General features: G+C 37.8%; 2 protein-coding genes across 2 annotated transcripts; one reads left to right on the top strand and one right to left on the bottom strand.

Annotated features, from left to right (window-relative positions):
* Positions 1–64,275: 64,275 nt before the first annotated feature.
* Positions 64,276–66,585, top strand: LOC143553548 (uncharacterized). The gene has a single exon (XM_077043528.1). The coding sequence runs from the start codon at positions 64,276–64,278 to the stop codon at positions 66,583–66,585; it is 2,310 nt and encodes a 769-aa protein (XP_076899643.1).
* Positions 66,586–186,436: 119,851 nt separating this feature from the next.
* On the bottom strand, positions 186,437–191,942 carry LOC143553541 (uncharacterized). The gene is made up of 7 exons (XM_077043523.1): positions 191,121–191,942; positions 190,361–190,554; positions 190,235–190,287; positions 188,934–190,104; positions 188,388–188,500; positions 187,958–188,132; positions 186,437–187,304 (listed from the first exon to the last, which is right to left on the bottom strand). The coding sequence occupies exons 2-7, from the start codon at positions 190,509–190,511 to the stop codon at positions 186,730–186,732; spliced, it is 2,238 nt and encodes a 745-aa protein (XP_076899638.1). The 5' UTR covers positions 190,512–190,554; positions 191,121–191,942; the 3' UTR covers positions 186,437–186,729.
* Positions 191,943–288,358: the final 96,416 nt, after the last annotated feature.

Below are 288,358 nucleotides of genomic sequence, written 5' to 3'. Positions count from 1 at the left end.
TCTATGTGTGAATACGTTGTTTCGGGTAAGGTTTAACCTTTCCGAGTACAAAACAGTTGATTATGTGTGAATATGTAAGTTCGAGTAAGGTTTGATGATTTATAACCTTCTCGAGCACAAACTGTTTGAATATGTATTTTCGGGTAAGGTATAACCTTTCCGAGTACAAAACAGTTGTCTATGTGTGAATACGTTGTTTCGGGTAAGGTTTGAAAAATCTCAACCTTTCCGAGTAAGCTTAGTCATTTCTGACTAACTTTATGATTTTCGAGCATACTTTGAAGTGTTTACACTTTTCGGGTAGAGTACACTGTTGCACTCATTTTCCCGAGTAAGCTTGAAGTCTTGAGATGATTATGTGTTGAAATAGCTGTCTTTTAACAAGAAATTCTTGTTTCGAGCAAGCTATGCATGTTATATGCTAGTTTCGAGTAAGTATGCATGTTATATGCTGATTGTGTTTCCAAGCAAACTTTGTGAACTTGAGTAAGTACACCGAGTAAGCTTTGTGTGAATATGTTGTTAGGAAAGGCTTGTTAATCTTTCCGGGCACGCTTAGATGTTACTGTTTAAGTTTGTCATGTTTCGGGTATGGTTTGAAATGTTTAGTTTCCTCGAATAAGGACATACCTGATGATTGAATGTGTTTATCCTAGCGAGCTCAGGGCTAACTTAGGATTTTCGAGCAAGCTCTATGAAATTTTAGACTATAGCACACTTAAATGTTTATGTGTTTAATTTCATTTCGAGCATGCTCTGTGACATTTGTGGTTATGATTTCTTTGAAATGACAAGTGTTTTCGGGCAAACTTTGTTTTCCGAGCACACTTTATATTTCGGGTACACTTGTGTTCCTTCAATATACTTGGTAATTTCAAACTTTAACTTTCCGAGTACACTGTCTGCTAGAATTTCTTTTCGAGCACACTTTGTACTATATGAAAGTTATTCGGGTATACTTTACATAAGATTATTGTCCGAACACACTTTACATTTGAAAGAGTGCTCGAACATACTATGTATACAAGCATACTTGAATGAATGCGTTGATTGAATATGTAAGATGGTATGATGAAATTATTTAGATTCATACTTGAATGAATGCGTTGATTGAATATGTAAGATGGTATGATGAAATTGTTTAGATTCATACTTGAATGAATGCGTTGATTGAATATGTTAGTTAATATGATAAAATTGATTATGATTCTTATTAGGGTTCATGCTAGATAAGTTTTAATTTGAAATTGAGAAATCTTTGTGAGGATCTTAATTGATTCTTAGTGAGAATGTTTATTTGATAACTATATTTGATTATTTGCCTTGTGATTAATCTCTCAAGAAATCAAGTATTTCGGGTAAGCTTTTTTCATTATGTCTTAACTTTAAATTAATTTACTTGATCGAGCATGGTTTGAAAATAAAAGAATTCGGGCAAACTTTGTATATTCCAAATTGAAAATTATTCCAAGTAAAGTTTGACCGAGTAAGGTTTGTAAGTGGAAGTTGACCGAGTAGACTTTGGATATATTAAGCCTTCGAGTAAGGTCTTATGATCTTAAATGAAATTAAATGTTTTTGATATACCAAGTGGATAATGTTACTAGGTGACAGCTAATAATTCACAAGAGGACAAAAAGCATTTAAAACCCACTTTCAAAATAAGTATAAAAGAGGGACTTAGGCAAATTTTTCAATATTATTTCCCTATCTCTCTCTCCTTCCACTGCAAATCCTTCCTCACTAAGAAACATAACCGACTTATCGAATTCAACATTAATCCAAACCCTAATTTTTGTCAGCCTTCTAATTCCGACTCGGTATGCATTAAATATTATGTTTTCCGATCACGATTAGATTGTAATGTGACTTGATTATGTATTCGAGTACTAACACTCTGTTTATGTGTTTAGGTTATAAATTTGTCGAAGAGCAGGTTCTTGAAGATTTCTCCCTATCTTCTTCATTTTTATACACTGAAATTGTCTAAAGTATTAAACTTTATGTCTAATTTCACTTTGAATGTGTTTGTTTATGTATTACAGATATGGCAGACAACGAACCGAAGTATGTTTTTGTGCCAAAGCACAATATGTGCGCGTTACTACATGTGACACCAGAGAATGAACCGATGGCTCGAATGATATTATGGATGGCGCGGTCAAACATCAACTTTGCACTCACTGAAAGCCCAATTATTTACAGAAATCACTCCTTGGATTTCTGGAGATCAGCAGAGCTCGTTGACGATGTGAATGGAAAACGAATAGAAGCAACCGTGGCCAGACAGGAGATTCAGATCACTGAAAGGATGATAAGAAGGTGTTTAAGACTGAATGACTATGATCACAATCACATAAACTTCAATACAAAGCACTTATTGAAGATTTTTAAAGAAACGATGGGGTATCAAGGAAATGTCCATGAAGGACAGTTTCAGAAAGGTTTATTTCCAATGCTGTACAGATTTCTGATTCACCACATTATTCATGGATTTGCTCCGAGGAAGGGATCATGGACTCTGATGAGTCATGATCTAGCAAATGCCACTGTTGGTACAATCTTTGATCTGCCATTTAATTTTTCCAAGATGATATTTGAGGGGTTAGTGGGGAATCTAAAGAAACCAGAAAGAAAAAGATTTTTACAGTACCCAAGATTCCTGCAGATCATATTCAACAGCACATACAAGATTTACCAACAATTGGAGTCACACATAAACTGCAAGATCCTGATGCTTACAAGAGAATAAAAAATCCAGGTGTCTCTAATAACTTTAATGCAAATGTTCCTTTTGAAATTTTACCTTGGTTAATAAACCATGATCTGGCTATAATGCCTGTGCCTGAGCTGAGCTCAGAAGAGGAAGAAGGGGGTGATGATGACAGTGATGAAGGAGATTCTGATGATGATGTTGATGGCAATGAAGGTGGAGATGGTCTGGAGATGGAGATTATGGCACCTGAACAGGGGGAGCAAAGAGGAGAACTTGAACAACCTATCCCTACACTATCACACTCACCACCACCAACCCCACCACATCAATCACCACCTCAAACCCTTACCCTAGACCAACCTGAAACTTCCACACCTCAATTATCACCACCACAGACATCACCTACACATAGCCCAAACCAATCAGATCCAGTCATTTCTAGCTCAACTCAAACACCCACCACAAACCAACCTGATTTTGAACCATTTACTACATCAAACCCTACAAGTCCACAGGTGGATATGTTCCAAAGAAATGCTGAGTTGATGTTGGAAAATGATGAGTTGAAAAGACAAGTTGAGGAGGTTAGGGGTGAGAATGTTGTATTGAGTAGGAAGAATGAAGAACTAACAGATGAAAATGAAATATTATTGAGAAAGTTAGCTGAGGCTGAAATGATGATTCGAACCCTGGTGCAGGAGGTTGAGAAGACCTCAGCTGCCCCAAAACAGGGGGAGAATATAGATGATAATGATGTGGTTATGGCTGATGCTGTAAGTGTTGAAAATGTTGATGGTTTGAAGATGATCATGAATGAGTATGATGATAGTGATGAATCTGTAATGGATGTGAGAGAAGAAGTAACCAATGATGATGAAGAGGTTGTACTTACAGAAGAATTGACTGAGATTGTGGATGAGGAGATGAGTGTGGAGAATGTAAATGTGAATGCTGCTACTGAGGAACTAGAACACATTGAGCCAAATGATGATCAAGAAGCTAGTTCCAAGAGGGTAGAGCATGACTCTGAATTGGAAAACTTATTTAGAGAGATTGATGAGTTTGGAAGTGATGAGCAAGAGGATGAAGAAGAGGTGCTGAAAAGGAAGGAAAAGGGAAAAGGTTTAGTAACTGATGATGAACCTATTGTGTATGTTAAGAAGGATGTATCCTTTGTAGATACTGCTGCTGTTGCTGCTCTTGCTGAGAAAGAAAGACTTATTAAAGAGTCAATGGAAAGGGAAGCAATTGCCCATTCCTTGACAGAAGAAGAGTTAGCACAGCAGGACCTATTGATCAAAGAGGCCAATGTAGCAAAAGAGATATTTCAAGATGTGGCAGATCAAGAGGTGATTGAAATTTTGGTAAATATGAACAAAAATCAAGAGTTTGATGACTCGTTGGGAAGGGTGGTCAGCAAGTTTCAGGAGCAACAATCTGAGACTGCTGAACCGTCAACCAATCTAAACACTGATATGATTATACCTGAGGAAATTGGTGAGTCAATTGCATCTATGGCTGCCAAGAAATGGGCTGAACAGGTAAAAGAGGACTTGAGAAAGAACCCTACTAGTAACTAGCCAGAAAGAAGTTTTGAAAAGACTTATCAAAGAAGGAAGAGATCTGCTGAGTAGGCAGAAGCTGAAAGAGCTGATAGGAGGGGTATATGGGATGAAAAGAATAAATGTTATGTGGAGACCCCAGAGGATGATGAACCAATCAGGGCAATCCCCTTACAAACACTGAAACCAGGAGAAAAATTACCAGGGGTCCCTGATGTTAATGTTTCTGATGAAAATGAAAATAATGATGAACCAGATCATCCTGCCTCTGATGAACCCAAAATAGATGCCATGATTGATTTATCAGATAATGAGGAGGATGACTCTGAGGAGTCTGATGGAAAGGGTGATGACAACCCTGATCAAGGATGAGAGAAAGTTGGTACAAGCTCCACTGCTGAGACCCCTCAAGCTGAAAAGACTTATATTCAAAGGGGAAACATTGAAATCAATGCAGAGGAAGTCTTAAAGAAGGTTGAGAAGAGAAAGAAAAATGCTGAGCATTATAAAAATTATTTGAAAGTTAGAGGCTATCCTGAAGCTGCCTTGGAAAAATACACTGTTGACCAAATTCAAGATCTTTACAACAGTGAGAAAGAGATAGTTTCAGAAAAGTTTGTAAAACAGGATGATAAGGTTGAGTTGGAAGAGTTAAAGAAGAAATATGATGGTATGTGTGGATACCTGCTTGAGAAAGGCATGAAGCCTGAGGTTGTAAGAAATCTGAGTAGAGAGGCAGTATTTGACCAGTATTCCAAAAGGAAAAAGAAAGAATTAAAAAGGGTCTATACTGAGAGCTCAATCTTAAAAGAAACATCTGATGAGCCACCTGCTAAAGAACAAGAAGACTCAGGACTGTAAGGGAAAAGGAGATGGAACAAGAAAAGACAACTGATCAACCTCCAATCCCTCAGCCAGAACAGCCTGAGGTTAAACCTGATGATGAAGAGATTGTGCCATGGGAAAATGAAGAGATGATTGGGATATTGAGGAACATAATGATAAATGAAAGGGGGATGACTGAGGCTGATTTTGATGCACTGGAAAAGATTGACTTGAGAAATCTGTTTTACTACCAGAAGGAGGAATGGATGAAAGTATTAAGGGAGGGTGAAAACCCAAGATATTTTTCAGATGGCAGGTTTGTGCCAGCTAGGTTTGCAAACACTGTGGAAATGGCCAAAATGCTGAATGACCTTCACAAAGCTGGGGAGAATATCAAAGACATGGAGAATTGGCCAGTTGAAATGGTAGAAGGTGCATACAGGAAAGTATTCAATTTGGGTTCTGAAAAGCCAAGGAAATCCATCCCAATCAGACCTCCATTTCATCAAAGATTTCCAAGAGGAAGAGGCCAAGGAGGAAGAGGAGAATCAAGCAGCTCAATACAACACAGAACAAGACCACAATCTGATGTGGATCTACCCAGAGAGCTGTATTATGATTCAGTCACTGATTCACTTAAAGTGATTATGGAGAGCAGGTCATTAAAAGAGATTGTAGTCAGAAGTGACTTCCGTGAGTATAATGAAGATCAATTAAGTAGAATGGCCACACTTCACTTGTATGACTACAGAAACTGTTAGGACATGAAATGTCATGTGTATGTCCCCAGTTCTATCAGGATGGTTCGATATGAAGATAACGATCGTGAAACTAAGTTAACGGACTGAAAATGTCAAAAGAAACTGATTCGATCGAATCAGTGACTGATTCGATCGAACCAGGTCTCGTTCGATCGAATGAGAGACTCATTCGATCGAACCAGTTTTCGATATATAAACGAAACTTAGGAAATTTCACAAGAGCACACATTCTACACACAGTCACGAACCACCACTCTGCTGAAATACTCTCTGCCCGTTCTTCACGTGTCGGTCCTTTCCTCCGTCCCTAGGTGTCAAACCGTCTTAGGAATCGTTACCGCGCGTTGTTGATCACCACCGAATCGCCGTGTTAGAGGATTCCGCACTCTAACACGTTGCCCCGTGAATCGTTGGGAAACCGTGTCCCGCACCGGTCCGACAAAGTGGTATCAGAGCCTTTGGTTCTTGATTCACGTTAGATTTGTGGTGAAATTCGTGTTTTTCTCGTGAAAATCGTAATTTTTGCCGGAAAATTCCGAATTTTTGGTGTTTTTGATCTTGGTGTTCGTCGTGTTCTTGTCAAAAACTGTTAAAATTGTCATATTTTGGTGTTTTGATCTTAGAATTGTGTGTTAAAAGTTCGAGTTTCGTCAAGAACGTTCTTCGCGTTCTTCGTGTTCTTCGTGTTTTTGGTGTGTTTGATCCGTTTTTTGGTTGGTGTTCATCTGTTTTTGTGTTAAAAGTCTCATTTTGATCTTACTTTGCTCCTTGATCTTCTAAGATTCGTGTTTGTGGTTCAAAATTCGAAAATCCGTCAAAATCTCCTAATTTTGGAATTTCCAGATTTTCCGATCGAACCAGTCTATTTTTGGAACTCATTCGATCGAATAGCCCTCCTATTCGATCGAACCAGTTTGAACTTGGACCGAATCAGTTTTTCCCGCCTAGAAATACTCCAAGTTCATTCGATCGAACCAGATTCGTTCATTCGATCGAACCAGTCTCCAGTTGATCGAATAAGTCACACATTCGATCCGTCCATTCGATCACTGTCTTATTCGACTGTCAGAACCCGTTCGATCAAACCATACACTCAATCGATCGAATCTGTTAACCCATTCGATCGAACCAGATTCACATTCGATCGAATAACTTTCGGAAGATCAGATCTGTATTTCAGAGAGACATTCGATCGAACCAGAACACATTCGATCGAATAGGTCACTCATCCGATCGAATCAAACTCATTCGATCAACAGTTAAACGTCAAAGCTAAGAAACAAAGATGGCTACAAGTTCGAGTACCAACAAGAGGATCCAATCGATTCTCGAAAGCGATTCTGAATCGGGAAGCTACAACAAGCCACCAAAGCTGATGACATTAAACGACTTTACTACCTGGAAGACACGATTCCAGATTCATCTTACAGGTGTAAATCCTGGACTTTGGGAAGCTGTCCAGACAAGTTGGGTGCATCCAACGAATGATGATGGTGAGTCGTTGAGCTACTTTAGGCTATCTGAAGAACAAAAGATAGCCTTCGATGCTGAGAAGAAAGCCTTCTCCTTACTATCACAAGCACTCTCCACTGATCTTTTTCATCAGTTTAACCAGTTTACTACAGCGTCAACTCTTTGGAACGCACTGGTTGACCGATGTGAAGGATCTGATTCCCTTAGAGAAATTCACGCACGGGAGCTCAAGCGTGAATTTGATCTGTTTAGTCCAGAGTCGGGAGAAGATATTGAGTCGTTACTGTCGAGATTTTACCATCTAATGTCAGAACTCAAGTCCTATAACGTCAAAACTACAGGGACTGAGAAAGTTAGATGTCTTGCACAAGGACTTCCACCTAGCTGGAGCACCTTCCTGACAGTAATGAGAAGAAGTCATCAGCTGGAGACGATTCTCCTGTCTGATTTTATTAAAGAAATCAGACACGAAGAGGCTGAACTAAGAGCCTCTTCCAGAAAACCGAGATCAACTTCTGACAAATCACTTTACATGTCAAAACCTCCTTTGTCAGATTCAACTGATCATGCTCCGATGAAGACTGCTTTTGTCTCCTCAACGTCAAATCAATCAAAGGGGACTGAAACGAGATCTTCCGTCCCACTATCAACTTCTGGAAACTCAAGTACTAACTCCGGACCCAAGTCAACGGAGAAAGCAACGTTGAATACTGAAGGCTTGGGAACAGTAACAGTGGAGGTTGCCAAAGAACACATGGCAACTCTAGGCACGATAATTGAGTCCTACAGTTTAATGGTGGCGGGTAAGCTAGGAAATAGTCATCTGGACAGCGATGACTATGAACAGCTTGACGAAGATGATATGGAACGCATAGACATTATGTGGGCTCTTGGCAGTGCGTTCCGAAGGGCCAGAAAGTGGACGAAGAAAACAGGTCAGGCCCTCTCAATAAACAACAAATCCAAGTTCGGCTTTGATAAAAGCAAAGTAAAATGCTACAACTGTGGCGAACTTGGTCACTTTGCCAAGGAGTGCTCGAAGCCAAGAAGGGAAGGTCACCAATATCCCTTCCGAACCACTTCATCATCATCCACTCCTGCTGCAGCAGCTGCAACTGTCAACCTTGAGAGACAACTGGTCCCTCAAAATCAAACCGCAGCAAACAACGTCGACATCAACAACGAAACTGCTCTTGCAGTTCAAGGGGATGAAGGCGAGACATGGAACTTGAGCATCAACATGGCTGATGTCACAGTAGTAGATGAAAACTCTGAAACAGAGTCTGTTGTTTCCTCGACCAATGAAGAATATACTGTCGATGAACCAGCTGCTGAAGTCCATGAAGGAGAACCTGAGGTTGAAGTGGTATCTTTGGAGATTAAGGAGGATCACGAAAAAGAGTCAAATGTTCCTCAAACATCTCCATGTTCGACAATTCCCGCAGAGGCTGCTAAAGTTGAAGAAGTCAACGAAGTAGAGTCTAAAGCAACTTCTGCATCGTTTCTGGAAAAAGCTGGGAATCTTTGCTTTGCATTCATGGCAGAGACATCAAATGCCAAGGTAAGTTCTAACCCATCAACTCCCAAACCAGAAAATGTTAAATGTTTAAAATGTGAATTGTATGAACAAGAAATTCAATCTCTAAAAGAGAGAATTGAAGATCTCGAGGCTTACAAACAAGCAGCCTCAAGATCTTTAATGGAACTGACTGACGCGCTTGCACAGAATAAGGCTTGGAAGCAGAAAGAGTCTGTTTTTAAAGAAAAGATTGATAGCCTTAAGCGTCAGAACAAGGAACTTGAAATATGTGTTCTGAATCAACAAGACTCTATCAATTTTCACATAAATAAGAATAATGTTTTGAAAAAAGAATTGGAAAACTTGAAAGCTGATTTTGAATCATTGAATTTCAAATTAAAAAGTTACTCAAATTCATCTTATTTATTAGAACACATCATTCCCGAGTTCCGAGGCAAAAAGGAAAGAGGCGTGGGATATAACAATGTCCCACCCCCGATCCTGAATCAATTTTCAAGCACACCAGGAGCTGTGCCGGATGATGAATCAAATGATTATATACCCGAGGACACAAACCAAATTTCTAAGTCTAAGGGTAAAGAAGTCATTGACCCGGCTCCTGAGTCCAAACAAAATGTTGATGCCACAGACTTAGGTTCCACAACTAAATCGGGCCCACCACCATCTAAGTCAAAGGCAACAACAACAAGAAGTTCTCAGAAGAAAAAGTTTAATCCTAAATCTGAGAAAGTCTATGTGGAACATAGTACCCAGTTTGTAAAGGAGGGTAACGTTAATGAAAAACATAATTTCCCAAAACACCCTCCTAGACAAACTCCACCCCAAAATGTCAAATCCAGGGGGTACTATGATAACAGACAAAACCAGAGTTATTTCTCTCCACCAAGTCAAAGGGGGAGAAACTACTGTTTTTCGTGTGGAGAGGTAGGGCATATAGCAAGATTTTGCTATAAGTACACGGATCCTAAGCAGTACATATCGACTCCGGATCCGAGGTATGTCAAGTCACCTCCTAGGAGGCGACCGACCATTGACATTCAAGGTCAAGAACGGTTTCACACACCGAGGTCGGTTTCTCCTCGGAAACCTCAGCCAACCTCACCACACCAATCCCCAAACCCCTCAGATCCAAGTATTTCCACTTCGACAAGTGAAACTCAGTCTTCAACCAGCTATCTCAAACATGCTGAGAAGAAGACTGACTTTTGGAAACCTAAGAAAACTAACACTGTTGATAACAACGTCAAATCTGAAAACAGTGTTAATGAGGGTAAATGGATTGAATTGTTCATTCGTGATGAAGATGGAAAACCCAAGACCTTAAGGGCTTGGGTTTCCAATGATATTTAAACCTTTTGTTTTTGTGTGCAGGTTGCTCTATATGATCCAAGATTCAACATGTGGATCATAGACTCAGGAGCTTCCAGGCACATGACTGGAAACATGAATCTCCTTTCAAGTGTCAGACAAATAAAAGGAGGTGCAGTTTCCTTTGCAGGAAATCAAGGAGGTTATATCACGGCCCAAGGAATGGTGTCTAATGGGCGAATTTCGTTTGAGAAAGTAAATTTCATCAAAGAGTTGGAGAACAACCTGTTGTCGATAAGTCAAATCTGCGACAAAGGTTTCAAAGTTATGTTTGACGACCGAGATTGCCACATCTTGCCTAAGGATTTCAACTTTCCTGAAGACAAGGTTTTAATGTCAGCTGCACGCCAGAGTGATCTTTACATTCTGGATATGGCTAAGGCAGGGTCAACGTCTCCAACGGCGACATGTTTCGTGTCCAAGGCATCCGAACGTGATACTGTCTTATGGCATAGACGGATGGGACACATAAATGTCAGGAACATGAACAAGCTTGTGCACCGCAGACTAGTTGAGGGAGTTAATCTGAGAAGTTTTCGTCTCCCTGATTCATGTGTGAAGTGCAAAGCCGGAAAGCAGATAAAAAGGTCCCACAAGTCTAAGAGTTTCCACTCAATTGATATTCCGTTGGAACTCCTTCATATGGATCTTTTTGGCCCAATAAGCGTCAAAAGTATCTCTGGGCACTCATACTGTCTAGTGGTTACTGATGAATATTCTAGATTCTCTTGGGTGTTTTTCTTGAAAGTAAAATCAGAAACGTTTGGGTGTATACAACTGCTGGTTACAACTATTGAGTCTCAATACAATCTGAAGGTTCGAAGAATGCGGTCAGATAACGGTACAGAATTTAAAAATGCGAATGTTGAAAATTTCTGCAAAGAAAAAGGGATCGTTCAGGAGTTCAGTGCCCCATATGTTCCACAAATGAACGGGGTTGCTGAAAGGAAAAATCGTACGTTAATCGAGACAGCAAGAACAATGTTAGCCGACTCAGTGTTACCTGTTACGTTTTGGAGTGAGGCAATTGCCAACGCCTGTTTCACATTAAATCGGGTAGGCATCGTCAAGCGCCACGGCAAGACAAGTTTCGAGCTTCTTCAACGACGAAGGCCTAACTTAGAGCACCTGGAACCATTCGGGGCTCTTTGCACGTTACTTAAAAGGCAAGTCGATAATAAGTTCGAGGAGAAGATCATCAACGGCTATTTTCTGGGTTACAGCATACCTCTCAAAAGGGTCTTCAACAGAACAACAAAATTAGTTGAAGAATGGTACCATGTCGATGTTCAACGCTACACAGAACCAGCCAAGGGGACAGGAGAAGACTGGTTGTTTGATTATGACAAACTGTTCAAGTCATTCAATCTGTATGAGATTGCTATTCAAATGATGTATGAGGCGCAAAATGCACCTCCTGATGAATCTTTGCAATCTTCAACTCATCCTGGTCCGTCATCATCTTCCTCCACAGAGTCTAGCGATCAAGTTCAAGAATCTTCCGAATCTGAATCTGAAGATGAATCTCCAGCAGATGATGTACAATCGGCACCAACTCAGGTTACGTCACAACCTTCATCGTCAAATCAAGAAGTGCCGAATGCAGATCAGCCTCTAACGTCTACTTCAGAGGCACCACAATCCGCTCCAGTTCCTGAGCCGAACTTAACTAACTTGGAACAAAATGTTGTCGTTTCTGACAATCCGGTTGTTAGGACTGAACGTGATCATCCACAAGACAACATTATAGGGGACTTTCAACAGGGTGTCAAAACTCGGCGACAGCTGAATTTTGGTCTCTACACAGAAATGATGGAGTCAGGATCAGTTGCTCTTAATGCCCATGAATGCTTCTTAGCACAAGAAGAACCACACAGCACCACCGATGCGCTGAAAGATTCCAACTGGGTCTCAGCCATGCAAGAGGAATTATTGCAGTTTAAAAGACTTGGTGTGTGGAAGCTGGTGGATCTCCCCAAAGGACAGAAGAAAATTGGCACTAAGTGGGTACTAAAATGTAAACGTGACGATCGTGGAGTGATTGTTCGCAACAAAGCCGCCTGGTGGTCCAAGGGTTTAGGCAAATCGAAGGCCTAGACTACAATGAGGTATATGCTCCGGTTGCTCGTTTGGAGGCAATCCGGATGTTCTTGGCGTATGCATCTTTCAAGAAATTCAAAGTATATCAAATGGACGTCAAGAGTGCCTTTTTGTACGGTCACATCGAAGAGACCGTATATGTGGCACAACCTCCAGGTTTTGAAGACCCATATCACAAGGACAAAGCCTATCTGCTCAACAAGGCTTTGTACGGTCTTCACCAAGCCCCGAGAGCTTGGTATAAAGAACTATCCAAACACCTTCTGAACAACGGGTTTAGAAGGGGAACCATTGACTGCACACTATTCTCAAAAGAAAAAGAAGGAGATCTAATTATGGTACAAGTGTACGTGGACGACATCATCTTCGGGTCCACGAATAAAACACTTTGTAAGGAGTTCGAACAAGTGATGAAAGAAAAATTTGAAATGAGCTCCATGGGTGAGATGAAGTTCTTCTTAGGACTTCAAGTTGATCAAAAAGATTCCGGTATCTTCATTCACCAGACAAAATACGTCAATGACATCTTGAAACGGTTTGAGATGTTGAGTTCTTCTTCACAGGGAACTCCTTTAGAGGTTAATCACGGGATTAATCCTGACGAGAAGGGTGAATTGATCAATCCAACTCACTATAGAGGGATCATCGGATCTCTAATGTACCTGACTGCTTCTCGGCCAGACATAATGTTTGCTACGTGTCTCTGTGCACGTTACCAGTCAAAGCCGAAGGTCTCCCATCTGATTGCAGTCAAAAGAATTTTGCGTTATCTGAAGGGTACTCCAGATTGGGGTCTTTGGTATCCTCATGATGATAACTTTGATCTACATGCGTACAGTGATTCGGACTATGGTGGTTGTAAACTCGATTACAAATCAACAACAGCAGGATGTCAGTTCTTTGGAAGTCGTTTAGTAACGTGGCAATGCAAAAAGCAGACGTCAGTCTCCACTTCAACAGCTGAGGCGGAATATATTGCGGCTGCCAGTTGCTGTTCTCAAGTTATTTGGATTCAGCAACAAATGCGTGACTACGGTATTGAATGTTCTACTACTCCCATATATATTGATAATTCTGCTGCAATTTCAATTACCAAAAATCCGGTCCATTTTAGCAAAACGAAGCACATCGAAATTCGATATCACTTCCTTCGTGATTGCTACGAAAAGAAGTTAATCGATGTGATAAAAATCCCCACTCAGGAACAACGCGCTGATCTCTTCACTAAAGCATTTGATAAACCACGGTTTTTATATTTACTAGAGATCAACGGCGTTAAACGTATATCAGATGATGTTCCTGAAGATATCATTTAAATTGTTTTCATTTTTTTCTTTTCTTAAAAATTTGAAAAAGTCCAAAAAGATTTTGTTTTTTATAAATTCTAGGGGGAGAAAGGTTTCAAGAAAAACCAAAAACAATATAAAATACAAAAACCCAAAAACATTAAAAAAAATTTCAAAATTTTGAGAAGTTGATCTTGTTACAAGAAAGGTGATAGTACACAGACGCTATCATACTGAGACATCAAAAAGATTTGTTATGTCTGTACAGCTTATTTTCATTTTTCAAATATTAAATTTTTATACATCACTATCGCTTAAAATTATGTCGATTACCTCAGTTTGATGGACACATTTTCGGATGTGTGTTGGTCCTTACTTCTACTAGTAGATTATGAGGATAGCCATTAACCAGATGACTGAAAGTGATCGGGGCGGGTTTTGATGGGTCTTTATTCTTTCGCTGAAAAATAGTCGGTTATACTTAGTTAGAAGGACACATACTCGTATGTGGTCGGTCCAGTTGATCCATTGGATCTTCAGGACAGCCGTTTACCTGAAGACTTTGACTTGATCGGGGCGAAATAATTTAAACGTTATATGTTTTAAAAGACATTCATATATATTCAGAAAATGAGAAATTGATCCAACCTTGGAAAATGATAGATACACTGATTCTGTGTGCTTAACTAGTGAAGTTATTAGGCTTAAAAGGCTTTAGAACGGTCATTGTGTGTCATGGTAGCTTTTTATGGTGCGTAAAAGTAGATGTGATACAAACTAAATCTACTCGATTTTACGTGGAAACTCCTTAAGAGTTTTGTATGTCTTCATATATATCTTTCCGAATGATAGGCAGAAAAGCGATTACCCAGTCATACACGAGCCCATAAGTGTTCTGATTCCCGTAAAGATAGTGTGTGAAGAAACTGCAGTGATCCAGATTCGGGACTTGCAATTGTTTACTACTCTGAAGTCTATGTTAAAAAAAAAAAAAAAAAAAAAAAAAAAAAAAAAAAAAAAAAAAAATTACATTATGAGTGATTGAAACATTCTAGAGTTAACAATGTCAAGACTTCTCAATCATGGAGTAAGAAAGAAAGAAAACGGGAAGCAGATGAAGACACTTACAACTTTAATCAGACACTATGGGTCAAGGTCAATTCTAGGTGACTTGGGGAAAGCCAAATACGCCTTGAGAATAGATAGGAGGCATCATAATCTCTGAGTTGATACCCACTTAAATTTTGAGACATAATTGAACCTAACTCGTATCACAGAAACGATGAAAACCATTTTAAGTTATTTACATGCTCACAACCTGTTTCTTTATGTCATAATACAGCTAAACACGGATCTGTGTGACAGTCACGTAATTAGTATGATTCCTGTTCGGATCTTTCTCACAAAAAGAATATTCATTATGTCTTGTTTAACTTCGTTTATTCGTAAAAAAAAAAAAAAAAAAAAAAAAAAAAAAAAAAAAAAAAAAAAATCTCAGTAGACAGTCATATACGTCTGTATGATTTCTTATTATAGATCCTTCTCAACCAAAAATAATGTGTTTTAAAATTTTGTACAGTTGTTTATTTCAGTTTGAATATTATAAAAAAAAAAAAAAAAAAAAAAAAAAAAAAAAAAAAAAAAATTTAATTCTGAATTAATCTTTTTATTTTTATTTATTTTATTCTGCTTTAATGTTGATGAGAAATCATCGTGACAGGTAGTCTGATCCCTGTCCCTCCCTGTAAATATTTTGATAAAAAACCAAAAAAAATTTTTATTTCTATTTATTTTTTTCTTTCTCATTTTATCTATTTCTGTTTGTTTGAGAATCGATGAGAAATCATCGTGACAGGTAGTCTGATCCCTGTCTGTTCCTACTAAATGTTTATCCAGTGTGTAGGAATGAAAGAAAACTTCATGCAGGTTGCTAAATGTTCATCTGTGCAACAGGCTGTGCATGAAAGAAAGAATGAAGTGACAAGAAAACCCAAGGATGTTTGAGCCTGATATTTTTCAATTGTTACTAATGTCTTATGATCTATCTGTTCTGTAGGAACGAAAATCTCAGGATTGGAAAATATCTAAGAAAACTAACCAAATGTCAAAAGTTTATGTTTTCGTGCAGGTTCAAAGGCATCACGATCGATGGACGGGAAATAAGATATTTAAAAATTTTTTTTTTTCAAATGTTTCCCCATTCGATCGAATAGGTTGCTATTCGATCGAATAACTCGATCGAAGGAACTGATTCGATCGAATCAGTGGTTGAGGATTGCAAACAGTTGCGAAGAGACTCATTCGACCGAATAAGAATCTCATTCGATCGAATGGTCCAAACGAACAAGTCCGTTCGATCGAATAAGTCCAAAAACAGTATAAATACTCAAACTTATTCGATCGGTCAGTTAATTTCGAAATATATTACGGATTTTTGCTCTCAAATCTATTTTCCTCAAACCCTTGTTTTGATCCGATCACATTATTCGGTTTTTCACGTAGATCATTAAAATGTAAGTTTTTGTTATTTTTAACCGTGTTTTCCGGGTTCGGTGTTCTTCGTTTCTGGGTTTCTGTTTGAATGAGTCGAACCAGTCCATTCGATCGAACGAGTTTCTTATTCGATCGAATGTGACTTATTCGACCACTAGTTCGATCGAATCAGAAGTCAATGGGAAATTCTATCTCATTCGATTGTCTGTAATCGAACCAGATCTCATTCGATCGAATGAATAGCTCATCCGATCGAATGTGTTACTCGTTCGATCGAACCAGTCCAGAAAATTTGAAAAATTTAAACGCATTCAGTCGTTTCAATATCTGTTCGTTCTAACACGTTTAAGTTTACAGATTCAATGGCTGAAGTTGCAGTAGTGGTTGCTCAGTACAAAACGTCCATCAAGCACAACATCGTGGCTTTTCTAGACGAAAAGTCGAGCCACGGGAAAGACTTTGCAACGGTGATAAAGTTTCTGAAGAGGTCGAGGATCTCTGGACCCATCTCTAGGATTATTGAGCCTATCATGTCTATCCAACAAGAATTTTGGAGAAATGCCACGCACGACAAATCAGTCGTGCCGTCGGTTATTCGCTCCACCGTTAGAGGGCATGCAATTGTTATATTTGCCCAGGTCATTCGAGAAGTCTGTGGATTTGAAGATGATGAATCAGACCCGACCTCCCTACATCCTGCTGCAACAAGAGGATGTTTCGCACGTATGAAGTATGACGGCGACCTCAATGCCGGTCTGCTTCATAAGGCCAACTTGTGCCCCGAGTTCAAATATTTGGCACACGTTGTGATGCACTGCTTGGGCCCTCAACGAACCAGCTTTGACAAGCTGAGGGAAAGCATGCAGTTCACTGTAGCTGCTTTGGTGATGAACCGACCATACAACTTCTCTCAGATGACTTTCGGTCATATGGTCGAGAACATCACGTTGAAGCAAGGGAAAAGTGAGAAGTTTCTACAGTTCCCACGGTTCGTGCAAATGATTGTCGATACTCAAGCACCAGGGTTACTGAAAGAAAACGAAGGTGATGTGGTGAAACTGGACCACATGAAAAATGAGACTCTCAACCGTCTCAAATCTTACAAGGAACGTCCAACCAGGCCACCAATCAAAAGATGCTTCGGGCATTTGGTGAATCCGTCTTACAGGGCCCCTCCTAAAAGGAAATGGAGAAATGATACCAGTGACTCAGACGTCGAAAACTTACCTTTGCAGGAATCAAGCGACGACTCTGACACTGAGGAGGTGGCGGTCCCTGAAGATACAAGGACCGAAGCTGAAAAGGAGGCTGATTCGTTTCTAAATGAAGAAGAGTTGGAAACTGGTGAGGAAGTCAGAGCCGTGGAAAATCCGGCCGACATAGATGTAGGAGAAGAAAGGCCTGCAAAGAGGCAAAAGAAGAAGGTTACTCGGAAGTATCGAAGCTTATTTCCCGATCAACCGCGTCCCTCAATGTTACCATCCGTCGGGACTTCTGCTGCTCCTCCTGCTCAACCAGCACAGCCACCAACACCGCAGTCAGCTCAACAACCTATTCCTCAAGCTCAACCTGAAATGGCCATACCTCAAAAGGTTGCATCAGAACTTGCTGATTTGCACAAGGCGATGATGAAGATGTTACTGTTCAAGGCAGAGCAAGAAGAACAGAATCGGCTCAGAGATGAGCAGATTGCTAAACTTCAAGCTGAGAACGAAATGCTCAGGCTTGAAAATAGTCAGTTAAATGCTACTGTCGCTGAACAGGGATCTTCGATCAATGAACAAGGTTCTTTGATCACCGAGCTGAGAGAGTCAAATCTACGCCTTGAAGCAAGAGTGACTGAGCTGAAGGGTGATGTTCTTCGTCTGGAAGGTCCAACCAATGTCGATGTGGACACAGACGAACTGGACTCTTCTGATGATGGAGGTGAAGGTAGTTAAGAGTATTTTGAGTGAATGTAGTAAGGACTTAAATGTTAAATCTTTTCAATTAATGATTTGTTTGTAAACCTAGTTTCATATGTAATGATATTGTATTTAATGTTTATGATATTACATATGTTTACTTAAATTTGTTGTTACTTTGTGTTTGTGTAATCAAACAGGTGATGCTGATCCGTTTAATGTCCAACCGCTGCAATCAAAAACAGCAGCGGAATATTTCACGTTTTTACTGGACAATCCAGATGAGCAGCAATTCTTCGCAAGTGGAGACTTGGAAGAAGGTGAAATTTCTCACAATTTCACAGAAGAAGAACTGGAACATATGTTTGAGCTATACAATGAAGAAACAGGCAAGTATCTGGCTTTGCCTTCAACAGAACAAACATCTTCTTCGGCTGCTACACCTGACTCAACATCATCCACGGCCGCTGATCCCTCTCAATTCGATGAAGTCGAAATGGAAGACTTGACGCAGGAAGAATATCCAGAGTACTACACGTCTCAAACTGAAGATCTTCCTAACTCGGCAAGCTTCTTTCAAAATGTAACAGAGGAGGAAATACAGAAGAAGGCTGACGAAAGGTCAAACACAATGAAACAGCCTTCTGATGCAGATCAAGCCGATTTCGTTGAGAAAACTGAAGAGTGCAAGAAAGCTTTCAACGCTATTCTTGAGAAGATAAGGTCCAGACGACAAGCAAAGCCGACCATTCCTCACACAATGTCCTATAAGATGAAGGGTCGTAGAACTTCAGGTGAAATAATTGCTTGGGCGTGTCTGAAGGATCTTAATTGCATTGCTGTCAAGAGAGAAAAAGGGGTTGAGTACTTTCAACGTATCACTGACTTGAAGACTCTTCCTACTTTTGATCTAAACCGTCTTAACTATCTTGATATGCTTTATGCAAGTTCATCTCCATTTGCAACGTATTATCAGAGTGTATTGCGAATGGAATACAGCTCAAAATGGAAGATGATCACTCCACAAAGGCCAAAGAGATATACAAGTAAAAGGGAGATCGATCCGATCACCAACAGGCCAAAGATTGTTTTGAAGTACATGCCACCACTCACGATGAAGAAGATTCCTCTAAGAAAGATGAAGCAGGACTTCTACAAAGCGTTCAGGCATTGGTACTATGACGGAAGACTGCATGAAGCAGTCATCGTGCTCAACGACAATGGAAATTGGAGCACAATTCGTATCTTTGATCCTATGTGGCTCACAAACTTGTCACGGGAGGACGTCTACACGCTGTACAAGACAGAGATTCTCTACGCCCCCCGAAGACATGGAGCAAGCTTTAACGTATAGAAATGTCATTAGGATCTGCTTTGCCTATGACATACATGCAGGATCAAATTGGAAAGAGCAACAGAAGAAGTATGCACAAGAGACTGAAGCTTAATTGTCATGTTTATTTTGTTTCTTGTTGTAATGAAAGGTTTAATCTTCTGGTTGTAATTGTTTTTGAGTTGAATGTAATTTGTTTTGGAACATTGTGATAGATTGTGCTTAAATGTTTATCTAAAGTTTCAATTGACAGCTTCTCAGGATATGCGGAACCTATGGTAAGTCTGACTGACTGGACCGTTTGATCCTGAGAGAACTTCATGATGAAAGGAGTTCGTGGATGCAACATGCGCACCATTAGCTTTGAGAAAAGAGAGAGTGAGATAACTCCAAGGGGGAGTTACGATCGAGCAAGAGAACTCGATTGATTGTAAGTAAATAGAACTGGCTCCAAGGGGGAGTTTGTTAGGACATGAAATGTCATGTGTATGTCCCCAGTTCTATCAGGATGGTTCGATATGAAGATAACGATCGTGAAACTAAGTTAACGGACTGAAAATGTCAAAAGAAACTGATTCGATCGAATCAGTGACTGATTCGATCGAACCAGGTCTCGTTCGATCGAATGAGAGACTCATTCGATCGAACCAGTTTTCGATATATAAACGAAACTTAGGAAATTTCACAAGAGCACACATTCTACACACAGTCACGAACCACCACTCTGCTGAAATACTCTCTGCCCGTTCTTCACGTGTCGGTCCTTTCCTCCGTCCCTAGGTGTCAAACCGTCTTAGGAATCGTTACCGCGCGTTGTTGATCACCACCGAATCGCCGTGTTAGAGGATTCCGCACTCTAACACGTTGCCCCGTGAATCGTTGGGAAACCGTGTCCCGCACCGGTCCGACAGAAACAGGGACAGATCAGCAGGAAGACAGATGAATGATTTATCAAAATACTTGCAGGAACAGGCTGCTGATGGATTCAGATTTTTGAAAGAAAAGAAAAGTTGGAGAATGATTCAACTCCACAGGTCAAAAAGGTCAGAGAAACTGAAGAAAATGGACAGGGCTGAACTGAACTACCAGATAAGTGTCCGAGACCAGAATCCACTGTCCAACATGGATACGTGTATAAGAGTGGGAAGAAGAATGAGAAGGCCAAACTATACAGTGCAGAAGAACGGCGTCATCACTGAAGTTGAATACAAAGAAGACACTAGTTACTATGTGCTGAGGAACTCTGATGGAAAGGCCTTGGCAACAATCAAAAAGGATGCAGATCTGACATGCTTACACAATGATGATCTTACAGATATAAGAGACTTGGTGATACCAGAAGGACACACTCACTACCAAGTGCTCAATATCTTCAGAGAAAGAGCAGCATCTGTAATCTAGCTGAGAAGACAAGCAGCCTACAATGAATGGAAAAGACAAAAGAGATAGAATAGGCTTTGCTTTGTAATGTCTTCGGACAAACTTTTGCTTATGTAATTTGATTATGAAATTTGACTTTTAATTTGATGTGTATTTTGCTAAGTGTATGTAACCACAGAGTGTTTTGGGTCAGCTGAGGTGTTCCAATCTAGGGGGAGATTGTTGGGTCAAGAATTTGACCCAAATGAGGAGATTTGACCCAAAACGAAGAATATGGAAGATTGGAATCTTCTCAACCTCCTCAGAAACTGCTAAGTATTGAATCCGAGCACACCTTGGACCTTCGAGTAAGCTTTTACTTAGCCGAGTACGAGATTTTGCCTCCCGGGCAAGGTTTACTTTAAATAGACTTCTTAAGTGGATATCCGAGCAAGGTATGCTTTTTATTGATTTTCCGAGTAAGGATCATTGATTTGGCATATCCGAGCAAGGTTCTCTTTATCAAGCAGGATTGTTCTTCAAGACCAAGTATTTTACTCTTCCGAGTAAGGTATGGTCAACCAAGTCCAAGAAGCCAAGTAATTGGAAGACCGGGCAAGGTATTCTTTAATAATTATGGTCCGAGTATACTTGATGAGTTAATGGAATATCTCTAAGTTATATCGAGTAAGGTTCTGCTCAAGTAAGGTATGTATTCTCGAGTACGCCTTATCAATAAGTTATTCAATGACAATGAGCCGAACAGGACCATAGAAGAACAAGGTTGCTCGTAAGGATTTGTAGGGCAAAGTTTGATAAGTCCAAGAAGATTGAAGTCTACTCGGTGAATATTTTACCTGGTAAAATATTCTTTAAGTAAAGTCTACCCGGAAACTGATTCCGAGTACACTTCTATGTTTACCAAGTCTGAAGGAAGGCTGAGTACACTGCGTACTCGAAGACTGAAGTTTAATGAAAAGCCTACCCGGAAGACTTGTTTTACACTTAGTTTTATTTTTGAATATGTAATTTGAATATGTACTATCGGATAGGGTTTCTAGAAGGAATGACAGCTGTCTTAGGTTGGCAGGCCTATAAATAGAATAATTAGGGCACGCCGCAGACAGAGAGATAGAGAGAGAGAGAGACAGAGAGACAGAATACACACGACACATTAATTGAGAATATTTTGTGTGTGTAACGGCTGTCCGAGGATTCCTTATAAACCCTAAATCGATTACTCCTTTTGTATGACTAACATTATATAAATGGAAATCTTTTGAGTGAATCCTGTGTGTGTCTTCTATCTTTGAATATTCATTGCAACCGTATGTTTGTTATTGATTCCACCTTTAACAAACGGTCATCTTTCTAAATATAGTAACCCGTCATTAACTCTCTTGTCAACACGATTAATTTTGTGTGAGTTATGACATGATTGATTAAAGATCCGAGCCGAATCGACCATAAAAGTGGGACCTGAGACAAAATGTTAATCTAACGCTTGGGAACACAAAAAGGAAGACAAAAAAATGAACGTAATTTGTTAAATGCAAGAAAAAATCATTAATATATTGGATGTGTTTAATAATGAAATCACATATCATCATCATCATCGTTTATATGAAATCATAATCATGGAAGCAATTTAATTCATGAGGTTTGACTTCTAATATCTATTTTTTTGTGATTTATTAAATTGCCTTTTGATTTCTAATTTTATTGTTATTTTGGGAACGCCTGATCTGTCTAGTGTTGGTTGTGAGGCGCGGCATGGGAAGGAAAGTGGATATTCATGAAGAAATGAAATGGTGTTTTAAAGGTTTATAATCAGTTGTAATGGATCTTTGATTAGGCTTAAATAAGCAAACCTCCGAGAGATAAAAGAGTGACGTTTTTCCACAAAAATTTACTTTTTGGAAATTATTGTGTTTTTGTTAATTATTAGTGTTGTGGATTTTGGTTATTTGTACATGTGTTTTTGTGAGGAATTATGAGTGTTTTTTTATTCATAATTGTTGGTTCCTTTGTAATTGTTTTCGAATCAAGAACATGGTAATTATTTTTTGTGAATGGTGTTTATGCATAGGTTTGTGAACATTAGTGTGTTTTGATTATTGGTGTGTTTCTAATTTTCCGACGATGCAATCCAGCGACACAAGCCGGTAAGACGGTAATCAAAACACTCATGTTAGTGTGTTTTTAACAAGAGTGTCTTACCAGCGACGCAAGCCGGTAAGAAGACGACGACGGTGAGAACGTATGATGAGGAATTATGAGTGTGTTTTTTATTCATAATTGTTGGTTCCTCTGTAATTGTTTTTGAATCAAGAACATGGTAAAAATATTTTTTGTGAATGGTGGTTATCATGTACAGGTTTGTGAACATTAGTGTGTTTTGATTATTGTTTTAACTAATCAAGAGATATTATATTGGTAACTATTTTAGGAAGATAAGAGATTGATTGCATAAAAATAGGAGATTCCAAATCTATTATGACTAAATTACCCTTTAACACACCAATCTAACCCTTTAAAATATAACACTCTTCAATTTGTTCCATCTTTCAATCTTGACCATTGACTACCACGATCTAACCATCCAGATTACTTCCTACACTTTTTAGGCACACTCAGTTTTTTAGGATAACCCCTCCCTATAATCACATTGATATATATATATATATATTAATTTTCTTTTCTTTTCTTTCCTTTGTTATATTTCCTTTTATTATCAAGGTATCAAGTATTTCCTCGACTTTGGGTTTTAAGCACTTTTTTCAATATTTTATTATTATTATTATTATTTTATTCGGGCATTATGCCTACCTTGGTTGGCTTATAATAACTCTAGACGATCAAGCAGCACTTCGACGTCTTTTACCCTTTTTAATACTTTCTTGATCAACACTTAACCTTGGCACGCAAAACAGTGCACTCCAATCTTTCCCACACTTCGGCATGTTTTACGAGACGGGTTGTCGGGACGTCGGGATGGTACCACCTTCGTTGTTGGAACGTCATTGGAATGTGGCACGAATATCGAGGAATGTTGGTATTTGGGTGCGGAAATCGAGGAATTAAAGCACGTACTTCGAGGTAAACGAAAGTATACTTATAGAGAGTCTAGAGAGGTGTTTTAGAGAGAAGTGAGAGTGAAATTTGAGTGTGAAAATGAACACACCCGAAGTTGCTATTTATAGACAAAACCAGCAAGGGCATCACGATACGCGATGGCTTCTGGCTAGACCGTCACGTATCGCGACACATCATGCCACCGGGTGACACGTGGACACATGTGTTACTCCTGTCAGACCACGTCATCGCGGTACGCGATGACGTTGGTTCTTTAGTGATCGCGTATCGCCGTTGACCATTTTTACTTGATGTTTGACCAAGCCCTTAGCGATACGCGATGGGCTTGTCCTTTGTCCCGTCGTGTATCGTTATGGGACAGAGAGACAGAATTTTTGTTTTAAACCCTAAGGTTTAGAATTTGACATGTTTGGTCCTTTGACTTTGGAAACTTGGTATTTTAAGCTTGAAATTTTCACGATGTTACATAACTGATACTGACCGAATTTACGCAGGCTCTCATAACACTCGGGTTTACCAACTTTCGAATTTTACCAACAGAATAAACGTCGTTTAAATATGTTTTTTCCGGGTTTTACCATCAACGCTTGGGTTTTATCAATGCCCAAGTTTCAACGTGATGTGCTAAAAGTAGTCAAACAATTTATTAACTAAAATATGCTAATCTAGACACTAAGTAATACTCTAGACTCTTAAACTACTAACCGACAAGTGTTCCGGTCGACTCTTGTACAGTTAAATAAGTCCGGATATCGAACCCACGAGACTCTTTAAATTACGTGACTAGCTTAAACTCGACTAACTAACACGACTATTTAAATATTTATTATTAAAGGGGGGGTGGTTAAACTAATTAATATTAAACTAAGTTAACCATAATTAATATTTAATTAATAAACTAACTAAAACCCTAAATTAATTAAAATATTAATAAACAAGTAAATTACTTTGGATTAATTCAGATGATGAAATAACTACCTAGGCTAGAATCTCCTAAGTTATGACTATCAGTTAACTAGGAAAATTAAGTTATGAAACTGGGATCATAAGATAATTCATTTAAAAAAAACCCGAACAAGACCCCTAACCCCTCTCAATAAGATACCTATGAGTTTTTAACAAATTTTAAGAAACACCAGTTTTATATATTAAACTCCCTTACGGTTATTTAATTATTTAAGTTTAAGTATCTTTATAGTGAAATCTTACCTAACAGCGCGGAAATCAAAGATAGCTAAGCAAACTCAACTGACTTAACAGACTAAGTTGACAATTCAAACCTAGACGGACTCCATACAAATAACTAAATCTAACAATCCTAATCACCAAAGATCTATCAATAACCTATCACCTTACAGCTTTCTAGGTTAGCAACTCACTTTTATTTATTTTATTAGTTATATTGTTTCTATGATCTTATTTGAATTCAATCACAAACTAGTCAAGAACACATAGTAAATGACCTAACAAAACCCTATCCTATGAAACAATCAACAAGGGTGATGTGAAACAATAAACCTAAGCAAATAAAACCAAGTAATCATATGTATCAATTTAATCAAACTCAAAAATTTACTTAAATCATAAAATCCATAACGAAAATAATCCCAATCAAAATTCAACCAAAATGAAGGTTCATCATGACCTAGGTAGTTTAATAAGTTTATCCTAGCATCATGTAATCAAACACAAACAAAGTAATAAAATAAGAAAATATTGTGAAAGTAATGAAGAACAGAGAATCAAAGGTAATAAAACCCGTAATATTCACTCTTGAATGTCTAAATCTTCACCGGATGCTTTCTTGCCTTCAAAACCACCAAGAATCTCGAATAATAGCTCAAGTAATCTCCAAATTCGTCTAGTGGCTGTAGGGTATTGTTTAAGTTAAGATTAGGGGTGCTAATATACTGAAACAGGGCTCAATATTGATCAAAAACGGAAAACTTGCTGGAATTTGGGGGACTGGGCGCCGTGCGGTCAAGTCTGCCCCTTTGATCGCGCGGTGCGGCGTACTATAATAGGGGCCCGGTCTGACCGGCCTGGACTAACCGGTTCTCCTTCCGGTTCTTTTCCTGACGCGTTTCGGCTTCTCGTTTTGGCTATTTGACTCGTTTTTCGCCCTTTTCGACCACGATCAACCTCCATAACCTACAAAACACAATAATATTAGTAGTATACAAATCTTAACCAAAAAAACAAACAAAATTAATTAAATACTAAATAAAATATACACGGGAAATATATATATTTATCATTATATCACAACGCTCGGAGTTTACTAACGTCCGAATTTTTCCACCAGCGTTCGGGGTTTACAAATGCCAAAGTTTTACCGACATAATATATGTTGTTTTAGATATTTTAATTTTTATTTCATTTTAATTTATCAATTTAATTTTATTAGCTTAATTCTGATATCGCAACAAATGCAATCGATTCAAACCAAATTCGCATCGAATCGCCGTCGGAAAAAAAGGAACTTCAATGCGCAACGCGCGGGGAAATCACTAGTTATATTAAATTTCGGATTTTTAGTTTATCAGTTTTATATCATGCATTAGATTTTATTGAACTAAAAGTTATTTCAATTAGATACAAGTTTGGTTTCTAATGTATATAAAATTATACATCCTTTAAGCATCAAATAATATCTAAAAACTGCAACTTCTATCAATTAAAATAGCACAAATAGCAACTTATCGTAATAAAATGTAATTTCAGGTAAACCCAAGCCTCAAACGAAGAAACAAGCAAAAAGAAGAAGAAAAACAGAAAAAAACACAAGAAAAACAAGAAGCACGCCCCATGCTTCTGGATACAAGAAAAGACAAAAAAATAACAAGAATTTAAGCACATGTTAATAAAAGCAAGGTGCCGTGCCTCATTGGCCGGGGCCGTGGTCACCTTCAGATAAAGACAAAAGGAATTGAAGCACATGTCAATAAAATCACGGGGGTGTGCCTATGAAAGCACACCCCCGTGGTGAGTCATCAAGTACGATCTGACAACATGCAACTGGGACACGTAGACACGGGGCCGTGCTTAGTGGAGCAGGGGCCGTGCTTTTTCCTCTAGACAGCCTATAAATAGTGGCTCTTGTGTCACTTGAGAGGTGTGCTTGAATATGAAATCTAAACGATTTTCACTTATAAAACACCCACATCACACTCATATTGAAGATCTTATGAGGAGTTTGAAGGCTTGGAGGTTATCATCATCATCCATCATCATCAACATCATCATAATCCATCATTAAGAAAGGAGATTCATACACATTTGGTTAGATTGTTCTAAGTTTAGTTATGTATTTGTTATCATCATCTCTTATGTTCATAACAATGCTCACTATGAGCTAAACTCCTATTACCATCTATAATTTATGAAGAAGCTTTGTTTTACTTGATGATTATATGAAACATGTGGTTTAGTATGGTATAGTACATGGTTATTTTGCAATTATCCATTGATGAAGAAATGTTTTATCACTTTAATCCAATACATCAAGGTTGATGATTTACAATCATTGATGGTAATACATGTTCTTGGAAACTAGAAATGGTAAAAAAAAATACTTTGATACTTTATTCAAGATAAAACATAGATCCTTATGTTGTACTTAGAAATGATGAGATATAAGCTATTATCTATTTCTCTAGTTTTGATAATTCTGAAATAACATTGTTAACACGATTGCTTATATCATGCTAGTTAAAGAAATCATATGTTAATGGAATGTGTAACTATAATCTAATTAAATCAACCAAGGGGAGGTTGTGTGAGTTAACTACAATCACTCGAAGTTGTTAGGATTGGTATTTGAGAAATCGAAGTCAACCCTAATCGTTACTATACCAAACTGCTTGTCTACTCAAATTGACATTCTCGTGGTAACATGACATTAGGAAAGGATGGACTTTAAAATGCGCATGTTACTTTCTTTTATGTCATAGGATATGTTCACTTAGAAATGAGGGACTACTCTATCATTTATTATTAGGGCAAGTTTATCACATGTTTAACTATTAATCATCAAGGAAAAATGAAGGGGATTCTTGATAATAGATGGTAAACCTTCATATAATTGAACTACTCATTTAGAATTTCTATTCTCGTCACCTATATACATTGTATATTTCTAGTTCATAAAAGTTTAAAAATCAACCTCAAAATGATTAATACTCTCCAATTAAACTAAAACAAAGATTCATTATTAAAAACATTTGTGTCCACGGATCGATACTTGGTTCTTACCAATACTATTGTACATGTACGATAGGTACACTTGCCTATTTTGTGTGTGTTTAGTTTTAGTAGAAACCACTTTTATAAATTTAAAACATAATCTTGTGTAAAACTAAATATCCAATCTTTCATACTTTAAGCACGCGCACGCACACATCAAGTTTTTGGCGCCGTTTTCGGGGACACGGTACGCTTCTAAGAACAATCCAAGTTTTAATTTAATCGTTGTCTATAATTTTACTAATCTTTAACTTTTATTTTATTTTTATTAACTATTAAACTATATATTTTTAAGGCTATCCTAACCTTTGCTTTACTTAATTAACTTAGACCTTAGTGTAGTTTTAAAATAGCTTAGCCTAACTCGTAGTTTAACTTCAACTAACTTTTACTCTAGCTTAACTTTGATTTAGTCCCATGTATGTCCTATACATTCGAGCCTGAGCTTGTTTCTCCAAATTCTAAACCGGAACGACTCTTTCGTCGACGAGCACGTAAACGGACTGCAAAAACCACCGAAACAATCAAAGACGAGTCAGTAGATGCCACCACATCAGGAGAAAATCAAACTGAAGAAATGATGGCGGCCCAAAATAATGAGCCGAACATGAGCCAATATGCCAAGCAACTCTCGAAGGGTACGACAATGGAGCGGCTCCACCGAAATCACCGAAAATTTTGAAATCAAATCAAGCACCATTCATATGGTGGAGAATTCAGTTCAATTTCATGGTCTTCTCGACGAAGACCCTCTTTCTCATATATCTTGATTCTTATGAATCTGCGGAACCTTTAAAATCCAAAGCTGTTCAAAAGATTAGATCAAACTCAAACTCTCTCCTTTCTCTCTAAGGGGTCAAGCCTTAGAATGGATAGAATCTCTTTCTTCTAGTTCCATCACCACTTGGGACCAGATGGTTGAACAGTTTCTCCTCAATACTTTCCGCCTGATAAAACTGTCAAATACCGAGCTAGCATTACCGGATTTCGGACCGATGATGATGAGTCGTTACACGCAGCATGGGAAAGATACAAAAGTCTTCTGAGAAGATGCCTACATAATGGACTGCGTGTATGGTTATAAGTACAAACTTTCTTTGACGCACAATCCAGTCAAAACATACAGGCCATCGACCAAATCGTTGGTGGAGACCTGGGATCCAAATCACCTAAAGAACCATTTGAAGTCCTGGAAAAAGCAGCAAAGAAGAGTTTCGCTTACAACCCACCAAGATCTACACCAACCCATAAAGGAATGCACCACGTCGATTCCAACACTATTGTCACCGCACAGCTTGAAGCCTTTTCTAAGAAATTCGAACAACTTCAAGCCGAACTATCAAAAACCAAGATTACATGTGACACCTGTGCAGGAAATCACAAGACAAGTGACTGCAAACAAGTCATTATGGCCATGGAAGAAGTCGATTTCATCGCCAGTCAGAACAACCCTTTCAGCCAATTACAATCCAGGTTGGAGGAACCACCCAAACTTTAGTTGGAAGGACGGAGGTAACACTCAACCCCTACCCGGATACAAAAAGAGACCGATGAATCAACCCATCCAGCCTAAACCCCAATTTCAAGATCAAAGTTCCAGTAGCCAACAAAATTCAGGCTATTCAAAGATCGAAGAAATGCTGATCCAAATTATGACCAAGACAAATGAAGTTGAAAAGAAGGCCGACTTAAGAGCTGTTGATATCAGCGGAGTATTGTTGAAACATGAAGCTGACCTAAAAAGTCAACAAGCATCACTACAGAATCTAGAAACTCAGATCGGACAAATTGCCCGACAATTATCCAAAAGACCAACTGGCACTCTCCCAAGCAACACAATCACCAACCCAAACGCAACAGCTAACACTGCTATACTCAGAAGTGGTACAACCACCGTTGCTTCACCCACTTCAGAACTAGTTATGGAAAAGGGAACCACTGGAAATACACAAGAAGTACTTATTCCAACAGGCACCGTACAACCTAAGGAACCAGTCAGAACATATATTCTACCTATTCCATACCCAAGAAGACTGAAGCAGGAGAGATTGGAAGCACAGTACGGAAATTTTTTAGAACTCTTCAAACAACTCCACATCAACATACCTTTTATCGAGGCCATCGCTCAATTGCCGAAATATGACAAGTTTCTTAAAGAAGTGCTGACAAATAAGAGGAAACTAGAGGAACTATCACATGTCACCCTAAGTGAAGAATGCCCAGCAATCCTCCAAAACAAGATGCCAACAAAAATGACTGATCCAGGGAGCTTTACTATCTCTTGTCTCATAGGAAATTTGTCCGTTAGCAATGCCCTGGCTGACCTAGGAGCTAGTATTAATTTAATGCCTTTTGTGGTTTTTGCAAAACTAGGGATATGAGAACCAAAACCCGCCCGCATGAGCATTCAGTTAGACGACCGATCAGTTAAATACCCTCGGGGCATTGTTGAAAACATGCTTGTCAAAATTGACAAATTTGTTTTCACTGTAGATTTCGTGGTTCTAGACATGGAGGAAGACAAAAGTGTACCTCTGATTTTAGAAAGACCCTTTTTAGCCACTACAAAAGCTATCATTGGTGTTTGCACCGACAAACTCACACTAAGGGTTAATGACGAGGCAATCACTTTTGACATAAGAAAATCTATGCAACATTCGCAACATCACGATGACACATTGTACTGTGTCGACATTATCGATTCTATCTTGAGTTGCTATGTGCGGAAATCTCCCATTAACACACCACTAGAAAAACAAATCTTAACTGATATAAACACCAAACACATTTTAGAGAACGAAAATCTCAACACTAATGACAACAATCAAGAAATATCAGAAGTAGTATATAAGATAACTGAATGCAATGAAAAGTCAAAAACATCAATTGAAGAACCACCAGCCTTAGAATTAAAAGAACTCCCAAAACATATAGAATATGCCTTTCTCGAAAAAGACTCTCAACTTCCAGTAATCATTTCATCTCACCTTTCTAAAGACGAGAAAGACGAACTTCTTAAGGTTCACAAAAATCATAAGAAGACCATCGCATGGAAGATCATGGATATCAAGGGCATTAGTCTTTCCTTTTGTACTCATAAAATCCTCATGGAAGAAGAATACAAATCCGTGGTCCAACATCAAAGAAGTCTCAATCCCAACATGCAATATGTGGTGAAGAAGGAAGTAATCAAACTCCTTGATGCAGGATTAATCTACCCAATCTCTGATTCACCTTGGGTTAGTCCAGTTCAAGTAGTACCCAAAAAGAGAGGAATGACAGTTGTAATGAACGAGACAAGCTAATACCAATGAGGACCATCACAGGTTGGCGAGTTTGCATTGATTACCGGAAGCTTAATGACGCCACAAGAAAAGACCATTTTCCACTTCCTTTTATCGATCAAATGCTTGAACGCCTATCTGGAAAAATGTTCTACTGTTTTCTTGATGGATTCTCCGGATACTTTCAAATTCCCATTGCTTCTGAAGATCAGGAGAAGACCACCTTTACAGGTCCGCATGGAACCTTCGGATACAAAAGAATGCCATTTGGACTATGTAATGCTCCAGCCACCTTCCAACATTGCATGGTGGCCATCTTTCATGAAATGATCGAACACTCTATAGAGGTTTTCATGGATGATTTCTCAGTCTTTGGGGATTCCTTCGATCATTGTTTGAAAAATCTAGACCAGATGTTGACTAGGTGTGAAGAAGTGAATTTAGTACTTAACTGGAAAAAATGCCACTTTATGGTCAAAGAGAGGGCATAGTTCTCAGTCATAAGATATCCCAAGCGGGATTAGAAGTTGATAGGGAAAAAATAGAAACCATCTCTAAACTTCCACCACCAACTTCAGTCAAAGCCATTAGAAGTTTTCTAGGTCGCGCGGGATTCTATTGTCGTTTCATAAAAGACTTCTCCAAAATCGCTAGACCTATGACCAAACTTATGGAAAAAGACGCACCATTCGTCTTCTCATGACCACATATTGAAAAACAAACTTGTAAACGCACCAATCATGACCACACCCGATTGGACACTTCCATTCGAGATCATGTGCTATTCAAGCGACTTTGCAGCTGGAGCCGTACTCGGACAACGCAAAGAAAAGCATTTTAAACCAATATACTACGCGGTAAAATTCTTAACGATGCACAGGAAAATTACACCACAACAGAAAAAGAGTTACTAGCAGTAGTTTTCTCCTTCGACAAATTTAGATTCTACCTTGTTCTTTCCAAAACCAAAGTCTACACCGATCATGCCGCCTTACAATACCTCTTCAATAAGCAAGATTCCAAACCAAGATTTATCCGATGGATTCTACTACTCCAAGAATTAGAAATAGAAGTCAAAGATAAAAAGGGAGCAGAGAATGTAGCCGCAGACCATCTCTCACGCTTAGAATGCCCAGCTTCAGAAGAAGTACACAAGGAAATTATCGATGATAATTTTCCACAGAAATTCTCATGCATATCCAAGCAGACATGCAGGAGAAGGATGAAAGTCCTTCGTTTGCCGACTTCGCAAACTATCTAGCTTGTAGAATCCTAAGTAAAGGGCTAACTCATCAACAACGGAAGAAATTCTTTTCTGACCTTAAGTTCTACTTCTGGGAAGATCCATACTTGTTTAGAATAGGAGCTGATCAGGTTGTTCGTAGGTGTGTTTCAGGGAAAGAAGCCTTAGACATTCTCAAACATTGCCATGAAGGACCAACTGGCGGACACCACAGTACCGCCACTACGGTTAGAAAAGTGTTTGATGCAGGATTCTTCTGACCCACCATATACAAAGACACACATACTTTGATCCAAGCATGCGATGCTTGTCAAAGAGCCGGGAACATCTCAGCCAAAAACGAGATGGCTCAAAAAGGAATTCAAATTTGTGAAGTCTTTGATGTATGGGGAATAGATTTCATGGGCCCATTTCCTAACTCCTTTGGAAACAAGTACATCCTTGTAGCAGTCGACTACGTGTCTAAATGGGTAGAAGCACAAGCTCTTCCCACTAACGATGCTCGGGTAGTTGTACGATTTCTAAAAAGGTTATTCTCACGATTCGGTACTCCAAAAGCCCTAATAAGCGACAGAGGTACTCACTTCTGCAATGCCTTAATGGACAAAGTCTGAGAATGATATGCAGTTCACCACCGACTGGCAACACATATCACCCTCAGACCAGTGGGCAAGTGGAGGTCTCGAATCGAGGGATAAAAAGGATTTTAGAAAGAACCATAGGAATGAATCACAAGAATTGGGCAGAAAAATTATATGACGCTTTATGGGCTCTTAGGACAGCCTACAAGACCCCCATAGGAACAACACCCTTCAAACTTGTTTATGTGAAAGCTTGTCCTCTACCAGTAGAACTTAAGCATAAAGCCTATTGGGCTCTTAGAGCAGTAAACTTTGATCTAATATCTGCTAGCAAAAACCGGAAGGATCAAATTCACGAACTCGAAGAGCTAAGATCATTAGCCTATGAAAACTCTTGGTCTTACAAAGAAAAGACTAAACGTTTACACGACTCCCATTTAAAAGGAAACAAGAAATTTCAAGTTTGCGATTGTGTACTGTTATATAACACACTTTTACGACTTTTCCCAGGAAAGCTGAAATCTCGTTGGACAGGCCCTTACATAGTTGAATCAGTTTTTGACTATGGGACAGTTGAGATTTCAAACTCTGATGGCCACAAGTTCAAAGTCAATGGGCATCGATTAAAACCATATATCGATGGGCCATTTGAAAATGTCTCGGGGGTAATAATCCTCCAACCAACTACATAAATATACCAGGAACAAGGTTTGGCCAAGACCTTCTTAAACTAGGCCTTGTAAATATTTTAACAAAAAAAAAATATTTAAAAACATGGGGGCGTGCTCCTAGAAGCACGGTCCCGTGCCACAAAGTGCGGGCCAGAATCTTCACTGCAAAAATCTCAGTCAGACTGGTTTGTAACAAAATTGTCAGACCAAAAAGACGGGGGCGTGCTTCAAAAAGCACGGGGCCGTGTCTGGTTTCTGGTTGGCTATAAAAGGCACCATTTGCCAATGCATTCCTTGCACAAACCCAAACCAAAAACGCTATCATGCCTACTGAGATGAGTGAAGCAATTCCCGTTCCTCGACAATCGAGAAAAGAAACCCGACACGTGTCCAAAACCGAGCTTCTTTTGAAACTTCAACAACTCGTCAAAGAACTCACCGAGATGAATCTCCTAGCAGAAATGCGCCTAGTCCAACTCACCAAATCAGTGGAAAACATGAAAATGGAACTTCGAGACATCAATGAACAACTCCAGTTTCAAGTTCTTGGTTTCATGTACTTTCCACCAGCAGGACCATTCGGCGGAGGAGAACCTTTCGGAGAAATCTAGGAACCTTAGTTTTCTATTTCCATGAGTAAACAAGTGCACTAGGCACATCGTGTTTGGAATTTCGGGCTTGACCCGAATATTTTCATGTTTCTAGGAAAACTGGGCTTATCCCATAATTGTTTTAGGACTTTTAATTTTAATGAAAAGTAATTTTTTGGATGATCAAACTCTTGAAATAACATGCTAAACATCATTCTAAAAATTCCAGATATCGCGTTTGGCTGAAAAATCAAAGAAACTTTCAGTGACAAAAAGCATGGGGTTGTGCTTCTTAAATCAAGGGGTCATGGATATCTTAGAATCTTCAGCATGATACACGCTGACTCCGTACAATTATCTGAATCAGAATCATTTATTATCTTAGCAGCATGGGGCCGTGCTTCAAGAAGCACGGGGCCGTGCTTGACTTACCAGTCTCTATATAATGCATGTAAAAACTCACTATTCCATTCACACCAAACACAAGTTTACTGAAATGGAAGGTAAGAAATTTGAATGGAGGCCAGTGAGGAAAGACAAGCAATGTGATTCTTCCTCAAACATTAAGGAAGAAATCATGAGGCTACAATGTATTGTGAGAGACCAAGTCGGAAGTAACATCCAAACTGAAGCTCGCCTAATCGAGCTGATCAACAAAGTCGAACAACTGCGGTTCAAGAACTTCTATGTTGTGGATAGCCACAACAAGGATGTTGTCTTTCCGAGCTCTTGAAAGTTAAACGAGACCACCACACATTCAAGACCTGTTCGGGAATGGTGGTCGTTGAAGTTTCGACTTTTTCTTGTTAAGAAGTTACTCTTTCTAGTGTTCTGTTTTGTGATTCGGGATTGTTGTTGTACTTTTCCTTCTACTATGTTTTTCTTTTGTTGTTTTAATGAAAATTAGGACTTTTTAATCTCTATATTAAAATTACTCCTTATTAAAAAATCAGTTAAAAACGAACCAGACCAACAAATAAACAACAAAACAAAAAGAAATTGACTGCTACATGCAGCACGGGGCCGTGCTCACATGGCCGTGCTTTTGTGTCCACAACAGTTACGAGTTTTTCCAATAAAATAACATTTTCCAAACAATTAACCCTAACACCATTTCGTTCTAACACCGAAAACCGCTGACCTCTCACCAATTTCATAAATCTCTGCATCAATTCTTTGAATTCCAACCGAAGGTATGTTAATTTAACAAAACTATTGTTCGATTTCATATTTCCAGGTCTAGATTAACACGAAAATCTCACCAATTGATTGAATCGGGTTTAAACCCGAAAATTAGATGGGTTATTGGGTTAGATCTAAGATAATGATTTGTTAGATAGGTTTTGTACTAATCTTTGTTGAAATAAATCGTTCGGGTTCGGATCTTGGGTAAAGTAATTAAACAAATCAAAGCCCAATTGATATATAACCGGGTAGAAACACAAGTTCGAGTCTTGACAAAGTTTGTAATTAGGATTAAAAACACGGACCGTGCTTTGATAAACACGAGTCTTGATCAGGCAAAGTCAACAGAAAGTCAAAATTTGAAGAAATTGACGAACAGCAGCAACACGGGGCCGTGCTTCTGAAAGCACGGCACCGTGGTTCTGCTTCTGCTCCAACACTTTGAGAATTTTGTTAAGATTCTGACTAACTTGGATAAAGGACCGAAGAGCTCAGGCAAGAAAGACCTACCTCAACAGACGACTACCAGAACCAAACTTCTATGCCTGCAGAGATACGTTGAGGCAAGTCAACCAATGGAATAGGTACAAGGCTATCATAAAAGGACCATGGAAACAAGTTTTTAATCAAAGAGGGGAAGCTATCACGGTATTGACAAAGGAATTTTTAGCATCCTTCTCTTTTAAGTCAAAGAATTTGGACATGTGGGATGAAGAAGCGGTTGAATTTAGATGTGGGGGTGAGTGGTATACAACATCCATCACACAACTGGGGATAGTTTTGGGGATTTATACGAGTCAGGAAACAGACAGTGAAATCTGGTACAAAGCCGCAACAACATTCGATGATGAAGATGGTGATGAAGATGCATCAGCTGGGAACACACGGTTACAGGCATGGGAACAACTGATCTATGGAGACGCAACCTACATTGCAAGCAGCTCAAAGAGAACGGCTCTACGTGACCCGCTTATGAGATACATTCACCGGTTGCTTAGCCACACTGTCACTGCTCGTGGCCAAAGTGAGGGGTCGTGAACCTGAGGGACTTATGGGCCCTATATTGCATGAAGAATGACATACCATGCAATATCACCTATTTGTTTTGCAAACTTTTCACAACAAATGCCAATGCCAAAAGCCGAAACACCCCGATCTTTGGTGGCCCGTGGATATATAATCTCTATGGAGCCTACAATGCGGACATAGAGGGAACCCGTAGACCAGACCCAGTTTCTCTTAACCTTGGTTTTTGTATCAGTATGCAGATGGACTAAGAGATCGGCCGAGACCCACCGATTTGGGGTTTTTATGATGCACTGAACCAGGTTTAGGATCCTGAAGACCCAGCCGAGATGATGATCCAGGACGTACCAGAGAGGGGAGTAGGATCACCAGCCAGACAGTACCGCCACCGCACCTATCATCAGCAGGGACGCCCATCTTCATTAGGGGCCGACCCCAGGTCGTCACGTGATAGCCGATATTCATTCGAGGGCCTATACGGCCTGATTGATCAGTTCTCAGCAAGCACTACCGCCTCATTTGATAGGATCACAGAATAGATGGCTGCCTCCGATGCACAGCGAGCAGCCGAGTATGCTGAGACGAGGCGAGAGATTGATCGTCTAGGTTATCGCATGGACAGGCAGTGGGGACCATTCGACCCGGACACGGGCAACTGATGATCAGCGGCTATGGTAGGTCAGGGTATGGGCATGCATGGGTTGGTAGTATTTCATGACATTATTATTATGTTTGTTTGAACAATTTACTTTCTGTCTTTTGTTTGTTTGTTTGATTGGATACTTTTTATGGCCGTGGGTGCCAAGACATTCTACTAGTACTTATTTAGCCCGTTTGGGCAGGGAATGGATGATTCCATACCCAATTTTCAGCAAAAATTATGCTTGGTTGTTTGTGGTTGTTCGTAGTTTTTCATAATACAGGTACCAAACAGGAAAACAGACGAAAAATAGGGGACGCTCTGTCAGAATTTTGTGAAAACCGTAGGGAAGTACCTCTCCATTTTAACCTACCATACTTAATTAAAATTGTAATATTTTTATGAATCTTTCCACATTGAGGACAATGTGAGATTCATGTGTGGGAAGGGGAATTACTTGACTTGCTTGCTCAATTAATTATAAAAGATTCTCTAATAAACAAAAAAAAATACTTTTTTTAGCAAATAAAGACCATTTTTGTAACAAAACCAAAAGAAAAATCCAATATTTTTTTTTGCAAATAACCAACTACAAATCTACTATAACAAAAAGTGAAAAAGTAAAAAGAAGTTTTGTAATATTAAGAAGAAATTTATGCAAAATATGACGTTTATACCCAATTCCTCCGTTACTGTGAGATAAACCTCATGCCATATAAATATTATTTTCGGAAGCTTTGAGTGAGTCATATGTTTCGTGTGAATTAGAACTTGTCGCATTATTTCAAGACCGAACGAAGCGTTGTATAAGGAATAAGGTAATATTATCACAATCCCATCAAACCATTTTCCAAATCACAAAACCCGAAAACCCTACCACACCACTTTATGCCTCTCACTGGTAAAATACAACACTGGTCTTTTACCGGCAGACCCTAAAGAACTGGAAATGAATTCTTTCAATTTTAATTTCCTTTGCTGCTACATTTAGCAAAACCTAGGTTGCCTCCAAAACTTAGGGCGAGAATTTTTCCCTTTAGCAATGAGGTGAGGAAAAAGTGGCGCCAAGACGAACAAAAGCCACCATTTTATGGAGTTTCCAAAAGCGCAATGAAAATAAGGGCAAAAAGATACTAACGATGTTTAGGTTGCGGAAACTGGTCTCACAAAGGAAGATGTAGAAAAAGTCAAACTCAGTCTCAACATGAATATACCGAGCTAATGAGGGTGGGGGCTATTAGGCTCAAAGCCGAACGATCCATTAGAATTGGAAGTTATGTTCAGAACAGGATTGAGGAAGAACTTATCCACATCCTCGACAAAACTGGGCTTGACGATCTGACCTTAAGGTTTGTTTTAAAAAAATTTATATATATATATATATGTGGAGAAGAAAAGCTAATCGTTGAAAACATCTTAAGACTCCCGACAAACAGCAGAAGCTGTATTTACCACCAACCTAAACCCTTGAACCATCAGAAAATACCAAATCCCTATTCACACAAAGCCAACCCATGCCTTATGATCTATGCAACCCTTGACAAAGGTGGATATTTGAAATTCTTACAAGCTTATTTTTCACAAGTCACGTTTTTACTAAGAGTGTTCACATACATACATCACATGTATGATCAGATATGAAACCGAGTGTGAGTGAACATTGTGAAAACATGACGTTTTGCATAAACAGAAGCTCATAAAAACAAATCATCTTTTTATATATCACTACATATATTCCTATGATTTAAGGTTGGTTGTTTTGTTCCCATTTTCTTGGCACTCTTTTGGGGATGTTTAAGATATGGTCCTAACATGCTATTTTTAGAGAATATTTATAAGTAGCTTGCTTGAGGACAAGCAAGGTTCAAGTGTGGGGATGTTTGATGTATATAAAATTATACATCTTTTAAGCATCAAATAATCTCTAAAAACTGCAACTTCTATCAAATAACATAGCACAAATAGCTATTTATCGTAAAAAAATGTAATTTCAGATAAACCCAAGCCTCAAACGAAGAAACAAGCGAAAAGACGATGAAAAACAGAAGAAAACACAAGAATAACAAGAAACACGCCCTCATGCCTCAAGAAACACGCCCCCATGCTTCTGGATACAAGAAATGATAAAAAAATAACAAGAATTTAAGCACATGTTAATAAAATCACCGGGTCGTGCCTCATTGGCCACGGGGCCGTGGTCACCTTCAGATAAAGAAAAAAAGGAATTGAAGCACATGTCAATAATAGCACGGGGGCGTGCCTCTGAAAGCACACCCCCGAGGTGAGTCATCATGTACGATCTAACAACATGCAACTAGGATACGTAGACACGGGGCCGTGCTTAGTGGATGTAACAACTCAACCTTTTCGAATTTTATATTTTTATTAAAACCCGACCCAATACGATGTTCGAGAAATTAACTATTATTATATTATTATTTAATTAATTATATAATATGTGATTATAACTTTCTATAATAGGCAATTCTAACCCAAAATCAAACTTCTGTCCTAATATATTTCAACTTTTATTTTCCAGGGACTGAAAAGTAAATTATATATATTACTATTATTTTGAATCATCAAACCCTTTATTCCATATTCAAACCCATACCGTGACCTGATTGGCTTACCCGTATAACCGTTTAACAAGCTTGAGCCATAAGTTTCGTTGTTAACATGGAAATTAGATCACTGATATTGTTCCCCTTTCCAAAACGGCCTTCACCGTCAATATTGATTTGGAAACAAGATCACGCGTATTGATATATTTGATTGCCTCAACCCGTTTATGATTAAGCATCTTAACACTCATTATAATCTAATTAAACCTACAGTTAGCGTCCTCAGATCAGCGATAATCTTAACCCTATAACTAATTTGATTTTATCGATCGTGTTGTACCCTGTTCGTCATCATTCGTGGCCGGCTACTGTTCTTGTCAACTGGACAACGTTTAATCATCGTATAAGGTAATAAATTACATCATCAGGTTCGATTTTGATTCAATTTCATTAACCCTAAACTTAAATTGATGAAAGATAACGGATTAATCGATTATGATCTTAGGGCTTGTTAGCAGTTTGCTGTTTTAACAGATAGTATATTTAACAATTTGTTTTCATACTTTTACCAACTGGTTGGGTAGCATAGTTGGCTGGTGCTTGTGTGTTGAGACTTGGGTGGCAGGGGGCGCGAGTTCGAATCCCCCTAGCCCGTTTTTTTGTTGGCTTTTATTCTTTTAATGTTTTAATGATTTTTAAATGGTTATAAATTATCTAAATTAATATTGAAAATAAATAAACTAAAACATTATTTTATCAAAACCGACACATTACCGATTATTTTTTCGAATCTTTGTTAAAGCCGGATGTTTATATATATATATGTATGTATGTATATATAAGTATAATAGATTATATAAATTGTTAAAGGTTTTATTATTTGAAAAGAGTGTTAATCTAAAATATATATTTAATATAATCTTGTTAATAAAACATGTTAAAATATATAAATTCAAGCATTTTATAAAAGATCTTATTTTATACAGATTTTATTTATTATTTATTCTTTATTATTTACAATATTTATCTTTATTAATAATAAAAATATGTATTAAAATTATTTTAGTTTAAAATAAATATGTTAAAACAATCTCTTTATATAATCGATTCAAAAGTCATAAATATTTATTTAGTTAGGTATTTTATTTATAAATGTAATTTTTCATAGTTAAAGATATATTACTTAATAAAACTAATAATGAATTAACGTAATATATGACCTTCGCAAGAACACACTCGACCATCAATTTCCGAACCTCTATCTAATTGCTTTGTATTCAATCCATATTTATTTTCCCGCAATTATTGTTACTTAGGACTTCTCGTCGGTATCATTTCCGAAGAGCTTCGTTTACCGCTTTCTTACATAATCAATATCTCTTGGTTAATCGCTAAGGTGAGTATTTCACTCCCCTCTTTTACTTATTTTAACCATTTTGGGGACATATGCGTTCGTATATATTTCTATATTATATAGTACTCAACCGCAACTGTTTATCCTTGTGTGTTTATTAGTTTGCCTAACTTGCTATTTACTTACTTGCTTTGTTTGAATGCTACTTGCTTATTTCGGCAACCGATGTCCATTTTATGGCACGGTTTAGTCCTTACTTGGTAACCAATGTCCATTTATATGGATTGGTTGAGCCCTTTATTTATGGTTGATTTCTTTATGGTTTGATTTCTTATACTTGTTTGATTGTTATGTGCTATGGCTTATCTGTATAGCTCACAGGAACAGTTTGCACTTTTACTTATTATTATATAGTGTCTCAAATCTGGTGTTATACTCACTCAACCTTGTGTTGACAAAACTATTCTATTTTCAACGCATATGCAGGTTATCGCGTGACGTGATTATCAAGATTGTTTGAAGCAACTTAGGATGCATGTTAGAGAAAAAGATACAAGAATTAGATTTGAATGTTTATTTTACTTGTTTGCTTATGATATGATGTACTTGATTATTTAATAAAATTTAATAGATATTGACATTTTTAATATTGCATATAGTAAACTTTGAGAAGCTATGAGCAATCAGTTACGCCCCGGCATTTCCGCCGTAGGTTGGGGTGTGACAGTGGAGCACGGGGCCGTGCCTTTTTCTCCATATAGCCTATAAATAGTGGCTCTTGTGTCACTTGAGAGGTGTGATTGAATAAGAAATCTAAACGGTTTTCACTTATAAAACACCCACATCACACTCATATTGAAGATCTTGTGAGGAGTTTGAAGGCTTGGTGTAAGGCCCCGTTACCGGTGCCTCACATTTGGACGTTGGATTTACTCATAAACATAGTTCTAAATATTAGAGTTAATTAAAACTTTGCGCGAAATATAAAACTTTTATTAACATATCAATAATAAACCATAACTTGTCTTAAAACACACTTGTCTTTCAAATTTGAAACATTAAATATAGAACATCAACAGTCTTCAGATGCCAGACTCTTATTCTTCTGCCATGTGTCCCCCGCTCAAACCAGCTGTCTCATCCTACTCACCTGCGTGCATACTAAAAGTCAGCTACACTGAGTGAGTTCTAGTTAATCACATATCATATAATACATACACTTACCTTCCTTTATGCATCAAAAGATACATAATAATTACTTTACTCATTTACTTTCATTATACAATTTCATACATACATTCATACTTTATTACTTTCATACTATATAATTACTGTCCATTCTATCTTAGATATTATTAGGGACTGATCCCTCTTTCCTTTGTCTATCTAAGATATTATTAGGGTCTGATCCCTTTTATTGTCTATCTCAGATATTATTAGGGTCTGATACCTCTTTCCTTTGTCTATCGAAGATATTTTAGGGTCTGATCCCTTTCTTGTCAATCTCAGATATTATTAGGGTCTGATCCCTTTTTACTTCTCAATCTCAGATATTATTAGGGTCTGATCCCTTTCTTCTCTATCTCAGATATTATTAGGGTCTGATCCCTCTTTCTTCATCTTCGTGCGTACTATCTTTACATACCCATAACATGCATATACTTTTTTTATATCATTCATACATACTCATATGTTATACGTATATCTAACATACACATTCAACTATCATATACATACCTCCCTTGCCAATACGTGCAATATCCGAAGATCGTTCACGTACCGACAAGCTTTCATTCACATACATAAATAACATATAAATCATACATGGCATACACTTACCATTTAAGGTAAGTGTATTAACTATCGCATCGAGTATGCACACAGCCCCGAAAACATAAAAAGGAAATGGGGCTAGAAACTCACCTGGATCATGTTTCTTTCTCCGTTAATTGTTAATCCTTTCTTAAGTTGAGCTCTGCTAACTGTATATAAGTTATACGTATCAATACTCGTCTGATCTAATCTAGTGGCCTAGTATTAGCTTACTTCTGCTTAGCATTATTACGGTTTTTCCTTTATTTTAACATTCATGTATTTTATCTCCTTAGGTCTTTACGATGCATGCTATCAAGTGTATACACGTATATGTATACATTTAAAAGTCGCCAGGTATCCGGGTCTCAACATAAGCGAATTTAGATATATAAGCGAACTTAGATATAAGCGAACTTAGATATAAGCGAACTTGTATATAAGCGAACTTAGATATAAGTGAACTTGTATATAAGCGAACTTAGATATAAGCGAACTTAGATATAAGCGAACTTGTATATATAAGCGAACTTAGATATAAGCGAACTTGTATATAAGTGAACTTAGATATAAGCGAATTTGTATATAAGCGAACTTAGATATATGCGAACTTGTATATATAAGCGAACTTGTTATCAGGCGAACTTATATGTGGCGAACTTAACCAGCAGGTGAACTTAACCAGCAGGCGAACTTAACCAGTAGGCGAACTTATTCAGCAAGCGAACTTAACATGCAGCAGCTACGGTTTTGGTTTTAACAACATTCAAACCTTGATATGATGTTAACCATTCCCGTAAACGTTCCCACATCCATTTCCGGATAAGTCTTAACCCGGGGAACCATAAAGTTTGGACCTTTAGGCTTAAAACGTTCAAAACTAAATCTAGGGTTTATTTAAACGAGCCGTTCATAATCATGAGTTCGTTAAGTCCATTTTATTCTTTAAGTTTGCAACTTTACAATTTGTCTAGACCCGAGCTATCATCCTACCAATTTTCATGTAAATCCGTTCATGAAAAGTAAACCTTTTTAACAAAAACGTACCTTTGAGGTTTTTGTTTGAAATCACTCGAGATGCTCAAAACCATATCAGACGAACTCCGATTTGAGTGATTCAAGCGGCCACGGAACCGTCTCGTCCCGATCTACAAAACCATCAGCTCACCTTCACTGGTAACCGCCGCTACAGTCGCCGAAATAGCTGAACAGTTGCCGGAATCTTCACTTTTGAGCTTCTATGGTTTTGCTGATAAAAATCGGACTTCCCGACCTCTGATCTAAGATCTAATCTGTGGAAATCTTCATTTATATACCATGAACACTCAGTTATAATTTGAGACCGATCCGACGGCTAGATCTCCGTGAATCTTTGTGTCTTTGTGGGTGGTTTTCTCAAAAACGGGAATTGGGTTAAGTGTGTGTTCTGATGGTGTAGGCTATGGTGTGGAGATGTATGAAAATGGAAAGGATTAAGGTTTTAAGGGGTATTTATACTCCCTTAAGCCCATGGACCTTAGGCCCATCTTTCCTTTTTGGTCCATAATTAATTACATCTAATTAGCCTACTTATCATTCAATCTTTATTATTTTAATATTTTTCTATTAACTCAAGTAAACTTTTCTATCTTAAATAATATTATAATATATAATTATTTATTCTTAGAAATTTCAGGATGTTACACTTGGAGGTTATCATCATCATCCATCATCATCAACATCATCATAATCCATCATTAAGAGAGGAGATTCATCCACATTTGGTTAGATTGTTCTAAGTTTAATTATGTGTTTGTTATAATCATCTCTTATGTTCATAACAATGCTCACTATGAGATAAACTCCTATTACCATCTATAATCTATGAAGAAGCTTTGTTTTACTTGATGATTACATGAACATGTGGTTTAGTATGGTATAGTACATGGTTATTTTGCAATTCTCCATTGATGAAGAAATGTTTTATCACTTTAATCCAATACATCAAGGTTGATGATTTACAATCATTGATGGTAATACATGTTCTTGGAAACTAGAAATGGTAAAAAAAAAAAATACTTTGATACTTTATTCAAGATAAAACATAGATCCTTATGTTGTACTTAGAAATGATGAGATATAAGCTATTATCTATTTCTCTAGTTTTGATAATTCTGAAATAACATTGTTAACACGACTGCTTAGGTTATCATGCTAGTTAAAAAAATCATATGTTAATGGAATGTGTAACTATAATCTAATTAAATCAACCAATGGGAGGTTGTGTGAGTTAACTAAAATCACTCGAAGTTGTTAGGATTGGTATTTGAGAAATCGAAGTCAATCATAATCGTTTTACTATACCAAACTGCTTGTCTACTCAAATTGACATTCTTGTGGTAACATGACATTAGGAAATGATAGACTTTAAAATGTGAATGTTACTTTCTTTTATGTCATAGGATATGTTCACTTAGAAATGAGGGACTATTCTATCATATATTATTAGGGCAAGTTTATCACATGTTTAACTATTAATTATCAAGGAAAAATGGAGTGGATTCTTGATAATAGATGGTAAACCTTCATATAATTGAACTACTCATTTAGATATAGAATTTCTATCTCGTCACCTATATATATTATATTTCTATTTTATAAAATTTTAAAAATCAACCTCAAAATGATTAAAACTCTCCGATTAAACTAAAACAAAGATTCATTATTAAAAACGTTTGTGTCCATGGATCGATACTTGGTTCTTACCAATAATATTCTACATATACGATAGGTACACTTGCCTATTTTGGGTGTTTTTAGTTTTAGTAGAAATCACTTTTATAAATTTAAAACATGATCTTGTGCAAAGCTAAATATCCAATCTTTCATACTTTAAGCATGCGCATACACACATATGTTTCAAACTAAAACCGAGCATTGAAATTTTATGAAATCTAGAATATAGTGAAACTAATACTCCCTCCGTCCCATTATAAGTGTCCTACTTTGATTTTTCAAGTCTTTCTTGTTTAACTTTGACCGACAATATTTTTGTTTGTGTTATATAATACTTGATGTAAAATATATGAATGGATTGTGTTTTAAATGTATTTTATATTGATATAATTTTCATCAAGTATTATATGACATGAACAAAATTATTTACGGTCAAAGTTAAACAAGAAAGACTTGAAAAATCAAAGGACACTTATAATGGGACAGAGGGAGTAATACATTTGAACTATTCAAATACAATGACCCTACTTAATAAGGAAAAACATAGTTGACCCGAAAATAAATCTTTTTTGATAGACATCCGAACATCAAAATATCTGCCCTGATTATAATTTTTGGATCTGCCACTTTTTCTTAAGTTACAATATAGTCTACAAACAAAATAAGTTTTGTTAAAACAAGTTAAAAAGCTTAAAAACCTTGTTTAACCCCCCTTCTTTTTCCCTTATATGTTTTCCACTCAAAAATTGAAAAGATCTAACAAATAAATTATATGTCAACTCAAGATGAACCCAAATTACATGAAGAACCATATCTTCAAAACAAACTTGTTCCATTCCATAGTCATTAAAATCATTCCATAAAAACTTTGTTCTAAAACGTCAAAGTCGTTCATCCTAGCAAGTGTGAACCATAGAATAAGCCACAAAAATTCAAAATTAATTCTGTTTCGTACTTGATTTCGAACCTAGTGACCAATTGTACATATTTTCTTCAAAGTACTATTTGATGACTCCGTGAAACCTGACGTAAATCATTTATGAGAGTAATTACTTATTTCTTACAATCAAAGTCATTTATCTAAATTACTACATAACAACTTTATGTTTTTTGATTAAATATATATTAATTTGCAACTTCTTCAAAGCTTCTAATGTGTACTCTTAGCCACTTTTGTTGTACATTGGTTTGATTGGACATAAGTTTCCACTTCCTCTATACCACCACTAAATCTCTTATACCACCACTGAATTACAGGCTCATTACAATTGTTTTTTTTTCTATTTCACCCACAGATCATCCGCCACTGGTGGAACCCAGTTGTTTACGGCGGTGGTGTATCGTGGTGATGGATTCCATTTTGGATACCATAGGCTTTGTTGTCACTGTTGTCGGGTTCCAATTAAATTTTATAACCCTAGGCGACGACGATGGCCAATAGTAGCAATTGTCGACCGCTGGTCGTTTCTATGTCGATGGCGTATGGTTTAATTAGGGGAATTGCTTGATTTTCATGTTTCAGCTGTTTGATTGATTTTATACGAGGTAATGCACTACTTTTTTTTTCTAATTAGATTTTAGTTTTATGTAGTTCTTGATTTGGGGTTAATTTGTAATTAGATGGGTGATGGTGGTGTTTTGAAGGCGTTGTTGGAAGGCGAGCGGAAGAGGTGGTTAACCTACTGTTGCCGGCTTTTGTTTGGAAACCCTAGGTGGCAGTCGGCCGGTGGCCTCTTGCGTTTGCTGCCTTTTTATGCGGGCATAAAATGCTGAGCTGCACTTTTTTGGCTGCTCTGTTGTGACTCTGAATGAATTTCATTTTCATTCAAGTGTGGCTTCTTGAATAATTGAAAGAATTGACTTTTTTATGCAATGATGTGTATCTGAGCCAGTACTATCTTGGATTGGCAACTGAGACGGCTTGGTTGTCGATTTGAAAGGAAGATCGCCTCATTACAAATCTAATTTAATGGTGTTCGTTTATGGTTATTGTCACACCTCGACCAAAGGCGACGGAACGGCAATGCCGAGGTGTAACGATTTCCCATAAGCGCATGACACTAATTTAAAGCAACAATATTTAAAAAACTCATTTCATTTCACAACATCGAAAATGTCACATAACAATATTCAAGAGATAGTCAAAAACAAGATATAACAAAATATAGCAAATCAAATATTGTTCATTTTTGCTAAATAACTTAAAGGTCTTGGCTTTCATTTCCTCCACAATCATCAAATCAACCTAGATGCAAACCTGTAACATTTCATAAAATAAAGTTTGTCAACACAAAGGTTGGTGAACAATTCATAAGTTTGAACAATAGTTATATAGTATGAAAAGCCACAAAACTAGTATACAAAACCATAAATAATAGCTATAAACTTGGATAAAATAGTTATCGCTAACAAGTTAGCGACACCCAACTATAAGGGGATGCCAAAAAGTTTAGGATTTTATACTTATCGTTAATTGCATTACGTTAACGACACCTTTCCATGAGGGGTTGCCAAATGGTCTAGGATTTATAGTTCCACCATCGTAAACACGTAGACAATTAAGCATAGAACACCAAATCGAGCAATTATTCAAGTAAAGTATACAACAACGTTTGTGGTTTAAGACCCAAGTATAAAACATTTAGTTTAGATAAGATGAAATGTCTCCCCCAAAATAAAAGATAGAAAACGGGGTATGAAGTTACTCACGTTCAAGTAGTAAATTGAAAGATTGATTATTTGGAGATTTGCCGGAAAGACGAGTTAACGTATGAAGCCTAAAATAAAAGAAGTTTTGGATTTAGAAAGGTTGCCTTGAAGATCTTTAAATAAAATAATTGTTGCAAAAATTAAACAATTTAAAGTTCAAGGTTTAAAATGTAACTATTTAAGAATTTATAATAATAACCCTTTAAAAATGTAAGTTTTCTCGAAACCAGGTTAAAGTATCTAACCTCAATATTTACTTAACCCAAGTTGAGTAATAAGGTGAGAAAAATGCTAAATGCAAGTTCCATTGGGACGAAGATACTAAAACGGGTTTTTAACGAGTGTTCGGGTTGTCGGTTCGGGTCTTGACAAATGGTCAAACCCAAAGTCAACTTTCCAAAATATTAATTATTATGAGATAACTCATTAAAACATAATAACACTTAACCAAGTATGTAGATATATTGTTTTAGAACTAACCACGTACGTTAAGCGAGTGTTCGGTTTTGTTGGTCCAACTATGTTATGAGACCAAGTTGGATCCAACATTTCCAAGTACTTAAGAAAATGATTAAAATCAGTTTGTAAACTATTTTTAAAGAAATATACAAATCTTGATAGCTAAAAACACACTTGTGTGTCTTAAGCGAGTAAAATCGGATCGGTTCAGTTTCCATCTCACAACAAGTTCATAGATAGATTCTACATACCCATATATCATAGATCTTGTATAAAATGTACAAATGAAAATATTTAAGTTCTACAACTAAAAAGGTCAACAAGAAGTCTTTTTAACTAAAGTTCGGTTTGATTTGGTTTCCATCTCACAATGAGTTCATAGATGGATTCCACATACCCAAGACTTGTAAATGTGACTAACAAACTAAAATGAGCAGAAGTTAGGCATAATTAATATGTATAAATAAGTTATGTGTGTGTATATATATATCAAGAACACGAAGTCCTCCATGAAGCCTTGCCTTATGACGTTTGAAACTTAACCTACAGGAGTCGGTGAAGTAACTAACAAAGAAAACAATGGGTGTGTATTATATATATGTTGTACCACCATAAACAAGTATTAATAAGACTACATAAGCTAAAAAGAATGAAAGATGAAACTTGGTTTGACATTTGGAAGTCAAACCTTCAAGAATAAATAATAAAACAACCTTGGATCTATGGAGGTTTGAGAGAGTTTTTGGAGATGTAGCAAGAGTAAAATGAAGAAGATGGGTGTGTATATATAGGGAAGGAGTGAAGGGTTGGGTATAAAGATTCTTTTATGGTTTGCATAAAAATGGGTATGTTTAAATGGTCAAACAATGCATAATATAAAAATCCAATATTTTATATATTTTAAACGACAAGATCCAATCTTTTATATATTTGAAATGTTCGGGTTACAAATGGGCCGGGTTTACATAACACAAATGACCCGAAATTGACGAATGTCACAGTTATGATGATGTTTCGCTCATAGGCATGGCAACTTAGTTGCAGCCATGGTGCGGGGCTAAACCTATTGTGATTCCGCCTCTCCGGATCAATTTATGGCTATGATGATGTTCGGTTTTCCCGTGGCTGTATGATGCAGCCGTGATACCGACCTGAGCCTCCGGTTGGTCATTTAATATTCTTTTGTTTTGTTTGTATCTTCTTCACGTTTACTTTTTAATTGCATCATGCTATACGTTAATGGTTGTGATAATAGTTATGTTGCAGGCATGGAGTGAACCTGAGCCTATCTTAGTTTAGATATTTGACATCTTATTTTTGTGTTTTAGTGCAAGGTAGAAGACTCACATGCATTCAAATTTAGAGGCCGATTAGTCATTGTCAGAAGTGTATTCACGATGGGCTTCTGTTAACTACGAGCCGTGCAGGTTATTTTTTTAACCATTCAGTTTATTATTTTGTAGTTAAGATAGATCCTGATTAAAAAACTTAATACAATTCACGTCGATTTGTAGAAAGGTAGATGTTGGGGTAGGTTGGTGTGTGTAGTCCAACATGAGGGATTATTAGGTGTGATTAAACATGCATCAGAATACATGCATTTTTTTTCTTATACCCTTATTTTGTTCCATTGCTTCCGTATAATTTTTTGAAAAACCTATTTCTATTACTCATGTTTACTTGCTTATGGGAGTATATGTTGGCCACTTGCCTTGGAAAGATGGTGGTTTTATATTAATTTAAAAAGAATAGAAATGATTTTATTATATTTATAATGAATTGAAATGATGTTATATTTAATTTATAATTTACAAAAAAGTTTCTTGAATTGAAGTAGGGAAATACGGCTATTGAAAACAAGCTATCTTGCATCAAGCTCAAAGTGCTTTAGATACATCTATCAACCTCTTTGATTTGGGCAAGTATGTAAGAGCTTTGGATCTCTTTTCGGGCGCATGCTCACATGTACCATCCTCGATATTCTAACTATTTAAATTGTATGTTTTTAACTATTAATATGGTGTATGCGTTGTTTAAATTGAAGGCTAAAATACTAAATGTGAGGCTACTGATAACCGCTGAGGATTATGCCGGGACGGTTCTAGAAACATTATTAATACTAAGAAGATGGGTATAACTAGATGCATTACTTCTTTGTGGGCGTGATTATTATTTGGTTGATCATAATGTTGCTACTAAGTTCATAGGACTAGCATGATAAGTCATCTGTTTAATCACCAAAAATTCCTATTTTCAATTAGGCCAATGAAATCCATTGTAAAGATTAGAAATCAATAAAGGAAAAATAAGTGGACCTGACCCATTGAATTATGACCATATCCGCTATTCTGATATTCAAATTCAATAGAGATGAAATTGGAACAAGTTGACCCTTTTTTTTTCTTTTCATTTTCATTTTAAAAATTGCGTATCCTTTCAAGTTTCAACTCTTTATAACTACAACTAACATTATAACTTATATGCAATATGTCTATGCCTAAACATTACCCTTTTCAAAACCCAGCGCAACACGCGGGTATTAAATTCTAGTTAATTACAAAAAGATAGACCAACCAACCCCGTGGTTTTTTTAGTTGATGATCTTCGAGTTTCACCATTCATTTTAAGAGCATTAATCTATATAATTTTTAGAAATGATACAAATGGAAGAATTTTTTTCATGTATATGAATCTAAAAAACTATAATGTTTGTCCTTTTAAGTTTTCTTTCTTTACTTATCTTGTTTCCCTCTATAATAATATATGCATGTGTTTTCTTAAATAAAATGATTTTGTATGCATGTGTATCTCTACTTTTGAAAGGATGAATCATGAACCTATGGAAAATTGTTTAAACACACAAGAAAATACTAAGTTTAGTGGAAAACGAAAATGCTTAAATTAAAAATACTCTGAAGCTCAACACTGAGTCTAAAGACTACCAAAAACAAAACTATGTAAACCTAATTTTGCAATAGTCCTTTAGCTCCCAACATTTCGGTGAGAGAAAACATGCATTTATAGCCAGGTAGACGATTTGTTTAAATTGCACAACTAGTCCTTTAGCTCCCAACAATTCTTGAATCAGTCCACAACTTTGTCAACATGACAACACCGACAAAACTCTTCCATTCTCTATCCATTCAAATCCAAATACCTTATTCCTCATAAAATAAGTCAACAAAACAAACATAAGTTACAAAACTAAATTAACAATGCATGTAAACTTGTTAAATACCTTTTATCTTTTTACATTTTCCCATTTTTAAAAATCTAATGGATACCATAACAACAAAAGAAATGCAACTACTAATATAATCAAACACTAAAATCATCTAAGAATCATTTAAGAGTAAAACACCAACTTTAACTCAAACATTATTTTATAAGACCCCGTTACCGGTAGCCCTACTTTGGTGTTGGATTTACTCATAAACACAGTTCTAAATATCAGAGTTAATTAAAACTTTACGCGGAATATAAAACTTCAACCATAAAACATTACATAACTTTCAAATCTTGTCTTATCAAACATTCATAGTCATTTAAAAACAAAACATAATCTTTAAAACATCATAACATTTTCTTAGGACGCCAGTGTCTTCAATTCGATGCCATGTGTCCCCCTCAAGCGAACTGCCTCAATCTACTCACCTGCGTGCATACTAAAAGTCAGCTACGCTGAGTGAGTTCTAGTTAATTCACACATTATACAATACATACACTTACATTCGATTATGCACCCGAAGATACATAATAGTTACTTTACTAATTTACTTTCATTACGTAAGTCATACATACGTTCGTACTTTATTACTTTCATACTATATAAATTACTGTCTTTTTCTATCTCAGATATTATTAGGGTCTGGTCCCTCTTTCCTTTGTCTATCTCAGATATTATTAGGGTCTGATCCCTTTCTTGTCTATCTCAGATATTATTAGGGCCTGGTCCCTTTTTACTTCTCTATCTCAGATATTATTAGGGTCTGGTCCCTTCTATCTCATATATTATTAGGGTCTGTCCCTCTTTCTTCATCTTCGTACATACCGTCTTTACATACCCATAACATACATACTTGCTTTAATCGTTCATACATACTCATATATTATACATATATCTATCATACACATTCATCTATCATAAACATATCTCCCTTGTTAGCATGTGCAATATCAGAAGATCGTTCACATACTGACAAGCTTTCATTCACAATTAAGATATACATACATAACATATAAACCATATAAGGCATACACTTACCAGTTAAGGTAAGTGTGTTAACTATCACATCGAGTATGCACACAGCCCCGGAAACATAACAAGGAAATGGGGCTAGAAACTCACCTGAATGCGGTTACGTTCACCGTTAATCGTAATCCCCTTCTTGAGCTGTGCACGGCTAACTTTTTGATGTTTCTAGGTTACGGCTAGGCTTGATTATGAACTCGGATCTTGTAGCTAGCTTGAATATCTAGGATAGTTCAAGAATCTTGACTCGCTTGACCTTGGATCCCACCTTCTCTCTTACGGCCGAAAAGCAAAGGTTGTGTGTGTGTTATGGAGGTGTAGGGAGAATAAGATGGATAAGATGGATGGAAATGGAAAGATTTACGGTTTAAGGGGTATTTATACTCCCTTAAGCCCATGGACCTAAGGCCCATCTTTCTTTTTTGGTCCATCATTAGTTCCATTTAACTAGCCTTCTTATCTTTACCTTTTACCATTTTATTTACTAATCCAAGTAAACTTTTCCATTAAGAATAATATAAATATTATTAGTTGAAATTCGGGATGTTACTAAGTTTTCCCTCCATAAAGAGGTTTCGTCCCCGAAACCTAACTATTACATAAATAGATTAGGGTAAAACTTGCGCATCTCATCCTCAGCTTCCCAAGTAGCATCCGATCCCTTACGATGTTTCCAAATTACTTTCACCAAGGGTATAACCTTATGACGAAGTTGCTTCTCCTTACGATCAACTATCTTTATCGGTTGCTCAATGTAGTTCAACCGCTCATCAACCTCGATCTCCATCAATGGCACGTGCAACGTGTCATCAGCTAGACATTCCTCAAGTGAGAAACATGGAAGGTTGAGTGAATTCCTTCTTGCTCCTCGGGCAAATCCAGCTTATAAGCTACTTCACCCACACGATCTAAAATCTTAAATGGTCCGATGTACCTTGGACTCAACTTCCCCCTCTTTATAAAGCGAATGATCCCTTTCCAGGGCGAGACCTTGAGCATCACAATGTCGCCAATGTTAAACTCAATCGGTCGTCGTCGCTTATCAGCATAAGACTTTTTTCTGTCTTGAGCCGCCTTCATCCTAGCTTTAATCTGATCGAACTTTGAAGACGTTTCTTGCACGACTTCCAAACTTCCCATCTCTTTCTGACCAATCTCTCCCCAACACACTGGGGTTCTACATCGTCTTCCATAAAGCATCTCAAATGGTGGCTTACCAATACTTTAATGGTAACTGTTGTTATAGGAGAACTCTGCTAGATGCAAGTGATCATCCTAACTTCCACCAAAGTCTAAAACACAAGCACGTAGCATGTCCTCAAGGGTTTGGATCGTCCTTTCAGATTGTCCATCGGTTTGAAGATGATACACCGTACTAATGTTCAATCTCGTCCCCATAGCTTCATGGAACTTCTTCCAAAACCTCGAAGTAAACCGAGTATCTCTATCAGACACGATCGATAGCGGTACTCCATGCTTAGATACAACCTCTTTGATGAACAAACTTGCTAACGTTTCTGACGAGATCGCCCTCGTATAGGCAGAAAATGAGCACTTTTGGTTAAACGGTCCACAATCACCCAGATGGTATCATGATGCTTAGCTGTGCGAGGTAGCTTAGTTATGAAATCCATGGTGATGTGTTCCCACTTCCATTCCGGTATCTCCAAAGGTTGCATCTTCCCATAAGGCTTCTGATGTTCAGCCTTAACTTGTAAACAAGTTAAGCACTTACTAACATAATTGTCACACCCTCAAAATCCACTAACGGAGTTTTACCGTCAGAGGGTGTGAACTAACAGGATCGGAATCATTAGTTATAATCAAACCATAAAAACAAAGTTTCAAAACCATGAAAACGTTTACGAGTAATTAAATGCGGAAGCGTAAAAACCATAAAATAAATGTTGCGTCACGCAGGACGACTTAAACCCAACGATAACAGTTTTAAAATAGTTTGCATAACAAAAACGTTTTCAAGCAATGCATGATCCTATACCAAGCGCCCGCCTCGGCTACCTGAGAATAACATACTAAAAGTGTCAACACAAGGTTGTTGAGTTCACAAGTTATATAAAAATAAAGCGTTTAGCGTTTGCGTTCAGCGTTTTGCGTTACAGCGTTTTGCGTTACAGCGTTTTGCGTTAAGCGTTTTGCGTTACCATATAGTGTTATGTCAATTATATATCTATAGGTAGCTAGCCTATAAAACAAGTATTACTAAGTGTTCGACACCGAAGCTGACTGTTTATCATTTGCCTTGCCACCAGGTCATCCAGACCATGGTATGTGTTTAGCCAAGATTACACCCGCTCGACCTCCAGTCGAGTTTAGCGTTGGGTGGGGTTTGTCAAACCCAGTAGTACTACTCAACAATGACTCGCTATTATCCAATATTAAACGGTTCGATGTGAATGAAGGACTTTAGTTAACGCGTTTGCCACTTAGTCTTTACAAGTGATATATAATCAATATTAACAAAATCCTAAATGCGTTTTCGGAGTATGTTATCTCCCCCAAGAGAAAAGCGTTTAAAAAGTTTAAAAAGGGAAAGTGAAACTCACTGTTTGCGAAGAAATTCCCAAATTAAATCACCAAGATGCGCGTCACAGAAAACTCTCTCTCTAGCGTTCTAAAACAACAAAGAGATTTTTCTAAGTGTCGGAATATTATCGAGTCTCTAGACCTGGCACATAATACCTATGCACATAACATGTTTCGTGTTTCGTTTGTGAATCGTGTGTGACTTTAACAAATGTATTTGTGATACGTTACATGTGTAAACAATTATTTACGTGTCATGTATTCATAAAGTACATCACTAGCAGTTACTCCCCGTAAGGGCAATTTGGTCAACACATAACAATTAACTAGCCATTATTCCCCATGAGGGCAATTTGGTCAAATCATGACAATCAATTAGCAATTATTCCCCGCAAGGGCAATTTGGTCAAAACATAACAATTATATAGCAAGTATCATGTTTCATGCATTTTCACAAAATTCGGCAGCTAGTTTCACCGAGACAGAAATCCTACTTGAAAGATTGTACTATTCCACCGATCATAGCATCTCAATTAATTTACCAAAAATCATCACAAAAGCATATATGTCTTAGGTTTCCAGAACATATTTTATTATATTTTTATTCCACATAGGTTTCTCACAATCATCAAATCATTACAGCAAACTCATAACAGTCAAATTCATGCGCAACAGAATTTTATTTGAAATTCCCGTTAAACGAAAAATCCAATAAATGCAAGACTACTTGGGTTAGGTTCCTAACTCAATAAGTCAACTTCCAGAAGTGGAACCAACCCAATTGGTCTCGTAGTTCATGAGATATAACATTTACAAAACAACCTGGCAGCAGGTCTAACAGCTCAGCTTTGCACAACGTTTTTGTAAAATCATAAAAGTTAACTTCTACACATCCAAAAATTGCAAATTTATATTCTTTAGAAACTAGACTCAACCTAGTTTACTGTAGTATCAATAATCTCAACCAATTTTCACATTTACACTTCGTTACAGTCAATTAAACATCAATAACACAATCTGTCCAGAAACTGTTTGCATCCAAACTCAACATATTAACTATCTATGGACCATCATGCATTCATATAACACTCTAGACTCCATAAACACTATCCATGCACATCAATTACACATTACATACATGATTAGGGTTTGTCTTTGAACTCAATTCAAAGACACAACAATTAACATGTAACAATATCCAATCTAGTTATCAAATCAACAACAATCATATTAATTACATACACACATAAAATCGGCTCTTTAGGGTTTTCAATTAACCCATTAAACATCAAAATCAAGTATAAAGGATGCATAGGATAATCGATTATACCTTCCTAGCACCTAATTCTTCAATCAAAAGCTTGAAATCCTAGTTGTATGTGTGTATATAGGTGACGGCAGCCAAGGAGCCAAGGGGAGAGGGGTTTCCGATCGGGATGTGTGTGGGGAATAATAATAATAGTTAGGGTTTATTATTATTATTATTATTTATAGAATACTATGTTACACTTTGGCCCCTCCACTTCTAAGTATTACTTATCTAGCTTAACTAACTTGTTTACATCTTGAGTTAGTGTTTATAACGATGTTATCACACAACACATAAGTCTAACACATAATTATCACATAATTACTGTTTTAACGTTTTTCGTTTATTCACCAATTGTTTGCGTCAACTCGTTTGCGTTTCGGTGTAATTCCCGAAAGACTACACATGTAGTAAGTGTTAAGCGTCATTTAAACCCTAGTTTAAATGTAAGGAGGTGTGCGTTATAGATTCAATGATCTTAAGTTTGAATTGACGGAGTTGAGTTAACGGAGTTAACCTGAAATTGACGATTGTCACAATAATCGACTACATCATTCTTCATTCCCGGCCACCAATAGTCTCTTTTCAAATCTTGGTACATCTTAGTAGCTCCTGGATGATCGAATATCTCGACTTATGAGCTTCATCTAAGATTCGACCTCTGAGATCTCCATGGCGTGGAATCCACATACGGTCAAACCTAGTCTTAACACCATGAGTGTTTTCCATCAGCTCGTCTTGTTGGCCATAGACTCTCTCTTTCTTCACTAACCCCTAATCTACTAACACCTCTGACTGTACTTTGATGATTTCTTCAAAAAGACTTAAGTTCATAATCAACTGGTATGACTTCACTGTTGCGAGGACTTCTTCATTCTTACGACTTAGTGCGTCAACGACCACATTAGCTTTACCAGGATAGTACTTAATGTCGCAGTCGTAATCCTTAATCAACTCCAACCACCTCCTACGTCTCATGTTCAATTCCTTCTGCTCGAAGAAGTACTTTAAACTCTTATGATCAGTGTAAATGGTACACTTAGTACCATACAGATAATGTCTCCATATCTTGAGGGCATGCACTACGGCTGCTAGTTCTAAATCATGCGTTGGATAAGTACTCTCATGGACTTTCAACTGTCTAGACGCGTAAGCTATCACCTTTCCTCGTTGCATCAATACGCAACCTAACCCACGATGCGAAGCATCAGTACAAACAACCAAATCCTCATCACCGTCGGGTAAGGAAAGGATTGGAGCTTGCGTGAGTCTCTTCTTTAACTCCTGAAAATCCTCTTCTTGAAACTTACCCCAACTGAATACTATCGACTTTCGGGTCATACCGGTCAATGGTGCGGCTATCTTGGAGAAACCTTCGATGAATCTCCTATAGTAGCCAGCTAACCCTAGGAAGCTTCGTATATCAGTCGGATTCTGTGGAGTCTTCCAATTCGTTATTGCCTCAATCTGAGCTGGGTCCACGGTAATCCCTTTAGGATTGATCACGTGACCTAGAAATTGCACCTCTCGCAACCAGAACGCGCATTTCGAACACTTAGCATACAACTTCTCTTCCTTCAGAACTTCCAATACTTCTCTCAGATGCTCAGCATGATCAGGCTCGCTCTTTGAATAAATCAATATATCGTCGATGAAGACAATAACTGACTTATCCAACATTGGCCGACACACCCTATTCATCATGTCCATAAATGCTGCAGGAGCATTTGTTAGACCGAATGACATCACGAGGAACTCGTAGTGTCCATGCCGCGTTCGGAACGCTGTCTTAGAGATGTCTGCCTCTTTCACTTTCAAATGATGATAGCCTGATCTAAGATCTATTCGTGAGAACCAACTTGAACCTTGAAGTTGGTCAAACAAATCATCAATCATTGGCAAAGGATACCTACTCTTTACCGTAAGCTTATTCAGCTCGCGATAGTCTATGCACATTCTCATACTTCCATCTTTCTTCTTCACGAATAACACTGGTGCGCTCCACGGGGAAACACTTGGTCTAATAAAACCTTTGTCGAGGAGTTCTTGCAATTGGGACATCAACTCTTTCATCTCGGACGGTGCTAGATGGTAAGGCGCTTTCGCGACGGGTTGGGCTCATGTTACTAAATCTATCTGAAATTCTATCTCTCGCTCCAGTGGCAACCCCGGAAGATCCTCTGGGAATAGTTCTGGGTAGTCGCGTACAATAGGAACATCTTTCATTTCTTTTGTCTCGGCCGTAGCATTGACAACATACGCCAGGTAGGCACCGCACCCTCGCCTTAACAAACCCTCGGCTTTTATTATCGAAATGACATTAAGCCCATAACTTTCCTTATCACCATAAACCGTCACCGCACTACCATCCAAGGACTTTAACCTTATTATCCTACTTTTACACACTATCTGAGCTTCATGCTCAGACAGCCAATCCATCCTCAAAACCACATCGAACCCTCTAAGGTCATAACATACAAAGTAACAGGGAAGTCATGTCCCTCTAATTCTATTTTAGCGTTCTTAACCATTTTTATTATTTTAACCAAGGCGTCACTAGCGGTTTCTACTATAAAGGTTTCAGACACTCGGCTACATTTCATTTTAGCTAATTTAGTAAATGACGTGGCAACAAAACTTTTGTTTGCACCCGAATCGAACAATACAGAAGCGGAAATACCGTTTACTAGAAACGTACCTGTGACGACATCGGGAATCTGCTTGGCTTGTTCTTGAGTCAGCATGTAGGCCCTGGTTCTTGGCCTAGCTTGATCGGCATCCTTCTTCCCACTACCTCCAGCTTCACCCTCGGTGCATTCTTTAGCAAAATGGCCCGTCTTACCGCACTTATAACATGCAGACTTGGTGGTACAATCTAGGGCATAATGTCCCACTTTTCCACACTTATAATAGGCATTCAACCTAGCCTGCACTCTCCTCCATGATTCTTACCACACTTATGACACACATCAGATCCCTTACCCCACTTGCACTCACCACCGTGCATTTTACCACACGTCTTGCACGGTCTCTTCTCCCACACTTTCTGCTTCTTCTCCTTGGAGTTCCACAACTGAGTACCGGGTCGTTTGACATTGAACCACTTCTTATCTTTCTTCTCTTCTTCCACCATAATATCATCCGCAACCAGGTCTGCATAAACCATCTCTGCAAGCTCGACAGCAGAGTCAAAGGTAGCAGGTTTACTTTTCCTGACTAGCGTGCGGACTTTCTGTGGCAATCCCCTCACGTAACACTTGATCCTCTTAGCCTTAGTGTTAACCATATCGGGTACCAACCTAGACATTCAGTTGAATTCGGTGGTATACTCTCGATGTGTCATCGTTCCGGCTTTCAGGTTCAGAAACTTCATCTCCGCCCTCTCAACCTCGGCGTCAGCACATAACCTTTTCATCACTAACTCCTTCAGATCCTCCCACTTCATGGCTTTAATCTCGTCCCGAGTCTTCCTCTGCTCCACACTTTCCCACCAATACATTGCCTCCTCTTCAAACGATTGGGTGGCATAACCGACAGCTTGATCGGGACGACACTCGCTAATGCGGATAATTTTATCCATGGCGGTTATCCATTGAAGGGTAGCGATTGCGTCTCCCAAACCAGTCAGCTTCGGCGGGTCACAACCCTTAAAGGACTTATAGTTGCAACCACCTTGGCCCCTCTTCCACTCATCAACTTTCACAGAACTTACCACACTCGAAGCCTCCCTCTCTCCGTCGTCATCTTTCCTACCACTTCCTCCTGCTCCTTCAGCTGTTCTTTCACAGCCTCCAGGAGACCCCTCTGGGTTCAAGTTCTTCACTGCAGTGGCTACAGCTTGTACAATAGCCGCTTGGATTAAGGGATCGAGTTGGACGCCTTCGTTGTTCCCAGGGTTTCTTCCAGCTGCGCTTCCTTTAGCTCCGGTGTTGGAAGCTGTTTCTGCCGAAGGTCGTTGGACACGAAGAGGCCTGCCACGACGCCCAGTGCGGCCTCCTGCCCCAATAACTACCCTAGATTCAGCTATCGTATTCTGGAAAGGAAAACACAAACGTCATCACTCAAGGAACTATTTAGTACAAGGATAGTAAGGCTAACAGGTAATAACAGTGACCAATTGTGATTAGCTGTTCACGTTACTTTCCGTGTCCTATACACTTCCCCTTATGAGTCTATTTGTGCTTGTTCTACCTTAAACAGTTAATCAATCAAACAATCAAATAATCCTATCCCTAACATTCATGTATCATTTCTTTATCAATTAAGCTATCATTATCATACATTACTTAACCATACACTTTACCTTTACTGAGCTTGCTTGAGTGACATATGGCTATCTTGAACTGGCCTCTTCTTTCTCTACTTACTTAAATCCCATTCTCTGTTCGAGTCTAAGCATGTAGGATGCTTAAATCTCTCGAACTTTGCTCTGATACCAACTTGTAAGACCCCGTTACCGGTAGCCCTACTTTGGTGTTGGATTTACTCATAAACACAGTTCTAAATATCAGAGTAAATTAAAACTTAACACGGAATATAAAACTTCAACCAAAAAACATTACATGACTTTCAAATCTTGTCTTATCAAACATTCATAGTCATTTAAAAACAAAACATAATCTTTAAAACATCATAACATTTCCTTAAGACGCCAGTGTCTTCAACTCGATGCCATGTGTCCCCCTCAAGCGAACTGCCTCAATCTACTCACCTGCGTGCATACTAAAAGTCAGCTACGCTGAGTGAGTTCTAGTTAATTCACACATTATACAATACATACACTTACATTCGATTATGCACCCGAAGATACATAATAGTTACTTTACTAATTTACTTTCATTACGTAAGTCATACATACATTCGTACTTTATTACTTTCATACTATATAAATTACTGACCTTTTCTATCTCAGATATTATTAGGGTCTGGTCCCTTTCTTGTCTATCTCAGATATTATTAGGGTCTGGTCCCTTTTTACTTCTCTATCTCATATATTATTAGGGTCTGGTCCATTCTATCTCAGATATTATTAGGGTCTCGTCCCTCTTTCTTCATCTTCGTACATACCGTCTTTACATACCCATAACATACATACTTGCTTAAATCATTCATACATACTCATATATTATACGTATATCTATCATACACATTCATCTATCATAAACATACCACCCTTGTTAGCATGTGCAATATCAGAAGATCGTTCACATACCGACAAGCTTTCATTCACAGTTAAGATATACATACATAACATATAAACCATATAAGGCATACACTTACCAGTTAAGGTAAGTGTGTTAACTATCACATCGAGTATGCACATGATGTGCGAAAAGTGGTATATAAAATTTTAGCAAATAATGACCAAGCACAACGAGTAATAAAAAACTAGAATATCCTAAACCAAACCACTAGCAACAGGCAAGTGAACCTATCGGGTCTAGAATAGCCATGGGAAGACCAGGAATATCGAACCCTAGAGACACTTACTAAATTAACGAAACAAGTTCTAAAAGCTAATCTAAAGTAATAATTAAGAAAGTATTATTTTTGGATTTTTATTTATTTTATTTTAAAAACTAACAATTAATTAATTAAACTAATTACTTAATTAAATTAAAGTAAACTAAAAAATTAAATTACCGAATAAGACTTTAGCAAATTCAAATGAGAGCAAGAGTTACCTAGGCAAGGAATCCGAATTGTGACGACTCGGACTTTTATCGGTTACGGGAAAATGCTATGGGAACCGGGAATCTAAAGGTATGAAGCTCTAGGAAACTTAATGGATCCTTAATCACTCTCAAGGTGTCACCTAAAAAGAAATCTTAGAGATCATGTAAAAACACCGGCTTATTAGTTCACCTGTCAGTTCACCAATTATGATTAATTACCCTATAAAACAACTAACCCGTCGGTTTCACTATCTCAATGCACCTAAGTACACGGGGTGGTTTTTGAACAGTATAAAGGACACGGGTAAACAGTGAAATTAAGGCAAAAATAGGCAAACCTCCTGTCAGGTAATTTAACCTAAAACCCTAACAACACAGACAAACTCGACAACTTATCACCCGTCAGATATTTAAGCTAGTAAGAATATAAACTTCTAATAATATGCCAAAACTCAGTTTCTATGGTGAATGAGCTCAATAAACCATAAACAAGTTGCAAACACACAGTAAACAACCCTAACATGCAACCTATAATCGAAAGACAATCAATCAAGCAACATGTGAAACATTCATTCAGACACAAATCAAAAGTAAATGCGCATGAGACACATCCAATAAAACTAATCAAAACTTTTAATTAATCTAAATCCCATAAACAAAATCCAAAAACTGACAAGTCCAAAACAATCAACAAAACATCATCACAAGCCTAGATAACTAAAAAGTATTTAGCCAATAATCATGTTCAAAACAAGAAAATAAATAAATATAAAAGAGTTCATCACCAAAATTTCTCCTTTTTTCTTGCTACTGTGCTCGTCCTCTCGTCAACTCCCTCCGTGAATAGCAATGAAAATAATATATATGGCTGCTGCTGTCAGGGACGGATTTATTCATGTGAGTACCGGGTCAAGCGAACCAGGTGTTTTTCGAACCGTAGTGGAGCATTTAATAGCGACTTTTTTAGCGAACCATGTGTTTCTGGGCTGAACCATATATATAATTCGTTTCAAATATATACATAAAACATATACTGGCTTAGTGGCAAGGCGTGCATTGTGTTTGAGTGCAGACCCGGGTTCGAGTCTCACACAAGACACAACCTTATTTTTTTTTGCCTTTTTCTTTTGTGCTCTATTACCCTTATAAACCTTTCTTAAAAACCCTAAACACCCCCAATTTCCCTCACTGTCTGTCTGTCCACCTCTACCGTAGAGAAAGAAACTCGCCGAGACGCCGACCACCTCACAGTCACACAGACAGACGCCGACCACCTCCAAATCTCCAATTCCATCTGTAGCTCCCACAAATTAAAAACCCTAAATCCACAATACACATCCTCCGGCCTCCGCGTTCGCCGACGGTGACGACTCCGACACTCACAGTCACACAGTCACACCAGAAACTCGCCGTCGCCGTCTCACCGATAGTCCGATACCCTCCGGCAGTCCGGCCTCCGCGTTCAGGTGCGTTCCCGAATCCCGCCCCTTTTGTAGTTCGTTAGAATGAGACTTTTGATGATTGAGTGTTCAAAAAAGATGTTAGTTTTTTAGGGCTTTGAATTTTATTTTTGCTTTTACAGAACTTAAATTTGATAGATTATGGACCGTTTTTTATCGAGAAGGCCACGAGACCCTTCACCATCTAGTAGTAATAATCTGGCAAGAGTCGAATTGGATGATCTTCCATGGGATCCTTCAGATCGAAAGCCGATTTCATCATATCATCCTAATCAAAAAGATGAAATTAGAAGAACATATTTGCTAAGAGGGCCATGTCAACCTATTGGGCATAATTTCCCGCAACGAGATTTTAGTGGTTGCTTAAGAAAATTTCGTCCCGAGTGGTTTAAGACACATGAAAATTGGTTGGAGTATAGTGTTAAAACGGATAAAGCATATTGCTTGTTTTGTTATTTGTTTCCAGAAACTGGTCAAAAAGATGCGTTTGTGACCGATGGATTTGGTAATTGGAGCCATTCTGATAGAATATCCTCACATGTTGGTGGTATTAGAAGCCTTCACAACAAAGCACGTAAAAAAGGTGAGGACTTACTTAAACAAGAACAATCCATACATGTTGTCTTTGACAAACAAACTAATAAACAAAAAAGGGACTATAGACTCCGTTTGAGTACCTCAGTTAGACTTGCAAAAGGTTTGTTGAATGGTGGATTACCTTTTCGTGGTGATGATGAATCTGAAAGTTCACTCTATAGAGGACATTTTATAGAGTTTTTGAAATTGTTGGGAGAAATAAATGAAGATATTGCTAAGGTTATATTAAGTAACGCTCCGGGGAGATGCCAAATGATCGCTCCATCCATCCAAAAAGAGATTTGCAATTGTTTTGCACAAGAAGTATTAAAAAAGATATTCAATGAACTTGGTGATGATGTTTTTGCAATATTGGTTGACGAATCGAGAGATATTTCTAAAAAGGAACAAATGGCCGTGGTTTTAAGATACGTTGATCAATTTGGAATTGTAAAAGAACGATTCATTGGCCTTGTCCATGTCAAGGAAACAACCGCGTCGTCTCTTAAATCTGCAATTGATGATTTATTTGCTCGTTACAACTTGAGTTTGCGGAAGGTTAGAGGCCAAGGATATGACGGTGCAAGCAACATGTCCGGTGAGTTTAATGGATTGAAAGCTTTGATTTTGAAAGAAAATTCTTCGGCATATTTTATTCATTGTTTTGCTCATCAACTACAACTTGTTGTTGTGGCTCTTGCGACAAAGCATCATGACATCTATAAGTTTTTTGATGAAGTGTCGGATTTAACGAATGTTGTTGGTGCTTCTTGCAAACGAGTAGATTTGATTAGAGAAAGTCAAAGAGAGAGATTACATTTGAATCCGGAAATTGAAACAGGGCGTGGAAAAAGTCAAGAATTGTCACTTGCGAGAGCTGGAGATACACGTTGGAGTTCTCATGAAAAAACTCTTTTGCGTTTGCTTGCTTTATGTCCTGCCGTTATTGATGTGCTCGAGTACATAGAAAATTGGGGAGAGATACGTGCTCAGAAAAGTCAAGCACATGGCCTTCATGTATACATAAAATCTTTTAATTTTGTATTTTATCTACATTTGATGAAGTACATCTTGGGAGTTACAAACACATTGTCTCAAGCTCTTCAGAGAAAGGATCAAGACATCATGAATGCAGTTGAGCTGGTTAGATCAACCAAAAAAGCTCTTGAAAACTATCGACTTGAAGGTTTTGACTCTCTTTTAAAAGATGTTACATCTTTTTGTGACAAATATGAGATTGAAGTTGTTAACATGGAAGATGAGTATGTTGACCCAAAAAACCGAAGAAGAAAAACAAACATCACTAATCGTCACCATTATGTGGTTAATAATTTCAATACGGTTCTCGATATGCAAATTCAAGAGCTTGGAAATCGTTTTAATGAGGTAACCACGGATTTGCTTACGTTTATGAGTTCTTTGAGCCCGTGTCGTGATTTTCGCCCCTTTCATAAGCTAAACTTGCTAAAGTTGGCCGAGATGTATCCGTATGATTTTAGTTTTGATGAAAGAGACAAACTCATGTTTGAACTTGGCCACTACATTGCTAATGTGAAAGAAGATTCGAGGTTTGACAATCTTAAAGGGGTAAGTGATCTTGCAAAAATGATGGTGGAAACAAGAAAACACATTGATTATCCGTTGGTTTATCGTTTAATAAAATTGTCACTAGTTCTACCGGTTGCAACGGCTAGTGTTGAAAGAAGTTTTTCTTCAATGAAGCATGTGAAGACGGAACTACGTAATAGGATGGGTGACGGGTACATGAATGATTCTTGCATTTGCTACATTGAAAGAGAGTTTTTACTACAAGTTTCGATCGAAGATGTAATGCAACGCTTTCAAAAGATGAAAACTCGTAAAGAACAACTATAAGGTTAGTTTTTTTTTTATTTCGAAAGATTATCGTTTTTAAGTCCCGTGTTTTTTTAGTTTCTAATGATGATGTTTTTTAGTTATTATATCGTTTTTTATTATATGATTAATCTTTCTTGACCCGAACCGTTAAACCAATCCGAATCGTCAACCCGACCCAATTTTTTTATACGCGTTCTTATATATTTAGAGCATCTTAAAATAGCGAACCAGATAAAAAAAAATTCTAAATCCGTCACTGGCTGCTGTTATCTTCTCGTCCACACCCCCACGTACAGGGTTTTTAATAAATAATAATTATCTCCCTTTGCGTTAAAGCTGCATGCCCCTTTTATACCTTTTCTCCACCGACAAAGACAATATATTGATAGAATAGAAAGTCACGTGGGCTAGGTGGGCTGCATTTTTATTATTATGATTATTCTTTTTTTTTCTTTGACTATTTATTCTTGAGAGTAGAAACTAAAATTCACAATCGCTCTTTGATCAATCTGTCGACGAACCAATTGCCAAACTCAAGATATCTTTTCAAGTCTTGTGGGCCATCATCAATTTTAGACTTCCTTCGTGATGATACCGTCCACAACAAATAAAATGATGAATAACATATTTCATTTAAATGCACATCACACGTTTTAATTGAAAGACACACTTTATAATAATTATATACTAACATGTTCAAATATTCACCCATTGGTTTTTAGTTAGTAAAATTACTCTATTTAAACCCGTTGTCTCTCGAAACCATTAAACTCACATATGAGCCAATTAATATAATATTCAATAAAAAACCTAGCTCAAAAGTATTTAAAAGTATAGGAAATATGTATAATAATATGTATATAATTTAGACCACATCAAATATCCCCACACTTAAACTTTTTTTCTTCCTCGAAAAATATATAATGCAATGCTATCATAATTCAAGATCGATATTTAAAACATATAGGTTATCTTTTAAGCATAGATAAACGCAAAAACCGCGAGTGCCGATATTGTTGTCCACCTAAACCCAGCCACCAGCCTATCAAGCCCCCAATTGCATTAAACGTTTTAAAGTTCAAAAGCTATGGCTACACCTACCCCATCTCAGACAAAGAGAGCTAAAAGAAATAAATTCGAAGCAGACTGATTCGACAAATCACCATAAGCCAAGGACTCGTTGATGGTACTAAGTAGACACACTCGGTGAAATTTGATGGATGAATGGTCCTTTGGAGGTCGTACGAGCTATTCCTAAAGATTATTGGACTTTGTCCTATAAATTCCTAATTTGATATTTACTGACTAAGAACCTCGAGCCCCAATAGTGTATCCTCAGAGTCACTATCCCCTTGGTAACACGTAAACTCTAAGTCCCGTCTAGTATGTTCACCTTTGGCCTCTTTTACTAACTTTGAGAATGCTTCTTTGGCATTTTACAATACATAACTTTCTCACGCCATTTGCTTTTTGGACCAATTCTTGGAATACACTTTCAAAACATGCTTTTTTTTTTCTTTTTCTTTTTTTTTTCTCTCTTTTTTTTTCTTTTTTTTATATCACCCGAAATATATAACTATTTCTAAGCTCGTATAAAGAGTGGACATGTGGTGGTGTGCTGGTTTGAGTGCATCTAAGTCTTCCCATCTCAAAGTTTTTAGATTATGGTAATCCTCCCTAAGCATCGAAATTCGGTTTCACCGTTTTTCAAATTATTAGATATATAAAATTTCTGCTAAAGTGGACTATCAAAGCTAGTTGGGCCTACCGACACATCCCAAGCTTAGTGCGTTATCTTTTATTTAATCTCATATATAATAATAGTTTTAAAAAACCAATCTCAAATTTTTCTATCATTTTCCATTATTTTGCATAAATTTTCGTTAAAATTTCTAGACAATTTTTTTTTGAATATATTTTTTTTAAACTTTTTTTTTAATTTATGATTTTTTTTATTATAAAAACGGCAGTTTCCCATCCCCACACTTAAATGTCACATTGTCCTCAATGAGACAGGAAAAAGACAAAAATTAAAACACATTCAAATATAAGTAAAGTGGAACAGACTCCCCTGATAAATATGACGATATTGCCTCGCGAGTCGTGTCCCATGCCCTCCAATTCGAACGAAAGTCTCACACTCCAGTGCTCTTTACCAAGCTATCACTTACGAACGAACGCGGCAATCAATAAACAAATGACCTCCCCACACTTGAATCAAACCATGTATCATCAACCTTCAACAAGCAATCCTTGAGACACCTGAAAGAAAAACAGAAACAAGCGGCCAACAAACGGAAGCAAGAAACCCCAAAAATAAAAGTAAAAATAAAAAATAAAAAAGCAAAAACATACTACCGGGTTGCCTCCCGGGAAGCGCTAAGTTTACAGAAAAGTCTTCAGCCAGACTCGCTCCTGAAATCTCAATCAGGAGGCTTTTCTTTTATCCAACCCCGATCTAACCCATTTAATTCCACCCATCCAACATATTCAAACAAATAGCACATAGTGAAACTAAAAAGTAATATAAAACACACAAACGGGTCGGACCACCAATACTTAAACTTACCCGGACCAAACCTAATACGTGGCATATAATAAGGAAAATAGTTATTCTTGCATTTTAGTGTAGTCCTATAACTCTTAATATACCATTTTTGAACCCTCAAAATGTGCTGATCCAAGCATTTTCGCTCCCTCTTTTGTGACTTTGTCAATTTCGGTGGCGATCCACTACATAGTTCCTCCACATACTTATTAACCTTCACAAGATGTGGTGACTCAACTACCACCATATTCTGATCATCCTCTTTTTCCATTAACTCTTCTTTTCTGTTTGGTGCACGCTTGATCTCCACTGCTGGCTTCCCCATGATTAGTGTTTCTAAGTATATAAGATCGCCAACATGGTCAAATTCTGTATCTTCTTCATAAACTGGTAAACTCACTAATTCATCACCAAACTCATCCTCCCAAGATGGTGCATGCTCATCCTCTTCGTCATCTTCCATCTGGTCAAGTGGCTCCACAATGACATCTTAACTCGGATTCGTGTAATCATGTAGCTCCAACTCCTTCTCTTCTATCACGCCCTCATAATCATCACCCCAGAATTCATCATCCGTTTCGTAGACGTCTGCTGCTCTTTGTAAGAAGGACTCTCAATTTGATATCTAACACTTAACTCCTCTAACCTAGCTTCTAGTTCTTCTAATTTACGGAGCCTATATATTTCGATCAACTTATCAAGCCTAGCTTCCAATGCCTCTAGTTTCCGAACTATTTCACGTTCCTCTTCTTGAGCTCTTTCCAACATCATCTCTTTCCAACATCTTCTATATAAAATATTCCTAAACTGACTCGATCTATTAAACATATTAACTAAACTCGATTAAATAAAACAGAAACAAAATTATCCTAAAGATGACTAGACACATTTAATCTATAACACAGAATCGCTTAAAACAAACTAAGACACACAAATACAAATAAGAGCAATTATTCAATTAATTTCAATCAAAACTAGTTACGTTATCGCCTAAGTGTCCCCGGCAACGGCGCTAAAAACTTGATGTGCGCAAAGTGGTATATAAAATTTTAGCAAATAATGACCAAGCACAACGAGTAATAAAAACCTAGAATATCCTAAACCAAACCACTAGCAATAGGCAAGTGAACCTATCGGGTGTAGAATAGCCATGGGAATACCGGGAATATCGAACCCTAGAGACACTTATTAAATTAACGAAACTAGTTCTAAAAGCTAATCTAAAGTAATAATTAAGAAAGTATTATTTTTGGATTTTTATTTATTTTATTTTAAAAACTAACAATTAATTAATTAAACTAATTACTTAATTAAATTAAAGTAAACTAAAAAATTAAATTACTGAATAAGACTTTAGCAAATTCAAATGAGAGCAAGAGTTACCAAGGCAAGGAATCCGAATTGTGACGACTCGGACTTTTATCGGTTACGGGAAAATGCTATGGGAACCGGGAATCTAAAGGTATGAAGCTCTAGGAAACTTAATGGATCCTTAATCACTCTCAAGGTGTCACCTAAAAAGAAATCTTAGAGATCATGTAAAAACACCGGCTTATTAGTTCACCTGTCAGTTCACCAATTATGATTAATTACCCTATAAAACAACTAACCCGTCGGTTTCACTATCTCAATGCACCTAAGTACACGGGGTGGTTTTTGAACAGTATAAAGGACACGGGTAAACAGTGAAATTAAGGCAAAAATAGGCAAACCTCCTGTCAGATAATTTAACCTAAAACCCTAACAACGCAGACAAACCCGACAACTTATCACCCGTCGGATATTTAAGCTAGTAAATGCGCATGAGACACATCCAATAAAACTAATCAAAACTTTTAATTAATCTAAATCCCATAAACAAAATCCGAAAACTGACAAGTCCAAAACAGTCAACAAAACATCATCACAAGCCTAGATAACAAAAAAGTATTTAGCCAATAATCATGTTCAAAACAAGAAAATAAATAAATATAAAAGAGTTCATCACCAAAATTTCTCCTTTTTGCTTGCTACTGTGCTCGTCCTCTCGTCAACTCCCTCCGTGAATAACAATGAAAATAATATATATGGCTGCTGCTGTTATCTTCTCGTCCACACCCCCACGTACAGGGTTTTTAATAAATAATAATTATCTCCCTTTGCGTCAAAGCTGCATGCCCCTTTTATACCTTTTCTCCACCGACAAAGATAATATATTGATAGAATAGAAAGTCACGTGGGCTAGGTGGGCTGCATTTTTATTATTATGATTATTCTTTTTTTTTTCTTTGACTATTTATTCTTGAGAGTAGAAACTAAAATTCACAATCGCTCTTTGATCAATCTGTCGACGAACCAATTGCCAAACTCAAGATATCTTTTCAAGTCTTGTGGGCCATCATCAATTTTAGACTTCCTTCGTGATGATACTGTCCATAACAAATAAAATGATGAATAACATATTTCATTTAAATGCACATCACACGTTTTAATTGAAAGACACACTTTATAATAATTATATACTAACATGTTCAAATATTCACCCATTGGTTTTTAGTTAATAAAATTACTCTATTTTAACCCGTTGTCTCTCGAAACCAATAAACTCACATATGAGCCAATTGTTATAATATTCAATAAAAAACCTAGCTCAAAAGTATTTAAAAGTATAGGAAATATGTAAAATAATATGTATATAATTTAGCCCACATCAGCACACAACCCCGAAAACATAACAAGGAAATGGGGCTAGAAACTCACCTGAATGCGGTTACGTTCACCGTTAATCGTAATCCCCTTCTTGAGCTGTGCACGACTAACTTTTTGATGTTTCTAGGTCACGGATAGGCTTGATTATGAACTCGGATCTTGTAGCTAGCTTGAATATCTAGGATAGTTCAAGAATCTTGACTCGCTTGACCTTGGATCCCACCTTCTCTCTTACGGCCGAAAAGGAAAGGTTGTGTGTGTGTTATGGAGGTGTAGGGAGAATAAGATGGATAAGATGAATGGAAATGGAAAGATTTAGGGTTTAAGGGGTATTTATACTCCCTTCAGCCCATGTACCTAAGGCCCATCTTTCCTTTTTGGTCCATGATTAGTTCCATTTAACTAGCCTTCTTATATTTACCTTTTACCATTTTATTTACTAATCCAAGTAAACTTTTCCATTAAGAATAATATAAATATTATTAGTTGAAATTCGGGATGTTGCATATTTGATGGGAAATCCCATTATATAGTTTCTAACTACAACCACCATGTGAAAATAAACAATAAAGAACAAAATGTTATATCAACAAACAACAAAACCAAAACACACTCAAACAAACAATAATGTACATGATATCATCTACTTACGAAACCATATACAATAACCTTCCATCCTAAACTTTTATTAATGTTAAGTTTCATTATCGACGCGATAAATGATTAAACTCAAAAGGTTATCATCAATCACATCTTCAAAGATTGATTCATCGATATCATACACTATTTCTCTTAAGTCAGAACTAAGATCCATCCATGTTCTTGAGATTCCAAGGTCTTTCATTACAAGTTGATCCAAAGAAAGAGGATAACTATCTTTTAAATGTAACTCAATTCTTTCCCACGCCTCGTTTATTAGACTTGCGTCTTTTGGAACAGGTTAACATTTCCTTTTGTTGAATGATAATTCAAGAAAGAAACAAGGTAACAATCGCTTAGCTCTTCAAGAACATGCCATCAGTGGCATCAAAGAAGAGGAACTGATCTTGAGGAGTTATCACCAAGATGATACACTTTTATCCTTGATCATCTATCTTTAAAATATAAAAATACAAAAATATTGTTCTTAATTTACGTTTTTAAATTTCTCTTTAAAAACTTACTTATCAAAACTAAAACTACTATGTTTATTTCCAGTTTAAATAAATACAACGATTTAGCAGAAAAAATCAAACAAGTGTGTCCGTGGATTGATACATGGTTCTAACCTATACTTTACTACATATACGGTAGGTACACTTGCCTATTTGTGTGTGGTGTAGTTAAGATACTAATATTTTTAAAAATTTAAAACTAGACATTGTGTGAAATAACCTTTGAAAACCTTAACAAGATTTTCATATTTATCTACATAACCACAAGTGTCCCCCCCCCAAGTGCCCAAAGCGCCCTAGAGGCGGTGTTCCCCGCGCTTTGGGGGTTGGAAGCGCCCCACTACACATGGTATAATCCCTACTCCAAAACGTCGACATCCATTTACTCCTTCTCTAAGATTGTGAAAACCACTCCCAACCCTAATTCATCTTCAATTAAATCTTGATTCTTACAGTTAGTGACGTCTTTGAGTGATTCCCACCATTCCTAATGTTAATTGGTAATTTTATGTATTAATTTCATGTTATGATGTGTTCTTGATAAACCCTAAGTTTCTAAAGTTCTGTAATTTTGATGATTATGATGTTAATAGATGAATTAGAACCCTAGAGATGTCATAACATGTTAGGGTTTGAGTTTTGATGACAACAGTTTGCTGATAAATTCATTCTTGTTTATTGTGGTGGTTGTAACTTGGTGATAATTAAGTGTTTTTGATCGATTCTTGATTCTAGCATATAGTATTCTGAGTCTAGTTACCACAAAGGTAAATTTTGTAATTTTTGGACCTTTTATGATTTTACAAAAGCATGTGTCAAAGCTGATGCGGTGAGTCGAATTATGGTCTACCTTCCCAACATCATAACTCTTTCATGACAAGTCCAAATGAGTTGGTTCCACTTCCATAACTTCACATTTTGAGTTAGGATTCGAACCCAATTGGCCTTGCTTGATTTGTATTATTATTGTGGCTTAACCAAATCAATATTTTTTGTTGCGTAATGTGCTGAACTGTCTGGACCTATCTGTAGTGATTGAATTATTGTCGTTTTTGCTTGCAAGAGAAAATTATAATAATTATGGATTTTGCATGAAAGATAAAATTATAATAAAAATATGTTAAGAAACCTAATCCATATATGCAATTGTTTGGACCTATCTGTACTGATTGAATTATTATGGTTTTTGCATGCAAGAGAAAATTTTAATAAAAATATATTAAGAAACCAAATCCATATATACTTCTGTGATTATACTTGTTAAATTTAATTATATTGTTTTCTTAGTGAATAAAACTCCATCTTACATGCTAAAATATGTCTCGAGAACTACTTTGAATTATATGAAAATTGCTTAATGGTTTGATCATGTTGTGATATAGGATGAATGTTAGAACAACTTAAAACTATTGACTTTAGTTGCAATCACCAACGAGTTGTTGGGTCAAGTTTGTGTGTGAGTCTATACGTGAGTCTTAGGATCATGAGTTGTTAAACACCCTCTCGTAACTTAAACAGTTTTACTAGACTACTAGGTAACAATTAGCAAGTCAAATGCATTCTTTTGATTTCGAGGAAAGTCTATTACACACGTCACCAGGTAAGTTAATGCTTTTCCTTCTTGTTTTCAGGAAGAAAACACAAACCACTTTCATATACTTGTTTCAGGGAAGAAAAAACAAATCGTTTTTCATATACTTGTTTCGGGGAGAAACACACAAAACATTTTCATGTATTTGTTTTCGGGGAGAAAACGCGGACATATTCATATTCTGGTCATCTGGAGGAAAACTCAGTGACTCGTTTAGATTTTTGTAATTTCTTATATATTACATGTGTAGATTCCCTGTATATCACATAAAGTCTTTACACTTTTTTAACCGTTAGAGAAGGGATTCTTGCGGGGTATTTTTGAGTAGTATAACTGGGTTTGGCAAATCCCACCTGAGCTAGTCACGCTAGCATGACGAGGATGTCTTAAAACGAGTGTTTTATTTACCTAAGTACATACACCAGTGTTGGTGATAGACCTGGTGGGAAGGCATACATATTATCAGCTTCGGTTCAACTGTATAGTAGCTTGTAAATGGGATAGCGGCCCTGATATATTTTGAAATGTGCTGAATCTATGAACTCACCAACCTCGTGTATAGTAGCCTGTTGATAACTTATAGTAGCCTGTTGATAACTTATGAACTCACCAACCTCGTGTTGACCATTAAGTATCTATGCTTGCCAAGGTCACTAGGTATGCTAAGGAGCACATACATGCATTTGTTTGGAGTTTCATTATAGCATGGATACATGTCTTACACTTGAATGAGTTGCACATGTTTGAACGCGAAATTACTTTGTTTTCAAAATGTTTACTTTTACGCTTCCCCAAACGAAATTTTTACTGTAAATGTATTTTTCTCATATTAATGAGCATAAATAAATGGTATATTTCATTTTTTAGTAATTGTTCAATATGACAAGTGGCTAGATCCTGGTATGTCACGCGCATCGCGTTAAAATCCCGTTAGTTAAAAATTGAGGGTGTGACAAGTATGGCTAAAAATATACAATAACAAGATTGCCTACTTGGATCAAGTCACTGCTTAAAAAGTTTTGGGTTGAAAATGGTCATTTTATAGTACGAGTCAGCTAGTCAAATGAGCTAACTATGATTGACTCATAAATGCGATGATTATGCTTAAAAATTATTATTACAGAAAAAAAAATCACATTTTTGATATTGTTATTTTCTTTTAGATATATTATTATTTCACATTTTTGAAAAAAAACTGTAACATCCTAGTTTTGTAAACGTCTTTATACTATATTTAATTGAGGAAAATACGGTCCCAATTTTTTTATATATAAAATATAACCACAACATATATATGTTCCAACAACTATTGTCTAATTCAACAACCATGTTATTTACTTTTAAATAATAGACAAAACTTGATAAAGAACTTTGCAAATGGTATTAAGATTTCAATTTGTAGATGTGTGTCCTTATGCCATCCGAGCGCTTAACCTTCACATTAGTTTCAAAATTAGAAATTCACTTGCAACATCCACAATCTTGGTGTTTTCATATGACTTTAGAATAATCAAACATCCCTCCATGAGTCCTTTACCTGTGAACATTCTCACAACACATCTTTTAATTAGCTTAATAAGTAAAAAATTGATTGTCTAATAGAATACTAAATAAACCAAGTCAACTTATACAAAACTACCACCGGCGTAGCAGAACCAACCGGCATAAGATACGCTGACTGTTGCACTGTAGCCTAGACTTCCAGTTTTCCAACTTTTCAACATGTCCTTTCGATCCTGAACCTTCAATACCTGATTCTAACTAATATAATCATGCTCCAGATAGTTGAAAGCATATAATCTAGTTTGCAATTTCCTCCTTGTTACTATCCAACTAACTCGAATCATTAGACATATTAAATGATACTCATATTATCAACAAACAGTTTACCATCTAAAACAATCATACAAATAAAGATTGTTACAAACCCTCGGATCAAGGTGTCATTTAAAATATTACTACTAATAAATAACTCAAATTATCACCTACTAATACAACACATGTTATCATAACTCAAATGGGTAAAATCACCAATTTACTATATTACCAACATGACCATTAACAAACGGATCAAGATTATTATCTACTTCATAAATACACAATTTGACAACAAAACAAGTCAACCTTATTAGCAAACTACTACCAACACTAACATCTACTTTCAAACAATATACTGACCAATCATCATCTAATCCATTGGATAACCCAACAATAGTCCATTGAATATCATGTAATTAAGATAAGTATAGTTTACAACTATATAAGGTGTAAGGTTCACTTACCTTCACATGCAGAAGATCTAGAACTTGAAATGCTCCACTGACCGGTTAACTTTCACGTTTCGACTTACCTAGCAACTTGCAAGTCAACATGCAACATTTAGAATAAATAATGTAGAGTCCAGTAAGCCCAACCATTAGTATCCTTTCATGTTTAAATTAAACATACATATTTATCCATCAACAAAGTTTAACATAAATGTTTATCCTTTATTAGACCCGTATGAACCATTAGCGTGAATACTTACATAAACTAACATTTGTGTATTTTCCATTCTTTGAGCATACAAGAGTGTGCACAATTAAGCATTAGAAACTACTACTTCAGTTACAAACTGTAGGTACACAAACACCATCTTCAATTAGTTTAATGAAACTTAAATTTATTTTTAATCGTTTCCGTACAAAAAAATAAGAGAAATTCTGGTTTATTAATTTTGTACAACTACTGTATTTTTGTGCTTTTCACCCATCTATTGCCCTTAAATTTGTTTAAAACATTTTATTTAAGAAACTAGACTCCACAAGCTTTCCAACCATATAAAGTATTTCGGTTGATTTTATATGAACTTTACAAAATAGTCCAAGATCTCGATAAAAGCTAAAAAATTGGTCTCAGCCCCCCTTTTGTAGTTTAACCAAATTTAATAGTCAAAACATGTTAGACACAATGGGGTTAAGGTATGATCCCATAGTACAAGTTAAAGCCATTAAGTTTCTTTCACACAGTATTTATTAACTTATTCATTTGTTCATATCATCACACACCTTGTAGGCGTCAGCGTATGCACACAATACATTATCGTCACATACGTTACCGACCTGTCGTCACATACAAACACCATCATTAATATCACTAATGATATTGTCTTGAGGATGATATGAGTTAATCCGAAAAGTAGGATTCTCAAAAACAACAACATTGTCTTGTAAATTAGTAACATTTTCTTCAGTTGCCAGATCAATCAATGTTTGAGAAGATTCTCCAACATGTAACTCAGAAACATCATGATTATCAATCAATGAAGCAGATGAAGAATCTTCAATATCGGCATCATCAGAAGAATTAGAAACATCATCGGATGTATCATGTTGATCATGTACCACATTATCATCATAAATAGAAGATCATGGTATAGAAAGAGTTGTTCTTCCAAATATGCACGGATAAAATCTTCAGTTGGTACCTCAACTAATGGATTTAATGACTTAAATAACTCCTCATAATCAAACATCCAATCAGGTCCCTTGCTAGCAGGTGGTGTAGAGTATCTTTGGCATTCAACATGATACCATTCTTCTACGCACCAGGAAGAAAAATTAAAGACATGTTTCTTAGGCGACGCATACCTAAGAAAATAGCTTTCAATCGCCTTTTCTTCGAATTTTCCCGCCTCTCACTTAAGCATAGTACACTAACACCTAAATGGTTCGAGGAATTGTAAGCTAGGCTTACAGTCATTGAGCAGTTCATAACTCGTCTTCTTGAAATTTTTAACCGTTAGAACACGATTAAGCGTATAGCAAGCGATGTTTATAGCTTCGTTCCAGAATTGATAGAGAAGCTTTGAATCCACCAACATTGTTCTTGCTACTTCAATCAGTGTTTGATTCTTTCTTTCAGCTACACCATTCTGTTGTGGCACACATAGGGAAGAGCATTTTGTCCCAACTACCCGTACTCATACCCGTACCGTACCTGTACACGTACCTGTACCGATTTTTCTTATTAGGTACGGGTATTGGTACTCATTCTTGTTGAATTTTGGTACAGGTACAATCGGGTACAAGTACATGTACGGTATGAGTACATTTGGTATTTTGTACATGTTTGGAGTATATAAAGGTTAAATTAAGATTCGTCATATTTAATATATAAAATAAATTCTCCAACCATGTTATTATTGAACAAGTACCAAACGTTTCTTCAAAATTAAATAATATAACATCCAAAACTCGAACCAACAAACAAATCACTTAAAGTCGGCGACCAAATTAGGGTTCTTCAATACTATCTTATCATTAAATCTTCGGCCAATTTGGTACTAATTTGGTACCCATCACGTACCGATACCTGGACTAATTCAGGTTGTTTGTTACTCGATCGGTACCGGTTTCAAGATCGTCGGAGATTTGGAAATAAAAAAGCAAAGCGGTACAAAAATAGGTAATATACCGAAATACCCGTACCGTACTGAAAACTTTGGTACGAGCATTTGTACGTGTTTTTATTGATTTTTGGTACGAGTACAATCGGGTACATGTACATGTACGGATACATGTACTATCCCACGCTCATCCCTAGGCACATACGAAGCATTGCATTCCTGATGAATTTCTTTTTGAATTCTAGAAAAAGGTTGAGTTACCCTACAAATGCTAACAAAAATGAGAAGTGTAAGAAGCCATAATTAATTGACACGTGTCAAGTAGGAACCAAAAGAAAAATGGTATAAAAGTAATAATACATTTTTTCTCTCTCCACATGCAAGTCACATGTTAATTCCATCATCATTTTTAAACGTCTATAACTTTTTTATATGATATTTTTTTAAAATAAAATTCACCATATTAACAAGCGTTTTTTATCTTTAATATGAGTATGATTTAAAAAAAACAAATTCACGTTATTGTGTCTTTTTTCATTATTATGTCTTTCTGTTTGTCATTGTATTTTTTCGCCATTGTGTCTTTCAACTGATCATTGTGTTTTTTTTAAGCACTAATAACACTGTTGTGTAATAATAATATGTAAATGTAAACAAAAATACCAACAAGTTATCTAATATATAAAACACAACAATGAATACATATAACACAATGGCTTGAAACATAAGACACAATGGTAAATACATATGACACGATGGCCTAAACCATAAAACACAATGGAATCTACATATTACACAATGACTTGAATGTAATACACAATGAATACAGTACTTTTTTTCTCAAATTAAGTGAATGTTGAGCACAATTGCTAAAACAAAATGATAACTAGAAAGACAAATGTTGAGCATAAACACATAATGACGAACAAAAAAAACACAATGACGTAATCTTTATTTTAATTTTATCTTTAATATGAGTATTAACTGAAAAAAACAATAACCAAAATCTATTACACAATGTATAGAAAAACCCAATTAAATAACACAATGGAGAAACAAATAACACAATATAAAAAACCCACGTTTTGCTTTAATTTTATATAACAGTATGATGTTAAAATTAAAGATAAAAAGCGTTTGTTACTATGGTAAAAAATTTTCTAAAAACATTTTGTATGAAAAAGTTATAGACGTTTTAAAATGATTGAGGAATTGACATGTGCCTTGCATTTGGAGAGAGAGTCAACAGAAGTGGCTTATTACATTCATGCTCTTTTCATCAATTTTTGTACTTAAACTAGTCTCCACCATCCAAATCTAAGATCAATGGATTAGATTCCTTCTCATCATTCTCATTTTTGTTGTACTTTGTATTTTAACTTTATCCTACAGAAAATGTCCAAAACATTGTTCTTTAACTCCGTACCATTATCACTTCGAATTCGTCTCACTTTATGTTTGTAAAGTGATTCGATCTTGGTGTTCAAATTCTGCATGAGAATCGGTGTCTGATCTTTGGAACTCATAAATAACACCCATGAATACCTTGAATAGTCGTCGGTAACAAATAAAAAATATCAATCTCCCGCAAAAATCAAACGCTTCACTGGGCCAAATAAATCCATATGAAGACGTTCCAAAGGGGTATCAATGGAATTAATTTGCTTCAACGGGTGCGACTTTTTCTTCTGTTTACTCTTCTTGCATGCAATATAGTGATCATTCAATTTGAAATGTTTTTGTGAAACACCGTCCGCCAAATCATTCGCCATTAAATGATTCATCTTTCGAACATGAATATGACCCATACGCCTATGTCACAAGATTGAGTATTTCTAGTTTGCTTTCGAGATAAAACACGTTTCATTAGAAGAAGAAGACAATACATTAGAACTCATGTTAAGTACATAAATATCATTCGATCAGGGAAATCTCATGACTACCATAACTTCAGGAATAACATAACCCGGTTTAAGGATTACACATACCTTATCAGTGAACAAAGTGGTAAACTTTTATCACAAATCTATGACACACTTAATAGATTGTGATCCACTTTATCACAATAATTTACCCTCTCAAATGTAATATTACTGTAGGTTCCCAGCCGGATCTACACGAGATATCTCGTTCTACGTAGGTGCGGAATCCCTACGTAAGACGTTACGAGCGTAGAAGACGATACGAGTTAACACAATCGAACACACGTTACAATCACTGATTACAGGACTCTCTGACTCGTAAACTCGAATAACAAAACTTCTTATTGATCAAGCCGTAACCTAATCAATATATATCACGACAACTTCGCCTGGCATGTTCAGGCGAAGTTGTCCCTAACTTCGCTTGTCTAACAAGTTCGCCTATATCAGTGAACTTGTTAGCTAACTTCGCTTACATCAAATACAAAACATTACAAACTCGATTACAGACACTAGACACTGAACTACTGACATCATGCACCAACAGACTCCCCCTTGGCAGTAGCTTCATCTCTTTATCTTCAAGCACGTGTCTTGTAATCTTCAACAATCTTGAATCTTCATCTTTAAGCATTCACTCCTTCTCGTAGACATACCGAAACAACTCTTTGATATTTCCTCGCTTCGTCTTTCCAAGCAGGAATATAAAATATTTTCTTCTCATTCAGCACCTGCAGATCAGCTCAAGACAGGTTCACTAGATGCATCGGATCATAGACTCTCAGCAGTTCTTGTTCATCTTCATCTTCCATCACTGCTTCAGCTGTCTCACAATCTACATACCACCACTTCAACTCTTTGAGCACATCCTTGGGCATTTGTTTCATCGGCACTTCTTTCAAACACCGGATCGGTTTATACTTCATAATCATCCAAGGCTTGCCATCTGCTCTCAACCCTCTATCTTTATCTTTGATAAGTTTACCCTTCTGTGGTTTCAGCAGCTCGAACTTCTTTTCCTTTATACTCTCCTTCCATACTATCTTCCCGATGACTCTAGCCATATTATCATCACTTCGATTTATCAATCCCAATATGTCTAAGTCTTTCACTTCACATTCTGGCAGTGTGTTCAACGATCTCAACATTCTTTTGAAGTACTGAATACCATCATATCTCTTAATCACGAAGAGCCTCAACTGCTCATCGTATATCCAGCAGATAATCCCTTTTCTCGCTTCAGCATAGCCTCTAATGTTGTAAGTCTTCTTAAACATAGTAGGGACCGCTGGTTTCTTCGTTTTGACGAACCACTGAGCATAGCCTTCTTTCCATCTAGGCTGCTCTTCCCATTCAGTCTCATCATTTCCCATCTCTTTACTCATATCTGCGTTATCGACTTCTGGAATCTCATGCTCTACATTCTCTTCTACTATCTCTCCCTCTTCTATCTCATCATCAATCACAATTTGTTCACCAATCTTCTCTATCTCATCACTCGGTAATACATCATCATCACACATAAAGTCATCATCCATCTCCTCAACCTCCACTACCACCACATCATCACCACCAGCTGCAGTTGTCGACTCCCCCTAAGTTATGGAAGTCCCAAGAGCTTGTACAGTTCTTGGCAACTCACCACCTGCACCTTTCGATGCATTGGGATCATCGTCTCGATCATTTCTCCTCTTGGTCCTCAACTCATCACCTTTACAGCTCGTCTCCCCCTGAGATGCCAAGAACTCCTTCAGAGCATCTATGATTTTTCCATGTTCTACCAGCAGGGACGACTGCATCTGATTCTCTGCAACAAGGCGTTGAATAGCCTGGGTCTGGATAAGATTAATCCTTGACTTTTCTGCCACGACCCGTTCAAGTGCTGCTATTCGTTCTGAGTCTGATAAGGTTGCATCGAAATCAAACCTCAGATGTGATATATCTTGAGTGTACTGAGGAGGGATTTCCGATGTAACCGGGACCTCAGAAGTAGACGTAACCGCAGGTGGTATTGTTAGGACCGATCGGGAGACGGTTTCCCAACGATTCTCGGGGGCAACGTGTTAGAGTGCGGAATCCTACTAACACGGCGACTCGGTGGTAATCAACGACACAAACGGTAGCAATTCCTAGGATGATATGACGACCAGGTGCGGAGGAAAGGACCGAAGGGGTTGACGGGCAGAGAGGATTTCCGGGGAACAGGTCGGCTGTGTATGTGTGTTATGTGTACTCCTTTCTGAAAATCCCTAAGTAACGTTTATATATCGAAGACTCATTCGATCGGATGAGTCTCTCATTCGATCGAGTGAAGCTTTGTTCGATCGAATGAGCCTGGTTCGATCGAATCAACCTTTTGTTCGATCGAACCAGTTTTCGTTTGACATTTACAATACGTTAACTAGGTTTCACTATCTTTAGTCTCACGCCGACCTACCCTGATAGAACTGGGGACATATATATGACATTTCATGTCCTAACAAACTCCCCCTTGGAGCCAGTTCTATTTATGTTTTAACCAATCGAGATTTCTTGCTCGACTGCAACTCCCCCTTGGAGTTATCTCTCCCTCTCTGTTCTCAAAGCTAGTGGTGCCCTCATTGCATCCACCAAACTCCTGTCTTCATGGAGTTATCTCACGATCCAATGGTGCAGTCCGTCAGACTTACCATAGGTTCCACATATCATGAGATGCTGTCAAATGGAATATAAGATTAACATTTAAGCACAGTTGTAGTAGATTATCAAACATGAAAGTAAAGCATAATCTAGCACAATATTCCAAAGTATATTAAAATCACTCCAAAAACAATTACAACCAGAAGATAAAACTTTGAATTACAAAGAAACCAAATAAACAAAACATATAACAATTAATCACTGGTTCCCTGTGTATATTTCTTCTGTTGTTCCTTCCAGTTAGATCCTGCATGTATGTCATAGGCAAAACAGATCCTAATGACATTTCTGTACTTTAGCGCTTGCTCCATGTCATCGGGGGCATAAAGAATTTCTGTCTTGTATAGAGTAAAAACATCCTCCCTTGACAAGTTGGTGAGCCACATAGGATCAAAAATGCGGATTGTGCTCCAATTACCATTGTCGTTGAGCACTATAACTGCTTCATGTAGTCTTCCGTCGTAGTACCAATGCCTGAACGATTTGTAGAAGTCCTGCTTCATCTTTCGTAGCGGAATCTTCTTCATTGTAAGTGGTGGCATGTACTTCAAAATGACTTTCGGCCTGTTGGTGATCGGATCGATCTCCTTTTTACTTGTATAACGCTTTGGCCTTTGCGGTGTAATCAATCTCCATTTTGAGTTGTATTCCTTTCGTAATACACTCTGATAGTACGATGCGAATGGAGATGAGCTTGCGTATAGCATGTCCAGGTAATTAAGACGATTAAGATCGTAAGTTGGAAGAGTCTTCAAGTCTGTGATTCGTTGATAGTACTCAACCCCCTTTTCCCTTTTGACAGCTACGCAGTTCAGGTCTTTCAGACACGCCCAAGCTAGGATTTCTCCAGAGGTTCTCCGACCCTTAGTATCATATGACTTTGTGTGAGGAATGGTCGGTTTCGCTTGGCGTTTAGACCTGATCTTTTCAAGAATAGCATTGAACGCTTTCTTGCATTCTTCTGTTTTGTCTTTAAATTCGGCTTGATCGGCTTCAGACGGCTGTTTCATAGCATTTGACCTTTCGTCAGCCTTCTTCTGCACTTCCTCCTCGTTTACGTTTTGAAAGAAGCTTGATGAGTTGGGAATATCGTCAGTTTGCGACGTGTAGTACTCAGGATATTCTTCCCTTGTCAAGTCTTCTATTTCGACATCTTCGAAGTGAGGAGGATCGACTTGTGTCGGATCAGCGGCCGTCGGTGATGGTGAGTCGGTTGAAGCAGCTGCAGCAGATGTGGATTCTGTTGAAGGCAAGGCCAGAACTTTGCCTGTTTCTTCGTTTGAAAACTCGAACATTTGCTCTAGCTCTTCTTCCGTGAAGTTGTGCGAAATCTCACCTTCTTCCAAGTCTCCACTTGAGAAGATTTGCTGTTCATCTGGGTTTTCCAAGAGATACGTGAAAAACTCCGCTGCTGTTTTTGACTGCAGCGGTTGGACATTTGATGTATCAGCATCACCTGCTTGATTAATAATCACAACACAGTAAAAAAATTTTTTTTTTTTTTTTTTTTTTTTTTTTTTTTTTTTAAATAAACATATGTAATATCATAAACGTTAAGTACAAAACAATTACATATGACAATGGAATATAAATAAGGATTACAAGATTTAAACATTAAAATCCTCACTACATTCACTCAAAAATCACTCAGTTACCTTCACCTTCATCATCATCTGAGTTCAGCTCGTCGGTGTCCACATCAACATTAGCTGGACCTTCCAGACGAAGAACGTCTCCTTTAAGCTCAGTCACCTTAGCTTCAAGGTTTCTGTTTGACTCCACAAGGCTTTTATTGGACTCTACCAGGCTTTGATTTGACTCTTTGAGCTCTGTGATAGCAGATCCCTGTTCAGCAACAGTAGCAGTGAGCTGAGTGTTCTCAATCTTCAACCTGTCGTTGTCAGCTTGAAGTTGAGCCATTTGTTCATCTCTGATTCTGTTATGCTCTTCCTGCTGTGTCCTGAACATGAACATCTGCATCATCGCCTTGTGCAGGTCGGCAATTTCAGAAGCGACCTTGGGAGGGAGGGAGATCTCCTGTTGAGGTTGAGGAGGAGGTGGCGGTGCGGACTGAGGTGTTGGAGGAGGAGCTTGTTGTGCTGGAGGAGCAGTAGAAGAGGTCCCAACTGATGGTAACATTGCGGGACGAGGTTGGCTGGGAAATAAATTCCTGTACTTTCGAGTAACCTTCCTCTTTTGTCTCTTCGCCGGCCTTTCTTCACCTGTCGGTTGATCAGCAGGCTGCTCCTCAAACACTACTTCTTCACCGGTTTCCAAATCTTCAACATTTAAGTAGGTATCAGCTTCCTTCTCTGCATCAGTCCTGGTGTCCTCAGGGACTACTTCGTCTTCAGTGTCTGATTCATCACTGGTTTTCTGATACGGAAGGTCCTCGACATCTGAGTCACTTGAGGTGTTCCTCCACTTCCTCTTTGGTGGAGCCTGATAAAACGGATTCGCCACATGCCCAAAACAACGTTTGTGTGGGGGCCTTGTTGGACGATCCTTGTATGACTTGAGACGGTTCAAAGTCTCATTCTTCATGTGGTCTAGCTTTACCACATCTCCGTCATTCTCTTTCAACAGCCCCGGTGCCTGGTCATCAACTATCATCTGCACAAACCTCGGGTACCGTAGAAACTTCTCACCCGCCCCTTGTTTTATGGTGAGGTTTTCCACCATGTGACTGAATGTCATTTGAGAGAAATTGAAGGGGCGGTTCATCACGAGTGCTGCCACGGTGAATTGCATGCTCTCCCTTATCTTATCAAAACTTGTACGTTGAGGACCCAGACAGTGCATCACCACGTGCGCCAGATATTTGAATTCTGGGCACAAATTTGCTTTGAGAAGCAGACCGGCATTGAGATCGCCGTCATACTTCATGCGTGCGAAACATCCTCTCGTTGCTGCAGGATGTAATGTGGTCGGGTCAGAGTCTGTATCTGCAAACCCGCAGACATCTCTAAGAATCTGGGCAGAAACAACAATTTGATGCCCTCGGACTGTGGAGCGTATCACCGACGGCTCGACGGACTTGTCGTGCGTGGCGTTTCTCCAAAACTCCTGTTGAACCGACATTATCGGCTCAACGATCCTTGAGATAGGAATGAAGATCCTTGACCTCTTTAAAAACTTAATCATCTGCGCAAAGTCCTTGCCGTGACTTGATTTTTCATCTAAAAATGCCACAATGTTGTGTTTGATCGACGTTTTGTACGGAGCAATAACCTGTGCAGCTTCAGCCATTGAATCTGTATACATAGACATGTTAAAACAGACAGATATCTAAAAGACTGAATTTGTTAAAAAAAAAAAAAATTTTTTTTTTTTTTTTTTTTTTTTTTTTTTTTTTTTTTTTTTTTTTTTTTTTAATTTTAAACTTCTGGACTGGTTCGATCGAATTATAAAGGATTCGATCGAATGAACTAATCATCCGATCGAGTGAGACATATATTCGATCGATTTAGACTGGTTCGATCGAATGGACTCATTCGATTCCTTCAACCAGAACCCAGATTTCAACGAGACCCGAATCGGTTTTTCGACCGATTAACCACAATCAACATGTGCGAAACATTGAAAGATGTTGTTTACATGTTTTCCAATGACCCTCATGACCCGAAAACTCAAAAAAAACTCAGTTTTATTGTCGGGACCGTTTCCGACACCAAAAACGGCCCGAAAACCTATCGAAACGCGGACGAAAATCAATAAAACTTACATTTTTGAAATCTACGCGAAAAAGTGAATAAACTGGTCGGATCAAAAAGAGGTTTTAGCACGATCGATTTTGAGAGGGAAATTTCAAATTCTTTTCGGATGAAAATGTCCGATCGAATGACTTCTGCTATTTATACAGATTTTTGACTCATCCGATCGAATAAACTTGTTCGCTTGACTCATCCGATCGAATGAGACACACTATTCGATCGGATGGATTTCTTCCCTCAAACTGATTTTTCACAATAACTTATCCGATCGATTTGGCACATTCGATTGACTGACTCGATCGAATGGCTACATGTTCGATCGAATGAGGAAAAGTTTTAGAAAAATTTGACTTTTAAACTTCTTATTCCCCGTCATCGATCACGGTGCTTTTGAACCTGCAAGAAAACTTAAACTTTTGACATTTGGTTAGTTAGCATAGAAATTTTCCGATTTTGTGAGCTCAGTTCCTGTAGAACATAAAGATCATAAAACGTTAGTAAACACACAGAAAATATCAGGTCCAACCAACTTCGGTTTTATTGCAACTTCTTCCTTCTCTCATTACACACTTGGTTGCGCAGATAAACGTTTAGCAACCTGCATGAGTTTTTCTTTCATTCCTACACACTGAATAAACATTTAGTAGGAACAGACAGGAATCAGACTACCTGTCACAATGATTTCTCATCGACTTTCAAACATTAAGAATAAAATAAAATAACCAAAAATAAAATCTTAATTATTTATTTACAGGGAAGGACAGGGATCAGACTACCTGTCACAATGATTTCTCATCGACATTAAAGCAGAATAAAATTAAAGAAAAATTAATTCAGAATAAAAATGTTTTTGAATTTTTGTCTTGTTTCTTTTTATAATATTCAAACTGAAATAAACATCTGTACAAAAAAAAAAAAATTTAAAACACATTATTTTTGGTTGAGAAGGATCTATAATAAGAAATCATACAGACGTATATGACTATCTACTGAGACTTTTTGAGATTTTTTTTTTTTTTTTTTTTTTTTTTTTTTTTTTTTTTTTTTTTTTTTTTTAATATACGAAGTTGAACAAGACATAATGAATATTCTTTTTGTGAGAAAGATCCGAACAGGAATCATACTAATTAAGTGACTGTCACATAGATCCGTGTTGAGCTGTATTATGACATAAAGAAACAGGTTATGAGCATGAAAATAACTTAAAATGGTTTTCATCGTTTCTGTGATACGAGTTAGGTTCAATTATGTCTCAAAATTTAAGTGAATAACAACTCAGAGATTATGATGCCTCCTATCTATTCTCAAAGCGTATTTGGCTTTCCCCAAGTCACCCCGAATTGACTTTGACCCATAGTGTCTGATTAAGGTTGTAAGTGTCTTCATCTGCTTCCCGTTTTCTTTCTTACTCCATAATTGAGAAGTCTTGACATTATTAACTCTAGAATGTTTCAATAACTCATAAAGAATCATTTTTTTTTTTTTTTTTTTTTTTTTTTTTTTTTTTTTTTTTTTTTTTTTGAATGTTACATAGACTTCAGAGTAGTAAAACAATTGCAAGTCCCGAATCTGGATCACTGCAGTTTCTTCATGCACTATCTTTACGGGAATCAGAACACTTATGGGCTCGTGTATGACTGGGTAATCGCTTTTCTGCCTATCATTCGGAAAGATATATATGAAGACAAACAAAACTCTTAAGGAGTTTCCACGTAAAATCGAGTAGATTTAGTTTGTATCACATCTACTTTTACGCACCATAAAAAGCTACCATGACACACAATGACTGTTCTAAAGCCTTTTAAGCCTAATAACTTCACTAGTTAAGCACACAGAATCAGTATATCTATCATTTTCCAAGGTTGGATCAATTTCTCATTTTCTGAATATAAATGAATGTCTTTAAAAAAACGTTTAAATTATTTCGCCCCGATCAAGTCAAAGTCTTCAGGTAAACGGCTATCCTGAAGATCCAATGGATCAACTGGACCGACCACATACGAGTATGTGTCCTTCTAACTAAGTATAACCGACTATTTTTCAGCGAAAGAATAAAAACCATCAAAACCCGCCCCGATCACTTTCAGTCATCTGGTTAATGGCTATCCTCATAATCTACTAGTAGAAATAAGGACCAAAACACATCCGAAAATGTGTCCATCAAACTGAGGTAACCGACATAATTTTAAGCGATAGTGATGTATAAAAATTTAATATAAGAAAAATGAAAATAAGCTGTACAGAAATAGCAAATCTTTTTGATGTCTCAGTATGATAGCGTCTGTGTACTATCACCTTTCTTGTAACAAGATCAACTTCTCAAAATTTTGAAAAATTTTTTAATGTTTTTGGGTTTTTGTATTTTATATTGTTTTTGGTTTTTCTTGAACCTTTTCTCCCCCTAGAATTTATAAAAAACAAAATCTTTTTGGACTTTTTCAAATTTTTAAGAAAAGAAAAAATGAAAACAATTTAAATGATATCTTCAGGAACATCATCTGATATACGTTTAACGCCGTTGATCTCTAGTAAATATAAAAACCGTGGTTTATCAAATGCTTTAGTGAAGAGATCAGCGCGTTGTTCCTGAGTGGGGATTTTTATCACATCGATTAACTTCTTTTCGTAGCAATCACGAAGGAAGTGATATCGAATTTCGATGTGCTTCGTTTTGCTAAAATGAACCGGATTTTTTGGTAATTGAAATTGCAGCAGAATTATCAATATATATGGGAGTAGTAGAGCATTCAATACCGTAGTCACGCATTTGTTGCTGAATCCAAATAACTTGAGAACAGCAACTGGCAGCCGCAATATATTCCGCCTCAGCTGTTGAAGTGGAGACTGACGTCTGCTTTTTGCATTGCCACGTTACTAAACGACTTCCAAAGAACTGACATCCTGCTGTTGTTGATTTGTAATCGAGTTTACAACCACCATAGTCCGAATCACTATACGCATGTAGATCAAAGTTATCATCATAAGGATACCAAAGACCCCAATCTGGAGTACCCTTCAGATAACGCAAAATTCTTTTGACTGCAATCAGATGGGAGACCTTCGGCTTTGACTGATAACGTGCACAGAGACACGTAGCAAACATTATGTCTGGCCGAGAAGCAGTCAGGTACATTAGAGATCCGATGATCCCTCTATAGTGAGTTGGATTGATCAATTCACCCTTCTCGTCAGGATTAATCCCGTGATTAACCTCTAAAGGAGTTCCCTGTGAAGAAGAACTCAACATCTCAAACCGTTTCAAGATGTCATTGACGTATTTTGTCTGGTGAATGAAGATACCGGAATCTTTTTGATCAACTTGAAGTCCTAAGAAGAACTTCATCTCACCCATGGAGCTCATTTCAAATTTTTCTTTCATCACTTGTTCGAACTCCTTACAAAGTGTTTTATTCGTGGACCCGAAGATGATGTCGTCCACGTACACTTGTACCATAATTAGATCTCCTTCTTTTTCTTTTGTGAATAGCGTGCAGTCAATGGTTCCCCTTCTAAACCCGTTGTTCAGAAGGTGTTTGGATAGTTCTTTATACCAAGCTCTCGGGGCTTGGTGAAGACCGTACAAAGCCTTGTTGAGCAGATAGGCTTTGTCCTTGTGATATGGGTCTTCAAAACCTGGAGGTTGTGCCACATATACGGTCTCTTCGATGTGACCGTACAAAAAGGCACTCTTGACGTCCATCTGATATACTTTGAATTTCTTGAAAGATGCATACGCCAAGAACATCCGGATTGCCTCCAAACGAGCAACCGGAGCATATACCTCATTGTAGTCTAGGCCTTCGATTTGCCTAAACCCTTGGACCACCAGGCGGGCTTTGTTGCGAACAATCACTCCACGATCATCACGTTTACATTTTAGTACCCACTTAGTGCCAATTTTCTTCTGACCTTTGGGGAGATCCACCAGCTTCCACACACCAAGTCTTTTAAACTGCAATAATTCCTCTTGCATGGCTGTGACCCAGTTGGGATCTTTCAGCGCATCGGTGGTGCTGTGTGGTTCTTCTTGTGCTAAGAAGCATTCATGGGCATTAAGAGCAACTAATCCTGACTCCATCATTTCTGTGTAGAGACCAAAATTCAGCTGTCGACGAGTTTTGACACCCTGTTGAATGTCCCCTATAATGTTGTCTTGTGGATGATCACGTTCAGTCCTAACAACCGGATTGTCAGGAACGACAACATTTTGTTCCAAGTTAGTTAAGTTCGGCTCAGGAACTGGAGCGGTTTGTTCCATGTTGTTTGTGTTCAGCTCAGGAACTGGAGCGAATTGTGGTGCTGCCTCTGAAGTAGACGTTAGAGGCGGATCTGTGATAGACACATCTTGATTTGACGAGGACGGTTGTGAAATAACATGTGTCGGTGCCGGTCGTACAAAGTCTGTTGGTGTTTCATCTTCAGATTCGGAATCAGATGACTCAAGAACTTGTTCTGTTGACTCTGTGGAAGAAGACGTTGACGGACCAGGATGAGATGAGCGTTGCTGTGATTCATCAGGAGGTGCATTTTGCGCCTCATACATCATTTGAATAGCAACATCATTCAGATTGAATGACTTGACCCATTTGTCAAAGTCAAACAACCAGTCTTCACCTGTCCCTTTGGCTGGTTCTGTGTAGCGTTGAACATCGACGTGGTACCATTCTTCAACCAATTTTGTTGATCGGTTGTAGACCCTTTTGAGAGGAACGCTATAACCCAGAAAGTAACCCTTAATAATCTTCTCCTCGAACTTGTTATCAACTTGCCTTTTGAGTAACGTGCAAAGAGCCCCAAATGGTTCCAGGTGCTCTAAGTTAGGCCTTCGACGTTGAAGAAGCTCGAAACTAGTCTTGCCGTGGCGCTTGACAATGCCAACCCGATTCAGTGTGAAACAGGCGTTGGCAATTGCCTCATTCCAAAACGTGACTGGCAACACTGAGTCAGCTAACATGGTTCTTGCTGTCTCGATTAACGTACGGTTTTTCCTTTCAGCAACCCCGTTCATTTGTGGAACATACGGAGCACTGAATTCTTGAACGATGCCTTTTTCTTTGCAGTAAGTATCAACGTTTGCGTTCTTAAACTCTGTACCGTTATCTGACCGAATTCTTCGAACCTTCAGCTTGTATTGCGACTCAAGAGTCGTGACTAGCAGACTAATACACCCAAAAGTTTCAGACTTCGCTTTTAGGAAAAACACCCATGAGAATCTTGAATATTCATCAGTGACCACTAGACAGTATGAGTGCCCAGCAATACTTTTGACGCTGATTGGGCCAAAAAGATCCATATGTAGAAGTTCCAACGGCATATCAATGGAGTGGAAACTCTTAGACTTGTGGGACCTTTTTCGTTGTTTTCCGGCTTTACACTGAACGCATGAATCAGGGAGATGAAAACTTCTTAGATTGACTCCCTCAACCATTCTATTGTGCACCAGCTTGTTCATGTTCCTGACGTTTATGTGTCCCATCCGTTTATGCCAAATGACAGTATCACGTTCGGATGCCTTGGACACAAAACATGTTGCAGTTGGAGATGATGACCCTGCCTTAGCCATATCCAGAATGTAGAGATCACTCTGGCGTGCGGCTGACATTAGAACTTTGTCTTCAGGAAAGTTGACGTCCTTAGACAAGATGTGGCAGTCTCGTTCATCAAACATTACTTTGAAACCTTTGTCGCAGATTTGACTTATGGACAACAGGTTGTTCTCCAACTCTTTGATGAAATTAACTTTCTCAAACGAAACTCGCCCATTAGACACAATTCCTTGGGCCGTGATAAAACCTCCTTGATTTCCTGCAAAGGAAACTGCACCTCCTTTTATTTGTCTGACATTTGAAAGAAGATTCATGTTTCCAGTCATGTGCCTGGAAGCTCCTGAGTCTATGATCCACATGTTGAATCTTGGATCATATCGAGCAACCTGCACACAAAGACAAAAGGTTTAAATATCATTGGAAACCCAAGCCCTTAAGGTCTTGGGTTTTCCATCTTCATCACGAATGAACAATTCAATCCATTTACCCTCATTAACACTGTTTTCAGATTTGACGTTGTTATCAACAGTGTTAGTTTTCTTTGGTTTCCAAAAGTCAGTCTTCTTCTCAACATGTTTGAGATAGCTGGTTGAAGACTGAGTTTCACTTGTCGAAGTGGAAACACTTGGATCTGAGGGGTTTGGGGATTGGTGTGGTGAGGTTGGCTGAGGTTTCCGAGGAGAAACCGACCTCGGTGTGTGAAACCGTTCTTGACCTTGAATGTCAATGGTCGGTCTCCTCCTAGGAGGTGACTTGACATACCTCGGATCCGGAGTCGATATGTACTGCTTAGGATCCGTGTACTTATAGCAAAATCTTGCTATATGCCCTACCTCTCCACACGAAAAACAGTAGTTTCTCCCCCTTTGACTTGGTGGAGAGAAATAACTCTGGTTTTGTCTGTTATCATAGTACCCCCTGGATTTGACATTTTGGGGTGGAGTTTGTCTAGGAGGGTGTTTTGGGAAATTATGTTTTTCATTAACGTTACCCTCCTTTACAAACTGGGTACTATGTTCCACATAGACTTTCTCAGATTTAGGAATAAACTTTTTCTTCTGAGAACTTCTTGTTGTTGTTGCCTTTGACTTAGATGGTGGTGGGCCCGATTTAGTTGTAGAACCTAAGTCTGTGGCATCAACATTTTGTTTGGACTCAGGAGCCGGGTCAATGACTTCTTTACCCTTAGACTTAGAAATTTGGTTTGTGTCCTCGGGTATATAATCATTTGATTCATCATCCGGCACAGCTCCTGGTGTGCTTGCAAATTGATTCAGGATCGGGGGTGGGACATTGTTGTATCCCACTCCTTTTTCCTTTTTGCCTCGGAACTCGGGAATAATGTGTTCTAATAAATAAGATGAATTTGAATAACTTTTTAATTTGAAATTTAATGATTCAAAATCAGCTTTCAAGTTTTCCAATTCTTTTTTCAAAACATTATTCTTATTTATGTGAAAATTGATAGAATCTTGTTGATTAAGAACACATATTTCAAGTTCCTTGTTCTGACGCTTAAGGCCATCAATCTTTTCTTTAAAAGCAGACTCTTTCTGCTTCCAAGCCTTATTCTGTGCAAGCGCGTCAGTCAGTTCCATTAAAGATCTTGAGGCTGCTTGTTTGTAAGCCTCGAGATCTTCAATTCTCTCTTTTAGAGATTGAATTTCTTGTTCATACAACTCACATTTTAAACATTTAACATTTACAGATTTAGGAGTTGAAGGGTTAGAACTTACCTTGGCATTACTTGAAGTGTCTGCCATGAACGCGGAGCATAGTTTCCCCGCTCTACCCAAAAACGATGGAGAAGTTACTTTAATTTCTGCTTCTTTGACTTCTTCATCTTTAGCAGTCTCCTTGTGAATTGTTGAACTTTGAGATGTTTGAGGAGTGTTTGACTCGTTCTCATGATCCTCTTTCATCTCCGTAACTACCACTTCAGCCTCTGCATCTACTACTTGAACTTCAGTAGCTGGTTCCTCGACTATATATGCTTCGTTTTTCGAGGAAACCACAGACCCAGAATCTGAGTCTCCATCTAGATCAGCCATATTTATGTTGAAGTTCCAAGTTTCACCCTCATCTCCTTGAACTGCAAGAGCAGTTTCATTGTTGATGTTGTTTGTTGCTGTTGGGTTTTGAGGGACCTGTTGTCTCTCAAGATTGACATTTGCAGCAGCAGCCGTAGGAGTGGATGTTGAAGAAGTGGTTCGGAAAGGGTATTGATGACCTTCCCGTCTGGGCTTCGAACACTCCTTGGCGAAGTGACCAAGTTCACCACAGTTGTAACATTTGACTTTGTTTTTGTCAAAGCCGAACTTGGATTTGTTGTTGATAGTGAGGGCCTGACCGGTTTTCTTTGTCCATTTCTTGGCCCTTCGGAACGCACTGCCAAGTGCCCACATAATATCTATGCGTTCCATGTCGTCTTCATCCAATTGTTCGTAGTCATCGCTGTCCAGATGACTATTTCCCAACTTTCCAGCTACCATCAAACTGTATGACTCTATAATCGTACCCAGAGTTGCCATGTGTTCTTTGGCAACCTCAACAGTTACAGCTCCCAAGCCCTCTGTATTTAACGTTGCTTTTTCCATGGGCTTGGTTCCGGAGTTTGTACTTGCATTACCGGGAGTTGACGGTGGTGGAACAGACGATCTTGTTTCAGTCCCCTTTGAATTCGACACTGAGGAGACGAAAGCAGTCTTGATCGGTGCATGATCATTTACATCTGACAACGGAGATTTTGACATGTATAACGATTTGTCAGGTGTTGATCTTGGCTTTCTTGAGGAGGCTCTCAGTTCAGCATCCTCTTGTCTGATCTCTTTAATGAAATCAGAGAGAAGAATTGTTTCGAGTTGATGACTTCTTCTCATCACCGTTAGAAAGGTGCTCCAACTGGGTGGGAGACCTTGTGCTAGACATCTCACTTTCTCAGTGCCAGTAGTTCTAACGTTGTAGGCCTTGAGCTCAGACATGAGATGATAAAATCTCGACAGCAGTGACTCGATATCTTCTCCTGATTCCGGAACAAACAAATCGAATTCACGCTTAAGTTCCCTAGCGTGAATATCTCTCAGTGAATCCGACCCTTCACATCTTTCAACCAAGGCGTTCCATAGTGTTGACGCTGTAGTGAATTGGTTGAACTGGTGAAACAAATCGCTGGAAAGGGCTTGTGATAGTAGTGAGAAAGCCTTCTTTTCAGCTTCAAATGCTGTCTTCTGTTCATCAGACAGCCTGAAATAGCTTAAAGCTTCACCATCGTCGTTGGTCGGATGAACCCAAGCTGTCTGAACAGCTTCCCATAATCCAGGATTCACACCGGTTATGTGAATCTGGAATCTAGTCTTCCAAGTGTTGAACTCGTTTAACGCCATTAGCTTAGGAGGCTTGTTATAGCTTCCCGATTCCGAGTCACTTTCGAGGATTGACTGGATCCTCTTGGTTGAGCTTGTACTTGAAGACATGTTTGCTTAACACCGAGAAGACTGAAAAACACTTAAAATTTGCTAAGTGTTGAAAAAAACAGTCTGCTGATCGAATGTGTTGTATTCGATCGGATGAGTGGTCTATTCGATCGGGTGTGAGCTGACTCGATCGAATGTCTGTTTGGGTTAAGGTTCTGGTGTTATGAGGCTGATTCGATCGAATGGGAACTTTTTCGATCGAATAGGGTGTTAGGTTCGGTCGGATAAGTATCTGGTTCGAACGAAACGGGTTGTGTATCTTGTTCGATCGATTGGGAACTAGTTCGATCGAATGGGGTCTTGGTTCGGTTCTGATGTTGACTTAGTCGATCGGATGGGTTATGACAATCGAATTTGACACTGATCGAATGGGTTGATCAAATGGGTGACTAAGTCGATCGGTTGGGTACTGGTTCGATCGAATGATTGGGACTTATTCGATCGAACGAAGGGAGCGTATGTTGAGGCGGGAAAAGCTGGTTCGGTCAACGTTTAAACTTGTTCGATCGAATAGGAGGGCTATTCGATCGAATGGGTTCCAAAAATAGACTGATTCGATCGGGAAATCTGTATTTTCCAAAATTAGAAGATTTTGACGAAAATTCGGATTTTGAAACAAAAACAAGAAATCTTGACGATCGAGGACCACTTTATGACTATTTTTAAACTTATAACATAAACACAACTTAATTCCAACCCAAAAACGGATCAAAACAACCAGAAACTCGAAGAACACGAAGAACGCGAAGAACGTTCTTGACGAAAACCCGAATTTTAACACGAAATCCTTTGATCAAAAACCAAAATATGACAATATTAACTGTTTTTGACACAAAACCGATGAACACAAGACCAAAAACCAAGATTTTACCGGAAATTTTACGTAAGAATAACGAATTTGACTCTAAAAACGCGATTTTTACCACGAATCTACCGAGAATCAAGAACCAAAGGCTCTGATACCACTTTGTTAGGACCGATCGGGAGACGGTTTCCCAACGATTCTCGGGGGCAACGTGTTAGAGTGCGGAATCCTACTAACACGGCGACTCGGTGGTAATCAACGACACAAACGGTAGCAATTCCTAGGATGATATGACGACCAGGTGCGGAGGAAAGGACCGAAGGGGTTGACGGGCAGAGAGGATTTCCGGGGAACAGGTCGGCTGTGTATGTGTGTTATGTGTACTCCTCTTTCTGAAAATCCCTAAGTAACGTTTATATATCGAAGACTCATTCGATCGGATGAGTCTCTCATTCGATCGAGTGAAGCTTTGTTCGATCGAATGAGCCTGGTTCGATCGAATCAACCTTTTGTTCGATCGAACCAGTTTTCGTTTGACATTTACAATACGTTAACTAGGTTTCACTATCTTTAGTCTCACGCCGACCTACCCTGATAGAACTGGGGACATATATATGACATTTCATGTCCTAACAGGTATCGTCACCGATAACCCTGCAGTGGCCACAACCGTCGACTCAATAAAATGTGCCACGACCTCCGTTGGAGTAAGAGTTGGAGGTGGCAACGAGACAATCTCCGGAGCCGATAGTTGAAATGAAGTGAGTGGGAGGCCAAATGAGGATGAGGTAGCCACCACGGGAATGTCCGTGGCGCTTGGCCTTGTAACCTGTAATGATGAGGGAACCATTGTCATACCGGACAGTGCGGGTGGGGTAAAACGTACCACCCTCGAGCTCTCACCGGCTCCCGATCCTGCACCTATCCGTTCCCTTCTTGATCTGCGAATCAACTGTTGAACTTCTTCTTCATAGTCTGACTCGCTATCATCATCAGTTCTCTTCCTTTTCCCATGAGTCCGTTCATGTGTTACCAAAATCCGTCTTGCTTCGGCCACTTCATCATCAGAATCTGAGCCAGCCACCGTTGCAGCTGCCCTAGTAACATTCACACCCGAAACTTGTGCAACAGAGACTTGCACAATCTCCTCTGGATCAACCCTCTCCATGTCAAAAAATCCTTGATCGCCAAACTCTGCGTCAAGGTCAACGTTCTCCTCCGGTGACACAACAGGAGCAGCAGGTATAGCTTGAGGTGCTCCTGCCTGTTGTGGTGCCGGGTCCCGAAACTCGTCCCCACAAGCAGGCACATACCCCGGGTTGATCAAGTACCCAAATAGTGGAGTATGCCGAGGACGGAGCTCAGGTTTGCTCCTCGCACTGGAGGATCTGCATTGGGCAAAGATCCTTTTGCTCACACTTTCAACGTATCGGATTGGTCGGCGCTGAGGTAGCGTTGGAGCAACATGATTCAAGATCATTTGAAGAAATCTTGGATACATGATAAATCTCTCACGCGCCACCGCTCTTCGTTGTCGATCGATCTCGTAGAAGACCATCGGACTAAAGCTGTAACGCTTATTATAAGTCAGAGCAGTCATTGCCGACTGCATGGTCGCGCCCATGCCATCAGTGCCCGCATTTCTCCCTGACATGCAAACAATCATGACATGCATGAGAAAGCGCCACTGGTCAAGTAAAAACCCCTTCCTTCTCTGCGTATCTCCCAAGGGACCTGAGTATCCCATCCTCAAAAACGCTCCATCACGGAAAGGAGCTACAAAGTCTGTCGGGTCATCCCTCGTCTCATCTCCAAAACGTAAAGCCGCCCGGATCTGTTCAGATGAGAACTGAACAATGTGATTGTTGACTGTTGCTCGCATCACCGGGGGCTCGACCCTACAATCATATTCCACGGTCTGCCAAAAATCCTCAATGTTTGGCAAGGATATTGGCAGTGTTGTCGTAATCGTGTGGAATATACGCGAGCGTAGTAGGAACGTGATGATTTCACGGAAATCATCAACTCCGCTCGCCTCCGAGTCTAATGTTATATACATGTTGTGACCCGGGAAGAACTGTCTCTGGTTATCACCACCGTCATCACCGCCTGCACCACCTATAGCAGCCATATCTGCACCAAACAGACTAAGTTAGACAAGTGACAAAGCAAATCACAAGTTCGCCTGTTACCATGAGCGAAGTTGTGATCTTTTCAGTATAGGCGAAGTTAAAGATGGGGCGAAGTTGGGAAACAACTTCGCTTCAACTTTAACTTCGTCTGTTAACTGTTAAGTAAAAAAGTCCAGGCGAAGTTAATGGTAACTTCGCCTAACCACAACATCGCCTCATAAACTGTTTCAAAAATAATTATCAGGCGAAGTTAAACCTCAGGCGAAGTTACGGACAACTTCGCCTAAACTGTAACTTCGCCGAATATGAAACGGCATCAGTTAGGTTTATCGAATGACGTGATTTGGTCAATTTTGAGCTTGCGGATCTCGTAAAACTTGATTTAATGACGATTTAGACGATTAGATTGATTATGAACACGTGAAAACACGTTTGAAAATCGGTTATTAAATGTTCGGAAAAACGAGGTCGTGAATCGGGTCAAAACGACCTTTGATTAACGTTACGGACAGCGAATAGGTGATACTATCAACACTACGCACCTATAACTCAGATTATAACTGGAAAAAGAACACAGATGAAGATCGATAAGTTCGCTGTGGGTTTAGAGATTAAGTTCGCTGGATAGGTTCACTGGGTTTCGAAAATAATGAACCAGTTTGACCTTTAATTTCCTTTATATAGGGTCAAAATTATACAGGCGAAGTTGTGGATAACTTTGCCTAATGCAGGCGAAGTTATGGACAACTTCGCCGGTATTAAAATTTTCAAAACAAACCCCTATAATTTGAACAATTTGCAATTATGTTTTAAAAACAACCTTTAATGTGTTAAATGATACGATCAAGACCAAGTAACCAGATATAAAATCATACAAATACATAAGTAGAAAAATTTTAAAATTTAAAGTACACGGGATCAAATTTCAGTCTCGATAGGGACTACCATGTTTTAGAAAAGATCCGAACAGGAATCATACTAACTACGTGACTGTCACACAGATCCGTGTTCAGCTTTATTATGACATAAAGAAACAGGTTGTAAGCAGGTAAATGACTTAGAATGGTTTTCATCGTTTCTGTGATACGGGTTAGGTTCAATTAAGCTCAAAACTTAAGTGGGCAACAACTCAGAGATTATGATGCCTCCTATCTATTCTCAAGAGCGTATTTGGCTTTCCCCAAGTCACCCCGAGTTGACCTCGACCTGTAGTGTCTGATTAAATAGTAAATGCTCTTCGATCGTCAGACTCTTCTTCCCGTTCTCTATCTTGCATCTTGATTGAGAAGTCTTATCATTATGAACTCTATAATGTCTCAATAACTCACACATTGTTTTTTTTTTTTTTATTTTCACAACGTCAGATAAACTACTGCAAGTCCTGAATCTGGATCACTGCAGTTTCTTGACACGCTATCTTCACGGGAATCAGAACACTCACGGGCTCGTGTATGACTGGGTAATCGCTTTTCTGCCTATCATTCGGAAAGATATATATGGAGACATGCACAAATTGTTAAGAAGTTTCCACGTAAAATCGAGTAGATTTAGTTAGTATCACTTCTACTTTTACGCACCATAAAAAGCTACCATGACATACAATGACTGTTCTAAAGTCTTTTAGGCCTAATAACTTCACTAGTTAAGCACACAGAATCAATATATCTATCACTTTCCAAGGTTGGATCAATTTTCTGTTAAACATAGTAAAGGAACTTCTTACGAAGTAGTAGACTTGAAAAATAATTTCATCTCCCTGAAAAATTTTTAACTTCAATCGTCTCGATCAAATTGAAGTTTTCAGGTAAACGGCTATCCCGAAGATCCAATGGATCAGCTGGACCGACCACATACAAGTATGTGTCCTTCTAACTAAGTATGATCGACTAATTTTCAGCGAAAGAATAAAAACACATCATAAACCGCCCCGGTCACTTTCAGTCATCTGGTTAATGGCTATCCTTATATTCAACAAGTAGAAATGAGGACCAAACATATCCGAAGATATGTCCTTCAAACTGAGGCAACCGACATAATTCTAAGCGATAATGACCTTTTTTTTTTTAATACTAATACAAAAAGCAGGGTTACTCGGGATTGATCATCCCATTCAGCTCAACAAGGTTTTGAAATCTAGTTTTGTCAAACGCTTTAGTAAACATGTCAGCGAAATTATCTAGCGTATCAACCTTTTCGAGCACAATCAGTTTCTTCTCAGCACAATCTCGTATAAAATGATGACGGATGTCAATATGTTTAGTTTTACTGTGTTTTACGGGATTGTTAGTTACTGAGATAGCAGCAGTATTATCAATGCAAATAGGAGTATAATTCAGACCGTAATCGCGCAACTGTTGTTGAATCCAAAGAACCTGGGAGCAGCAGTTAGATGCTGCCATGTATTCTGCTTCACATTAATCTGCCACCAAGAAACTGACATCCACCAGTAGTTGACTTCCGACTCTGATTGCACCCTCCATAATCAGAATCTGTGTAGGCGACCAACTCCAAGTCTCCTCCTCTCGTGTACCACAACCCCAGCTTAGGCTTGCCTTTGAGATACCGTAGAATCCTCTTCGCACCCTTCAAGTGAGATTCCTTTGGGTTTGCCTGAAAGCGAGCACAAATACAAACAGCAAACATTATATTAGGCCTAGAAGCAGTTAAGTACATTAAAGAACCTATTATTGCCCGATATTGAGTTGTGTCCACGTCTGCATCGTTGTCTGAATCAGCACCCAATTTGTGGTTGACGCAGACTGGAGTATCGTATGGAGTGCTGTCCTCCATCTTGAAGCGTTTGAGAACATCATGGACATACTTAGTCTGATGAATGAACATCCCATCTTTCTTCTGATCAACCTGCAGTCCTAAAAAGAAAGTTAGTTCACCCATAGCACTCATTTCAAATCTCTTCTTCATGACGGCCTCAAACTCCTGACACATTGCGACTTTTGATGCAGCAAAGATGATGTCGTCCACGTAGACTTGCACCAGTAGAAAGTCGCTCCCTTTTCTCTTAAAGAACAAAGTGCTATCAATCTTTCCCCGTTCAAAACCATTCTCAAGCAAGTAGTCGGATAACATTGAGTACCAGGCACGAGGTGCCTGATGTAGTCCATACAGTGCTTTACTTAGCTTGTATACGTGATCGGGAAAGTCTGGGTCAGGAAAACCCGGAGGTTGCTCAATGTACACAACCTCATCGACTTTACCGTTAAGGAAAGCACTCTTCACATCCAACTGAAAAACCTTCATCTCCTTATGTGCAGCAAATGCCAAAAACAAACGAATGGCCTCCAATCTTGCCACAGGAGCAAACACCTCATTGTAATCAATCCCCTCTTGCTGATTAAAACCTTTTACAACCAGCCTCGCCTTATTCCTGATAATAATCCCTTTCTCATCTCTCTTGCATTTGAAGACCCATTTTGTGCCAATCGCATGCATATTCTTTGGTTTTGCAACCAAGTTCCATACCTCCATCTTTTTAAACTGGGCTAATTCTTCTTGCATGGCTTCGACCCACGAGTTGTCCTTGAGAGCCATTTGATAGTTCTTTGGTTCAATCTGGCTGATGAAGCAGGTGTACAAGCATTCGTTGATTATGCCTGAATCTTTAATGCTTGTATAAACACAGGTGTGCTCATTCAAGCTTTGTCTTGTTTGTACACCGTCGGACAAATCACCTATCACATTCTCCAATGGGTGATTTTTGTGAACTCTCGTAGTCGGAACCGCACTGACATCTAGATCGTCTTCCAGGTTCGAAGGTAGCTCATCAGTGGGTGATTGTTGTTGAGAGTGAAACAGATTGATAAATTCCTCTTCAGTAGAGGCAGCAGGGGTATTGACAGCATTTGATGAGGAAGGCTGATATTTATTATACTTCGGTCTTTGCACATAATTGTCTTCCTCATCAAAAATCATCTTCGAAGCAATTCTTTCATCTACTTCTGCACAATCCAAATAAGGTATATTAAAAGATTTGAAAAGTCTATCATAGTCGAAAACCCCAGCGGGTCCCGTGCTTGGTTTTGGTGATTTGTAACTTGTGATATCAGTGTTACAGACCACCTCAACCTTGCTGGTCGATGTATTAAAGACTCGTCTGTTAGGAGTCCCAACAACGTATCCGATTAAGATTCCTTCGTCGGCTACGTCACCAAATTTAGAATTTGCCTTTAATATCGAACATGGGGACCCGAATGGTTCAAGACCACTCAAGTTGGGCTTTCTCCCATGCATAAGTTCATAACATGTTTTATTTAATCTTTTAACGGTTAACACTCGATTAAGGATATAACAGGCTGTTGCAACAGCTTCAGCCCAGAACACCACAGGAAGTTTCGAATCAGCCAGCATGGTTCTGGCTCCTTCAATTAACATTCTGTTCTTCCTTTCAGCCACTCCATTTTGTTGCGGAGTATACGGAGCGCTGAACTGATGTTCGATTCCTTTCTGTAAGCAGAAGAGCTCCATCTGATAGTTCTTTAACTCAGTCCCATTGTCACTCCTGATGAATTTAACTCTTTTTCCCATAATGTTCTCAACTTTGGTAATCAAATTTATTACCATCTGAACCGTTTCATCCTTGACTTCAGGAAATATACCCAAGAGTATCGAGAGAAATCATCAGTGATCACCAAGCAATACGATGTTCCCCCTAGACTTTTTACATTCACGGGACCAAAGAGATCCATGTGAAGTAGGTCTAGGGTACTGACTATTGAGTTAACCTTCTTGGTGCGATGAGATTTCTTGTGTTGCTTTCCCTTTTTGCACGATAAGCATTGATCTTCAAAGTTGAAATTCTTCAAGGGAACACCCAGCACAAGCCCATTCTTGACAAGGTAGTTCATTTTTCGAAGATGAATATGCCCCATTCTCCTATGCCATAATTCGGACTCCGATTCAGTTGCTTTCGACAGAAGACACGATTCTTCTGTGGTCATCTCAGTCGACCTCATGTCCATTATATACGTATTCTTTTCTCTTGGAGCCTTCATAACAATCCAATCCTCTGGTATCTTGAAACCAGGATATAGCACGATCGCTTCATTCATGGTGAAATGCATGGTGTAGTCTTTGTCACAAATCTGCGAAACACTCAGCAGATTGTGCTTCAGTTCTTCAACAAAATTTACTTTCTCTAACGTCATCTTTCCGTTAGTCACCGTCCCAATTCCTGTAATCCTACCACCGCTCTCTCTAGCGAAACTCACTCTTCCTCCCTGAACAGGTTTCCAATCGTGTAACAATTTCTTGTTACCCGTCATGTGCCGGGAACAGCCGCTATCCACAACCCATTGATTGTTTGCAGCCCTGTTCAACTGTTCCTGCACGATTAAAGCAAATGATTAAAATCTGGGGACCCAAGACCTATTGGTCTTGGGTCGATACATCCCGTACCTTGGCTGTCCAAAGTTAGTATCAGAATAGTTTCTGTAAGTCCTGAAAGGATACCTTCTTGGAGATTGACTATGAGGCCATCCAAACCTTCTAGAATTAAGTGAATTATTACTTATGGTTTGGTTGTTAGCAGTGAAAAACTGAGATCTTTTTCTTTGAAAACCTGAATTAGTCCAATTTCTGAACTTTGATGAGTTTTCAGTTTTACCACTATTATAGTTACTGTTAGATCTGTTTTCAGTTTTTGAAGGCCTCACACCTCTGAATCTCTGCTTCAGAGGGCAATCAGCAATTAGGTGTCCTAATTGATTACATCTGAAACAACTCCTGTGTTCAACTTTCTTTTCAGTAGTTGTTTTAGATGTTGAGGCTGTATTACTGCCCGTTTGTCTCACATATGGTGGGACATACGGGTTTAGTGGAGATTTCTTTTCAGTTGTTTTATGTTTCTCTCCACTTTTTGGTAACACTGCTTTTTCTTTTGTCTCACACGACTCAGATGACTTGTCCGAGTTTGATGAGACAGGACTTGGAGCAGAAATCTTAACATTTGAAACAGGCTTACTTGTTTCGCCTTTACTAACTTCTGGTTCTTTAATAGTAACCTTAACCGGAACTGTCTGACTATAATCAACATCAACATATTTCTGATTACTAGGATCATAAGTGTAATTATGATTGTAAGGTGGTGGAACTTCATGATAACCAATTCCTCCCCTTTTAACTGGGGAACCTTGATCACTAACGAGGTGATCAAGTATAGCGGTGGAATTTCTAAATTTCTCAAGTTAGTGTTAAGTTCCACCACTTTCACCTAGTGATCAGCTATCTGTTTATCCCTTTCAGCTATTAGTTTGGTTTTTTCTTCTAACACTTCATAGCTCAGATCAATTACTTTAATTTTTTCAGCTAGATTTGCTTTAAGACTTCTAATATCTTTTTCACTAGCTTTTTTTTTTACTTTATAACTATTTTCTCTAGCTTTAGTGAAATGATGTTCTTCTTTTAAGGTTTTAAATTGAGCATCCAAACTAACATACTGATCAGTTATAGTTGTCAATTGTTCAGACAGATTTTCACACTTAGTGCAAGGGAGTTTAGTACTTACCTCGGTGAGCTGATCTTTCACATCTGCCATACAAGCTTCATTTTGAGCCTCTGCCATGTAAGCTTCACTTTCGCCAGTCACTTCCTCAGTATCTGCAGTTTCAATGTTCGCCATATTGTACCTGTTCGAACACTTCTTCAACATGCAGATTCCAGTTATATTCCCCATTCTGTCTGGAAATCATGGCCCTATTATCATTACCACCCCCATTCTGGTGTGTCGACCTGTTCTGACTACGTTCAACTCTCTCATTCGTGCACTCCTTCGCAAAGTGGCCATTCTGTTGACAGTTGTAACAGCGCACCCTTGACTTGTCAAAACCCGGTCTCTCACCAACAAATTCCTTCCTGTCTTCTTCATAAACCTCTTAACCCTTCTCACAATCATCGCCATCTGCCACTGCAGATCCATCTCTTCCAGATCATCAGCATCGATCTGATCATAGTCTTCCTCCAATATTGCTGGATCAACAATCTTACCCTGAATGTAATTTTCATACGAAGCAATAAAGGATGCATAGAGAGCAAACTGCTGTTTAGCAGATTTAACACTCATGGGCATCCTTGAGTAGTTGTTGTTCGAAACACTTGGGGTAAAACTACTCTTGGTTGCTTGAGGGTTAGAAGCATTTGATCCTCCAGCTACAAAGCATACATCACCACTCATGTTGAGAGATACATGACCTTCAGGTGTTGAGTTAGCGCCCGACTCTCCCTTTGAGTAGTAAGCAGACGAATCAGACTTCGAACTTGAACTTGTATTAACCTTTGCACCATACATTCCTGGATCTTGAACCTGATCAGTAGGTGTCTCTTTTCGAACCATGTTTAGTTCAAAAATTCGTAGCTTGTTAACTGCTGTTTCCAGGTCATAGTCAGCAAAGTCTTTGTCTTCTCTCATCAACACAGTGTACATCTCCCATTTCGGTGGGAGAGCATCAAGAAGCTTTTCAACAATTTCATCTTCTTTGTAAGCAATTGAATAATTGTTGAGTTCGGTCATCAGATGATAATATCTAGTGATGATATCATCAAGTGATTCATTCTTCAAGTACTTGAAGACCGAGAATTGGGTTTTAAGTAGTTTAATCTTTGAAGCACGAATTCCCACATTACCCCCAAAACGGTTTTCAAGAGCTTCCCAAAGCTCTCTAGCAGTCTTATACTTTCTGTTGGTACATGTATGTCAGTAGTTCATAGTCTAACGTTTGTAATCGAGTCTGTAATGTAATTATGTTTTTGATTATGTTTATGTTTATGTAACGAGCGAAGTTGTCAACAAGTTCGCTCAGGCGAACTTGTTGAACAAGCGAAGTTGTGGACAACTTCGCCTGAGGCGAAGTTGTCGTGCTTATTTAAACTGTTCACCGTAACAGTTTAGAGTGAGACTTAGGGTTAGCCGTTTTGAGCGAGTTTCAGGGTGAGATCATTTCACGTGTTTTAGAGTCTGTAATAGTGACCTCGAGTCACGTGTTCGGTTATCAATATAACGTGTTCGTTCATTACTCGTGTGTTTGATTTATACGTATTCTACGCTCGTATCTAACTACGCAGGGATTCCGCACCTGCGCAGATAGCGACATCCCGTGTACGATCCGTCCAGGAACCTACAATTGGTATCAGAGCCATCGGCTCGATTGTGAGGTTCGGGATTTCACGCGGGTGTAGAAAACGTCTCGTTTGACCTATTCGCGGGACGTGTTTTTATTGGGATTGTGTTTTACTCGTGTTTGACAGTCATTTGCAAGCCATAACATCGATCGGAAACTGCTAGATTGACGAAATCAGATCTGAACAGTTTCCTTGTTCATCGGGCGAAGTTACCGTTCTTCAGGCGAAGTTGCCGTCACTGGAAGTAGGGTTTCGGCGAAGATATAAGGATTAAGCGAAGTTAACCACAACTTCGCCTACCTCCTAAGTTCGCCTAAGCGAAGTTATCCTCAACTTCGCTTACCTCCCAAGTTCGCTTATCTCCTAAGTTCGCTCATCCTAAGCGAAGTTATTCTTAACTTCGCCCAGTCAAGCGAATTTAAGGCCCAGCGAAGTTACACTTTCCAGCGAAGTTAACTTTCAAGCGAAGTTATTCTTAACTTCGCCTACTGTACTGTTTGGAAGATTTTTTTTAATTTTCGGGTTTTCGGGTTTTCGCAAAGATGTCGTCAATTAACATCTCCGATTTAGTCAAGATGGAAGTAGAAGCGGGGTCAGCCACTAAGGCCCCGAGGTTGATGAAAGGAACTGACTTCGTGGCATGGAAGGACAGATTCATCCAATACATTAAATATCAGGATGCAAAAATGTGGGTGTGCATCCAGGATGGATATATCCCTCCAACTATGCAATACGAAGGTCGTGATGTGGTTAAGAAGTATAGCAAAATGGAGGACGAAGAAAAGAAAATGTATGAGGCCGAGAGCAAGGCCCATGCTGCTATAACAATGGCACTTCCTCAAGAGGTTCTCCATACGTTCCGAAAGTACACTTCTGCGAGAGAGCTTTGGGATGCTCTTGAAAATAGATTCGAGGGGAACGTGGGTATCCGTGCATCAAAGATCAAACTTTTAAAGACCCAGTTCTCCGTTTTCAAATATTTGAAGAACGAATCACTGGATGATATTATCACCAGATACTATCATCTAATGACAGAGCTTAACAATTATTCGATTGCTTACCGAGAAGAAGAGATCGTTGAAAAGCTTCTCGATGCTCTCCCACCGAAGTGGGAAATGTACACCGTTCTTATGAGGGAAGACAGAGACTTTCCTAATTATGATTTGGAAACGGCAGTAAACAAGCTCAGAACTTATGAGCTTAATATGGTTCGAAAAGAAACACCAACAGATCAGATACAAGACCCTGGTATGTATGGTGCAAAAGTTAACTCAGGCTCAAGTTCGAGGCCTGAATCAGCTGCTTATTACTCAAAAGGGGAGTCAGGTTCTGACTCTTCTCATGAAGGAAACGTTTCTGTAAACTTGAACGGTGATGTCTGTTTCGTTGCTGGAGGATCAAGTACTTCAAAGCCTCAAGCATCCACAAGTGGTTTCTCTGTAAATGCCTCAAGCAATAATTATTCCAAGATGCCTATGAGTGTAAAATCTGCTGAAGAGCAGTTTGCAGTCTATGCATCATTTATTGCTTCCTACGAAAACTACATCTAGGGGAAGATTGTGGACCCTGCTGTTCTGGATGAGGATTATGACCAGATCGATGCTGATGATCTGGAGGAGATGGATTTGCAATGGCAAATGGCAATGATTGTGAGGCGAGTAAAACGGTTTATGAAGAAAACTGGGAGAAAGTTTGTTGGTGGTAGGCCTGGATTCGACAAATCTAAGGTAAGGTTCTATAATTGTCAGCAATACGGGCACTTTGCCAAAGAATGCAGAAATGAAAGAGTTGAACGTGGACAAGGTCGGCCTACACAACACTCTGGAGTTAATAGAGAGATTAATGCCATGTTGACCAGAGAGGCAGGTGAATACAACTGGAACCTGCATTCAAATGAATCTGGTGAGCAGGCGAACATGGCTGAGGCTGAGGTTGAAGAATGTGAGAAGGTTGATGGAAATGAGAAAGCTACTGAAGAAGAAACCGCTTTCATGGCTGATGACAAGGATAATCGCTCCGAGGTAAGTACTAAGAATATTTGTACTAGTTGTGAGAATTTGTCTGAGCAACTTACAACGATAACTGATCAGTACGTCCGTTTAGATGCTGATTTTAAAACAATTAAAGAAGATCACCATTTTACAAAAGCAAGAGAAAACAGTTATAAAATCAAAATAAAAGCATGTGAAAAAGACATTCAAAGCTTAAAAACAAAACTTGCTGAGAAAATCGAAATAATAGATCTTAGTTATGTAGTTTTAGAGGAAAAGACTAAATTGATTGCTGATCGGGAAAAACAGATTGCTGACCACCAGGTGAAAGTGGTGGAACTGAATCGCAAACTTGAGCAGTTCAGGAATTCCTCGGCAATTCTTGATCACCTCGTTAGTGATCAAGGTACCTCTGCGAAGAGGGGAGGAATTGGTTATCACGAGGTTCCACCACCTTTTAACCACAACTATACTTATAATCCGAGTGTTCAGAAATCTGTTGATTTCGAAGTTCCTCAGACAACTCCAATCAAGATTACAAGTGTAGAACCAAGTGTTAGCTGTGGCGAAACAAGTTCGCCTGTTTCTAGTATTTCTGTTTCGAGTCCAGTCTCATCGGATTCGGATAAGTTGTCCGAATCAGGTAAGACGAAAGAGAAGGTAGTAATACCCACTAGTGGAGATAAAAATAAAACCTCTAAAAAGAGTACTCCACTTAACCCGTACGTCCCACCTTATGTGAGACGAACGGCTGGTAACACTGCCTCTACATCCAAAACAACATTCGACAAGAAAATAGAGAGTAGGTGTTGCTTTAGATGTAACAAATTAGGACATCTAGTTGCAGATTGCCCTCTGAAGCCGAGATTCAGAGGCGTGAAGCCAAATAAACCTGAGCATAAGCATCATTTTGATACTGCAAAAAATGAAAACTTTTCAAAATGCTAAAATGTAACTACTTCAAGTTTTCATAAAAACAAACCTCAGCTTTTCAACCAAACCACAAGATATAACACTTTCAATTCACATAGGTTTGGAAGGCATTACACTCCATCTGCAAGGAGATTTCCTAACAGGACTTACAGGAATTATCCTGATGCTAACTTGAGAAAGCCAGGGTACGGGACGTATCGATCCAAGACCAATTGGTCTTGGGTCCCAAGATTCTAATTCTTTGTTTTATTGTGCAGGAACAGTTGAACAGGGCTGCCAACAATCTTTGGATTGTAGATAGCGGCTGTTCCCGGCACATGACGGGCAACAAACACTTGTTGCACGACTTAAAACCTGTTCAGGGAGCGAGAGTTAGTTTTGCTGGTGAAAGCGGAGGAAGGATTACTGGTAGAGGAACAGTGTCAAATGGAAGGATGACACTTGAGAATGTGAATTTTGTGGAGGAATTAAAGCACAATCTGTTGAGTGTGTCGCAGATTTGTGATAAAGATTACACTGTCCATTTCACGAAGAACGAAGCGATCGTATTAAAGCCTGGTTTTCAGATACCAGACGAATGGATAGTTATGAAAGCTCCACGTGAAACGAATACATATGTGATGGATATGAGGTCTACTGAAATGGCCACCTCAGAATCTTGTTTAATGACAAAAGCAAGCGAATCAGAATCAGAATTATGGCACAGGAGAATGGGACACATTCATCTTCGGAAGATGAACTTCATTGTCAAGAATGGGCTTGTGATGGGCGTTCCCTTAAAAAGTTTTAACTTTGAAGACAAATGCATAGCATGCAAGAAGGGAAAACAACACAAGAAATCCCATCTCACCAAGAAGATCAATTCAATTGCCGGTACTCTAGAACTACTTCATATGGATCTCTTCGGTCCCGTGAATGTAAAAAGTCTAGGAGGTACTTCTTACTGCTTGGTGATCACTGATGACTACTCGCGATATTCGTGGGTATATTTTCTGAAATCTAAAGATGAGACGGCTCAAATGGTGAAGAATCTAATTACTAAGGTTGAGAACGTCATGAGTAAATCAGTTAAATACATCAGAAGTGACAATGGGACAGAGTTCAAGAACTTTGAAATGGAAATCTTCTGTCTTCAGAAAGGAATTGAACATCAATACAGCGCTCCGTATACTCCGCAACAGAATGGAGTGGCTGAAAGGAAGAACCGAATGTTAATTGAAGGAGCCAGAACTATGCTGGCAGACTCGAAGCTTCCTGTGATGTTCTGGGCTGAAGCAGTTGCTACAGCCTGCTATGTTCTGAATAGGGTGTTAACCGTTAAGAGACTTGGAAAAACATGTTACGAGCTTATGCATGGAAGGAAGCCCAACTTGTGCGGTCTTGAACCATTCGGGTCTCCTTGTTCGATTCTGAAGACTAATTCGAAATTTGGTGAAGTAGCCGATGAGGGAATCCTAGTCGGTTATGTTGTTGGGACTCCCAACAGACGGGTCTTCAATACGTCAACTTGCAAGGTGGAGGTGGTTTGTAACACCGACATTACTAGTTACCAATCGCCAAAACCAAGCAATGGACCTGCTGAGGTTTTCGACTATGTTAAGCTTTTTAAGTCGTTTAACGTACCTGATTTGGAAATTTCTGAAGAAGACGAAAGAGCTGTGACGAAGATGATACTTGATGAGGAAGAGAATCTATTGCAACGACAGCTGATTGAGAAATTTCAACCTTCCACATCAAACACTATCGGTACCCTTCTGCCTCGACTGAAGATGAATTTATTAATCCTTTTCACTCTCAGCCAGAAACAACCATTGATGAGATCTCTTCAAATTTGGAAGATAATTTGCATGTCGGTTCTGTTCCGACCACGAGAATACACAGAGATCACCCTTTGGAGAATATTCTAGGTGATGTGTCCACCGGTGTACAAACCAGAAAAAGCTTGAATGAGCACACCTGTGTTTATACAAGCATTAAGGAAACGGGTATACTTAACGAATGTTTGTACTCCTGCTTTATAAGCCAGATTGAACCAAAGAATTATCAAATGGCTTTAAAGGACAGCTCGTGGGTCGAAGCCATGCAAGAAGAGTTGGCTCAGTTCGAAAAGATGGAAGTTTGGACTTTGGTTGAAAAACCAAAGAATGTGCATGCTATAGGCACAAAATGGGTGTTCAAGTGCAAGAGAGATGATAAGGGGATTATCATAAGAAATAAGGCGAGGCTGGTTGTTAAAGGTTTTAATCAGCAAGAGGGTATTGATTACAATGAGGTGTTCGCTCCTGTCGCCCGGTTGGAGGCGATTAGATTGTTTTTGGCATTTGCTTCTTTTAAAAAGATGAAGGTATTTCAGTTGGATGTGAAGAGCGCGTTCCTAAATGGGAAAGTTGATGAGGTTGTGTATGTTGAGCAACCTCCGGGTTTTCCTGACCCAGACTTTCCTGATCACGTATACAAGTTGAGCAAGGCGCTGTATGGATTACATCAGGCACCTCGTGCCTGGTATTCAACGTTATCAGACTACTTGCTGGAAAATGGTTTTGAAAGAGGTTTGATCGACAGTACGTTGTTTGTGAAGAGAGAAGGAAGCGACTTCCTACTAGTTCAAGTCTACGTGGATGACATCATATTTGCTGCATCAAGAGTATCCATGTGTCAGGATTTTGAGGCTGTCATGAAGAAAAGGTTCGAGATGAGTGCTATGGGTGAACTAACTTTCTTTCTAGGATTGCAGGTTGATCAGAAGAAGGACGGGATGTTCATTCATCAGACGAAGTACGTTCATGATGTGCTCAAGAGATTCAAGATGGAGGACAGTTCTCCATATGACACCCCAATCTGCGTCAATCACAAATTGGGCGCTGAATCAGATGGTGACGCAGATGTGGACCCAACTCTGTATCGGGCGATAATAGGTTCATTAATCTATTTAACTGCTTCTAGGCCTGATATAATGTTTGCTGTTTGTCTTTGTGCTCGTTTTCAGGCAAACCCAAAGGAATCTCACATGAAAGGTGTGAAGAGGATTTTGCGGTATCTCAAAGGCAAGCCGAAGCTAGGGTTGTGGTACCCAAAGGGAGGAGACGTTGAACTGGTGGCATATACAGATTCTGATTATGGAGGATGCAATCAGAGTCGGAAGTCGACAACAGGAGGCTGTCAGTTTCTTGGAGGAAGATTAGTTTCCTGGCAGTGCAAGAAACAGACATCGGTTGCAATTTCAACATGCGAAGCTGAATATATGGCAGCATCCAACTGCTGCTCTTAGGTTTTGTGGATTCAGCAACAATTACGCGACTATGGTCTGAATTTCTTACTCACTCCTATTTTAATTGATAACACTGCCGCCATCTCAGTAATTAACAATCTCGTGAAGCATAGTAAAACTAAGCATATTGACATTCGTCATCACTTCATACGGGATTGTGCTGAGAAGAAACTGATCAAGATCGAAAAAGTTGATACACTGGAAAATTTTGCTGATTTGTTTACAAAAGCATTTGATAAATCCAGATTTCAAAACCTAATTGAGCTGAACGGGATGATCAATCCCGAGTAACCATGTCTTTGTGTTTATTTAAAAAAAAAAAAAAAAAAAAAAAAAAATCATTATTGCTTAAAATTAGTCGGTTACCTCAGTTTGATGGACATATCCTCGGATATGTTTTGGTCCTCGTCTCTACTTAGAGAATGAGGATCGCCATTAACCAGAAGACTGAAAGTGACCGGGGCAGTTATGATGTGTGTTCTTTTAGTCGCTGAAAATTAGTCGGTCATTCTTAGTAAGAAGGACACATACTTGTATGTGGTCGGTCCAGTTGATCCATTGGATCTTCAGGATTGCCGTTTACCTGAATACTTTGACGTGATCGGGGCGATTGAAATCAAAATATTTTAAAGGGAAATGAAATTACTTTTCAAGTCTAATACTTCGTAAGAAGTTCTTTGCTATGTTTAACAGAAAATTGATCCAACCTTGGAAAATGATATATATAGTGATTGTGTGTGCTTAACTAGTGAAGTTTTTAAGCTTAAAAGGCATTAGAACAGTCATTGTATGTCAAGGTAAATTTTTTTTTATGGTGTGTAAAAGTCTATGTGATACAAATTAATTGTACTTGATTTTACGTGGAAACTACTTAAGAGTTTTCCATGTGTCCGTATATATCTTTCCGCGTGATTGGCAGAAAAGCGTTTTTTCCAGTCATACACGAGCCCATAAGTGTTCTGATTCCCGTGAAGAAGGCGTTCCAAGACACTGCAGTGATCCAGATTCGGGACTTGCAGATGCTTATTACTCTGGAGTCAATAAGTTTGTTAATAAAAAAAAGGGGGAAGAAAAAGAAAAAGAAAAAAAAAATATATTAAAATTCGTACTTATGAGATACTGTTACATTCAAGATTTCAAGATTTCAAGACTTCTCTATCATTGAGTAAAAGTGATGAACGGGAAACAGATCAAGAATACTTACAAGTTAATCAGACACTATGGGTCGAAGTCAACTCGGGGTGACTTGGGGAAAACTAAATACGCCTCGTGGATAGATAGGAGACATCGAATTCTCTGAGTTATTTTCCATTTAAAATTTTAAGTCTTAATCTAACTCGTATCACAGAAACTATGAAAACCGCTTTAAGTTTTTACATGCTTACAAGCTGTCACTATATGTCATAATACAGCTAAACACGGATCCAAGTGACAGTCACGTAGTTAGTATGATTCCTGTTAGGATCTTTTCATAAACGTAGTGGTCCCTGACTAGACTGAAATTTGATCCCTTATTTCGTTAAATTTTTATAAGTTTTTCTATTTTTGTAGTTATATTATTTTATAGCTGGTTACTGGGTCATGATCATATTTGTTTAAACTCTTTTTAGAAGATTCTAATGTTAATTGAAAATTGTTCAAACTTAAAGGGTTGATTCTGAAATTACAGGCGAAGTTGTTGAATCAGGCGAACTTGTGCCTAACTTCGCCTAGGCGAAGTTAAGCGTAACTTCGCTTGATCAACTCTGGCCCTATATAAGAAGTCAAACAGTGTAAAAAGTTCATTATTTACAACCTACGGCGAACTTATAATCAGAGCGTATTTTCCGGCGAACTTGATTTTCTTTCCGATTTCGATCTTTGATTCCAGTTTCTATTATTCATTGAGGGTATGTGTTGTCGATATCCTTCATAAACATACTCGTTCTTTATAGTTTTTACCCGGTTCGAGACCTCGGGTCATCGGACCTACAAAACCTAGTTTTTCGACCTTGTAATACGTGTTCATGGACGAGCTTTTCGTCTTAAAACCATTATTATGTGTTGTTCTTCAGTCCTGGATAGTCAAATCGTTGCGAAATCATCGGATCTTGGCCTCTGAATCTGAACAGTCGCCGTTTCAGATTCAGGCGAAGTTAGGGTTTAGGCGAAGTTATCCGCAACTTCGCCTGGGGCTTAATTTCGCTTGAGGCGAAGTTTTCCACAACTTCGCCTGAAGCTTAATTTCGCCTAACACTTATCTTCGCCTGAGGCGATGTTGTGATAAGGCGAAGTTATCTTCAACTTCGCCTAAACCAATTTGTTTAACAGTTATTTAGACGAAGTTACAGATGAAGCGAAGTTGTTCCCAACTTCGCCTCACCTTTAAGTTCGCCTTACAGTTTTAATCACAACTTCGCTCATGGTATAACGCGAACTTGTGAGTTGCTTAACAGTTATCTAACTTGGTTTGTTTAGTGCAGATATGGCTGCTGTTGGCGGTGCTGGTGGTGATGACGGTAATGATCAAAGACAGTTCTTTCCAGCGCATAACCAGTACATCATGTTAGATCCAGACGCAAGTGGCGTGGAGGACTACAGGGAGATAATCACATTTCTCCTGCGCTCAAGGATCTTCCATGCGATCACGAATACCCTGCCTATATCACTACCTAACATTGAAGACTTTTGGCAGTCGGTAGAGTATGATTGCCGGGTTGATCCACCGGTGATGCGAGCAACCGTAAATGGTCACGTTGTGCAGTTCTCTTCAGAAGATATACGGTTGGCTTTGCAGTTTGGAGAAGAAACTAGGGATGACCCAGCGGAGTTCGTCGCTCCTTTTCGTGATGGGGCATATCTCAGGATGGGTTATTCAGGTCCGTTGGGGGTCCGTTGGGGGACACGCAGAAGAGAAAAGGATTTTTGCTAGATCAGTGGCGCTTCCTAATGCACGTCTTGATCGTGTGCATGTCTGGGAGGAAGGCAGGAACTGATGGAATGGGCGCGACGATGCAGTCTGCCATGACTGCCCTGACTTACAACAGAAGATATTCATTTAGTCAGCTGATATTTTACGAGATTGATCGTCAGAGGAGGGCTGTGGCGCGCGAGCGATTTATTATGTATCCTCGGTTCTTACAAATGATTCTCAATCATGTGGCTCCGTTGCTACCTCAGAGACGCCCTATTAGATACGTTGAATGTGTGACGAAGCGTATCTTTGCTCAGTGTCGCACTTCTAGCGCACGAAGCAAGCCTGAGCTGCGTCCCAGGCATACTCCACTGTTCGGGTATCTTGTCAACCCGGAGTATGTTCCTGCTGGTGGGGACGAGTTCAGAGACCCAAGACCACATCAGGCGGCAGCACCCCAGGCTGTATCGGCTGCTCCTGTTGTATCTACTGTTGCCTCTGCTGCTGTGCCAGCTGCTGCATCTCCTGCTGTGCCTACTGCTGAAGAAGTAGATCTTGATGCTGCTTTTGGCGGCCATGGATTGTTTGATATGGATGTCTCAGGTTCTCAGGTCATGGAGGTTACTAGAGCAGTTACTTCGGTAGCTGACTCCGATCTTGACGAAACATTTGCTGAAGCGAGACGACTAATGGTGTCTCGGGAGAGAACGACTGGAAAGAGGCCGAGAACTGTTGACGATGATGATGAGGAAGTTGATGAAGAAGAAGCAGTTCAACTAGTGCTCAGGCGTTCAAGAAGAGAACGGACAGGTATGGGTTCGGGAGCTGGAGAATCTTCAAGGCTGGTACGTTTTGCTCCACCTGCCTTGTCTGGTATGTCTCTTATTCCTTCTACAGCACAGGTTACTGCCGTCGAGACGTCGGCTCCAGCAGTTGTGTCTCTACCACCCCAATCGCTTACTCCACCGGTGGTAGTTGCACGATTTGTTGAGTCCACAGTTACTACTACTGCAGGGTTACCAAGTGTACCACCTGCGGTCACTTCTGCTGCTGATGTCCCGCCGACTCCAACGCCTACTTCAGACTCCGAAAGGATTGCTTCGCTAGAGCGGATTGTAGCTGAACAGTCAAAGACCATACAAAGCCTAGTGGAATCCAATCGCCTGCAAGCATCCCTCCTGGTTGCGCACGGGAAAGTAATAGATGCCTTCAAAGAGTTCTTGGCATCTCAGGGGGAGAAGACTTGTAGGGGAGATGAGTTGAGGACAAAATGGAGAGAAGATCAAGACGATGATCCCAATGCACCGGAAGGTGCAGGTGGTGAGCTGCCAAGAACCTCTCAGGCTCTTGGGGCTTCCACAGCTGAGGGGGAGTCTACAAGTGCAGCTGGTGACGAGGTGGTAGCGGTTGATGATGATGTCGAAGACGTAATCGACGCATTAAAAGAGCTGGATGAGGATGATGATGATTTTATGCTGGAAGAAGATGTGCTGCCGGTTGATGAGATTGAGAAGATCGGTGAGCAAATTACTGTTGAGAATGTGATAGAGGAAGGGGAGATTGTAGATGACTCCGTGGAACACGAGATTCCGGAGGTTGAGATGCCAGAGATGGGTGATAAGACTGTTGAGGAAGATACTGAATGGGAGGAACAACCGAATTGGAAGGAAGGTTGTGCTCACTGGTTCATAAAGACGAAGAAGCCGGCGATCCCTAAAATGTTCAAAAAGAGTTACAATATTAAGGGATACGCAGAAGCAAAGAAAGGTATTATCTGCTGGATATATGATGAGCAGCTGCGGCTCTTCGTGATCAAAAGATACGATGGAATTCAGTACTTCAGGAGAACGTTGAGATCTTTAATCACACTGCCTGAATGTGAGGTAAAAGATTTAGCCAGATTGGGATTGATAAACCGAAGTGAAGACAACATGCCTAGAATCATCGGGAAGATCGTGTGGAAGGAGTGTATTAAGGAGAAGAAGTTTGAGCTGATGAGACCACAAAAGGGGAAACTTGTCGAAGACAAGGATAGAGGTCTGAGAGCTGATGGAAAGCCTTGGATGATAATGAAGTATAAACCGATCCGGTGCCTTAAAGAAGTACCGATGAAGCTCATGCCCAAGGACGTGCTCAAAGATCTAAAATGGTGGTTCGTGGACTGTGAGACAGCGGAGGCGGTAATGGAAGATGTGGATGAACAAGAAGTGCTTAGGGTTTACGACCCGATGCATCTTGTTAATCTATCGCAGGCTGATCTGAAGATGCTCAACGAAAAGAAGATCTTCTACATTCCTGCTTGGAAGGATCAAGCAAGGAAATATCAAAGGGTGGTGTCGGTATGTGTTAGAGAAGGAGCGCACGCGTAAAGCTACAAGATTACAAGACTCAAGCTTTGAAGATCAAGATATGAAGCTACTGCCAAGGGGGAGTCTGTTGGTAGATGTATGTCAGTAGTTCATAGTCTAACGTTTGTAATCGAGTCTGTAATGTAATTATGTTTTTGATTATGTTTATGTTTATGTAACGAGCGAAGTTGTCAACAAGTTCGCTCAGGCGAACTTGTTGAACAAGCGAAGTTGCCTGAGGCGAAGTTGTCGTGCTTATTTAAACTGTTCACCGTAACAGTTTAGAGTGAGACTTAGGGTTAGCCGTTTTGAGCGAGTTTCAGGGTGAGATCATTTCAGGTGTTTTAGAGTCTGTAATAGTGACCTCGAGTCACGTGTTCGGTTATCAATATAACGTGTTCGTTCATTGCTCGTGTGTTTGATTTATACGTATTCTATGCTCGTATCTAACTACGCAGGGATTCCGCACCTGCGCAGATAGCGACGTCCCGTGTACGATCCGTCCAGGAACCTACACTTTCTGAAGGTGTGTAGAATCTCTTGTGGAAGAGCCATTGTAATCGCAGCATGAGCTTTGCTTTCAGCCTCATACATTTTCTTCTCTTCTTCTTCCATCTCTTTATATTTCTTTATCTGATCATGACCCTCATACTCAGCAGTAGGTGGAATGTAACCATCTTGTATGCATACCCACATCTTAGCATCTTGGTACTTGACATATTGTTCAAAACGATCTTTCCACGCTACATAATCGGTTTTCTTAAGCATCTTCGGTGCCTTTGTAGCCGAACCCGCTTCCACTTCCATCTTAACTAGTTCCGTAATGTTGATTGAAGACATCTTTCACGAAACACACAGAAACCCGAAAAATAAAAATTTTATTTTTAACAGTACTGTAGGCGAAGTTGTGGATAACTTCGCTTAAGTCTAAACTTCGCTGATTCTGAACTTCGCTTTCTTTTTAAATTCGCCTGATTTGGCGAAGTTGTAGATAACTTCGCTTAAGGTAAGCGAACTTGTGAAGTAGGCGAAGTTGTGGGTAACTTCGCTGATATAGGCGAACTTGAGAAGGTAGGCGAAGTTGTGGATAACTTCGCTTAACCTTATATCTTCGCTGAAACCCTACGAACAGTGACGGCAACTTCGCCTGATGAACACGATGAATATGCAGGTTAGATTTCTGGATTTTACGAGGTCTGTGAAGGTGCTATGGGTTGTTTATGATTGTAGGAGGTGAGTATAACACAAAAACTCAGAAAACTCGTCCCGCGAATAGTCGAACGGAACGGTTTCTACACCCGCGTAATAATCCCGAACCACACAATCAAGCAAAAGCTCTGATACCAATTTTAGGTTCCCAGCCGGATCTACACGAGATATCTCGTTCTACGTAGGTGCGGAATCCCTACGTAAGACGTTACGAGCGTAGAAGACGATACGAGTTAACACAATCGAACACACGTTACAATAAACAAATACTCGTTATATTGCAACCTTAAACACATGATATCAATCACTGATTACAGGACTCTCTGACTCGTAAACTCGAATAACAAAACTTCTTATTGATCAAGCCGTAACCTAATCAATATATATCACGACAACTTCGCCTGGCATGTTCAGGCGAAGTTGTCCCTAACTTCGCTTGTCTAACAAGTTCGCCTATATCAGCGAACTTGTTAGCTAACTTCGCTTACATCAAATACAAAACATTACAAACTCGATTACAGACACTAGACACTGAACTACTGACATCATGCACCAACAATTACCATTTGAGACTTCACATTCCTTTGTAATCATCCTACCTTGATTACCAGCAAATGCTACATACACTCCTTGAATGTCTTTAACAGTCGTAAGAAGATCAAGGTTGCCTGTGATGTGTCGAGAACATCCACTATCCATTATCCATTTATCACCAGAAATAGTCTTGGATGAACTCTGTGTTGGGTTTTATACAAGATTATCAAAGTTCAAGTTAACCATATTTAACTAGAAAACGCAACGGAAGCTTAGATTTTATAACTTGTTATGAACATACCATTATGTTAAATCTAAAACCCAATGAACAAGGATCAAAATTACAAGAACAAGATGCTCACAAAATGTAAATTGTACCTTCTTCTACCTTTAGAAGAACAAGTAAGTTGTTGAAGATGATGGTGGATGAATGGCAAGCCTCCAAAGAAGAAGACCTCAAGAGTGTGATACCCCAAGCTATTTGTGACAACACCAAGTAGTTTGCTAGGATTTATGAACACTTTAACAAGCTCACAAAGCTCTCAAAATTCTGCTCAAGTGAGCCGTGAATATTGAGAGAGAGATGGATGATTTTCTTGATTCAAAATTTTTAATAATAATCCCAAGTCAAGACACAAATGCATGTAATCTTATTGGAGATGTATAAAGTTGTCATCACATGGAGACAAAGTTTTTTATTGGACCAAAACCCCCACCCACATGGGTGGCCGGTTATGCTTATTATTATTATATTTTTTTTTTTGTTTTGTGTTTTAACATTTAAAACATCTCCATCTCTTATTTTATAAAACTAATTTTATAAAACATACATGCTATATTAATTATTTAACCAATTAAATAATTAATTTATATAAATAAATTATCCAGATAATTTATTTAAATTATCAAGTGTGTTTGTTTAGAAAACCAATTCTCTAAACACTTAGTGTTCGGTATTCGTTTAAATGATCAAATCATTAAAAGAATACATTTGGTGTTGTCTAGCTTGTTATTGGGTATGACCCGACTTGGATCAAACACAGTTAGCCACATTAGAATAAGTATGTGTCTCGGGCATACTTAATTTCAACAATCTCCCACTTGCACGAGATACATAGAAAATTAATGCAAGTGGTGAATACTGCCTAACAACAGTTCACCACCCCTAATGTGTTTGACGAAGTGCCATTCAATAACATCATCCCTTCAAGTCCCTTACTTGATATGATTTAGGTGAATCTATCATTATATCCCTTTGTTGCTAGATGTCATGTTGGATCTAAGAGACATAGGCGATCATTCTCTTTACAATTCAACTTTATCAGGCCTTAGACATCTAAACTCTCAACACATAAGAGGAACAAATTCCATCTTGACTGTATACGCCTCTCACTATCACTTTTATACTCCACCTGAGCTCATCCTTATGTACCATCTTTTACGAATAGCGAAGGGGAGAGTCAAAGTGTAATACTTGGTGAAAATCAAGACCCAATATACATCTCAGGTCTAAGGATAATATGAAATTCTCCTTTACTCAAGATTACTAATGATCAAGTCAATCGACTCCATGTAGTAATATTGAGAGCGGGTCAGTCCAATATTTGTATCCCACAAATATCTATGAACTTTGGCAGCAAACCTATGCTCCATATTCATTTCTTATGAATATCCACCAAACCTAGTTCATAATAGTCTTGCTTCATATTTGTTCCCACAAATGTGATTGACTACGGACTTTTAGAATAAGATAACTTATTCATGGATTAAACATGCAAAATTAGAATTTAACTCAAGATTCCATAATCATATAAAAGAGTTAAATTACAAAAGTCTTTTAAACTTTAATACAAAATAGATCAAATCCAATTACTAGAATATCGAAGTCCTAAGCCACTCGCATGACGCTCATGTTTCGGTCTTTCTAGGAGCTTCGTGAATGGATCCGCAAGATTTTGATCAGTTCCAACTTTGCGAATACATATCTTTCCCTTTTCAACTTCATCCCTTATGTAGTTGAATCTCCGCTCTATGTGCCTTGTCTTTTGGTGCGAACGAGGTTCCTTGATTTGTGCAATCGCACCCTCGTTGTCACAAAAGATTTCTAGGGGGTCTTGAATGGAAGAGACTACCCCTAGATCAGTAATGAATTTCTTCAACCATGCAGCTTCCTGAGCTGCCAATGAAGCGGCGATGTATTCTGATTCTGTAGTGGACAATGCTACCACTTCCTGTTTTGAGCTCTTCCAAGAGACAGCTCCTCCATTAAGAGTGAACACATACCCAGACTGTGATCGAGAATCATCTCGATCAGTTTGGAAGCTCGCATCCGTGTAACCTTTTATAGCGAGTTCCTCCTCACCAGATCCATATATCAGAAACATATCCTTAGTTCTCCTAAGGTATTTCAATATGTTCTTAACAGCCATCCAATGACTGTTTCCTGGATTCTGTTGATATCTGCTTGTCATGCTCAAAGCGCATGACACATCCGGTCTAGTACATATCATCGCATACATGATGGATCCTATAGCAGAATCATATGGGATTTGTTTCATCATCTCTTGCTCACCCTTTGAGTTTGGACATTGAGCTGAACTCAATATGGTCCCTCTTTGAATAGGTACAAAACCTTTCTTGGAGTTTTCCATCTTGAACCTTTTCAAGATCTTATCAATGTATGTACTTTGGTTCAAACCTATCAAGCGCCTTGACCTATCCCTATAGATCTTTATTCCCAAAATATAGGCAGCTTCACCAAGATCCTTGATGGAAAATCTACTTCCAAGCCAAGCCTTAACGCTTTCCATGGTTGGAATGTCATTTCCAAATAGTAGAATGTCATCGACATACAATACTAAGAATGTAATTATACTCCCACTAGCCTTTTTATACACACAAGCCTCATCAGCGTTTTTGATGAACCCAAAACTTTTGATTTCTTCATCAAAACGATGATTCCAAGTTCTAGATGCTTGTTTCAATCCATAGATTGATTTCTTTAACTTGCATACTTTATTAGGATGTTTTGGATCGACAAAACCTTCAGGCTGAACCATATAGACATCTTCCTCAAGATATCCATTTAGGAAAGCGGTCTTGACATCCATTTGCCAAATTTCATAATCATAATGTGCAGCTATGGCAAATAATATCCTAATAGACTTTAGCATTGCCACAGGCGAAAAAGTTTCATCATAATCAACCCCTTGAGTTTGAGTGAAACCCTTAGCTACAAGTCTTGCTTTATAAGTATCCAAGTTTCCATGCATATCAGTTTTCCTTTTGAAAACCCACTTACTTCCAACAGCTTTGGAGTTGAGTGGTAGTTCAACCAATTCCCAAACTTGGTTGTCATACATGGATTGCATCTCAACGTTCATGGCTTCAAGCCATTTGTCACAATCATTCTTGGACATTGCATCACGGTATGTGGTTGGTTCATCCGAATCTACCACGTAGCAACCTTCTACAAAAAATCCATATCTTTCAGGTGGATTGCTAACTCTACCAGATCTGCGAACGTTTTGTGTGTTTTGATCAACCACTTGATCACTTTCAACAACCTCTTGTTGAGTGCTAGTATCAACCAATTGTGTATCATCTTGTGATTCTTGATCCTCATCAAATTTCACTGTTCTATTATTAGTTCCTTCCTCAAGGAACTTAGTTTCCAAGAACTTACCCTTTCGAGCAATAAAAACATTTTGCTCACTAGGATCGTAAAAGTAATATCCTAAATCATCTTTAGGATAACCTATAAAGATACACTTAGTGGATCGGACTTCTAATTTGTTTGGGGTGTATTGCTTTACATAAGCTTCACAACCCCAAACTCTTAAGAATGATAGCGATGGAGCCTTTCCATGCCATACTTCAAAAGGTGTCTTCTCCACTTTCTTGGTTGGAGCCATATTCAATATGCGAACAGCGGAAAGTAAAGCATAGCCCCAAAATGATAGAGGTAAAGTGCTTCTAGCCATCATCGATCGAACCATATCTAATAGGGTAGGATTTCTCCTTTCAGACACACCATTATGTTGTGGTGTTCCAGGTGGAGTAAGTTGTGAAATAATTCCACAACTCTTAAGATGATCTTGAAAAACATCACTTAGGTATTCACCTCCTCTATCACTACGAAGTACTTTGATTGTGGTCTTGAGTTGTCTTTCTACTTCAGTTTTGAAGTCTTTGAACATTTCAAAAGCTTCATCTTTGTGTTTCATTAAGTACACATAACCATATCGACTATAATCGTCAATAAAGGTAATGAAGTATCTTTCACCATTCCTAGTCATTGGTCTAAAAGGACCACATACATCCGAATGTATGATACCCAATAATTCTTTTGACCTTTCAAAAGTTTTATTAAAGGGTTGCTTTGTCATTTTGCCTTGTAAACAAGATTCACATACATCAAATGAATCATACTCATTTGTTTCTAGAATACCACTCTTGCGAAGAGTTTGCATGCGATTCTTGCTTATATGTCCAAGGCGACAATGCCAAAGATAGGAATCACCCAAGTCCTTCTTGAGTTTCTTGGTGTTGACATTGTACATTGAACTACTATGTGACATACCACTTTGATCTATTTCATATATACCATTCATGGGTATAGCTTTAAAATAAAACATGCCATTCATCAAAACATGAATATCACAATTTATAAATTTAAGATCAAAGCCACATTGTTTTAAAAGGGACACGGAAATAATGTTTCTCCTTAACTTAGGAGCATACAAAACATTCTTCAAAATTACTTCCAAACCACTTGGAAGCTTTAACAAGTAGTCTCCTTGGGCTTGGACTTCAACTCTTGCTCCATTGCCCATAAAGAGACTAATGTCCCCTTTGTTGAGTTGTTTACTTCTTTTGAACCCCTGCAACAAATTGCAAATGTGAGTTCCACATCCGGTATCAAGTACCCATGTATTTGAAGAAATAACATTTAGTTCAATATGTATAGTAAAGATAATACCTGAGGTATGCCCCGCATCCCTCTTATCTTTTAACGCATTGAGATAGGTCGGACAATTCCTTTTCCAATGACCTATCTCTCCACACTCAAAGCATGGATCTTGCGCCGCAACCTTTTGCTTTTTTTCCTTCGGTTTGATGGGCGTGATGGCTTTCCTCTTTCCCTTTCCTTGGACGTGGCCCTTGCCCTTAGCAACACTTGCTTTGGGGTTGGAGTTATGTCCCCTTTTCCCTTCATTGATTGTTAGAACGGGTAAAACCCTTTTACCCATTCCCGCTTCGGCCGTTCTTAGCATTGCGTGAAGCTCACCAATGCTTTTGTCCCACCCGTTCATGTTATAGTTCATGACAAAGGTTTCAAACCTTTTGGTCAAAGAGTTGAGGATCAAATCCGTAGCCAACTCATTTGAGACGGGACAATTCAACCTACGAAGCTTTTCAATGTAGCTTTTCATCTTTAGGACATAAGATGAGACGCTTTGGGTTTCCTCCATACGACATGCATGAAACGCTCGAACCGTTTCGAAACGTTCCGCTCTAGCTTGTTGAAGGAACATTTCCTTCAATTGAGTTATCATGTCGTATGCCCCATGATGCTCGAAATCCTTTTGGATTTCGGGAATCATAGTCCCCAACATGAGGCAAGAGGCTTGCACCGAATCTTTGGTGTACTTGACCCAATCGTTATACGCCTCCTCATCTTCCACGTTAGGCTCATCGGGAATGGGATCGTCTAAGACATATGATATCTCTTCTTGTTTGAGAACTATTCTTAAGTTGCGATACCAATCCATAAAGTTATTATGGTTTAGACGATCCTTTTCAAGGATGGTTCTTAAGGATAGGTTACGGGTGTTATGGGTAGAGGTGTTTGCATTGTTAGCGGCCATCTACAAAATTTAACAAAGTTTTATTTTAGTATTATAAACAATTTAATTATTAATACCCTTTTATTCCAAATTTTAAAATAATAATTAAATTCTAGAATCCAACGATAAATCAAATTTCGGTTAGGTGACCTTTATCCCGTTATTTGATTTAACAAGGTAGTCAATCTTGACAATTGCAACCTTTTGCAACTTCTAGAGGTATGGGACCATTCGAAATCCTTATTTCGTGTTGGCATGTTTATCCCATCAACACCATTAGATCCCCATGCTTAGGTGACCTTTATCACATGGTTTCCAATTCAAGTCGTCCTACTTGTATAAACATGTAAGATTAACATACAAGTGGTTAGGTGACCTTTATCCCACAAATATGTTAATATTACCCTAAGTATATTAGTTTGCTCAAAATGGTTAGGTGACCTTTATCCCATTTAAAGTTCCCTAATACGTTAAGTGTCATACAAAAGGATGGTGTAAGACTTGTTTCCTTGGTAATTATGAAAAAGGGATTTTAAGTTTTCCAATATTCTAGTTTGAAAAACATTATGCCATATCCTAACATGCATTTAGTAATATGGCGTTTTTGAAAACCAATTTTCAAGGTTCAAGTTATAATAAAACCAATTTTATTATATGTGAGTAATCGCTTAGTTTTAATAAACCCATTTAATTAAACTAATTGACGCGATATTACCAAATATATATTAGAACCCGTTTTATGCTTGTTGTCGTTCCTATGTGACGGTTTGGATATCCTAATATCTATCAACCACACATTACAATAAGTAAAACAAACAACCAAGCAAACACATGCAAAATATAGTCATAACCGAGAACCGCTAAGTTTGACCATACTTGTTAGCCGAAACAAGTATAGGTCATAAGTCACACCTAAGGGACAAAACATGACACAAGGATGGAATGTTGACTCCCACTTGATCTTGCATCCAAATGCTTCAAGTATCCTTTCCAAGTTGTTGTGTTCTTGTTGGGCTTGTAAATGGGCTCCAAACTTCCAAAAGTCTTCTTGGGCCCAAGAGTGAAATTTATGGGCCTAATGGGCTTGAATCCCATGATGGGCCGGTGAGGCCCAACAAGCCCAAAATTTCGGTCCAAGGCCCAAATCCACCAATTCTTGCATCTTCAATTTTTACAAAATGTATCCTAATACATATTTTTCTAAAAAAAAGAAAATGCAACTAATCTATTTATTACATACCAACTTATGAATAAATAAATTACACAAGCCTAAGATTATGAATTATTACAACCATATTGAATAATAAACATAATCAACATACACAAACAACAATCAACACATCCAAGGTCTAGGTTTCGGTTATGACACAATCAAACATACCAAATGTTCTAAGCATGCAACCTAAGCAACCAATGCCCAAAAACACCAAATAAAACCGCCCCCCCCCCCCCCCCCAAGAGGCTACGGCCCAAATTTTTTTTTATTTTTTTTTTATTTTCAACATCCAAATGTTAATAATGGTTTCCTAAGATCTTTTCATGCATGTCAAGATCTTACAAAACCATGAGGGGTAAAATCCACCAAAATTTCGGACCCCTTTTTCACCCATGAAAAACCCGAAATCTATGAACATGTAAGGAGCATAAGTCCTTGTAACCGGCTCTTGATGCCATTGTTGGGTTTTATACAAGATTATCAAAGTTCAAGTTAACCATATTTAACTAGAAAACGCAACGGAAGCTTAGATTTTATAACTTGTTATGAACATACCATTATGTTAAATCTAAAACCCAATGAACAAGGATCAAAATTACAAGAACAAGATGCTCACAAAATGTAAATTGTACCTTCTTCTACCTTTAGAAGAACAAGTAAGTTGTTGAAGATGATGGTGGATGAATGGCAAGCCTCCAAAGAAGAAGACCTCAAGAGTGTGATACCCCAAGCTATTTGTGACAACACCAAGTAGTTTGCTAGGATTTATGAACACTTTAACAAGCTCACAAAGCTCTCAAAATTCTGCTCAAGTGAGCCGTGAATATTGAGAGAGAGATGGATGATTTTCTTGATTCAAAATTTTTAATAATAATCCCAAGTCAAGACACAAATGCATGTAATCTTATTGGAGATGTATAAAGTTGTCATCACATGGAGACAAAGTTTTTTATTGGACCAAAACCCCCACCCACATGGGTGGCCGGTTATGCTTATTATTATTATATTTTTTTTTTTTGTTTTGTGTTTTAACATTTAAAACATCTCCATCTCTTATTTTATAAAACTAATTTTATAAAACATACATGCTATATTAATTATTTAACCAATTAAATAATTAATTTATATAAATAAATTATCCAGATAATTTATTTAAATTATCAAGTGTGTTTGTTTAGAAAACCAATTCTCTAAACACTTAGTGTTCGGTATTCGTTTAAATGATCAAATCATTAAAAGAATACATTTGGTGTTGTCTAGCTTGTTATTGGGTATGACCCGACTTGGATCAAACACAGTTAGCCACATTAGAATAAGTATGTGTCTCGGGCATACTTAATTTCAACACTCTGCACAATCAAAGTAAATGATTAGTTCAAAAAGGCTAACCGGGCCTCAGTCTTGGACACCTTTTTTGTTTCCTTTTCAGACTCAATAATTTTAGTTTTCAATTGCGATTGATACACTTGAGTATAAGTCATTGGTTTCTTTGACTTTCTTCAAAGATAGGTATCTTTAATCACATTAGAATCCATATTTTGACAAACTGGTTGAAAGAGTACAAATGATTTGTTTTTTACATTAAGCCATTTACATTAACATGAACCACCTTACGTGGATTCATATCATGAAACATGATATGAGTATCATCAAGCTTAACTTGTGGTGGTTGTCTTATTAAGATTTGTTTAACCAAAGGAACCTTAGGTAATTGTTCCTTGGTTAATGGCTATTCAGACTTATTTACCCTAGATCCACATTGACGTGCAACATAACCGCATTCATCACATGAGAAACAAGTTCTCATGTCCACAAAGGTGTGTGGTGAGTTAACACAAGTATGTGAACCATTGGTTTTAAAGATGCAACCGATACCTTAAAATCATCCAATTGAACAGAACGTTTATTCTTATAAAAATTAAGATTTGAACAATTTGAGAAACTTTGTAAAGTATTAGTCTTGTTGAACTGACAAACTTAACAGGTTCCATAATTTTCAAATGAGGATTTACTTTAGGTTTAGAAACTGTTTTGTTCAACAACTTGGATTTTTCAAAAGCTTTTTCAAGTCTCATTATGAAAGACACTCTCAATCAAATCAGGGTTGATTAAGTGCAAAGGAATGTCTTTTTCATCGAAAACCATATTAACACCATTTAATTTAAAAACTCATCCAATTTTAACTTTACTCTCAGTTGGATTAATGAATTTCATTAAATCCGCATCAGAAATGCATGGTTTTCCTGATTTCTTTTTGACCACTCTAGGCATGTTTGACCCATACACAGCTTCTTCAAATTCATCTGGTTCACAAAGAATGTGATTAGAACGAGGAATGTTATGTTCTTTGTGTACCAACTCGGGTTCAAACACATCTTCAATGACCGCATCGTCAACAAATTCAACAAAAACTTATTGCTTCGGATATGAGTTTCATGAGTTGATACTTGAGAAACTGGTTTTTTCTTATTTGATTTGTTTTGGTTCCTGTTTAATGATTATTGGTTCAACAATTACAGGAGGATCAACATTCAAAGAACTATTGATATCAACTTTGTCTTTTCTCCCATAAATGAATTGTTGGAATAATCATTATGAAATGGCGAGGAATCTCAATAAATCCTAAACCATTTTTAGATCCTTTTGATTTACCAGATACTTCAATTATATCATTTCATAAAAATGAAGAATTTCTAAACTTTTCAAGTTTATTTTTCAACTCAAGAACCTCATTTTCGAGTTCAGTAATCTTAGTTCTCGATTTCAAGATTTCCTGAAACTGTCGATAAATAATTAACAATTTTCCTTAAATTTCAGCTTTCAGATCATGATAACTATTTGACAACCCCTCAATTTTTACTTTAGATCTTTGTTCAAGATCAGAGGCTTGTCTATAGTTATCACGAACTATAGCTAAGTCTTTCATCAAAGTCTCATTGTGATGATGAATCAAGTTAAGCTTAGACTTATATTCATCACATTGAGAACATGATGTAATCACAGAAAGCCCATGGATCGTCGTCCAATTTCTCCGACCAATCTCTGTGACTATGAATGATAGTTTTATTCAGTGTTCATTTGATACACCGATTGGTGACTTCCACCTGAACACTTTTTTATGGGGTGATAAGGTGTAGCTAGTCAATGATGAACCCCGTATCTAGCCAATACTTTCTCCATTAGTGCATATAAGAAGTGTGTTCCTCGATCGCTTATAAGTGCTTTAGGAATACCAAAATGGGAGAATAATTTCTTCAAAAACTTGACTACCATCTTAGCATCATTGGTGGGTAAAGCTTGGGCTTTAACCCATATTGACACGTAATCTACTACAAATAGGATGTAATGATGACCGGATGATGTTGAAAATGGTCCCATAAAGTCGACGCCGCAAACGTCAAATACTTTGCAGACCTGGATTAGCCTTTGCAGCATTTCATCTCAGGATGAGATGTTGCTGGCACGTTGGCATACATTACACGAGAGAACCATTTAATTTGCTTCTCGATGTAGACCAATAAAGCCCACGCCGAATACTTTCTTTGCAGTTGCCGATTCTACATGTTGACCTCCTGCTGGTCCTTCATGAAATTGTTCAGGATTTTGCGTGTTCATCTCCATATACGCATCTTCAGATGATATTATCAGCTCCTATGTGAAATAAGTGGGGATCTTCTCAAAAGTAGTATTTGATATCGGAAAAGAAATTTTTTCCTTTGTTGATGTATCATTCATTTGAGAAAAATTCCACTAGCTTTGTAGTTTGCGATGTCTGTGAACCAAGGATGATTTCCTTCACGAGTCTGAATATGCATGAGAAATTTATGGGGAAAGTTGTCATTTATCTAGGTCCCCATTATTTCTTGTGAAGCTGGGCATTCCAAACGTGAAAGTTGGTCGATTGCCACATTTTCATCACCCTTTTTATTCTTGATTTAGATGTCGAATTTTTGTAGAAGTAAAATCCATCGGACCAGACGAGGTTTAGCATATTATGAACAAGTACTTAATCGCTGCATGATCAGTGTAGACGATGGTTTTCGAAAGGACTAGATATGAACGAAATTTGTCGAAAGCGAAGATTACGGGCAAAAGGTCCTTCTTTGTAGTTGTGTAATTTTCTTGAGCATCATTGAGAGTTTTGTTGGCGTAGTAGATCAGATGAAAATTCTTATCTTTCCTTTGCCATAACACTGCTCCAACTACAACGTTGCTTGCATCACACATAAGTTCGAATGGTAGCATCCAGTCTGGAGCCACCATAATTGGAGTATTTACAAGTTTGTCCTTTAGAATTTGGAATGCATTCAAACATTATTTGGAGCAGATGAATGGACCATCCTTTTCAAGAGGTTGTGTCATTGGTCGGGCTATTTTTGAAAAGTCTTTGATGAAACGGCAATAGAAACCCGCATGGCCAAGGAAACTCTAAATAGCTTTAACAGAAGTTGGCGGTAGAAGTTTAGAAATGGTTTCTACTTTGGCTCTATCCACCTATAGTCCCGCTTGAGAGATCTTGTGCCCAAGGCAATACCTTCTTTAATATAAAGTGACATTTCTCTTAGTTTAACACAAGGTCGGCTTCCTCAGATCTTGCTAACATTCTTTTAATATTTTCGAGACATAAATTGAAAGATTCCCCAAATACCAAAAAATCATCCATGAATACTTCCATTGAATCTTCAATCATGTCGTGAAAAGTAGCTGGTGCATTACACAGTTCAATGGGAATTCGTGGATCAGCGAATGTGCCATAGGGACATGTGAATGTTGTTTTCTCCTGGTCTTTAAGGGAGATTGGAAGTTGAAAATAACTAGAGAATCCGTCTAGCAAGCACTAGTACATCTTTCCTGATAGACGCTCGAGAATCTGATCAATAAACGGGAGAGGAAAGTGATCTTTTCTAGTGGCATCGTTGAGTTTGCGATAGTCGATGCAAACTCGCCATCCCGTGACGGTTCTCATGGGAATCAGCTCATTCTTGTCATCGGTGACCAATTTCATTCCTCCTTTCTTTGGAACCACTTGAACAAGACTTACCCAAGGAGAATCAGAAATTGGGTAAATCAATTCTGCATCAAGCAACTTGAGTACTTCCTTTTTCACCACGTCTTGCATGTTTGGATTTGGTTGTCTCTGGTGCTGCACTACGGGTTTGAAGTTTTCTTCTATTAGAATGTTGTAAGTAGAAAATGACGGGTTGTTGCCTTTGATATCCATGATTTTCCAAGCAATGGCTTTCTTGTGAGATCTGAGGACTTCGATTAGTTTCTCTTTCTTATTGCTCAAATGGTCGAAAGAAATGATGACAGGTAATTGAGATTTACCTTCAAGGAAAGCATACTCGAGGTGTTTGGGTAATTCCTTAAGCTCTAAAGTAGGTGGATTTTCAATATAAGGTTTGGCTTTCGGTTCTAGATATCTATCTACTTCTTCGAATGTTTTCACATAATTTATTTCTTCTTTTTCTCCTTCATAACTCGATTTTCTGAATTGATGACGTGTGCTTTTTCCATAATCAATTGAGTCACACACGCTTCTTTCTCCATTGTTTTCCTTCATTGACAGCTCACTATTGATTCACACATATCCAAGAAGTATTCCGAATCATCTGTGTACTACGGATATTTCATTGATTTTCCTATGTCGAAAGTTACCTCCTCAACCTCTACCATGAAAGTAAGTTTTTCGGTGCAAACATCTATGATTTCTCTAGCGGTAGCTAAGAATGGTCTTCCTGAGATATGAGGTACGGAGGTGTCTCATCCATGTCTAGAATATCGAATTCGACTAAAAAGACAAAATTATCGATTTTGACTAACATGTTCTCAACTATCCCTCTTTGGTATTTTACTGATCTATCGACTAGATTAATGCTCATACGAGTTGGAGCAGGTTCTCCAAGTCCCAACTTGGAAAAGACCGTATAGGGCATTAGGTTGATGCGAGCTCATAGGTCAGCTAAATCATTGCCGACAAACAAGTTTCCTATCAAACAGGGAATAGTGAAACTTCCTGGGTCAGTCATCTTCTTTGGAAGTTTGTTCTGGAGAATGGGGGAGCACTCTTCATTGAGTATCATATGTGATAAATCTTCCAGCTTCCACTTGTTGGATAGAACTCCTTTTAAAAACTTTGCATATTTTGGCATTTGGGAAATGGTTTCTATGAATGGAAGGTTAATATGCAATTGCTTAAAGAGTTCTAGGAATTAGCCATAATGTGTCTCCATATTTTCCTGCTTTAGGCGAGCTGGATATGGGATTGATAGAATATATGACTTCATAGATTCTTTAACAAGTTTAAGAGTGTTTAGAATTGGTTGACTATCGGCTATGTCAAGAACCTCAGTCTCACCTTCAGATTGGATAAGTTTGACTTGTGAATTATTTGTAGCAGTTCTGCCACTTCTTAGGGTTATGGCATTGGCTTGAGCGTTGAGATTGGTAATAGTGTTACTTGGGAGTCCTCCAGGTGGTCTCTCAGAAAGTAGTTCAGCTAACTGACCCACTTGGTTTTCGATGTTTTGCAAAGAAGCCTTCTGGTTCCTTAGCTCTACTTCGTTCTTCGTGAATCAGTCTTCAGTCAATTTGTCTGAAGCATCAGTACTTGCTATGAGTTGTGTCAACAGAGTCTCCACTGTAGATCCACTATTTGATTGTTGGCTGGTAATTGCTCCTTGATTCTAGTATGGAGGTTTAGATTGAGAGGGTTGGTTTTGATTGAAAGGTCTTTTATCAAAGCCAGGAGGAGTTCGATTGTTGACTCTATCCCTCTGGCTGAAAGATGGATGGCAGGGGCGAAGCTCTTTGGGGACCGGGGGTGACCCCGGCCACTGCCGTTTTCTCCGTTAGTAGGGTAAAATTCACGATTTTTTTCAAAAATTGTTATAGGTATTACATGCGGTCACCCCCGATGTATTTTTTCAAAATGCTACCGGTCACCAGTGATTGTTTCATTTAAATATAATACCCCATCATTTGTTTTTCTTCCTAATACCTCGTAGTATTTATAACAAAAGTTACAAAATAGTAGTCGAATAGTAAAATATTTGTTTTTATAAATATTTTAGGTCTTTGCAATTCTTCTTCTAGGTATTCACCCTTATGGATGAGATCGATACCGTATCGGTACCGGTACCGATACGAAAATATTTGATTCGGTACCAGTATCTAAGGTAAAATTTGAGATATACCGGTACCGAAACTCAAAACTTTGGTATCTATTCGGTACCGACACCATATTTTACTTATCCTTACACACCATTCATTTTGCATTATCATGAATATTTTAGGCATTTGTTGGTTAAAAAATTTGTTTGTTTTTTTATTATAAAAACAATTGTTTAAATAAATGAAGAAAAATTAGATATATATATATATATGTCATATTGTTTGATCTGACCCGACCCGAATCACCGACACGAACCAAATCATCGACCCGAAGGTTTTGAGTCCGTGACTTCGGTCACCCCCGTGACTAAGCCCAAGCTTTGCCACTGATGGATGGTATCTCCAACCATGGTTATAAGAGTTGCCATACATGTTATTTGTCGGCCTGCAAAATTGTCACACCCCAACCTACGACGGAAATTCCGGGACGTGAACTAATTATCACAGCTCTCAAGGTTACTATCATGCTTTATTAAAAGTGTCGATATCTATTAAATAAATTTTCAAATAACAATTATCCATACAAAATTCAAATACACAGGTACATATATCAATCAATAACAATATATCTCATTAAGTTTTTTCTTCTAGCATAGATCCTTAAGTGATCTTGTACTTCACATCAAACGAATACCAGCATATGCGTTGAAAATAATATAGTTTTGTCAATACAAGGTTGAGTGAGCAACACACCAGTTCAAAGTATAAATAAAAATATGTATTTGCAACAAGTCATATGAGAATAACAAAATAACCAAATGAGCAAGTATAACTGAGATGTCGAGAAGCACAAAGCTATAACGACTGGCGTATGATCATACAAGACTGAGATTATGTTGGACCTCTCCGAATGCGAAAGCATACAAAGCAAATAAGCACATAAACAAGTAAGGTATAAGTTGTTAACACATAAGACAAAGTTGCAATTTTAATTATAAGAATATAATGAGAAATATATTTAAGCATATGTCCCCAAAACGTGAAAAACAAGTAAAATAGGGGAATGTGGTACTCACCTTAACAGACGAGCAACGAGAAAAACAATATAATAAGAATGTGGATGATAGACCAAACTCTTCAATGAATACTGACGAGATGTCCTATTAATGAATAATTACAGAACGAGTATAAATAAGAAACTCAACAACAAAAATAGATAGAGGTTCGGGAATTTGATGATCTAGTGTGTTCTTTGAGGAAAATTAATATTACATTATATTATCAATTTTATTTATAGAAAATAGTATATTGTAATTATATAAAATTATGATTATAAGTAGAATAAATAATATATAAATTTTGAATAAGTATATAAAATAATAACCAAATTCTTTTACAAAAACTTAATAACTATGTAAAATAACAAGGTTTAATATATTTTGTTTATGCATTTTAAATAAACAAAAACTTTTATAAAAAAAACCTTTATAAAATATATATACACTTATACATGAATATACATACACATATATATTTATATAGTGTTTAATCATGGTTCAGAAAATAACTAGTTAATATGCCAGTTTTTAACAAGATATAAATGAATTACATGTTTTATAATATTTATATCATTAATTAGGGTTTAAATGGATTAATTAACAACAAAACAAAAATGTTTCCAAAAACAGGGCCGGCCGGGACTTGAACCCGCGCCATGGCCAGCCATCAAAATTACACGTTCACAAACCACACCCAGCCAACCGGACTGGGTGTCCTAGGTGCCTAATATCTTTACAGAAAGGTTTATAAGCGACCAGTACAAGACCAAAAAAATACCTATGAACCCTAATTTCATAATTGGTTAAATTCGTTCATGTTAATCTATATAGCCTTAGGGCTTTTGATCATGACGGCATCGCTATAGTGGCCGGCGATAAAGAGGTGAAGAACGAGGTGTAAACGAGTTTGTTAAACAAATTAAATAGAGGGGTTATGTCGGCCATGATATAAGGATGATATTCTCCTAATTAATTGAGATATTATGATCGATTTCGTGTAAAAGGGTTCAATGAATTGTCGGCTCGGTTAAATATAGAAAAACGAATCAAATTGATACGATTAACATATAAGAATTGTCGGTTAAGCCGCGTTTGACAAAGATAAACGAATCCCAGATTACAACTTTGTTAACAAAAGGATTTACTAGCCAAATTTGATGATTATTTAATTCGGGTACAAGAAAACCGGTTTAGCTAAGGATACGGATAAACGGACTATCCATACAAGTAGATGGGTTATATCATATTTACAGTTTGAACCTTAAAGTTTGTATTTGGATACAATTTGAGATAAAAATGTAAAAGAAACAACTAAATATTAATAAACTAATAACACGATGTTTTATAAAATGACATGAACACCGAAACGGATCGGGTTTATAAGTTTTGAAAAGACCGAGTTGTTACAGTCTCCCTTACTTTAAGGAATTTCGTCCCGAAATTAAGGAATACTATAACAACAACATTAAATAAATAAAAATACATAAGTTTTAAAATTTAATCATAATACATAACTGTAGATAGTTGAAGTAACGCTCCAAATGAAATCCGATAAGGGCACTTATATATAGGATGTACCAGTGGCGTATCCACCACGTCCTTATCATCTTTGCATTCGTACCGTTATCTCAACTACTTCTGGTTCTATTTTTTGACACACAATAATTCGGATTATGATTTCCATGCGAGGACTTTGGTAATTATGTATGCATCCATAATTACTTAGATCGTCGGATGATCCACATAACTCGTCCCATTGTGTGGGTTACAAAATGTTTAAGTAAAACATGATTTTTGAGGAAAAATAGAAATTTTTTTAAGGAGTTTTAGTATAAAACGATTCCAAAAGTTGCAATGGAATTTTAGTAAGACATCGCAAAAATATAAGTATTTGAAGAAGACATCACTTCTAAAGGTAAACTAAATAAGACAAAAGTAAACTTTAATGAACAATCTATTAAACCAAAAAGGAACTTTATTCATAAGATAGATTATAAAAGATAAATAATTCAAATGCGAGATAATCCAAGGCCATAAAGAGGCGTTTCAATAATTAAGAAAAGACAAATTAATCAAGATAGACAAGGGGAACGGAAAAAGTCTTCACGGTCTTTGAGTAGCTTAATTGACTTGGCTTGAAGCACCATGAGGAGTTGCATGAGTAGGAGCAGTTGAGGTAGATTGACTTGGAACAGCTTGAATAGGTTAAGCTTGCATAGCAGGGGCTTGAGAAAGGTAGGCTTGGTACACTTGAGCTTGCGGATGCGGAGCTTGATAGAGTTGGGTTAAGTAAGGCTGACTTGAATTGATAGGAGGAGCTTGCAAGACATGAGGTGGTTGAGTTTGAATTTGGTGAGCATGAGTCAAGTAGTAAGGTGTAGTCATAGCTTGGGCTTGATGGGCATGGATAAGTTGAGGGCACGTATTACGAAGATGTTTTGGGTCTCCACAATGATAGCAAGCACGGGTATTAGGAGTACTGGGTTGAGCATGTGAGGTGGCTTGAGCATTAGGCGGGATCTGACAAGTGTTAGCAAGGTGACCACAAAGGTTGCATTGGGTGCAAAGTCGGCAAGGAGTTTTGGGAGAGTGATGAAAGCTACACTTGGCACATAGGGGATGAGGACCAAGGTAAGTCTTCTTGTTTGGGGCATTTTGGTTTTGGTTAGGAGGAGGTTGGTTATTGGGTTGGTTAACGGCGTAGGCTTTACGCTTGTTGTGGTTGTGGTTGTTGTTGTTGCGGTGATTGTTGTAGGAAGGCTTCGTCTCAGCTTCAGCATCAGAAGAGGAGTTGGTCTTAGTCTTGTCGGGAGTAGGCTTGGAATCCTTGCGAGACAAGGTTCCATCCCTAACATGACTATCAGTGAGAGAGGCAGCTAGGTCCATCGCCTCACCGATGGTTAAGGGATCACGAGTCATGACAGCATCACGAAAAATGATTGGTAAACCGCGAATGTATTTCTGAATGCCGCGGTCGTCGGGGGTTACAAGGTGAGGTACAATTCGGCTAAGTTCACGGAAACGGTTCGAGTAGGTAGAGTTATCCCCACCAACCTGTTTGAGTTCCCAAAACTCAGTCTCAAGTCTTTGCAGTTCGTGTTCCGGGTAGAACTCCTTTTTCATTTCCTCCTTAAGTTCTTCCCAAGGCATGGATACGACCAAGTCAGACCTTGGTCATTCCTCAGGGAATTCCACCAGATGACAGCTCGACGCTCGAACTTGCTCGAGGCGAACTTAGTCCGTTTGGCGTCTGGACATTCACAGTGGATGAAAATATTTTCCATATCTTCAAACCATTGTAGCAATTTGGTGGTGTTTTCTTCTCCAAGAAAGGATAGGGGTTTAGTGCTCAGGAAGTTATGGAAATCAGAATTGTTCGGTGCGGCCGAAGTAGCAGATCCATTGGAGTTGAGGCTTTGGATTTGAGTGATGATTGTGGGCATTGCAGCAGCAAATTCCTTTGTGATTCTAGCAGCCAAGCGGCGATCGCGTGAACCGGATGAACGTTGGTGATGACGGTGATTTCTTAGAGACGACATTCTATAGGTATAAAAAAATGAGGATTTATAAGATGAAGGATAAATTGAGGAAATCATAAGAATAGTAAAATGTTTAATTATGTGGAAAGTATAATATTGTCTTAAGAAGTGAGGGGATCTGCACCACAAAGATTAAATGTAAAAGATTATAAGATGAGAGGGGTACATTGAGTAAATAGTTGTTAAATGATGTAGTCAATTAGTATAATGTGTGGTGACTACATGAGGAGTTAAGTCAACTTAAAATTTATTTGTTTAAGTTAAATTTGGATTAAACCAACGAAATATAAATTATGTGTTGGCCTCCCATGAGCTTTCAATGGCAATTTGAATGGCCCAACGAAACTAACGATTAAAAGCAACTGAGTTGGACATCCCATGAGCGTTACATGGCAATTTGATTGTCCCAACTAATTAACGAATTAAAATTGCAGTGAAGTTTGTCGGCCCAATGAGCGTTACATGGCTTTTTAACTGACCAAACTAAATAACGAACTATCAAAATAAAATTTGGGTAGTTGGAGTATCTCGTGAATCACCACATTTGATGACTCCAACAAAAACGTTAAATAAAGTGAAAAATGAATAGTCGGGATTCCCGACTAACCATTTAAAATAACGTAAAAACCATAATCGGAAGGTTACCGAATTTAAGCCACGAACCACTGTGAATTCAGTTTAAAAATATTATAAGGAATGCAACCACTAATGTGGTCATGGTTGACAGCTTGGGGTGTCGGTCATATGGCATTTATGGGTCTCGCTCGAGTCCATAGGGTTGAGTACTGTGGTCAGGTTATCACCCAGGAAAGGAATAGCGTCTTACCTTTGGTTCTTGGAACCGTTTTGCTAGTGCCCAACTCACAGTTTCTCTTCCCTTTTCATTTGTGATAGGGACATGCCACATAACCTAGCCCTAAGGTGAACGAGCAAAAACAACAGGTGGGAATTATTAAGGAATTTCCAGAAAATAAAAGCGATCTAATTTTTGAAAAGTTTTCTTTGAATGTTGAGGCATAGCCTCGGAGTTGTGTGTGTGTGTGCATAATAGTACAATAACATATAATAAATAATCAGTTATCTAAGAAAGCTGTAACAATTAATTCGAACACATAAGGCAAACAGATAAGTACGTATGGGGATCCTAAACATGTTACTATGGCACCACTAACGACTTATCTTAAACCTTCGGATCTGATACCAATCTATCACACCCCAACCTACGGCAGAAATGCCGGGGCGTGAACTGATTATCACAGCTCTCAAGGTTACTATCATGCATTATTAAAAGTGTCGATATCTATTAAATAAATTTCCAAATAACAATTATCCATACAAAATTCAAATACACAAGTACATATATCAATTAATAACAATATATCTCATTAAGTTTTTTCTTCTAGCATAGATCCTTAAGTGATCTTGTACTTCACATCAAACAAATACCTGCATATGCGTTGAAAATAATATAGTTTTGTCAACACAAGGTTGAGTGAGCAACACACCAGTTCAAAGTATAAATAAAAATATGTATTTGCAACAAGTCATATGAGAATAACAAAATAACCAAATGAGCAAGTATAACTGAGATGTCGAGAAGCACAAAGCTATAACGACTGGCGTATGATCATACTAGACTGAGATTATGTTGAACCTCTCCGAATGCGAAAGCATACAAAGCAAATAAGCACATAAACAAGTAAGGTATAAGTTGTTAACACATAAGACAAAGTTGCAATTTTAAGTATAAGTATTTAATGAGAAATATATTTACGCATATGTCCCCAAAACGTGGAAAACAAGTAAAATAGGGGAATGTGGTACTCACCTTAACAGACGAGCAACGAGAAAAACAATATAATAAGAATGTGGATGATAGACTAAACTCTTCAATGAATACTGACGAGATGTCCTATTAATGAATAATTACGGAACGAGTATAAATAAGAAACTCAACAACAAAAATAGATAGAGGTTCGGGAATTTGATGATCTAGTGTGTTCTTTGCGGAAAATTAATATTACATTTTATTATCAATTTTATTTATAGAAAATAGTATATTGTAATTATATAAAATTATGATTATAAGTAGAATAAATAATATAGAAATTTTGAATAAGTATATAAAATAATAACCAAATTCTTTTACAAAAACTTAATAACTATGTAAAATAACAAGGTTTAATATATTTTGTTTATGTATTTTAAATAAACAAAAACTTTTATAAAAAAAACCTTTATAAAATATATATACACTTATACATGAATATACATACACATATATATTTATATAGTGTTTAATCATGGTTCGGAAAATAACTAGTTAATATGCTAGTTTTTAACAAGATATAAATGAATTACCTGTTTTATAATATTTATATCATTAATTAGGGTTTAAATGGATTAATTAACAACAAAACAAAAATGTTTCCAAAACAGGGTCGTCCGGGACTCGAACCCCCGCCATGGCCGGCCATCAGAATTACACGTTCACACACCACACCCAGCCAACTGGACTGGGTGTCCTAGGTGCTTAATATCTGCACATAAAGGTTTTTAAGCGACCAGTACAAGACCAAAAAAATACCTATGAACCCTAATTTCATAATTGGTTAAATTCGTTCATGTTAATCAATACAGCCTTAGGGCTTTTGATCATGATGGCATCGTGAGTTAAACCCTGTAATCAATTACCTCTTATGAAGATCGGAGCTGGGTTAAATCGTCGCTACAGTGGCCGGCGATAAAGGGGTGAAGAACGAGGTGTAAACGAGTTTGTTAAACAAATTAAATATAGGGGTTATGTCGGCCATGATATAAGGATGATATTCTCCTAATTAATTGAGATATTATGATCGATTTCGTGTAAAAGGGTTCAATGAGTTGTCGGCTCGGTTAAATATAGAAAAAACAATAGAATTGATACGATTAACATATAAGAATTGTCAGTTAAGCCGCGTTTGACAAAGATAAACGAATCCCAGATCACAAATTTGTTTACCAAAGGATTTACTAGCCAAATTTGATGATTATTTAATCCGGGTACAAGAAAACCCGTTTAGTTAAGGATACGGATAAACGGACTATCCAGACAAGTAGATGGGTTATATCATATTTACAGTTTGAACCTTAAAGTTTGTAGTTGGATACAATTTGAGATAAAACTGTAAAAGAAACAACTAAATATTAATAAACTAATAACACGATGTTTTGTAAAATGACACGAACACCAAAATGGGTCGGGTTTATAAGTTTCGAAAAGACCCAGTTGTTACAGTCCTATAACACCCCGGCCTCTCGTACCACCAATATTCTGCGCTTTGCCCCCAACGGGTTGCCCATCCGGAAACTCACGGCTTTGTTTTTGGTTGCCCAAAACGCGTTAGTGATTGAAGAGGCAGGACATTACTTATGAACCAAAGATCTCTCTTGTCCATGGCCGATGTGGGATAGCCTAAGAGTGGGACGATGTTGTGTTGCCAAGGGTGTTACAAATAACCCCCCTTTGGACTCATCGTCCTCGATGAGGCATGTCCCATCATCCCGAACGGCACAAGAGTGGCTCTGATACCACCTGTAGCATCCGGCCCCTCGTACCACCAATATTGTCCGCTTTTCCCCCGACGGGTTGCCCATCCGGAAACTCACGGCTTTGTTTTTGGTTGCCCAAAACGCGTTGGTGATTGAAAGGGCAGGACATTACTCATGAACCAAAGATTTCTCTTGTCCACGGCCGATGTGGGATAGCCTAAGAGTGGGACGATGTTGTGTTTTCCAAGGGTGTTACAAAAATCACATTCTTCGAGGTCATACTTTGGTAGTATTTGACCTTGTTATCTCCCCCACACCTATAACACTTCACCTTCACTTTGACCAGTCCTGACTAAAGTTGTCCAAATTTCTTCGAGAGGGCCTCTAATTGTGCAGAGATAAAGGTATTGTTGTCGACATGATGTATGCCTTTATGTGATGGGGTTGATTGAGGTGAATTATAGGCAAACCTTTTCTTGGCAGCCTTTTCTAAAATCTCTAATGCCTCATTCGGTGATTTGGTTTCGAGATCTCCACCAGCGACCTGATCAATGGCTTGTTTGTTTTGACTAGTTTGAGCATCGAAGAAAGTTTGTACATGAAGCCATTTGTTTAATCCATGGTGTGGACATCGTTGAAGAAGTCTTTTGTATCTCTCCCATAGTTCATGTAGTTAGGGGTAAGCAGAAAACCAAATTAACCGAACCGAAACTGAATAATTGAAAAAATCAAACCGAAAAAAGCCAAACCGAAGCATTAACCGGTGGTTAATTTTTTAGTTATTTGAAAAAAATGATTTTTGGGTTTAGGTTCAGTTATCCATTTAAAAAAACCGAAACGATTAATCGAACCTATGTATTCTATGTGTTTTAAGATGTTATGACCGGAAACAAAACACCAAAAGAATATACCATTGACGGTGATGAAGATTATGAAGATGATGAAAATTGTGTCTAAATTTTGAAGATAAATAAGATAATGAATGAAGATTCATGCCAAACTTTTAGTGTTTTTTTATTTAGAACTTTGTTAAATTTTAAACTCTACTACTCAAACAAATTTGTATTTGTTTGATTCCATGTAACACTTGCCTACTTTTGTAATTTGAATTCAATATATATGAGGTACTCTATTTTTTAATTCTATTTTATTTTTTTGTAATGTTTACTTGCACTAAAAAAACCTAAAAATAATCAAAACTGAAATAACTGAACAACCGAAAACTGATCGTTTGGTATTCTAAAATAACCGATAGCTTCGGATTTGGTTTGGGGTTCACCCACCCAATAACCGAACCTAACCGTGCTCACCCCTACATGTAGTGGCTCGTCTTCATCCGTCTAGAATTCGGTGGTGCTGGCTGATACTTAGCAGTTTTGTCGGGTGGAAAATATTTTAGAAGGAATTGCACCACCAATTGGTCCCAGGTGGTGGGTACCGGATGACAAAGATTCAAGCCATTCCAAGTCTTGGCTTCAGAGTGAAAATGGAAAGAGTTTAAGTCTAATTTGATCTTCGGAGCATCCTTGAATTTGAAAGTTCCACAAATTCGAAGAAACGGGAACTATGAGACAATGGATCTTCGTCGAGAAGGCAATGAAATTCGATAGAGTTTTCGATCATATGAATGATACTAGATTTGATTTCAAAGTTTTGAAGTATTTCGGGTGGTGCAACGCTATTGCCATAGCCGTTGAGTGTCGGGTTGCCATATTGGCTCATGTTTAGCTCGTTGTTAAGTTCTGCCATCATAGGCTCTTCTTGGTTCTCCTCGGTCGATGTACCGTCCTCCGGTTCGTCCTTACCTCCTTTGGTTTCTTTACGCGTCTAAGTGCGTTTTCTTTGGTGAAAGTGGCGTTCAGGTTCGGAAAGTGGTGAAATGAGGCCGGGAGTAGATGTAAAGGACATACACTACTTGGAAAATAAAAAAGAAAATCTAATAGCAAAATTAAAACTAAACTAAAGTAAGTAACTTATCCCTAGAAAGATAAAAGATAATAAAACTTAACTAAAATTGAAAAACAAAGAAGATAGAAATATATTTTTGGCTTTTTTTATAAGTTTTTTAATATATACACTATAAACAAGGTTTAATAAATATTTGGATTGTTTGTAAAAATTCACTGTGTGTCCCTGACAATAACACCAAAAACATGATGTGCATGTAATAGTATAGAAAAAGGTGTTAACTTTTTCAAAGGTTTGTTCACACATCGTCTAGTTTTAAATTTATAAAATTGATTATTATCTTAACTGAACCACACACAAATAGGCAAGTGTACTCATCGTATATGTAGTAAAATATAGGTAAGAACCAAGTATCGATCCACGAACACACTTGTTTGATTTTTACTACTAAATTGTTGTTTTTGTTTTAACCGGAAGTGAATATCATATTGGTTTTGATTGGATAAGTAAGTTTTCTAAAGTGAAATTAAAGACATAATTAAAAGACAATATTTTTAGGTTTTTATATTTTTTTTAGAATGAGGATCAAAGATAAAAGTGTATCATCTTGGTTCAAACTCCTCGTAACCATGGTTTAACAATAAATTAGTAAACATGTGATATTAGCTTGTTATAGTGATTAAATGTGGGAATAACACCTTATTCCTATATCATGTTATTCCACGATAATTAAAGAAAGATATGCATTGTTGGAATCGATCTGCCCAAGACACATATTTGAGTTGATGTGGCTAGTACGTTATGATCCAAGTCGGGTCATACCCAATAACAAATAGACAAACACCATGATATTTATTATTAGATATGATCTAAGTAATAATTATCAACACTTATAATATTTGGAAAATGGGTTTTCTTAATATTTGCAATTGTGTGATAAATAAATTATGTGGATAATTTATTTTGAGAGATGTAATTTATTTGGATAAATACATATATGTATAAAAGGAAAATATAAAACAAAATAGTATTTTGGTTTTGGGGGGAAAGCCCAAAAGAGGCCGGCCCCTCCCTCCCTCCCTCCCTCTCTCCTATGTTTTCCCATAACATGCAAAGTTTTTGGTTGGGAGATTAGAATTCTTGGAGAATTCACAATGACACCTTCTCTCTCACACACATACTCTCTCTTCCTCTCCTTTTCAGCCGAACAAGAAGAAGAATAGAAGAGAGATCAAGAAAGTGTTAATTCCTAGCAACTCGGTGTTTGTTGGAAAGCTTGAACGTGTATACAAGCTTGAGGTCTTCTCCTTTGAAGATTCGTCATTCTCAATATCATCCATTTCTAATTTAAAACTAATTATTTCCGCTGCGTTTTTACATATAATGGGTTATATGGACTTTAATAATCTTGTGAAAACCCAACATGCATAACTTCATGATTGTTACTACATCGTTTTGGTCATCTCGGTCTTTGTAATAATTATGGTTTATTTATATTAATGTAAAGGGCATTTTGGTAATTACCAGTCCCAATCGTTATGTTTAAACAGCTCATTCGTTAAGGATGTTTAACGAATGATGCTATATGTTATTATTATTGTCTATTCATTAAGGATTTTAATGAATGAACCTAATCGTTATTGTTGGTATCCGTTCGTCATGGAATGTTGACGAATGAGGTATAGCAAATGAGTCATTCACTATACTCATTAACTTATGTAAAGAATGAAGACGAATGGATCCATTCGTTATGGGATGTGTAAGGAATGGACTTCATCTTCTATATTTAGGCTGTTAAGCCTCATAATTTATTAAGTGTTCTGATTGTCAACATGTGAGCCGTTACTCTGCCAAATTCACTACTCACCAACACTTAGTTCAATCTAACATATCAATCACCTACACATATCAGTAACTAGATCCGTACATCAATATCAATCATGAATTGATTAAGTAATAAGCTCAATCAAGCTCTCTCAAGTGGTATCAACAGGGGTGAAGCTTCATTGAGTTCCGGGGTGGCCCCGACCCCCCCTCCCCCTGTTTTTTTGCGTAGTAGTGTAAATTTACCCATTTTCGGCCGAAATTTTTATACGTAGTGTATGTTTAGCCTTTTTCGGCCGAAAATTTGAGCCCCCCCTCGTTTGTGAAATTTTGTATGCATTTTGAGCTCGCCCCCCCCCCCCCCCCCCCCGGTGCCTCAGTCCAAGCTTCGCCACTGGGCATCAAAGATGAGCGTTTGATTGTGTCTGTGAATTAAGGTATTACAATGATGAATTGATTGAGAATTCATCTGTTAATTGTTTAAGTTTTAAACTGAAACTGATTAATTCGAATTTGGTACAATTGACATGTTGAGATGTATAATTGATGCTGAATTGATCTATAATTGATTCGTTATCAGATTTGTGTGATTCGTGTTGAGTTAATTGTGTTATTGTGTGGTTATGGAGTGGATTTGAGTTGGATTTGATATTGATAGTAACAGGGGGTTTCTGTGTTAAAGTAATTTGAATTCGGACATGGTTCGGATTGGAATTGGAGGTTTGGATTAGTTCGGGATTGTTCGTGAGGATTTTAAGCTATAGGTTGTTGTTAGTGCACGGTTTTGCGTCTAGAGTTTTTGTATTTATCGTTAATGTTTTATTTATTAATTAATATAATATTTAATGTTTATTATTAACTAGTTTGTTAAGGTTAAGTCTAGTTCGCTAGGGATGTTAGCGAACTAAGACTAGTTCGTTAAAGTTAAGTCTAGTTCGCTAGGGATGTTAGCGAACTAAGACATTATAATGTATTCCCTCCTGATTCGTTAGGGGATGTTAACGAATCAAGGGGTGGTTCGCTATGTTAAATTATGTAATGAAGGGGAAGCTGGTTCGCTAGGGGATGTTAGCGAACCAGGTCGCCTTCTATATATAGTGAACTACTGTTCACTTTAATGTAAGTTTTTGAAGAAAATTTTTCAAAAGGAATTTTGAGTAATTGCTCTCTCTCATGCTTCACCTTAACATTATTCGTTTAATCTATTGATAATATATACACATACATAACATTAAATCAAGGTTAATTATGAGCTAGATCTTTAATAGTGGTAATCGGATATTCACAGATCTGAGATATGTTTATTGTTATCGACTGTTAATCCGGGATCCAACAAGTGGTATCAAATTTGTTGGTGCTCTTTACACTTGATTTGGTGTTTTAATTGTTATGTTTATTAAGTTTTCCGGTTTTGTTTGGTTTTGAATCAATTTTTATTTGAATTGATTGAATTATGGATAATTTGGATTGAGGTTGTGTTGGTTAAGGTATTGGATAGGTGTGGATTAAAGGAATTGAGGTGTGGATTGGATTTGTGTGTTTTGGATTTGGATTCGGTTGAAGTCCGAAACAGGTGTGTGTTGTTGGTCAAATTGATTTGGTTTAAGGTGTTAATTGGTTACGAGGTTATGAGTATTGGATTCGGATTTGATTTACGAGTAGATTGGTAGGTTAATTGTACATTTTGGTTGAGTAACGAGGTTGTATTACAAATCTGGTATTGTTGAGTTTCTGGGTTTGATCTTCAAAATTTCTGGAAAAATCGTTTGAAGTTTTGAAGATTTGAAGATGAATGTAATTCGTTATCTTCTTCCTGGTGATTCGCTATATGTTTCTTGGTGATTCGTTATCAACTGTGTTACTTCGCTACCTAGTTTGTTAATCAATTTGTGTGAGTTATTGGTTCGTGTTATCTAGTTCGTTAACTAGATTAACCGATTCGTGTAACACGTGTTCTTCTTGGGATTTGTGTCATAACAACCTTTGCCACATGGCATAAGGTGTCAGAGTTTGTTACAAACTGTTGTAACAACCTGATTCGCTATAGTGTGATTCGCTAATCAACTGTAGCTGATTCGTTATATTAATTCGCTAAGCATTTCTTAGTGATTCGTTACTGATTATCTTTGTGCTTCGTTAAACTAATCCTTTGTGCTTTGCTAAACTAATCCTTTGTGATTCGTTTGGTCAATTCGTTAGGTTGACTTGTGATTCGCTAAATATTCATCTCATCCGTTATCTGTTTCGCCATTTGGTTGATTCATTAACTTTTTTTGTGATTCGTTAAGTTGACTCGTTAGGTTGACTTTTGATTCGCTAAAACACTCATCTAATTCATTAAGGTACTTCGTTGCTGATCAGTCTTAATTTCGTTAAAAGTTGATTCGCTATAACTGTTCATAGTTCGCTATAACTGTTCATAGTTTGCTATAACTGTTCACTGATTCGTTAAGCTATTTCACTCTTTGATTCGTTATATTCTTAAATTTTAAAAAAATGGCTGGTATGTATGCATTAGCGTCTCAAAACATGTTGATGCAACAGATGTTGCAACTTGATACCGAGATAGGTTCACATTCTAAATGTCCAAGATTGATGAAGTTTAGTGACTTTGCCAAGTGGGAACCTCGGTTTCGTGCACATTTGGGATCTGTTCATCCTGACTGCTCATATTGTCTTGATGAAGTTTATGTTGCACCAATGATTGGTGATGATACTATTGGATATACTCCTAAAGCTGTTTCTCAATACTCACAAGAAAAGAAGAAAGCTTTAGAAATCGAGATAAAAGCATATTCTACTTTGACTATGGCTTTACCAGAAAATATCTTTCATCAAGTTGGTAGTATCAAGAGATGTGCATCTTTATTTCAACATCTGCGTATGAGAAGCATGGGAAACACAGCTGAGAGTAAGAAAGTGATGCTCAATTTCCAGTTTCGAAATTTTAATTTATTGAAAGGAGAAACAGTTGAAGAGATGACTACAAGATTTAGTCATTTAATTGCTGAAATGGACAAGATGAAAATGAAAATTTCTGAAAGAGATAAAATTGACACTATCAAGAGTGTGCTTCCAAGTTCCTACTCAACATTTCTAATGGTTTTGAAAGAGAATGATTATTTTCTGAATGAAGACTTGACGGCACTTGAATTTCTACAAAAGATCGAAGCTAGAGAATATGATCTTAAGTGTCAAAAATCCTCCAAAGAAAATCAAGATCCTGCTTTCTGTGGTGGAAGTATGCCTCTCAGTTCAACAATCTCTCCAATCACTGCTTTTCTTACTCATGCTGCAAATGAAAAAGAATCAGCTATGTTTAATGATCCAAAAGTTTGTTTCTATTCTGCTGGTAATTCGGGTGGTTCTGGAAGTTCAACCAATACCAATCCATTTGCTTCACCACCTAGTGTTAATATGAAGGAAGCTGAGCAAAACTTTGCTTTTCTGACGGCTTTTATGTCTTCATATGAAAACTTAGTGAGTAGTAAAATTGCCACAAGTGATTTAACAGATGAGGACTATGATCAGATAGATCCAGATGATCTAGAAATCATGGATTTGAAATGGAACATGGCTATGATCGTTTGTAAAGTTAAAAAATTCATGCAGATAACTGGAAAAGATCTTCAGCTTTAAACAAGAAGTTGGGTTTTGACAAATTAAAAGTAAAGTGTTATAATTGTCAAGAATTTGGGCATTTCGCGAAGGAATGTGACAAACCAAGGAAAGAATACACTGGACCTCGTGGTCAAAGTCAAAATGCTTCTACACCACGAGGAAGTGATGCTGAAAAGAAACCATCTTCTTTTACAACACAAGCAATGTTAGCAGATGGAACTGATTGGTCACAACGGTTACTATGCAATGATGTTCAAGAAAATTTGGCTATGTTTGGGTTACATAAAGATTGTCAAGATGCTACTGGTAGTGAGATGTCTTCCGATAATGATTCTGGATCTGATTCTGACGACTCTTGCGACAAGCCTTCTGAATCAATGTTTGCTTGCATGGCCAAGATCAATGAGGTTAGTAACTCTATTTCTGCTACTTCATTTGTTAAAGCATCATGTATTGACTGTGAATCTAACAAATCTAAGTTAGAAGCATTGAAAAATCAAATGATAATCTTATAAGAGAAATTGCTTCTCTTAAGGATACTTATCGACAATCTCTTGAATCTCAAAGGAGATCTCGAGAAAAGATTGAAGCATTGTCGACAAGTAACCACGATCTCAAAGCCGAGTTATCTGTGAAAATGACCATTAATGACCAAAAGTTTTCAGGAAATTTTGAAACATCGTTCTAAGATAACTGAGCTTGAGAATGAGGTTCTTGAATTGAAGAACAAATTGGGAAAATTTAGGAATTCATCTTTTCTGTTGAATGAAATTATTGAAGTATCTAGAAAACAAAAAGATTCTAAGAAAGGTATTGGTTTTGTTGAAATTCCACCACCTTTTCATAATGATTATAAAATTAATCCTTTTGCAAGAAAAGAAGAGGATTTGATTCAAAAAGAATCTGTGATTTCTGAAAAACCTAAATTGGTTAAACCTGAAATTGTCAAACCCCAAGTTGCGCCTCAAAAACCTCATGTGGAAAGTAAAAAGGTCTTTGTTGAAAATGTTGATAAAGTGATTATTGAAGATGTGTTTGAACCTGAGATAATACACAAGAATAAGAACATTCCTAGTTCTAATCATATTCTTTGCGAACCTCAAGAGTTTGAGGAAGCTGTGTATGGTTCATTCAAATCTCAAATGAACAAGGAAGAAACTATGAAAACCAAACCAGTGAGGACAAAGAAGTCAGTTAAACCAAAGATTTCTGACGAGGACTTAATGCGTTTCATTAATCCTCCGAGTTCTAAGTCTTCATCGGCTAGAGTTTTTAAGTTAAAGGGAATGGATACGATGTTCACTGAAAAACATATTCCAATAAGTATTATCAAACCTGAACTTATTGAGAGTGTTTTTGTCAATGAAACTTCAAAAATTCAAGAACTTGAACGTGTGTATGCTCAAACAAAAACATCAGTTCAATCTGATCCATTGACTAAGGCAAAACAATTTTTAAAACAAGCTAAGAAGATTAACTTTGTGAAGTCAACTGGGACAGATACACTAAAAGGCTTTTCGAACTGTTCTAATTTAGATTTTTATTTAAAGAAGAAATCTGAATTATCTGATGAGTTTACTAAAAGCATGACTAAAAATGTGAGTCATCATCAACCATCTGCATCATTTATTCCAATTACTTCTAAACATCATCATGTAGACATGCGAACTTGTTTTTTATGCGGTCAATAAGGTCATGTTGTGAGGAATTGTAGTCAGCAGAACTATCAGAATCTTCATCCTTTTATCAAGGACAAATCTAAACCAATTTTATTGGTCAAGGAGATCCTGAAACGACCTGTGTCGTATGCTGATGATACTCATATTTTGTTCTCTGATGTGAATCCTCGGAAGGTTCTTCATGTCAATGAGACACACAGTCAAGTGAAACCAAAATTCATTCCAACTGAACCTATATGTCAAAACAAGAATTCAAACATTGTTCAGGCAGCTTACTTAAGACGAAAGTCTAGGAAGCCGGTAACTTATTCACAAGTGGCTGAACAACGATTGAAATATGTTAAAGTTAATGATCAAAGAGAAAACCAAAAGGTGCCCAAGACTGAGGCCTGGGCTGCCTTTTTGAACTAATCACTTTTTTTTGTGTGTAGGGTTCATCCAAGACCATTTCTGGTGAAAACTGGATCATGGATAGCGGATGTTCTCGTCATATCACTGGGAATCTCGACCTATTAACCAACGTAAGAAATATTTAAGGGGGTTATGTAGCGTTTGCTGGGAATTCTGGGGGCATGATCACACAAGAGGGTGAAGTTTCAAATGGTCACATTACGTTTGAGAAAGTGAATTATTGTGACAAGGTTGATCATAATTTATTGAGTGTATCGCAGATTTGTGATAAAAAATACACTACGATATTTACTGACAAAGAATGTCTTATCTTGAAACCGGGTTATGTTATCCCCGAGGATATGGTTGTCATGCGATCACCACGATCAAATGATATTTATGTCTTAAATATGAGATCTAAGGTATCCACATCAATCGAAACATGTTTTGTCTCGAAAGCAACCGAGAAAAACTCGATTCTATGGCATCGTAGAATGGGTCACATACATGTCAGAAAGATGAATTATTTAATGGCAAATGACTTAGTTGAGGGTGTCTCGTTAAGGAATTTTAAGTTATCTGATCACTGCGTTGCATGAAAAAAGGGCAAGCAGAAGAAGAAGACACATCCCTCTAAGTTATTGAATTCCATTGATACTCCTCTTGAACGACTTCATATGGATTTGTTTGGTCCAGTGAATCGTGAGAGTATTTCTGGAGACTGGTATTGTCTTGTAGTGACAGATGATTATTCAAGATATTCATGGGTGTTATTTATGAGTTCAAAAGATCAAACACCGGTTTTGGTACGAAATCTTATTACTAAGATCGAATCACTGTATAAACAAAAGGTGAGGAGAATCCGTAGTGATAATGGTACTGAATTTAAAAACACTATATTGGATTTCTTTTGTATTCAAAAGGGAATTCACCGAGAATATAGTGCACCTTATGTACCTCAACAAAATGGTGTTGCTGAAAGGAAAAATAGAACTCTGATTGAAGCTGCACGCACAATGCTCACTGATTCAAAGCTTCCTGTCCAATTTTGGAATGAGACAGTGAATACAGCTTGTTATACGCTTAATCGAGTTCTAACAGTGAAACGACTCAAGAAGACAAGCTACGAGATCTTAAATAATAGAAAAAACTAATTTAAAGTACCTGGAACCATTTGGGTGTCCGTGTACAATGTTGAAGAAGGATTCGGGTAAATTTGAAGAAAAAGCTATCGAAGGGTTTCTTGGGATATGCATCTCCAAAGAAAAGGGTTTTTAATTTCACATCTGGTTGTGTTGAAGAATGGTACCATGTGGACTATCAAAAGTACACAACTCCTCCTCAAGGGAAAGATCCAGACTGGATGTTTGACTACGATAGTTTATTTAATTATTTTACTCCTTCGACTGAACACATCGATGAAGATCTGGTTCGAGCATACTTTGAAGATCATTTGACCATTCCAAGATCTTCAAGTTCTAATGAAGTTGAAGCTCAACCAGATGCTCAAACTGAAGAATCTCAAGTTGTTTCTCCAGTTGCTATTGATAATGTTTCTACTTCTTCTGATGATGATCAAGCTGAAATTCAAGTTATTGATCTTGACAGTGATAATGTTTCATCTCCCGAGTTGGGTGAACATTATACTAACTTATTTGATAATGTTGTTGTTCCTGAGAATCCTACTCTTCGGATTCATGGATATCATCCACAGGAAAATATCGTTGGAGAACTTGATGTGGGCGTTCGTACACGTCATCAAGTTGCTTCGTCAAGTGATAATAACATATTGTGTGCTTACACTAACTTACATTCTTCAAGAATTGTGAATATTGCTAAATTCAATTGCTTTCTATCTCAAGTTGAGCCAATGACAGCTCGTAAGGCACTTGAAGATCCTTCTTGGGTAGAAGCTATGCAAGAAGAATTACAGCAGTTTGCACGTTTGGGTGTTTGGGATTTAATAGACAAACCTGCTAGAGTCAAGAAAGCCATTCCGACTAAGTGGGTATTTAAGTGTAAGAAGGATGATCGAGGGGTGATTGTCAGAAACAAAGCACTTCTAGTGGTGCAAGGTTTTCATCAGCAAGAGGGTATTGATTACACAGAGGTATATGCTCCAGTTGCAAGATTAGAGTCGATTCGAATCTTCCTGGCTTATGCAGCTTATAAGAATATCAAGGTCTATCAAATGGATGTTAAAAGTGCTTTTCTCAATGGTGAATTACACGAGGAAGTGTTTGTCCAACAACCACCTGGTTTTGAAGATCCTGATTATCCAGACCGTGTTTACCAATTAAACAAGGCCCTGTATGGTCTACATCAAGCCCCGAGAGCTTGGTATGGCACGCTCGCCGACCATCTGACTGATAATGGCTTCAAACGAGGAACTGTTGACTGCACTTTATTTCATAAAACTGTTGGTGACGATCTTCTTCTAGTCCAGATTTATGTTGACGATATTATTTTTGGGTCTACAAACGACACATTGTGTAAGGAGTTCGAGAAGTCCATGCAAACAAAGTTCGAGATGAGCTCGATGGGAGAGATGAATTTCTTTTTAGGGTTGCAGGTTCACCAGTCTGCTCATGGAATTTTTATTCACCAGACTAAATATGTGAACGACGTCTTGAGCCGATTCAAGATTTCTGCCTGAAAAATCCCTTCAACTCCTCTTCCAGTAGGGCACAATTTATCACCGGATGAATTGGAGGATTCCGTTTATCCTACCCTCTATCGTGCCATGATTGGTTCTTTAATGTATTTAACGGCTTCTCGCCCTGATATTATGTTTGCTGTTTGTCTTTGTGCTAGGTATCAAGCAAGTCCACGAGTGACTCACCTAGCTGCAGTCAAGAGAATTCTTCAGTATTTGAGGGGAAATCCAGACATCGGGTTGTGGTACCCCAAGGATGATACTTTCGTTCTTACTGCCTACTCAGACTCAGATTATGGAGGATGCAAGATCAACTTCAAATCAACAACTGCAGGATGTCAATTTTTAGGAAACCGGCTTGTTTCCTGGCAGTGTAAGAAGCAGACAACGGTCTCCACTTCAACCGCCGAAGCTGAGTATGTTGCAGCCTCGAGTTGCTATTCCCAGGTTTTGTGGATACAACAACATCTTCGCGACTACGGTTTGAAGTTTCTTACTACTCCTATTTTGATTGATAATTCTGCTGCTAGTAGTATCACCAAGAATCCCGTACAACATTCTAAAACGAAACATATCGAAATTCGATATCATTTTATACGGGATTGCTATGAAAAGAAATTAATCGATCTTGAGAAAGTACATACTGATTTTCAGAAAGCAGATCTGTTTACTAAAGCTTTTGACAAAACGCGTTTTAAATTTTTGCTTGATTTAAACGGATTGAAGACCCTTGCTGATATCCTTAAACAAGGATGACTATCTTTATTTTCTGTCATATCTTTCTTTTAAAATTTATTTTGGTTTTAGGGGGTGAAAATCTAGAAAATACAAAAAGAATGTGTTTTCGTTTGCTTAGATAAAATCCAAAAACATTAAAAAATTCCAACACTTAAAAAATATTGTGATTTTTGTTCTTTAATGTTTTTCTCTTCAAATATTTAGAAAAACCAAAAACTTTTTAAAATTTTGAAAAACAAATGTGACTAATGTTTTGTCCAGAAAAATCTGAAAATCCAAAAAGATTGTGAAAGTGATTTTGTTTATAATTTTTTTTTTTGAAAAAGAAAAAAAAATATTGTGTTTTTAAAGTTTGTACAGAGAAAAACCAAAAAGATTTTTGCAGACGTTTTTAGATTATTTTCTCGCTGAAAATTACGTCGGTTATTTAAGTTTGTGAAGCATGCTTGCATGTCTTGGTCCTATGATTCACTTGTGAATTGATGGTTAGCCATTTATTTATAAACTTAAGTTAACTGGGGCGATTAAATTTATCTTTTCTTTATTTTATGCTCCTCAAAATTTTGAGTTTTTGAAGCAAAAAGAGAACATGATAGTACATTGATTACCTTGACCCCAAATTCAGCAAAAAGTAAGCTTAAAAGACTGTGTGCTTAATTGCATTGGTGCATTGGTAGGTCTTAAAACAACCCAGTAGAGTAAAGTATGTGATATAAACATAAAGAAACGCCAAATTGAAAGGGGTGTTAGTCTCTAGCAAAAGTCTCGGTGAGGATGGCAGAAATGTAATAACCAGTCATACTCAAGCCTTATATTTGTTGATCACCCAAAAATAAAATAAAGCAAATAACAAGCGTTAAGATTCTGGACACTGTGAGTCTTTATGCGGCTTAACCATCTGGGTATTCATAAGTATGAATATTTCACTCGCCTTCTAGAACAAACCCAAAGTCATTAAACTTGATCACCGATGTACTTCATACAATTTAAATTACTGACTTGATCAAAATCCGCTGTTAATTATACAATTGTTCCTCCCTTGCATGCGTCTTAATACCATTAAGAAACGGACCCCAGGGGATACTATGTATGTAAGCCGACAGATGAACTCGTGCATACTCACTCACAGTAAAGGAAACTTGATGCATTGCTCAAAATTTCAAAATAGGTATCAAAATTTTGATCAACAATATAATGGTTTAAGTCAAGTTGGGGTGATTTGGCAAAAATCAAATTAAGCTTGAACCAAGATTAGAGGCTGATAGTTTCTGATATTCTGTGCTTTAATTGAACTATTAATCATATCACAAAAATACTTGAATGTGTGTTATTAGATTTATGTGGATAACAATACCAATGACCAACTTATCGCCAGTCATAATATCTCTGAAATATAAAACTGTGATGGAAGGGCAATTTGGTCAATATGATTCTCTGCTCAAACTTAACAAAAATACAAAAATATGTACTGTTTTTGATAAAATCATAGAAAAACACAAAAAGATTGTCTATTTTTTAGCGGACCGGATTTTTTTTTTAAAAATACATTCTTTAAATTTTTGCAAAATATCAAAAATATTTTCGTCTTCTTTATACAAAATACTTAAATAATTTTAAGTTATGGTTGTCAGGATAAAAGGGTTTCTCGATAACCTAATTTATTTATTTATTTAATTCTTTAATTAATTCATTTAATTAATTCATTTAATTATTTAATTTAAAATTAAATAAAAGAGTTTATTTCGTTAAAATCCAATTCGTTATTTATGGATAACGAACTAGGTGATTCTTTAGCGAACTAGCTTCTGGTTCGCTAACCTAATTCGCTTCCGCACTCTGTAACGAATCATCCCTTCATTATGTATATTTAACGAATCGCATCACGAATCAAGACTTGATTCGCTACTTTAATTTAACGAATCAAGTAGCGATTCGCCAACATAAGGTAACGAATTGAGTTAGCGAATGGACCAATTCGTTAACTTTAATTTAAACGAATCGTCTGATTCGTCCAAGCTGTACCTTGGGTTGCGTGCTATGTTATATAAGACAAGAAAATGAACAGGCGTTCACTGTTCGCCTTCTTCCTTCATCTTTAAGAAACCCTGTTCAAATTTTCTCTGAAATCTCGACTTTCTTGTTTGGATATTTCAAAGATATATTTGGGTATCTAAGGTATAGCCGATCCTGGCGATATAATTTTCGTCAAAAATGACTAAGAGTTGATAGTTAAATTATAAACTTTTAAGAGTTTAAGGGTTTCCGAAGTTTTGAAACCTATTTGTGTGTATTTATGTTAATAACTGTATGTTTTTGATCTCATTGTGATCGGAATCATATTCCGATACCCTTGGTGGGCTTCAATCATGTTTTGATTGTTGTTTGCCGGGTTAATTATTGTTTCGTGTTATTGGTGTTTACTGTGGGTTCGTCTAACATATGTACTTAGAGATTTTGAGTCTTAATCTCATACATCTTCGATTATGTATGTAATTCCGAGTACAACGAGCTCATTATTGTGATGATTCGACGATAGTTATGGCCTAATCGTCCCCGGGTTCATATTGTTGACTATCTGTGTTCATCCTAATTTTGACCTTGACTTTGTGAAGTCAAAGAACAAGTCTTAATTATGACCATTCGTTAGTCTTAGCGAATTGGAACTGTTTCGTGTCCAATTCGTTAAGATTTTACACGAACTAGCTAAGCGAATAAGATGTTACACGAATCAGATTTGAATTCGCTTAAAATATAACGAACTAGCGTGTAGTTCGTTAAAATTAAATAGTAATTCGCTATGTTCAGTTCGTTAAAACATTTACTTGATAGCGAATCGCCTTATTCGTTATCTTATTATAACGAATCAGTGTGATTCCCAATGAATGACAATTTAAAAAAAAATAAAATTAATTAATCTAAATTAATTTCAATATTCATTTATTTTAATTATAGGATTTAAATCGTCTAATACGTAAATAGATTAATTACACATATCTTTTGATTATATATTCTGATATCTATTCTCATATTCGGTTTTATTTATACAGTAAAACATGGCTGATCAAGAACAACAAAATCAACCGCCACAGGAACAACCACCACAAGGAAAACCACAACAACAAGATCAACAAGCTGAAGTGATCTTATTGCCATTCGATAAGAAGCACAACATTTGTGCTTATGTTGATCAAGATGTGACTGATTTGAGAACGTTTGAAGCTATGTTGACTTTCTTACGACGTTCAAAGATACACTATGCAATCACTGCTAAACCTAAAGTGTATCTTAGTATAATCAGGCAGTTTTGGAACACGGCGGAATATGTTGAGGAAGATAATTGGGTTCGAGCTACAATTAATCAGATTCCAATTACGATTGATGTTGAGGTCATTCGTCGAGTACTTCAATTTGACGATAATGATGATAACCCGAGTGAATTTGTCAGGACATTGGTTAGGGGTTTATTCACATGCTTGAATTATGGAGGTGATATTCGTAAATCTATGTTGAACATGTCCACCATACAAGTATCTGCTGCATGTTTTACTTCATTGTATGAGTGGACGTCGCGGTGGTTTTGATGAGTGTAGACTAAGTTTGCAATCGGAATTTGTTGCTCTAATCCTGAACAAGCCCTTCAACTACTCAGAACTCATCTTTGATCATCTGAAAGAGCAAGTTCAGCAAACTCTACCGTCAAAGAAGTTCTTGATGTACCCTCGCTTTTTACAGCTAATTATTCAGGATTTGATTCCGAATTTAGTGATTGATCGATCGTTGGTGAACGATGTTCTTGATATGGAACATATGAAAGCTGAAACGGTGCATCGTATGTTAATCTATAGAAAGAAAAGCCACAGGATAAACGGATGATTGGTCATATAATCAATCCGGATTACGCATGTCCTCCTAATGAGCGCTGGATCCACGATGATTCGGATCCCGAGCGTGAAGGGGGAGAAGGTGGGAACAATGATGGTGGAGATGATGATGGTGACAATGATGATGGTGATGGTGATGGTGGAGCTGGTGAACGAGCTCTTAAAGAACAACAGGATGCAGTCGATGCTGCTCTAGCTGCCACCATGAAAGCACAGCTGGAAAGAAAAAGAAAGGGTAAAGATATGGCTACTGGTGAACCATCAAAGAAGCCCCGTGTGTCTGCTGGGGCTGGGGTAATCATTGGAACCCCACCACCACGTCAATCAACTACTCAAAGGTCGGTGGTGCCGCTAACTACTAGCACTCTGATGCTTACCTTGACAACGACGTTGGTGTCACATGAGAGGCTCGGTCTAATTCCTCAAATGGCGTTGACCGAGATACCGAGGCCTTCTGCTGCATTGTCTACAGTATCTCCTATCACATCAATGAGACCTCCTTCTCCGCCAACAACTACTCTTCCTCCACCTACTCCTAGTGATATCTCTTTCATGAGAATTACTCGGCCTCAAGGACCTGTTCAACCTGTTCATCCATCCGTATACAACTTGCCACCAGGTCGTCAAACTGAAATGCTGCTAAATCTGCTACATCTATATGAAAATCAAATGGCAGCTGACCGTCAAACTCAAGAACGACTCATGGAGAATCAACGACGAATGATGAGTTATATTTCTTTCTGTCAGAAGGAGACTAAATCGTTGCGTACGACTGTTGAGTCTCAGGGGGTGAAATTAAAGGAATAAGAAGAATTGATTTTACAATTAACTTGTAAAGAAGATGCCCTCAAGAAACTTAAGAATGACGATGATGATCCTGACGAATCTAATGCAGGAGGTGAGCCTAAACAATCTCATGGTTCATCCTCTGGTGCTGGTGTTAGTGGCGGTGAGGATTCGAGCAAGCCGATAATTACCTATCAAGATCCAACAGCTGCCAAGCCAATTGAAATGATTGCAGCTAACACAGTGATTTTTGTTGATGGATCAGGGGTGGTTCGTAGTGTGGTAAACAGAGATGAGATAGAGGTTGGTGAGTTTGTGGTTAGATCCTTGACACGGGAGCAGATTTCGATTCTGCTTGGGCTGAATGACGATCAGTTGACTTCTTTAGAGACTGAGCCCGATGTCGAAGTGATCACTGAGGAAGAATTGGAAGTTGATCCGTTGTGTATGGATACGGATTTTATTTATGAGGATGAAGAGATTGAGATGGAGGATGTGACAGCTGAAGAGTACCCGGACTTGTATCAACACGCAAACGTTGATCAAGGTGCTCCGGTATTTCATGAAGATGTAATTAAAGAGACCGAGGATGAACTGGAAAAGGTTGTGCAGCTAACAGTTCCTTCACTCAAAGAAGTGACTAATGATGACGTAGAAAGATGGTTCAAACGTCATAAAGTGGGTAAAATTATCAGTGCTTATCGTTATGTAAATCAAGAAAGAAAAGATACTGCTGCTGCTTGGATTGAGACTAATCAGGTGACTACCTTCAAGACTGTTTCAAAGGTACACGGTGATATTGTTTCATGGGCTTATGACTCTAACCTTAAAGTATGTATAGTCAAGTGGGAAAAGGGTGTCCAGTATTACGAAAGGATAATGGATGTTTTAACTCTACCGCGTTGGGATGTACGTACCCTCGCGAGACGTCCATTTATCAATCGTGGGGGTCACCGAACGGCTGAGTGGTTTCATCAACACTTACTGTTCGAGGTCAATCATGGCTTCAAATTCCTCGAGCCCCAAGTCCCAAGACGTAAGCGCATTGATGAGATTGATCCAAGGACCGGCTGGAAGAAACTTGTCTTGAAAGTGAAGCCGCCAAAGACAATGAAAAAGGTTCCTGTGAAGACAATGCCTCAAGATATTTATCTGTCTTTCAACCGTTGGTACTATGACAATCGTATTGGCGAGGCCGTTATTGTTCGTGGTCGAGGACTGCAGACCGAGCTCATCAAGATAATCGACCCGATGTGGTTGGTTAATTTATCAGAGACAGACAACGACGTGCTACACAGGAAGCAGATTTTGTTTGAACGCCAAGAAGATTACGACCTGGCTATGCAATTCCAACGAGTCGTTCGTGTGTGTCACGAACATGGAATTCATAGTTGCAGAGACTGGCAGTCCAAGCGCTTCAAATAAGTTAAACACAAAGAGCTCAAGACGAGGGGGTGTCTGTTAGTGCACGGTTTTGCGTCTAGAGTCTCTGTATTTATCGTTAATGTTTTATTTATTAATTAATGTAATATTTAATGTTTATTATTAACTAGTTCGTTAAGGTTAAGTCTAGTTCGCTAGGGATGTTAACGAACTAAGACTAGTTCGTTAAAGTTAAGTCTAGTTCGCTAGGGATGTTAGCGAACTAAGACATTATAATGTATTCCCTCCTGATTCGTTAGGGGATGTTAACGAATCAGGGGGTGGTTCGCTATGTTAAATTATGTAACGAAGGGGAAGCTGGTTCGCTAGGGGATGTTAGCGAACCAGGTCACCTTCTATATATAGTGAACTACTGTTCACTTTAATGTAAGTTTTTGGAGAAAAGTTTTCAAAAGGAATTTTGAGTAATTGCTCTCTCTCAAGCTTCACCTTAACATTATTCGTTTAATCTATTGATAATATATACACATACACAACATTAAATCAAGGTTAATTATGAGCTAGATCTTTAATAGTGGTAATCGGATATTCACAGGTCTGAGATCTGTTTATTGTTATCGACTGTTAATCCAGGATCCAACAGTTGTTGTTTTTGGTTAAGGTTCAAATGAGTAATTTAGTTTTTAGTGTTTGTTTGGATTGGTTTTCGGATCTGAGTTTGCAGATATGGAAACTTGATCTTGAAGATTTGAAGATTCAAAGGAATCATTTGTTACTGTATAACGAGACATTCGTTATACTGTAGATAGCCATTCACTATCAATTTATAATTGAATCTGGACATGTGGCTAGTTTGTTACAACTGAATAACCACTCATTCGTCATTGTAGCATGTTCGTTATCAACCATTCGCTACCGAAACACATTTGTGCTCATCCATTCATCATCAAGTTCCTGATTCGTGATCATTCATTCGTTACAAACACACATTCGTGACTGATTGATTCGTCATCAAGTTCAACCTCATTCACTACATAAACATACCCTATTCACTACCTTATCTGTCATCCTATTCGTTAATTTAAGTGGTATGCCATCCATTATACTATACGCTTGATCATTCGTTTGTTGATTCGTTACCATTGAATCTTCATTCATGATATTCATTCATTATAGTCTTTCGTGAAGATTGCGTTATCATTTGTTACATCATTCGTGACCATAATTTTCAAATCCCATTCGTGTTACTGTTCACCATCAGTTATCATTCTCAAACCCATTCGTTAACAATAGTTACAATTTACACCCTTAAGTTTAAAGTTTGGACAATTTTACCTAAAACTTCAACTTGTGATCATTTAACCCATATTTTTGAAATGGCTGGTTTTTACGCACTGGCATCTCAAAATATGTTGATGCAACAGATGCTTCACTTAGACGTTGAAATCGAGTCACATTCTAAATGTCCTCGATTGATGAAATTTAGTGACTTTGCGAAGTGGGGACCAAGATTCCGAGAACATCTAGGGTCCGTACACCCTGATTGTTCATGATGTCTTGATGATGTGTATACTGCACCTATGATTGGTGATGCAACTACTGGTTTTGAACCCAAGGCTTTTATCTCTTATACTCAATAAGATAAGAAGACATAAGAAATTGAAACAAAGACATATTCCACTTTGACTATGGCATTACCCGACAAAATTTTTCATCAAGTGGGAAGTATTAAGATATGTGCATCTTTGTTTTAACACATCAAGATGAGAAGTATGGGAAATGCTGAAGAAAGCAAGAAAGTTATGCTGAAGTTTCAATTCAGAAACTTTAATTTGTTAAAAGGTGAGATTATCGAGGAAATGGTGACTAGGTTTAATCATCTGATTGCTGAGATAAATAAACTGAAATTGAACCATCTGAATAAGATAAGATTGATACTATCAAGAATGCTCTACCTGGTTCTTACTCAACTTTTCTGCTTGTGCTAAAAGAAAACTGTATCTTCAAGAGTGAAGATCTCACTGCTATGGAGTGTATGCAGAAAGTTGAAGAAAGAGAGTACGATATGCAGTGTCAAAAGTCGTTGAAAGAAAATCAAGATCAGACACTATATGGCGGTTCTTTACCTTTGAGCTGCCCTACAGCTCCAATCAATACGCTCCTCACTCAATCATCTCAAGATATGCCATCTTCCTTACTGAACCAATGCCAAATGTGTGTTTCATGGCGTTTAGTTCAACTACTAATTCTGCTGGATCAACTAGTGCTAACAATGTCTTTACTCAACCACCAAATGTGAAGATGAAAGAAGCTGAACAACACTTTTCTTTTCTTAGTGCTTTCATGAGTTCATATGAAATTTTGGTAAGTCGTAAAATTTCCACGAGTGAACTGATAGATGAAGATTATGATCAAATTGATCCAGATGATTTGGAGTTGATGGACCTGAAATGGAGCATGGCTATGATAGTACGTAAAGTGAAAAGGTTTCTGCAAAGAACTGGTAAAGATTTACCGACTTTGAAAAATCGGGTTGGCTTTGATAATCTTAAAGTGAAATGTTAAAATTGTCAAGACTTTTGTCATTTTTCCAAAGAGTTTGACAAGCCGAAGAAGGAATACAATGGACCCCAAAATCAAGATAGGAGCTCGGGCAAGAAATACACTGATTCTAATAGAAAAGCTTATGGGGTAATTCTTCAGAGGCAACTCGTTCACAAGCCCTACTCACAGTTGACGGGATTAATTGGAATCAAAAGTTGTTGGGTAATGGCACTCAAGCTAATCTTGCTATGTTTTAAAAAACTGAGAACTTTCAAGATGCTCAAGGTGATGGCTTGCATACTGCGAATCAGAGACTAAATCAGACTCAGATATCTCATGCAACATGCATCCAACCACTTTTGCATGTATGGCCAAGATCGACGAGGTTAGTCCTTCTTCTGAATATGTTAAGTTATATGAAAATGTGTCATGTTCTGATTGTGAAACTGTTTAGTCAAACTATGACTTGATTCATGCTCAAAAGGAATCACTGCTTAAAGAACTTGCTTCAATCAAATATAACAATAGACAATCATCAGATTTACAAAAGAAATCTAAAACTAAAATTGATGAATTATCCAATAGTAATCATGATTTGAAAGCCGAAATTTAGGAAAAATGATTGTCAATGAGAAACAGTTCCAATAAAATCTCAAGCAAAGAACAAAAATAACCGAGCTTGAAAATGAAGTACTTGAGTTGAAGAGTAAGCTAGACATATTTAGAAATTCATCATTTTTGTTGAATGAAATAATTGAAGTATCTGGTAAACAAAAGGTTTCTAAAAATGGTTTAGGCTTTGTTGAAGTTCCTCCACCTTTTCATAATGACTATTCACAAAATCCATTTTCTGGAAAAAAAAAAGTTGTTACTTCTGACAAGTCTTCAAATGTTTCTTTATTAAAGAACAATGAATCAGTTATTCATATGGAGAAACCCAAACAAAATGCAAAAGAACAAGTTATTTCTCCGTCATCAACTCAAGGACCTCAGTTTCAAAGTAATAAAGTTCTTGTTGAAGAGGTCATCATTAATGAAGATATAGTTGAACCTAATTTGATACACAAGGAACAGAACATTCCACTTTCAAATAACTTTTTATGTGAGCCTCAATAGTTTGAGGAAGCTGTGTATGGTTCAGTTGTATCTAAAATGAACAAATTACAATCGTCAAAAGCTAAACCCAAGAGATCAAAAAAAACAAAAAATTATGATGAGGATTTGATACGTTTCATCAATCCTACTCCTGCTTATATAAACACAGGTCGTATGTTTAAATTAAAATGTCTTAGCAAAGTTTTCACTGAGAAAGACATTCCTCTTAATATGATCAAACCTAAGTTAATTGAAAGCGTCTTTCAAAATGAAACATCAAAATTTAATGATCTTGAACAAGCCTTTGCAAGATCCAAGTCATTAAACAAGCCTATCTAAGAAAACTTTTACGAGCCAAGATCTAGCCACTAACATCGATACATAAAATCAATACGATTATGAACACGCTAAACAAACGCGGATACATTAAATATTGTACATAACATTAAAGGATGAAATACATTATGGTTGATACAATAGTTATGAAGAGAATACGGCATGGTAACAGTATGGATAAATTAAGGCTCGGATATCTCTATTCAATGAATAGGATCAGCCTATTTATAGGCATAAACCCCATTCGTTATACAACACTAACGAATGGGGTGATCCTTTTCGTTATCTCTCTTTAACGAATGGGAAAATACATTAACAATTAAGCCTCCATTCGTTATAATACATAACGAATGGGCTTATAACTTAATGAATAGTCCTAGTTAACTAACGAATGGACCCATTCGCTATACAATCCATAGAGAATGACCATTTTACAATAAACTTAAAGACTAGACTATCTATAACTTATTTGATCGGCTACGGACACTAAATTATGCACTAACACTATCATTAAACCAAGCATAAAAAATCATTCAATACGATTAAACCTATAATGTTTGTTCTATCAGAGCCGACACTTTACAAAGTTTTTCAAACTGTCCAAACTTGGAATTTCACAAAAAGAAAAAGGCTGAAACGTTTAATGATGAAGATATTGTTAAACTTTCAAGTAATTCTCGTCAACCTTCTATTGCACAAGCTTCTGTCAAACCACAATATGCCTTCGTTGATATGAGAACATGCTTCTTATATGGCAAACGAGGGCATGTTGAAATAAATTGTGGAACGAGGAAAGTGCAGAATATTCATCCATTCACCAAGGAACAACCCAAATAGGTTCCTGTGGTTAAATAAATTATAAAGAGACCCATGTCTCATGTTGACAAGACTCACATCATGTTTCAAAATGTGAATTGACGCAAGGTGGTTCATGTCAATGAAACATCAGTTAATTTAAAACCCAAATTGTTTGTTCCTACACAACCAATTTGCAAGAATATGAACACTTACGTGGTTCAAGATGCGCATATGCGACGAAAGTCTAAGAGACCAGTGACATATTCACAAGTGACTAAACCACATTTGGATTCCGTTAAAGTTAAACCTTCTGTTGAAGTGAAAGAGGTGCCCAAGACTGAGGCATGGGCTGCCTTCTTGGTCTAATCATGTTTCGTGTATGTGCTGAGTTTATCCAAGGCTAAATCAGGAGAAAACTGGATTATGGATAGTGGATGCTCTCATCGCATTACCGACAATATCGATCTACTAAACAATGTCAAGAATATTCAAGGGGGGTTATGTAGCCTTCGCGGGTAATTCTAGGGGCATGATTACAAAGGAATGAGATGTATCGAACTATAGTATAACATTCGAGAAAGTTAATTATTGTGACAAGGTGGATCACAATTTGCAAAGTGTATTTAAGATTTGTGATAAAAAGTATAACACCGTGTTTACTGATAGGGAGTGCATAATACTCAAACCAGGATATGTCGTTCTAGAAGACATGGTTGTTATGCGGTCTCCTCGATCAAACGATATTTATGTACTAAGTATGAGTACTAAGGTATCGACTTCCACATCTGTTGAAACGTGTTTTGTCTCTTAATAAACTGAGAAAGACTCGATTCTGAGTCACAGGCGTATGGGTCACATTCATGTCAGAAAGATGAACTACCTAATGGAAAGTGATTTGGTGGAAGGGGTTTCCTTTAAACACTTCAACTTGACCGATCACTGTGTTGCATGCAAGAAAGGCAAACAGAATAAGTTGCACCCAACGAAATTATTTAATTCCATTGATACTCCACTGGAATGACATCATATGAATTTGTTTGGTCCTGTGAATCGTGCGAGTATTGCTGGAGACTGGTACTGTTTAGTTGTCCGATGACTATTCGAGGAACTCGTGGATCTTATGTATGAGTTCTAAAGATCAGACACCAGTTATTGTTCAGATGTTAATCACAAAAATCGAATCACTCTACAAATACAAGGTGATACATATTCGGAGTGATAATGGTACGAAGTTAAAAAAATATTATATTGGACTTCTTTTGTATTCAGAAAGGAATCCATCGAGAATATAGTGCTCCATACATACCTCAACAGAACGGTGTTGCCGAACGGAAGAACCGAACACTAATTAAAGCAGCAAGAACAATGCTTGCAGATTCAAAGCATCCTGTTCAATTCTGGAATGAGGCTATGAACACTACTTGCTAAACGCTCAATCTGTTCTGACAGTTAAGAAGCTACAAAAGACGATTTACGAGCTTCAGAACGCCGCAACCCTAATTTAAAGTTTCTTGAACCTTTCGGGTGTCCTCGCACAATGTTAAAATGAGATGAGGGAAAATTCGAGGAGAAGGCTATTGAAGGGTACTTCTTGGGCTATGCATCTCCTAAGAAACGTGTTTTCAATTTCTCTTCAGGCTGTATTGAAGAATGGTACCATGTAGACTGTCAAAGCTACACAACACCTCCCGCTGGAAAGGATCCTGATTGGATGCTCGACTACGAGAGTTTATTTAATTCTTTTACTCCCGTAGTTGATCGCCCTGATGAAGACTTGGTGCGAGGTTACTTGGAAGATCAAATGTTTCCCACACCGAGAGCTTCTAATTATAGTGATGTACCACAAGATGATCATCCCGATACGTCTGACGTCATTTCTATATCATCAGATGATAGTCATTTTGTTGATTCTTCTTCAGTACCGTTTACTAATAATCATGAGGTTGGGGAATCGTCTCATGATGAAGAAGAGAATCTCACTAACTTAAGTGATAATGTAGTTGTGCTTGAGAATCCGACTCTTCGGATCAACACATATCATCCTCAGGACAACATTATTGGTGATCTCGATGCTGGTGTTCAAACACGTCATCATATTTCTAGTGCAAATGATTCTAACGTATTATGTGCGTATGCCGATATGCATTCATCGGGAATCATGAATCTTGCAAAATACACTTGTTTTATTTCTCAAATGGAACCGATAAGTGTTCGTATGGCGCTTGAAGATTCATCATGGGTAAAATCAATGCAAGAAGAGTGGCAATAGTTCAGTCGACTGGGCATATGGGATCTCATTGATAAACCTGATAGAGTTAAGAAACCTATTCCGACCAAATGGGTCATTAAATGTAAGAAGGATGATCATGGGGTCATCGTAAGAAATAAAACGCGTTTGGTCGTGCAAGGATTTCATCAGCAAGAAGGCGTAGATTACACGGAAGTATATGCTTCTGTTGCAAGACTGGAAGCTATACGCATATTCTTAGCCTATGCAGCTTTCAAGAACATTAAAGTTTATCAAATGGACGTTAAGAGTGCGTTTCTTAATGAAGAACTTCATGAAGATGTGTTCATGAAACAACCTCCTGGTTTTGAAGATCCGGACTATCCTGATCGTGTTTATCATTTCTTTATGGTCTACACCAAGCCCCGAGAGCTTGGTACGACACACTTGCTGACCATCTTACGAATAGTGGCTTCAAACGAGGGACTGTCGATTGTACCCTTTTCTACAAGACTGCCGGAGAAGATTTGCTCCTCGTCCAGATATATGTCGACGACATCATATTTGGTTCTATAAACGACAAGCTGTGTAAGTATTTTGAGAAGTCAATGCAGAAAAAATTCGAGATAAGCTTGATGGGGGAGATGCATTTCTTCTTAGGGTTGCATGTTCATCAGTCTGAAGCTGAAATTTTTATTCATCAGACAAAATATGTGAACGACGTCTTGATCTGATTCAAGATAACTACCCGAAAAATCCCTTCTACTTATCTTCCCGTGGGTCATAATTTGTCACTGGACGAATTGGAGGATACTATTGATCCGACCCTGTACCGAGCTATGATAGGTTCTTTAATGTATCTTTGGCTTCTCGTCCTGATATCATGTTTGCTATTTGTTTATGTGCCAGGTACCAATCGAGTCCCCGAGTGACTCATCCGGTGGCGGTTAAACGTATATTTCACTATCAGAGGGGTAATCCTGACACCGAGTTATGGTATCCCAATGATGATAACTTTGATCTCACTGCATTTTCCGATTCGTACTATGGAGGATGCAAGATCAACTTCAAGTCAACAACGGTGGGTTGTCAATTTCTAGGAAGCCGGCTTATTTCCTGGCAACGTAAGAAGCAGACAACGGTCTCCACTTCAACCGCGGAAGCCGAATGCGTGGCAGCCTCGAGTTGTTATTCACAGGTTCTTTGGAAATATCAACATTTGCGGGATTACAGTTTGAAGATTCTTACTACTCCCATATATATTGATATCTCAGCTGCTATTTGTATCACGAAGAACCTGTGCATCTTTGTTTCAACACATCAAAATGAGAAGTATGGGAAATACTGAAGAAAGAAAGAAAGTTATGCTGAAGTTTCAATACAAAAACTTTAATTTATTAAAGGGTGAGACTGTCGAGGAAATGCTGACTAGGTTTAATCATCTGATTTATGAGATGAATAAATTGAAAATGGAACCATATGAATAAGTTGTGTAATTATTGGATCAATTCGTTATGGACAACGAGAGGAAGGTCATTCGCGTCTACAGTAGACGAATGAACCCATTCTTTGTACCTACATAACGAATAGACACTTCGTTTGATTATGTAACAAATGGAACCTCATTCGTTCTATATATTCTATGAATGGACTCATTCGTTCATCCACTTTTGTTATTATTTCATTCGTTATTGTGATGATAATGAATCAATTCATTCGTTATAACGAATGAATCCATTCGCTATAACAAATGAGATAACGAATATGGCTTGGAATGTTCACAGAATGTAATTTTCACTAAGTGTTTTAGTGAAAACTGAATTAATTTAAATAATACTTGGGTTTACTAATGTTCTGGTTTTGTGTTACAGAAATGGCAGATAAGATCATGGCTGATGCTCCGGCACCACAGAACCCTGATGTTCAAGAGAAACTTGTTATACAAGAGGATCCAGTGATTCAAGAAGAACCACAAGCTGCTGAACCTCAAGCTCCACAACAACCGCAACCACCACAACAAGCAGCACCGGCCATTCCTGACCTTGGATGTGATAAGAAACACAACATTTGTGCTTTCTTACAAGAAGACTTTGCAGACCATGCCATGTTTGAAGATGTATTTGCATTTTTACGTTGTTCTTGTATTCATTATGTTATTTCGCTAGTGTCCCTATACATTTTAGCGTGATTCGTTCATTCTGGGACACAGCTCGTTACATTGACGCTGAGAAATATATTGTTGCCATTGTGAAGAACAAGACCATCAAGATTGATGCTGATGTGATCCGTCGTGTTCTACATTTAGCTGACACGATTGATCATCCTTGCGAGTTTGAAAAGACGTTGATTTGTGGATTGTTCATAGATTATACTACAAGGGTGACCTTGACCGTTCCCAGTACAGCAATGCATACTTTTGTGAACAATACAAGTTTTTGCTGCATGTTTTTATCCATTGCTTTGGATGACGTAAAGGTGGTTTCGAAGAATGCAAGATTATGTTGCAATCTGCATTCATTGCACTGATATTGAACAAACTGTTCAATTTCTTTGAGCTCATATTCTGTCACCTCAAGGAGAACTGTTTAATCAAGCATTAGAAGAACAGGTTTCTAATGTATTCTCGATTCCTCTAGCTTATCGTTCAGGACTTAATCCCTGATCTTGTGATTAACCAGACATTGGAGGATGATTTGTTAGTTCTGGAACACATGACAGCTGATACTATGAAGCGCATGAAGACATATCGGAATCAATCTGCTGAGGGAAAGTTGTGATGAAAGATCAGCCACCAAAAAAAAAGAGTTACAAGAGGAAGCGGTGTGGAGATTGGTCCTCAAGTACCAATGCCGTCGGCTCAACAAGTACCGGTGGTGTCGCCTATAGTTAGCACCCCGGTTATTACTCATTTGATGATGGCTTCCACAAATCCGAGATTCGCATCGATTCGACAGTAGATGTTGTCTCCCATGCCGACTTCTCCGATGACAACGATGGTTACCTCTCCTGCTCCGTCAACAATGCAAATGCATCCTCCGGCTCTTATAATTCATGAGGTTTAATCGTCCACATGGTCTAGTGCAGCTTGTACCTCCTACATTCCATTCCTTTCCAATCTCACAACAGATGGACATGCTATTGAGTTTGATTCATCTCCAAGAGAATCAAATGGCTGCCGATCGTCATCAACAAGATCAAATGCTGATGAAACAACGACGATTGTTGAGCCACATTCCTTATGTCAAAAGAAGAATGGGGAACTCCGTGAGCTTGTTACCACTTAGGGGGAGAATATTAAGGCACATGAGGAGGTTATTCTTCAATTAACATGTAAAGACGATGCATTGAAGATACTGAAGAATAATGATGACGATCAAGATCTTGATGCGGCTGGCTGTGGAGGTAGTGAGCAGAAACAATATGCGGGTACGTCTACTAGTGCAAGTAATGTTGATGCTGGTGATGATCGACAATTGGTAGTGTATCAAGATACTACCAATGTAACTCCAATCCAATCGATCAAAGCCAACATAATTTTATTAATGGATTATGAAAAGGGGATTGTGATGAGCTCGGTGAATGCTGACGAGATCGAGGAGGGTAAGTTTGTAGACTTTGCCCTGTCTCGAGATCAAATTTCGTTTTTATTGGGTTTAAACGATGAAGATTTAGACGTGTTGGAAGCCAAGAAGGATGTTGAGGTAGTAGATGATGATGAGGTACGTTTTGACATGAGTATTCCATCTAGGGCTACGTCGTTTATCTATGAGGATATCGAGGTTGAGGATGTGACAGCAGAGGAATATCCTGATCTATATGCACATTCTAATGTTGATCAGGGCGTTCCATTCTTCACTGAGGAGCATGTTAAAGCTGCTGAAGAGCATTTGGAGAAGACGATAAAGAAAAAGGGTAAATTCTTCGAAAAAGGATCAGGTTCAATGATCCTGATGCTAAGGGATGATTTGGGATACACAACAAATCCCAAACTTCTAAGATTATCGAAGCTTATTGTTATGTTGATAAAGAGCACCAGATTTAGGTCCAGGCACGTTCAATCCAAAAGACGACATTCAAATCATCGAAGACTATTAAAGGTGATATTGTTTCATGGTTGTATGATCCGGATCTGAGAGTGTGTATAATTAAGTCGGAGCACAATGTTCAGTATTTTCAATACATCACCGATGTTCTCACATTGCCGAGATGGGATGTGAGGACCCTAGCTAATCGGCCACCGTGGTGGAAATAACTGGCAGGATGGTTTCATCAACATATGCTTTTTGAGGTCAATCACGGGTTTAAGTTTTTCAAGCCGCAAGTTCCAACCAGAAAGTATATTGACGAGATAGATCCTCAGATAGGTTGGAGAAAGCTCGTACTGAAGGTCAAGCCACCACACTCAATGAAGCGAGTGCCTATGAAGACGTTTCCGCAAAGTCTTTACAAGACATTCAATCAGTGGTACTATGACAATCGTACTGGCGAAGAGGTCATTGTTCTGGGAACAGGTTTGAAGACTGATTTCGTGCGAGTCATCGACCCATGTGGCTCAATAACTTATCAGAGACTGGCAACGATGTGTTGTTCAAGAACGAGATTCTTTTTACTGATATTAAAGATTATGACCATGCTATGCAATTCCAACGCGCTGTTCGTGTTTATCTCGCATTTGGAGTTTATAGTTGTGCTGATTGGAAGACAAAGCGGCTCAAGAAAAATAAAGACAAAGAGCACAAGACGAGCGGATTTTGTTAGTACATCGTTTTGATCGTCTCGGTCTTTATAATAATTATGTTTTATTTATTTTAATGTAAAGGGCATTTTGGTAATTACCAGTCCCATTCGTTATGTTTAAATAGCTCATTCGTTAAGGATGTTTAACGAATGATGCTATATGTTATTATTATTATTGTCTATTCATTAAGGATTTTAATGAATGGACCTAATCGTTATTGTTGGTATCCATTCGTCATGGAATGTTGACGAATGAGGTATAGCAAATGAGTCATTCACTATACTCATTAACTTATGTAAAGAATGAAGACGAATGGATCCATTCGTTATGGGATGCGTAAGGAATAGACTTCATCTTCTATATATAGACTATTAAGCCTCATAATTTATTAAGTGTTCTGATTATCAATCTGTGAGCCGTTACTCTGCTGAATCCACTACTCACCAACCCTTCGTTCAATCTAACATATCAATCACCTACACATATCAGTAACTAGATCCGTATATCAATATCAATTATGAATTGATTAAGTAATAAGCTCAATCAAGCTCTATCAATGATCTCCACTAAAACGTCATTTTATGTAAGCAAGTGGTTTGTGATAAATATTTATAACATAACTCACTTTTATGATAAGACAATCCCTTAAATTACTAACTGAATTATTTGTGATACTTTAGTAAAAATAATCTTTGTGTTATACATAAAATATCAATTAAAATTAATTGAGTTGTAAACTATTAACCTTGAATTACCAAATCTTAATCCACACAAATCTTGAATTATAGAACTCGTGTAATAACCACCCAAGAGCTGTTAAAATAGGTTATGTTGCACACTCACTTAACGAGTAATTAACTGATCTTAGTGGATGAATATAAACAATCCGTTTCCACAAACATTGTTGATAATTTTCATTCTAAAATGATTAATTACTACTTATATTCCACTTGGTCCATGTCAATACTAGGATTCACGTTTTTTCCCCAACCAAGCCCTTACAAGAATGTCAATTCCTCGACTTATCATCAAGCTCGGAACTTGGTGGCTCATTTAAATATTATAATTTAATAACCAAGTCCTCACAAGAGTGGTAGTTACCTGGCCTATCATCAATCTCGGAACTTGGTGTCTATTTTAATGTTCGCCAAGGCTTCGCAAGACTAGCAATTTCTCGGCTTATCGTCAAGTTTGGTACTTGGAGTATCTTTTAAAAGTATTTTAACATTCCTAATAAAGTGATAATTGCAACATAACCATTACTTCTTAAAACCAATCACATGTTAACTATAATCATTAAACTTTAATTAAGATTCATTATAAATCAGCATGCTACACACAATGTTAACCATGAAAGTAATAGATACAAGCATGATCAAATTGAAACAATCTAACCAATTTGGATGACTAATCTTTAATGTTAATGACTTCTTCCAAGAGCTTAATCTCCTTAATCTTTAAGGGCTAGATGGATACAAATTGAGTAAACGTTAATACGTTATGCTAGCCAAGATCTAGTCGCTAACACAATTGTATACAAGATGATTACGTTAAACTAATACTTTATTGATACATTACATACATTAAGCCTAGAGAGAACCCGACATGATAACGTTACACGGGGAATAAATATGGCACGGATCTCAATCCATATTCACCAGGGAAGGCCTATCTATAGGCTACCCTCATTCATTAATCATCACTAACGAATGAGGCCTCTCATTCATTAGAAACACCTAACGAATATTGCTTCCCATAGAGAATGACATCCCATTTGCTAAACATCCTTAGAGAATGAGCATTACATTAACGAATGAGCCTTCATACGCTAAACATCCTTATCGTATGAGCTCCTAACTTAACGAATGCGTAGTTAGTCTATAAAGAATGGACCTCATTCACTAAACATGCTTAGCGAATGAGCCTTATTACATTAAACCTAAAGACTAAACTACCCCTATCTTATTCGATCAGATGCGGACAACAAATCATGCACTAACAGGATGGGATTAATTCCCTTATTAATGGTGGTGAAAGAGGTGGAGTAAATGAGGCTATAACACGTATTGAATGAAGAAGACGAGCATTCAAATTATAGGTTGTCCAAGTGCTTTTAACATGGTCGTGTTGAGTATAACACGGCCGCGGTGAATTATATGTGTCCTGCTCCATTAAATGCTTCTTCATTAGTTCATAAATAGTATGAAGGCTCTAGTGGGCGTACTTTTTTACATACAGGGCGTACTATCTGACCTTGTCCACTCAAGGTAAGAAATATTTTTTGAAAAGCGCTAGAAATTGTGGTCCACAATACTATAAAAGGATAAATTCTTATACATCAACCGACCCGACCCGAGAACCAAAAATCTAGGATAATCGAGACCGAGGACTGGACCTCTGATGGCCCGCTCAGTTTTTGCTCGAGTACCGAGACCAAATTTAAAGTGAGGAGAGATAACTAAAGTAACTCATTGGAAAAAAATTGGCCAATAAAACACCAGCAAGGTAGAGACTTAAGTGATATTAAGATGAAAAGAAAATAGTGGAATCTGACTCGCCGGAATTTATTCTGCTAAACCGGCATTGATGTTTTGCAGCAGCCTGGTGGTGTATGAGATATGTAAATATGATTTGTGAGGAAAATAAATATGATGGTTATATCACATACCATTGCTAAAGTAAAAAAAAAGGTAAAGTAGCCAAAGTGATAATGACAACACATAAATCAAAATATTTGTTAAAAGTGTATTGCGTGTGTATTTCCAATTATATATATATAGGCTTATCGTACATTACTTGCACGACCTTCTAGAGCATTGGATTACAGAACACGCGGTGACAATTTCATAAATAACCCAAACTAGTTCATGATCAAATTCATCGATTACAAATCCATTCTGATCCAAATTCTGAACTCTCCGCTCTATCTCATCCAATTTATAAACCCTAATAAGAGCTTAAATTATGAAATCTCTAAAGTCAAAAATCAAATTCAAAATAGAATGTCGTTGAACATCAAGAATCTTCAAAATTGATCAAAAAATGATGATTTAATCAATCAAATTGATGTGTAAAAGGATTTAGATTCATCAATCGATTATGAAATTTCAGAAATAATACACTCAATTGAGCTTTGATTAGGGTTCAAAATATTACGTTTAAACATTCTGAACAAAACTGAAGACAATCTAAACGTTCTAACCAAAACAAACACCTTTAAACTTTCATGAGTAGAAGTTCAGAACAAAAAGTTTAGAAGTTTAGAACAAAAAGTTTAAAAGTTCAGGCTTAAATCTTATACATTCAAGGTTAAACTAAAACGTAAAGGCTTCTAAAACATTCAAGCTTAATCTTAATACATTCAAGGTTAAAACCCACCCCTCAAAACTCAAAATTGAACGATTGAAACTTCAAATCGTTTGGACCAAAACGAACAACTTTAAACACTTAAATTTTATACATTCAAGGTTAAACTAAAACGTACAGCCTTAGAGCCTAAAACGTTCAAGCTTAATCTTAATACATTTAAGGTTAAAAGCCACCACTAAAAACTCAAAATTGAACGATTGAAGTTTCAAATTGATGATTAATTGTATCAATTTCAAGGTTATTTGATCAATTAGGTTCATCAATTTCAATTTCAATTTTATCAAAAGATAAACCAACATGTGAACAACAATAGGTGATGATGTATGATGACTGTGGATGGTGGTTTCGATGGTGGACGAAATCGTTGTACGATGAGGGATTGTTGGATAGTGACGGTGAAGGTGGACGTAATCAATGGGAGCAGTGGATTAGAGTTGATGAAATTTACAATATTGCCACCCCGTATTTTTTGAAATCGACGGTGTAGGAACTCGCGTACGTAATGTACGATTAAAGATTATTGTATTGGATCATATATATATATATATATATATATATATATATATATGTATATTGCATTGGATTGGATCATATATATATGTGTGTGTGTGTGTGTGTGTGATTTTAGATTAGATTAAATTAATATGTTATAAGATAAAGAATATCATATAATATAAATATACTTATCCAGCTCAAAATGTTCAAAACCTAATCTAAAAAGCAATAAATCTTGAACTTTATACTACAACAGTTGTACCTTGTTAATCTCAAACTTTGAAAACATTAAAACTATATGAGTATATCATACACACGTATACATCACATATAATTTTGGGGGTTTTCTTCTCCTTTTACTAGTAGTCGCCCGAAAACGCATATCTGTTTACGTGAACCATATACCTGAAAAATTCTTTGTATTTTGTAACTTGTGAAGTACATGTATGAAAATTACATTGATATTATTTATTTATTGTGACGCTTATATATAGAGAGTGTTATTTTAATTTGTAATAGTTGTATGAAATAAATTATAAATTATAAAGAATTAAAATAATAAAAGAATGTACTTGAAAATCCCAACGGGTATACCCGATACCCACGGGTATGTCCAATACCTGACGGGTAATTACCCGAAAAATACCCGATGGGTAATGATCCAAACCCAACCCATTGCTATCCCTAAGGCCCAACCTATTTATTCTTACAAACTAATTGTTATGAAATTGGGTCGAATATGGCAATCGAGCTTGGGTCGAGTGTTTTCGTCAACTCTCAGGAAATAGCTAGTTTTGTACATATGTTTATCTTGATACACATCAAATTGTTTCTTGGTTAAATAGAGTTATTTGCCATTGAAGTTCATCAAGAAATTTTAATGACTAATCTCCATCTTTTACCAAGCATTACATAAGTTTAATATTTCCCTTTACATTGTCATGATGATAAGAAAAATATTTCTACTATTTTTCTTGTATTTGCTGGTTTTTGAGTATAAAAAGATTTGAGTTTCGAAAATACCACCACTTTCATTTGGGTCCATGGGTCAATCTCTATGTCCGAGACGGGCTAGTTGGACTTTCCTGGCCTGTAGACTATTTCTAAGTCTTCCAGAATGCGGCTCAGGAAGTGATACACTCATAATGCGGCTGGCACGACATTGGGAATCTTGCATTGTGGGAAATGACTGGTTTGAATCCGCCATCTGGCTGCATCTGGTAACTACATAAACGAATTTCCCCCGCCGAACGGTTCACTAAACGTTCATTTTGTTTACAAGCCTACACATGGTAATTAAACATATAAAAATTGCCATAACAATTATAGTGTAGCACACCCTACCAACTATGTTATATTTTACTCTCTAGTTCCATCAACATTTGGAAACGAAACCCAAGTTATAACCGATTCATGGATCATATATGTTTCCCAGATGTTTAAATTTTGTGGTAAACAGTGAAGTCCAAGAAAAAGCTCAGTACTTGCCATCAGATTTAAAGAATAACGATGGGAGGTTACAAAATACTTTTTTCTTTAACCCGCACGTCTTGTGTTGTGTTTTTGGTATGAAACCGGGTTCGAGTTTGGATTCGGTGTTCTCCGGAAAACCATACAATTGCCTGTCATTGTGCCACCACAAGAGCACGTAACACACGGTGGGACAAAATAATTATTATGAAAATATATTTAGGGTACTAGTAAGAGTGCTCACGCGTTGCGACGGGAAGGCGACAGAAATTTGGTTGATAGCATCCAGAAGGGTTAGTTTACCCCAATAAAAAATAAAAACAAAAACACATAACAAAAATAGGTTATATTCATAGTCAAAGATTTACATTATCATTTTGACTCTCGTCAAAAGTCAATGCTAACTTTCTAACACCTTAAACATGTACAACCTATACCCATACGAGCAAAGCAAACAAACAGTTTAAACATTTATCCTCGTCATCATTTTATCTTCTGTCAAAAGTCAAAGACGTTTCACCATTTGAATCAGGTTATTAAGTAACATTCTTCATCCTAAGAGATCCAATTTTTCCATTTATTATATGCAATCATCATTTCATCCGGTTGACACGGCCCGAACCCGACATGGAAAAAAGCATGCTTTGTGGTTATATGCAATCACCACAAATGTTAGGTATCAAAATAGTAGAAGGACTGGATTGTAATAGTCGAATAGTATAGGGTGTCATTGGTTAGTTGTTAACCTAGTTGTACTTAAGCAGAAAGAACTTGATCTTATGGATATCGATGAATTTGAGATTATTCTTCTCCTCTTAGTTTTCTTCTTCTCTTTATCGATCTTCTGCTTGAATACCAAATTGTTTCATAACAATGGTATCAGAGCTTCCTTTCCTCTCGACCGTGGGTTAGAGTTAGGGCAACAACATCAATAATCAAAATTAGGGCAAGAAATGGGTTGGCTATCAACTCGGGTAATTCAGAGCAGCATTCAACAATCAAGAAATCATCAGAACAATATGGAAAAGGCTTTGGAAAAGATTATGTCAATAAGGCAAGAAGGTAGGGTTAGTGAGTATTGTGATGAATTCCAATTTCTGTTTGATCAATTCAAAAACTCTAAAGAAATTAATGAAGATTATGCAACATATCTCTTCATTTTCGGCCTTAAACCAGAAATTTGTGATACTCTTATGAGGTATCACAATATGCCCGAAGGTTTAAAGTTAGAGCGTGCGTTTTCTTTGGCTAGATTACAAGAAATGTTTCTAAATGGGGTTTCAATTCATGGGTCAATTCAAGGAACATCATCTGATCTTGAGGTAATCACTTGTGCTTTACAACAAAAAAGCAGTTCTATTATATCTAGTGTTAGTGAAAAGGGTTTTGAATCACCATATTTGTCTCAATTTACCAAGATTGAGACTGCACCCAAGGTGTTTGATGAAATGCCTGGGTATGTTAGTAGTGAAATAAACGAAGTTTTGGGTGATAATTCAAGAAAGAGTGCAAAAGAAATTAAAAATGAAGCTTCACTTATGGAGTCTAATGATAGATTTGATATCTAGGCTCCATTAGTTAAGCTAAAAACTACTATGACAACGGAGGATCAAATAAATGGGCTGGAGGATAATATGAGCACCGAATGTGATCAGAACAACCGTAGAATTATAAAATATAATATGGGTTATGTTGAATTTTTTAATGCTACCAAGACATGTGAAAATAGTTCCTTAAATGAAGATGTTAAAGAGATTAGGATAGATATTTCAACAACCGAAGAGGAGGTCACAACATGAAATGCGACAAAACGTCAAGAAGTTATTAAAAAGGGTGTCGCTGATTGGTTCGAATTTTTGGCATTCAAGTTTAGAAATGAAAGTGGGAAGACTTGGTGGATTAAATGGAAATGGAAAAGCAATATAATTGGTGACAACAAAAATTTTAATGCTGGACTTTCTAATGGAGTTTTATATAGCATGTTCGGAATGGGAAAGTTTTATCGATTTTTTGATAATGGCTTTGATGTGTATAATAGAAATGGCCATACCAAATTGTATATGGGTGTTGCTTATGGAGGAACTAGTGGGTGGATACAAGCAACAACTACTTATTTGGAGTTTTGTTTGCCCATGAGAATGTTATCTGCTCTTTGCTATGATGAACAGCTGGTATTTTATTTGGTACATGCAGAATTGACAATGGGAACCACTAATGTTGTTGCGGTTAGTTTCAATCTTCAGAAATTCAAGGCTGTCACAATTGAATTGTTAAATGAAGGGGATGAGAATACTAATAGTGTGTCTTCTATTGGTCTGACCATTATATCAGTTGATGCAATAATTGATCTAGTCACATGTTTAAATAAGCTGGGCATAAGGTGGACTACTTTGTCTATTTGGCTGTGTTGTATCCAAATTAATAAACCTAAACAGTTGCTTCTCATCATGATTATGAATGGAAGTTGTTTAAAAAGGGAAGTAAGGGTATACATGTGGCATAAATGGAGATCTAAATTAGATTTCTATACAACGTTTTTCCCAATCCTATCTAATGAACATGTTGATAGTGCAGTGGTGGCATGTACAGTTATGTAGTTTAAGAATGCAGTGGTGGCTGATATGGTTATGTGGTTCAATATTGCAGTGGTGGCAGATACGATTGTACATGTTGCTTCACACAGATCCCATGTACACAAGTTTGGGTATCTTCCAAGGTGGACAGCATTTGATGTTGATAAAATAAGAGTTTTGATTATGGAGCTAAATTCCATCCGATATGTAAAAAGTAGAAACTTGGAATGGTACTTTTTAAGTGTCTTTGACAAGAAAGTTGGAAATGGATTGACAACAAAACATGCTATTGTGAAAGGTTATTGGAAGACCAATAGAAAGGACCAAGTGGTTTACCATAAGTCTCAACAGATTGAGAGGAAGAAAATCTTGCAGACTCCAAAAAGATTATTAAAACATGCATGTCAAGTGGCCATGTTAGGCTACCAAAATTCTGATGAAAATGGTTGTCTTTATGGTTCACAAGGGGGGTCTTGTACTATACATCTTTCATGGAAGAATTTTTCTAAGGAATGGCATGTAGGATGAAAACTGGGATACAAACTTTTTACCAACATATTAGTATCTCACTGGAGAGGATTAAGGAAGAAAAAGTGGGACAAAAAGAACCAGGAAGAACTTAAAAGCAGGTATTTAGATCAAACCGGAGTTTGCTGTTCTATCCAAGCTTTAGTTATACAAAACGGTTCAAGTGAGTCACCCTTAGCTGGCATATTTTTTTTGGTTATTGATGTTAATGGTTATGGAAAAGCACTTACTTATGGAGAAAAAGAGAAAGCAACAAGAAGAATTACTTTTAAACTCATTGACTATCGACTATCATTATTGGGTCAGATGAGGGTTAAAGGAGCAATAAATATGTTGGAGTATTTGTACAATGACATGGAAAGACATGAGGGTGGACTTAGTTATATGAAAGTGTTTCAAGATGCAATTGAAACAGTGAAGGTCCCATTCATTGACAAATATGGGTTGCAATGGATGATAAACTACATATTGTTTTCACAATTTGGTTTTGATACTTTTGATTAGCAAAATTTTTCATTATTTTTTTTTAAATTTTTGGGGACAAAAATCTTTTGAGGGGGGAGTAATGTTAGGTATCAAAATAGTAGAAGGACTGGATTGTAATAGTCGAATAGTATAGGGTGTCATTGGTTAGTTGTTAACCTAGTTGTACTTAAGCAGAAAGAACTTGATCTTATGGATATCGATGAATTTGAGATTATTCTTCTCCTCTTAGTTTTCTTCTTCTCTTTATCGATCTTCTGCTTGAATACCAAATTGTTTCGTAACAACAAATCTCCATTTATAGCAACTTACAAACGTTAGCATCATCACCCACTTTGACCATTAAGTCATCATCTTATTAGTGCCATGTACAGGTGCATCAGTGCAAACATGATGGGTCCATGCTCGCGTGGTCTGACCATATGTCTTCTCCCCTTTGGAAGGCCAAACTCCTAAATATGCACACAAAATCACCAGGAAATGTAGTTGTGAGCAACCAAAACATTTAAAACAAACCTCTATAATTAATCTAAAATATTAAATTATTATTACTATGTAAACACATTTGTGGCTTGTGCTAGATGAAGTCCTTTGTAGAACAACAAGGTTTCTTATATCTAGTCTTGAAATGTTGTGCCGATGGCTACATCATTCGACAATCATCGAGCTCGACAATTACAAAAAAAATTGTGATCCTTTCATGCGGGTCAAAATCAGTAGGTATGACCTATCAAAACTTTCGGGACCAATTTCTTTTAATCAACTTCATAATACCTTTTACCGAATTAAATTATAAAAAAACTCTATATGTCACATGTATTGCATACCGACGGTTGTAGATGCGCACTCATCATCGTAAAATGTGGTGTTGGCTAGGGTCTATGGGCAGACTTCAAAATACAGCTTGCTCGAAGGAGGGTTACAGTTGCCATCATTCTACTTTCGACTTCAGCTTCAGACATCAGTCCCTAACTGTTCTAGGGGTTGCTGCATGTTCTTGAGTTTCTTAGGTAAAGTTGGTGCTACAAAAATTATAGTGGCCAAAATGACTTTATGTTAAAGCAATTGTACCCAATAAAAAGAGAAAAAATTAACATCTTACTTATTGGTTACATAAAAATCAATAATTATTTGACCCACAAGAACAATAGACCTTAAACTAATCTTCGAAAGAGAACCAAAAGAGGCGTTATTGTCTTGCACAAATCGTTTCGGGTTGAAATCGGCTAGGGGTTTGGTCAAACCTGGTCAACAACTGGTATTTGCGTTGAAACCGCGTTATAAATGGAAAATGACCGGTTTGAATTGAAACATCTTCATGTGATAACATAACTTGGTTATACGACAATAAATATATCTAGAAGCGTTGGAAAATGGAAAAGCCTCATAAACTCACGACGAATAAGTTGCACTCACATCCATATTGCATGATATAACATGTTTTAATAATGGGTCTTGTTCAATTGGATTGTAAATAGACTGGTCGACCCGGTTACAACCTATGTATATGACCAACCCATTTTGACCCGCCAACACGTTAGATCCATTTAATAAACGTTGCCCATAACGAAAATATATGAGAAATTTCATCTAAAGACTAAAAGAAAACTTCTGTCAAATAAAGTTAAATCATAACCATATCAAAGAAATCAAGTATATCATAAAAGAACTTGTACCTCTGCATATATAAGCCACTTAGAATGAATCACGGACCGGAAATGGAGCATACCAACTCCATTTTTCACTTTTAAATACATACGTTTTGAGAAATTTAGCCAGCAATTCACTTCGTTCTCTTTATTTCCAAAGTGAAAATAGGCCCGAATCTTCTTATACACATGGGTATCATTTAAGGCATGACTTCCACATTGGCTATAGAGCATGCAACATGCTACATATAACACCTACAGAGACATCAAGCCCATGAAAACAATAACCAAGTGCTATGCTTTGTTAATAGGGAATATTTTACACAAATGGATTGTTTTCAAAACCCATGATGATAATTGATTATGTGTTGGATAGCGACTTCAGTTTTGCAAAATTCACATAACTGAAGTCGTTATCTCATAGATTGTTTTCAAGATAGCGACTATAAAGCTTGAAAAGTGAAGTCAATAGTCGATATTCGAGTCAGCGATTTCAGTTTTTTAAAATTCACATAAATGAAGTCACTATCAATTCATAGAAAGTGGCTTCATTTTCAAACTTCTAATGCAAAGCAACTCATAAAATGTCCTAATACACGAATCGGTTAAACTTACATTACATGTTTAAAGAAGTCGATAGTCGAGTCAGCGATTTCAAAATTTTAAAATTCACATAACTAAAGTCGCTATCAATTATGAGAAAGTGGATACATTTTCAAACTTCTAATGATAAGCGATTCATAAAATGTCCTAATACACGAATCGATTAAACTTACTAATACAATTTTAAAGATTTGTCAAAAAGCCGTGTCTACTTCCAACCGCATGAGAAACAAGCCGAATATTCCAGAGGCCAAGGAACAGATAAAAAAACAAGAAGAACAAAAATGGAAGAGATGAATATTTTCAAAATAATGATAAATTCATCCTCAAATCAATTCCCATTGACTTAGAATTTGAAAGATGGATTAAATCAGCCACTAATATCCATAATACATGCCTACACATACACGAAACTCCACTAACTATCTACAAATGCGTCGGATCTGATCATTTTAAACTCACCATCTGCTGAGTTTGAAAGTATACTTGAGAAAAAAAAATCATAGCAAATTATAATGTGGCACATATTTACCCGATCATAGAGCATGATTGTATTCAAAATCAGCTGGCAATTCCCCTAAATACATAAATAATCAATCACACCTACAGATCATGTTATCATGCTAAACACTGGTATTTCCTATATTGTTCAATGTTAAAATACTAATAAGTTTAGCAAAATTTGATATCATACCTTGGGAGCCCTATCAATTCTCTTAAAATTGAGGAAAGCAATTCACCAGAATTATAAGCATCCTAGTACGACAAACATCATCATGTGAATATGAAGAAGATAAACCAAAGATGTACAAGTAAAACAAATGGTTCCGACTTGGAATCGATTACCTTAATAACAACAGGGATTCGATTTCGTTCATCAGGACCGGCCTCCAGTCATATGGGTGATGATGAAGTTGAAGAAATTGGGACTTGGTGTCCGTGTGTTTAAGCAAGATGGAATCTGAGTATTAAAAGCAATTTAGTAGGTTTGATTGGAAGGAATTGATTAGGAATAAACCTTGCGGGAGATAACATGTAACTAGTCGCTGACAGTCAGTAAATTTAATTTAGCTTAGTTAATGTTATCGTCCATCTAAATAGTTTTATATAAAATGAGCATTCAAAAACAAATTTGCACTCGCGGATTATCGTCAACGCAACCGGTAAAAATAATCAATAAATAGCAGGATAAAGCGTCAAGAAAAATAATCAAATTTTGCATTATTATATATTGAGCCATTGTTTCTTGTTGCTAATAATGAAGCAAATAAGCCGGCAACACATTACTTCACTCATTTTTCCATAAGATGGCCCCACGGCCCATAGCATCACAACTTCATTCCCATCAAATCCCTACAAAATAACCAACATTCAAATTAATATAAATTGTAAGCCTAATTTTGCCATTTTGATCTTCAGTGTCCATGATGAGAATTAAGCTATTGTTAATGTATATTATTGACATTAATTTCCTCTTAACTTCCATCATTGTTTAGACTCTTCATCTTATCACTTGAAGGCTTTGTGCCTAGTTTAGACTCTTCATGATCTTGTCGCTCAAAAGCTTCCATTGTGTTTCCATGCGAGTCGAGTGATGGATTGTATGTTTTTGAATATCAAGTTAGTGTCGGATTACACGTGATAAAATTGAAACCGAACTCTTTACAATAGTAATAACTTATAATGAATAACCAAAAAAAAAACACACACACACACACAAACCAAAGCGAAGCAAAGAAACATTTTTTTAGGTTAAACGCCCTCATCTTTTTCATTGCTAAATTCAAAAAAGTTACAATAAAGTAACAGGTAAACGGACAAAAAGCTGTGCCACAACCCCTTTTGAGTAACAAATCAAATGCTACAATAATCAAACACATATCAAGATACACTATAATCAACTTAGAACTATTTAAGAGTCAAACAAAACAACTTCAATTCAAACATTATTTGGTGGGAAATCCCATTATATAGTTTGTAACTACAACTAACATGTAAAAATAAACCCAAAAAAAAAAGATGTTATATCAACAAACAAGAAAACCAAAACGCACTCAAACACACAACTCTACATCATATCATCCATCTACTTACAGAAACCATCTACAATGACCTTCCATCCCAAACTTTTATTCATGTTAAGTTTCACTATCGACGCGATCACTGACTAAACTCAAAAGGGTATCATCGATCATTTCTTCAAAGATTGATTCATCGATATCAAACACGATTTCTCTTGAGTCAGAACTAAGTTCCATCCATGTTCTTGAGATTCCAAGATCTTTCATTACAAGTTGATCCAAAGAAAGCGGATAATTATCTTTTAAATGTAACTCAATTCTTTCCCACGCCTCGTTTATCAGGCTCGCGCCTTTTGGAACCGGTTGACTTTTCCTTTTGGTGAATGATAATTCAAGAAAGAAATCAAGGTAGCCGTCGCATATCTCTTCGAGAACTTCATTAGTGGCATCAAACAGGAGCCGTTGATCGTGAGAGGGCCGGCTTGAAAAGATTTGTACTTCGTCAAATAAAGATGAATCGAGTATTTGCATTGATGAAAGCCATCTTTTTCCAAATTCATCCCAGTTGAGATCAGAAGCGAGCAGCACTGCTTCAACATATTCAAATGCAGATTCTTCATTTTCCACACAGTTTCTTGTGCGTGTTTCTTGATCTTCGAATCGAATGCGGAGTGGTTGTATTGCATATTCGACTGAAAAGATTACATGCGCTTTAATTTAGCAAAAGTATCATAATTTCCTAAAAATGGCAAAAGGGTCAAATGGGTAAATTTGGGTCCAAAAGTTGGATAAATGTGTTTTAAGAGATATTTTATTCATTAAAAGTACGTTTTGAGTAACTTCTGATCTGATTGACTCGTTAAAAACTGTAATTGACCCATGCATAAACGAGCTTGAGCCTAATTTGAAGTCTATTTAATGAACACGATCAAGCCCAAGCTTCATATATACCAAGCTTGAGTAGGATCACGACCCTAGACGAGCTTATAATTTATAAATCATAATATATTATATCATAGAAATATATAATTACATGATCACTCTGTTATTTATATTATACAATAAAACAAATTAATATATATTATGTTATATACAAAACTATAATTACAAATTTATATATATATATATATATGACCCCATATATATGAGTATAAATAAAATATTTAATAAATAATAATCGGAGTTATACTGGATCAAAGCTCGAGCTCAAGCTTTAATAATATCTTGAGCTCGAGCTCTCATAAGTTAAATGAGCCAAGCTCAGGCTTCGGCTCAGCAACACCCCGATACGAGCCATATATTGGTCATATTTTCATTAAATAGAAAGAAGAAGGTGGTTGCTCACTGGATTGAGAGACGGTGCTTGCAGGGCTGATTTCATTGTCTGAAAATAGTGGCTCAAGAACAGATACAGGACTAGGTCTCTCAGTTTTATCACTTGCAGTACTCTCGGGTTCATCGAGCTTGTGAGAATGTGAAAATCCAGTTGGAGAGGAAAACTCATTTTCTTCATATGAATCCTGAAAAATTAGCAGAAAGAATATTTAAGTGGAAACAACTTAAAAACAGCATCTTTGTGAATAGTTCACAAAACTGTTAAGAATCTGTAATGAATGATTTTTGAAAACATTAGCAGAAATAATGTTTTAATACAACCACATTTTCAAAATTTTAATTTTGTGGGTCCTATTTATAAAGCCAAAAGAATTTATCTTTGACCATTACAAAATCATAGATAGTTTTGAAACTATAAACATTTTTTAAATTGTCATTACCAATTTCAAGTGTTGGGGAGATCTTTCTTCATCGGATACATCAATGGTTTCATCCATTGTTTCATCCAAGACTGCCATTTCGTTTTCGTCATGGTTTTCTATCTCTATGACTCCTGCATAAGTATCAAAAACATATATCAAGATCACAAGTAAAACATATTAACACAAACTTTTCACAATTCAACACCATAAAATTTTCTATTTCTATACTTTTGGATGTTTCAGTCCAGGTTAGGCTTTATCTCTAACGGGTCAACATGTAAAAGAATTAGCTAAAAGGGAAACATGTCAAACGGATCGAAAGTTGCCCAAAGTGTGTTTTTATCGCATAAATCATTATATTCAAACAATTAAATAATGAGTACTTAGTAAGTATTGTAACCATATCTAATACACTAATGTCTAAATTTTTATTTAAAAAGTCAAAAAAATATCTGGACAAAACTGCTTCAGGTCAACCCAACCCGATTATCCACCTATAATTGTAGCATTTATAATGTTACATTTTTCTTATATGACAAAAAAATAAATAAATAAAAATAGTACCTTCAGGACTCGTATCAAGATCAACTTCATCAAGAGCTTTCGGTTTCTCTTCAAGATCGACACTAACCGTGCATGGTTGACTTCCGTTGACCGAATCATGACCGTTTTCTTTTCTAGGACTCACACCAGGAGAAAGAGAGTTGTAGTCCGGATATGAAAGAATATTCCCTAAAGATTTTGGTACATTTCCCATTATCAAATCTGCATCTTCATCGCCACCACTTAGAATCTCTGATAAATGTTTCCTGGCTTCGGTGTAAATATTAGAAATATGACGACTTGAACCGTTGTTTTCATCATCATTTTCTCTTGGTTTTACTTCGGATTCTTTTAACTTTGATTCCCTTTCGATTCTTTTAGTAAATCTTTCGGTATAAAAATGGTCTCTATTTGGAGACTTCCAAATATTACTTCCTTCACCAACTGTTTTTGCATCACCTCTCGGTTTCATTTGCTCTTTTCCAATAACATTTCTAAGTCTTTTTTTGATTTCCATAAATGAAAAATGGGTCGAAAGTCTTTCTCTATGAACTTCATTTTCCACTTTGAATTTATTCTGCAGAGAATTTGGCTTCAAGATCACAATCCTGCTTATTGGCATACTTTCTTGTGACTTACTTCTTCTGAAGAAAAAGTTTCTGTGTTTTCGAGCCAAGGGTATGTCTGGTTTTGGCTCGGTTTCTGACCGATTTGACTTTTCTGTTGACTTTGACTTTTGGTCTTCTTCATTTGCAGTAAGTGAAGCTTGATCTTGAAGAAGTTTCAAGAACAATTCTTTATTGGAATTTAACCTTTGAAACGTGTCGATGAGTTGGCGTTTGTCACTTGATTTTTCATTCATGAACACTTCGACTGCTGCACTCAGTTTCTCTTCAACAATGGTGAAAGTACGGTTTCGCCCTTCATCAAGATCATCTTCAGTGTTCTTTCTCTGATATATCAGTAATACCTCTTTAGTTAGAGCTTCCAGATCACTATACTGAGACGTTTTCTGAGATGGATCGTGACAATTAATAGAGATTTCTTGATCACCAAATGAATTTTTTGAACTTTTTTCGACTTCATCGCCATTGATTTGTTTCATGGAATCTTGTTCACTGACCATTTCTTCCTCCATAAGCTCCTTCACACTTGTTTTAACAGTGTCAAGTGTCGGCTTCTCACTTTTTGCCTGAAAACATTTTGGGATAAAAAACATAAACACACACAATATTAAAGTGTATCAACAATGGCAGTATTTTTTTCATGAAACAAACCAATGGTTGAAACTGCCACCAATAAACATCATGTCATATACTTACCTCAATGTTTACATGCTTTTCTTCAGAACCCATGAGCCTATTCATTTCAGCAGCTGTGACAAACCACAGAATGTAAATCACGACACATGAAAACGGTAAATAATTTACCGAATGCAAGATGCTTACCAACAATATCTTTGGCGACTATACTTCTATCTGAAAGCAGTCTTCTAGTGGTTTGACCATGGCGGAAGTCAAACATGCTAATCAGTCCCCACATACAACCTGCGTGATCTTTAGGTTGTTGTCGTTGGCGCCGCTTTGATCTCTTTGCCATAGTGAAATGGGAGTGTTTCAACTTCTATAAACGACACCTAAACCTGATAACAAAATTATCGATCAATATATATGATCAAAAGATATTAGACAAGATTAAGTAACCCTACAATCATTAGGCTCTCAACTCAAATATATTTTAAAGAAACTTGTCAAACACGTAAAACAAACGAAAAACAGATTTTGTTTTAACAAGAAGATTAACAACAAAATTTTCATGCTAAAGAATAAAGGTTCATGACATACCAATAACATAAGTACACAACAACACATTTTTTTTTATCAGTTCAAGATTCTATTTCTATTAATCATTTTCCTCTATTTTCCATTCCTCATAATGTTATCCCACAATTACACCTTTTTTTTTTCCTTTGATCACATAAACAAGATCCACACAATTAAACAGTATATGATGAATAACGAAAACTAAAACACCATGCATCATTGAAAAATCCAAACCATCACAAGCATTAACACACACATATGCAAAAATACGCGTTAATACGAAACTAGATCGATACTAACAGAACAGGACAAATAAAATAATAAAAAAAACCTTAATTTACAGAATGCAAAATCGTGATAAATCGATGCAGACAGAAGAAAGTACCTAGATTTTAGAGGCCTTTGATGATATCAACAAGAAAAAATGTTTGAGCTGGCAAATGTTCTTTAGAAGAAACCAATAACATTCCAATTTCAAATTCTCAAGCTTTACAACAGAGTAAACTTGAAGGAACTGTGAATTCTTTGGTTGGCAAGGAATCAAAACTTTTTTCCCACTTTTCACCCAAATGGCATCAAATAAAGATTCACATTCCCAAAACTTTAAACTGGTTTTCTTTGCTTCAATTCATCAATCTCTAAGTGGCAGTCAAATTACTTGAAGAATGTGATGATCAACACCTTACAAGACATGCAATCTTGCCTTTCAAGATTCTGAAACCCCAAAACTTTACCCTATAAACAATCCATCAAATAATTTGTATAATTCTAAACTTAACTCAACATGGGTACCTCAAAAATCCAATCTTTTTCCTCAAATATTTTACCATCTCATAAAAACTTAAACTTTATGATCATGGTAGCAATCAAGATTCATACTCAGTTACCATCTTGCAGCAAAACTCATAAAAACATAAACTTTATGATAAAAGATTCATACCCAGATGAAATAACATGAAATACAGTTATCATATATATAGAAAAAAAAACTGAAGTATAAAGGTGGCCAGTAAACGTTTGAAAGAAGCAAGAACAAATGGAGATGAAAATGGAAGAGGAAAGTTGACACCTAAGGTGTACATTTATTATGAGGTGGGCCCACCAAGCACACACTGAAACACATACATACATACACAAGTAGTAGCAGTAGCAGTTGATGAAAAGTTTCCAATGTTATTATTCTGGTTGTATTATTCCCATGTTCATCAGTCTGTCACACACAAACAACATATATATATATATATGATCACAGTGATCACACTTCACAAACAACAACATTTGTATAGTTTTTTGGGATTGACTAAAATTGTTTTGAGATGGAAAAAGGAAATATAACTTTTTGTGAGGGTGAGGGGTGGTGGGACTGCAATGGGCCATTGATGTTTTTTAATTAATTAGTTTTGTTTGATTATTGTATATTATAAGTATTAATGTATTATGATGTTTATTTAATTGAGGACAGTCCAACAACCGGTTTATCTCATTCTCATTTGTACTTGCTCGTTTATTATTTTTGTATAAATAAATGTATAGTTTTTTTAATTTGAACTTGTCATGAAATGTATGTTAATGCTTTTCTGGGTGCGGTTTTTCTACTCATTTGTATTTGTTGGAAGCATCTTATTGCCATTATTTTTATTCATCTCACTTTATATTTCTTTTGTTAAGCTTTTTATAGCAACTATACCCTTGTTGAATTAAGCTTTTAAATATATTTCTATTTATTGCAAAAAAAAAATATAATAATAAATAAATAAATAATTCTTAGTTTTATATAAATTTAAGAGTCAATACAAGCCTTCAAAGGTGGACTGTTGATTTACTTCTATCGGATGTCTCATGTTCAACTAATGTTTTCATTGGTTTTCTATCATAACATCTTAAAGGTTACGTGTTCAACATAAGTTGTGATTATTAGATCTTGCTAGCTAGTGGGATATTGATGGCATCTTTTGAATTTTCTTAGATGGTAAGGGGCACTAATGGGTATTACCATGCATGTATTTTATCATGTATAGTCACCTCATTTCTACCATTAATTACCCACAAACCACAAACTTACAGACAACACCTACTTACAAGTACCCTAGAACTTTATTAATTCATTTTAATTCTTCAATGATCAATAATGAATCAATTTTGTGTGACAAATATTTTTTTGTCATGGAATGAAGCCATGCACCTTACCCACATGTGATGGGGTGGTGTTGCCATGTAGTTTTAAAGTCATACACCCTACCCATATGGATGTCCGTCCTCTCTAAGGGTTATGATGGTTAAAAGTAATTAACAAATATAATTAACAATTAAAACATTATTACTTCGGTGTATATGAAACACGTTATTTTAGAATGTTATCTTGATATGGAGATTGTATTTTGTTTTCAGTTTATTATTTATTTATTGAATATTGTGTATATATTAAATTAGGTTATCGACCCGTGTACGACACAGGTGAAAATATAGAAATTTTGAAGTACATACATATACAATGATGTTTTAAATCTAAACGTTCCATTAACTAAACCAACCATATTATTGAAGTGAAAGATCCAAACCGACCAAATTTCTAGAGTTACCAAAAGTAACGATAAAGGTTCGAACTTTCATACGGGCCAATTCAACACCGAACTTTTAAGGGTCAACAGGCCCGCCCCTATGGACAACAAGTCCTCATTCTTTGGCCATTCTACTTTCAACACACATATATATTTTCTTTGCCATTTCTTCTCTTTCTAGATTAGAAGATTAGATTATTTATTTTATCTACTTTGAATATCTTAAATATGTAAATTCGTAATATCATGAACCCGTCTAACACAAAGTAGATATGGTGTAGAGAATGTCATATTTTACATTCTTCTTGGCTAATATCTTCTTCAACTTGACGCATGCCAATATGCCATGACTAATATATCCTTGTCCTCTCCTATCCAAAACCAGAAAACAAAATAAAATAAGATACGAAAGAAAAACCCGTAGAATTAAATATTCATTGTTAAAATGATAAATCAGAGTATTAGTATTATGAACCAACAAAAAATAGATTATGATGTAGAGAATGTCATATTTTACCTTCCTCTTGGCAAATATCATCTTCAACTTGACTCGTGTCGTGACTGATATATCCTTGTCCTCTCCTATCTAAAACAAGTAAAAAACAAAATAAAATATGAAAGAAAAACCCGTTGAATGACATATTGAACTTTAAAATTACCGTATCCTGAACCAGTCTAAACAAAAAATCGAATATGGTGTAGATAATGCCATATTTTACCTTCCTTTAGGCAAATATCGTCTTCAACTTGACACGTGCTATGACTGATATATCCTTGACCTCTCCTTCTAAAACCAGAAGAAAAAAAAACAAAATAAAATATGAAAGGAAAACCTGACCGATCATTTTGCCATATATGTTACGCATGAATACACATATGTGCTTAACATCGTTTGCCTGTGATTCAAATCCAACGTTTAGTAGAGTTCGTTACAATCCCTTCCTTTTTTCAAAATTTTATATATTAATGAAAAGATAATAAAAACATACCTTGATACGATGTGGAAGATGTGAGTCTTAGACACAAATATATACAATTAATCGATAGTCAGACATGGGATAGATGAGTATTTTAGAACACATAAACAAAAATAGAATGTATTTAAAAGTTTTTAATTGTAATATCAAACAACTGTAATTGTATTAACATAATTTGTAAAAAATAGGGAAAGGTTGCAAGAATAAAGGAATAACACAAGACAAGTTTTAAAAGTAACTGTCTATTTTGAATTTTATACATAAAATCAGAAAGGTCAAACCAAAATTTAGTCAGTTACTGTCTATATAATATAAGTTCTAATTTAATAAGTAATATTTGGTTTTTTTCAAATATATAAAGCCAAGTGAGTGTCTAAATTTTTAAAAACTATTCAAACTTACGTCTATTTGTTATACGTAGATACAAATAATTGCAATTTAAAATAACAACTTTAATGTTGGTATTGTAGTATTTGTTAATCTTAAGGTTCATATAACATATAATAACTATTGAACACAAATAGATGCATAATTAATAAATTGTCATGTTTGGTATCTTCAATGTGTATTATTTAAAATATAATCAAAATGATCAAACCATAAGGCCTGTAAACATTAAAACCAACTTTATTTACTCTACTAAGTCCTAACTATCGATCTTATCGTCGATCACGCTTATTTAGCCAAACTCCGGTGTCGCTTATATTTGCAGGATCTAATGAAATCATCATAGGATCGCTGTAAAATAATGGCCGATTGAAAGAAAGATTTGGGTGATTAGGTTAAAAGGAATTGAATATCAAGGAAACTGGGTATTGAAGTTGAAAGAATTGAATAAAGCTGGTTTTGAAACTAAAAGTTAAATGCTTACATTAATTATTAGTAATTTAATTTCTTTCTGATTTATTTAATTGTTAAGAAAATTAGAGAAGTGTAAGATATATTTGGAACGATTGGTAATTGACCAATAGAGAAGGGGCATGTGAAGGCAATCTCATTTATTTTAATAGTATAGTCGGATCTTATAACAATGATTTGCCCATCATTGTTTATTGTTTGCATTAAATTAGGATTTCGATTAAATATAGGATTTATAAATATGATTAAGAAGATCCTTAAATTTAGTCACTCGTTGTCATTAAAATGATTAAAAGATCTATTTTTGTCTTTCTTTTTAACGAGCAACAAATAAAGCTCGACAACTCTGGATAACTCAATGATAAAAGGCAGTCCCATACGTCCGTAATCACAAACAGCTTTCAAATGCAAATGATTTAATATGATATAGAAATAAGACGCTTTAATATCAAAGTCTTTTTCTTGAAAGTTATCAATTTTCAATTTTTTCATAAAAGAAGCTTTTTATAATTTTTTAAAATTTACAAACCATGCATAAATTAAAATATAAAAGAATTTGTATAACTTAAAGATTTAATGTTTCAAAAAAAATTCGAAAGATTTATATTATATACGTATATGTTTTGCCAAAGTCAATAGGGTATATATATTCAAAGTGTTCGAACGAGGACTTTAAAAAGCAAAATAATGAAGTCATTAAAAAATATAATAATTATCTGGGGGTATATTTAATTATTTTAAAGATTTGCCGACGCTACAAAGTGAGACCGACGATTCAAGGGATTAAGGAACAGTATCAGTAACGCTAACTCGACCCACAACTCCTATATATAGATACAGACCAATGTTCATAACTCCTGGGCCCACTCACCAACTTCATAACTCTTGAATCCAACGTTAAATTATTTAAGGTTTGGTTTGACTGGTTTTTATAAAAATTATGAACCAAGTTCTTTATTACGCTAATGTACGTTTCGGTTTTGATCGTTGAACGGTTTAGGACATAGAAATTTATTTTTAAAAGCATAACTTTATATTAAATGTTAAAAATAATAAGGATTGCTAATGATGATAAATAAACTGCATAAAAGGTTTTCCAGTATTAAAATATATAAAAATAAGTAACAATATATAAATGACCGGTTCGGTTGGCCGGTTCCAAGTTTCATGCAGAAACCAAAACGTGAATCAGGCCATTTATATTCAACCGACAATTTTATTTAAGTGATGTGTATTTGACTATTTGTTATGTTAACGCCATACCATAAATAATAATATGAACTTGAGCTTATTAATCTTTGATCCTAATATATAACAACAGGAGATATATATAGATTATAGAGTTAAGATTTGATGTTCTATTAATATCAAGGTCGATTTTTATTCAAGTATATTTGTATTAGTCTAAGCTAGGATTTTTTTTAATGTCCTAGCTAGGTAGGGGCGTTGGGGCATGTAACCCGGAGACTCAGAGCTCGCGTGGGTTGAGTGAGCACATTGCCCCCTCCTTTCGAGTTGTTCAGTAAGTAGATTTTCCGATTATTGAAACTAGCCCGTTCTAAGGGAAGGTAACAAAATAAAGCAATTGCTTTGGGCATTCACTTTCTAACGGCCTCAAATTCTTAAAAAATAAATTATTTGTAGGTAATGAGTTCAGCTAGGGTTGTTGGCAGTGTTGGCCCAGACGGATCAAACAATCATATCAAACAAACTAACAAACAAATGAACACAAGATATTTGGGGTGACAACTCGCGACTCTTTTCAAATAATCAAACGACCATAACTTCAGAGCTATGGCTCGTATTCACGTGAAGTTTTGCATTATTTCACTTTGTTTGGTTAAGAGTTCCCTTAAACCGAACCAAACCGAGCAAGGCTTTGCTTGCGCTTGGCTTGGTTTTAAATCAAACCGAGCCGAACGGCTCACTTCCAAACCGCGCCAAAATCGAACGAGCATTTTTCAAGCAATTTTCAAGCAAGCGACAAACGTGTGGCAGACAGTTTGGACAACCGCACCTATGATGTTTTCTTTCAAAAGATAGTGGCCGGTACTTGAGAAACATAGATCATCATATGAGTAAGTATGATTATTCAAATTAGTTATTAGTAGTAAAAAAAAATACAAATATTGTGCTGGCGTATAATACTTCCAACACGGCATTTATTACAGAAAGACAAAAACCCAAATTATCATGTTGGATTTATTGTTTATTTAGGTATAGGTATTATATACGGAAAAAAAATGGAAAAAAAAAAAACAGGTAGTTGTTCACTTTTCATTTATCATTCTTTTAAGACAAATGTATTTAACCTTACATCAATAAATCTAAAGTATATCAAAGTAAGTTTGAACTTCAGACTTCCTCTAAAAAAAGGGGTACTGTGAACTAACATCACATTGACCCTTTCTATTTGCAGTATAACTAGGGTACTAAATGATAGTTGACATAAAAACCTTTTTTTCAATAACATATCTATGTACCTGTCCCGATAATTGACATGCTACACCTATATACGGAGCTAACCGTTACGAGCAATGACGAATCCGTTAACTTGTTTCATCGAAGTCATGATTAATAGTTTTGAATCAGGTCTTATAAGAACTATTATCATACCTTTTTACCAAATTAAATTGTGTTTCTGATTGGTTATTATTGAAAAAAAAAAACCTAGCATATAAAATAGTTAAGGGGCTTTCTTTTTACCGAGTTAAATTGACATATATTGTCCGTTATGGAAATCTAAAATATGCTAGATTTTGATGTCAATTGCTTTAAGAAAAATTGTATTATTCTTCCTAATTGAAAAGCTATGGTTACGCTACTAGTTATAATACGTAATAAAGTTTAAAATATGTTACATATACATCATAGAAATGTAAAAAAAAGTTAGATTTTAATGCAAATTTCGATAAATAAAAATAATATATAGGTAGATATTCAAACGTGAAATTACTAAAATACCCCCGCTTATCTATGTTGGGAGACCCATTGGACACTTTGTTTGATTCATGGCAATCATGCATACCATAACTGTTAAGCCACGATTTTTAACTGTCTTATGGATAGTTTATCATTGAAAATATGTCAGGATATAAAGGATCGACGATCCTCGGTATTGTTTGTTTACTAATGATTGCATTTAGTATGGTGATGTGTTAGACAGGTGTATCAACTTGGAGACGCATTTGCATCAATTATCCACATGGAACACCCTATAGCTGGAACATGGATATAGGATCCTAATTCAACACAGCTGGTTATGGATGAACTCTCTAGAAGATCGAAGTTTAAATATCACCAACGGCTGTGTGACTCGTTCTTCCGCTTATCTCGCTACTGAACGACTATACGCACGTGGTCAAAGTCATGGAGCGGCTAGTGGAGGATTTCCGTGTAATTAGGAGATATTGTTATTATTGTTATATTATTTAAACGGGTAATGATCGAATAGGAAGGACACTTGTATTCTCACACACACTAGAGCAGATTCAATAATTCTCTCTATACACTAGCTTACATTGTAATTTCGATCATATACTCCACAAACATTTGTAACCACTTTTCGTTGATTAATAAACTTGCCGGAGACCGAGATAACCATATACTCGTAGACCAAAGGTTATCTTGTTGATTATTGACTAAGATACTTCGACCAAAGATTATCCTATTAATCCTTGACCGGAGCTATTTTACCAACGATTACCTCGATAAGTTTTGACCAAAGTAAGACTATCTTGGTTAAGGGCTTTTCCCCTCGTGATCAAATCATCGTGTTCATCAATATCACGCTTATACATTAGTCATTATTGTGTTAGCACCTTACCTCACATTTACAAATTTGGATACTTGATCCTTAGCAGATTTTTGTCCAAAACAATTTGGCGCCCACCGTGGGGCAATTGGTGCTATAATACATATTGTTCTCATCAAGCTTCATTTTTCCATACCCTGAACACTCACTATGACCTCTCAATCTACCTCTGCTTCGTCAACCATGCCCTCATCAATTCCTCTCTCATCGAGGACCTTGCCACCAATGCCTCCGCCAATCACGGCAGCACAACAAACTACTACTACTGGAAGCAGAACGCAACTACCAATCTTCCAGAGCTCGAAAACCACTGCTGCTACCCCGGCGGTTAATACTAATAGTGATGTTTCGTCTATGTTTTCGCAGGTTAAAGCATATATGGAGCAACATAACAAGACTAACCAGAGGATCCTTCGTGAGATAGAAGATCTCAGGAAGAACCAGAGGCCAGCAGAAGATCTCAGGAAGAACCAGAGGCCAGCAGAAGATCTCACTCCCCTAGTGCCCAGGATGCTGGATTTCACCAGTCCGGGATCCTTGGCTCAGCCTTCGCAAGGATCTTCACTGTTTCAGCCAGGATCCTCTATCCTGCAACCAGGGTCCATGGGTCAACCGGCTCAGGGATCCTCAATTTTTCAGCCAGGATCCTCTATCCTGCAACCAGGGTCCATGGGTCAACCGGCTCAGGGATCCTCAATGTTTCAGCTAGGATCCTCTATCCTGCAACCAGGGTCCATGGGTCAGCAGGCTCAAGGATCCTCACTCTTTCAGTCAGGATCACATATCCTTCAACAAGGGTCCGTGGGTCTACAGGCTCAAGGATCCTCGCAATCTCAGCAGGGGTCATCAATGATACCGCCGGGATCATCTGGGTGGTATGCTCATGGCTCCTATGGTTACCAACCTCAAGGATCCTTTGTTCAGGATCAAGGATCTTCAAGAATGCAGCATATACAGTCTTCCGAAGTCCATGTTGGAGACATAATTCCCATGCAAATCATAGCTTCAGGAGGACCCACTCCTATTGCCGACTCCTCTTTTCCAAGATACTCGTCTGGAGTACCAAACACCACCCAGCAGAGAGGTAACTGGTACGATCCTATATCTTTAGATACTAACCATGTTCCCATGCAGGTTTCAGGCATCAACCAGGCCATGGCTAGGGAATTACAAAAGCTAAAGGATATGATATCCAGTGTCCCGGGAGTGATACGTCCAATTCCTGAGATATCGGAGGGGAGTCACAAGTTATCCAGATTCGCTCCGCCTATATGTGATGCTGAAATTCCGAAGCGATTCCAAACTCCCAACATGAAGACATATGATGGGAGCACCGACCCTGAGGAACATGTTGCCCAATATAGGGAAAGGATGGAAATTAATCCAATTCCTGAAAGACTCAAGGAGGCTTGCCTTTGTAAAGGATTTGGAGCCACGCTAACGGGAGCTGCACTGAAATGGCAACTAAGTCTTCCAACCTTTTCAGTTACATCTTTCTCTCATTTAGTCAATTTGTTTAACACTCAATTTTCCTGTAGTTGGAAATTTGAGAGGTTAACTAGTGATTTATATCGCGTTATCCAGCCTAGTAATGAATCCCTTAGGGATTTCGTTACAAGGTTCGGTAAGGAAGCTCTAGAAATCCCAAACCTTGATATGACTACTGCTGTTGAAGCATTCAAGATGGGAATTCAAAAGAGCTCTCCTTTTATGATGATTTAGTGATAACTCCATGCAGGACATTAAATGAAGTCAGAAACAGGGCATTAAGGTACATCCGCTTGGAAGAAGATAAAAAGATCCAGGATCGTCTCGGGGGACAAACAAAACAAGAAACACCCGAGAAGAATAAAGGATCCTCGAATAGGAACAACAATATAAAGCCATACGCCAAGTTCAACAATCAGAACGTGCGGGCAGTTGAAGAAGGAGATGACGATGAAGATTACCCTTGCATCTCCGACTATTGTTTCTCTGTAGATACTCATGGCTTGATTTGTGCCATGAAGGATCTGGGAGAAAAAGCAAGGTGGCCCCAGAAGAATGAGAAGGTCGTCGGCTTCAAGGACAAGTCTAAGTGGTGTGCCTTCCATGAAGACTTTGGCCATGCGACAGACGAGTGCATTGGCTTGAGGAAAGAAATTGGGTACCTCCTGAGCAAGGGCCACTTTAAAGAACTCTTAGGAAGGAAGAAATCCAAAACCCAAGATCCTAAAGACCTCCCACAGAAAGCAACACCACCACCACCACCAGATGCACATGTGATCAATTTCGTCTCCAGGGACTACGAATTATTTCGAGATTCCTGTACCATAGAAGAAAGCCCCGTAGAAGAATTCGAATTGGATGATGAGAGAAGACCGATCATCCCCACTACTCGGGTGACTGATCAGAGAGTCTTTTTTAACTCAAGGATCCAGGATCCTCAGCAGAACAAGTCCGATGTGCCAGCAGTTAATTTTATCTCAGGAGGTTCAGACATATGTGGAACTTCTTTCTCTGCAGCAAAAAGATTAGCCAAGGAGATCAAGATGGACAACGGAGATCATCCAATAGTCTCAACCACATTAACAACCGACAAGAGAATCTTCTTCGATGAGGAAGACAAGCTGAACATCCAAGATCCTCACCATGACGGTTTGATTATTACATTATTTATCTCGAACCATTATGTACGCAGAATCCTAGTGGACGGGGGCAGCTCGGTCAACATTATCCAGCATGACGTCCTAAAAAAAATGAACATCCCGGATTCAGAAATCATTCCTAGAACATCGGTGCTAGTCGGTTTCAGTGGTAAAACCAAGAAGACATTGGGGGACATCAACCTCCCAATTTATATCGAAGGGTTAAATAAATACGAAAAACTTTGTGTTATAGATAACCTTTCCTGTTGCAATGTTATTTTAGGTAGGCATTGGCTCCATGGAATGAAGGCCATAGTTTCAACTTATCACCAATGCATCAAGCTACCAACTCCTTGGGGAGTTGTAAAGATAGTAGGTGACCAAGCGGAGGCTAAGAACTACTATTCATCGTCAATGAAGCCAACAGCTAAGCAAACTATAGCATAGCAACTACAGCAACATCCTAGGGACGTGCTGGAAGCTCGAGAGAAAGACCTCAAAGAAGTATCATTGGACCCCGAAGATCCAGAGAAAAAAGTGTTCCTAGGATCCAGTATCCCCAGTAAAATAGAGGAGGATATAATATCCTTCCTAGCACGAAGGAGATCAAATTTTGCCTTCAAACACTCAGAAATGACAGGTATTTTGAAAGAGGTAATTACTCATAAACATGGCCTTGATTTATCTGTTAAACCCGTCCATCAGAAGCGAAGAAAATTCGCTCCTGAGAGGAACAAGATCATACAAGAAGAAGTTGAAAAAATTCTTAAGGCCGGTATGATCAGAGAGGTTCAGTATCCTTGATGGCTAGCTAATATGGTCGTTGTTTCAAAAAAGAATGGAAAGTGGAGGGTATGTGTCGATTTCACAGATTTAAATAAGGCATGTCCCAAGGATCCTTTCCCATTACCACATATAGATGTTATGGTGGACGCGACGGCTGGACATGAAATGCTCACCTTTATGGATGCTTCCTCTGGATTCCAACAACTTCAGATGGAACCATCTGATCAAGAGGACACAACATTCATGACTCCAACAGGCATATATTGTTATACTGCTATGCCGTTCGGACTAAGAAATGCAGCAGCGACGTACCAAAGACTAGTAAACATGATGTTCAGAGACCAATTGGGCAAGACTATGGAGGTATACATAGATGATATGGTGGTAAAGTCGAAGAAGGCAGAGTGCCACTTTAAAGACCTCGAGGAAGCATTCAATATCCTTGACCAATATAACACGAAGCTAAATCCGTCCAAATGCCACTTCGGTGTTAAGGCTGGAAAGTTTCTGGGATATATGGTCACAAAAAGAGGAATTGAAGCAAGCCCGGAACAGATCGAAGCTATTGTCAATCTCAAATCTCCTGCAAATGCCAAGGACGTCCAGAGACTTACCGGAAGAATAACAGCCCTGAATAGGTTCATCTCAAGATCCTCCGAGAAGTGTAAAGACTTCTATGATATCCTTAGAAAGAACAAGAAGTTTGAGTGGACTGAAAAACATGATGCTGCTCTCACAGCCTTGAAGGATTACTTATCCTCAGCTCCGACTCTGATGAAGCCTGTGGATGGAGAATCCTTGTATCTATATCTTGCTGTTTCAGGAAATGCAGTGAGGGCAGTCTTGATAAAGGATCATGAAGGTGAACAACATCCCGTATACTGTGTAAGTAAAAGTCTTTTAGATGCGGAGTACAGGTATTCTCATTTAGAAAAGCTAATTCTTGCACTTATTATGGCTTCTACTAAACTGAGACATTATTTTGAAACTCACACTATTATTTTGAGAACTAACTATCCTGTAAAGAATGTTCTTAGAAAACCAGAGTTATCAGGTAGAATGGCTAAGTGGGCTGTAAAGTTAAGTGCATATGATATACAATACGAGCCAAGAACAGTGATCAAGTCTCAAGCATTAGCGGACTTTGTGGCTGATTTCACTAGTGATCTACAAAAATAAGCTGACTTGGAAGTGCAACAACTAGAAAAGACCAAGGATCCTTGGATACTCTTCACTGATGGAGCATCTAACATGAGAGGAGCAGGATTTGGGATCCTACTGAAATCGCCACAGGGGGATATATTACCCCAGTCTAAAGCTTGTGAGTTCCAGGCGACAAACAATGAAGCAGAGTACGAAGCTTTAATCGAAGGTTTGCAATTAGCCAAAAACATGAGGATCAGGTATCTTCAAGTTTATGTAGATTCTTTATTGATAACTAACCACTTTAACGGCTCCTACGCTGTTAAAGGTGAGAAACTAATGAAATATTTAGATGTTGTGAAGGAATTGTTGAAATCCTTCGAAATATTTAGTATTACACAGGTACCGAGGGAAGAAAACGCTGGGGCAGATGCCTTAGCAAACTTAGCCTCATATTTGAAGATTCATGAGGATTTGAAAATCCCAATAATCCACATTCTCACGCCAGCAATAGGAGAACATGAAATTGGGGAGATAACAAAAGATAAAGAAATCGTGCTCTGGGAACCTTTATCCTCCAATAATAAAGGATCATGGATCCATCCTATCAAGAACTATATTCAGACTGGAGAAATTCCAACCACAGAAAATCCCAAGTCCTTCAAGCTCAAGGTATCCCAATATATTTTATTAGATGATATGGTATATAGAAAATCATTTGCAGGTCCATATCAGAGATGCATCGAGGATCCTGAGATCCAAGAGGTACTTAAGGATTTTCACGAAGGAGATTGCGGCAATCACACAGGTGGAAGTGCGTTATTTTCCAGGATACTCAGAACCGGATACTTCTGGCAAACAATGAAAAAAAAGGCAGTGGAGTATTCAAAGAAGTGTGATGCTTGCCAAAGACACTCAAACATCCTTCATCAACCAGCGGAACCTCTATATCCTATATCCTCCTCATGGCCTTTTATGAAATGGGGTATGGATATTGTAGGCAAACTACCAAAAGCACCAGGTGGAAAAGTCTTTATGCTTGCCATGACTGGCTACTTCTCCAAATGGATTGAGGCAGAGGCATTTGTACAAGTACGAGAAAGAGAAGTAATATCTTTTATTAAACGAAATATTATAACTAGATTTGGTATTCCCGCTGAAATTGTTTGTGACAATGGTTCCCAGTTTATTGGGAAGAGAACTACTAACTTTTGTGACAGTTGGGGCATCAAAATGATTACTTCGACTCCAATTCACCCTCAAGCCGATGGCCAAGCAGAGTCTAGCAACAAGATTATCATCAACAAGCTAAAGAATAAGCTAGGATCCAAGAAGGGAAAATGGGCTGAAGAACTTCCTTATGTTCTTTGGGCAGATAGAACTACACCCAAAAATGCGACAGGCCAGACACCCTTCTCCTTGGTGTTCGGAGCAGAAGCAGTAATTCCTACAGAAATGGTGGTCCCTACTGCTAGAACCAGCATCCGTGATCCTGAAGCTAATAGAGAAGTTCTTCTTGAAGACTTGGATACTATAGAAGAACTAAGAGACCTAGCAAAAATCAGAATGGCAGCGTATCAACAAAGGGTAGCTGGGGCATATAACAAAAGTGTCAGAATCAGAAGATTTCAAGAAGGAGATCTAGTACTAAGAAAAGCCTTCTAAAACACCACAAATCCGGCTGATGGAAAGTTAGCTCCCAAATGGGAAGGACCTTATCAGATTGAGTCTGAAGCAGGAAAGGGGGCATATCATTTGCTCACAATGGAAGACAACAGGTTACCAAGAGCTTGGAATGCCATTCACCTCAAGAAATATTTTTTCTGATCAGGATCCGTTATCCTGAGAAGATATATTATCCAGTAAAAGGATCAAGGATCCTTAAAGCGGTAACATCTTTCTAATCTATTATTCTATTCGAATTATTATTAATTTAAAGATAATATATTCTTAACCTTTTTTCTTTTCAAAGTCTTGAATAACCATGCAGGATTGTAACGGGACATTTGATGTTCAAGATGTTGGCCACCTCTCCGTTGCATTTAAGGTACTTTATTATTTCCCTTGGCCTTGCCCACGTTTGGATATGACCTCCGATGGTCATATCCCCTAAGGTTTAAAGGTTTTCACCTTTCTCACGATCGCCAGTTGCGCACGCTATCCAACATATAGTTCAGGGCAGCGGGACCAGTACACGCTTAGTGGTTGACAATTTCGTTTTCTCCGGCTATATGGAGGATCCTACGAATTATGGTAGACGTATCATACCTCCGGTTTATAACGTTTTCACGTTATCTCACGTTTGGGCTAAATCCCGGTTCGGACGAGACCCCAGTTAACATCCGTATCTTTGGGCCAGTCCCCAGTTTTTTGGGCTTGTCCCCAGTTTATTTTATGGGCTTGTCCCCAGTATGTTGGGCTTGTCCCCAGATTACACGGGCTTGTCCCCAGTTGCACGGGTTTAACCCAAATAATAACATGAATTGTTTGCAGCGAATTTTCTAAGTTCTTACTAAAGATCAAGAAACTAAGGATCCCGGATCCTAGAGCTACTCTTGTAATGAACATTAGGAGTTCGATACTTCTGGTAACCTAGGTCTATTTGGACCTTCTGGTATGATCTTTATTGATTAACTTAAGTTTGATATTTATTATAACTTTGGATCTTCCGGCTAGAAAGGCTAATCTTCTAAAAATAGTTATTTAATTACTGAAGTCTTTAACTAATTTCCGGATATTTTATCCTAAAATTTTCCTTATATAAATTTATTGATTACTTAAGGATATTCTATTCTAAATTTTTTTTAAAGATCTTATATCCTAAAAATCTAATATTCGAAGATTATTTACCAAACTCTAAATAATGCTTAAACTTATATACAAGTTTTTGAAAATAAGTAACAAGCAAATAGTCAAAAGATTTATGTTAATTAAAGTAAATAAGCCACAAGGACTTATCCAAAATTTCTTAACCTGGACTTCACCACACGAAAAGATGGACCATCCATCCGGGTTAAGTAAGAGTTACTAATAGTTCATAAAGTGCAGGAAAATAAAAAAAAAACAGGGGCAACAAAGGCTTCATCCCCACAAAGTGGGCTCGGGCCTTGTCTTAAGGATCATAGATCCTTTATCCTAAATACTATTGTTTATTACAGACCATAGAAATTGTTCATAAAAACATCAACATCAAATAAAAAAGTGGGCTCGGGCCTTGTCTTTAATATCCTTCATCGCCCACTTAAGCTGCATCTTCAACCGCAGCATTACCTTCCCCCTTGCCGGCTTCAACCACCTCCTTAACGCCACTGGTCCCAGCCTCGGTGTTCTCAACCATCTCTTCATCATCCTCACCACCAAGGTCGTCAAGTGCAGCCTTCCATTTCTCCACCTCCCAGGCTGACTTGTCGAAAGCAGGATCACCGGCCTCCATCGCCATCTTGATCCGCGCCTGGAATACCGATCTGGCAGCCCACACCTTGGCTTCGTTAGTCGCCTGCTCCACTGCCTCTTGACGTTGGGCCTTGGCTGAGGATACCTGATCCTCCAATTGTTTCTTGAGTTGGATCATAGCCTTATCCTTAGCGACCACAGCTTTCCCTAACCCGGACATCTTCTCGCTCATCTGGAGGATAGTCTTTTCATAGTGGTCCCTCATAGCAATCACAGCCTACCAACAAATTTCATGTCAAAATTGGGACAATGCTGGATCCTAAATTCTTATAGGGAAAAACACGGTACACTTACAGAGCAGACAATGTCATAGTGGGTCTCGGGATCAGAGGGTTTCTTCCTCTTGGAAGCTGCAGATTTGGCCCTGGTAGTGGCGGTCTTGGGCTCGGAGCTTGTGCCAGCCTTTGAACCCTCCTTCTTGACAGCAGGAGAGGTAACCATGCAGTCGATGTCGTCAAGGGAGAACTTGAGAGCGGACTTTCCAGATTTCTTGGTGCCTGTAGAGGAGAAATCAACAGATAAGTATTCCATTTTGTTTTATTTACTTTAAAATGATTAACTTACTTGACATGTTTAAGCTTGAGGAGATGTCACAAAAACCTTCAACAAACCGAGCTTGAAAGGTCCTAACTTCGGTATCCAGTGCTAGGAACCGTTTTGCCTTTTCTTCTGTTCCAGGTAGCTTGCTCAATGAAGCGAAGTTCTCAACTGCAGATAACAAAAAAGAATTAGTTTTAAAGCTAAAGAATAAAGGATCTTGCTATTCCTTAAGGATCCAGGATCCTACCCTTTGTGACCCACGTGGAAGGAAGATTAGTCCCCCCTAGCATCGAGTCGCGTTTAACAAAGAAAAATTGATTCCTCCACACGGAATCGTTTAACGTGGCTTTTAAGATCGGATGGGGCTGTCGGGGTTTGGACTTGAAGATAAAACGGGCAGAACCGAAGGTAGTAAGTGTATACAAATAAGACAACTCCGGGAGGCCAAAATCGATTTTTTCCTCCTTAATGATTCTTTCGATGGTGCTAAGAACCCTCCAAATCATCGGCATGGCTTGTATGTAAGATATGCCGGTTGAATCGAAAAAACTTTGGGTAAAAGATGGAAAGGGGTATTTATAGCCGATAAGAAAGGGAGTTACCGGAAAGCAGACCCAGACCTTGGAGTAAGTGTCACATCTAATGCTGGATTCATTGGGTCGGAACAAGGTTTCTGGAGGAGATAATGTGTGAAAACTGTCGACCTCGGGATCCGTGAGCTTACAGATTTCAGAAGAAGGGTTGGAAAGCAGGCCTTGTGGTTCCATTTCGACCAGTTCGGAACCACCGGATGACTGTTCGGAAGGTTTAGAAGGGGCCGGAGAAGAAGAAGAAGCGACAGACATGATTAAAGAGAATAAGAAACGAGGGTTAGAAGAATACCTGATTCGTCGGATGAAGGTAGATATAATCAAAGATATAGGGCGGCATATATAGACGGTTATAATTAACTCTAAGGGCTAAATGGTAAATTTTTTGGCAAAACCGTCCCATCGTGCAGTTTTCACAATGATTTTGAATTTCAAAATGATAGCTGTGTTCCACTGTCACCCGCCATTTTGGGGGCAATTGTTAGGCCACGATTTTTATACTGAGGATCCTTTATCCTTAACTGTCTTATGGATAGTTTATCCTTGAAATATATGTCAGGATATAAAGGATCGACGATCCTCAGTATTGTTTGTTTACTAATGATTGCATTTAGTATGGTGATGTGTTAGACAGGTGTATCAACTAGGAGACGCATTTGCATCAATTATCCACATGGAACATCCTATAGCTGGAACATGGATATAGGATCCTAATTCAACACAGCTGGTTATGGACGAACTCTCTAGAAGATCGAAGTTTAAATATCACCAACGGCTGTGTGACTCGTTCTTCCGCTTATCTCGCTACTGAACGACTATACGCACGTGGTCAAAGTCATGGAGCGGCTAGTGGAGGACTTCCGTGTAATTAGGAGATATTGTTATTATTGTTATATTATTTAAACGGGTAATGATCGAATAGGAAGGACACTTGTATTCTCACACACACTAGAGCAGATTCAATAATTCTCTCTATACACTAGCTTACATTGTAATTTCGATCATATACTCCACAAACATTTGTAACCACTTTTCGTTGATTAATAAACTTGACGGTGATAGTTTTTACCGTCCGGGGGGGTTTTTGTGCCAGAGACCGAGATAACCATATACTCGTAGACCAAAGGTTATCTTGTTGATTATTGACTAAGATTCTTCGACCAAAGATTATCCTATTAATCCTTGACCGGAGCTATTTTACCAACATTACCTCGATAAGTTTTGACCAAAGTAAGACTATCTTGGTTAAGGGCTTTTTCCCGCGTGATCAAATCATCGTGTTCATCAATATCACGCTCATACATTAGTCATTATTGTGTTAGCACCGTACCTCACATTTACAAATTTGGATACTTGATCCTTAGCAGATTTTTGTCCAAAACAATAACTATACACTATCTTCATCAACACGTAAACTAAAGGTGGAATAGTGGGGGTTGGGAAGGGCCATTAATTATTCACAACTAATATTTGTCTCCTAAGAAGTCTAACCTAACCTAGCTAAAAGTTCAAACACTTTATTAGTTAAACTTCACCAAACATTAACCAACTTCGTACATATGTTTATCTTAATGTGATTCGTTTTGAGTATTAAGATAACACATATGTGATATGTGATGTCTTAGTAACCGAATCATGTCGGAGTCATGAAATAATGGTTAAGAGTTGTCGAGTTTATAGATTGAATTGATGGGTTCAAACATAGCTTATTTATGTCAAAGATATCAAGTATAACTTTCACATTTGAAATCATGTAACCTAAACTCGATTTGTGTACCCTTTTATTTTAGAAAAAATGTCACAGAATAGTAACAAGTTTTATAATTGTTTCATTTAGGTCATTCATACATTTTTTGTTCAAATTAGGTCACTAAACCTTCAAATAAAAATTAATAAAAAAAACCCTAAAATTCACGTCATCGATTCACATCAACATAAAAAATGATAAAAAGTTTTCCTAATTGAAAAAAAAATGCTAACAAGGAACATAGCAAATCCTATAATTAAACAGCACATATAAAAGTTATGTAATTTAATTAGAATACATTGAAACTTGAATGATCTAACACTAAATTTAAAATTTATTACTATTAAAAGAAAAAGTACTAGACTACAACCTAATATGTGATTATTATTTTATTTTCATATTCTTATCTTGTTTTATGTTTTATGACTAGTTATATTAAGGTTTTGCATCCCTACCAATACCATGTACCCATCTTACAAGAATTATTCTATGTATATGGATAAAAACAAATTCAAAGGTACATTATATGCTATCATATTCTTTTATTTTATCATTAGATATGGTGTACTTGTCAAAAGCTTGCATTTATTCAATTAATTAATGGCTAATTTATAATCAAACAATTTGGAAATGTCTACATTTTCTAAATATAATACACATATCATACTTTTATGGGGTCATAGAATCAACAAGTATTTATTAATTATTGTCATTTAATCTATTTATAACTTATAATTATTTATTAATTATTGTCATTTAATCTATTTATAACTTATAATGAAAATAATGATTATGTAATATTAAATTTATAAATATAGAAATAACTTTAGAACCATAAAATTTAGAAGCTCAAAAGAAACAAGTTAAGTTTAAAACCACCCAAACTATAAAACACACAAAACTGACAGGAGAGACCTTGGGAGGGGCAATGTGGGCGTCCGGACCTCAATAATTTTAGGGAAAATCTTTAAAATGATCCATTTATACAGTGTGATTCCAAATTTTCCCCCTCTCCTGATTCAAGTTTCTAACTATGTCTCTTTGGTATCTTGCATCCAATGGCATGATAGCGAACACTGAAGATGTGTTAGTAAACAAACCGGATAAAGACACGTGGCCGGAATAGGCCGTCCACGATGTGTTCTCCAACCCATTTCATCTTAGACGAAATGTTATACAAGTTCTTGTTCACGACATCAACGACGGGCTGCCATGCCTGACACCTGTGTTCATATCGCCGAAGACAACTTACCGGATCTCATGGTCGGCGACTTGTTGACATAACATAGAGTTGACGATGCGTTTATGGTGCTAAATCAGGGTTAACGATGTGTTTCTGGTGCTAAGCAGGGTTGACGATGCGTTTCCGGTGCTAACGCAGGGTTGACTATGCGTTTCTGGTGCTAATGCAGGGTTGACGATGCGTTAGCATCAGAAATGCATCGTCAACCCTAGGTTACCATTAGAATTGTGTCGTAAACCCTATGTTATGTCAACAAGTCACCGGGCATGAGATCCGGGATGTCGTCGGCGGCGATGTGAACAAGGGTGTCAGGTATGGCAGCCTGTCGTTGACGTTGTGAATAAGAACTTGTATAACATTTTGTCTGTTATGAAATGGGTTGGAGAACACAACGTGGATGACCTATTCCGGCCACGTGTCGTTATCCAGTTTGTTTACTAACACATCATCGTTTTTGACTATCATGCCTCTGGAGTCGAGATAACAAATGGACATAGTTGGAAACTTGAATTAGAGAGGATAAATTTGGAATTACATTCTATAAATGGGTCATTTTGGGAATTTTTCTAATAATTATATATATATATATATATATATGTGTGTGTGTATAAAGCAAAGCTTGGTGTCATAAAAGGTTTTTTGTGACATCCGTCAATTTCGGGTCACTTTTGTTAGGTAAACCCGACCCGTTTATAACCCGAACATTTCAAATATATAAAATATTGGATTTTTGTCATTTAGAATATATAAAATATATAAAATATGGGATTTTTATATTATGCATTGTTTAACCATTTAAACATACCCATTTTTATGCAAATCATAAAAGAATCTTTATACCCAACCCTTCACTCCTTCCCTATATATACACACCCATCTTCTTCACTTTACTCTTGCTACATCTCTAAATTCTCTCTCAAACTCCATAGATTCAAGGTTGTTATTTCTTATGTATTCTTGAAGGTTTGAATTCTCAAGTCAAACTAACCATAGTCTTTCATTCTAACTTGTTCATCTAACATTACTAACACTTGAATATGGTGGTACAACATATATATAATACACACCCCTTGTTACATTTGGTAGTTACTTCTCCGACTCCGGTTGGCTAAGTTTCGGACCTCGTAAGGCAAGGCTTCATGGTGGAGATTTGTAGAGACTAACCTCAGTTTAACCGTAAATAGTCCAAACCATGAACCGAACTTTTTACTAGTTTGTTAAAATAGTTTTTTAAACATGTTTAATGTTAGATTCGAGTTTCAAAAATCATTTTTAAAAGTTCTTTGATATTAAGCATGTGGAATCCATCTATGAACTCGTTGGGAGATGGAAACCGAACCAAACCGAAACTTTTGCTTAAAAGACTTGTTGTAAACTTTTTAGTTGTAAAACTTAAATATTTTTCATTTAAAAATTACTATACAATATTTATGATATTTGGGCATGTGGAAACCATCAAGGAACATATTGTGAGATGGAAAACGAACCAATCCGATTTTTACTCGCTTAAGACACAAAAGTGTGTGTTTAGCTATCAAGACTTGTATATTTCTTTAAAAATAGTTTACAAACTGATTTAATTATTTTCTTAAGTACTTGGAATTGTTGGATCCAACTTGATCTCATAACATAGTTTGGACCGACAAAACCAAACACTCGCTTAACGTACGTTGTTAGTTCTAAAACAATAGATCTACATACTTGGTTAAGTCTTATAAAGTTTTATTGATTTATCTCATAACATTCATTATTTTGGAAAGTTGACTTTGGGTTTGACCAATTATCAAGACCCAAACCAACAATCCGAACACTCGTTAAAGACCCGTTTTAGTATCTTTGTCTCAAAGGAACTTGCATTTAGCATTTCCCTCACCTTATTACTTATCATAGGTTAAGTAAATATTGAGGTTAGATACTTTAACCCGGTTTCGAGTAAACTTACATTTTTAAAGGGTTATTATTATAAATTCTTAAATAGTTACATTTTAAACCTTGAACTTTAATTGTTTACTTTTTGCAACAATTATTTTATTTAAAGATCTTCAAGACAACCTTTCTAAATCCAAGACTTTCTTTTATTTAGGCTTCATACGTTAACTCGTCGTTCCGACAAATATTCAAATTACCAACTTTTCAAGTTTATTACTTGAACGTAACTTCATACCCCGTTTTTCTATCTTTGGTCAGGGTGTGATAGATTGGTATTAGAGCCTTGACAATAGGATAGGTGGTTAGACGTAACGACCTAGTATTGTTATGCTTAGGGTCCTATACATGTGCTTATACGTGTTTACTCTATAATTGATTGTTCATATCGCATGTTATTTTTTATAAGCTTGTTTAAAATTCACCAATATCCTAAATGTTCACATACACACACTTTCATAGTATTTCCAAGGTATCCTTTCCTTAAAACGCAAAAAGTAGATTTTCATTGTGTTTTATGGATTACAAGACTAACTTGGATCCCGTTGTTTCAAATCCCTTAAAGGTTGCGTTTATATCGGGTTTGTAGCCATCATAGAAAACGAGACATTAAAAAATGACCATTTGACAAAAAGATTCCAAGGATCGAAGGTGATTTACTTACCTAGGATGATTGAGTTATAGTGCTCATTTTCTAGGCCACAAATCATGTTATATATGTCAATTCTTTAAGTAGTCTGATGCAAGTGTTCCGGTCCCCATCCAAATTTTCGGTGTTAAAACAATAGAACTACGGTGGTTCATGGACTAGTGTTTTGACATGACGTTGTATCTGGATTTATTGTGTTATTATTGTTATTTGAGTCTAATACATGAAAAAGTCGCGGTGGTTCGTGCACATGTTTAGACTCCAACATGGTGTTTTATAAACTTTTTAGTGTTGGAATATCAAGTCATGGTGGTTCATGCACGATTTTCCGACTCTATAAATCTCAAAATGTCAAAATTTTCAAGCTTTAACCATCTCAAAATCATTTACGGTTTTGTTATTTATATACAAAGTTCTATCTTTTATCTTACACTAACATCCTCTCCTTACTAACTGTTGGTGCATGAATGTCAGTAGTTCATAGTCTAGTGTCTGTAATCGAGTCTGTAATGTTATTTATGTTTTTGTACAAGCGAAGTTGTCAACAAGTTCGCCTAGGCGAACTTGTTGAACAAGCGAAGTTATGGACAACTTCGCCTGAACATATCAGGGGAAGTTGTCGTGTATTTATATTGATAGGTTACGGCTGGTTTAGGTTAATCGTTAATCAATCAGTTAGCAGTTTTGGTTATCGAGTTTGTTCGGTAACGTGTGTTTTGTAACAGTGATATTTACATCACGTGAGTTCGGTTATAATATATAACATGTTTCGTGTATTCGTGTGTTTGTGTTCTATACTCGTAACGATCTACGCAGGGATTCCGCACCTGAGTAGACCGCGATATCTCGTGCGATCCGTCCAGGGAACCTACAATTGGTATCAGAGCTTTTGCTCGATTGTGAGGTTCGGGATATTCACGCGGGTATAGATTTCGTCCCGTTTCGACTATTCGCGGGACGTGTTTTCGTGTTTCTAAGTCAATCTTACCTACTACCACAGTATTCAAGTCTTTGCACCATCAAAAACCTTGTTAAATCCAGATTCCAGATCTTCAAAAACGTCCGTGTTCATCAGGCGAAGTTTCCGTCACTGTACGTAGGGTTTCAGCGAAGATATAAGGTTAAGCGAAGTTATCCACAACTTCGCCTACCTTCTCAAGTTCGACTTCTCAAGCGAAGTTCTCTACAACTTCGCCTACCTCTTAAGTTCGCTTATCTCAGCGAAGTTAATCAGCGAAGTTCGTCAGCGAAGTTCGTCAGCGAAGTTCTTCAGCGAAGTTCTCTACAACTTCGCCTACTTCAAGCGAAGTTATCCGTAACTTCGCCTTCGGTACTTAAAAAAAAAATAAAATTTTTTCTTAATTTTTTTCAGGTTACTTACTTTTCGGGAAAGATGTCGTCGATCAACATCTCTGAGTTGGTGAAGATGGAAGTTGAAGCAGGGTCAGCTACCAAGGCCCCAAGATTGCTGAAGGGAACCGATTTCGTTGCATGGAAGGATCGGTTCATACAGTACGTCAAATACCAGGATGCGAAGATGTGGGTATGCATCCAGGATGGTTATATTCCACCAATTATGGAGTATGAAGGTCGTGACCAAATCAAGAAGTATAGTAAAATGGAAGAAGAAGAGAAGAAGATGTATGAGGCTGAGAGCAAGGCTCATGCTGCTATTACCATGGCTCTTCCACAGGAGATCCTTCATACTTTTAGGAAGTACACTTCAGCAAGGGAGCTTTGGGAAGCCCTTGAGAGCAGATTTGAAGGAAATGTAGGAATCCGGGCTTCAAAAATAAAACTGCTCAAGACCCAGTTCTCAGTCTTCAAGTATTTGAAGAATGAATCATTAGATGATATCATCACTCGATATTATCATCTGATAACTGAACTGAGCAACTATTCAATTTCTTACAGAGAAGAAGAGATAGTTGAGAAGCTTCTGGATGCTCTCCCACCAAAATGGGATATGTACACTGTGCTGATGAGGGAAGACAAGGACTTTCCCACTTATGATCTCGAAACGACAGTCAACAAGCTCAGGACCTTTGAGCTTAACATGGTAAGAAAAGAGACATCTATGGATCAGGTTCAAGATCCAAGTATGTATGGAGCTAAAGTCAACACTAGCTCAGGATCAAAGACTGAATCAGCTGCTTATTACTCGAAGGGAGAGTCGGGCCCCAACTCATCACATGAGGGGCATGTGTCAGTTAACACAAATGGGGATGTTTGCTATGTAGCAGCTGGATCTTGTGGTTCTCAACCCCAGGCAAGCAAGAGTAGTTGTTCTTCAAGTGCTCCCAGCAACAACTACTCCAAGATGCCTATGAGTGTCAAGTCTGCTGAAGAGCAGTTTGGCCTCTATGCTTCTTTCATTGCTTCCTATGAGAACTATATTCAAGGGAAGATTGTTGATCCAGCTATGTTGGATGAAGATTACGATCAGATTGATGCTGACGATATGGAAGAAATGGATCTACAATGGCAGATGGCCATGATTGTAAGGAGGGTGAAGAGGTTTATAAATAAGACCGGTAGAAAGTTTGTCGGAGGAAGACCAGGGTTCGACAAGTCAAAGGTAAGGTGCTACAATTGTCAACAAAACGGTCACTTCACAAAAGAATGTAGGAATGAGCGTGTAGAACGAAGTCAAGGAAAGTCTACACAGCAAAGTAAGGGTAGAAAAGATTACAGTGCCATGATGTCTAGAGCAGATGGAGAATACAACTGGAACCTGCTTTCAAAAGAATCTTTCGAGCAGGCAAATTTGGCAAAGGTCGAAACAGAAGAAAATGAGAAGGCTGCCGGAGAAGAAAAGGCTCTTATGGCAGACGTTAATGACAAGCTCTCCGAGGTATGCTCTAAAACTACTTGTTCAAAATGTGAGAACTTGTCTGAGCAATTAGCAACTATTACCGATCAGTATGTTAGGTTGGATGCTGAATTTAAAACCTTAAAAGAAGATTATCACTTTATTAAATCAAGAGAAAATAATTATAAAATTAAAATAAAAGCTTGTGAAAAAGATGTGAAAAGTTTAAAAACAAAACTTGCTGAAAAAATTGAAGTGATTGATTTAAGTTATGAAGTTTTGGAAGAAAAGACCAAACTAATTGCTGAGAGAGAAAAACAGATTGCTGACCACCAGGTGAAAGTGGTGGAACTGAATCGAAAACTGGAGCAGTTCAGAAATTCCTCTGCTATTCTTGATCACCTAGTTAGTGATCAAGGTTCCTCTACCAAGAGAGGAGGAATCGGTTATCATGAGGTTCCACCACCGTACAATCACAATTACACTTTTAACCCTAGTGTTCAGAAATCTGTTGATTTTGAGGTTGCTCAGACAGTGCCAATTAAGGTAACTGTTAAAGAACCAAATGTTAGTAGAGGCGAAACAAGTTCGCCTGTTTCAAGTGTTGAAATTTCTGATCAAAGTCCAGTCTCGTCAGATTCGGATAAGTCATCCGAGTCTGGTAAGGCAAAAGAGGAGGTTGTGTTACCCAAGAGTGGAGAAAAAGATAAAATGAATAAAAAGAGTACTCCACTCAACCCGTACGTCCCACCATACGTGAGACGAACGGGCGGTAATATAGCCTCGACATCTAAAACACCGGTTGATAAAAAGGTTGAGCATAGGTGTTGTTTTAGATGTAATCAGTTAGGACATCTTGTTGCAAATTGCCCTCTGAAGCAGCGATTCAGAGGTGTAAGGCCTACTAAAGCTGAGAATAAGCCTAATAGTTATTATCATGCTGCTAAAAATGAAAACCATTTAAAATTCAAAAATGTGTCTAATTCAGGTTTTCATAGAAACAAATCTCAGTTTTACACTTCTAATAACCAAACCACAAGCTATAATTCTTTCAATTCTCAAAGGTTTGGAAGGCGTTACAATCAATCTTCAATGAGATATCCTAATGGGACTTACAGGAGTTACCGAGATACTAACTTTGGAAAGCCAAAGTTTGGGATGTATAGATCCAAGACCAATTGGTCTTGGATCCCTAAATTCTAATCTTTTGCTTTGTTGTGCAGGAACAGTTGAACAGGGCTGCCAATAATCTTTGGGTTGTGGATAGCGGCTGTTCCCGGCACATGACGGGTAGCAAATATTTGTTACACGATTTGAAACCTGTTCAAGGAGGGAGAGTAAGTTTTGCCGGAGAAAGTGGAGGCAATATTACTGGAAAGGGAACGGTGTCGAACGGAAAGATGACGTTGGAGAATGTCAACTTTGTAGAAGAATTGAAGCACAATCTGCTGAGTGTGTCGCAGATTTGTGATAAGGAGTACACCGTTCATTTTACAAAGAACGAGGCGATCGTGCTGAAACCGGGTTTTCAGATACCAGAGGAGTGGATTTTGATGAAGGCTCCTCGTGATAGGAATACGTACATTATGGATATGAGATCAACTGAAATGGCCACGGCAGAGTCATGCCTTTTGACAAAAGCGAGTGAAACAGAGTCCGAATTGTGGCATAGGAGAATGAGACACATTCATCTTCGGAAGATGAACCACATTGTCAAGAATGGGCTTGTGCTGGGCGTTCCCTTGAAAAATTTTAATTTTGAAGATAAATGTATAGCATGCAAGAAGGGAAAGCAGCACAAGAAATCCCATCTCACCAAGAAAGTAAATTCAATTGCCAGTACTCTAGAATTGCTTCACATGGATCTCTTCGGTCCCGTGTATGCAAAAAGTCTAGGAGGTACTTCATACTGCTTGGTGATCACTGATGACTACTCACGATACTCGTGGGTATATTTCCTGAAATCAAAAGATGAAACGGCTCAGATGGTGAAGAATTTGATTACCAAAGTTGAGAACGTTATGGATAAAAGGGTTAAGTTCATCAGAAGTGACAATGGAACAGAGTTCAAGAATTTTGAGATGGAGATCTTCTGTCTTCAGAGAGGGATTGAACACCAATACAGCGCTCCTTATACACCGCAACAGAATGGAGTGGCTGAAAGGAAGAACAGAACGTTAATTGAAGGAGCCAGAACTATGCTGGCTGATTCGAAGCTTCCTGTGGTGTTTTGGGCTGAAGCTGTTGCTACAGCTTGTTATGTTCTGAATAGGGTCTTAACTGTTAAAAGACTTGGTAAAACGTGTTATGAGCTTATGCATGGGAGAAAGCCCAACTTGAGTGGTCTTGAACCATTCGGGTCCCCTTGTTCGATTTTGAAGACAAATTCTAAATTTGGTGAAGTAGCCGATGAAGGAATCTTAGTCGGTTATGTTGTTGGGAGTCCCAACAGACGTGTCTTCAATACATCGACAAGCAAGATTGAGGTGGTGTGTAACACAGATATCACAAGTTACCAACCGCCAAAACCAAGCAACGGACCTGCGGAGTTTTTCGACTATGTTAAACTTTTTAAGTCTTTTAACATACCGGATTTAGATATCTCTGAAGAAGAAGAAAGAGTTGCTACGAAGATGATCCTTGATGAGGAAGAAAATCTATTGCAAAGACAGCTGATTGATAAATGTCAACCTTCCTCATCAAATACTATCGATACCCCTGCTGCCTCAACTGAAGAAGAATTTATCAATCCTTTTCACTCTCAGCATGAAACAACCATTGACGAGCTCTCTTCTAACTTGGAAGACAATTTGCATGTCGGTTCTGTTCCGATCACGAGAATTCATAAAGATCACCCTTTGGAGAATGTGATTGGTGATGTGTCCTCCGGTGTACAAACAAGACGTAGCTTGGATGAGCACACCTGTGTTTACACAAGCATTAAGGAGACAGGGATAATCAACGAATGCTTGTACACATGCTTTATCAGCCAGATTGAACCGAAGAATTATCAAATGGCTCTCAAGGACAGCTCGTGGGTCGAAGCTATGCAAGAAGAGTTGGCTCAGTTCAAGAAAATGGAAGTATGGGATTTGGTTGAAAAACCGAAAAATGTGCATGCGATAGGCACAAAATGGGTGTTTAAGTGTAAGAGAGATGAGAAAGGGATTATCATCAGAAACAAGGCGAGGCTAGTTGTGAAAGGATTTAATCAACAGGAGGGGATTGATTATAATGAAGTGTTCGCTCCTGTCGCAAGGTTGGAAGCCATTAGATTGTTTTTGGCGTTCGCTGCTTATAAGAAGATGAAGGTATTTCAGTTGGATGTGAAGAGTGCGTTTCTGAATGGGAAAGTTGATGAGGTAGTGTATGTTGAGCAACCTCCGGGTTTTCCTGACCCAGACTTTCCTGATCACGTGTACAAGTTGAGCAAGGCATTGTATGGATTACATCAGGCACCTCGTGCCTGGTACTCAACTTTATCAGACTACTTGCTTGAAAATGGGTTTGAAAGAGGTCAGATAGATAGCACGCTGTTTGTGAAGAGACAAGGAAGCGACTTCCTGCTAGTGCAAGTCTACGTGGATGACATTATTTTTGCTACATCAAAAGTCTCCATGTGTCAAGATTTTGAGGCCGTCATGAAGAAAAGGTTTGAAATGAGTGCTATGGGTGAACTAACTTTCTTTTTAGGGTTGCAGGTTGATCAAAAGAAGGATGGGTTGTTCATTCACCAGACCAAGTATGTCCATGATGTGCTCAAACGATTCAAGATGGAGGACAGCACTCCATTCGACACTCCAATCTGCGTCAATCACAAATTGGGTGCTGAGTCAGACGGTGATGCAGATGTGCACCCAACTCAGTATCGGGCTATTATAGGTTCTTTAATGTACTTAACTGCTTCTAGGCCTGATATAATGTTTGCTGTTTGTCTTTGTGCTCGTTTTCAGGCAAACCCAAAGGAATCTCACATGAAAGGTGTGAAGAGGATCTTGCGGTATCTCAAGGGCAAACCGAAGCTGGGGTTGTGGTACCCGAGAGGAGGAGACTTGGAGCTAGTCGCCTACACAGACTCTGATTATGGTGGGTGCAATCAGAGTCGGAAGTCAACAACAGGAGGATGTCAGTTTCTTGGTGGCAGATTGGTGTCGTGGCAATGCAAGAAACAGACTTCGGTCGCAATTTCAACCTGTGAAGCAGAATACATGGCAGCATCCAACTGCTGCTCCCAGGTTCTTTGGATTCAACAACAATTGCGCGACTATGGTCTGAATTTCTTACTTACACCTATTTGCATTGATAACACAGCTGCTATCTCAGTAACTAACAATCCCGTGAAACATAGTAAAACTAAACATATTGACATACGTCATCATTTTATACGGGATTGTGCTGAGAAGAAACTGATTGTGCTTGAAAAAGTGGATACGCTTGATAATTTCGCTGATCTTTATACTAAAGCGTTTGACAAAACGAGATTTCAAAACCTTATTGAGTTGAATGGGATGATCAATCCCGAGTAACCATGTTTTTCAAGTTATTGTTAAAAAAAAAAAATCACTATCGCTTAAAAGTGTGTCGGTTACCACAGTTTGAAGGACATGTCTTCGGATATGTTTTGGTCCTCATTTTCTACTTGTAGATTTTGAGGATAGCCATTAACCAGATGACTGAAAGTGACCGGGGCGGTTTATGATGAGTTTTCATTTTTTCGCTTAAAATTAGTCGTTCATTCTTAGTTAGAAGGACACATACTAGTATGTGGTCGGTCCAGCTGATCCATTGGATCTTCGGGATAGCCGTTAACCTGACGACTTGACTTGATCGGGGCGATTGAAGTCAAAATTTTTTTTTGGGAAATGAAATTATTTTTCAAGTCTACTACTTCGTAAGAAGTACGTTTGCTATGTTAAACGGAAAATTGATCCAACCTTGAAAAATGATAGATATACTGATTCTGTGTGCTTAACTAGTGAAGTTATTAGGCTTAAAAGGCTTTAGGACAGTCATTGTATGTCATGGTAACTTTTTATGGGGCGTAAAAGTAAATGTGATACAAACTAAAACTACTTGATTTTACGTGGAAACTCCTTACGAGTTTTGCATGTCTTCATATATATTTTTCCGAATGATAGGCAGAAAAGCGATTACCCAGTCATACACGAGCCCGTAAGTGTTCTGATTCCCGTGAAGATAGCGTTTCAAGAAACTGCAGTGATCCAGATTCGGGACTTGCAGTTAGTTACTACTCTGAAGTCTTTGTAAATGTTTATCAGAAAAAAAAAAAAAAAAAAAAAAAAAAAAAAAAAAAAAAAAAAAAAAAAAAAAAAACTTATGAGTTATTGAAACATTTTAGAGTTCAACATATCAAGACTTCTTAATCGTGGAGTAAGAAAGAGAACGGGAAGGAGATGAAGAGTAATTACAAATTTAATCAGACACTAAGGGTCGAGGTCAATTCGGGGTGACTTGGGGAAAGCCAAATACGCTTTGAGAATAGATAGGAGGCATCATAATCTCTGAGTTGTTGCCCACTTAAATTTTGAGCTTAATTGAATTTAACTCGTATCACAGAAACGATGAAAACCATCTTAAGTTATTTACCTGCTTACAACCTGTCTCTTTATGTCATAATACAGCTAAACACGGATCTATGTGACAGTCACATACTTAGTATGATTCCTGTTCGGATCTTTTCTAAAACGTAGCAGTCCCTATCCAGACTGAAATTTGATCCCTTATGTTTTAATTGTTAAAAGTTTTCTTTTTATGTAGTTGTATGCTTTTATAACAGGTTACTTGGACTTGAACGTGTCATTTAGTTCTTAAAGGAAAGTTTTATAACTTAATTGGAAAAATGTTAAACTTATAAGGTTAAATTTTGTAAATATATAGGCGATGTTGTTGAACAGGCGAAGTTGTGGATAACTTCGCCTAGGCGAAGTTGTGGATAACTTCGACTTCGCCTGAATAACTCCGCCCATATATATGGATTTCAACAGTCAATTCGTTCATTATTCTAAATATCAGCGAACTTATTCTCGTCTTCACAGCGAACTTACACAGATACAAAACTTGTTATCTTGTTCTTCGATTTCAAACCGATTTAAAGGTTGTTTGGGTTCTTTTATCACATGTTATATGTTCATTGATGTTAATCTAAGGTTGTTTCGACAACCGGTTAATAACCTCGAACAACCGATCTTTAAACCCGAGTTCAAAACTTGTTTTACGTGTTCATGTACAAACTGGTCGTTTAGTTATCATTAATATCATGTGTTTGAGCCTCCTCAATCGTCAAAGTTAATCGAAACACCGGTTTTCCGGATGTCGATTAACCTTACTGTCGCCGTTTTAGATTCAGGCGAAGTTAAGGTTTAGGCGAAGTTATCCGTAACTTCGCCTGATGCTCAACTTCGCCTGAAGCTTAAATTCGCCTTAGGCGATGTTGTGGTGAGGCGAACTTAAAGATGAAGCGAAGTTGTTCCCAACTTCGCCCCAACTTTAACTTCGCCTGGATCCTTTTAACTTAACAATTATTAGACGAACTTAAAGATGAAGCGAAGTTGTTCTCAACTTCGCCCCAACTTTAACTTCGCCTATACAGTCTTTATCACAACTTCGCTCATGGTAACAAGCGAACTTGTGTTATGTCTTAATGTTTATCTAACTTGGTTCGTTTGTTGCAGAGATGGCTGCTGTTGCCGGTGCTGGAGGTGCTGGAGGAAATGAGCGGCGTAGAAGACTACCGTGAGATCATTTCTTTCCTCATACGCTCGAGGATATTTCACGCAATCACGACGACTCTGCCGATATCCTTACCCAATATCGAGGATTTCTGGCAGACGGTGGAGTATGATTGTCGTGTTGAGCCCCCGGTCATGAGAGCAACAGTCAACAACCAAGAAGTTCAGTTCTCGTCTGAACAGATACGGGTGGCGTTACGCTTTAGAGAGGAGACTCGGGACGACCCGACTGAGTTTGTTGCTCCGTTTCGTGATGGAGCATTTCTAAGAATGGGCTATTCTGGTCCATTGGGCGATACCCAGAGACGGAAGGGGTTCCTGCTCGATCAGTGGCGCTTCCTCATGCACGTTATGATAGTATGCATGTCTAGGAGGAAGGCGGGCACTGACGGTATGGGTGCGACCATGCAGTCCGCAATGACTGCACTGACCTATAACAAACGTTATAGCTTCAGTCAAATGGTCTTCTACGAGATTGATAGACAGAGGAGGGCGATGGCTCGTGAGCGGTTCATAATGTATCCAAGATTCATCCAGATGATCTTGAACCATGTGGCTCCAGCTTTGCCTCAACGACGCCCGATAAGATACGTGGAGAATGTGAGCAAACGTATCTTTGCTCAATGCCGTACATCCAGTGCGAGGAGCAAGCCTGAACGTCGTCCAAGGCATACTCCACTCTTTGGGTTCTTAATAAACCCGGGGTATGTTTCTGCTGCTGGGGACGAGTTCAGAGATCCTCAACCACGACAGGCGGGAGCACCTCAAGCTGTACCTGCTGCGCCTGTTGTGCCGGCTGAAGAGGATGTAGACCTTGATGCTGCATTTGGCGGACAAGGTTTCTTCGACATGGATCGTTTTGATCCACATGAAGAAGTGCAGGTCTCTGCTGCACAGGTGAGGGAAGTGATTGTAACTAGAGCAGCTACGACTGTGGCTGACTCAGATCTTGACGATGTGATGGATGAAGCGAGGAGGATGTTGGTGACACGTGAGAGGACGATGGGGAAGAGAAAGAGGACGGTGGATGATAGTGAGTCAGAGGAAGAAGAGGAGGACATACACAAGTTGATCAGACGTTCGAGACGTGAAAGGACAGGTGCTGGTATGGGAGCTGGAGAGACTTCACGTGTTATACGTTTTGCTCCATCCGCACTGTCAGGTATGTCAATTGTTCCTACTTCTGTACAGGTTACAAGCGCTGCAGATGTTCCTGTGGTGGCTACATCAGCTGTTGGCATCCCATCCACTACACTACAGACGACGACTCCGGAGATTGTGTTGTTACCACCTCCAACGCTTACTCCTTCAGAGGTGGTGGCACGGTTTGTAGAGTCGACGGTCGTCGCAACTGCAGGGTTGTCGGTCACGATACCACCTGCGGTTACGTCCACAACTGCTTCTGAAGTCCCAGTTGCATTCGAAATCCCTGCTGAGTATACTCCAGATACATCTAATATGAGATTTGATTTCGATGCAACCATCTCAGACTCGGAGAGAATAGCTGCACTTGAGCGGGTCGTGGCAGAGCAATCAAGGATCAACTTTATCCAGATCCAGGCTATTCAACACCTTGTAGCAGAAAATCAACTACAGTCGTCCCTCCTGGTTGAGCATGGGAGGATTATAGATGCTATGAAGGCGTTCTTGGCATCTCAGGGGGAGACAGGCTGTAGAGGCGACGAGTTAAGGACTAAGAAGAGAAACGACAGAGACGATGATCCCAATGCACCGAAAGGTGCAGGTGGTGAGTTGCCAAGAACTAGTCAAGCTCTTGGGACTTCCACAGCTCAGGGGGAGTCTGCAGGTGCAGTTGGTGGTGATGAGGTGGTGATGGTTGATGATGAAGATGATGTGATTGATGCGTTGAGAGAGTTAGATGATGATATGCTAGATGATGATGTGTTTGATGATGATGTGCTGCCGTGTGAGGAGATTGAGAAGATTGGCGCACAGATTGTGATTGAAGATGGGATAGAAGAGGGGGAGATAGTAGAAGAAGACGTTGAACACGAGATCCCAGATGTTGAGAAAGCCGACATGGGTACTAAGATGGATGAGACTGAGTGGGAGGAGCAGCATAGGTGGAAGGAAGGCTGTGCTCATTGGTTTATTAAGACCAAGAAGCCTGCTGTTCCAGCCATGTTCAAGAAGAGTTATAACATCAAAGGCTATGCTGAGTCGAAGAAGGGAATTATCTGTTGGATATATGATGAACAGATAAAGTTGTTTGTGGTGAAGCGTTATGATGGTATTCAATACTTCAAAAGAACCCTGAGATCTCTCAATACGTTGCCGGAATGTGAGGTGAAGGATTTGGCCAGGTTGGGCCTGATAAATAGAAGTGACGACAACATGGCAAGAGTGATTGGGAAGATCGTGTGGAAAGAAAGCATAAAAGAGAAGAAGTTTGAATTATTAAAGCCACAGAAGGGAAAGCTCTTGGAGGATACAGAAAGGGGAATGAGAGCAGATGGTAAGCCATGGATGGTGATGAAGTACAAACCAATCCGATGCATCAAGGAGGTTCCAATGAAGACTATGCCTCAAGATGTGTTGAAGAATCTAAAATGGTGGTACGTTGATTGCCAGACTGCTGAAGCCGTGATGGAAGACGAAGACGAACAAGAAGTGCTGAGGGTGTATGATCCGATGCATCTTGTTAACTTATCGAAAGCTGATCTGCAAGTGTTGAATGAAAAGAAGATATTCTATATTCCTGCTTGGAAGGATGAAGCAAGGAAATATCAGCGAGTAGTCACGGTATGTGTTAGAGAAGGAGTGCATGCGTGAAGATACAGGATTACAAGACAAGAGCTTAAAGATCAAGATATGAAGCTACTGCCAAGGGGGAGTCTGTTGGTGCATGAATGTCAGTAGTTCATAGTCTAGTGTCTGTAATCGAGTCTGTAATGTTATTTATGTTTTTGTACAAGCGAAGTTGTCAACAAGTTCGCCTAGGCGAACTTGTTGAACAAGCGAAGTTATGGACAACTTCGCCTGAATTCCGCACCTGAGTAGACCGCGATATCTCGTGCGATCCGTCCAGGGAACCTACACTAACTGTAGGATTCACAATCAATCAAAAAAAAAAAATTGAAAACTTATTTTATTTTATACACCCTTATATTCATTTCTTTTATCCAAAACTTATCCCATTTTCTTTATAATGTTTTAGCATGCCACCGGTTAGCCGTCATCCACGCAAGAACTCCAACCCGACGTATGGCTGCTTTCGTCGTCAAGTAAATGGCCGCGGTGATTCCCGAACTTATATCCCAAATCCAAGCCGCCCAACCCGCACCCATTCTTGCACCCGTTGAACCCAAACCCACAACTTATTTGTACAAACAATTTACTAGTGCCAACCCGTCCGAGTTCCTTGGAACCAATTGTGCGACTACCTTGTTGCAATGGTTCGAATCGACCGAGAGTGTGTTCCGACATAGCGAATGCCCCGACGCGAAAAAAACAAATTTCGCGTCAAGTATGTTAGAGAAACCGCTCTAACATGGTGGGGTAGTGTTATGCACCTCCAAGGTTCGGATACGGCTATGGCTCTTCCATGGGCCGATCTCAAGGCACTTATGATGAAGAAGTTTTGTCCCAAACACGAGCTCCAAAAGCTTGAGGTAGAATTTTGGAACCTAAAACAAGAAAGTGGTGATAACGCCGCTTACTCACTCCGCTTCCATGAGTTGAGCATCCTTGTTCCTCATTTGGTTACCCCAATCGAACGTGAAATTGATAAATACATTGGGGGTTTACCAATGCAAATTCGGGACTCCGTCATGAGTAGCAAACCCGCAAATCTTGAGGAAGCCATCACATTAGCCGGTGCGCTATCGGAAAATCATGTGAAGGAGGGTACCCTAACCCTCAAGAAAGCAAGCGAGAAAGCCAAGCCCGAGCCCGCACAGCAAGCCAAGGTTGAACCCGCACCACAAGCCATAAACTTCTCCAACTCTTCCCGACACAACAATAACAACAACAAAAAGAAACCCAAAACCAACTACCGAAACTATGCTGTCACTCAACCCCAACCACAACAACAAACCCAAGGTCCACCACAAACCCGAAGACCCTACACCGGTACTTTCCCACTTTGCAACAATTGTCAGTGCCATCACCCATCACACTTACCATGCCGCCAATGAACAATTTGTAACCATTTTGGTCATCCAATACCACATGTCGATCCACACAACAAACCCAACCAAACCAACCAAGAACTACAACCCAAAATCCCCAAAACCGATATACACCCTACCCACCAAACCCTCCACAACAACCCCGAGCTTGCTTCAATTGTGGCGATCCTAATCATTTTCGCAACAATTGCTCTCGCCTCACTTTTGCTAACCAAACCATGACCGTACCCTAATACCAAACCCAAGCCTACCAAGTCCAAACCTACCAACCCTAACTTCCCCAACTCAATGCACCACTCATCCAACCCATCCAAGCACCACCTCCAACTCAATGCACCACTTCTACTCTTTTTAGTTTTTTACTTTTTGTCATATTTATGAAGTTCCATGGTGGAGGTTTGTAGAGACTAACCTCGGTTTAACCGTAAATAGTCCAAACCATGAACCGAACTTTTTACTAGTTTGTTAAAATAGTTGTTTAAACATCTTTAATGTTAGTTTCAAAAATCATTTTTACAAGTTCTTTGATATTAAGCATGTGGAATCCATCTATGAACTCGTTGGGAGATGGAAACCGAACCAAACTGAAACTTTTGCTTAAAAGACTTGTTGTAAACTTTTTAGTTGTAAAACTTAAATAATTTTTATTTATAAATTATTATACAAGATCTATGATATTTGGGCATGTGGAAACTATCAAGGAGCATATTGTGAGATGGAAAACGAACCAATCCAAGTTTTACTCGCTTAAGACACACAAGTGTGTTTTTAGCTATCAAGACTTGTATATTTCTTTAAAAATAGTTTAGAAACTGATTTTAATTATTTTCTTAAGTACTTGGAATTGTTGGATCCAACTTGATCTCATAACATAGTTTGGACCGACAAAACCAAACACTCGCTTAACGTACGTTGTTAGTTCTAAAACAATAGATCTACATACTTGGTTAAGTCTTATAAAGTTTTATTGAGTTATCTCATAACATTCATCATTTTGGAAAGTTGACTTTGGGTTTGACCAATTATCAAGACCCGTACCAACAACCCGAACACTCGTTAAAGACCCGTTTTAGTATCTTTGTCCCAAAGGAACTTGCATTTAGCATTTCCCTCACCTTATTACTTAATGTAATAACACGGTTTTTCTCGTTTTGATTTACGAACTAGAACCCGACCCGTTTTGTGCTTCTCGACATCTCAGTTATACTTGCTCATTTGGTTAATTTGTTATTCTCATATGACTTGTTGCAACTACATATTTTTGTTATATACTATATGTACATTTAAACTGGTGTGTTGCTCACTCAACCTTGTGTTGACAAACTATATTATTTTCAACGCATATGCAGGTTATCTTGTGACGTGATATTCAAGATTGTTTGAAGCAACTTAGGATGCATGTTAGAGAAAAGATACAAGAAATAAATTTTGGATGTTTAATGTAATTGTTTATTTATAAATTTGATGTACATGAATATTTGTTTGAAATTATTAAATAGTTATTAAAACTTTTAATGTTGCATGATAGTAACCTTGAGAGCTGTGACAATCAATTCGCGCCCCGGCATTTCCGCTGTAGGTTGGGGTGTGACAAATTGGTATCAGAGCCGAAGGTTTATGATAGGTCGTTAGAAACTGCCTTAGACACATGTTTAGGAACCCTATACGTACCAATCTGTTTACCTTATGTGTTCAAATTAAATTGTTTACAGCTTTCTTAGATAATTATTATTTATTATCTATTGTATTGTTATGCACACACACACACACAAACTCCGAGGCTATGCCTCAACATTCATAGTAAACTTTTCAAAAAGTAGATTGCTTTTATTTTCGGGAAATTCCTTAAGAATTCCCACCTGTTGTTTTCACTAGTAAACCTTAAGGCTAGGTTATGTGGCATGTCCCTATGATAAATGAAAGGGGAAGAGAAACTGTGTGTCGGGCACTGGCAAAACAGTTCCAAGAACCAAAGGTAAGACGCTATTCCTTACCTGGGTGATAACCTGACCACAGTACTCAACCCCATGGACCCGAACGAGACCCATAAATGCCAATGACCGACACCTTATGTTAACTTTAACCGAATTCACGGTGATTTCGTGGCTAAACTCGGTTTTCCTGATTATTGTGTTCCGTTATTTAAATGGTTAGTTGGGTGAAAAATCCATGGAACCCATGGGCACTCCTACTATTCATTTCTTAACTTTATTTCGTATTTTTGTTTGAGTAATCAACGTGGTGATTCACAAGATTCTCCGACTATCCATATTTATTCCGATAGTTCGTTATCTAGTTTGGTCGGTTAAAACGCCGTGTAACGCTCATTGGGCCGACAAACTTCATTGCATTGTTAATTCATTAATTATTTGGGACAATCAAATTTCCATGTAACGCTCATGGGCTGTCCAACTCAGTTGTTTTTCATTAGCTCGTTGGGCCATTCAAATTGCCATGGAAAGCTCATGGGAGGCCAACATCCGCAATTTATATTTCGTTAGTTTATTGTAAACTGACTTAACTCCTCATGTAGTCATCGCACATTAATCTTGTTGACTACATCATTTAATAACTATTTACGCTATGTACCCCCTCATCTTATAATCTTTCACATTTAATCCTTATGACGCAAATCTCTTTACTTCTCAAGGCAACGTTATCATAAGTTATTTATATACTTAACCATCTTATTAATCTATTGACTTCCTCAATTTAACATTCATCTTATAAACCTCATTTTTGGTCCCTATAGAATGTCTCATTCAAGAAACTAACGTTATCCTCGACATCAATCCTTTGATTCTCACGACCACCGTATGGCTGCCTGTATCGCCAAATAGATAGCTGCTACGATCCCTAGGATAGTGACGCAAATTTAAAACATCAATGCAACCGATTCAACTTTTCTCATTAATTCCTCTGCTTGTGACTACAAAACACCTACCTCCACTCATCCTCACAACAAGGAACTTAAGAACCTTGTTGCAACAAATCCTACCCAACCGCAAGTCTCCTCAAACAAGAAATCTTACCTCGGTCCTTTTCCGTCATGCTCCATTTGTAATCATCATCACTCGGTTAAATCCCTATGCCGTCGTTGCACCCAATGTAACCGTTATGGCCATTTTGCTAACACATGCCGTGTCCTGCCTACTGCACCAGCTTGCCCCACAACAACCTACCTCTCTTGTTCAACCCGGTATTCCTAATACTCGTGCTTTCTACCATTGTGGAAACCCAAAACACCTTCGTAATGCGTGCCCTTAACTTACCCAAGCCCATCAAGCCTAATCTATGACTACACCATACCACTCGACCCATGCTTACCAAGCTCAAACCCACCAACCTCATGCTCCTCAAGCTCCTCTCATCAATCAAGGTCAACCTTACTTAACCAAACACTACCAAACCCCGCAACCACAAGCTCAAATTTCCCAGACATATTTCCACCAAACAACCTTCTTGCAAACTGTTCAAGCTCACGTTATTTAAGTTACCCAAAATCAATCTACCTCAACTGCTCCTACTCCTACAATTCCTTATGGTGCCTCAAGTCACGTCAACCAAGCTACTCGACGATATTGAAGACCTTTGTCGTTCCCTTTATCTATATTACCTTTTTGTGTCTTTTTCTTAATTATTGTAACGCCTCTTATGGCCTTTTGAACTATCTATGTTTTGTAATCTATCTTATGTATAAAGTTTCTTTTTGATTAAATAGATTGTTTATTTAAGCCTACTTTTATCTTATTTCTTTATCTTCACTATTTATAAGCTACCCTTCTTAAATGTTATATACTTATATCTTTACGTTTAAAGTCGTCCTAAAAATTTCTTTGCTTTATTAAAATTCATTGCAACTTAAAAATTATTTTATACATTGGTGACTTTCTATTGTTATAAATTAAAACTCCTTAAAACTTTTGTTTCCTCAAATTCATGTTTTAATCACACGTTTTATTAATCCACACGATGGGACGAATCATGTGGACCATCTGACGAGAACAATAATTATGGTCCGGAACATAATTATCGAAGTCCTCGCATGGATATCATGATGCGTAAAGTTGTGTGTTATAATATTGAATAGTTGGGATAACGGTACAAATGTAGAAATGATAAGGACATGGTGGATACGCCGCTGGTACATCCTATATATAAGTGCCGTTATCGGCTTTGCATTTGGAGCGTTATTTTAACTATTCAAAATTCTGTGATATGATAAATTTTTAAATTTTATTATATATTTTTCTTTTCCTCAAACTTTGATAGTGTTGCTATAGTATTCCTTAATTTCGGGACGAAATTCCCTAAAGTGGGGGAGACTGTAATAACACGGTTTTTCTCGTTTTGATTTACAAACTAGAACCCGACCCGTTTTGTTATTCGGATTAATTTAATCAATAAAGTTAGTGCATGTTTATTACTTAATCGTTATTTATTAAATAAATTTATGGTATAATATTATCCATTTTATTCATCTAACCCGTTTATACTTGGATCCAAACCCAACCCGATTCAGAATTGGTTAATTATAAACCCTAACTTATGCTTGAGCCCAAATCCATCAACCAAAGTCTAATTAGGCGTTCCTAAACTTTAATTCGCATCTAGCCGACCCTAACCCCTCATTCAATTACGTTTAGAAAGATCCAGAACTTGGGCCGTAGGTTATTACTCACGCATGGATCCGTAATATCATTTTCTATATAAACGATCTCATAAACAAAATTAAACTTGCACCTACAATCTTCTCACCATCGCCAACTTTAACCCTATCATTAATTGTATTAGTTTTGCTGTTTGGTAGCTCGTTCGTCACCTCTCACCGCCGGCACTGTTACAGCTAATTAAACCCTTCTCCGATCATCTATTATAGCAATTAAGTATATGGTTTTGATCGAGATTTGATGATAAACAAAAGCCCTAAGTCTAATTTGATTAACATCAACGAATTTGTTCAATTGAATTGGTTAGGGTTTATCAAATCTGGTGGTTTTGAATTTCTGTTTATATTATTTTGTTTCTGGGTTATCACGCATATAGCTGGGCAGCCCAGATGGCTAAGTCATTGGACTATAAGGGGGAAGGTCGCGGGTTCGAACCCCTGCCACCCCGTATTTTTAGTATTTATTTTGTTTATTTTCTTTTAAATCAATTAATAAACATATATTTAATAATAATAATTAATTAAAACTATTTTATTGAAAACCGACAATAAAACACTTGTTTTCTCACATCTTTTGTCTGTGTATATACGTATATGTAAACATATATGTATATACATATAAAATAATATTTATGTTTTAATATATAACAAGCAAATTTCATATATATATTCTTTTAACTATTAAAAACTAACAATGTTTAAAGATGTATTTTGTTTTTATATTGTAATATATTTTATATATAAATTAATAAACTAATAATTGTACATATAATATCTTTATATATAATTATATTAATTAAAAAGGATATACTATTAACTTAATAATGATATTAATTATCGAGCTTTCATGACTCATCTAGTTTATTTATTTAGCGTATTCATTTTCTCTTTGTTCCTCTTTAGGCTTTAAAGTTCACGCGTGATTTCCCGCATTCTTAATATTCTCATTCACCTTTGTTCATCTATCGAGATGAGTACCACATTCCCCTATTTTACCGCTTTCAATGTTTTGGGGACATATGCGTAAATTATATTTCTTATTTATACTTATACTCAAAACTGCAACTTTGTCTTATGTGTTAACAACTTATACCTTACTTGTTTATGTGCTTATTTGCTTTGTATGCTGTCTCAGTTATACTTGCTCATTTGGTTAATTTGTTATTCTCATATGACTTGTTGCAACTACATATTTTTGTTATATACTATATGTACATTTAAACTGGTGTGTTGCTCACTCAACCTTGTGTTGACAAACTACATTATTTTCAACGCATATGCAGGTTATCGTGTGACGTGATATTCAAGATTGTTTGAAGCAACTTAGGATGCATGTTAGAGAAAAGATACAAGAAATAAATTTTGGATGTTTAATGTAATTGTTTATTTATAAATTTGATGTACATGAATATTTGTTTGAAATTATTAAATAGATATTAAAACTTTTAATGTTGCATGATAGTAACCTTGAGAGCTGTGACAATTAGTTTGCGCCCCGGCATTTCCGCCGTAGGTTGGGGTGTGACACTTAACATAGGTTAAGTAAATATTGAGGTTAGATACTTTAACCCGGTTTCGAGTAAGCTTACATTTTTAAAGGGTTATTATTAATTTATTATAAATTCTTAAATAGTTACATTTTAAACCTTGAACTTTAATTGTTTACGTTTTGTAACAATTATTTTATTTAAAAATTTTCAAGACAACCTTTCTAAATCAAAGACTTTCTTTTATTTAGGCTTCATACGTTAACTCGTCGTTCCGGCAAATCTTCAAATTACCAACTTTTCAAGTTTATTACTCGAACGTGAGTAACTTCATACCCCGTTTTTCTATCTTTGGTCGGGGTGTGACATTTTTAATGCTATTATTTTGGCCTTTAAATAATTACTTTTTATAATCACTCAATCTACCTATTTGGTTCAATGACTTTGGTTAACATTCTCAACTTTCTTGATCATGTTTGCCTTGCCCAAGTTCACGTCTCTAAGTTAACTACTTAAGTTTCTTTTGTTGGTTATCCCTCAATGTGTGTTGTAATATGTTTTATTATTATTTTTTTTTGTAAGTTTTATTTCTTTTTCATTTTTTTTTTGGTTTAAATATATATGATAATCTAACAAAATTATTTTTTAGGCTTGGTTCTCGTACGTGTAATGCACATAATAAATATCAATGGAATTAGCGTCGACTCGACTCCTTAACGCCCGGGTTTTTGTTTTAAATATGTTATCTTGACGGAATTATTTTTTGGGTTTAGTTTCGAACCGTAACAAATATATCTAATACTGATCAAATTCGGGTTGACTCGCCACTGCAACGACCATTTTTTACTAACCGAATAAACATTGCTTTAAATATAGTTTTTTTTATATCATATGTCTTAAGAGTCACTGATATTCTGGATGTTTACTAATTTATGTTTTGTGTTTAATGTCTGTACCGATATTAACCTAACTAATAACAACCGAATTTCGTTCCCACCATCGCTATAACAACTCGGTTTTCCGAACTAATATATTTTATATTCAATACCCGACCCGTTTTCGTTTCGGGTATTTTGTCCAACAAAACTTCGCATTTATCGAATTAATAATATTTTATTATTTATTGTTTACTATAATTATTTATTATATATAAATAACTTTCATTTATACGCAATTTACACCCTACACTATACTTTAAACCAATTTTGTGTCCATACCTAAACTAGAGGGACCAACTAGCAAAATCTTAGTTATTATAATCACCTTTAACCCAAACCCATTTCCATATCTGCAACCCGTAACCCATGACCCGTATGTTAGCTTGAGCCTTAATTATCGTTATATAGTTGAAATTGATTTGTGCAAATCACTATATTGCCTATCTCGAATCTCACCAACTCATTTAATTAGGAATAGATTATTTTTAATATTCAAATTTCGAAATTTAAGCGATCTCGTCTATAACTAGTTTATAATATACTATCTAATCATCATCACAACACAATTAAAGTTGTATACATGTTAATCATGACCCCGCGATCAATACCCTAAATAAACTTAATTTCATCTACCTTGGCCGCGCACCCTCTGTTTGTAGGGTTCATAGCCGCCGACCCTAGTTGCGCCGTTCGCCATCGATATGTCTTTGTTTAAGGTAATTAAATGTATATTCATGTCCGTCGTTCATAATATTGTTATAACCCTAGCATAAATTTGAGCAACAATTAACGAATTAATGGACTAGGAATTAGGGTTCATATTTTCAATTTGGGGCTAAATATCAGAATCTGTATATAAAAAATCGTTTTTATTTATTACCCAACTGTCACGCTAGAGCAGCTGGCTTTTGCTGTGCGTGTGATTACACACTGAGCTGGCCAGGGGCGCAGGTTCGAGCCCTGGCCTGCCCAGTTTTGTTTTATTTATTTATTTATTTTTCGTTTGTTATTTGTTTTAAGGTTAGGTAATTAATATTAATTTTTAAATAAATTCTATTTTATCAAACCGACACCAATGTTTCTTGTCGTTGATTGTTTTCACAAATCTCTTGTATTTTTATATAAATATAGATATTATATATATATGTATATATTTAAACAAAAATATAATCAACGCATTTAAACGTATTAACTATATTTTTACCATTGGGCTTCGTTAAAGATTCTAAAATTTAGAATTGATTATAAATAACTATTTAAACATTTATTATTATAGTTTATCGCAACTCATATTTATTTAAACTAATTATTCATAAATTAAATTATATGATAAGCAAACGATTCTTATAATTAAGTGATGACTAATAATATTGTTTCCGCAATAACAAATAATCAATAGAGATCAATCGTTCAAATTCATAATATTATAAACCCATCATAACCCAAATAACATCGAAATCTCAAATCTATTATACGCATTATCTCATTTGTTAATAACTCATAATGTTAAATTATGTTAAATCATTTATAACTAATTTATATTATTCTATTTAACTAGGAATCCTTGTCGGTGTATCCTGAAAGGTTCATTATTCTCACATCATCATCTTTATTTTGTTCATCCGATCAGGTGAGTACTACATTCCCCTCTTTTTACTCATTTTTCCACGTTTTGGGGACATATGCGTAAAATATATTTCTCATGTATACTTATACACAAAACTGCAACTTTGTCTTATGTGTTAACAACTTATACGTTACTTGTTTATGTGCTTATATGCTTTCGCATTAGGAGAGGTCCAACATAATGTCAGTCTAGTATGACATACGCCAGTCGTTATAGCTTTGTGCTTCTCGACATCTTAATTATACTTGCTCATTTGGTTAATTGTTATACTCATATGACTTGTTGCAAATATTTATTTTATATGAACATTTAAACTGGTGTGTTGCTCACTCAACCTTGTGTTGACAAAACCATTCTACTTTCAACGCATATGCAGGTTATTGTTTGATGTGAAGTAACTGAAGTACAAGATTACTTAAGGATTTATGCTAGAAGAAAACTTAATGTGATATATTGTTATTGATTGATACATGTTCTTTGTTATTTGGATTTTGTAAAGAAGATTTCATTTGGAAATTTAATTAGTAGACCCCTCCATGCCAAATAACACGTCATCAACATGAAAGAAAGATGGTAAGTGTTGGCCAAAACAGGCTCTGCCATGGAATGATTATCATAAATCACCCGCCAAAATAGGCTCAGCCATGGGATGATTATCATAAATCACCTGCCAAAATAGGCCCAACCATGGGATGATTGACATAAATCACCCGCCAAAATAGGCTCCACCATGGAATGATTATCATAAATCACTCGCAAAAATAGGCTCCACCATGGGATGATTATTACAAATCACCCGCCAAAATAGGCTCTACCATGGGATGATTGTCATAAATCACCCGCCAAAATAGGCTCCACCAGGGGATGATTATCATAAATCACCTGCCAAAATAGGCTCCACCATGGGATGATTATTATAAATCCCCCGAAAAAATGGGCTTCACCATGGGATGATTATCATAAATCACCCGCCAAAATAGGCTTCGCCATGGGATGATTATCATAAATCACCCGCCAAAATAGGCTCCGTCATGAGATGATTATCATAAATCACCCACCAAAATAGGCTACGCCACGGGATGATTAACATAATTCACCCACCACAATATAAGACAACGCCATATTCCAAATATAAAACGATGCTCGTCAAAAAACCAATTGTCTGGACATATGGTTTTCATTAACCAGACACCCAAATGGGCAATATTGGTAAAAGACGGGCGGAAGACAAATGGCTTGCGATGAACAAGTTCAACAACTAGTTGATGCGGGAATAATCCTCGAGATTCAATACCATACATGGATAGCCAATCCAGTGATGGTGCCGAAGGCGAACGGACAATTGCGCATGTGTATAGACTTCAAAGATCTCAACAAAGCATGCCCAAAAGATTGTTATCCGCTGCCAGAAATCGACCTCAAGGTGGACGCGCTGGTACCCTTCCAGTACAAATGTTTTCTAGACGCATACAAAGCGTACCACCAATTCCACATTGCGGTAAAAGACCAATACAAAACGGCGTTCAGGACAAATAGCGGAACATATTGCTACAAAATGATGCCATTCGGCCTCAAGAATGCCGGGTCTACATACCAGCGATTGATGGACAGAGAATTCAAGTCTCAAATTGGGAGGAATTTAGAAGTTTACATGGACGATCTGGTCATAAAGAGTAAGACGAAGTGCCCAATGTTGAAAGACATTGAAGAGACTTTCAAAATGTTGAGATCAATCAGCATTAAGCTTAACCTGGGAAAGTGCTACTTCGGTATGGAAGAAGGGAAATTCTTAGGAGTAATTGTGACCAATGTCGACTTCAAAGCCAACCCAGAAAAACTAGAGGCAGTGCTGAAAATGCCTTCACCAAAATCTCTCAAACAAGTGCAAACACTGAATGGCCGACTAGTTGCGCTGAACAGATTCTTGTCAAGCCATGCAAAAAGATCTTTCCCGTTCGTCTCAACTTTGAGAAATTGCCTCAAAAAATATCAATTCCGATGGACAGAAGAAGCGGAAATGGCGTTCCAAGGAATAAAGTCGCGCCTAGCGGAATTACCAACGCTAACAGCCCCAAAGGTTGGAGAGCCGTTAGTAGTATACCTTGCAGCTTCAGAAAGAACAGTCAGTGCGGTCCTAATGGTGGAAAGAAATGGTGTTAAAACGCCTATTTACTACACAAGACGCACCTTAGCAGACTCGGAAACAAGGTACTTCACCTTAGAAAAGCTGGTTCTCTCTTTGGTACAGACAGCACGCCGCCTGAGGAGATACTTCCAAGGCCATTCAATACATGTTCTTACTAACTATCGCTTACAAAACGTATTAAGCAAGCCGGAACTGTCCGGAAGACTAGCAAAATGAGCGATAGAATTGGGAGAACACGCCATTGAATTTAAACCCAGGCCGACAATCAAGGGCTAGGTTTTGGCTGATTTCATAGCACAAATACATCAAGAAAAAGAAGAAGAATGCCGAAAAGAGATTGAACCCCCCCGATCAACAAGGAGACAAAGTTTGAAAGTTGTTCACAGACGGGGCATCAAACGATGAAGGCGCGGGTGCAGGGCTGAGAATAACGAACCTAGATGGACAACACTTCACATACGCAATACACCTAGAATTCAAAAGCACGAATAATGAGGCGGAGTATGAAGCGTTGTTGGCAGGGTTAAGAATCTCCAAGAAATTGGGAGCCCAAAACTTGGAAGCGCACGTAGATTCAATGCTAGTGGCAAAACAGATTGAAGGCTCATATGACGCAAAAGACGATAAAATGGCGTCATACTTTGCACAGGCTAAAGCGCTAATGGCAGCCTTCACAACATATAAAGTAAAGCACATCAAGCGAAGTGAGAACAAGCAAGCAGGCGCCCTAAGCAAATTAGCATCGGTTGGTTTTGAGCATCTCGCGGAAGACGTTCGCATTGAGGTGTTGGCAACACCCTCAACAATGAAAAAGAATTTTGTGTATCTTCAGCAGCATAAACAAATTGGATGACACCATTTGTTGCTTACCTCGCGAGAGGTATTTTGCCAGAAAAGAAAGAAGAGGCCAGGAAGATTCTCCACAGAGCGTTGAACTACACAATTCAAGATGGCATCTTATATAGGCGATCATACCTAGGGACACTACTCAGATGCGTAGATCCGCAATACGCAAATTATCTGCTGAGAGAAATTCACGAAGGTATATGCGGCGTACATGCGGGCCCAAGAATGGTAGTCACCAAAATCATGAATACCGGATACAACTGGCTAGGCATGCCTGTAGATGCCGAAAAAGAATTAAGACGATGCAGTGCGTGTCAACGTTATGCGCCGAATACCCTGCGCCCAAAGAATGCCATGATCCCCGTAACTGCCTCTTGGCCATTCCAGAAGTGGGCAATCGACATAACAGGGCCGTTTCCAGAAGCACCAGGAAGGGTGAAGTTCCTTATCGTGGCAATCCGTTACTTTACAAAGTGGGTTGAAGCGAAACCAGTGGCAACAATAAACGCAGCAAGCGTTAAGAAGTTCATATGGAAATTTATCATATGCCGTTTCGGGTTACCCATGAATTTGGTCAGCGACAATGGAACACAGTTTTCCGATCAACACATCAGCGATGGCTAAATGAGCTCAACATCTCCCAAACGTTCACTTCCATTGCCTATCCACAAGGAAATGGAGAAGTGGAACGCACCAACCGAACCATCATAGGCAGGATCAAGAAAAGACTGGCCAATCACAAGTCAGGTTGGGTATATCAATTACCCCACGTCCTTTGGGCCATACGAACTGAAATAAATACAAGTAACGCAGAAACACCGTTTAGTTTAAATTAAGGAACCGAAATAATAACCCCCGCCGAAGTTGGCGTTCCGTCACCAAGAGTCACATTACAAAATGACAATGAAGAAGAAAGGCGTCTAGATCTAATGCTCCTCGAAGAACGTCGAGAGTTTGCAGCAATAAGGGAGCAAAACTACAAGCGCCAACTACAAAAATATTATGAGGCAAAAGTAAAAGTATGTGAGTTCAACGCTGGAGATTATGTCCTTCGCAACAACGAGGCATCAAGAGCGCATGCGCATGACAAGCTAGCGCCATCTTGGGAAGGCCCTTATCAAATTAAAGTAATATTGGGAAAAGGCTCTTACATCCTGATGCAGCTCGATGGCTTACCGATTCCAAGAACATGGAACGCAGCACAGCTGCGAAGGTGTTACATGTAAATCGATTCCAAATTGTAAAAACAGGCCAAGGGTCTTCTAACAAATTTGATTGGAAACGATACTCCGCATTTCACAAGTTACGAAAAACTTCATTTCATTCATATACACATAATTACAAGCGAGTACCGACACCCTCAAAGAGCAAACAAAAAAAAGAGTAAAACTATACAAATAAAAAAGATAGCCTAGTCGACGTCGTTAACTGTCACACCCGACTCCATGGGCCTAGGCGTGTGACCATAGTTGGTACCTGTTTTGAAAATACATCAAAGTTTGTGTTGCGTAGCGGAAGTCTTTTCTTAATTAAAATATTTATTTATAGAAAACTAAGGAATTAAATACCCGGTATTGTCTTACAAAACATTAAAAGTGATAAAACGTTAATTTACATCTTTCACATAATTAAAAACAAACTGAGCCATCAGATGCGTCTAACGGCTATATCCTCCATCTTCTACTACATCTTTCTACTGACTACCTGTAAAATAGTTTTATAAAATATGTCAGCGACAATTGCTGGTGAACACGCTGACACTAAATCATTTATATAAACCTTTAGCTTCAATCGTAACAACTCAGCTGCCCTATAGACCGGCGTACAAAATAGATCACATAGTCAAGCCCTAACGGCCCTATAGACCGGCTCAATGAGCAGGGACATGATGCTAAGCGTGGCGGGGTATGACTACCCTCTGACCACATATGTATGGATCCAGACACACATATATCTAGCCTGAGAGCCAGCGACTACTAAAGTTTTAGGGATCTATAATCCCATGTAAACTTTGGACTCTTTGAAATGACTCGATTAAATTATTCATAAGAGTTGGGACGTATTCACCTTTTTGATGAGTTGCTCAATTAACAACTTCTCTGTATTTGATGAACGATTACCTCGGACCTATAGTTCGAGAGTAATAGTTTAATAATTCATTTAGATCAAATGATCTAGCTTCAGACCTTTAGTCTTGTTAAATAGCTTTAAACCTTGATTGAATATTTTATTGTTAAAATATTCCTTAAGATCTTTAGTCTATAAAGTCCTATTTTAATATTGACGTTTCTTCCTGTAGAATAAATCATCTAAATTATAGGTTTCTTCCTTTAGAAGAAATCGTGTTTATAAAACTTTTATGTTTCTTCCTTTAGAAGAAACATTATTCATTCAGAATGATTAATTAAAACCTTTTAGTTCATATGACGTTTGATGTAGCATGCTTTGCCCTAATAGGTTCAAACACTCTCATCAAGCTCTCTAGGAAAGTAAACGGGTCCAGCGGTTAATTGGGATTTATACGAATTACTTTACTTAGACAAGAGACTCGACTACCGGTATTATCATTTCCAGTTACTACATGCCCGTCATGTTTTCTGATTAGATATTTAAAATTATCTTTTTATAAAAAAAAATTAACGTTTATTCCTTTAGAAGAACGTCAATTGACAAATTTTATGTTTCTTAATAATAAAGAAATATTTAATTTTAAAAACTTTATATATAAAATGTTTAAATATATCTATAAGCTTTCCAAGGTTTAGGCTATACCATCGACTAGGATCTAAGCTATGAGTTGAAATATCTTAACTCTTACCTTAAAATCGGTATAACGCTTAAGGACGAATGCGCAGTACTTCGACTATATGTAGGGCGTTGGGATATGGAACGTCGAAAGGCATCGGACTCCAACTCGATGGCACGAACTTTGAGAAAGTGGAAGTGATTAGGTGTTCGGGATGCCAAAAATGAACAACCCATGATCACTATTTATAGTTGAAACTCACATCCTCGGTTGGACCGTCGCTTGCCACCATTTATTCTTGTGATGACACGTGTCCTTACATGTTGACATGTGGCGACACATGTCATTCCATATGATTAGTCATTGGACACTTGTCGATTTCATCCGATTAGTCATCGGATACATGTCGCTTTCATGCGATTAGTCATCGAACATGTGTCGCTTCATGAGAGTTTGTATATATTTATTTTAGCTAAATGACTAATTGGTCCTTCAACTTCTTAATTTGTCAAAATTGGTTTGGAAATTTGTAGGTTGCTACATCCTCCCCACCTTTGAATTAAATTTCTTCTTCATTTCAGACTGTAACTCCCAGGTAAACTCGGGACCTCGTTGGGAGTTCCATCTTACTTTAACTAACTTTAACTTTCGCCTCTTTAGTCTTTTAACCTTGAAATCTTCTATTTGTAGAGGTTGTTCTACAAACTTCAGATTTTCGTTAATTTCGACATCTCTTAAAGGCATTGCTAATGTTTCGTCAGCTAAACATTTACAGAAGTTAGAGACATGAAATTCATCATGCACTCCACTCATTTCTTCTGGAAAATGTAAACGATAGGCTACTAGTCCAATTCTTTCTATGATTTCAAATGGTCCTATGAAACGTGGACTTAATTTGCCTTTCTTTCTGAATCGGACTACCCCTTTCCAAGGTGATACTTTTAACATTACTTTATCAACTACCTAAAATTCTAAGGGTTTTCGACGATTATCAGCGTAACTTTTCTGTCTGTCTCTAGCTACTTTCAAGTGTTCACGGATTTGAAGTATTTTTCCGTTGTTTCTTGGACTACTTCTGGTCCAGACATTACCGGTGTTCTACATTTATGACCAAATAACGCTTCAAACGGTACAGCCTTAATGCTCGTGTGATTGCTGTTGTTGTATGAGAATTCCATTAGAGGTAAATGGCAATCCCAACTGCCTCCTAAGTCTATCACACATGCTCGGAGCATATATTCCAATGTTTGAATCGTCCTTTCACTTTGCCCATCAGTTTGGGGATGATAGGTTGTGCTAAGATTCAAACGTGTGCCTAAGGCATTTTGAAAAATTTTCCAGAAGTTAGACGTAAATCGACCGTCTCTGTCTGAAATTATAGACAGCGGCACACCATGTAAAGATACAATGTTATCCACATAAAGACGCGCTAATATATCCATTGAGAATGTTTCTTTCATTGGTAAGAAATGGGCAGATTTTGTTAATCTGTCTATAATAACCCAGGAAGTATCGTTTTGACGTGAAGTCATTGGGAGTTTAGTGATAAAATCTATGGTTATCATATCCCATTTCCAGACTGGTAATTCTGGTTGTTGCAATAAGCCTGACAGCCTTTGATGTTCAGCTTTAACTTGTAAACAAGTCAAACATTTGGCAACATACAAAGCTATATCTCTTTTCATTCCATTCCACTAGTAGTTTTCCTTAAGATTTTGATACATCTTATCACTACAGGGATGCATCATATACTTAGACTTATAAGCTTCATTCATAATTTTCGCACGTAAGTCTCCTACAATTGGTACCCAAATTTTATTCCCAAGTCTGGAAATATCATCTTCACCTTTAACTAACGAGTCAATGGTACCATTTCGTTTTTCCTCATCAATCTTGTTTTCTTTTATTTCTTGCTTTTGAGCATTCTTCAGTTGTTCCATCAAATCAATCTGTAGTTCTAATCTTAATGCTCTAACCCTTTTGGGGTTTTCATGCTCTTTTCGACTTAATGTGTCTGCTACAACATTAGCCTTTCCTTCATGATAGATTATTTCGCAGTCATAATCATTTAAGGTCTCCATCCATCTTCTTTGACACATATTTAATTCTTTCTGGTCAAAAATATGCTTTAAGCTCTTATGATCAGTGTACACTATGAATCTTACTCCATAAAGATGGTGCCTTCATAATTTCAATGCAAATATTATGGCACATAACTCCAGATCGTGAGTTGTATAGTTCTTTTCGTGTACTTTAAGTTGTCGTGAAGCATAAGCTATGACTTTGTTTCTTTGCATAAGAACACAACCCAAACCTGTGTGAGAAGCGTCACTATATACAACAAAGTATTTGGTACCTTATGGTAAAGCCAGGATTGGTGCATTTGTAAGTTTTTGTTTTAGCATGTCGAATGCTTCTTGTTGTTTTGGTCCCCACTCATATTTAATAATATTGCAAGTTAATGTAGTCAGTGGGACTGCAATTTGGGAGAAATTCTCTATGAATCTTCTATAATATCATGCCAAACCTAAGAAACTCCTGACTTCGGTTGGCGACCTTGGGATCTCCCATTTAGCTATAGCTTCAATCTTTGCAGGATCTACTTGTATGCCAATTGTATTGACAACACGGCCAAGAAATTGTACTTCGTGAAGTAAAAATTCACACTTAGAGAATTTAGCATACAACTTCTCGTTTCTAAGTAACTCAAGTAAAATTCTGAGATGAACTTTGTGATCTTCCTCTGATTTAGAATAAATATGTATATCGTCGATCAATACGATTACAAATTTATCTAAATATGGTTTACAAATTCTGTTCATCATATCCATGAATGCGGCTGGAGCGTTAGTAAGTCCAAATGGCATTACCGTGAACTCGTAATGTCCATACCTTGTTTTAAAGGCAGTCTTGAGTATATCTTCTTCTTGGACCTTCAACTGATGATATCCTGAAGGTAAATTTATCTTTGAAAAGAAACTTGCTCATTGAAGTTGATCGAATAGGTCATCAATTCTAGGTAGCGGGTATCGATTCTTAATAGTTACTTTGTTCAAAGCTCTATAATCGATGCATATTCTCATTGACCCGTCTTTCTTCTTAACAAATAAAATTGGAGCTCCCCAAGGTGAAGAACTCGGTCGAATGAATCCTTTTTCTAACAGCTCGTCTAGTTGTTTCTTTAGTTCCTTCATTTCTGTTGGTGCTAGTTGGTATGGAGATTTAGTTATTAGAGCTGTTCCGGGCATCAAATCAATTTTGAACTCAACTTCTCGATTTGGTGGTATTCCTGGTAGCTCTTCTGGAAATACATCTGGAAACTCGAGTACTACTGACACAACATTGATTTCTTTCTCTTTGGATTCTCCGGGTACGTATGCCATAAATACTAAACATCCTTGGTTTAGGTATTTGTTAGCTTTAATCATTGAAATTTGTGCTAACCTGACCGGCATCTTTATCTCCAGCTATTTGTATTATTTTTCCATCTATTGCTCGAAGTTCTATGGTTTTTCTGTCACATATTATACGGGCTTGGTTATCCAATAACCAGTCCATACCTAAGAGTATATCAAAACCAGCCAATGTCATGGGCAACAATTGGACAGGTATGACATATCCTGCTAACAAGATTTTACCATTTTCTAATACTTCAGAAATTCCTCCTAGGTCACCATTAGCCGTTTCTACGTTTAAAGTTTTGTCTAATTTTGTTAAGGGTTCGTTTAATAGACTAAAAAGCTATAATCTATAAAACTCTGGTTTGCACCTGAATCAAACAATACCCTAGCATAGACATTATTAACTAGAAACGTACCAGTGATGGCATCCGGTATCTCTGCGGCTTGTTTGGTGTTGAGGACAAATGCTCTCGCGTTTCCCTTCTTTGCCTCTGGTTTAGTGCCACTTCCACTAGCACCTCCACCCATCGTTATCTTCTTAGGGAAATCAAAACTAAGATGCCCCATCTCCTTACAATTGTAGCAAGTCATGTTCTTCTTCCAAACGTCTTGATAAGCGTGACCTGGTTTCTTGCAATTGTCACAAACTATTGGTGCTTCAAATCGACATTTCCCCATATACCTTCTTTTACAGGTTTTGCAAACTGGGTAGGTGGGGTTAAATTCACTTTTCTTCTTTTCTATCCTTCTGTAACTGTTTCCCTTCTTCTCCTTCTTGTCACCCGTTTCACCTTTCTTGTCTTCTTCTTTATTTCTAATGAGACCATTCATTAAATATCCTGCCAATTCCATTGCTGAATTGGCGGTTTGTGGTAAATGGGATCTCACCATATCTCTGATCTCTCGAGGTAACCCCCAAATGTAGCGAGTTACTTTATTAGACCCGGATGTCACCAATTGTGGAACCAACCTACAATACTCTTGAAACTTAGTATTGTATTCTTTTAGATTAGTTCCAATCACCTTGTGATTCAGGAACTTTGTTTGAATCCGATCAGTTTCATGCATTGGGCCGAACTTTTGAAGTACCAATTCTTTAAACTCTTCCCACTTCATTTGGTATAAAGTCTCTCTGCTCTTCGACATAATTAGAGTGTTCTACCATTCTAATGCTTCCCCCTTTAACTTCTGTGAACAGTACTGGATTTTCTCTGTTTCAGTTCATTTGCTGATGATTATGATTGACTTCATCTCTTCGAGCCATCATAGATCTGTTATGGCGCCTTTGTCGCCATAAAATTCCTTCGGGCCATATGCCTTGAAATCTCTAAAGCTACAACCTTCGATTTTTAACTTTTTGAATTTACTGTTGAAATTATCATCGGCATTTGAGTTGTGCACACTTTCATCATGATGGATTGAAGGATTTGGACGAGATCGAATTTTGACAATCTTGTTGGACTGTCAAGATTCGCTTTTGAATGATGACCCTTCCTTCATTGTTTTAAGGAGCGGGTTCATTGCATTTGTTATCATCTCTTGAATTTTGTTTATTAGGTTCTCGGGAATCTCATGTCCATTCTCTAATGTACGCTTACTGACGCTTTGTTTACTTGAAGCTTCAGTGTTTGATGGGTTTTGCCCAGACATTCTACCATAAAAGTAGAGCGAGATTTAGAAGCAAATATAATCTTATTTAAGTAATAGAATACATATAATATCTGCAGTTTTTGGTTTCGAAAGAATAAGAGAGATTATCAACCTATCTTATCCCTACAAGTCCTAACTTAAACTGGGTTAAGCCTAGGTACTTTTGTTAAATACCTAATTCACTAAAACCGATGGCTCTGATACCAACCTGTCACAACCGGCTCCATGGGCCTAGGCGTGTGACCATAGTTGGTACCTATTTTGAAAATACATTAAAGTATGTGTTGCGTAGCGGAAGTCTTTTCTTGATTAAAATATTTTGTTTATAGAAAACTAGGGAATTAAATACCCGGTATTGTCTTACAAAACATTAAAAGTGATAAAATGTTAATTTACATCTTTTACATAATTAAAACCAAACTGAGCCATCAGATGCATCTAACGGCTATATCCTCCATCTTCTACTACACCTTTCTACTGACTACCTGTAAAATAGTTTTATAAAATACGTTAACGACAATTGCTGGTGAACACGTTGACACTAAATCATTTATATAAACCTTTAGCTTGACTCGTAACAACTTAGCGGCCCTATAGACCGGCGTACAAAATAGATCACATAGTCAAGCCCTAACGGCCCTATAGACCTGCTCAATGAGCAGGGACATGATGCTAAGCGTGGCGGGGTATGACTACCCTCTGACCACATATGTATGGATCCAGACACACATATATCCAGCCTGAGAGCCAGCGACTACTAAAGTTTTAGGGATCTATAATCCCATGTAAACTTTTGACTCTTTGAAATGACTCGATTAAATTATTTAAAAGAGTTGGGACGTATTCACCTTTTTGATGAGTTGCTCAATTAACAACTTCTCTGTATTTGATGAACGATTACCTTGGACCTATAGTTCGAGAATAATAGTTTAATATTTCATCTAGATCAAATGATCTAGCTTCAGACCTTTAGTCTTGTTAAATAACTTTAAACCTTGATTGAATATTTTATTGTTAAAATATTCCTTAAGATCGTTAGTCTACAAAGTCCTATTTTAATATTGACGTTTCTTCCTATAGAATAAATCATCTAAATTATAGGTTTCTTCCATTAGAAGAAATCGTGTCTATAAAACTTTTATGTTTCTTCCTTTTGAAGAAACATTTTTTATTCAGAATGATTAATTAAAACCTTTTAGTTCATATGACGTTTGATGTAGCATGCTTTGGCCTAATAGGTTCGAACACTCTCATCAAGCTTTTCAGGAAAGTAAACGGGTCCCGCGGTTGATTGGGATTTATACTAATTACTTTCCTTAGACAAGAAACTCGACTACCGGTATTGTCACCCTTCCAGTTACTACATGCCCGTCATGTTTTCTGATTGGATATTTAAAATTATCTTTTTATAAAAAAAAAACTAACGTTTATTCCTTTAGAAGAACGTCAATTGACAAATTTTATGTTTCTTAATAATAAAGAAACATTTAATTTTAAAAACTTTATATATTAAAAGTTTAAATATATCTATAAGCTTTCCAAGGTTTAGGCTATACCATCAACTAGGATCTAAGCTATGAGTTGAAATATCTTAACTCTTACCTTAAAATCGGTGTAACGCTTAAGGACGAATGCGCAGTACTTCGACTATATGTAGGGCATTGGGATATGGAACGACGAAACTTTAGAGTGGCGTCGGACTCCAACTCGATGGCACGAACTTCGAGAAGTGGAAGTGATTAGGTGTTCAGGATGCCAAACATGAATAACCCATGATCACTATTCATAGTTGAAACTCACATCCTCGGTCGGACCGTCGCTTGCCACCATTTATTCTTGTGATGACACGTGTCCTTACATGTTGACATGTGGCGACACATGTCATTCCATATGATTAGTCATTGGACACTTGTCGATTTCATCCGATTAGTCATCGGACACATGTCGCTTTCATGCGATTAGTCATCGGACATGTGTCGCTTCATGAGAGTTTGTATATATTTATTTTAGCTAAATGACTAATTGGTCCCTCAACTTCTTAAATTGTCAAAATTGGTTTGGAAATTTGTAGGTTGTTACATTAACACTCATTCCCTATTGATCAACGGCTACGCTATCTCCTTCACCGCCAACAGGAGCGGTAGACGGACCAGCCTGTGAGGGCTCAAGCAAATCCTTTAATAGCTGCACGCCATTCTTCTCCTTAGCATACTGAGCAACTTGAGAAAGAATAGGAAACGTAAGAGAATCATATTCCGTCTCAGCGGCGGTATAGTCCGCCTCCACGTCAATAGCGTGAAGAACGTAGGCTTCAGGGGGAAGATTGTCACATAAATGCGTCACGGCATCTTGAAAGCCGGTCTTGAGGCCAAGTTGCTGAGAAGCAGTAACAAGGGCTCCAACACACCGCATCAAATCATCGTCAGTAATGATGCGTTGAGAAACCTACAAGACAAAAATGTTAGTCAAGTAGAAGTAAAGGAATAATCATGTATTTGCGAAATACCTTGCAAATGGCGTATTTCAACAGCCAATCGTGGTCAGCAGCGGCAGCGGCACATTCAGCAGATAAAGTTTTAATGGTCTCCTCATTAGAGACCAACGTGTCAGCCAGCTTGCCAGCGTCCGCCTTCCTTGATTCAGCTTCCACCTCCAACTCTTCAATACGCTTGTGAAAGCAGCGTTTTCACTCTCGATTTTGGCAGAAGCCTCCCTAGCAGAAAGAGCACGGCTGCGTGCATCCGCAAGTTCGGCATTAGACCTCTTGCAGGTAGCCTCGAACTCTTTATAGCAAGCGGCACGCTCGCGGACAGATTCCGCCAAATCCGCCTCAACCTTCGCCAATTTCTCTTAAACATCAATTAGAACCTGGCGGTGCTCTGATGACTCTTTACCCGCCTTCAAGGTGGTAGCTTCGGTATCCTTCACCAACTGCTCCATCTCTCTCATTCTGGCACTCGCCTCGATCGTCTCCTCATGAAGAGCATGATTCTCGCGCATCAACTCTGCGAAACACGAGAGAGCTTGGACGTGGTGGAAGGCAGCGTCGAAATACAAGCTATTCCGAGGCTGAATTTTGCGAGCTATACGTTCGCCAGGAGGAAACTTGTTCCAAAAATTTTGTACAAGTGACCGGGTCTTCAAAATTGGCGCCGCAAGTGACCGTCCATCGAGGACGAAAAATTTGGTTCGCTTCCACGGAATCACGAGGATCCATATCTACATTCAAAACCCCATCACTCAACCCGCAGCTACTGCCATCGCGGAGATATAAAAACTTACTACGTACTGTCGCACCGATATTAAAAGGAGGCAGCGGCACAACCTCGTCACCGTGAAGAACAAAACCCTTGTCCGGCGAGGACTGACGAGACTTCATGAAATAGGCAAAGGAAATACCCGCCAACTCAAAGCTAACCTTAGGCAATTCATCCATAATCGCCTTCATTGGTCCGACAGACATCGTCGCCTAAGAAAAGGCTGGAACAGAAGATTCCGCCAATGCACGCGCCGTTGTCACAATGGTTTCGGCTTCAGACGGGCCAACCACACCCGTCATCATTTGCAAACTCAGCATCTGTGCAGTAGGCGTCGCCTCCGACAAGCTGCCAACACTTGTCATCATTGGCAAACTGTCAAAGATAGCCGCCAGTGAAGATGCAATAGTGGAAACTGTGGAAGACACAGTGGATGAAGAAATCGCCCAGGTCCCTGGAACATTAATAAAAAGAAATTTAAATATTGTACCTGACGATTTAACAAGACTGCTCTTCACAAACCCGCCAAGCCGAGGCTTCTTGAAAACGCGGGGTAACTCTTTATCTTCTTCATTAACCACAGGGGTGAGTCCCGATTTGTGTGGAACAGTGAACGCCACACCCACTGTGGAAGAAGAAGAAGGTGGACTGGTAGATACGAAATTCGCATCCACAACAGTTCCAGAAGCTGTGGCTGCAGAAGACACAAGATCTGTCGCCACCAAAATTGGAGTGGCGGCAACCAGACTTATGTCCAAGACAGACATAGTAGTCACAGTTTGCGAGACTGGAGGCGAGGAGAAGCCAATAGAAGCCTGTGCGGAGGTGGTTGGGGAAGACGCCGCGCCAGCACCGGAACCTAGTGCTTCAAGCAATGTCGCGGACGAAGACACCGGAACCCCAAACGGGACAGTAGATATGAGGACGACATCGTCATCATCATCCACGGCGTTTCTCGCAGCGGTATCTATCGGAGGCGCAACAGCCTCCCCACCACTGCGTTGTACGCTCCTACTACTGCACTAAGGAACGCGCACAATGTTAGTTCGTCTACCTGAAAAACATAAACGTTAGCAAAGGAGCAAACAAAGAAAATGATCCAACAATAGCGAATGTTAAATAACTTACCCCCCTAAGGTTTAACAAGGCTAGGAGGTGGTAGCGGTCGCGGAGAAACTGATTGCCCCATAGGAAGAGGAAACACAAAGTTCTGGGCAGTCCGCGCAAGGATGGCTCTTCACGAGGACCCAACTCCCTCCGCCTCAGCAATTTAGCGCCCTCAGGCGCAGGTTATAGAAGGAGCATGGAATCATCCACCTCTGAAAAAGGAAGTCGGGGTATTATTGTATGCATACACAAAAAGTAATATGTAAAGTATAATACTAACCCTGATCGCCGTTATGAATGGCCGGCATCGTCGTCGCATCCTCCCGGATACGACTCATGCAGAACAGAACCAGCGCGCTCTCCGAGTAATGACAGAGTGGGGAAAGGCTAGCCTGCAAAGTGATGAACCATTCCAAACCGGAATAAGGAACCACTTTCGACTCAGCAAGCTCCTTCACATCCGTAAAATGCATGGAATAAGGGACAACGCGCGCAGAAACGTTGAAGAACAGGATCTTCCCCTGGTGCAGGCTCTGCGGTGCATCCAGAGCAATAGCCTTGGCACCAGGGTAGGTAAGCAGGTTATACCAACCTTGGGAGAAACGCCACCGGTAAAAAGCCGATAACTTGTCAACCGTAGGTGTAATACCAAGGCAATGACAAGTATACTCGAAATGGCGAAGACAAGCCATCCCGAGTGAATGAATCTGGCTGAGGTGTAGCCCAAAAACATCCAAAACGTTCAACAAAAAATTAGTAAGGGGCAATCGAAAATTTCCCAAGAAGAAGTACTCCCTATACACGACAATCTTGCCGACAGGAGCTTCTCGAGCCGTCTTGCCCGGGGCAGGCAACTCGGGCTCATACTCAGGGCCAAGGCTATAGACCTTGACTATGTTATTGAAGTCATTGGCAGCTATGCGACAACCGACGAACTCCATGGTATTATTCTTCTTAGCCTTTGAGGATTGAGACGATTCAGACAAAAAAAAGAAAGGATTCAAGGAAAAAATAGTAGGAGGATGTGTAAATAATGGTGAGAAGTGATATCCAAACGGTGTAACCCATCCTTTTATACTAATCGCAATTAATGAAGGACGGGGGATACAAAAAGGATAAAGGACACGCGACCCAATAGGAGAGCGCCACGATAATAAGATGACAGTGGAAATGTGTCAAAGCTGGGCGCGTCACCGGGATTCTCGCCCACTCGCCTGACACAGGCGAAAAAGCTGCACGGCAGAGCAACCGCCGTTAAACTGTCATCTCCGGCCATCGTTTCACTGACTTGCATTTAATTCACCCCTACATGCCAAATAACACGTCATCAAAATGAAAGAAAGATGATAAGTGTTGGCCAAAACAGTCTCCGCCATGGGATGATTATCATAAATCACCCGCCAAAATAGGCTTAGCCATGGGATGATTATCATGAATCACCCGCCAAAATAGGACCAGCCATGGGATGATTGTCATAAATCACCCGCCAAAATAGGCTCCACCATGGGATGATTATCATAAATCACCCGACAAAATAGGCTCCTTCATGGGATGATTATCATAAATCACCCGCCAAAATAGGCTCTACCATGGGATGATTATCATAAATCACCCGTCAAAATAGGCTCCGCCAAGGGATGATTATCATAAATCACCCGCCAAAATAGGCTCCACCATGGGATGATTATCATAAATCACCCGCAAAAATGGGCTTCACCATGGGATGATTATCATAAATCACATGCCAAAATAGGCTTCGCCATGGGATGATTATCATAAATCACCCGCCAAAATAGGGTCCGCCATGGGATGATTATCATAAATCACCCGCCAAAATAGTCTACGCCACGGGATGATTAACATAATTCACCCATCACAATATAAGACAACGCCATATTCCAAATATAAAACGATGCTCGTCAAATAACCAATAGCCCCCCTTGAGAACGGGCAACTATGGACTAGGGGGACTTGTAGTGGTAGGGTATTAAACCCACCATTTAACCAAGTATAACACCGAAACCCAGCTTTACTAGAACGCTGGGCGGGTCAGGCGGCGGATAGAAGTCCCATACGCTACGCGTAGCACAAGGCGCCAAAGTTTCAATATAATATACATTCTCTGACACCTAGGGAATGGTGCCGCAAAAGTCTCATAAGCATGCATGGGACAAAAAGATACCATTTACATGGGGATAAACACCCAACCAATGGGGATTGGACATCACACAAAGGACGGTACAAAATAGTACAACACGTCCTTGTCAAAAGGCCATGATGCCCACCAAATTCCACCAACCTCCACGATCACACGGGTGGAGAATATTATTGGTGGAAATACCTGACAAGGTAGTTGACCACTCTCTCTCTCCTCCGGCTATGTTGGGACTTGTATTTTAGACCGACGCATCGAATTAATTTGTGGGTGAAAAATATATTATTTTGGTCTCAACCAAGGGTGGATGGCTTGAAGACCAAGTCATGCTAGACTAGTATAAATAGATTTTTTTATTCATTTGTCTAGTATGAGTGACTGTATTGTGTATGTGTGAGATTTAGGGTTTTATCCCTTTGAGAGAATCTCCGCCTCCAGGATGAGCTCTCCTGGTGGCGGCTGATATTTCTTAATCGATTGTATGTATGAATGTATGTATGAGTGTTTCATCTTAATGAGAACCATTCGGCTTGTATTTCATACTACCATTTCTATCTTGTTTGTGTTTTGATTACAATTGTTCATCCTATTATTGATTGTTAATCAAATCAGGCTCTCTTCCAATACACCTCATCTGTCCAAACATCTTTCAAGAGTAAATATGAGTGAGATTCGATCCTAACCCTAGACCCGAGCTCCACACCGATGATTAATAACGATTATTCACGCTTCCGCACCGGGGCTCGGACCTGTCAATTGGTATCAGAGCATGGTTTACCAAATCGTTCAGACTAACCGCTGAACATATTCATTTCACTCTTGAATCCACCATGGACGTTAAACGATGAAGTTCGTTGAAATTATTTTTGGGGGTTTTGAAATTATTTGATGATTCAGAGAAAAGTATGTGGATTGATGTTTGGGTTGATGACTCGTTTGGTGATCCAACATCAATTTCATGTTTATTTTGTCAGAATGGTCCAGATCTAATGTAACAGTGTTATTTGGCTTGTTTTGGGGCAACACTGTTCATTTGATGATTTCCAGATCTGAAAAGGTTGATTATGTTATGAAGATAGGTTTCTTTGATTTTTGAGATGACTTGGATGGTGCTACAATGATCTATTTCAGATGCCGAAACTTGTTTTTTTTATTTGAAAAATTAGGGTTTTTGGGTTCTCGTGCTGCACAAACAGTAGATGTTTGTTGAAAAATATTGCCGATGGTACAAACTGATAAGGAGAATGTACAAGTCAGGAATGAACAGGTACTAAAGGCAATTTCATCATTGTTTGTTGCAGCAGATGCAAAGTGAATATTCGAGCAGGTTCTGCAAGGGAAAATCAGTGACTGATGACGTAGAAATGAAGTTTTGATGTCTCGAGCACACTATGAACAAATAAGATTGGACTCGAGTTTGGAAAATGACTAAGTGTTGCTTCGAGCACAGGAGGTGTTTTGCCCAAGCACATCTTTGTTTGGCTCAAGCACAGGTTATTTCGAGCACATCTTATATCGAGCACATCAAATTCGAGCACACTTTGTGAAACCCAGAGCATGTCCTTTGTCTTCTCAAGAAAACTATCTTCTTTAAGTCTCGAGCACACTTTGTTATTTATTTAAGCAGACTCTTTTTTTTCGAGCATACTTTGTTTTGTCTTGAACAATTATGCTTGTGAAGAGAAAACTCAAGTTTGTGTCGAGCACACCCTTGCTCCCAAGCATACTTTTGCTTCCGAGCATGTTTGGTGGAAAATGAAAAAGCACTAAGTAATCCGAGCACACTTTTGTTTCCGAGCACACTTTTGCTTCCAGGCACACTTTGTGCTAGTTGAAAATTGAAAAATCACAAGTGTTTTGCTTTCCGGGTACACTTTGTGCTAGGAAAGTGCTTCCGGGTACACTTTGTGCTAGTTGAAAAATGAAAATCACAAGTGTTTTGCTTTCCGGACATACTTTGTGCTAGGAATAAAATCCGAGCACACTTTGTGCTAGGAATGAAATCCGAGCACACTTTATCCTTGGAAATGAATCAGAGCATGCTTTGTGCTTGGAAATGAAACCAAGCATACTTTGTGCTAGGAAACTGATCCCAAGCACACTATGTGTTAGGAAACAGAGTTTGTGAAATATTTCAAAGTTTTGAAGAAATGTTTGAGATTTTTGGTATCGTTGACCGTTTGACCAAGCTGTTCTCTACGGAAGATATATACAGGGGTATTTTGGTAATTTTTCTCCAATCATCAACAAGCTTATGGAATTCAAACCTCATCAAATTTCACGACTTCATCAAGCGCTTTACAAGAACAAGTGTTGACCAAGCTTAAGGATTTAATCACATTAAGTGTCAACCAACTTTGAATATGTTTATCTGAGATTTTTACAATCTTGATGAGGATGATCAAGATTGTTTCACCCGCACTTGATTTGAAGAGACATTTATTAAAGACAATTGCAACGAAATTGGGGGAGTAAAAATCTTTGAATTTCATTGCAAATGGCAAGCATCAAATCAAGTAAAAGACTCAAGTTAAGGAAAAGTTGATCAAGATCAATAATCCAAGGTTTTTTAAAAGATGTTTCATCGTTTGTCAGTTTTCAGATTTCCTAGTACGGATGAGAAGATAGAGTCATCTCAAGCACCAATGTTGAATGGATGATCAGTAGAGTTCAACCTCCTATGAAATAGTCACTTGAACAGTCAAAAACGGGTTATGGTTGAACTTGAATGCTATCTTAATTCAGGGAATGGTTTGAAGATAATTTACAGGGGAAGAAACAGATTTGAAGAATTGAAGATTATTTGATGATCACATTGAGTTTATTTCTTTTTGTGATAACCTTGTTACTTGAAGTTGATCATTGAAGTTCAAAGCCTCGTTCATATGCCCATACAACTATATCCAAAAGTGGTATAAGAGTGATAATTCAAAATGAACAATGGGAGAAGCTTAACGTGAGGGGGAGAATTTCAATGAAAGACAACGAGTTATGAGGTGATCATGGAAGAAATTCAATCGCATCGGTCTAAGGGGGAGATTGTTGGGACTTATATTTTAGACCGACGCATCGAATTAATCTTTGGGTGAAAAATATATTATTTTGGTCTCAACCAAGGGTGGATGGCTTGAAGACCAAGTCATGCTAGACTAGTATAAATAGATGTTTTTATTCATTTGTCTAGTATGAGTGACTGTATTGTGTATGTGTGAGATTTAGGGTTTTATCCCTTTGAGAGAGTCTCCGCCTCCAGGATGAGCTCTCCTGGTGGCGGCTGATATTTCTTAATCGATTGTATCTTTCAAGAGTGAATACGAGTGAGATTCGATCCTAACCCTAGACCCGAGCTCCACACCGATGATTAATAACGATTATTCACGCTTCCGCACCGGGGCTCGGACCTGTCAATTTAATTGACAGGTCCGAGCCCCGGTGCGGAAGCGTGAATAATCGTTATTAATCATCGGTGTGGAGCTCGGGTCTAGGGTTAGGATCGAATCTCACTCGTATTCACTCTTGAAAGATGTTTGGACGGATGAGGTGTATTGGGAGGGAGCCTGATTTGATTAACAATCAATAATAGGATGAACAATTGTAATCAAAACACAAACAAGATAGAAATGGTAGTATAAAATACTAGCCGAATGATTCTCATTAAGATGAAACACTCATACATACATTCATACATACAATCGATTAAGAAATATCAGCCGCCACCAGGAGAGCTCATCCTGGAGGCGGGGACAATCTCAAAGGGATAAAACCATAAATCTCACACATACTGTTGGTGCTTGTTTTGTAACAGATGATCTTTTGTGTTTGTTAGAATTGAGAGCAACGGTCAAAGGGGAGTCTGTTGGTGCATTTTATGACCGTCGCTATGCAATTCTGATCAGCGGAAACGAAGTACGAAGTTAGAACAACTTCACCATAGGCGAAGTTATAACAACTTCGCCATAGGCGAAGTTGTAGCAACTTCTGCCATAGGCGAAGTTAGAACAACTTCGCCTACTGGCCCAAGCCCAAGCCCGCGAAGTTGTGTATTTATATATATGTGTGTCTTGTTTAGGTTTGGTTAATCCAGAAAGTTAGAGGGTTTGGTGATCAGATTATTTGTCTAGAGAGAAACCGAGAGGGAGAGTCGTGTGGGACGGCCCGAGGTAGAGCTCACCTCGGGTCGGCCGTCATTTGTTTTCGTGTTTGGTATGTAACGAGTTATGATTATTATATGAAAGGATCTGCAGATTTGTTTATCCCATTCGTGTGTTTGTTCGTGTGTTTGTATGTGTGTAATCGTGTTCTTCGTCTTCTACACCATTAAACGAGTCTAGAAGGATTCCGCACTCCTAGACCTCGTGCGGATCTCGTATCGATCGGCGACGCCCCGAGGGATCTACAAGTGGTATCAGAGCCTTAGGCTCTTATGCTATGGTTCGAGATCTGCGTTTTGGTGTTTCTGGCTCGTTTCTGATGCGTTTTTGGCCGAACAGCCGCCGCAGGCGAAGTTATGGGGTTTAGGCGAAGTTATCAGTCAGGCGAAGTTATGGACAGGCGAAGTTAAGGAGGGGCGAAGTTGACTTTTAGGCGAAGTTGACTTTAGGCGAAGTTAAAAAAAAAAATTGTTTGGAGTTTTCGTCTGTATGGCCAGGTGTACACGATTATTGTGAGACCGAAGACGTTGTTCCGTCAACGAGTGAAACTTGTTATCTCTTGGTCTTACGTGTGAACAAATACGTGTCAATTCTGGATATGGAGTTGAGGTTGTGAATGGGATATTGATTGAAACTGGATATTGACACATATTTGGGTGTTTGTGGGCAAATGAAATAGTTGTTGTTCGAGGTTGACCAACTGAAGAAAGTCAAATTGACCTGAAGGTTTTCGTCATTACTGGATTGCGGTCAGAGCATATTATTTATGTTATTTTCAAGGCGTTCGAGAATTGGATCCTGAAACGTGATGCTTATTTATTAAAGTGAAAATTCTGGAACAAGTTGGATTTAATCGGGAATTAAAGTGTTTATGTTCTTGATCGTTATCCCTGGTGATTGAAGATGCTTCGGATTAATTAATGGTCATGTGTGTTAGATTCTGTCAAGGTGGTTTTGTGATGAAATTGATCACTTGATGTTGAGTAGTTGAAGATTAAACCTTATCGTATGCCGACGTGTTTGTGAAGTTGTGGAGGGAGCCCAACTTCACGTGTTGGTGAAGTTAGAAGAACTTCACGCGTTGGTGAAGTCAGAAGGACTCACATTGATTGTTTGAGATGATCAATTAGGCACGGGGATGCATGCATTTCAAAGACCTCAATCTATATAGTCGGAAAAGCTTACACTGAAGGGGAGATCTGATATGGAAGACGCTGGGTGATTGGTAGATTTGTGAAGCTACAAGACAGTTTAAGACACGGCTGGTTGAAGAGCAAACAGAAGATCATCAGTTAAGAGGGAGTCTGTTGGTGCATGTTTTGTAACAGATGATCTTTTGTGTTTGTTAGAATTGAGAGCAACGGTCAAAGGGGAGTCTGTTGGTGCATTTTGTGACCGTCGCTATGCAATTCTGATCAGTGGAAACGAAGTACGAAGTTAGAACAACTTCACCATAGGCGAAGTTATAACAACTTCGCCATAGGCGAAGTTGTAGCAACTTCTGCCATAGGCAAAGTTAGAACAACTTCGCCATAGGCGAAGTTATAACAACTTCGTCTACTGGCCCAAGCCCAAGCCCAAGCCCGTGAAGTTGTGTATCTATATATATGTGTGTCTTGTTTAGGTTTGGTTAATCCAGAAAGTTAGAGGGTTTGATCCGATTATTTGTCTAGAGAGAAACCGAGAGGGAGAGTCGTGTGGGACGGCCTGAGGTAGAGCTCACCTCGGGTCGGCCGTCATTTGTTTTCGTGTTTGGTATGTAACGAGTTATGATTATTATATGAAAGGATCTGCAGATGTGTTTATCCCATTCGTGTGTTTGTTCATGTGTTTGTATGTGTGTAATCGTGTTCTTCGTCTTCTACACCTTTAAACGAGTCTAGGAGGATTCCGCACTCCTAGACCTCGTGCGGATCTCGTATCGATCGGCGACGCCCCGGGGGATATACACATACACAATACAGTCACTCATACTAGACAAATGAATAAAAACATCTATTTATACTAGTCTAGCATGACTTGGTCTTCAAGCCATCCACCCTTGGTTGAGACCAAAATAATATATTTTTCACCCTGTTAGTTCACGGTTTTGCGTCTAGAGTCTTTGTAATTATCATTAATGTTTATTTGATTATTTTAATGTAATATTTAATGTTTAATTATCTAATTCGTTATGTTAAGTCTAGTTCGCTAGGAATGTTAGCGAACTAAGACTAGTTCGTTAAGGTTAAGTCTAGTTCGCTAGGGATTTTAGCGAACTAGGACTTTATAATGTATTCCCTCCTGATTCGTTAGGGGATGTTAACGAATCAGGGGGTGGTTCGTTAAGTTAATTTAGTTAACGAAGGGGATGCTGGTTCGCTAGGGGATGTTAGCGAACCAGATCGTCTTCTATAAATAGTGAACCACTGTTCACTTGTAAAGGGTTGAAGTTTTGAGAGAATTAACATTATTCAGAAAGTTTTAAAGTATTCTCTCTCTCTCTCAAGCTTCACGTTAATCTTATTGATAATATATATTACATAACAATCGAACTAAGGTATTAAAGAGTTAGATCCGTATAATCAATATTAATATATAGATCTGGATCAGATCTTAGATATTGATTAGAACGAGTGATAAAACAAGGGATCAAACAAGTGGTATCAGAGCTTTCGGGGCTCAATTCGCTTGGTTTGATTGTTATTGTTATAATTTTTGTGTTTATTTTCTGTTTAGTTTGAGTTTGAATCAATTTGAGTTGATTTGGATTGAATCTGGATGGATTAGAGTGATTTTGGTTTAGTTAAGGTATTATTAATGTTCAATTGAGTGAAATTGGATTGTGAATTGGATCTGTGATGTGTATTGGGTTTTCGGTTTAAGTCCGTAAACAGGGGATTGATTTTGGTTGAAATTGGTTCGTGTATAGTGATAATCGGTTACGAGATGAGTCAAGTTGAAATCGCGTTGTGATTACGAAGAGTTTGGTATATTATTTGTTAAGATTGGTTAAGAATTGAATGAGTATTACAGATCTGGAATTGATAAGTTTCTGGGTTTGATCTTCATATTTCTGGAAAATTGTTCTTGAATGTTTGAAGATTTGAAGATGAATGCGATTCGTTATAAAGTTTCAGGCGATTCGCTATGTCTTTAATTTGATTCGCTATCAATTCTTGCCATTCGCTAATCAGTTCGCTAACTGATTCGTGTGGGTTAATTAATTCGTGTTATCTAGTTCGTTAACAAGATAACTGATTCGTTTGACACGTGTTTGTCTTGGAATTTGTGCTCTAACAATTTTTTGCCACGTGGCAGAAAGGAATCAAGTTTGTTACAAACGGTTGTAACAACCTGATTCGTTATAGTATAATTCGCTATAGTGTTGATTCTTTATCAACTGTAGCTGATTCGTTATCTTAATTCGCTAAGCACTCCTTAGCAATTCGTTAAGTTGACTTGGTCAATTCGTGTGAACAATTCGTTAAGTTGACTTGGTCAATTCGTGTGATCAATTCGTTAAGTTGACTTGGTCAATTCGTTTGGTCAATTCGTTAAGTTGACTTGTGATTCGTTAAACCTTCCTCACATTCGTTATCTGTTTCGCCATTTGGGTGATTCGTTAACTTTATTTGTGATTCGTTAAGTTGACTCGCTAGGTTGACTTTTGATTCGCTAACACAATCACCTGATTCGTTAAGACTCAATTCGCTACACTGTTCACAGTTCGCTATTACTGTTCACTGATTCGTTAAGATATTTTATTATTTGATTAGTTTTCAAAGATGGCTGGTATGTATGCATTGGCGTCTCAAAATATGTTGATGCAACAGATGTTGCAACTTGATACCGAGATAGGTTCACATTCTAAATGTCCAAGATTGATGAAGTTCAGTGACTTTGCCAAATGGGAACCTCGGTTTCGTGCACATTTGGGATCTGTTCATCCTGACTGTTCATATTGTCTTGATGAGGTTTATGTTGCACCAATGATTGGTGATGATACTATTGGGTATACTCCTAAAGCTGTTTCTCAATACTCACAAGAAGAGAAGAAAGCGTTAGAAATCGAGATAAAAGCATATTCTACATTGACTATGGCTTTACCAGAGAATATTTTTCATCAAGTTGGAGTATCAAGAGATGTGCATCTTTGTTTCAAAATCTACGTATGAGAAGCATGGGAAACACAGCTGGGAGTAAAAAAGTGATGCTCAAGTTTCAATTTCGAAACTTTATTCTATTGAAAGGAGAAACAGTTGAAGAGATGACTACAAGATTTAGTCACTTAATTGCTGAAATGGATAAAATGAAAATGGAAATTTCTGAAAGAGATAAAATTGACACTATCAATAGTGTGCTTCCTAGTTCCTATTCAACATTTCTCATGGTTTTGAAAGAAAATGATTATTTTCTGAATGAAGATTTGATAGCACTTGAATTTCTACAAAAGATCGAAGCTAGAGAATATGATCTTAAGTGTCAAAAATCTTCCAAAGAAAATCAAGATCCGGCTTTCTATGGTGGAAGTATGCCTCTGAGTTCAACGATTTCACCTATCACTGCTTTTCTTACTCATGCCGCAAGTGAAAAAGAATCTGCTATATTTAATGATCCAAAAGTTTGTTTCTACTCTGCTGGTAATTCAGGTGCTTCTGGAAGTTCTACTAGTACCAATCCATTTGCTACACCACCTAGTGTGAATATGAAGGAAGCTGAGCAAAACTTTGCTTTTCTGACGGCATTTATGTCCTCATATGAAAACTTGGTGAGTAGTAAAATTGCCACGAGTGAGTTAACAGATGAGGATTATGATCAGATAGATCCGGATGATCTAGAGATCATGGATTTGAAATGGAATATGGCCATGATCGTTCGTAAAGTTAAAAGATTCAGGCAGAGAACTGGAAAAGATCTTCCAGCGTTAAACAAAAAGTTGTGTTTTGACAAATTGAAGGTGAAGTGTTATAATTGTCAAGAATTCGGGCATTTCGCAAAGGAATGTGACAAACCAAGAAAAGAATACACTGGACCTCGTGGTCAAAGTCAAAATGCTTCTTCACCACGGGGAAGTGATGCTGAAAAGAAACCATCTTCTTCAACAACACAAGCAATGTTAGCAGACGGGACTGATTGGTCACAACGGCTACTATGCAATGATGTTCAAGCAAATTTAGCTATGTTTGGGTTACATGAAGATTGTCAAGATGCTACTACTAATGTGATGTCTTCAGATAATGATTCTGGATCTGATTCTGACGATTACTGCGACAAGTCTTCTGAATCAATGTTTGCTTGCATGGCTAAGATCAATGAGGTTAGTAATTCTATTTTTTCTACTTCATTTGTTAAAGCATCATGTGTTGATTGTTAATCTAACAACTCTAAGTTAGAAGCTTTGAAAAATCAAAATGATAATCTTATAAGAGAAATTGCTTCTCTTAAGGACACTTATCGATAATCTCTTGAGTCTCAAATGAAATCTCGAGAAAAGATTGAAGCATTGTCGACGAGTAATCATGATCTCAAAGCCGAGTTATCTGTGAAAATGACCATTAATGACCAAAAATTTCAGGAAATCTTGAAACATCGTTCTAAGATAACTGAGCTTGAGAATGAGGTACTTGAGTTGGAGAACAAGTTGGGTAAATTTCGAAATTCTTCATTTTTATTGAATGAAATTATTGAAGTTTCTGGAAAACAAAAAGATTCTAAGAAAGGTATTGGTTTTGTTGAAATTCCACCACCTTTTCATAATGATTATAAAGTTAATCCTTTTGCAAGAAAAGAAGAAGATTTGATTCAAAAGGAATCTGTGATTTCTGAAAAACCTAAAGTAGTTAAACCTGAAATTGTTAAACCCCAAGTTGCTCCTTAAAAATATCATGTCCAAAGTAAAAAGGTGTTTGTTGAACACAATGACGAGGTCATTATCGAGGATGCGTTTGAACCAGAGATTATACACAAGAATAAGAACATTCCCAGTTCTAATCATATTCTGTGCGAACCTCACGAATTTGAGGAAGCAGTGTATGGTTCACACAAACCTCAAGAGACAAAGGAAAATTCAAAGAAAGTGAACTCTATGAAGGCAAAGAAGTCAGTTAAACCGAAAATTTCTGATGAGGATTTAATGCGTTTCATTAATCCTTCTAGTTCTAAGCCATCTGCTGCTAGAGTTTTTAAGTTAAAAGGAATGGACACAATGTTCACTGAAAATGACATTCCAATAAGTATTATCAAACCTGAACTTATTGAGAGTATTTTTGTCAATGAAACTTCAAAAATTCAAGAACTTGAACGTGTGTATGCTCAAACAAAAACATCAGTTCAGTCTGATCCATTGACTAAGGCAAAACAATTTTTAAAACAAGCTAAGAAGATTAACTTTGTTAAGTCAACTGGAACAGATACACTAAAAAGTTTTTCAAACAGTTCTAATTTAGATTTTTATCTAAAGAAGAAATCTGAATTATCTGATGAGTTTGCTAAGAGCATGACTAAAAATGTGAGTCATCATCAATCATCTGCATCATTTATTCCAATTTCTTCTAAACATCAACATATAGACATGCGAACTTGTTTTTTATGCGGTCAACAAGGTCATGTTGTGAGAAATTGTAATCAACAGAACTATCAGATCTTCATCCTTTTATCAAGGACAAATCTAAGCTAATTCCAGCGGTTAAGGAGATTCTGAAACGACCAGTGTCGTATGCTGATGATACTCATATTTTGTTCTCTGATGTGATCAATGAGACACACGGTCAAGTGAAACCAAAGTTCATTCCAACTGAACCTATATGTCAAAACAGGAATTCAAACATTGTTCAGGCAGCTTATTTAAGACGAAAGTCTAAGAAGCCAGTAACTTATTCACAAGTGGCTGAACAACAATTGAAAACTGTTAAAGTTAATGATCAAAGAGAAAACCAAAAGGTGCCCAAGACTGAGGCCTGGACTGCCTTTTTGAACTAATCACTTTTGTTTATGTGTAGGGTTCCTCCAAGACCATTTCTGGTGAAAACTGGATCATGGATAGCGGAAGTTCTCGTCATATCACCAGAAATCTCGACCTATTAACCAACGTAAGAAATATTCAAGGGGGTTATGTAGCGTTTGCTGGGAATTCTGGGGGCATGATCACACAAGAGGGTGATGTTTCAAATGTCATATTACATTTGAAAAAGTAAATTATTGTCACAAGGTTTATCATAACTTACTAAGTGTATCGCAGATTTGTGATAAAAAGTACACTACAATATTTACTGACAAAGAGTGTCTTATCTTGAAACCGGGTTTTATTATTCCCGAGGACATGGTTGTCATGCGATCACCACGATCAAATGATATTTATGTCTTAAACATGAGTTCTAAGATATCAACATCGATCGAAACATGTTTTGTCTCGAAAGCAACCGAGAAAGACTCGATTCTATGGCATAGAAGAATGGGTCACATTCATGTTAGAAAGATGAATTATTTAATGGCAAATAATTTAGTTGAGGGTGTCTCGTTAAAGAACTTTAAGTTATCTGATCACTGTGTTGCATGCAAGAAGGGCAAACAGAAGAAGAAGACACATCCTTCTAAGTTATTGAATTCCATTAATACTCCTCTTGAACGACTCCATATGGATTTGTTTGGTCCAGTGAATCTTGCGAGTATTTCTGGTGACTGGTATTGTCTTGTAGTGACAGATGATTATTCAAGATATTCATGGGTGTTATTTATGAGTTCAAAAGATCAAACACCTGTTTTGGTACAAAACCTTATTACTAAGATCGAATCACTGTACAAACAAAAGGTGAGGAGAATCCAAAGTGATAATGGTACTGAATTCAAAAACAATATTTTGGATTTCTTTTGTATTCAAAAGGGAATTCACCAAGAATATAGTGCACCTTATGTACCACAACAAAACGGTGTTGCTGAAAGGAAAAATAGAACTCTGATTGAAGCTGCACGTACAATGCTTGCTGATTCAAAGCTTCCTATTCAATTTTGGAATGAAGCTGTGAACACAGCTTGTTATACACTTAATCGGGTTCTAACAGTAAAACGACTCAAGAAGACAAGCTATGAAATTTTGAATAACAGAAAACCTAATTTAAAGTACTTGGAACCATTTGGGTGTCCGTGTACAATGTTGAAGAAGGATTCGGGTAAATTTGATGAAAAGGCTATCGAAGGATATTTCTTGGGATATGCATCTCCAAAGAAAAGAGTATTTAATTTTACATCTGGCTGTGTTGAAGAATGGTACCATGTGGACTGTCAAAAGTACACAACTCCTTCTCAAGGGAAAGGTCCAGACTGGATGTTTGATTACGATAGTTTATTTAATTCTTTTACTCCTTCGACTGAACATATCGATGAAGATCTGGTTAGAGCATATTTTGAAGAACATTTGCACATTCCAAGCTCTTCAAGTTCTAATGCAGATAAAGTTCAACCCGATGCTACAACTGAAGAATCTCAAGTTGTTCCTCCAGTTGTTATTGATAGTGCTCTACTTCTTCCGATGATGATCAAGCTGAGATTCAAGTTATTGATCTTGATAGTGATAATGCTTCATCTCCCGAGTTGGGTGAACATTACACTAATTTATTTGATAATGTTGTTGTTCCTGAAAATCCTACTCTTCGGATTCATGGATATCATCCACAGGACAATATCATTGGAGAACTTGATGTGGGCGTTCGTACACGTCATCAAGTTGCTTCGTCAAGCGACAATAACGTATTGTGTGCTTACACTAATTTACATTCTTCGGGAATTGTGAATATTGCTAAATTCAATTGCTTTCTATCTCAAGTTGAGCCAACGACAGCTTGTAAGGCACTTGAAGATCCTTCTTGGGTAGAAGCTATGCAAGAAGAATTACAGCAATTTGCACGTTTAGGTGTTTGGGATTTAATAGACAAACCTGCTAGAGTCAAGAAAGCCATTCCGACTAAGTGGGTATTTAAGTGTAAGAAGGACGATCGAGGGGTGATTGTCAGAAACAAAGCACGTCTAGTGGTGCAAGGTTTTCATCAGCAAGAGGGTATTGATTACACAGAGGTATATGCTCCAGTTGCAAGATTAGAGTCGATTCGAATCTTCCTAGCTTATGCTGCTTACAAGAATATCATGGTCTATCAAATGGATGTTAAAAGTGCTTTTCTCAATGGTGAACTACATGAGGAAGTGTTTGTTCAACAACCACCTGGTTTTGAAGATCCTGATTATCCTGACCGTGTTTACCGTTTAAGCAAGGCCCTGTATGGTCTACATCAAGCCCCGAGAGCTTGGTATGGCACGTTCACCGACCATCTGACTGATAATGGCTTCAAACAAGGAACTGTTGACTGCACTTTATTTTATAAAACTGTTGGTGATGATCTTCTTCTAGTCCAGATTTATGTTGATGATATTATATTTGGGTATACAAACGACACTTTATGTAAGGAATTCGAGAAGTCCATGCAAACAAAGTTCGAAATGAGCTCGATGGGAGAGATGAATTTCTTTTTAGGGCTGCAGGTTCATCAATCTGATAAGGGAATCTTCATTCATCAGACTAAATATGTGAACGACGTCTTGAGCCGATTCAAGATAACTGCCAGAAAAATCCCTTCAACTCCTCTTCCAGTGGGTCACAATTTATCACCGGATGAATTGGAGGATACTGTTGATCCGACCCTTTATCGTGCTATGATTAGTTCTCTAATGTATTTAACTGCTTCTCGACCCGACATAATGTTTGCTGTTTGTGTGTGTGCTAGGTACCAAGCTAGTCCCCGAGTGACTCACCTGGCAGCGATCAAGCGTATTTTGCAATATCTTCGGGGAAATTCTGACATCGGGTTATGATACCCCAAAGATAATACTTTCGATTTTACCGCCTACTCAGACTCAGATTATGGAGGATGCAAGATCAACTTCAAATCAACGACTGCAGGATGTCAATTCTTAGGAAACCGGCTTGTTTCCTGGAAGTGTAAGAAGCAGACAACGGTCTCTACTTTAACCGCTGAAGCTGAATATGTTGCAGCCTCGAGTTGCTATTCCCAGGTTCTGTGGATACAACAACATCTTCGCGACTACGGTTTGAAGTTTCTTACTACTCCCATCTTGATTGATAATTCTGCTGCGATTAGTATCACCAAGAATCCCGTACAACATTCTAAAACAAAACATATCGAGATTCGATATCATTTTATACGGGATTGTTATGAAAAGAAATTAATTAATCTTGAGAAAGTACACACTGATTTTCAAAAAGCCAATCTGTTTACCAAAGCGTTTGACAAAACACGTTTTACTTTTTTGCTTGGTTTAAATGGATTGAAGACCCTGGCTGAGATCCTAAAATTAGGATAATTATCTTTTAATTGCTTTATAGATTTAGTCTTATTTTTTTTTATGTTTTAGATTTTAGGGGGTGAAAAGTATAGAAAATACAAAAAGAATGTGTTTTCGTTTGTATAGATAAAATCCAAAAACATTAAAAAAATTAAAAAAATTTTTCAAAATTCAAAAAATATTATGATTTCTGTTCTTAAATTGTTTTTTCCTTAAAAATCAAAAACATTTTAAAAATTTTGAAAATCTAAAAAGAATGTGATTTATGTTTTGTACAGAAAAATTCGAAAATCCAAAAATATTGTGAAGTTTATTTTTTTTGTAAGAAATTTGAAAAAAAACAAAAATATTGTGTTTTTAAAGTTTGTACAGAGAAAAACCAAAAAGATTTTTAGATTATTTTCTCGCTGAAAATTATGTCGGTTATTTAAGTTTGTGAAGCATGCTTGCATGTCTTGGTCCTATGATTCACTTGTGAATTGAAGGTTAGCCATTAATTTATTCTCTTAAGTTAACTGGGGCGATTAATTTATCTTTATTTTGTTTTTTTTATGCTCCTTAAAATTTTGAGTTTTTGAAGCAAAAAAGGAACATGATAGTACGTTATCTTGACCCCAAGTTCAACAAAAAAGTAAGCTTAAAAGACTGCGTGCTTAATTGTATTGGTGCATTGGTAGGTCTTAAAACAACCCAGTAGAGTAAAGTATGTGATATAAACATAAAGAAAAGCCAAATGAAAAGGGGTGTTAGTCTCTAGCAAAAGTCTTGGTGAGGATGGCAGAAATGTAATAACCAGTCATACTCAAGCCTTATATTTGTTGATCACCCAAAAAATCAAATAAAGCAAATAACAAGCGTTAAGATTCTGGACACTGTGAGTCTTTATGCGGCTTAACCATCTTGGTATTCATATGCATAAATATTTCACTCGCTTTCTAGAGCAAACCCAAAGTCATTAAACTTGATCACCGCTGTACCTCGTACAATTTAAATTACTGACTTGATCAAAATCCGTTGTTAGTCATACAATTGTTCCTCCCTTGCGTGCGTCTTAATACCATTAAGAAACGGACCCCAGGGGATACAATGTATGTAAGCCGACAGATGGACTCGTGCATACTCACTCACGGTAAAGGAAACTTGATGCATTGCTTAAAATCTTTACAATTGGTATCAAAAATTTTGATCAACAATATAATGGTTTAAGTCAAGTTGGGGTGATTTGGCAAAAATCAAATTAAGCTTGAACTGAGATTAAAGACTGATAATTTCTGATATTCTGTGCTTTAAATTGAACTATTTAATCATATCACAAAAATACTTGAATGTGTGTTATTAGATTTATGTGGACAACAATACCAATGACCGACTTATCGCCAGTCATAATATCGCTGAAATATAAAACTGTGATGGAAGGGAAATTTGGTCAATATGATTCTCTGCTCAAACTCGACAAAATTACAAAAATATGTACTGGTTTTGATAAAATCTTTGAAAAATACAAAAAGATTGTCTATTTTTTAATAGCTCGGATATCCTTCTATAAATACATTCTTTAATTCTTTAAATTTTTACAAAATACTAAAAATATTTTCATCTTCGTAATTCAAAACATTTAATTAAATTTTAAGTTAAGTTTCGGAAATCTGAAACAATTTTAACGTATTAGGTTGTCTGGATATAAAGGTTTCTCGATATTTTAACTTATTGATTTAATTTAATTCTTTAATTTATTTCTTTAATTTATTCATTTATTTATTTAATTTAAAATTAAATAAAAGGGTTTAATTCGCTAAAATTCAATTCGTTATGTATGGTTAACGGACTAGATTATTCTTTAGCGAACTAGCTTCTGGTTCGCTAACCTAATTCGCTTCCGCACTCTGTAACGAATCATCCCTTCGTTATACATATTTAACGAATCATGACACGAATCGTGTCTTGATTCGCTATCTTTAATTTTAACGAATCATGTTGTGATTCGCTAACATAAGGTAACGAATTGAGTTAGCGAATGGGCTAATTCGCTAGCTTTAAGTTAAACGAATCGTCTGATTTGTGCAAGTTGTGCCTAGGGTTTCGTGTATCGCTATATAAGACAAGATAACGAATAGGATTACACTGTTCGTCTTCTTTCTTCATTTTTAAGAAACTGTTCAAATTCTCTCTGATATTTTCGATCTTTACGTTTGAACATTTCAAAGATCAATTTGAGTGACTAAGGTATAACTGATCTAGGCGATATCAATTTCGTCAACAATGGTCATGTATTGACTGTTAAATTATGAAATTTCAGAGGTTTAAGGGTTTTGATCCTTTGAAACTCATTTGTGTATAATTTTTTATTTTTACTTGTCTGATTTTGATATCATTTTGATCGGAATAACTTTCCGATACCCTTGGTGGACTCTAATCATCTTTTGAATATTGTTTGCGGGGTTAATTATTGTTGTGTGTTCTTAAGGGTTACTGTTGGTTCGTTGATCTTTAGTACATATAGGTAATGAGTTTCAATCTCATTCACCTACATTCACCAATGTATTTCCGAGCTCAATGAGTTGATTATCGTGTTGGTTCAACGATGGTTATGGCCTAATTGAATCTGGGTTTAAGATGATTGACTATTGTTGTTCATGTTAATTTTGACCTTGACTTTGTGAAGTCAAAGAAAAAGTCTTAATTTTGACCATTCGTTAATCTTAGCGAATTGGAACTGTTTCGTGTCCAATTCGTTAAGATTTTTCACGAACTAGCTAAGCGAATAAGATGTCACACGAATCAAAGTGTGTTTCGCTTAAAATATAACGAACTAGAGTTTAGTTCGTTAACTTAATTAGTGATTCGCTAGGTCCAGTTCGTTAAGTTATTTACTTGATAGCGAATCGCCTGATTCGTTATCTTTGTATAACGAATCAGTGTGATTGTTAACGAATGACATTTAAAAAAAAAAATTCTCTTTAATTAACTAAATTGAATATTCAATTAATTTAATTAAAGGATTTAAATCGTCTAATACGCGTAACTAGATTAAATACATATATTTTTTTATATATTGCGTGTTATCTATTCTTATATACGGTTTTTAATTTATATAGTAACAATGGCTGATCAAGAACAACAAATTCAACCGCCACAAGAACAACCGTCACAGGAACAACCACAAGGACAACCACCACAACAAGCTCAACAAGTCGAAATGATTCTATTACCGTTCGATAAGAAGCACAACATATGTGCTTATGTCGATCATGATGTGGCTGATTTAAGGACGTTCGGAGCTATATTGAATTTCTTACGCCGTTCGAAGATACATTATGCAATCACTGCTAAACCTATGGTGTATCTTAGTATAATCAGACAGTTCTGGAACACGGCAATTTATGTTGAGGAAAGTAATTGGGTTCAAGCTACAATTAATCAGCTTCCGATCACGATTGATGTTGAGGTCATTCGTCGGGTACTTCAGTTTGACGACAGTGACGATTACCCGAGTGAATTTGACAGGACGCTGGTTAGGGGGTTATTCACAAGATTAAATTATGGGGGTGATATTCGTCGATCAATGTTGAACAAGAATGGGTTGTGTCCACCTTACAAGTATTTGCTGCCTGTCTTGCTTCATTGCTTGAGTGGACGTCGCGGTGGTTTCGATGAATGTAGACTGAGCTTACAATCGGCATTTGTTGCTTTAATCCTGAACAAGCCATTCAACTATTCAGAACTCATCTTTGATCATTTGAAAGAGCAAGTTCAGCAAACTCTACCGACAAAGAAGTTCTTGATGTATCCATGCTTTCTACAATTAATTATTCAAGATTTGATACCAGATTTGGTGATTGATCGATCGTTGGTGAACGATGTTCTTGATATGGAACATATGAAAGCTGAAACGGTGCATCAGATGTTGATTTATCGAAAGGATAAGCCACAGGACAAAAGGATGATTGGTCATATAATCAATCCAGATTATGTATGTCCTCCTAATGATCGCTGGATCCATCATGATTCGGATTCCGAGCGTGAAGGGGGAGAAGGTGGGAACAATGATGGTGGGGATGATGATGGTAACGATGGTGATGGTGATGATGGAGCTGGTGAGCCTGAAAGAACAACAAGATGCAGTTGATGCTGCTTTAGCTGCCACCATGAAAGCTCTGCAAGAAAGAAAACGAAAAGTTAAGGCTGTAGCTACTGATGAGCCACCAAAGAAGCCCCGTGTGTCCTCTGGGGCTGGTGTAATTATTGGTGCACCACCACCTCGTCAATCAACTACTCAAAGCTCGGCGGTGCCGCTAACTACTAGCACTCCGATGCTCACCTTGACGACGATGATGGTGTCACATGAGAGGATCGGCTTGATTCCTCAAACGGCGTTGACCGAGATGCCGAGGCCTCCTGCTGTGCTGTCAACTGTTTCTTCCACCACTACAATGGGACCTCCTCCTCTGCCAACAACTACCTTTCCTCCGCCTTTGCCTAGTGATGTCTCTTTCATGAGAATCACTCGGCCTCAGGGACCTATTCAACCAGTTCATCCATCTGTATACAATTTGTCACCTGGACATCAAACGGAAATGCTGCTTAATCTGTTACACTTATATGAAAATCAAATGGCAGCTGACCGACTCAATCAAGAACGAATCATGGAGAATCAAAGAAAAATGATGAGTTACATTTCGTTCTGTCAGAAGGAGACCAAGTCGTTGCTTGCGATTGTTGAGTCTCAGGGGGTGAAATTAAAAGAACAAGATGAGTTAATTTTACAATTAACTTGTAAAGAAGATGCCCTCAAGAAACTCAAAAATGATGATGATGATCCTGACGAGTCTGATGCTGGAGGTGAGCCTAAACAATCACACGATTCATCCTCTGGTGCAGGTGTAAGTGGCGCTGATAATTCGAACAAGCAGATAATTTCATATCAAGATCCAACAGCTGCCAAGCCGATAGAAATGATTGAGGCTAACACGGTAATATTTATTGATGAATTGGGGATGGTTAGAAGTGTGGTGAACAGAGATGAGATACAGATCGGTGAGTTTGTGATTAGATCTTTGACAAGGGAGCAGATCTCGATTCTACTTGGGCTAAATGACGATCAGCTGACTGTATTAGAGACTGAGCCCGATGTCGAAGTGATCAATGAGGATGAAATGGAAGATGATCCGTTATTTATGGATACGGATTTATTTATGAGAACGAGGAGATTGAGATGGAGGATGTTACAGCTGAAGAGTACCCGGACTTGTATCAACACGCAAATGTTGATCAAGGTGCTCCGGTATTTCATGAAGACGTAATTAAAGAAACTGAGGATGATTTGGAGAAGATTGTGCAGCGAACGGTTCCTTCACTCAAAGAAGTGACTGATGATGACATTGAAAGATGGTTCAAACGCCAGAAAGTATGTAAGATCATCAGTGCTTTTCGATATGTAGATAAAGAAAGAAAGGATACCGCTGCTGCTTGGATTGAGGCAAATCAAATGACTACCTTCAAGACTGTTTCTAAGGTACATGGTGATATTGTCTCCTGGCTCTATGATTCAGACCTTAAGGTATGTATTGTTAAATGGGAAAAAGGTGTGCATTATTACGAGAGGATAATGGATGTTCTAACACTACCGCGTTGGGATGTATGCACCCTCGCGAGACGTCCATTTATCAATCGTGGGGGCAACCGAACTGCTGAGTGGTTTCATCAACACTTACTGTTCGAGGTCAATCATGGCTTCAAGTTCTTCAAGCCCCAGGTCCCAAGACGTAAACGTACTGATGAGATTGATCCAAGGACCGGCTGGAAGAAACTTGTTTTGAAAGTGAAGCCACCAAAGACAATGAAAAGAGTTCATGTGAAGACAATGCCGCAAGATATTTATCTGTCTTTCAACCGTTGGTACTATGACAATCGTACTGGCGAGGCCGTTATTGTTCGTAGTCGAGGACTACAGACTGAGCTCATCAAGATAATCGATCCAATGTGGTTGGTTAATTTATCAGAGACAGACAATGACGTGCTACACAGGAAGCAGATTTTGTTTGAACGCCAAGAAGATTACGACCTGGTTATGCAATTCCAACGTGTCGTTCGTGTATGCCATGAACATGGGATTCATAGTTGCAGAGATTGGCAGACAAAGCGTTTCAAATAAGTTAATGACAAAAAGCTCAAGACGAGGGGGTGTCTGTTAGTGCACGGTTTTGCGTCTAGAGTCTTTGTAATTATCATTAATGTTTATTTGATTATTTTAATGTAATATTTAATGTTTAATTATCTAATTCGTTATGTTAAGTCTAGTTCGCTAGGAATGTTAGCGAACTAAGACTAGTTCGTTAAGGTTAAGTCTAGTTCGCTAGGGATTTTAGCGAACTAGGACTTTATAATGTATTCCCTCCTGATTCGTTAGGGGATGTTAACGAATCAGGGGGTGGTTCGTTAAGTTAATTTAGTTAACGAAGGGGATGTTGGTTCGCTAGGGGATGTTAGCGAACCAGATCGTCTTCTATAAATAGTGAACCACTGTTCACTTGTAAAGGGTTGAAGTTTTGAGAGAATTAACATTATTCAGAAAGTTTTAAAGTATTCTCTCTCTCTCTCAAGCTTCACGTTAATCTTATTGATAATATATATTACATAACAATCGAACTAAGGTATTAAAGAGTTAGATCCGTATAATCAATATTAATATATAGATCTGGATCAGATCTAAGATATTGATTAGAACGAGTGATAAAACAAGGGATCAAACACACCCAAAGATTAATTCGACGCGTCGGTCTAAAATATAAGTCCCAACAGGCTATAAATACCAATGGACCTCCAAATGGTAAAAAAAACACATTCTCATACTATCACTAACTATACATTATATCTCGTACTACCAAGTACTGATTCTCACATCAGAGGGTGGTTACGAGAGAATCCCCTCATTCCTCGTAACGAGCTCACGGTGTTCTGTTTTGCAGGATATACTCATCTGCGCCAAGAAGGTTTTATAACCCATCGTGGGGAATACTTAACCATAACCCTCGGACTAACGTGTTAGACCTTGAGGGGTGGATTTGTGTTTCTTCAGTAACAATCATTTATATCAGTATACTCGTTAGTTATAATATAATATTACATGGTGAAATTTTAAACTTATGGAGCATATGAACATGACATCTCTAGGATCAGACAGTGTGTTGGGGCGGCCGGGGGGGGTGTTAGAAAACGGAAGATCAAAACAACTGAAAACCGAATCGTATCCCTAATCGAAAGAACCATATCAGAATTCGATTTTCGATTTAGTTATACCAGAAAACCAAATTCCGAGTTCGATATACGGTTCAGTAGACGGATTTGGCTTTTCTTTTTAAGAGATTAGTTTAATTTATTCGGTTAACCAAATTATGCGATTAAAATACAAACTATAGTAATTATTTTGTATATGGCCCATTCTTTTTTAAGCTCATTACAATATGTAGCCCAATTCCCATATCCATATTAGACATTATGGGTGTTCTATCATGTTTAAAACTATTAAACATTTCTATTATATTTAAAATTTTATGGTTCGGGTAATTTTCTATGGTTGACTGATTGTATGTTTAAGATTATTTAACAAATTTAACGTTTTATTATGGACTTTATCTTTTGGTTTTAGAAAATATATGTTGTGTTTCTTTATTATGGCGTTTAACGATTGTTTGGATATGGAATACAAACATAAATTAAATTCAAGCCAAATTGTTGTTTTGGATGAATTCGATTAATTCGTTTTGAAATGATCTGTTCGGTTTTAACCGAAATTGAACCAAATTCAATTTGGTACGAATAGCCCATTTTGAATTTGGTTAGGTTCGGTTTCGATTAGAAGTACAAAAATCTCATAACCGAACAAATCAAATAAATCAATAATCGAAGCGTTTGAACACTCCTAAGTGAGGGTTATGTGAGAGTGGAAGAAAGAAAGTGGAGAGTCTGTAAAATTAAGTGCCAGTGAGGTTTTCTTTCGTGCAATTGAAAACGTGAAGCTTGAACCCGCCTTAATCAAAGATCAGGGGAGAAACATAATAGGGGAGGGGAGGGGTGCCAGCCCCTCCGGTTTTTCTGGTTAGAAGCATCGGCAGTCATCCGATGTATACTTTTTTTTCCAACAGCCAGCCTGCAAACTATGAAGAAGAAGAAGAAGGATTGAAAAAGTAAATTTTACATGTGCATATCTAATATGTTATTATATTTTTGTCCATCTGTTTATGAGATAATAGGCCTACACATGTAGAGTGTAGACTAGTGGAGTACACCTACAAATGCGAAGTTTTCTAATGACTTCTAGTAAAAGCAATTACCTTTTAAATATAATGAGTTCTATTTTGCATATATATATATATATATATAATGGTATATTTTTTAACGGTTTTAAAATTTCAACTTTTACCTCCCCCCCCCCCCCCCGCCCCCGACTTGAATGTTCAAAATCCGCCACTGTCAAAGATGATTTTAGAAATTATAAAATAATCAGATTGCTTTTGAAGTCTTTCATGCACACAATTATTAATAGATTAGGTTAGTGGCCCGTGTATCAAACGGACAGAAAGTAATAAATTCGTCAGGTAAAGGTAAACATATATGATTGTTTATTTGAATAAATATTAAATTACGAATTTATGTGTAAAGATGATGTTACGTAAATATTATGTAAAATAAGAGCATGTTTGAGATTGAGTTTGAAAACACCTTATTGGCTTATTGTCTTTTCCAAAAAGCCAATAAGTTAAATTGCCACCTCAACCTAAGGTGGAAATGTCGGGACGTGAGCTGATTGCTCACAGCTCTCAAGGTACTATCATTTAATAATTTAAAGTGACAATATCTATTTATTTAAATTAAATATTCAAACAAGTCCAAACAAAACAAAGCACAAACTCAAAATTAAGGCAACAAGATAATTCAAAATTTCAAAATTAAACTAAGTTTTGATTTATTGTCTTGGTAATGTTTCTTCTAACATAAGCAATCCTAAATCTTCACCAAATATGAATCAGTTCAAACGATAATCTGCATATGTGTATAAAATAAAATAGTTTTGTCAACACAAGGTTGAGTTGGTAAAACACCAGTTAATTTGAGATACAGTATAACATATAAAAGAAAACGCAAAACTGTTCCTGTGAGATAAAAAATTTAGCCAATGAGCAAATAATGAGTGTTGGTAAAACGTTGCCTTCCGAAGTGGGCATTGGCTACTACGACGTTCGTATGATCATACTATTACTGTGATTATTATGGACCTCTCCGAATGCGGACAATTAAGCAAATAAACATATAGCAAGTTAGCCAAATAATTGATATGCACACAACGACTAAACAGTTTGCAAGTGTGAATACTAACTAATAGATAAATGTAATACGATACGCATATGCCCGCAAAAATAAGTAAAAAGGGGAGTGAATACTCACTTTATCAAATACATGTGAGAATATTTTGATAAGAAAGCGGTAAACCACGCTCTTCGGGAATTAACGACGAGAAATCTTAATTAAAAATAATTAGAGAGATACTAATGATTAATGAATGGACTCCATATATTCAAGATTTGAGATAACGAACAAGTATTCAAGAGTTAAAATATTTTATTTAAAGTTTACTTTATAAAAGTTATAAAAATTATATTAGTAATAATAAAATAAATCCCTTAACTTATAAACATTGGAGTTGTAATAATTAATATATAAATATTTATAAAATGAATATATTTGTTTAGAAAATACTTGACCAAAATTAACTTAATATATTAATTATGTAATTTATATTAAAAACCTTTTTAAACTTTTATTAACTAAAATATTTAACAAATCTTTGATGCATAATATATATTAACACACACACATATATATATAATATGGTTTTTAACAAAGTTTGAAAAAACATCTGATTAATATGTTGGTTAAGACAAAATATTAATTAGTTATGGTTTTTATAACATTTATAATATTGTTTAAATGATTTGATGAAATTAATATAATAAGTAAATAAATTTTCCAAAAATAAAACAAGCAAAACGGGTATGGAGGGGCTCGAACCTGCGCCCTTCAACCCCTAACCATTAACACCCATACACCAGCCATGCGCGATTGTGTCATTTGATAATATCATGAGAATCAAAAAAAATATATAAACAGACAAACAAAAAACCAGAATCAGTTTAAGAACCCTGAATCATCAATCGACCAAATCATTCAACGTTTGGCCGATTAACCATAGGGTAAATGTAGCTTACACCTAGACGAACACAAACATGTAACTAATTACTTCTAACTATGAAGAAAACGTGGTTAATTAGAAAAATTCAGTGTCGGCTAGAACAAGTTTACAAACTGATATTAACAGGCTGCGACAACGTAACTGATTATGGGACTTTGATTTGCGATGGGTAAAGGATATTGCAGACCAAACTAATTGTGTTATAATGAACTCTAGATGTATATTTCCAATTATGCAAAAGACGATTTAAGTTATAATAGTTAATACGAATAAAAAACGATCTTCTTTCACAACTAAGGTGCCGGTAAGGCCGATATAGGCAAGGGAAACAATATTATTGATCCAATTTCCATGTTAGCAACGAGAATTAATGTTCAAGCTAGATAATTAGGTCACAGATTTGGTAAGGATCATGGATACAGGTACGGGCAAACGGGTTTCTGGTTAAATGGGTTACATAAAATATTTACTGCTAGATTTGCTGTTTTAGTCCCTCTAGACAAAAATAGGTTAAAGTATAGTTTAGGGTAAATATTGTATATGTTTCAAGGTTATTTTACATATATTAAACAAATATAATAAACAATTATTAATTAAAATTGTAAATACTCAATAGACGCGATATCGATAAAATTTTGTAACACCCCGTAACCGCAGCGGAAACGTAAACGGGATGCAACAGACGCATCTGATATCAACAGCATTGCTTATAAAGAAAACACCACTACATTAATTTACATCGCAATACATTGTTCCGAGTTTCGTTATCATCTAGGCGTTAACACATAAGTTTTACCGATAATACGTTAACATATTCAATACAATATAAAGATCACTAAGCCTCCACAAAAGCACGCATCATCAAGCACGTATCAATTATTCCAGTTTGGGAGTACCTAGAAAGCATGTAAAGAAAATGGGTCAACTACGAATAGTTGGTGAGTTTCACTAATTTAAATAAACCATGACAAATCATTATAGTAATCATATATTAGCGATGAAATTATGCTGAGCCCACAAGTGAAACCTCTGTTAACCCAGAGACACATCCAATAACCTCTGGGGACACTGTTAACCCAGAAACACATTTAATAACCTCTGGGGACACTGTTAACCCAGAAACACATCTAATAACCTCTGGGGACACTGTTAACCCAGAAACACATTTAATACCCTCTGGGGACACTGTTAACCCAGAAACCCATTTAATAACCTCTGGGGACACTGTTAACCCAAAACACTGTTTCGGGCCTTACAATGTTAGCAACTCTGACAATTACCATCTTAATACATTACCATACGATTCCCGTACAATAAACATTATATAAATACATTCATTTCCATGCGATCAGCATGTACTTAAACATTTTGATAGAAACATGCTTTCCGCCCCGGGAAAATATATAAAACAGTTCAGTAAAAAAGGGCTCGTGAAACTCACCTTTTCGTGAGCAAATAGGTAACACTGTGCACGGCTACCGGTCCGGATCTGTAATACGATCCCTAAGTCGTTACTATACAATTTCTATTTATATAACTTAAATTCGTGTTAACCGGTACGTCTGGGGACACTGTTAACCCAGTACCGTACACGATCCGGGGACAATGTTAACCCCGAAACACTTCTCAGGACTTAGATTGTGATATCACTTAGAGTTCTTTAGTCAAAACTACCTTTAGTTTGTTTTCCCGTTTTGCGTGCCTAGCACGGTTATCCGTTTTTATGTTTTCAAAAAAAAATGAGTTTGGTCACACACGACCCGAAAATAGTTGTTACTGATATTTTAATTAAAGTGGTGAAATTAGAGCTCGGTTTAGACACCCCGTTTGGCCGCGGGGCCCGTTTCCGTCTTTAATACACCGGAAACTGCTAAATCGGGTAAAATTACCCAAATCATCCGAATTATTTTCGGATGATTTTTTTTTACTTGATTAACTTAGTTTCATGAAAATAGTCCATTTTTAGGGTTTTTATACACCAGTCAGCTCGCTTAGGCGAACTTTGCCGGTTTACGCGTTTTAAGCTTTAAAAGTTTGTTTTTATTTTCTATTTAGCACAAATAATTATCCGTTTAGTCTCGGATCTTGAAATTTTAAAAAAATCACTTTTTGACAGTGGGGAATTTTATAAAATTATTTCCATAATTAATTTTTATATTTAACATTTATTTATCTATTTTTAAACGCCATTTAAACACTAAATATATCGAAAATACCAAACGACCTTAGAAAAATCCCAAATTTTTCTGGGATGACCCCTGCCATCCACATAGTTCCCTGTAATTTTTCCAGAACTAAAATCTCATTTTTCATGCGATTTTCACCAAAACCGAGCTAGAAAACCCCAGAACTCGTTTTACCGAAAAGCCTACTTAGACTTCTCCAACGGATCTGAAATTTTGTGTGTCACTTTTATATGTTATAAAAAGCTTATCTGGAATTTCCAGAATTTTTCATGATGTTTAACTATTTTTCATCATTTTTAGCCAAAACCGAACATTAAATTCACCAAATATTCATCCTTTGTCCAAAAATTACCAAATTTTCACAGACCTCATGTTTTCATGTGTAGATCATCTCTGTGAAATTTCATGACCCAAATCTAAGTCTATCACAATCTGTCCAAATCATATAAATCATACGAAAAACCGAACTACCTTGTGTTTCTAGCTTTAGATCGCAAAGATCTTGCTTTCTAGCCTTTGCTAGCAACTAGATATAACACCTACATGCACAATAACACCACACCAAGCAAGTTACACCCACAATCAAGCCATTTCTTTCATGGTTTCGGTTAAGACATCGAAACAAAGATTTTAACCGTAAAAATTCGTTTTTGACTCTTTTAACTCCTTTCTTGGACCAAGATCCCTTGTATAACTTGTATACATCACTTGATCATGCAAGAATCGGTTTCATCTCTGGTTCTCACCCATTTTCTTTTGGAACCTCATTTTCTTGTAAATGACTCGAGAAAAGAAGATGAACACGACTATAATACGATCTTTACCTCGGTTTCTTGGTATAAATCAAAGGGAAGTTGGATGAATGTTTGAAGGGTTGAGAGAATTTGAGTTTGGTTGATTGAGAAAAAAGAAAAAATGAAGGCTAATGCCTTAACAAGACCGATCGGTCTTCATAAGTTGTGGGGGTGGGGCCCACACCTCCAATCTTGGCCACACATTCGGATTGTGTAATCCGGATAATATTTTGGATAATCTGGTTCAGTTCGTTTTTGGTTAAACGTTTAATTCGGCTTAAAACGAGGCTAAAACGGTCGTATTTCGGCTTAAAAATGAAATTTATATAAAACCGATTTAAAAAACTTTAAAAACTTAAACCATGACATTTATTGACTTAAAACATCATATTATTAATGACTGCACATCTTTTTCGGCTTGATTGATCATCTCTTGCTTGGTTTGGTATTAAAGGTTTCGTTTAACGTACCGACGTACCATTAAATCGAAATTCTCTTTCCGTGCTATAATTCACTTATCCCGAAGCTTTAATGCTTCGTAAACATTACTAAACATCATATATTTCGTCTATAACGTAATCCCCGATTCGTTCGGGTTTCAATAACCGTTCATCGGTTAATCGTAATTCCAATACGATTAGCCTTATAATCGAGTATAATTCGTACTGTGAATCATTCATACTCGTATAAATTCATTATAATTCATATATTCCATATTAAATAACACATAAATAGTATATACCGGCTAGGGTATACCTGAATTTGCCGGAATCGTTACATTCTCCCCCCGTAACAAAAATTTCGTCCTCGAAATTTTACGCGTCGATTACTTCCTTTTGAGGAAACAGGTAGGGGTATTTCTTTCGAAATTCGTCTTTTCGTTCCCAAGTATATTCTGGGCCTCGTTGCGAATTCCATCTAACTTTGACCAACGAAATTTTGTGTCTAAGTTGCTTGATTTTCCCGTCTACAATTTCTATGGGTTCCTCTACGAAATTAAGCTTATCGTTTAATTGGACACCCTCTAGTGGTAATACCGATGTCTCATCCGACAGACACCTTTTCAAATTCGATACGTGAAACACGTTGTGAACTGCACTTAATTCATCGGGTAGTTCTAATCGGTAAGCTACGGGACCGATTTTTGCAGTAATATCGAATGGTCCAATATATCTCGGGGCTAACTTCCATGCCTTGCCAAATCTAACCACACCCTTCCACGGTGATACTTTCAAATACACCTTATCACCTTTCTCAAATGACAACGGTTTTCTACGGGTATCGGCATAACTCTTCTGCCGATCCCGCGCGGCCTTCAGATTGTTCCTAATTTCAAGGATTTTGCTGGTCGTTTCCTGGACCAGGTCTGATCTAATAACCTGTGTGTCACCCACTTCAGTCCAGCAGAGTGGTGATCGGCACTTCCGCCCATACAATGCTTCGTAAGGTGCTGCCTTTATGCTGCTATGGTAACTGTTATTATAGGAAAATTCAACGAGTGGGAGATGTTGATCCCAATTTCCCTTAAAATCCAGTACGCACGCACGAAGCAAATCCTCCAGGGTTTGAATGGTCCTCTCAGACTGACCATCGGTCTGAGGGTGGTAAGCTGTGCTTAGATCAATACGCGTTCCCAACGCTTCTTGAACAACTTGCCAAAGATTGGAGGTGAAATGGCTATCCCGATCGGAGATGATCGAGATGGGTATACCATGACGAGACACAATTTCATTTATATAAATCTGCGCAAGTCTCTCGGTGTTATAATTATTTCTAATCGGAATAAAATGTGCCGACTTGGTAAATCGATCCACGATTACCCAAATTGCATCGTGTCCACGGGACGTCTTAGGGAGATGTGTCACAAAATCCATCGTGATTTGCTCCCATTTCCATTCGGGAATTTCCGGTTGTTGTAACATCCCCGAGGGTTTCTGGTGCTCCGCCTTAACCCTCGCACACGTTGTGCACTTGCCGACGTATGTGGCTATATCCTTTTTCATACTAGGCCACCAGTAGAACTCCTTCACATCCTTGTACATCTTATCCGATCCCGGATGTATGGAATATTTCGATTTATGCACTTCGTCCATGATTAATTCACGAAGGTCATGGAGGGTCGGGATCCAAATCCGATTTTTGAAATAGAGAATTTCGTCCACGCGCTGTTCGAAATTCTTCTCGTTACCGTAAAGTCCCTCTTTTTGCAATTGTTCCGTTGAGCGACTCGAACCAGGTCCGAAAGGTTCGACTGGACTATCATCCCCAGCGCTCGCACTCGCAATGGCTTAACCCGATCCTTCCTACTCAAGGCAGCGGCTACGACGTTAGCCTTGCCGGGGTGATAACGGATGTCACAGTCATAGTCGCTTAATAACTCGACCCATCTTCGTTGCCTCATATTCAGTTCTTTCTGATCGAATATGTGTTGCAAACTTTTATGATCGGTGAAGATGGTGCACTTTGTACCGTAGAGATAATGTCTCCAGATTTTAAGTGCGAAGATAACTGCTCCCAGTTCTAAGTCATGAGTAGTGTAATTTTTCTCGTGTACTTTTAACTGTCGAGAAGCATAGGCTATAACCTTATTATTCTGCATCAACACGCATCCTAACCCTCTACGGGATGCGTCACAATACACGACAAAACCATTGTCTCCGTCGGGGAGACTTAAGATCGGCGCTTGGCACAATCTTTGTTTTAGCATTTGAAACGCCGTTTCCTGCTCTTCACCCCATTCATACTTTCGATCCTTTTGGGTCAGGAGGGTTAAAGGTTGGGCGATGCTGGAAAAGTTCTCTATAAATCGACGATAGTATCCAGCTAAGCCTAAGAATTGGCGGATTTCCTTTGGAGATTTAGGTGCTTGCCAATTCTTAATTGCTTCCACCTTACTCGGATCAACGTGTATTCCTTGATGGTTTATAACGTGACCAAGGAATTGCACTTCTTGTAACCAGAAGTTACACTTGGAGAATTTTGCATACAACTTCTCCTAATTAAGAAGCTCTAAAATTAATCTTAAGTGTTGCTCGTGCTCTTCTTTACTCTTCGAGTATATCAAAATATCGTCAATAAACACGATGACGAATTTGTCGAGGTAGGGTTTACAGACTCGATTCATGAGATCCATGAACACTGCTGGCGCATTTGTTAGCCCGAAAGGCATAACTAAGAACTCGTAATGGCCGTAGCGAGTCCGGAATGCGGTTTTTGGGATATCCTCCTCCTGAATTCTAACCTGATGGTATCCCGATCTAAGATCAATTTTTGAGAAGTAGCTCGCACCTTGCAGTTGGTCGAACAGGTCATCAATTCGGGGAAGAGGATACCTATTTTTGATTGTTAACTTGTTCAACTCCCTGTAATCAATGCACATTCTAAGGCTCCCGTCCTTCTTTTTCACGAATAGTACAGGTGCACCCCACGGGGAATAACTAGGACGTATAAATCCTTTATCCAACAATTCTTGCAACTGATTGGATAATTCTTGCATCTCAGATGGTGCAAGTCGGTAGGGCGCCTTAGCAACAGGGCCAGCTTGAGTTAATAAGTCGATTCTGAATTCGACCTGTCGGGTTGGCGGTAATCCAGGAAGTTCTTCTAGGAAAACTTGTGGAAATTCGCGCACCACTGGTATATCATCCACTCGTTTCTCCTCAAAATCTGTGGCAGTCAAGCTCGCTAGATACGCCACACATCCCTGGCGTATATATTTTAACACCTTGAGGTGGGATATAAACGGTATCATATTGCCCGACTTCTCACCCTGCACTAATACCTCGTCGTCATCCGACACCCGGATCTTGACGATTTTCTTTTCACAGTTTATTTCTACCTTGTTACGTGCTAACCAATCCATTCCCACTATCACGTCAAAACTACCCAATTCTACCGGTAACAAGTCAATCAGGAAGGATTGTTTGTTCAGAATTAAAGGGCAATTCCGAACTATTTGATTAACTATCATGGTTTTACCGTTAGCGACTTCTATGGTATAAGGTTCTATGGTTTCACCAATTGGAAGGTTTGCTATCGATAGAAACTTAACGGAGACAAAACTTCTATCGGCGCCCGTATCGAATAATACAGAGGCGTAATGATCAGAGACGAGGAAAGTACCTGTCACTACGCTGGGGTCCTGGCGTGCTTCGCTCGCCCCAATCACGAATGCTCGGCCTCTCGCCGGATTGGACGACGACGCTTGACCCGTGGTTTGTCTCCCGTTTCCTCCCTGGTTCAGCTTCGGACAGTGCCTCTTGAAGTGATCCGTGCTGCCGCATTCATAGCAAGCACGACTGGTGGTCGCCGTTTGGTTTCCTTGTTGGTTTTGTTGTCGGGCTGGTTGGGTCCTAAATGGCTGCGCACGGATAGGTTGCGGTTGTCGGTTCAGGTTGTTCAGGTTTGTCCTACATCTCGGTGCGGAGTGCCCTTCCCTGCCACACCGATGGCACACTACCACCTTGCACTCGCCACCATGTTGGTAACCGCATTTCCCACACCTGGGAAACGTCCTTGTCTGCGGTTCCTGCCTTCCGCCTGAACTAGACATGGCGTAGTTCTGGGCAGTGGGCCTAGCACGTTTATTTTGCTGCTTTTCCTGGATCCTATGGTCATGTGTACCCCGCTTTCCCCCAGCGGATTCTCCTGCCACCTTCAGTGACCCGCTCCTTACGAAATCATACGTGACGATACCAGCTTGCGTCACCGCCCCCTCATACGTCTGGTGTCCCCCAGAATTGACTATACTCCTTACAACTGGAGTTAGTCCCCAAATATAACGCTCAACCCTCTTCGACTTTGGGGTGACCAGCCATGGCACCAATCGCGATAACTCATTGGACCGGTTCGTGTAACCCAAGTGGTCTGCCCCCTGCATCTCCAGGTTCCACAATTCATTTTCTAATTTCTGCAATTCGTTTTTCGGGCAGAAATGTTCCAGTACAAGAGCCTTGAGCTCTGTCCAGGTCATGCGGTTTGTCGCCGCCTGACCGCGAGTCTGCACTATGGTGTTCCACCATGTCAAGGCATGGTCCGTGAATGTGCAGGTGGCGTACTTAAAACCACAATCCTCGGGGCAGTTGCTGATGTTCACAACTGATTCTATTTTCTCGATCCACTTAACCAACCCATTTGGTCCTTCAGACCCGCTAAACTCTAGGGGCTTGCACAACATAAAGTCTTTGATTGAACAACCCCTGGATGCAGGAATCGGTCCAGTGCGGTTCGTTTCTCCAGTTGGTATAGGGCCATTACTGTCCGTAACGACCACCCTAGGCGGTGCGTCATTACTCGGAATCGTGTTATCGTTCTGTGGAGGATTAACATTTTGTTCCCCGTCATTATTGGTGGTCGTTTGATTGCTCGGAGGGGTTGGATTGGTCGAATTGTTAATACTGGCGGCGATGTCGATACTATATCCGGTATCGCCGCCTCTAGCTGTTGAGCAATTAAACGGCTCACATCTACTTCTGACATTTGAGCTGATCATTTTGGTGCCATTCTACACAACATTAAGAAAATACATATAATTAATACAAGTTCCAATCATAACACACAACCCACATTCCATTCATTAATAAACATCAGTACATATTACATCAACGTCAGTTCACATACTTTCCTGTCATCATTACATAGGTTAAGTTTTCATACATAGGGCCTATGTCGGCATCATCTCGACATAACCCGCAATGGGTCAGTGCTTGAATGATACACAAAAGTATCTATAATGATATACTCCAAAAGAGACCCCCTAAGGGCCAGTGGTTGTATTATAACTACCCAAGATTCACTCTATGTTAGCATCACCACTAACTGCTTACACAGAGTATCAAAAAGCGGTCCATGACTTCTACCATCTTAACATCACTAAACACGGTGGTATACCCACCACACCATCACTGCCACAAACACCACCATCACTGCCAACCCACCCCGGACCCGCGCCTCTAACCGATCAATCATCAATTGGGAGTATGAGCACTCCCTCCTTAGCTGCGCAATCGCATACTGGTGGTCCAGTATGCAGTCCCCCAGATACATCCGCCTCTGCACTCCCACTGTCAAGGCGGCGGAGTGCTCATTCACCTGCTCGGTGAGCACTCGAAGCCATGCCGCCGCGTCCCTTTCCTGCCTAGGGAGACCCCACACAGGTGGAGTCACAGGTTCGGGCTGGGAGCGGGAGGGCTCGCCCCTGCGGGTAGCAGGTCTGGGTGGGGGAGAGGTAGGTGGGACATGCGGGACACTGATCCGCGCCGTGAGGCGGGGTCCGAATCCGGGATGGATAGGGGTGGCCTGTGGTGCGGGTGGGGTGGGGGATCTGACAATCCTGACTGGGGAGGACTGGCTAAAGCTCCTACGACTAGCCTCGCTAGGCTCAGAGCTGGATGATATGCGTAGACTCCCAGAGTTCCCGGAGCTGACTTCCTCCGGGTCCTCCTCCACCGATAAACTATGAGTTCTCGACATTCTTACCTGCACACAAGTTAATCAAACATATAGTTCTTTCCATAGTGTAAACCATAATCAAATTAATATACACTTACTTATACAACTTTACCACATAACAATATTATCATATATATACACATATGTTGCCAATTTTACCTATTAAAGTCCCCCGTGACTTCCCCTGAATTCCCTCGTGCAGACAAGTCTGTTATTATGTTCCGGACCATAATAACTCACTTGTCCATCCAAGTTCATCCAGATCTCGTCACTATAAATTATTAGTTGATATTCAGATCCTATAATACTTGAGCTACTGGTTATATTTTAGGTATCTTTTTAAAGACATCCTAATTCTTTATAACCAATGGCTCTGATACCAAGTTCTGTAACACCCCGTAACCGCAGCGGAAACGTAAACGGGATGCAACAGACGCATCTGATATCAACAGCATTGCTTATAAAGAAAACACCACTACATTAATTTACATCGCAATACATTGTTCCGAGTTTCGTTATCATCTAGGCGTTAACACATAAGTTTTACCGATAATACGTTAACATATTCAATACAATATAAAGATCACTAAGCCTCCACAAAAGCACGCATCATCAAGCACGTATCAATTATTCCAGTTTGGGAGTACCTAGAAAGCATGTAAAGAAAACGGGTCAACTACGAATAGTTGGTGAGTTTCACTAATTTAAATAAACCATGACAAATCATTATAGTAATCATATATTAGCGATGAAATTATGCTGAGCCCACAAGTGAAACCTCTGTTAACCCAGAGACACATCCAATAACCTCT

The sequence above is a fragment of the Bidens hawaiensis genome, unplaced genomic scaffold, assembly GCF_021521415.1.
Source record: "Bidens hawaiensis isolate Kalapana, Puna unplaced genomic scaffold, B.hawaiensis_p1.1 tig00017272_1, whole genome shotgun sequence".
In the NCBI taxonomy this organism is placed as follows: Eukaryota; Viridiplantae; Streptophyta; class Magnoliopsida; order Asterales; family Asteraceae; genus Bidens; species Bidens hawaiensis.
The sequence above is the reverse complement of the archived record's forward strand: the minus strand, read 5'-3'. Positions and strand labels throughout refer to the sequence as shown.

What these genes read in the sequence shown, in the direction of transcription:
- LOC143553548 (XM_077043528.1), top strand. Translation starts at nt 64,276, where the DNA reads ATGGACCGTTTTTTATCGAGAAGGCCACGAGACCCTTCACCATCTAGT.
- LOC143553541 (XM_077043523.1), bottom strand. Translation starts at nt 190,511, where the DNA reads ATGGCAAAGAGATCAAAGCGGCGCCAACGACAACAACCTAAAGATCAC. An exon ending in AGTCGCCAAAGATATTGTTG is followed by an intron (nt 190,288 to 190,360) that starts GTAAGCATCTTG and finishes GGTTTGTCACAG; the next exon opens with CTGCTGAAATGAATAGGCTC. An exon ending in TCTTGATACGAGTCCTGAAG is followed by an intron (nt 188,501 to 188,933) that starts GTACTATTTTTA and finishes ATACTTATGCAG; the next exon opens with GAGTCATAGAGATAGAAAAC.